General features: G+C 38.5%; 2 protein-coding genes, 1 non-coding gene and 1 pseudogene across 3 annotated transcripts; 2 read left to right on the top strand and 2 right to left on the bottom strand.

The window, feature by feature from the left end:
* Positions 1-61,720: 61,720 nt before the first annotated feature.
* On the bottom strand, positions 61,721-180,149 carry NDUFS4 (NADH:ubiquinone oxidoreductase subunit S4). The gene is made up of 5 exons (XM_030881956.2): positions 180,006-180,149; positions 132,918-132,996; positions 100,436-100,608; positions 89,390-89,463; positions 61,721-61,935 (listed from the first exon to the last, which is right to left on the bottom strand). The coding sequence occupies exons 1-5, from the start codon at positions 180,101-180,103 to the stop codon at positions 61,832-61,834; spliced, it is 528 nt and encodes a 175-aa protein (XP_030737816.1). The 5' UTR covers positions 180,104-180,149; the 3' UTR covers positions 61,721-61,831.
* Positions 164,058-164,130, top strand: TRNAG-CCC (transfer RNA glycine (anticodon CCC)). The gene has a single exon. It is a non-coding gene; the product is annotated as a tRNA-Gly (tRNA).
* Positions 180,150-208,533: 28,384 nt separating the features above from the next.
* On the top strand, positions 208,534-216,181 carry LOC115866442 (serine/threonine-protein kinase PAK 1 pseudogene; annotated as a pseudogene).
* Positions 216,182-237,421: 21,240 nt separating this feature from the next.
* FST (follistatin) lies at positions 237,422-243,580 on the bottom strand. The gene is made up of 6 exons (XM_030881958.2): positions 243,447-243,580; positions 241,336-241,527; positions 240,691-240,909; positions 240,147-240,371; positions 239,206-239,436; positions 237,422-238,462 (listed from the first exon to the last, which is right to left on the bottom strand). The coding sequence occupies exons 1-6, from the start codon at positions 243,529-243,531 to the stop codon at positions 238,380-238,382; spliced, it is 1,035 nt and encodes a 344-aa protein (XP_030737818.1). The 5' UTR covers positions 243,532-243,580; the 3' UTR covers positions 237,422-238,379.
* Positions 243,581-288,358: the final 44,778 nt, after the last annotated feature.

Below are 288,358 nucleotides of genomic sequence, written 5' to 3'. Positions count from 1 at the left end.
CTCACACTGCCCTCGGGATTGTCAGTCATCTCTCCATCCACATGATTCAGAAGCAGATTCGTTAAGTCACCAACACTCTGAAGTTTAATAGGTCACCTCTTCCTTCTAGCAACTTTTTGTTGTTGTTGTTTCTGAAGAGGAATAAAAATATTTAAGTAAGCAAGACTATCATTTTTTAAAAAACAAGACAGATAACCGCCAGAGGGACCAGACCATTGAATTCTTTATCAATGCATCTTTCCCTGCAGGAAATGCCCGTGGCGTGGCAGAAACTTCTGATTGTATTGGGTATGCAACAGCCATGCCCCAGGTTTCTCTTGTAAATAGACGTCTAATATGTTCACGTGTGGCGCTGTGCTTTAAGAAAGCTGGGCCCACTCTCAGTCTTGATTAGTTTAAGTCGATCATGGTGAACCCATTCCCTTTGCCTATTGGTTTAGAAAAGGGCATAGTAACAACGATAGCCAATAAGATACAAAGGAAAGGTTTTTGAGAAGCGTGGGGAGGGGCTTGAGTAAGTTTTCTTTTTCACACAGCCAGGCCGGTCTCGCTGTGGTCTTCACGTTTTGTTGTGTGAGGACGTTATGGATAGGGCTGTTGCCACCGTCTTTTAACCATAAGGAGATGGGCTAGAGGACCAGAGCCAACACCCCGAGGACGGCAGGACAGAATTACGAAAAGAATCTGGTATCCTTGCTGACGGTGTGGAGCCACTAGATTAACCGACCCTGCACCTGCCACTCCTCAGACTGCTCCTCCTTTGAGAAAATAATACCCTTATTATGGAAGCCAGTTTCAGTCGAGTCTTTTACTAATTGCAGCCAAAAAACTAAACACGAGAAAGCCAATTCTGATCAGAAGGTTGCCAAGGGCGCAAGGACGCAAAGTGCGGTGAGTCGATTGAATTCTTTAAATGGCAAACAGTCCCGTGTCTGAGCATCTGTTTTCCCCTGGGGACCAGACAACCGAGTCCTCCAGCAAGCTGTCCCTTTCCCTAAACTCTGCGAGGTGTACACTGCCGAATCTTAACTCTCTTGTGGGGGGACTGAGGAATCTTTTGAGGTGGATTTAAGCCCTGGGAATAGAATAATTTCTCCCAGGTTTCTAAAGCCACAATCTGTTGGGGACTCCCTCCTCGTCCAGTGGCGCCTGTGGTCTGGGTTCCCACAGACCTGTCCTCCCAGCTCTCCGCACAGTGGGGTGGGAAGGAGGGGAAGGACAGGTAGGTGGGGGGAGGCACTCAGGGGGCTGGCGGAGAAGCCCCCACCCCACCCCAGGTCCGCCGTGGCGCTCTGTGCCCTGTACTGTCAGCAGCAACTTTACTTGCAAGAGGAAGCTCTCTTTGGGGAAAATTACTTCTTTTCTTTTGCTCTCTGACAAACTTCCTTCAAATTGGTCTCAGTGTGTTTAAAAATTTCATCGCTACTATAAAGGAATCTGGTGGTTTCAGACCCTCTAGTTGCAGTTCTAACTACCTCTACGTGCATTCCTCCATATACTACGCTTTTCAGGGTGATTTATGAGTTGCAAATGGGATAAGAGTAAACTAGCCTTCCCAGGTGAATCTTGGTTGATGAATAACAGCTAACAGAAGATCAGGTAGGAAACAGGATTAGGTATCAGGATCTGAACGTGAGGGTGGCAGCACTTCTGGTGATGGGGTTGGTTTTTTGAGCCTCCAGGTGGAGATGGCCCACCTAGACATGAAGAGTGGAGTCAGCATATCACGCAGCAAGCAAAGACATGTATGTAAAGGCATCCAGAGAGGCAAAAAGGGTCCCCAGGTAATTACGTGTAGGCTCTACAAGGCAAAATAAAGAAGGGTCCCTCAGAGGCCGGCTGGTCAGTTATGGAAGTGGATATGGTAGGGAGCGATGCCAGTCCTGAGAGGTCACTGCTTTCTGGGCAACAGTGATTGCCTTTTTATCCTGTTCAGGGGGAGGGCAGAGATAGTTCAAGACAAAGGAGTCACTGCTCAGTGCTGAGTTTCAAAATAGAGTTCTTAAGTCTACAGAAGAGATAGTAGTGTAAAGGCCAAAGTGCTTTTGCTGTTTGATTCTCAAGAGGCAGCCTTTGTTGGGACAATTTCTGCTGGCATTCCAAAATCTAGCTTTTTATATCGAGAGCAAAGGTAGAGAACTGATCATGTAGCATTCATCAAACTAGGACTAGGGAAGAATGCACGCTGACTGAAGTACAGGTGTTTGGTTTACACAAAAGAGAATAAAACCCCTCTCAGGGCAGGTGAAGAAGTAGGGAGAGGATGGAGAGAAAAGAGAATATTTAGATTAACACCAGCATCTGCTCCCCATCAACCACCTGATTCAACACACCCCAGGTGAAACCCTAGGGGTGAAAATAGAAACCATGGAAAATACTAGATTCTCTATACTCACTCGACATACATCTATTGAGTGCCTTTGAAGGGCCTGGCACTGTTCTGGGTACTTGAGATACATCATTAAACAAAACAGACAGATGCCTGCCCTCCTGGAGCTTATATTCTAACCGAGGAAGACAGATGTAACCAACAGACGTAATAAATTATCTTGTGTGATCTGGTGATAAAAAGAAAAGTAAAGGAAGGTAAGGATTCAAAGCCAGATTGAAATTCAAAGCCTGGGCTTTTAGCCACTTCTTCATAATAGTTTTCTTTTTTTTTTTTTTTTTTAAATAGTTTTCTATTATAGTTTTTTGACCATGGGAAATCTGCAAAGAACCTGTTTTCATTAGTGATAATAAGCAACTGGGTCCGAACCCTTCCTGAGGCAAGGGAAACACACGTGGGTAATGTCTTGCACATAATGAGAATTATCCATGAAAATACTTAAAGCAGGGGAACAGGCCCCAGAGGAGGTCACAACTCAGCAGTGCATCCTGGAGCCGTCAGTTCCCTCTATGGTCTAAACTCTGCTTTGGGAAAAGAAAAAGATACCCACAAATTAAATGCAAACTTCTGACAAAACAGCCTGAAGAATGAGCAATGGTATGCATCTGATTTACACCCACGCCAGCTCCCTAGTGGGGGCCAACCCTCAGCTAGACCCAAGCTCCACTCGGCGGAGGGGGGGGGGGGCGGGGGGGGAGTTGGGCATTTGCAAATGCAAACCCGCCAATGGCCTCTTGCCATCAGTCACTGCCTAGCACTGTAAGGGCTTCCCGAAACATTCATTTGTGTTTTCTTGTTGTCTTTTCTAAACTCACAACCAAGAAAATATTCAATAAGTAAAATTACCCATGACATATAATTTCATCCACATTTCTTGCAAAGGCTGTCTCCTCCAGACTTCAACAACTAGTTGAAGCCGTCAGGAAGGGATTACTGTTGTATGAAATGTGTAAACAATTGATTATATGAGAGTCTCATTAGTCTTGGCATCTGGCAGGCTCCCTATGTGTCCCAGGGTTCATGCACACGTGTGTGAGCATACACACACACACACAAAATGTGGAAAAAGGGATCCGTAGATAGACAAGTGGCCCACATGGAGTATGTGATCATTGAAGGTATAATTGCAGAATTGAGATGTAAAATTTTTTCTACCTTTCTCAACTTTTGGGTGCCTCTACGTTGCTTTTCTTGACTGTATTTCTTTGTGATAACTACTCTTTTATATTGAGCGTTTTAGAATCAGTTCCATATTATTTGGGGATCAATTCTGCTAATTTTTCTCCTTTTATTTTGAAACGTGAAACTTCGTACTGAGATTGCATTCTACTTTTTGTTTATATTTGATAATTCCATGTAAGTAAATATTTGCTTTCCAATCTGTATATCTTTTCTCTCTTCTTGCTTTACTCCTCCGGTTAAAACTCCTAGTGCCATGTCAAATAAGAGTGGTAACAGTGGACATCTTTGCCTTGTTCTTGATTTTAGGGGAAAAGTATTCAATCTTTTATCATTAATTATAATGTTAGCTAAAAGGTTTTTTGTAGATTTTGTCAAGATGAGGAAGTTCCCCTCTATTCTTTGTTTTCTGAGAGTTTTTATCACGAATGGGTACTGGATTTTGTGATTTGCTTTTTCTGCATCAATTGATAGGATAATATGATTCTTCTTCTTTAGATGGTTGGTGTGGTAGATTACGTTGATTGGCTTTTTAAGATATAATAAACGTGCAATATAATTCACATATTTAAAGCATATAATTCCATGGATAATTTAATACATTTACAAGGTTTTGAGCCATCACCACTAATTCCAGAACATTTTAATTACCCCAAAAATAAACTCCATACACTTCAACAGTCACTCCCTTTCTCCTCATCCCCTAGTCCCTGGCAGCCACGAATCTGCTCTCTGATGTTATGTATTTGTGTGTATTCATATAAATGCAATTACACGATACGCGGTAAAGGATACCGCTCCTTTGCAATGGGCTGTCCTTCCTGTGTACATGTTACTCTGACCAAAATAGGCCCTGTTAAATCAGTATTCCATAAGGAGACAGCTCTCCTGGGAACCTACTCCAAGTATAGTGTAACTGCAGTAATCGAGTACGCTCACTGGGAACACACCACCATCACTAACAACAGCTGCAGAGATTCTTTCTTTCAGGACTTTGTGAAGATACAAAAGGATTAAATGAGAATGACTAAACAGTGTATGAAATAAGACCTATGTGCAGTTTACTATATAGTAAACTTAAACATGTACAGTATGTTTATATAATAGGCTATAAATGATATACAGAGGGTTCTGGTAAGAGTTTCCAACTCTTCCTTGCTAGTGACTGGTGAGATCTTATCAAGCATGCCTGAGAAATAATCTCTTTTCTGGACAAGTCGCGATTGTGATGATCTTCTTGGTTCCCCCACACTGCCCTTGTAACCCATTAATCTGCATTTGGAGTGTAGCTTCCTCCAATCAGGGCTTTTGATACCACGCAGGAAGACTTCTAATCCAATAGTTAGGATGAGGGCTAATCATATAACTTTTTTAAATAGGTTCAAGACATCTCTTTGACATTATGTTGATTATCTTTAGTTGACATAAGGATATGAAATTGCTGCTATTCAACTATTTATGACATTTAAAATCGTGTTTTCATAGGTTACAACTCAAAACAGGTATTCAGTTGAATATGTGTCTTCTGATCAGGGTTCCAAACCATTCTTCTTGCATTAGCTGCACCCATAATGTATCACCTACAATTTTTGTTTTATTGAAACAGACCAAAACTTGAAGGCAGTTGCTCTGGAATCTGAGTACAGAATATAGTTCTAGGTTTTTTTTTTTTCCTCTCCCCACCACTCAGCTTGCAGGATCCTAGTTCCCCAGTCAGGGATCAAACCCTGGCAGTGAAAGCGCCAAGTCCTAACCACTGGACCACCAGGGAATTCCCAAGCAATTTTTTCTTTACAGACCTACTTTTGTTAAAGACTTCCAAGCTTCCAATTTTTCATTGAAACAACTCTCATCTTGCTCTGATACTTCACTTGCATAATATTATTACAATAACAAGGACAAGACATAGAACTAGTCTAAAAATGGACTCTTAGTAAGCCTACAGCTCAGTTGGTACGCCCAGAAGTAGAGATGTAGTAGAAAGAAGCCTACTAGCTGCAGGAGTTAAGAGAAGGAATGGAATATATATATTCCATATATTCCATATATATATGGTGTCATATACAGAGATTTGACTTTTATACATATGTACAGCTACTCTACGGAGCTATGTAATCAGTAGGTTTCTGAATGGGTACATGTAAATTAAAATTCACAAGTCATTTTATATTTGAACTATATACAAGATCTCCTTTTAAAGGAAGGCTTTGCAGAATTCTTTTCTACTGTAACTAAATTTCTCATTGCATAACTAGAAGAACTTTTACGTACGGATTTTCTGAAGCAAATACCTAGAACTAATTCCAGGCAAAATTACGAAGTTGGCCAAAGTTATGTACAGTTCATTTCTTCCTAATTACCCTCCTCCCCTTCCACTGCCCCTGCTGGTCAGACCTGTCTCAGATGGATTTGCCAAGCCCCATCTTCTAAGGATAGAATGTGGTCCTCACAGAACCGTCTTTCTGCCTCTGCCCTGTCTCAGGGCCCTAAATATCTCCACTGTAAATTTGTCTACAGGTGTTAGGATATGCTGGCTTCTCTCCAATCTCACCACCACCGCTTTGGTCCAGTCTTCCATTGTGTCCCATGTGGACTTTTGCAACAGCTTCCTACCCGTTTCTTGGAATCCTCTGCCACTCAGTCCAACGTTGTCTTCACAAAGCAGTCACAGTGGGTCTTCCTGAAGTACAAATATGAACATCTCCCTCTCCTTTTAAAGTCCTTCAGTGGCTTCCCATTCTCGTCCAATAGAGACCAACTTTTTACCAGTACCCTCAAGGCCTTGCTACCCTTCCACTCCTCTGTGCCTCACCACTCCTCCCTTGCTTTCTGTATTCTAGGAATTTTGTCTTCTTTCAGTTCCTCGTGCATGATAGGCTCTTCCCTCCCTCCAGGTCTTCTGTTCCTTCTTCCTGGAACATCGCTAGCATCATCACTCAGCTGTATCCAGGAAGACCTTCTCTGAAGGTCTGGCCCAAACTCCCACTGCACCCAGTAGTCCCCCTTGTCGAATATTCTTCAGACTTTAATTCCTAGTGCAACTCTGACACCCTCACTAACTTTCAAGATCCATGAGGGCAGGAACCACGTTTGTTATGATCATTGCTGTATCCCCAGTACAGTATCTGGCACTCAGTGGATGCTAAGAATTATTTGTTGAATCAGTACATATATGTGGCGCCCTTTTGAGGGTTATTTGTGTTTGCATGAGGACTCTGGATAACACAGAACCTTAACTTCGAAGCACCCAAGTAGGCCAGCTGGTAAGGTATTTACAGGCAGGGGAGCCTTTTCCATGAGCCTTTTTTCAGCCTACCAGATGACGTCATGTTGGGGAACTAAGAGCCTTTTAGGCCACCAAGCACACATTCTGAAGCCATCTCTCCTCAGTTATATGTCCCGTCATGTTTATTTCGCAGACTTGTCTCAAGATTCCTGATTCATTCTCTTGAGAAGGTTCTGGGGGATCTCATAATTGAAACTACTTTTGTATTTGCTACCTGTAGGGCCAATTGCCAATAAAACGATGTGGCAAAAACACTGCTGTGGAGAAACCTCTCGAAGTCTGCCAGCAATTCCTGCCACGGAGTGACTTCAGTGTGTTTTCCATTTGGATGTCTTGACTCTTCATGAGTGTGGGGACCTTCACCTTTCGTTCAAAAGGTGCCTTAGAACTTGGGTTTCCTGTTCTGTAGGCTCACCTTGTTCTTGTCCATAGCTGCACACCTGCTTCCACCCTCCCCCCAGAAGAGAGAAGACATTGTTTCAGAGATCTCAGACAAGAGGGTTGAAAAACGTCCACCGCCAATCTCCAGAAAAATGACCTTTTCTGTCTAGCCGTCTCTCATTTCAGTTCCTTGTGTTTATACATGAATTTCCTTCCTTCCTTTTTACTTCCTGATATTCTTGAAACTTGCACCCAATACCCTTCTGTCCTCTCTGGCCAACTACATTCCAGTCCCCTGAGAGCACAGCCATTCTTGGAAAGGACAAGGAAACACTGGTTTCCCATCTCCTCCCTTGGCACACAGACTGGCCTTCAATCCCAGGATCGTTTCAGTCAGCTTTCGCCTTATGCTTTGACACTACGTGAGGCTGTGTCTTTAAAAGAGAAAGAAACTCACAAATAAAATGCAACCTCATCTTTGAAATGATTGCTGAAATGAGGTTGCTTTGGTACACTGAAGACATTTTCCACTTCATTTTCCATTTTAGGTCTCATCTGTAACTTCCTGTAACGTTTTTTTAAGCAGACACCCTTGGCCAGAGAGGAGAAGCTGGTAACTTAAAAATAGCCAGATATCTGGTGATATTTCAAAGGCATAATGGAGCACTGTGACACATTGCTGTGGTGTTGGGCTCAGTTTATGTCTTCCATCTTCCTCAGGCGGACAGAAGAATTAGTCTAGTTTATGATGAGTTTTGTGTATGTTTATTGGAAAATGTTCTGCTTTAAAGAGACCTTTCACCCTAGCCGAATGCACATCGCAGGGAAGACACTCTGCATAGACCTGTGTGTGCTTGTAATGTGGCAAATGTCAGACATGGGAGTTTCATTTGTTCCCAGATGCCAGGCTGAGGACAGTTAATATATAGTCTGTTGGCTTCAGTCAGCCCTGGGCTATTCGTCACTTACTCTTGACGATACACTCAGCCACGCTCATGGGTTTAGAAAACTCAGAACGTGATGAAAGGGTAAGGGCAAATATCTGAAATAACACCAACAGAAGCCCAGTTCTGATTGGAGCTATTGTTTACGTTTACGACAAGCTCCTCATAAACCATTATGTTTAGAGTTTAATGTGTGTAAGTCTCATCAGAGGCTTCTTGCACCAGACCCAACCAGACCAGACACAGTTATTTCACACAGTAACCACAAAAACATTCCTATCTTTTAAATATAAGAAGCCAACCTATTGTAACCTCTTCAGTCGTTTTACTTATTCATTCTCCTTTGATGCTTGCACTTAACCTGAAATGGCTTTTTGTTTTTTCTCATGTGTTCAGTTTGACAAAACAGGAAGTAGAAAGCATCATTTGATCTTAAATCTCTTTTCCTGGCTAGAGACTTTAGATCTAGAACAACAGTTAAGCCCTATTTGTTTGGGACATGTAAGCAGGTTATTTGGTGCCTTTAGGGATTATTCGCTCCCTTGCTTTTCCCTGTGTACATGTCTGCTGATAGAACTATGTCTCTGGAGATCCATCAGCTTGGCCATCAGATCAAGCAGGCACCCATGGTTTACGATTAGTAAGCAAGACCATGTAGGAAAAACATCACGAAGAGCGTGAAGGTGGTGCATGTCTGCACTGAGCAGAACAGAACGGGGCAGCCTGGCCAGGGAAGTCATAGCCGCCCTGGGTGTGGTGGGACCAGCCACTGATGATTTTGCAGCCACAAAGTTCCCGGTGAAAGGCTTAAAGGAGAAATTCAATGCAGTTGCCTTTTATCTGCCTCTCCAATTGATGTCTACACAGAGCAAGCAGGGCTCCTCAAACATGCCAGTCCGTTTCAGATACACAAGATTAAGTAGCTAGTGACATTCAAGACCAGTCGGCCCACCCGGGAGGACTGAAGCCAGCGGAAAAGCTGTCAGATTTCTCCTTTTCTCCATTAAGCTGGAAGCTTTTCAGTGGTGCCAGGTCGCATCTCCATCAGACCAGCTGGGAAGAGTGTCCGGCAACTTTCTACACCCTGACCCCCGGCACCCAGAAGAGTAACCCCTTCGCTGCTGAACTGCGGGGATCTGGAAGCGATGGTGGGGTCCTTCTTCCTTCCGTGTGCGCAGCTGTGTGGCTGTGACACACGGTCTGTGCTGTTCCCAGAGGAGATGGGGCTCGGGGCAACTGCGGGAGGACTGAGGAAATGGGTGTCCCCTCAGTAGTCCGGAGGCGTGGCTTACTGGGCACGAAGGTCGTGGAAGGTGAAGAGAGGAAGCAGAGGGGCCGAACGCGGGGAAAGATGAGAGGAAAGAAGAAGAAAGACAGTGGAAATAAAGGGAAGTGAGGTCTGGATCTGTAGCGCTCCCTTCCCACGCCACACTTCAAATCCCTTTGGAGGCAGGTGATGACCTGGGCAAGAGGCCACTGGCAAGGAGCAAAGGGAACCGTCTACCACACTGAAGCACAAGCTGATTTGGGGTTCCCAGAGCTGGCCACTGGGGAGGGCCGGATGCTGTGCAGAGGCCACGAGGCAGGAGACCCAGACCCGGGAAGGGATCCCTGAGCACGGTGAGGTGGGCCTTGCCTCTGGCTTCCAGAGACCCGCCCTTGCCTTGCGAGATGGAACTCTGAGAACTGCTGGCTGCAGGGGGCCAGGGTCTTTTTTTTTTTTTTAAATTGAAGTATAGTTGATTTACAATGTTGTTAGCTTCAGGTGTAGAGCAAAGTGATTCGGTTATACATAGATGTATATTCATGCTTTTTCAGATTCCTTTCTCACATAGGTTATCACAGAGCCTTTTCTGCGGTGTTTATCTCACTGTCAGCCCCAGTGTGCTCCCAGCAATAGGTGTCTGAGAAAGCTGTGGGCCCAGCTCCTTCAGCTGGGGGTGATTTACGCCAGCAGGTGTAGACTGATCTGCCTCAGAGACGAAACTCTGGCCTCCTCTGAGATCTTTCACAGCTCGTATATCGGGTTGGCCAAAAAGTTCGCTTGGGTTTTTCCGTGGCCGTTTTGGCTAACCCAGTTGTTTTAACACACACGCAGTCTCGGTCGCAAAAACCCCTTTCTTGAGCAGTGTAGCTCATGCCCCGGATGGGCTATCTTGTTCCCATTAGTAGGTATATGCTTCCCCCGGCTCCCACCCTGCCCCAGATGGCTGCTGGCAGCAAGGGCCCACCCAGCCTTGTTCCCGTGTGCGGGGATTAGAAGCAAGACCTCTGGATGACTTGCTTTAGGGCAACTTCCCACGCAGCCCCTGGACACGTTTAAATAACTTTTGTTACATCAGAGAAGTCACCCTCCTCATCAGTCCTGGCCAACCAGGCTGTCACCCAGAGTTAATAGCACTTCTTAATTAGGTTAAAATGTTAATGAGCATAAAACTATGCTAAGGTAGACTTGTGTTGTTATCAGTCTCACCGCAACTGGAGAGAACAGATGTGTCATTGTTGTGTATATTAATATCTCATCTCAAAGGGATATTAACCTCCTCCAAGGAAACAAAACATGGGTGTAATTATATCTACGCAGAATAGCATGCGTATTGAACACTACCTTTGTCAGTAGCCTGCAAATACATTTATCCTAATTGACTGTGATTAAATAATTTGACAGAGAAACACCCACCAATAAAGAGTGCCCAGCATAGGACCACGCATGGCGCTGGCGCTCAGTAGTGTGTAAATTTATTACGTGCGTGTTCTAACTAATGCATCTGGTATACAAAGCACTTAGGTATTTGTATCGAATGCAAATTCCTAGCACCAGCATGATCCAACCTCTAATATTACAGTTAAGAAAAAGATAAGGACTCCCATGAAGGGAACTTAAGCCCCTGAGGGCAGGTGTTTTGTCTAGGAATTTAACAAACAGAGGCTTTGTGTGATCAGAGTCTCTCAAGGAAGGGCCAGCACTCAAGATCGTAATCACCCTGTCCGTCCAGGGTCCGGCCTGGGTAGCTGGGCCAGCAACTCATGCTTCTCGCCACCCCTCCTTAGCACCTGCCGAACTCTGAGGATGACGAGGTCCCGAATAGGGAACTGGTGATGAATTGCATGAGAGTCTGGGAAGGTGGTGGCTTCCGGCCACAGGTGGCCAGCATGATAGGTGCTTTCTGCTTCCTTTAAAACTGTCAGCGCGTATATTGCTCATGAGTTTTATTTCTGTTGTTGCTTGTAGCAGTGCTCACTTATTTTTACTGTCTTCTATGTTTTATTATATAAATGCAAAATATATTCTAAAATAAAAGAGGAACTGACCACAGAGTCATTGCACAGAATTTTAAGCCCAGACTGAAAATGGCATATTCTATTACCAATTTTTTAAAACATTAAAAAAAGTTTCCAGCTTCATTGAGGAATGGTTGGCAAATTAAAAATTATATATACTTAAAAAAAAAACCAAACTGTCAGCACATCTTTGCACTCCCGCAGAATGAATTGGGTGAGCACTGTGGAGAGAGTAATTGGAGAGGACTCCTTGGCCGCTCATCCCTGGGGCAGCTACGGGGCCTGAAGTCTGCCTTGTGCAGAACTCCCAGCCCAGGGCCCCCTCGCACATTGTGCAGTGAGGACAATTGTGTCCTAACCGTACAGAGGAAAGAGAGAGCCCAGCTATTCCCTTCTACAGTCCCCTGCCTCGTCACAGGCCCACCTGGAAAGGCTGAGGTGTCACTCAGACTTGGAGCCCTTAGAGTAGCTATTGGTGTGTGGGTCTCCCACACACCATCCACCACAGGCCTCATGAACATTGTCAGGCCCTTAGGATGAAAACTGGAAGAATACGATGCTTTGCCTTGGAATCTTACTGTCATGGACAGTTTAGCTGCTGTTTCTTTATTATTAGTATTTTAAATCTGCTATTAGGACTAACTAGGTCTAGATAAAAACACACTGTGGGGACTTCCCTGGTGGTGCAGTGGTTAGGAATCCACCCGCCAATGCAGGGGACACGGGTTCGAGCCCTGGTCCGGGAAGATCCCACATGCTGTGGAGCAACTGAGCCCGTGTGCCTCGAGCCCGTGCCCCGCAACAAGAGAAGCCACTGCAATGAGAAGCCCGCGCACCGCAACAAAGAGTAGCCCCCGCTCGCCACAACTAGAGAAAGCCTGCGCACAGCAACGAAGACCCAACACAGCCAAAGATAAATAAATAAATGAATAAATAAGTTTTTTTTTTTTTTTTTTTTTTTTTTTTTTTTTTGCGGTACGCGGGCCTCTCACTGTTGTGGCCTCTCCTGTTGCGGAGCACAGGCTCCGGACGCGCAGGCCCAGAGGCCATGGCTCACGAGCCTAGCCGCTCCGCGGCATGTGGGATCTTCTCAGAGCGGGGCACGAACCCGTGTCCCCTGCATCGGCAGGCAGACTCTCAACCACTGCGCCACCAGGGAAGCCCTAAATAAGTAAATTTTTTAAAAAAAGCATACTGCGTCTTCATTTCATCAAAAGGTAGATTTTCTTTGACAGATGGGAACAATTCTCACCTTTGAACTCTAGCACCTCCTCCCTTCTTTTCCGTAGAGTCTTCTGGAGCAAAACCATAACTGAACATAAGAAGTGCAGTTATACTTTATAAAAGATAAGAAATTCTTATTACTGTTCCTTGATCACTCAGTATAGAATTTGTACATTGTCTGGACTCATGGGGATTTAAAGTCAGTAAATCAGTGTTATAGGTTTCTCAGTGAATCACAAATTTATGATTTAACTTTATACCATGGAAGAGAAAAAAGTTGTAAGCAATTTAGGCTTGGAAATAAAGTGGAAAATTCAGCAGCCTGGCATCACTTGTTTAAAACTCTTTCTATGATTGTAAAGAACCTGGACTTTTTTGAAACTTAACTCCCTACTCTCCATCCTATCTTGTTTCATTGTTCTTTCCTTTTTTCAACTGAATATCATTGACATATAACATGTTCATTTCAGGTGTACAACATGATGATTCGATATTTGTACATATTGCAAGATGATCTCCACAGTAAGTCTAGTTAATGTCCATCACCATACATAGTTACCATTTTTTTCTTCTTTTTCTTGTAATGAGAACTTTTAAGATAAACTCTTAGCAACTTTCAAATATGTAATATAGTATACAATAACTACAGCCTCCATGCTGTCCATTTCATCCCCAGGACTTATTTATTTTATAATGGAAGTTTGTACCTTTTGACCCCCTTCACCTATTTTGCCCACCCCCACTTCCTGCCTCTGGCAACCACCAATCTGTTCTCTGCATCTATCAGTTCTTCTTTTTCTTAGATTCCTTGTATAAGTGAGATGATACAGTATTTGTCTCTCTCTCTGACTTATTTCACTTAGTGTAATGCCCTCAAAGTCCATCCATGTTGTCACAAATGGCAATATCTCTTTTTTTATGGCTAAATAATATTCCATTTTGTGTATATACCTCATCTTCTTTATCCATTCATCCTTGATGGACACTTAGATTGTTTCCATATATCTTGGCTATTGTAAATAATGCTGCAGTGAACATAAGGGTGCATATATCTTTTTGAGTTAGTGTTTTTGTTTTCTTTGGATAAATACCCAGAAGTGACATTGCTGGATCATATAGTGGTTTTGTTTTTAATTTTTTGAGGTAGCTACATACTGTTTTCCACAGTGGCTGTACCAATTTGCATTCCCACCAATGGTGCATGAGAGTTCCCTTTTCTCCACATCTTCCTGTGCTTTCAATAATAGCCATTCTACTAGGTGTGAGGTGGTATCTCATTGTGGTTTTGATTTGCATTTCCCTGATGATTAGTGATGTTGAGCACCTTTTGTGTTCCTGTTGGCCATCTGTTTGTCTTCTTTGGGAAGATGTCTATTCAGACCCTCTGGCCATATTTTTTTTCATAAATTTTATTTATTTATTTGGCTGCATTGGGTCTTCATTGCCACGCACAGGCTTTCTCTAGCTGCGGCAAGCAGGGGCTACTCTTCGTTGTGGTGCATGTGCTTCTCATTGTTGTGGCTTCTCTTGTTGCAGAGCATGGGCTCTAGGCACACAGGCTTCAGTAGTTGTGGCATGAGGGCTCCAAAGTTGTGGCTCATGGGCTCTAGAGCACAGGCTCGGTAGTTGTGGCACATGGGCTTAGTTGCTCAGCAGCATGAAGGATCTTCCCAGACCAGGGATCAAACTCGTGTCCCCTGCATTGGCAGGCAGATTCTTAACCACTGCACCACCAGGGAAGTCCCCTCTGGCCATTTTTTAATCAGATTGATTTTTTTTTTTTTTTTTTTTGCTATTGAGTTGTATATGTTCTTTATATTTTTTGGATATTAACCCCTTATCAGATATATGATTGCAAATATTTTCTTCCATTTGACAGGCTGCCTTTTCATTTTGTTGATGGTTTCTTTTGCTGTGCAGAAGCATTTTTAGTTGGATGTAGCTGTACTTGTTTATTTTCACTTTTCTTGACTTTGCTTTTGGTGTCAGATCCAAAAAGTCATCACCAAGACTGATGTCAAGGAGCTTAACGCCTATATTTTCTTCTAGGGTTCTTATGGTTTCAGGTCTTACATTCAAGTCTTTAATCCATTTTGGGTTAATGTTTGTGCATGGTGTAATACTGTAGACCAGTTTCATTTTTTTGCATGTGACTATCCAATTTTCCTAACACCTATTCTTCCCCATTGTGTATCCTTGGCTTCTTTGTTGTAAATTAATTGTCTATATATGTGTGGGTTTATTTCTAGGGCCTCTATTCTGTGTCATTGACCTGTTTGTTTTTATGCCAATACCATTCTGTTTTGGTTACTATAGCTTTGTAATATAGTTTGAAATCAGGAAGCATGAAGATTCCAGTTCTTCTTTCTCAAGATTGCTTTGGCTCTTCAGGGTTTTTTGTGATTCCATACAAGTTTTAGCATTGTTCATTCTAGTTCTGTGAAAAATGCCATTGGAATGTTGAAAGAGATTGCATTGAATCTGTGGATTGCTTTGGACAATATGTACACTTTAACAATATTAATTATTCCAACCCATAAGCATGGAATATCTTTCCATTTGTTTGTGTCTTCAAGTTCTTTCATCAGTGTCTCATCGTTTTCAATGTATAGGTCTTTCACCTCCTTGGTTAAATTAATTCTCAGGTATTTCATTCTTTTTGAAGCAATTGTAAATGGGATAGCTTTCTAATTTTTCTTTCTTTCTCATTACACCTTACACCCTTCCTATAGTCTATCTTGTATGAGTAGAGACCCATTTTGCCAGATCCAGAGTCACCTTGATCCTTTATTTTATTTGCTGTCTTCATTCTTTATGTTATTTCAAGTGTGTGTCGCTACCTAGCTACCCTTTCCATCTTCTCCTAGTTGTAGTCACAGGGCTATCATTGTCAGGAAGAGCACCTAAGTTTTAATTACATTGAAACATGCAATAACATCTGGTTGGATAATACTCAATGAATCTCTACTAGGGGTGGAGTTATTTTGCACTAATCTTTCCTGGTGCGCTCATCAGATAAATAGTGCCATTTAAAATAAAACGTGTTAGGGGCATTAGGAAACCATCCCTGCCCTCAGCATCTTCCAGGCCAGGCTTTGACTTCCATGATTTATCATATACAAGTCAAGAGTTTCAACTGATGACTTGTTGGAACAGGAACAGATTAGGCAAGGCTTCCAGATAAAAGGCTCTGAGCACCCTGGAGGCTGGAGGCTAGGTCTGGTGTCCTCTGTGAGGGCAATTATAGAACTTAGATTCTTCATGGCTCACATGAAACATCACCTTTGTAGCCTACACATCTGTGTCTGCAGTCGTGAATCTTCAATTAAGAACCCAAGTTCGTTCAGGTGTTTGTTAGGTACCTCAAATTTACATATATGCCAAAAGGGCTTCTGCCAAAAATCAGGATGAGGAACGGATATTTTTGAGAGATGCTTTAAGGCAATGAAGGCTGTTTTCAACATTCCAAAAAGTGTGTTAGAAATGAAACATTCGTGATAAGGCTGCCTAGGCCATTACTCAATAAAAGTATATTTATTTAATTTTCAGAAATCTTTCAAAATAACTGACTCACTTGGGATCTGGAAAAGTTAACAAAAGGGGTTGTGAGTGGTGAACAGCTTGAGAGGCCCAATCTGAAACACAGGCTGCCTATGAGTCTGCAAGCGCCATCCCTGTATTAAGCACCTAGATCACCAGAAGACTATATTCTTGGATTATATTTCTCCCAGAGAATCACCTTTACAGAATCAGGCTTTAAAAAACTTCAGGCCCTTGGCAGTTCCCTGGAGCACTCCAGGTCGGTGTTCAGGTGCCGGAGACTGAGCAGTGACGTCGTCTCCTGTTCCCCGTGAGCCCCTTGGGTCCCCACTGCAGTGGTGCTTCCACTAAAACATTGAAGTGATAAGTAGTAACAGACTCTACCAGCCAGGAAGTGCCTCCAGTGGACATTTTCTAACAACAACAGACTGAGCAAAAAGGGAGACAAACAAAAACAAGGACCTGGAATGAAGTGGCCCCTTGGAGCTAACTCCCATCTTCCCCATCACTCCCAGTCCTTGTTGAGGAGCCTCTGGTACCACTGAACCTTCATATCAAAGGTGGGTCTTTTCATCCCTAATCTGTCCCTGAAGTTCACTTCTTTTCCTGAGAAGGGAAGCAAAACCTGTTCGGGAGCACAGGAGCCATCATTTCTGGCTGAATTAGGACCTCAAGGGGGAACCTCGGAAGAGCCAGCACACACGTGAGCCACAGCTGCTCCCAGCCTCTGGAGGAGACCCTCCAATACCAGTAGCTGGCACGGCTCTTGGCACCGATGATGTGTATTATGACAAAGGATGCCAGTGTGACGTGTCCATGAAGGACCTCACTCCACCACTGAAAACTGTCATTTGGGCGATCAGGTCCCCACAGTGAGCCACAGCCACCCCACATCTCTGCAGGAGACCCTCCAACACTAGCATGGTCTTGGTGCTCCAGCCGGCTGTCAGGCCTGAGCCTCGTAGGTGGGAGAGCTGAGTTCAGGACATTGGTCCGCCAGAGACCTCCTGACCCCATGTAATATCAAATGGTGAAAGCTCTCCCAGAGATCTCCATCTCAACACTAAGACCAAGCTCTACTCAACGACCAGCAAGCTACATTGCTGGACACGCCATGCCAAACAACTAGCAAGACAGGAGCACAACCCCACCCACTAGCAGAAAGGCTGCCTAAAACAATAAGTTCACAGACACCCCAAAACACACCACTAGACATGGACCTGACCACCAGAAAGACAAGGCCCAGCCTCATCCACCACAACACAGGCACCAGTCCCCTCAACCAGGAAGTCTACACAATGCACTGAACCAACCTTACCCACTGGGGGAAGACACCAAAAACAATGGTAACTACAAACCTGCAGCCAGCAGAGAGGAGACCCCAAATACAGTAAGTTAAGCAAAATAAGACAGAGAAATACAGCAGATGAAGGAGCAAGGTAAAAACCCACCAGACCAAACAAATGAAGAGGAAATAGGTAGTCTACCTGAAAAACAATTCAGAGTAATGATAGTAAAGATGATCCAAAATCTTGGAAATAGAATGGAGAAAATACAAGAAACTTTTAACAAGGGCCTAGAAGAACTAAAGAGCAAACGAACTATGATGAACAACACAATAAATGAAATTAAAAATTCTCCAGAAGGAATCAATGGCAGAATAACAAAGGCAACAGAACGGACCTGGAAGATAAAATAGTGGAAATAACTACCACAGAGCAGAATAAAGAAAAAAGAATGAAAAGAATTGAGGACAGTCTCAGAGACCTCTGGGACAGCATTAAGCACACCAACATTTGAGTTATAGGGGGCCCAGAAGAAGAGAAAAAGAAAGGGACTGAGAAAATATTTGAAGAGATTATAGTTGAAAACTTCCCTAATATGGGAAAGGAAATAGCCAATCAAGTCCAGGAAGTGCAGAGAGTCACATACAGGATAAATCCAAGGACAAACATGCCAAGACACATATTAATCAAACTATCAAAAATTAAATACAAAGAAAAAATATTAAAAGCAGCAAGGGAAAAGCAACAAATAACATACAACGGAATCTCCATAAGGTTAACAGCAGATTTCTCTGTGGAAACTCTACAAGCCAGAAGGGTGTGGCAGGACATCTTTAAAGTGATGAAAAGGAAAAACCTACAACCAAGATTACTCTACCCAGCAAGGATCTCATTCAGATTTGGTGGAGAAATTAAAACCTTTACAGACAAGCAAGAGCTAAGAGAATTCAGCACCACCCAACCAGCTTTACAACAAATGCTAAAGGAACTTCTCTAGGCAGGAAACACAAGAGAAGGAAAAGACCTACAATAACAAACCCAAAACAATTAAGAAAATGGTAATAGGAACATACATATGTATAATTACCTTAAATGTAAATGGATTAGATGCTCCAAAAGACATAGACTGGCTGAATGGATACAAAAAAAAAAAAAAAAAAACCATCTATATGCTGTCTACAAGAGACCCACTTCAGACCTAGGGACACATACAGACTGAAAGTGAGGGGATGGAAAAAGATATTCCATGCAAATGGAAATCAAAAGAAAGCTGGAGTAGCAATTCTCATATCAGACAAAATAGACTTTAAAATAAAGACTATCAAGGGATCAATCCCACAAGAAAATGTAACAATTGTAAATATTTATGCACCCAACATAGGAGCACCTCAATATATAAGGCAAATGCTAACAGCCATAAAAAGGGAAATTGACAGTAACACAATTATAGTAGGGAACATTAACATGCCACTTTCACCAATGGACAGATCATCCAAAATGAAAATATATAAGGAAACACAAGCTTTAAATGATACATTAAACAAGGTGGAATTAATTGATATTTATATACATTAAACAAGATGGACTTAATTGATATTTATAGGACATTCCATCCAAAAACAACAGAATACACTTTCTTCTCAAGTGCTCATGGAACATTCTCCAGGATATATCATATCTTGGGTCACAAATCAAGCCTTGGTAAATTTAAGAAAATTGAAATCATATCAAGTATCTTTTTCAACTACAGTGCTGTGAGACTAGATATCAATTACAGGAAAAAATCTGTAAAAAATACAAACACATGGAGGCTAAACCATACACTACTAAATAACTAAGAGATCACTGAAGAAATCAAAGAGGAAATCAAAAAATACCTAGAAACAAATGACAATGAAAACACGATGACCCAAAACCTATGGGATGCAGCAAAAGCAGTTCTAAGAGGGAACTTTATAGCAATATAATCCCACCTCAAGAAACAAGAAACATTTCAAATAACCTAACTTACACCTAAAGCAATTATAGAAAGGTAACAAAAAAAACCCCCAAAGTTAACAGAATGAAAGAAATCATAAAGATCATACCAGAAATAAATGAAAAAGAAATGAAGGAAACAGTAGCCAAGATGTATAAAACTAAAAGCTGGTTCTTTGAGAAGATAAACAAAATGGATAAACCATTAGCCAGACTCGTTAAGAAAAAATGGGAGTAGACTCAAATCAGCAGAATTAGAAATGAAAAAGGAGAAGTAACAACTGACACTGCATAAATACAAACGATCATGAGAGATTACTACAAGCAACTATATGCCAATAAACTGGACAACCTGGAAGAAATGGACAAATTCTTAGAAAAGCACAACCTTATGAAACTGAACCAGGAAGATACAGAAAACATAAAGAGACCAATCACAAGCACTGAAATTGAGACTGTGATTAAATATCTTCCAACAAACAAACCCAGGACCAGATGGCTTCATAGGTGAATTATATCAAACATTTAGAGAAAAGCTAACACCTATCCTACTCAACTCTTCCAAAATATAGCAGAGGGAGGAACACTCCCAAACTCATTCTACGAAGCCATCATCACCCTGATACCAGAACCAGACAAAGTTGTCACAAAAAAAAGAAAACTTCAGGTCAGTATCAGTGATGAACATAGATGTAAAAATCCTCAGAAAAATACTAACAGAATCCAGCAGCACATTAAAAGGATCATACACCATGATCAAGTGGGGTGTATCCCAGGAATGCAAGGATTCTTCAATATATGCAAATCAATCAATGTGATAAACCATATTAACAAATTGAAGGATAAAAACTGTATGATCATCTCAATAGATGCAGAAAAATCTTTCAACAAAATTCAACATTTGTGAGAAAAACCATTTGTGATAGAAACCCTCCAGAAAATAGACACAGAGGGAAGTTACCTCAACATAATAAAGGCCATATATGACAAACCCACTGCCAACATCATTCTCAATAGTGAAAAACAAACCATTTCCACTAAGATCAGGAACAAGACAAGGTTGTCCAGCCTCACCACTATTATTAAACATAGTTTTGGAAGTTTTAGCCACAGCAATCAGAGAAGAGAAAGGAACAAAAGGAATCCAAATCAGAAAAGAAGAAGTAAAATTGTCACTCGTTGCAGATGACATGATACTATACATAGAGAATCCTAAAGATGCTACTAGAAAACCACTGGAGCTAATCGATGAATTTGGTACAGTAACAGGATACAAAATTGATGCACAGAAATCTCTTGCATTCCTATACACTAATGATGAAAAATCTAAAAGGGAAATTAAGGAAACACTCCCATTTACCATTGCAACAAAAAGAATAAAATACCTAGGAATAAACCTATCTAAGGAGACAAAAGACCTGTTTGCAGAAGACTATAAGACACTGATGAAAGAAATCAAAGATGATACAAACAGATGGAGAGATATACCATGGTCTTGGATTGGAAGAATCAACATTGAGGAAATGACTACCCAAAGCAATCTACAGATTCAATGTAATCTCTTTCAAACTACCAATGTCATTTTTCACAGAACTAGAACAAAAAATTTCACAGTTTGTATGGAAACACAAAAGACCCCAAAGAGCCAAAGCAATCTTGAGAAAGAAAAACGGAGCTGGAGGAATCAGGCTCCCTGACTTCAGACTATACTACAAAGCTACAGTAATCAAGACAGTATGGCACTGGCACAAAAAAAAACAGAAATATAGTTCAATGGAACAGGATTGAAAGCCCAGAGATAAACACACCCACATATGGTCACCTTATCTTTGAGAAAAGAGGCAGGAATATACAATGGAGAAAAGACAGCCTCTTCAGTAAGTGGTTCTGGGAAAACTGGACAGCTTCATGTAAGAGAATTAAATAAGAACACTTTCTAACACCATACATAAAAATAAACCCAAAATGGATTAAAGACCTAAATGTAAGGCCAGACACTATCAAACTCTTAGAGGAAAACAGGCAGAACACTCTGTGACATAAATCACAGCAAGATCCTTTTTGACCCACCTCCTAGAGAAATGGAAATAAAATCAAAAATAAACAACTGGGACCTAATGAAACTTAAAAGCTTTTACACAGCAAAGGAAACCATAAACTAGATGAAAGGACAACCCTTGGATTGGGAGAAAATATTTGCCAACGAAGCAACTGCCAAAGGATTAATCTCTAAAATATACAAGCATCACATGCAGCTCAATATCAAAAAAACAAACAACCCAGTGCAAAAATGGGCAGGAGACCTAAACAGACATTTCTCCAAAGAAGATATACAGATTGCCAACAAACACATGAAAGGCTGCTCAACATCACTAATCATTAGAGAAATACAAATCAAAACTACAATGAGGTATCACATTACACTGGTCAGAATGGCCACCATCAAAATATCTATAAACAACAAATGCTGGAGAGGGTGCGGAGAATAGGGAACCCTCTTGTACTGTTGGTGGGAAAGTAAATTGATACAGCCCCTATGGAGAACAGTATGGAGGTTTCTCAAAAAAGTAAAAATAGAACTACCATCTGACCCAGCAATCTCACTACTGGTCTTATACCCTGAGAAAACCATAATTCAAAAAGAGTCATGTACCACAATGTTCATTGCAGCACTATTTACAATAGCTAGGACATGGAAGCAACCTAAGTGTCCATTGACAGATGAATGGATAAAGAAGATGTGGCACATATATGCAATGGAATATTACTCAGCGATAATAAGAAATGAAATTGAGCTATTTGCAGTGAGGTGGATTGACCTAGAGACTGTCATACAGAGTGAAGTAAGAAAGAGAAAAACAAATACTGTATGCTAGCACATATATATGGAATCTAAAAAAAAAAAAATAATAAGGTTCTGAAGAACCTAGGGGCAGGACAAGAATAAAGATACAGACGTAGAGAATGGACTTGAGGACGTGGGGAGGGGGAAGGACAAACTGGCACGAAGTGAGAGAGTGGCATGGACATATATACACTACCAAATGTAAAATAGATAGCTAGTGGGAAGCAGCCCCGTAGCACAGGGAGGTCAGCTCAGTGCTTTGTGACCACCTAGAGGGGTGGGATGGGGGAGTGGGAGGGAGACACAAGAGGGAGGAGATATGGGCATATATGTATATGTATAGCTGATTCACTTTGTTATACAGCAGAAACTAACACTATTATAAAGCAATTATACTCCAATAAAGATGTTAAAAAAAAAAAAAACTTCAGCTAGGCTGCTGGTGTGGAAGGGAGGCAACACAAGAAAGCCATCATCTATCCCTTTATACTTTAGTGTATGTATGTAGTCAGAACTTCTGTGATCATATCGCTTCTGCATCTGTCATACACAGACTGGTGATAAATTTCAGGTTTAGTTCAGGGGCAAGAAAAAGTTTGTCTACTCTCGTAAGCTGATTGCTGTGTTCCTTCTAGCTAGCAAGAATTCTGTAACCCATTGGATTTTCCCTTAGATTTGAGCCCATTAACATCCAAGACCAAGATCTGGGCTTCATTACTGTTTTCTTTTTTTTTTTTTTTGGCCAGAGCTTCTTGGTATGATATTTTTCCCCTTTAAACTTGCTATTTGTTTTTTTCCTGTGTTTATAGTTTTTGGTTTTACTGCACGTAAGCGTTTATCCTAAGCAATCTCAAATCCTTTCAGAAAGTAGGTGAATTTAAAAATTATGTGAAGTAGCTTGATATCATTTTGGTCGTGGGCTCCGAAATCATGCCCAGGTACTGACATATTCATTCCAGTGCTTGAAGTGACCTTACCAATAGACATCATGCTGTCTCTCATGTAAGTGGAGTGAATGTACAGGAAGTATTTGGATGAAAATGGAAACATGTTGAAACCACTTCTTTTGCTTTAATCCGCGCCCCCCCAAAATATCTAAGACAGCATGACCCCGTCCTGTGTGCATTAGATGACCCAGACAACCTTCCACAGGAGGCCCACACACGGGAGGGCCTTTGTTAGTCCTAGAACTGCTGCCAGCCAATGATGGGCCTTACCTCCTTTGGCAATTCTGCTTCTCTGACTCACTTCCTGACCCAGACTTCTGTTCAGAAAGGAATCCCTTATTCCTGCTTGCTTCCCAACAGGCTTCTCTGCCTGCTCAACTGTTGAAAGATGTAGGGCTTTGTGATTTGTTGCATCTCAGGGCATCTCTGAGGCGGTTCTTCTGACCACCCTGCTTGCAGCTGCCCTGCTTCCTCTCCCCTCCAGCCGCTGTTCTGGTGTCCTGCTGTCATCCCCGGCACACACAGCCAGACAAGCAATCTCTTTGCAGCGAGCAACCATCCTTTCAGTGTCGGTAGGCTGGCTGCATTCCAGGACCTGGGTAGACTGATACAAGAGAGCAAGCTTGGGAACCGAATGCTGGCAGCGGGATGGCATCAACACAGAGCCCTTCACTAGTGACCATCAAGGAAGGGTGATAGGAGCATGTCCCTCCATGGATGACCTTTTAATTCTCAGTGTCTGTAAGTGCTTTGCCATCAGGGAGCCTTGTGTGAGTGTCCTCTAAAGGCACATGTTTTCTTCAAAAGTCTGTTGTTTGCAGACCCAGAATGTTCTTACTAGCCCTACAAGCCTGTGGCTCCTGGCAACCTGGACCCAGACCCTAGATATTCCAAAAACAGTGATTATAGAACTAAGAAAGCAAAGAAGCTGAGACCGATGAAGCAGACAGTTTGAGGCACGTGTTAAGCTTCAGAGTAAGGAATGTGGACATAGCCTGTCTGTCAGGATGAACTGAGAGTGATGACATTCCTTTCTTTACAAAACTGGCACGAGGAAAATTTTAGAGGGGAAACGGGAAGCTACGTCACAGATCCTGGGCTGGAGTAGGAGTTCAGAGCCTGTAATCCCAGGACTTCCTGCAAGTGAGAGGCAGAGAAGGCATTTTGGTGGTGCTTGTTTGCAGAAGACAGGAATGAGAAACAGAACAGGGAATGGTGAGATACATGTCGTTGATGTTTGTCTTTTTTTTTTTTTTTTTTTTTTTTGGTGGTACGCGGGCCTCTTACTGCCGTGGCCTCTCCCGCCGCGGAGCACAGGCTCCGGACGCACAGGCCCAGCGGCCATGGCTCACGGGCCCAGCCGCTCCGTGGCATGTGGGATCTTCCCGGACCGGGGCACAAACCCGTGTCCCCTGCATCGGCAGACGGACTCTCAACCACTGCGCCACCAGGGAAGCCCCGTTTATCATTTTGTGGCTATTGTAGGACATGAACCACCTTTCTGTGTTTGAGAAATTCGCTTCCTAAAGGTTGGAAAACCCCATTTGCTAGCCCTCTTTGCAGCTAGAGTTTGGGTATGTGACCTAGGGTAGGTTCCTCAGATGCATCATGCCACCTTTTGAACAGAAAACCAGAGTCACAAAGAAGCAGAAGCAGGAGAGACACCATTTGGTGATGGTGGTAGCAACAGCGCCAACATCCACTTTCTGTGTTCCATGGGGGTGGCAGGAGGGTCTTGGTGGACCGAGTTGATGCTCCTGCCTGCTCTGAGCCCAGTGTTCTTGACGTGTTTGTCAGTTCCCTCGTATCCTTTGAAAACAGTTCCCGTCACTTGCAAAGTGAGGCTTCAGGTGAGGTGACACCAGCACTCCTCACCTCACATACACAAAAGTTTGAATCAAATTCTGATTTACAACATGGGGCTCTTGATGTGCACATCCCGGCTCTGAGGTCCAGCCTGGTCTGTTTGAAGGGAAAGAGAGAGGGGTGAAGCAGAAGCCTGGGTGGACGCGGGGACACGTGGTCTGGTCAGAGAACAAGAAAGTGGCAGGACTACTCAGGGTCCAACCCAGGGAGGGCTTGAGAAAGTTGGGGGCGTGGGCGTGGCTGGGGGGCAAGTTCCTGACTGTCATTTTCGGGAGGTTGGGGGTGAGGGATTACCCTCAGGAAGCCCACATTGGTTGAATGGGCCAACCCTGGGTTAATAGAGAAAAGCAGACCACTTCTCTAGATGAAGAAAGAAATGTATTAAAATCCTTCACCCTCGTGGGGAAAGGCAAAACTCTATAAAAACAACATATCCTCTCCTACCCCCGACTTAAGGGATTAAAATTGGTGACTGGGGTTTAGCACATTAAAGCAGAAGTCATGCAGTTTCCCACTGAGAGAATCTTCCCAACTCCCCTTCAATCCGGAGCTGCCTGTGTGCACACATTGGGACCTAAACAATCTAATAGTGCCAGATGACTCCCAGGGAGGCAAATTAATTAGACATTTCTCCAGAGGTATTATATTCCAGTTGGGGCATAGTAGGGAGGAAAGGAGGCAAGGTTTTGCTGAATTGAGAACTGGCTCAAATTACGGCACAGCCTGCAGGCTGAGCTACATTTGGGAGTTTGGTTTTAGACTAGGGGTAGGCGCTTGGCTACCCACTAACTTGAATGAATCCTCTAGCTACATATTCAGCCCTCCCGTATTTCTAAGAGTGGCCCAGGCTTTAGGGAGAGCATGACAGGGACTTATGGCCTTTCTAGAGGAAGGTAGGTGAATTCGTTCATCCCTTCATCCATTCATCTACTCATTAAATAAATATTAAACACTTTATGTGCCAGGCGCTCTGCCTGGACCTTTCTCCCTGTGATAATTGAGATAATTTTCTTACTTAACCCACACAATAACCCTGAGATAGGTACGTTAGCTATCCCCATTTTACAGATAAGGAAATGGAAGCAATTTGTCCATATAGAGGGGATCAAGAGGCATAGCTGTTGCTGGCACTGTCAGTGCTTCTTTGTGGGAGATCTCTGCCTCCCAAGAGGGAGTTTGACTGGTGGAAAATGAAGGCCCCCCCCCCCCATATACTTCCTTGGTCATCAGTAAGGGTCAGGGTTGGTTTTGTTTTTTGTTTTTTGTTTTTTTTTTTTTGCGGTACACGGGCCTCTCACTGTTGTGGACTCTCCCGTTTCCGAGCACAGGCTCCGGACACGCGGGCCCAGTGGCCATGGCTCATGGGCCCAGCCGCTTCGCGGCATGTGGGATCTTCCCGGACCGGGGCACGAACCTGCGTCCCCTGCATCGGCAGGCGGACTCCCAACCACCGCGCCACCAGGGAAGCCCTCGGGGTTGGTTTTGCGTTCCTAAAAAGCCACATGAAGTTCTTGGGCGCTTCCAAAGAGGCAGCCTGTCAAGTAAAAGAGAAGATGTGGGGTTGTGTGGAGTACGGATGGAGTAACCTTCACCAAACGATGGGAATGTACCAGCTCATAAGGATTTGCCCCCTGAGCTTCAAGTCTACCTGAATACCTTTTCCCCTCTCTAAAGGGATGAAAACATATAAATGGAACTCTCTTGATGTTCTTAAGTGAAATAAATGATGCTATGAAACAGCAGATGTATATGAGCATTTTCTTTCCAGTGAAGAGCTCCAGACATATTGTCTTCACTTAACATGGTTGTATAACTATGTGCTGGTAGAATTTTTTTCTAAGCCAGATACCCTGAAGTATTGTAGTTGTCCATCTCCAACTTCCTTGCTCTGGACAATGTTGACCTCTGGGTTACTTCGGCTGTTTATGTTCACCTGAAATTATGTTTTTGCAGTTTCTTTTATTATAGTTTGGCTGCACTGCCTGTCCAGTGATAGACGTGATGTTCTTATTGGAACTAATATAAGTTATGGCTCTAGGACCAGCAAAATCCACTCCTGTTTTTTTCCACACACACTTCTTCCTGCAGGAGAGAAAGGAATTGTTGTTGCAGTTTGTTTGTGTTTAACGACCAATGCTTGTTCACATATACTTAGGTTTATAAATTTGTTCCTCGTTATTACCTGCTCCTTCCTCCTTGGTTCAATTTCCTTCTTAGAGAAAGACATGCATTAGTGGTTCTTATGGAAAACTGTTCTCATACTTTGCCTGAAAGTGTATTCATTTCACTTCAGTCAGAATTTTTAGATTAATATATTTCATCAGCATTTTAAAGATATTACCTTATCTCCTGGCTTTTCATTATGAGCACATCCATATCAGTGATCTGGGGGGGGTGTGTGTGTGTGTGTGTGTATAGAAATTCACCATGCCTAGGTTGTAGAAATATTGCTGTAACAGGAGTTTCAGTTTCCAGGACTCCTTTTAACAATAACTTCTCATGGAAGCTCTCCCCTAGAGCCTTAGGCAAATTTCTTGCTGCTTCTCTAGGTTAGTGGATAGACCTCTTCTGATCATTCTTTGCCAGAGAAGGCAGGGTTGAAGGGTTTCAGTTCTAGACCTCTATCGTTTGCAAGTTCATGGTCCCAGGTGTTCCCACATGGGCATTAACACCTCCTCATCCCAGCCATGGCCAACAACTCTCTAGCTAAGTTCCTCTTTCATTTCTGGCTCAGAATTTACTTTGCTTCTCTTCACTCAACTATGTAGTTAATATTTTTGTCTTCTGGTTTTTTGTGTTTTTTTTTGGCTTGATTATATGTTTATAGTTGAAGAGGAGTTTATATGACCTCAATCCATATGTTGTGGAAACTGAAAATCCCATAATTGAGTTTGTATGAGTCTTACCTTTTCCTCATACCTATTATTCAAACTATTCCTGAAATTCCTAAATCTCTATGAAGTATTTCTAGGTTGTTCAAAGGGGACATAATAAGTCACTACTATTCAGTGAGCATTATGGACCAGGCCCTAGTCTAAGCACTATACATAGTCCATGTAAAAAAATTCTACCAGAGAATTAAAAATTCTCTTAATTCATACTGCTATTATCCTGTTTTTCAGATGAAGACAGTGAGTCAATGGGAGGACAGACAACTTTTCCAGGGTCGAACAGCTACTGAGTGACGGCGGCTGGTATTCAAATCCAGGTCTGTGTGATGCCAGAGCTTATGATCTTAACCATGGGGCTTTGTTGCCTGGTGCCCTGTCTATGCCTTGTTAGACTGGCCATAGCTTTTCTCCCTTCTCTCAGCCAACTCACCCTTGCTCTACTCTATGCTCCTATGATCCGCTGTGGTCATTGCTCCACTCCATGATCTCCACAGAGGAGATTCCTAATGTGCTTTTGTGTTTGCTTTTTTTCTCTTTGATAAAAATGAGAAAATTAGAGATGATCTTTAACATTCTTTCCAACTCGGACACTCTATACTGTAGTTTATCATCCATCTACTTGCTCACTTAAAATTTTTCCCACTTGTCCTTAGTGTGATTGTTTTTTTTTTCTTTTCTTTATTGCTTCTTGGATTGTAAACTTATGAGGTGCTGGGATGACAGGGAAAAGCTGGGAAAGTTCTGCACTCATGAGAGCATGATAACTAGGGCTGGGCAACACTGCAAGCCCATTGAGGAGATAAATGAAGTGGGTTGAAGTTGAAGTTCTTATTTAAGCCACATCTGCCCTTAAAGTTCTAAGCAAAGTTGGATACTCTTTATGGGTGGGGTTGAAGATGAAGATGAGAGTAGAAGAAACTTCAAAGAGCGTATGCCTTTTTCTAAGCACTTCTTCCCAATAAGTGTTTAGGCACAACAGAGAAGGCAGCTTAGAAAATCTTGGGAAACAATAGGTTTATGGGGAAATAATTTGGAAATAATTTTTTATGTATTAATAATCATGCCACCTATCAACTAGATACTAAGCTCTCTTTTTATTCAATAGCTTCCTAATTTGGGCCATCCATATGGGATGTTTTGGGGAACTAAATGAAGCATGTGTAGCTGTCTACTTTGTGAGATTCAGTCTAAATTAGCAGTGTGCATGGACAATAGAAAACAAGAAAACTTTCTGTGTGTAGCAGCCTGTGGTGATGAGAACATGTGGCACGTGAAATAACACAAAAATATTACTATGGCTTTGAGAGAATAAACACTACTTATTCTTTTCAACATCACGGGTATTTTCCTCTCCCATTACTAACGAAACTTTTCTTTTCCCTGGAAAATAGACGTAATTCTTTTTTCTTTGGTTTAAGTCTATTTCTAAGACATTGGAAATAAGATCAAGATTTAGTTTCATAAAAACATAACAGGAAGGGCTTTAAGCATTTAATAAGCACCTCAAACCTAAATACTCTTGTTATTGTAGCTCTGTTGTGAACTGAATTGTGTTCCCACCCCTAAATTCATATGTTGAAGCTCTAACTCTTAGTGTGACTGCATTTGGAGATACGGCCTTTAAGGAGATAATTATGGATAAGATGAGGTCATAAGGATGGGGCCGTGATGCAACAGGACTGATGTCCTTTTAAGAAGAGAAAAAGACACCATGAGCCCATGCACAGGGAAAAGGCCATGTGAGGACATGGTGAGAAAGCAGCCATCTGCAAGCCAAGGAGAGAGATCTCACCAGATACCAACCCCACAGTCACCTTGATCTTGGACTTCCAGCCTCTAGAACTGATAGAAAATAAATTACTTCCATGCCACCCAGTCTGTGGTATTTTGTTATAGGACCCTAGCTGACTAATACAAGCCCCTTTCCTTTTTATCTCAAAGTATTGTATCAATTAATGTATAACATTTAACCTAAATAAGCAAAATACAATTCAAGCAAGTAAACACTGAAAAGGAACTGCTCCACCAATCAGCCTGAACTATACATACTGCAGATTTGCTTTTGTGACAGAATGTATCAACACTGTATCCAGATATGCTTAAAAGCACTTCAGTTATTCCTCTATTTTAAAAATCACATGGAAAGCCTTCTTCACTGAGCAAGTATTATTCTAAAAGGGTTAAAATGATAAATTTAAACAATTTTCAACATTTGTAGAAATTAAAATAATAAGTCACTGAGAATCGTTTAACAAATTTTATTTTTATTTTTATTTTTTTTTTTTTTTGGTGGTACACGGGCCTCTCACTGTTGTGGCCTCTCCTGTTGCGGAGCACAGCCTCCGGACGCACAGGCTCAGTGGCCATGGCTCACGGGCCCAGCCACTCCGCGGCATGTGGGATCTTCTTGGACTGGGGCACGAACCCACGTCCCCTGCATCGGCAGACAGACTATCAACCACTGCACCACCAGGGAAGCCCTAAAAAAATTTTTTAATTTAATTTTATTTATTTTTGGCTGTGTTGGGTCTTCGTTGCTGTGCATGGGCTTTCTCTAGTTGCGATGTGTGGGCTTCTCATTGCGGTGGCTTCTCTTGTTGCAGAGCACGGGCTCTAGGCACACGGGCTTCAGTAGTTGTGGCTCGCGGGCTCTAGAGCACAGGCTCAGTAGTTGTGGCACACGGACTTAGTTGCTCCGCGGCATGTGGGATCTTCCCAGACCAGGGCTCGAACCCATGTCCCCTGCATTGGCAGGCAGATTCGTAACCACTGTACCACTAGAGAAGTCCTAAAATTTTATAAAAACAGGTGGGTGTTCTTTTCTTCATGTAGAGACTGCTCCAGTGTACCAGTGAGGAAAGCTGCTTTTAAGTGCATATATTTGAATAGCAACTTTTTGAGCAAGAACCCGATTTCTAACTTGTCCTTGGTCATGGACATCAGACCTAACATATGTATAGACATTTATATTTCCCCTCCCCAGATCGGAGGCATTTAGATTCTGTCCAGTCAGTTTACCACTAAGGAACTGTTTTCACCATAGGTCAACACTTGCCTATTCTTCAGAATGTTGAACCATTCCCACTCCCCAGCCCTGCCCCAGGGAATGTGATTTGCTTTTCATTAAGTATAGCCAGGAAAATAAAAACTCTACTTTCTTTGTTCTAAGACCAGAATGGGACTTGGTGCTGGTTCTGCGTAGCTAGAACTGAGTACTTGCCGATAACTTGTTCTTAGTAAATTATCTGTGGGGTAGATGTACTTTCATGTGGGAACACCACATTTGCATGCAAGAGGAAATGCTCTCCTTTTTGTAAAGAACAGGAAGATTCCATCTTAATCAGGAATTGTCTTCAGCTTGGGGTCGCTTTTTCCTATCAGCTGTCTGCGCTGCTTAGTGCCCTGTGGCTGGAGCTGCGGTCAGTCCCAGCCGTGCTCTTCCTTCTCATTTGCACTCTACCTCCTGATCCCCCTGGTTGTGCCTCGGCTTCTCCTTGAGGGCTGACTCTCAGTAACCCTGTCATAGTTCTCTTTATTGCTTCTGAGACACCTACAAGATGCTCCTGGATCAAGAATTCACAAGACTAACTGATATAATCCTTGACTCCAAGGGCGGATGGGTTACACCTAATGGTCTCCAAGGCCTGAGCCAATTGGAAAAAAAATGACATTTCTCACCTTTTGGAGTGTTTCAGCTCTCCAGGGCACTGACCAGTCCGATGACACGGTCTGCCTCTTGCCTCTGTAATTTGTTCACAATGCAACATCACCTAATCTAGCTTGGAGGTGGCCACCCTTTCCTCAGAGAAAGGTCTTTTATTTTGCTTTGTGACACACCGCCTATGGCGGGGGGTGAGTTTGAACACACGTTCTAAATAAACACAGGTAACTAGTTCTATGTAATAAGTAGAAACTAGATTTTCCATCAACATTCATGAATTAGGAGACAGATGTGTGGTATGATTTGCGAAGTGTTTTTAAAATCTGCTTAAACAAATTGCCTAAACTCCTAAACATGCCGCTCCACTTACCCCAGTGCCTGAAATGCCACCGTGAGTTACTAGCTTAGGAAACAGACTGGACTGTCAGAAGCCAGCCCAGGCTGGGGTATTTTGGACTGTCAAGATTGACCGGAAAGTGGCTGAGCAGATGTTTTTTGTTTTCCTGGTGAGAAGGGTTGGAATAAGGTTAGTTTGGGGAGAAAGTAGGTAGGTAGGTAGGTAAGTGGTAAAGAGAAGGGAAGGCTGACAAAAGAGAAGATGAAAGGGTGTCACCAGGGCTAGATTATGATCTTTCAGAGGCTTAAGCACTGGAAATAAAAGTAAAAACAATATTTGACTGTAAAACACAAACATATGTATGTGAAATTATAATGTCTATACATTTCTATAAATATTTCTATATATTTTCTATAAATTACTGTTTCTATATATCCCGACTGCAACATTCTGGATAAGTTCATCAGAGCTGAACTTATTTTCCCTGGCCCTCCCTGGCTGATGCCCTGTGCAGGACTGGGTCTGCCTGGTTGACATTCCTGAAGGGGAGTATGTCTGCTGATGTGCAGGGCCACTGCATAGGGCTGCACAGGCTGTGCACTGCACAACAGCAGGGGGCCCCCGGTCACAAAGAGCCTATGATGAGAACGGCTGCCCCTGGAGCTATTGTAGAGCTATTGTCTCTGTGCTTGAATCTCTCTGTAAAACTAGGAAAGTCATTCTACCTGCTGATAAAATTGTGTAAATAAAAGCACATTGAATTTTTCAGAAAAGGGCTTTTTATTATTTTCCTGAAAGCTAAGCTTATTTTGCCACTAATTTTAGCCTATATGGGTTACTAAGAAGAGTTAAGCAAAGCAGGGGCCTGGGGCGACCTCCCTTTGGACTTAAAGTATATGTCTGTTGTGAGTGAATCCAGATTCAACAATTCTAGAATGAAACAAACAGTTTCCATGAACTCACTCACTCACCTTCCCCACAGTCCAGGAAATTCTGCTTGTGATATTGAAAGATTGCTGGCCAGAGGTTTGCCCTCCTTGTGATTCTAAACTGGGCTATGATTCTCTGGGGCCACGGAAGCAAATCACTGGTTCTAGAATTGAAACTCTGCAAAAGCAGCATAACTCAGCTTCAAGTCACAACTCTAAGTAGAAGCTACAAGCTAAGCTAAACTACGAGTGGCACAGAAACGTTCGATAATTTTTCAGTCTCATTGAGACGGTGTTTCTTTTCCATTTGATACTTACGTGACAAAAATGCAATTCTCAAGTTAAATTATTTGTAGCCACCAATGTCAGATGTTTACAGCACGATCTAATGCTTCTGCCACCTAGGTCCCAGTTAACATTTGCTGGAGTCTTTCAAATTCATCGTGAAATGTATTATTCGTGAATGGTTGTATTCTATCAGGAAATGAGGATTGGTATAGAAAGGGGAGACTGAAATGACAGTTTTCTTTTCTTTTTAGTAGTAAATTCCAGAGAACTCACTTACCTTCTCACCACTGCCAGACATGACAAGACTTCTAAAATGGGAAAAATTCTTTCTGTGGTTTCAGAGCAGCCATTCTTAAGTCTCCTTCACTGACTAACTTAATTAGATTTTCCTTAAAAAGAATTGCTCTGGGCTAAATATTTGCATGCCAAGTTTCAGCCCTGAGCATATTTTCACTGAAATTATTAACCTCTGAGAAAACTAATAGAATCTTAATTATACTGACACTACCAGGAAATGCCATCATAGTCTTTGATCCTGCTTTCTATTTGTCACTTTGTTGGTTTTGGTTTATATTTATTTTAACCAAGATCATTAAATCAGAACCTTGTGAACACCCCAGTCACAAAAAACCGCAGTCACAACATAGGTAAAGATTCTTTCATGCAGTGATACTAAAATGCTCTATAAATAAATTTTAAAACTCTGAAGTTCCTCAATTTATCCATCACTGAAAGATATTTCCTAGTGAAGTGGAAAAATCATCAAATTACCATTTTTTAGGATACTTGGGTGGGGTAGTGATTTAAAAAAAAAAACAGTAACTCTGATTTTGAAAATGATTCTTTGCTTTTTTTTTTTTTTTTAATGGTCACAGCTGGGCAAATCTGCTCATGAAATTCCTCTCAACAATTGCATGACTTTGGGTAAGCCAATTACCTTAGATTTCTATCGTGAAGGTGTTTTCCACTTCTAACAGGTGACCATGGAGCTATGGTACTCTTTTATATCTTTCCACCTCTAGGATTGGGCTGTATAGATTCTGAAGAAGAAAATCTGTATAATCCTACGTATAGTAGATGTTTCCCTTCTTTTGTGAAAGTCTTTATGGTGGTACCACCATGATGTATTCTTGCTAAAAATGTTGCACCTGAATATTACCCAACCTAAGGTCAAATCTCAGTTTATAAGAAATATGAAAAACCAAGGAAGGAAATAAACATCACCATTTGGAAGCAATGACACAAATCCAGAATGTGGACAGTCTATTTGAAAACTGACCTGGACTTCTTAATAATTCATAATACACATAACATAAATTTTATGGTCATTACATTTTATTCTGCTTCCTATGTAGATACAGAACAAGTACCATTATAATTTGTGGTTCTGGAAACAAGTGGTTTCTTTGAGACCCTTTCAGGAAATCTATTAAGTCAAACTCTTTTCATAATAAAAATATTATTTGCCTTTTTCACTGTGTTGTTATTAGCACTGATGGTACAAAAACAATGGAGGGAAATTGCTGTTTGACAAAGTGTTAAAATAGATTTCCCATATAGTGAAGCATATTCAAACATTGTCACAATTAGCAATTTTTTTAAACATAGGAAAACAGTTTTTGTACCACCTGTAAATAAAATTATATATATTTTCTTTTCCATTTTTAAAGTAAGCATGTATTCTTAAAATTACAAAAAATAGGGCTTCCCTGGTGGCACAGTGGTTGAGAGTCCGCCTGCCGATGCAGGGGACACGGGTTCGTGCCCCGGTCCGGGAAGATCCCACATGCCGCGGAGCGGCTGGGCCCGTGAGCCATGGCCGCTGAGCCTGCGCGTCTGGAGCCTGTGCTCTGCAACGGGAGAGGCCACAACAGTAAGAGGCCCGCGAACTGCAAAAAAAAAAAAAAAAAAAAATTACAAAAAATCACATAGAAAAGAAATCATCTGTTAGACTAAATTCTCTAAAAATGGACTCAGATTCACAATGATAAGCAAAAGAAAATTATGAAATCAATTTGTACTGCAACTTCCATTTTTTTCAAGAAAAGAATGATTGGCAAAGGAATTAGTCTAATTATGCTTCAAAGAATGTCAGTTTAGTTATGGTTTATCTTTAAAATTTTTATTCAATTTATTTAAACTAAAAAAAGAAAAACAGTTCATCCATTTCTTCTACCCCTTTCCCCCAACCTCTTGCAACCACCAATTTCTTTTCTGTATCTTTGGGTTTTGTTTGTTTTTGTTTTCAGCTTCCATATATAAGAGAGATCATAACAGTTTTTGTTTTTCTCTGACTTATTTTACTTAGCATAACACCCTTGAAATCCAACCATGTTGTCAATGGCAAGATTTCTTGCTTTTTGATGGCTGAGTAGTATTCTTCTATGTCTGTGTGTGTGTGTGTGTGTGTGTGTGTGTGTGTGTGTGTGTGTGTGTGTGTGTGTGTCGCAATTTCTTTATTCATCCATTGATGGATACTTAGGGTGTTTCCATATCTTGGCTATTGTGAATAATGTTGCAGTGAACATGGGGATACATATCTTTTCTTTTTTTTTTCTTTGCCTATTAAGTGTTTTATTTTATAAGATTATATTTACTGAAGGTCAAAAGTTCAGTTTTACCATTATTTCTAACAATTTTATAGAGTTAATTAAAAATATGCTACTTTTTATATTCCTTTTTATGTTTTTTTTGATATGGACCATTTTTAAAGTCTTTATTGAATTTGTTGCAATATTGCTTCTGTTTTATGTTCTGTTTTTTTTTGGCTGTGAGGCCCTGTGCTATACAGTAGGTCATTGTTGGTTATCTATTTTATATATAGTAGAATGTATCTGTTAATCCAAAATTCCCAATTTATCCCTCTACTCCCTTTCCCTCTTGGTAACCATAAGTTTGTTTTCTATGTGAGTCTATTTCTGTTTTGTAAATAAGTTCATTTGTAATTTTTTTACATTCTACATGTAAGAGATATCATATATTTGTCTTTCCACCTGTTTGTGTCATCTTCAATTTCTTTCATCAGTGTCTCATACTTTTCGGAGTACAGGTCTTTTGCGTCCTTAGGTAGGTTTATTCCTATGTATTTTATTCTTTTTGATGTGATGATAAACGGGACTATTTTCTTTTGTTATTAGTGTATAGAAATGCAACAGATTTCTGTATATTAATCTTGTATCCTTCAACTTTACCAAATTCATTAATGAGCTCTAGTAGTTTTCTGGTAGTGTTGTTAGGATTTTCTATGTACAGTACCGTATCATCTGCAAACAGTGACAGTTTTACTTTTTGCTTTCCAATTTGGATTCCTTTATTTGTTTTTCTGATTGCTGTGGCTCGGACTTCCAAAACTGTGTTGAATAAAAGTGACAAGTGTGGACAACCTTGTCTTGTCCCTGATCTTAGAGGAAATGCTTTCAGCCTTTCACTATTGAATATCATGTTAGCTGTGGGTTGGTCACATATGGCCTTTATTATGTTGAGGTAGGTTCCCTCTATGCCTGCTTTCTGGAGAGTTTTTAATCATAAATGGATATAGAATTTTATCAAAAGATATTTTCTGCATCTATTGAGATGATCATATGGTTTTTATTCTTCAATTTGTTAATGTGGTATATCACGTTGGTTGATTTATGGATACTGAAAAATACTTGCATCCCTGGGATAAATCTCACTTGTTCACGATGTATAATCCTTTTAATGTATTGTTGGATTCTGTTTGCTAGTATTTTGTTGAGGATTTTTGCGTCTATGTTCATCAGTGATATTGGCCTGTAATTTTCTTTTTTTGTGATATCTTTGTCTGGTTTTGGTATCAGGATGATTGTGACTTCATAGAATGAGTTCGGAATTGTTCTTTCCTGTGCAGTTTTTTGGAATAGTTTCAGAAGGACAAGCGTTAGCTCTTCTCCAAATGTTTGGTACTATTCACCTGTGAAGCCATCTGGTCTTGGACTTCTGTTTTTTGGGAGTTTTTAATTACTGCTTCAATTTCAGTACTGGTAATTGCTCTGTTCATATTTTCTATTTCTTCCTGGTTCAGTCTTGGGAGATTGTACCTTTCTAAGAATTTGTCCATTTCTTCTCGGTTGTCCATTTTATGAGCATATAGTTGCTTGCAGTAGTCTCTTACGATCCTTTGCATTTCTGTGATGTTGGTTATAACTTCATTTTTCATATCTGATTTTAGCCCTCTCCCTTTTTTTCTTAATGATTCTGGTTAAAGGTTTATCAGTTTTATTTATCTTTTCAAAGAACTAGCTTTTAGTTTCATTGATCTTTTCTATTGCTTTTTAAAAATTTTTAAATAATTTTAAACTTACACAGAAGCTGCAAGAATAACATTAATACAAAGGATATCCATATATTCATTATGTAAATTCAACTGATTAACATTTTATCCCATTTGGTTGATCACTTCCTCCTTCCCTGTACACACACACACACACACACAGAGGCATATGATTGTGTATGTGTAAGGGATGGCAAGGGAGGAAGAAAGAGATTGGTTGATTGTTTCTGAACCTTCATTCCTAAGTAGTTCAATCTGTATTCCCCACAAATATGGATAATTCTCTTTCACTACCATAGTACATATGTCAACATTTGTAAATTTAACCTTAATTAAAATATTTTTACCTAATCTATCTGTATTCCAGTTCTATCAGATTGATAATAATACCCTTTATAACATTTTTCACATTTTTTTAGTTCCTTAATATAGAAAGTTAGGTTATTGATTTGAGATATTTCTACTTTTGTAATGTAGGCATTTATAGCTATAAATTTCCCTCTGAACTCTGTGTTAGCTGCATCCCATACATTTGGCACACTGTGTTCTTATTTTTATTCAGCTCCAAATGTTTTCTAATTTCCCTTGTTATTTCTGTTTTTGATCTATGGGTTATTTAAATGTGTGTTGTTTAGTTTCCACATATTTGTGGATTTCCCAAATTTTCTTGTGTTGTTGATTTGTAACTTAATTCCACTGTGGTCAAAGAACATTCTTGGTATGGTTTCAATCCTTTTAAATTGAGTCTTGTTTTATGGCCTAATATATGGTCTATCTTGGAAGATATTCCATGTGCACTTGACTAGAATTTGCATTCTGTTGTTGTTGGTAAAGTGTTATAAAGATGTTAGTTAGGTCTGGTTGGTTGATAATGTTGTTCAAGTCTTTTATATCTTTGCTAATTCTCTGTCTTGTTGTTCTACCCGTTATCAAGATTAAAGTATTGAAGTCTCCAAATATTGTTGAATTATCTATTTTTTCCCTTCAATTCTGTCAGCTTTTGCTTCATGTATTTTAGATCTTTGTTGTCAGACAAATAATATATACTTGTTGTTATATCTTCCCAATTAATTGATCCTTTATAAAATGTTTTTCTTTTTCTCTAGTAACAGTTTTCACCTTAAAGTCTATTTTGTCTGAGAGTTGGATAGCCAATCCAGTTCACTTATACCTACTGTTTACTTGGTATTTCTTTTTTCATTTCTTTGGTTTCAAACTGCATGTATTTTTAAAGCTGAAGTGTGTCTTTTATAACATCATATAGTTGGAACCTGTTTTTTTTGTCTGATAATCTCTGCCTTTTCTTTGGAGTGTTTAACTCATTCGCATATTTTTTTTAATTGGGATATAGTTGTTTTACTAACTCATTCACATTTAATGCTATTACTGACATAGTTGGATTTATGTATGCCATTTTGCTATTTGTTTTCTGTAGTTGTCATGTCTTTTTGTTCCTCTATCCCTCCTTTATTGCTTTCTTTTATATTATGTGGTTATTTTCTAGTGTACCATTTTAATTCATTTATTCATTTAAAAAACATATTCCAACTCGTTTTGTTAATGGTTGCTCTATGGCTCTGCCATATATTTTACTTACAAAATACTTATTTATCATTCTGGTACTCCTCACTTCTTTCCATAGATTCAAGTTACTGACCAGTGTCATTTCCTTGCTCCAGTGTAATTTTATTCTTTGCCCCCTCCTTTGTTCTATTTTGTCATATATATTACATCTTTATACAGTGCCAAAAATACAATTTTATAATTTTTGTCTTCATATTAAAAATCAGTTAAGATAAATAGGGAGAAAAAAATTATACTGCTTTTTGTAATTACTTTCAAAATTACCTTTACTGGTGCTCTTTGTTACTTTGTGTAGATTTGAACTACTATCTGGCGTCACTTCCTGTCAGCCTGGAGAACTGTATTTAATATTTGTTTCTTTTATTTGAGGCAAAAAATGTTTATTAACTTCAGAATTGAGTTTAGTTTTGTTTTCTGGTGTTTTTCCAGTTTTATGGAGATTTAATTGACATATGGCACTATATAACTGTAAGGCATATAGCATAATGATTTGACTTACACATATTGTGAAATGATTACCACAGTAAGTTTAGTTAACATTCATCATCTCATATAGATACCAAAAAAGGAGGAAAAAAATATTTGTTCCTTGTGATGAGGACTCAGGATTAATTCTCTTAACAATTTACATGTGTATCACATAGGAGTGTTAACTATAGTCATAATGTTATATATTACATCCATAGTACTTATTTATCTTATAACTGGAAGTTTGTACCTTTTGACCACCTTCAGCAATTCCCTCTACACCGTGCCTCTGGTAACCAGAAAATCTGATCTTTCTTCCTATGAGTTTGGTTTGTCTGTTTGTCTTTCTCTTTTTAAGATTCCACATTTAAGTGAGATCGTAAGGTATATGTCTTTCTCTGTCTGACTCATTTCACTTAGCATAATGCCCTCAAGGTTAATCCTTGGCGCAAATGGCAGGATTTCCCCCCTGTTTATGGCTGAATAATATTCCATTGTGTATATATCCCACCAGTTCTTTATCCATTCATCCATCTATGGACACTTAGGTTGCTTCCATGTCTTGGCTATTATAAATAGTGCTGCTATGAACATTAGGGTGCATGTATCTTTTCAAATTAGAGTTTTCTCTGGATATATGCCCAGGAGTGGGATTGGAGGATCATATGGAAACTCTATTTTTAGTGTTTTGAGGAGCCTCCATACTATTCTCCATAGTGGCTGCACCAATTACAATCCGACCAACAGTGCGCAAGTGTTTGCTTTTCTTCACATCCTTGCCAGAATTTATCTCATGCATTTTTGATGCTAAGTATTCCAACAAGCATGAGTTGTTACCTCATTGTGGTTTTGATTTGCATTTCCCTCATGTCCAGTGATGTTGGGCATCTTTTTATGTACTCATTGTCCATTCATATATCTTTGGGAAAATGTCTATTCAGGGCCTTTGCCCAGTTTTTAATTGGATTACTGGGGGGGGGGGTGTTTGTTTTGTTGCTATTGAGTTGTATGAGTTCTTTATATATTTTGGATATTAACCCTTCAGACATATAGTTTACAAATATATTTTTTTCCCATTCCTTAGGTCGTCTTTTCATTTTTCTGATCATTTCTGCTGCGCAGAAGCTTTTCAGTTTGGTATAGTCCTACTTGTTTATTTTAGATTTTGTCACTTGTGCTTTAGGTATCATATCCAAAAATTTGTTGCCAAGACCTATGTCAAGGAGCTTTTCCCCTATGTTTTCTTCTGGGAGGTTTATGGTTTATGTGAGTGGTGTAAGACAAGTGTATAGTTTTATTCTTTTATACGTAACTATCCAATTTTCCCAGCACCATTTATTGAATAGACTGTCTTTTCTCCACTGAATATTCTTGGATCCCTTGTCAAATATTGGTTGACCATATAGTCCTGGGTTTATTTCTGGTCTCTAAATTCTGTTCCATTGGTTTGTCTGTTTTTATGCCAGTATCATAGTGTTTTGATTACTCTAGCTTTATAATACAGCTAGAATGAAACCAGGAACTGTGATGCCTCCCTCTTTGTTTTCTTTCTCAGGATTGCTTTGACTATTGAGGGTCTTTTGTGATTCCATATACATTTTAGGATTGTTTTTCTACTTCTGTAAAAAATGCCATTGGAATCTTGATACAGATTGTATTGAATCTATAGATGACTTTTGGTAGTATTAACATTTTAATAATATTAATTCTTCCAGTCCATGAACACAGGATACCTTTCCATTTATCTTCATCTACTTTAATTTATTTCATCAACATCTTGTAGTTTTCAGTGTACAGATCTTTCACCTCCTTGGTTAAATTTATTTCTAAGTATTTTATTTTTTTGATGCTATTGTAAAAGAATTAATTTTACTTCTTTTTCAGATAATTTGTTGTTAGCATATAGAAATGCTACAATTTTTGCATGTTAATTTTGTATCCTGTAACTTTACTGAATTCATTTGTTAGACCTAACAGTTTTCTGGTGGTGTCTTTAGGGTTTTATATATATATGATCATGTCCTCTGGAAATAGAGACAATATTACTATTTCCTTTTCAGTTCTGATATCTTTTCTTTTTCTTGCTTATTACTCTAGCTAAGACTTCCAGTAGTATGTTAAATGTGATGAGAGAGGGAACCCTTTTCTTGTTCCTGATCTTAGAGGAAAATGACTTCAACCTTTCGCCATTGAGTATGATGTTAGCTGTGGGCTTGTCACATGTGGCCCTTATTTATGTTGAGTTATATTCCTTCCATTCCTAGTTTGGTAAGAGGTTTTTGTTTTATCATGAACGAACGTTGAATTTTGTCAAATGCTTTTTCTGTGTCTATTGGGGTGACCATATAATTTTTTTCTTTTATTGTATTAATGTGATGTATCACATTGATTGATTTGTGTATGTTGAATCATCCTTGCATCCCAGGGATAAATTACGTTTGATCATGGTGAATGACCCTTTTAATCTGCTGCTGAATTTGGTTTGTTAGAATTTTATAGAGAATTTTTTCACCTATATTCATGAGGGATATTGTCCTGTAGTTTTCTTTTCTAGTAGTATCGTTATCTGGCTTTTGGTATCAGGGTAATGCTGGCCTCATAAAATGAGTTTGGGAATGTTCCCTCCTCTTTGATTTTTTGGAAGAGTTTGAGAAGGATTGGCATTAATTCTTCTCTAAATCTTTTGTAAAATTCACCAATGGAATGTTCTGATCCTGGGCTTTTTTTCCTTGGGAGATTTTTGATTACTGATTCAACCTCCTTACTAATGATCGACCTGTCCAGATTTTCTATTTCTTCCTGATTTAGTTTTGGTAGCTTGTATATTTCTAAGAATTTTTCCATTTCTTCCAGGTTGTCTAGTTTGTTGGCATATAGTTGTTCATAGTTGCCTCTTTTGTATAACTGTGGTATCAGTTGTAATGCCTCCTTCTTCATTTATAATTTTGTTGATTTGAGTCCTCTCTCTTTTTCCCTTGGTTAGCCTAGCTAAAAGTTTGTCAATTTTATCTTTTCAAAGAACCAACTCTTAGTCTTGTTAGTATTTTCTATTGTTTTCCTGTTCTCTATTTCATTTATTTCTGCCCTAAAATTTATTAATTCCTTTCTTCTACTAACCTTGGGTTCAGTTTGTTCTTATTCTTCTAGTTCCCAAGCCAGAGTTAGGTTGTTTATTTGAGATCTTTCTTGTTCCTTAATGGAGGCATTTATTGCTATGGACTTCCCTCTTAGAACTGCTTTTGCTGCATCCCCAAAGTTTTGGTATGTTGTGTTTCCATTTCCATTAGTCTCAAGATACTTTTTTATTCCCCTTTAATTTTTTTTAAAAATTTGTTGTTTGTTCAGGAGAGTCTTGTTTAATTTCCATGTATTCTTAAATGTTCCCATTTTCATTTTATTATTGATTTCTTGTTTCATACCATTATGGTCTGAGAACATACTCGGTATGATTTCAATCTTCCTGAATTTACTAAGATTTGTTTTGTGGCTTGACATATGGTCTATCCTAGAAAATGTTCCTTGTGCAGTTGAGAAGAATGTGTATTCTGCTGTTGTTGGATGGAATATTCTGTATATATCCTTTAGGTGTGTATATATCTTTTAGGTCCATGTAATCTATAGTGTTCATACTTGCTTTTTCCTAATTGATTGCATATCTCTTTGGATGATCTATTCATTGTTGAGAGTGGGTTATTAAAGTCCCCAACTATTATTGTATTGCTGTTTATTTCTCCTTTTAGCTATGTTAGTTTTTGCTCTATACAGCTGACCCTTGAACAACATAGGTTTGAACTGCGAGGGTCTATTTACACGCAGATTTTTTTCAATAGTAAATACTACAGTACTACAGTATCTGCAGTTGGTTGAATACATGGATTTGGAACTGTCGATATGGAGGAATCATGGATACAGAGGAACTACTTATATGGAGGGCCATCTATAAATTGTACATGGATTTTCAACTGCATGGCGGGTCTAACCACTATGTAGTTCAAGGACCAAATGTATATTTAAATGCTCCAAGTTGGACACATAAATATTTAAAACTGTCATATATTTTTGATGGATGACCCCTTTATCATTATATAGTGACCTTCTTTGTCCCTTTGTGCCATTTTTAAAGTCTATTTTGTCTAAGTATAGCAACTCTTGCTTTTTTTAGGTTACTATTTCTTGAAATATTTTTCCATCCCTTCACTCTCAGTCTCAAAATACTGTATCGTTAAAGCTAAAGTAAGTCTCTTGTAGGCAGCATATCATAAGATCTTTCTGTTTAATCCATTCAGCCATTTTATGTCCTTTGATTGGAGAATTTAATCCATTTATATTTAATGTAATTATTGATAGGTAGGGACTTACTTTTGCCATTTCATAATTGTTTTCTGGCCATTTTATAGATTCATTATTCCTTGTTTCTTATCTTTCTATCTCTTTTTTGTGTTTTGATATATTTTGCTATCACTATGCTTGAATTCTTTATCATGTTCTTTTCTGTAATTACTACAGATTTTTCCTGTATGATTATCATGAGGTTTACATAAAATATTTTAAAATTATAGCACCCTATTTTAAACTGATAACAATCTTTGACTTTAGTAAGATTCCTAAACTATACTAACTTCTCCCCCTCACATTTTAGGTTATTGATGTTAGAGTTTACATATTTTTTATATTGTGTAACTAATATCAGATTTTTGTATTTATGGTTATGTTTCTTTTTAACTTCTAAACTTTAGTTGTAAGTGAGTTATGCACCACCATTACTATATTATAGAATCTAACTTTGACTATATATTTACTATTACCAGTGAGTTTTATGGTACCTTTTTATGTTTTCATGATGTTAATTAGTGTCCTTTTACTTCCACACAACACCCTTTAGCATTTCTTGTAAAGCAGGTCTACTGGTGATGAACTCCCTCAGTTTTAGTTTTTTTGGAAAGTCTTTATTTCCAAAGGACATCTTTGCTGAGAACAGAATTCTTGGTTGACATTCCCCCCCCCCCCGATATTTTGAATATGTCATCCTGTTCTCTCATGGCCTGAAACATTTCTCTTGAGAAAGCTACCCATAGTCTTATGGGTGTCCTATTATCCTAATTTTCTCTCTTTTGCTGCTTTCAAAATTCTTTCTTTGTTTTTTTACTTTTGATAATTTAATTATAATGTATCTCAATGTAGTCCTATTTGGGTTGAACTTATTTGGAATTCTTTGGTCCTCATGGATCTTGGTGTCCATTTCTTTTCCCAGGTTTGAGATATTTTCATCCATTTTTGCTTTAAGTATACTTTCTGTCCTGTTCTGTTTCTCTTCTCCTTCTGGAATTCCCATAATGTGGATATTATTTCTTTTGATTGTGTCCTGTAAGTCCTACAGGCTTTCTTCACTCTTTTTCATTCTTTTTTCTGTGTGGTCCTCTGACTGGATAATTTCCAATGTCCTTTCTCTAGGTCATTAATTCTTTCTTCTGCATGGCTGAGTCTGATTTTGAAGTACTTTATTGAATTCTTTGGTTCAGTCGTCATATTTTCCAGCTCTGAGATTTGTTTGTTTTTGCTTTAATGGTTTCTATTTCTTTTTGAACTCATTTTGTTCATGCATTGTTTTCCTAATTTTATTTTGTTGTCTGTGTGCTGTTGTAGTTCACTAAACTTCTTCAAGAGGATTATTCTCAGTTCTTTGTCTTACAGTTCATAGATTTCCATTTCTTTAGGGTCAGTTATTGGAGCTTTATTTGATTTCTTTTGTGGTGTGATGTTTACCAGATCTTTTTATGATCCTTGATTCCTTACATTGTACTTCACATTTCAGTGAGGGGGTCTCCTCTTCCAGACTTTATAGGTTTCCTTTGGCAGAGACAGTTCTTCACCAGTCAGTTCAGTTTGCGTTTCTGGATGTGTCTGCTGGTCAGGTCCTTGGCAGGAGGGGGCTTGCTATCAGGGTCTATTTTGGGGTGAGATCACTGCCCAAGCTCTGAGGTTAGGAAGGAGGTGCCACTGGCTGAGAACAGTTGGATAGGACTCCTGGTTTATTTCATTGGCTAAGCAAGGCTGTAGGATGGTCTCTGCAGTTGCCTGGGTTCTTTGGTCAGGCTTGCTAGATGGTCAGGACTGGGTATTACATTCAGCAGTGAAGTACTATGAATTAGCTTCTCTGTCCTGATGGGATATCAGGACAGGCCCCAGGTCCTATCCAGCCCATTGTTCGGGGACCCAAATTAGGCAAAACTGTGCACTGAGTTCTCTGGCCAAAGAGGGCCACCAGTTTTGCTGTGCAGACAGGGAAATCCATGGCTGTGTTCTCTTGTTAAAGTGTCACTGTAAGCAGGGCTATTAGATGGGCTACATAGCTTCCTAAGTACCCTGGTTAGGTTCCCTGCTTGAGCAAGCTGAAAACTATATTCAGCAATGGGTGGGGCTACACATTAGTTTCCTAGCCTGGCACAGCCGGGGAAACAGCTCCAAGTCAGAAAGGTTTTTTGTTTGTGGTCTTGACTCAAGCTGACCAATGCCCCAAGTAATCTGGCCAAACAAGGGCACTGGTTTGGCTCTGCAGTCTATCAGTTCTGCCTGCTGAACTCCCTGCTTGAGCATTGCTGGGCTATACAGTTTTCCAGCTGTTCTGGACAGGCTTTCTGGTTGGCCAGGTCTAGGAGCTTCACTCAGCAGTGTGTAGGCCTAGGAATTAGCTTCCCTGCCTGGGTGGATTAAGGGAACCATCTAAGCCCAGCACTGGCTTTGCTCTGCGGGTAATCAGCTCTGCCTGCCAGACTCTCTGCTTGAGTGTTACTGGGTTATGTAGCTTCCAGGTGTTCTTGCCAGCCTTTCTAGTCAGATGGAGCCAGGAGCTACACTCAGCAGTTAGCGGGGTTATGACTTAGCTCTACTGGCTGGGTGGGAGCAGACCAAGCTCCAGGGCTAGCAAATCTCTTCATCTGGGGACCCAAATCAGGCAGACCAGAACCCTGCTGAGTTCCCTGGTCAGACTGTGTCGCTGACCTGGTTCTACAGATGAACAAAGCCACTGGCTGGGACCACTGCCTGGGTGCTATAGGTAGAAACTTGATCTGCCAAGATCCAAGTGCTGCTTGTTACAAGCCCCTCCCCACTTCTCCATCACCATCAGATTCCCAGTGGTCAAGACCCACAGATTCCCCTGTAATCTTTATGAGACAGTACTGGAGTGAGGGATCCCAAGAAGTGATCCACAGTGCTAGGGGAGCTGGATGTCAACCCTACACTCTCTTTTCCCACTGGAGGAACCATAGGTTGAGGGGAGACCTCTCAGCATGGCTCTGCACCAGCCTGGGAAAGGGGCAGTGTGCTCAGCATGTAACCCTCCTATTAGCTTTCTAATGTTGTCCATCTTTTTCTCTGTGATTCAGGGGGTGCTTCAGCCTCACCCCTGTGTTCTAGGATTTCTCAGTGGTGTCTTGTCCATGAATATTTGTTAGTTGTTTTCCCTGTGAAGCGGAGCAAAGTCAAGAATAACCTATGCTCCCATCATTGTGACATTACTTCCTCTAATATTTCTTTTAAAGCACATCTGATAGCAATGGATTCTGTGTCTTTGTTTATCTGGGAATATCTTTGTTTTCATATTTGAAAGACGGTTTTGCTGTATGTAGGATTTTTTTTTTCTCTCAGCACATTAAATATGTCATTCCACTGTATTATGGCCTCCATAAGTTGTTTTATTTTTTTTTAATAGGAAATCAGCTGTTAATCTTATTATGGTCTCTTTGTATCTGATGTATTGTCTCTTGCTCTCATGGTTTCTCTTTTTGTCTTTCAACAATGGCCTATGATGTGTCTAAGTTTGATTTTGTTTTGTTTTTTTCCTTTTCTATCCTACTTGGATTTTGTTGAGCTTCTTGTTGTTTAGATAGGTTTTTTAATCAAATTTGAGAGATGATCAGCATTATTATTTTGAATATTTTTCTCTGCTATTGTGGTAGGTAAAATAATGCACCCTCCAACCACTACCACCCCACAGACATCCATGTCGTAATCTATGGAACCTATGAATATATTACCTCACATGGAAAAGGAGACTTTGCCAATGTGATCAAAATTAAAGACCTTGAGATGAGGAGATTATTTTAGATTATTCAGATGGGCCCAACCTAATAACAAGTGCTAAAAAGAACCCTTCCTGGCTGAGGTCAATGTTGGAATGAGATGTGACTACAAAAGATGATCAGAGAGATGCCATATTGTTGGCTTTCAAGAGGATGGGGGCCATCAGTTGAGAAATGTGGGCATCTGTAGAGGCTGGGAAAGGAAAGGAAACAGATTTTCCCCTAGAGTCTCCAGAAAGGAATGCAGCCCTGCCAACACCTTGATTAGCCCATTGAGACCCACGTTAGACTCTAACCTACAGAATTATAAAATAGTGAGTCAGTGAATGAGTGAATGGATGAATGAATAAATAAAAGTCTGTTGTTTTAAGCCACTAAGTTTGTGGTAATTTGTTGGGCACCAATAGTAAACCAATATTGCTCCTTTCTCTTCTTCTGGTACTTCCATTATGTATATATTGATATGCTTAATGGTGTCTCATAGATCTCTGATTTTTTTTCATTCTTTTAATTTCTGCTCTTCAAATTGGATAATCCCTATTAATCTATCTTCACATTCCCTGATCTCTTCTGCCAGCTAAAATCTAGTTTTGAGCCCCTCTAGTGAGTTTTTCATTTTAGTTATTGTACTTTTTAATTCTAGTATTTCTGCTTGATTTAAAAAAAATGATTCTATCTCTATTAATATTCTCTATTTGGTGAGTCATTGTTATACTTTCATTTAATGGATTAAATATGGATTCCTTTTATTTTGGGAGCATATTTGTGGTAGTTGCTTTGAGGTGCACCCAAAAGTAATGTTATTGACTGATTTTTTCCCCCCGTGTGTGGGGCACACTTCCCTGTTTCTTTTCATGTCTCATAATTTTTGTTGTTGTTTAACTGGATATTTCAGATAATATAGCAACTCTCAGTCCTTATTCTGTGTCCGCACTCCAGGCTTGTTGCCATTTTTTGTTTCTTTCTTTAGTGATTTCATTGAACAAACTTTGTGAAGTCTGTTTCCTCTGCAGTGTGCAGTCTCTGATGTATGTCACTACGCGTTTGTTTTCCTTCTTTATTTTTAGGCTTCCTAGGCATCACCCCTGAGTCAGCATAGCTCAGCGTCCAATGATCAGAGGTTGTTTTGATCAGAGGTTGTTTTAAGCCCCCTGAGCCTTTAATGCCTCCACTTTTTGTTGGTGGATCTGTGTATAGTGTTGGGAATGCTTTCAAAGTTCAGGAGTCGGTTACAAGTCTTCCCCATGTTCAGTCAGGAACTAGCAACTTCTCTTGTTACTTAGATGCAGTCTTGCTCATATATACAGCTTTTCAAATGACCAGGGATGCCTGGTCAAGGCCTTGCAGGGATGCAAGGCCTTGCTTGGCAAGGCCTTTTTTTTTTTGGCTATCTCTTTCCCTGGATCTCCCTCTTAAATTTCTGATACAGTAAGTCCCCTACATATGAACAAATTCTGTTCCAATAGCACGTTCATTAGTCCAGTTGGTTCATAAGTCCAACAAAGTTAGCCTAGGTACCCAAGTAACACAATCGGCTATATAGTACTGTACTGTAATAGGTTTATAACACTTTTCACACAAATAATACATAAAAAGCAAACAAAGAAAATAAAACATTGTTAATCTTACAGTACAGTACCTTGAAAAGTACAGTAGTACAGTACAACAGCTGGCACACAGGGGCTGGCATCGAGTGAACAGGCAAGAAGAGGTACTGACAGGAGGAGGGAGAGGAGGTGGGAGATGGTAGAGCTGAAGGATCATTAGCAATAGGAGCCGGAGGGTAAGCTGCAATTTCACTCATGCCTGACGCTGATGGCATAGGTTCTGGTTCCTTGCTGGATTCAATTCTATCTACCCTTTTGAAAAAATGATCCAATGATGTCTGGGTAGTAGCTCTTTTTTTCTCGTCATAGATGACATGGTAGCACTGGACTGAATTTTGAATGGCAGCTGCAGTCCTTTGTGTACGGTTCTATGTTTGGGTCCTGTGCCTCGAAAACTAACAGTGCCTCCTCAAATGAAGAAAATTCCCTTGCTATTTCCTGCTCTGTGAATCTCTTCAGTTCGTCAGTCACTTCTTCTTCCTCTTGTCGCTCACTTTCTCAATTATTTTCACTTTTGTTTCTATCATTATCGTTTGGTGCTTCTTAGCAGTACCAGCTACATCACCGCTACTTTTACACTTGCTTCCAGACATCCTGGACTTGAAATAAAGATACCGTACTACTGTACTGTATACAGTACTGTACGGTAAAGTACACAAAAGTACAACCACTATGTAGGGGATGCACGCACGTGACAATGTACGCCAGACATGTGAACTAACTTATGTGATTAGACATGCAAACGCATGTTCGCATCTTTGAACGTTTGCAACTTGGAGGTTCGTATGTAGGGGACTTACTGTAATGCCATTTTGTTTACCATTACTAGTAGTACAGAGACACTAACCATCCGTGATTGTTTGGCACTGATATCTACTGTTTTTGATAGCGTTCCTGGATATGGTTTTTCCATGTTCATCTCCAAGTAAAGTAAGCCTCTTCAGGCAGGGCCAAGCAGCTACCAGTCCTCATGACATGCTATGCCCACTCTGAGCAGAACCTCCACAACACAAGGCCAGAGCCCTGGGGGTGCGGATAGGAGCCACTGGTCCTCCCAAGCTACCCCATCCTTTCCTGAAGTGGAATCTATGTCCCAAATTGGGAGCTGGTGAGGGAGGATGGGAGCTATCAGTTCTTACGGGCTGCCCTACCTTCACAGTGTAGAATTTCTAAAACAGAGAGATGAAGAGAATGGGAGCATCCCCTGGCTGAAATGACATAGACTCCTACATTTCTTACAGAGATGCATAGATTTTCTTAAGCAAATTCTTCTTAATTGATTATATGCCCTTTGGTCAAATTCCAGAGACATTTAGAAAATATTAATTTATGTACTTATCCAGTTTTATCTCTGTTTCTCTGAGGAGACAATCTATCAAGCTTTTCATGTAGACATTTCAGAAGTCCCACTGCCTAGTCAAATCTTGACTATGATGGTTGCAAACTGCTGATCTTCCAACTCCAGCAGCGTTCTCTCCAAATTTACCACTCAGCACTTGGCATTCTACTATAAGCAAGAGCCCTTCCTTCTCCTCCATTATTTATCTATATTTATCATCAGTATGGATTCATGAGTTACTATTCTTTTTCCTAATGGTTTATACTTTATTACTGTACTTAGTAATTTTTCTGTTCAGTTTGTCCAGTTTTGATCAGTTTGTCCAGTTTTGATCAATCTTCTTTATCTTTTCAAACACCAGCTGTTAGTTTTGTTGTTCTTTTCTATTGTGCTTTTGGTCTCTATTTCATTCATTTCCATTCTGATCTTTGTTATTTCTCTTCATTCTACTAACTATGGGATTCATTTTTTTTCTTCTTCTAGTTCCTTGAGGTATAAAGTTAGGTTGGCTTTTTTGAGATTCCTTCTTGTTTGTTTGTTTGTTTGTTTGTTTTGCGGTACGCGGGCCTCTCACCGTTGCGGCCTCTCCCGTTGTGGAGCACAGGCTCAGCGGCCATGGCTCACGGGCCCAGCCACTCTGCAGCATGTGGGATCTTCCTGGACCGGGGCATGAACCTGTGTCCCCTGCATCAGCAGGCGGACTCTCAACCACTGCACCACCAGGGAAGCCCTCCTTCTTGTTTCTTGATGTAGACATTTATCACTATGAACTTCCTTCTTAGAGCTGCTTTTGCTGCATCCCATAAGTTTTGGTATATTTCCATTTTCACTTGTCTTAAGGTATTTTTAAATTTCTCACTTGATTTCATTTTGACCCATTTGTTTTTAGTAGAATGTTGTTTAATCTCTACGTATTTGTGAATTTTCTAGTTTTCTTGTAATTAATTTCTATTTTCATACCATTGTGTTCAGAAAAGGTATCTGATATCTTCTTAAATTTATTAAAACTTGTTTTATGGCCTAACATATGACCTATCCCAAAGAGCATTCCATGTGCACTTGAGATGAATATATATTCTGTTGCCTTTTCATGAAATGTTAAATCCATCTGGTCTAACGTGTTGTTTAAGGCCAACATGTTTTTTCATGGATTTTCTCTCTGGATGATCTATCCATTGATGTCAGTGGGGTATTAAAGTCCCCTACTATTATTGTGTTGCTGTCTGTTTTTTCCTTTACATCTGTTAATATTTGCTTTATGTATTTAGGTGCTCCTATGTTGGGTGTGCAAATATTTACAAATGTTATATCCTGTTGTTGAATTGACCCCTTTATCATTATGAAATGCCCTTGTCTCTTATTACAGTGTTCATTTTAAAGTCTATTTTGTCTAATATAAGTATAGCAATTTCAGCTTTCTTTTGGTTTCCGTTTGCATGGAGTATCTTTTTCTATCCCTTCATATTCAGTCTGTGTGTGTCCTTATCTCTGAAGTGAGTCTCCAGTAGGAAACATATATACGGGTCTTGTTCTTTTTCTTTTTTCAAATACAAGCCCATTTATTTAAAGCTAGGTTAACTCGTTTGTTTTGGGTTTTTTTTTTTTTACATTCAGCCACTGTGTATTTAATTTATTTATTTATTTTTGGCTGTGTTGGGTCTTTGTTGCTGCAGGCGGGCTTTCTCTAGTTGAGGTGAGCGGGGGCTACTCTTCATTGTGGTGGCTTCTCTTGTTGCGGAGCATGGGCTCCAGAGTGCAGGCTCAGTAGTTGTGGTGCATGGGCTTAGTTGCTCCGCGGCATGTGGGACCTTCCCGGACCAGGGCTCGAACCTGTGTCCCCTGTGCTGGCAGGTGGATTCTTAACTGCTGCACCAGCAGGGAAGCCCCAGCCACTGTCTTTTGATTGGAGAGTTTATTCCATTCACATTGAAAGTAATTATTGACAGGTATGAACTTAATTGCCATTTTATTTATTTTCTCGCTGTTTTGTATTTACTTTGTTCTTTTCTGTTGCCTCTTCCTTTATGGTTTAATCACTTTCTTAAGTGGCATGCTTAGATTACTTTCTCTTTTTGTGCATCTCCTATGGGTTTTTGCTTTGTGGTTACCATAGGATCTATATATAATAACTTATAACAGTCTATTTTAAGTTGATAACAACTTAAGTTTGATTACATTCTAAATCTGTACATTTTTACTATTCCTCTCTCATTTTATATATTTGTGATGTCACATTTTACATCTTTTTATCTTTTGTAGTCCTTAACTAATTATTGTAGTTATAGTTATTTTTACTACTTTTGTCTTTTAACTTTCATACTAGCTTCATAAGTGATTAATCCACCTCCTTTACTATACATTTACCTTTACCAGTGGGATTTGAACTTATATATCTTTTCCTATTACTAATTAGCACCCTTTATTTCAGCTTAAAGAAGTCCTTTTATCATTTCTTTTAAGGCCGATTTAGTAGTGATAAACTCCCTTAGCTTTTTCTTGTCTAGAAAACTCTTTAACCCTCTTTCAATTCTGAATGACAACTTTGTTGAGTAGAGTATTCTTGGTTGGAAATTTTTGTTTGTTTTCCTCTCAGCACTATGAATATATCATGCCACTCCCTTCTCGCTTGCAAAGTTTCTGCTGAAAAACCTGCTTCTAATCTTATGGGGGTTCGCTTGTATGTAATGCATTGTTATTCTCTTGCTGCTTTCTCTCTTTAACTTTTGACATTTTAATTTTAATGTCTCTCTGTGAGTCTCTCTGGGTTCATCTTATTTGTAACTCTCCAGGCTTCCTGGATCTGGATGTCTGTTTTCTTCCCCACGTTAGGGAGATTTTTAGCCATTATTTTTTCAAATAAGCTTTCTGCCTTTTTCTCTCAATTTTCTCCTTCTAGGACCCGTATAATGTAAATACTATTTTGCTTGATGTTGTCCTATAAGTCCCTTAAGCTGTCTTTACTTTTTAAAATTCTTTTTCTCTTTTTGCTGCATTGATTGGGTGAATTCCTCTACCCTGGCTTGGAGGTCATTGATCCTTTCTTTTTGTTTCATGTAGTCTGCTGTTGAACCCCTCTACTGTAATTTTCAGTTCAGTTATTGTATTTTCATATTGGTGACTTCTATTGGCACTTGTTAATATTATCTATTTCTTTGTAGAAGTTCTCACTGTGTTCATCTGTTCTTCTCCCAAGTTTGCTCTTTATCTTTATGGCCATTATTTTGAACTCTTTATCTGGTAAATCACTTATCTCTGTTTCATTAAGGACTTTTTCAAAGGTTTAATTTTGTTCTTTTGCTTGCAACATATCCTCCGTTGCTTCATTTTCTATGTTGGTTTCTTTGCATTAAATAAAATAGCCACCTCTCCTAGTCTTGAAGGAAGTGGCCTTGTGTAGGAGATTAATCTCATTGTTTAACCTTGCCTTAGCTCTTTGTTGTCTGTCAAACCTTTGTGGTTGTCCAAGTAGCCTATTTTATTTTGAATGGCTCCCAGTAGTTGACATGTGCCAAGACTTATTTTTTTATACGATTTACATTTTGGCATTTGGATATTGTTGTTTTCTTCTTTGGAATTCTCTCCATATATTTCTTTGAGTGGTATAACCTAAAGCAAAATGCAATGTGTATTTGATCCTTTGGAAATTTAACTGAAGCAATTCTTCACTTACCTCAATTTATCCTTTGTTTAATACACAGTGAAATTGCATTAGGTACTCCCCAGGGTTCTTCCACACTGTTACATACTTACTTAATTCCTATTCATCTTATGGTTCTCTATGATCCTTCATCTCCTTCTCATTGTTAGCAATTTTCTTCTTTCTAATGTAAAGATCAATCATCCCGTCTTGCAAATTTATAATTTATATTTCCCAAGTGCACTGCACTGTGTCCTCTTAGGTGAATTGCCACCTTTAAAAGACTAAAGCATGCTTTAATTGTGGTATATATTACTTTAGACTCACATGGAAATCCCTTTGTAAAAATCATATGATTGTTACATGTGCAAAATATTTCCTCCATTTTAAGAACTGTAAATCTATATTGATCCCCAAAACTTGGCCTCTGTACACCGATGCCAAATTGAATCTCGGAGACAGAGTTTTGGGTGAAGTAGAAAAGAATAGCTTTATTGCTTTGCAAGGCAAAGGTGAACACCATGGGCTTGTGCCTCAAAAACTGTGTGTCCCAGCCTGAGAGGATTTGGTGAGGAGTTTTACAGCAGTGGTTCAAGGGCAGGGCTGCTGATAAGGATCAAGCCGTGTATGTTCATAATGAAAAATGTCAGCAGATATTACATTGTAATCTACTATTGGTGATTTTCTCTAGATATGGATATTCATTAAAGAGTAAATTTGAGTTAGATATTAACAACAAAATTAACTATGCTTTATCACTCTGTACTCACAAGCATTGTTTCTATTTCTTACCCATAAAACCATTCATTAGTTCAAGTATTCACAAGTCTGCTAAGTCCTGTTTATTCTCCATTTTAAGTACAACTGTAAAAGAAACTGTTCATTATATTTTTAAAATTTATTAATTTATTTATTTTTGGCTGCATTGTGTCTTTGTTGCTGTGCACGGGCTTTCTCTAGCTGTGGCGAGTGGGGGCTACTCTTCGTTGCAGCGTGAGCGCTTCTCATTGCGGTGGCTTCTCTTGTTGCAGAGCACAGGCTCTAGGCATGCGAGCTTCAGTAGTTGTGGCACGCAGACTCAGTAGTTGTGGCTCATGGGCTCCAGAGTGCAGGCTCAGTAGTTGTGGCACACAGGCTTAGTTGCTCTGTGGCCTGTGGGGTCTTCCCGGACCAGGGATTGAACCCATGTCCCCTGCAATGGCAGGCAGATTCTTAACCACTGCGCCACCAGGGAAGTCTGTCTGTTCATTATTTTATCTAAGTTCTATTTATATCTGTAGGCATCCTGCTTTATCTTTCTCACATTATGATTAAAGTTTAAAAAAATTACTTAGAGATCCTAGCAGGCACACATAAATTTAGCCATATGCCTGGCCACAAATAATATTTAATGAATGATGTGAATTTTCATGAAGCAGAGTGCCCAACATTTATTAAGTATATACTAGGTGCTTATTTATTCAACCACACTTGATAAGGACACTAAGGTATTAGAGTGGTCAAGTACAAGTGGCACATCTGACACTTGATCTAAGGGTTGTCGTACTAAAGAATACTGTGCTTTAGTTTCTCTTCCAAAGGGGATATTAAATCCAATAAGTTTAATTATTTACTTACTTATTTTAAACTTTTCTTGGCTCAAGCAGGCCTAACTTCATCATAGGTCATAATGGGCATGTGATTGTTCTAGGGAACCATTCAAAAGGAGAGACGGTTATGAAACCTCATTGTAATTAAAAGACTGATTTTTGTCAACTTGTATAAGTGACTCCCTCTTCCACAACTTTAAATTATATCTACTATTATCTCTGAAGGCCCTTCTAAACTAATCTTTCTTGTAAATACCAATAACTGTGTACTGCTCAACAAACTTGACAGATTGACAGTTTAAAGTGAGGTGGCTCTGGGATATTTTTCATGGCTTTATTATCCCATGTTTTGGATTATCTGGGTGAGTCCTAAATGTAATCACTAGTGTCCTTATAAGAGAAAGGCAGAGGGAAATTTGACCTGAGGGGAAGAAGGTAATACGTAATGCAAGATGTTACTGGCAGGACTTCCCTGGTGGTCCAGTGGTTAAGACGACGCACTTCCAATGCTGGGGGTGTGGGTTTGATTCCTGGTCGGGGAACCAAGATCTCACATGCTGCACGGAGCGACCAAAAAGAAAAAAAAATGTTACTGGTTTTGAAAATGAAGAAGGGGCTGCAAGTCAAGCAAGGCAAGGAATGTAGCTCTGGAATCTGGAAAAGGCAAGGAAATGGATTCTCTCCTAGATCCTCTGGAAGGAGTGCCCTGACCACACCTTAATTATGGCCCAGGGAAACTGATTTTGATCTTCTGATCTCAAAAATTGTAGAATTAATGTGTGTTGTTTTAAGCCAACAAATTTGTGATAATTTGTCACAGAAACCATAAGAAACTAATACAAAGACTAAACAACCTTTTATTTACTACTAGAACCACAGTTTCTTAATGAAATTGCATCTAATTTTATTCAATTTCCATTTCTGATATTCTAGTAATTTTGGTGCTAAGCACATAGCAACGTCTAAGGAGGTATGTAGCTGTTGAGCTTAGAGACAGTTCTTTTCATTTAAAAAATCCTTTGTTGGCCTCCTCAATTCCTTATTTATCACCTCTTCCTTTTTGTTTACTGAAAATACCTTCCCTAAGGAATTGTCTGTGACCCTCCTCTGTTCTTCATAATTTTATACTCACTACTCTATTCATTGCCAGAGCTATCATTGTTACAGTCCAGCCAATGCTCTTGGCCCATCTGCTAAGCTCCAGACCCACATTTCCAATGGTGGGCTGTGAATCTTTGATAGCTATCTTTTATAGCTCATTGGCATCCTGCATTCACTGTAACTAAAACTGAATTCATCTTCCCACACATAGATTTATAAACAGAAAACCAAATAATACCAGAAATGAATGTTTCATCAAATAAGGCATGTTAAGAATTTTGTTTTGCTTTGTTTTACACAATAATGGAAAACTAGAGAAGTATCTAATTTTTTGGTTTTTGCAGATGTCAATTTTGAGTAATATTTCTTCCAATATGTCTTCACTTTGCCTTGTTCCACATGGACCATCCTAGTCATGGTGCAAATGCTGCAGGAATGGAAAATCTGACTTTTAGATTATTCTGTATATGAATTTTAACACATTGATCTTCTCAGTCATCAAAAACTTTATATATAGTTGTTTTTCTGTTTAACCATTATAAGCCATATCAAATGCTCATGGACCATGCATGTTGTAAGTGCTGCTCTGACATCACACTGAGGTTTGTCTTTATGTTTAAATCAACTTTTATTGAGGTATAATTTACATTCACTAAGATCTACCAAATTTAAGTATAGAACTGATATGGAGTATGTCCTAAGGTATACTAAGAAAGAAACACAGCAGGGTACAAAAGAGTACATATAGTATGCTTCCTTTTGTGTAAGAAAGGAGAAATATGAATATGTACATTTGCTTAATTTCCAAAATGAAACACAGCTAAGATAAATCAGAAAGTAATAAAATTGGTTACCACAGAGGGTAGGTAAGAATGGGACTCCTTCAACTTTTTAGTACAATTTTGATTTTTGAACCAGGTTAAAATTTTACATGTTTAAAAAATAAATCAATAAGAAAGAAACAATGCTATACATGAATACAAAGGAACAAATGAACCTAACTGTATATGAAAATAGATAATGTAAAGAGTTAATTCAAGGAACTTGGGAAACAGTGCCCTGACTCTATCTCTTCTTTTTTCTGAATAAGAATTGTGAAGAAATCTTGAACTTTACCTTGTAGTTTGTTACTGGTGGTATTAGTGATTTCAAAACCATTTTGTGTGTATTGTAGGATAGAGTAAGAGTAATACACTGATGTTAGGAACCAGGATTCTCATTGTGAGAGAAGGGTGATAAAATATTCAATGGGGGTGAGGGAGAGTAGAGGAGGAGGGAGATGCAGAGAAAGAACTCTGAGCTACTGGACTGGAATTGGAGGTTATCAAGATATAAAATATGAGCATGTGTGTAAACTCTGCCCACTTACATGGGTCTATATAGTACCCTAAATTTTTTTTTATTGAAGTATAATTTATAAATTTCTGTTAATTTTTGCTGTACAGCAAAGTGACTCAGTTACAGGATACTGAATATAGTTCCCTGTGCCATTCAGTAGGACCTTGTTGTTTATCCATTCTATATATACTAGTTTGCATCTACTAATCCCAAACTCCCAATCCTTCCCTCCCCCACCCCCCCTCCCCCTTGGCAACCAAAAGTCTGTTCTCTAGTTCTGTGAATCTCTTTCTGTTTCATAGATATGTTCATTTGTGTCATATTTTAGATTCCACATATAAGTGATATATGGTATTTGTCTTTCTTTCTGACTTAAGTTGCATAGTATGATAATCTCTAGGTCCATCCATGTTGCTACAAATGGCATTACTTCATTCTTCTTTTTATGGCTGAGTAATATTCCATTGTATTTATATATCATATCTTCTTTATCCATTTATCTGTTGATGGACATTTAGGTTGTTTCATGTCTTGTCTATTGTAAATAGTGCTGCTATGAACATAGGGGTGAGAGCCTAACCTTGATTTCTAAATATTACTTTCCGCTAAAAGGAAACAGGGCTCCTTGGAGAAATGACTGATTCCAGGTCTGAGGGGGGAATGTACAAAGTAAACCTAAAATATATTGTTCCAGAAATCAAGGAAGTGTTAAAAAAGGGGGTAAAGATATGCCAAAAGGGACAGAGGAGCCAGCTTGAGGGAGCTCCCAAAGGTGAAATCTGGGACATTAAATATAATGAGAATAATGAATACTAAATAAAAAAGAATCCATAAATCAACAACAGTAATTAATAACAACAGCAAACCAGTGGGGCTAGCTAGTAGATGGAGAATTGACAGAACTAGAAAATTACCATTTGCAGTCTCTGGTGTAATACCTGATTCAGGTAAGGACAGTCCAAAAATGCTTACACAGTTTGGTAAAGTTTTCTTGGGAAACAGGATTTATGCAACCTCAAAGTATCAAACCATAGATTATGTACTAATTAAGAGATAAAAGTACTTTGTGATGGAGACTCTGGCATGTACCACCTTAACCAAGTGATTACACTAACATCACCAATAATTGGACAGTGATTTTATGTGCCTCCAGGACTGATTCTTTGAGAAAAACAAAAAATTACTAATTATTGGTGATATTAAGTTTGATCACTTGGTTGAGGTGATACATGCCAGATTTCTCCATCATAAAGTACTTTTATCTCTTTTAGTTAGTACATAATGTATGGGTTGACACTTTGAGATTGCATAAATCTGCTTCCCAACAAAATTTCACCATTGTTTTAGCATTCCTTGGATTATTACCAGGAATGTTTAACTTTAATCTCATCATGACGAAACAATGAGAGAAAGCTAAATTATGGAACATTTTCTGAGGACTAGCCTGAATTCTTTGAAAACACCCAATGTCATGGAAGAAACAAAAAAGCAGGTGAACTGTTCAAGATCAAGGAGACTAAATTTAATATATAATTATTGATTGGATCCTGGACTGAAATAAATCAGTGTAAAGAACAATATTGGGGCAACCTGGCAAAGCCTGAATATGGACAATTGTTAAACTATCAACAGTCAAATTTTTAAAAATTGTGACAATATTGTGGTAATATAGAATAATGTCTTTTTTCTAAAGAGATATTTCCCTAAGTATTTAGAGATGATATTATGCCTGCACCTTACTTTTAAATGAAGATTGTGGGGAGGAAGGGAGGGAGAATACATGTGACAAAATATTAACTAGTAAATTTAAGTGAAGGGTATATGAGTGTTAATTTTTAACCTTTTTTTCTTATAATAAAAATTTGTGGAAAATCCCACTGAAAAGGAAAAAAATTTTTAAATATAATCAGTGATCTTTAGATTAGGAGAACATCTATTACAGTATAATATATTATTATGATCACATACCATTGTTGGCAGGCTTTGGTCACAAAATCATCATCATGAGCTTCCTACAATAAATAATGACATCTCCTGGACTTATTCTTGTTAAATTGACAACTGGAGAGACACTGGAGCTTCTCATTAGGTTCCCAGAGTTGCCATATATTCCAGCATTCAGTTTCCTCAACCTAGATCTACCCCTAACCAGGATCCAAAGCACAGGCGTAATCATGTCTACATCTATGGGTAATCAATCAATTAAATCACAATTTGAAAATCTATTTTTTTCTAATTTTGTGATTTAATCTTCATTACCCATGTAGGTTTAATATTTATCTTCCAAAAAACCCACTTTAATTAACTGTTCCTCAGTTTTCGAGAATATATGGGAGATTATTTTAACAATATTTAAGATAAAACAAGATTGTTTTATAAAATTTAAAAAAATCTGAGTTCTAAAATTTAAAAAATCCATTTAAAATTAACTCTTGAGTGGTCAGTATAATTCTTAGATGAGTGTAAATAACATCAACTTTTGAACAGCTATTGAATAGAGTCCCAGTAAATATCCACTAACAGTTTCAAAGACGTATCAACTGAAAACTAGAAGAGAATGAGACAGACCAGGTTTGGTTTGTATTCAGAATCACTGAAACAGTCAAACTAATCATTGTTTATTGTGCTTTCCCACGAGTGAGGCTTTGCTGAAGACATTGAGAAAGAAATTTCAATACTTACAGTTTTAGTCATTTGCAGTCTGGCTAGGGAGGTAAGAGTTATATGTTTTTAAATATAAAAGCAAAAAACTGGGAAAATCAAAACGTTGAAAACCAGAGGTTTAAATTGTGTATTACATGCCACAATATAAAAAATGTCTTGAGAAAACACGATATAGTCAGTGTGTGTTTGGTAACTCATACTGTATGACCTAAATGATTAGCACATAACAAAAGCATATATTTATATTTTCTAAAAATAACAGTGAATACTAATCATCTCTAACAAACAAAGAACTGGTTTTTATTTTCTGAGTCTTTTAATTCACAAGAATATAAAATCTTTACCTGGACCTCACAATCATGAAGTGTTGATTTGTGGGCAGCATTTAGTATGGAACACAATTCATTCAGGCTCAAAGAAACTTAGAGAATATTTCTGATTAAAGAAGAGGGTTTCAACAATAAGGAGATTTGGGTTTAGGTTTATCAGATTGCAACGTAATCATGAATTTCTTTACCTATGATAAAAGGAAAATTTCTAAGACAGCATTTTGATAATGATGGCTGGTAGTTTATAAATATTATTAACTTGAGAATGGTCATAAAAAGCAAGTATAAAACTTCAATATTGCAGATTTCAAGTACTCCTTTTAATAGATTAAGTGCCGAAATTTCCTAGAGGTATGATCACCTGAAAATGTCTCTCTATAAAGGAAATTATAACAATTTTAATTTTAGACATCAAAATCATTTAAAATGACACCACAAAATGTAGTTTAAAGGTCAAATTTATTAGGAGATTGAGGTGTAATATACACGGACTATAAATACTGAACAGCTGACTTTATTCACAGACAAGCAGAGATATAATCCGTGCCAACCTATTTTGTGGATACTCTTGTTCTTTTGTTCCAAGAAAAGTTTGCGCCGTAAGACTTGGACTTGGGTTTCGGAACCCTTCTCTCTTCAACATCATAGCTCCATCCTAGAAAACAAAAACAAAAATAAACACACAAGAACAGAATTAAAGAGGACACCTGAAGAACACAGCGAGCAGAGGCTAACTTTCATAAATTTAATGTTCATTTATCACGAGTATGTGTCAACACATTTGAAATATAAATATTTAGTAATGCGTCCCCTTGTAATCCTGTGTGACGAGAGGGTCTAAAGTATTGCCTGAAGATGATTTACCATATCTTAAAGGTGTAAGCCATGATTTAATTTCTCCTTGCTGAATATTACTTGTTCAAATATCCATTAGTTATGTATTATGTAAAAATTTCCATTCCTCTTTGTGGTTTAATATGTGATTTCTTTAGCTGTAATGAGCAATACTGAACAATATAACCCATCTCACTGCTTTCTAAGAGCTGGTGCCTTTATAACAGTTTGGAGCTCACTTGAAGTGATACAGAGAAACATGTACAGAACTAACTATATAAATCAGAGTTAGAGGAGACCATAAGAGATTACTTGGTTGAGCTCCCTGGAGTTTGACAGGCAGATTAAACTCAAAAAGTTTTTCAACATTTGTTTCAAGGGCTGTCTACATTAGACTCCCATTGAAGTATCTGATAACAGTGCAAATTCTTAGGCCTGACCAGAGATCCATTGGATCAGAATCTCTTGTGGGGACCTGGGAATCTGTACTTAATTGATCCCAGGAGATTTTTATGCATAGAAATTTGAGTACCACTGGTCTAAACTGTCTATTCCCTTCTGAGAGTTTATACCTTCTCTCCAAAGCCCTTCTCAGTGTTTTACAATTTTGAAAACTGGATTTATATATGTCTATACCTTCTGCTTTAAGTATAGTTCAGTTCTTCTAAGACATGGAGACAAACCAAATAAACACACTCCTCCTTGAAAATATAATTGTCATACTTTTATTCCCTAGTCCAAGCAACCTATCTATATAACTCACTTTTCTTCATTAGATCCATTTTCCATCTCTGTAATTTGTCATTCTTCTCTTCTAGAACTTTCTTCAAATAACTCATCTTGAAACATTTGATTCATGGCTGAATCATGCAGTCATATATAAAATTTCCAAACTGAATACTGTAGTCTAATTAAGTAAGCTTCTTGATCTTGTGAGTTGTTATGAATTCTAGTGCCTCTAGGTGAGTATAGTATTTGCTACCACAAAGCTTACGTTGCAACAAGCCTTTTAGAATTCGATTTTGCCGTAAAAGTGAAGCCTATGAAACTCAAATCATCAAAGTATACTGCTAGTATGCCTATTTCAGTGCCCAAAAAGGGGAAATAATTAATAACTCCACTGCTAGAACACTATCTTCAAAGAAAGCCCATTTGCTATAAGGAAATGGAGGAGGAATGCAAATGAAACAAATGGTTTAAAATACATCTTACTTTCACAGAACCCCAAATACTGGTATATTAACAAGTGGTTGTTTGAATTTCAAAAAATTTACTAAAGAGCATAAGAACAGTACCTACTTTATAGGTTGTCATGAGGTTTAAACAAGCTAATTCATGTAAAGTCCTGGCATTTATTAACTTCTATGAGAAAGGTATTTTTCTAAAACCTTTATATGAATTAATATTAGTTCTTTTATATAACTGAGGAAACTGAGGCACAGAATGGTTAGGTAACTAGCACAAGGTCACTCAGCTAGGAAAGGGCAGAAGCAGTATTTGAACACAGTCTGATTCTGGAGCCTGTGCCTTAACCATACTCTATTGGTTCTTGTGGTTTATAGTAAGAACTTGATAAACGTAAAGGTATTATTTCTCCCTCAAGTTTGATTTGCAACTTCCTAGCAACTTATCTTCTATATGAAGTATTAATGCGAATAAAATCTGTCATATTGGAACCCATTAATTTTGAACTTATGATGCTTTGAATCTAGTTAGGCATAATTTGGCCTAGTTATTAACTATAGAAAGGGGTTTTGGTAAGCAAATTAATACTGTGAACTAAGTATAATTTTAACATTATAAACTTCTCAAGCATTTCCTACATTAATCAGCAAGTGGTGCTGATAATTATAAAATACTCAATTCAGTAAAGCAGGTATAACAGTAATATTTACTGAGCATTTGTTATACATTTAACAAAGATTATCAATTGCCTTCTCTGTGTCAGGAACTGTTTAGACACCAGAGGTAAAGCAGTAAACAAAAAATTTCCAAACTTCTTCAAGTCAGTAGGGGAGGAGAAGTTAATAAGTAAATGCATAGTATATTACGTGCTAATATAGTAAAACGTACAATTAAAAATATATATTATATACTAATGAGTACTAAAGAGAAAACATTTTAGAAAGGGCAGATAGGGGCACCTTCCGTCCCTGAGAAGATCACATTTGAGCAAAGACATAAAGGACATCAGAGAGTTAGTCATGTGGATGTCTGGAAAGAGAGCTTGAAGGCAAAAAGAACGCAAGTACAAAGGCCTCCATTCAGGAATGCGCCTGGTATTCTGTGTTCTAGGTCCTGCACTGAGTTTTAAAATTGAGTTCATAGGTTGCCTGGCTTATGAGGTAGGCATTATAAATACCCTGATTTTATATCTAATTATGAGGAAAAATAGAGAACATAAACAAGCAGCCTAAAGCCACATGGCTAATAAGTGGCAAAGCCTGGATTTTAATTCAGGTTAAGTCTATGCACCTAACCACCTCATAATAAAATGGCATTTCCCTGTAACTGCAATTTTTATCTATTTCACCCATCTCCTTTCAACCTGTGTGATTTCCTAACTTTTTTTTCTGTTTATTTTTGTAAATGAGTTGAAAAGACGGTTTTAAGAATCCCTGGAAAGTAAGGCTATGTCCTCCATATGTCCCCCCATAGTTGTGAAGAAAGGAAATCGTTTCTAGTGTGGATTCTATGTCTGGTTATTGTAATGATTACTGGTAAGTTACCCAAGACTCTGTGATCTTTTTCTTGCCAAATGATGGGTGAGACGACTTACGTTCCCTCCCCCTCTGCCTTCCTACACACATTCTCCAGCCCAATAAAGACACTAAGAGGAACTGAAGAAGAAATGAGAAAGCACTTAGAAATATTTAGTAATTGGTACTATACACACACACACATACTTGATAATCACTCTCAATTACAGTTAATCCTTCAGCCACGAGGGAGAAAAAGAATTTTTTTTTTACTGCCTCAGAATGCAGACATAGCTCTATTATCTGTTCTGTCCATGGAGTCTGAAAACGCTGTCAGGGTCACTGCAATGTGAGAAGACTGGGGTTTTGTACACATAAAAGAACAACTGGTTTGGGTTTTCTCCTGGTAACTAAGGAGTGAGCTGACTCTTGGGAATTGTGAGCCAGATTATAGTTGCTGTTGATAGTGATAACAACAATAAATAGAAGTATCATTATAGGGATTGGAATGTGGATGGGCAAAGCACCCTGTGAAACAAACAGAAACACCCATGGAAGAAACCTGCGTTTGCTAACGGCATCCGTCTCTATGCTATTCCTTTCCACTTTATCACAGCCACCAGTGATTTTTCTACGGAAAACTCTGTTCCCAAAGCGACACAAGCAACTGTGTTTCTCTGATTAAGTAAAAGCAAAGAAGGGTATGAGGAAGTCTAATGACAATTCACAATAGACTGAAACTCAAGTCAGAGTCTACGTAAAATCTCCCTTTGGATTTTTCAGCAGTTTTCTACTATGTAGGACTGATGTTACAATGAAAATTTGCCCTTTTCTGGAACCCTGTTAAGAATCTGACCACATTTCCAAGCATCCCTCTACAAAGTGTCTACCTTACAGTGCCTGGATGAACAAATTTACTGGTCCCACTAAAAACTTCATACCACAATCTTTTAAAATTATTTTTGTAATATTGTAGCAGTATAAAGGCTACTGGGGCAAGCTGTAGCTTAAACTAAAAAGACAAGATAACTACAAGAGTAAAAGCACTTGAAAGGACATTGAACATTTGTACTTAATGAGTATGTTTCATGAATTGTACTCATCTTTTCTACTTTCCTATTTGAAACTTGTTCTTAGAAGGACAGAAGATAATATAACCTGTGGGAAATAAAACATAGACCTTTAAGAATGGAATCTTATTTGTGAAATGTTTAAATTTCCACAGGAATTGCTTTTGCAACCTGAAAATTTTTTTTAAAGAAATAACTCAAACGAGTTTTTGAATGAGATTATGAAAGTGAAAACGCTTGCACTCTCTGAAGAATGCTTGTATAAAATCAAGGTGTAATCTATGACAATGGTTTCATGTGTTGTTCTGTTGTTCTGGTTGTTCTGAAAACCAGCCCTTGCTCCTCCCAGCTGTGCAACAGAAGAAGATCAAAGCAACTGAGTCTAAGGCAGCTGCCCAGGGATGGGGTAAAGCTCCTAGGGCTGCCGTCACTTCCCACTGAGGAGAGCAGCCATATGGCATGGATTAACCACAAATCCAACCAACAGCACCCAAATGATGAGAAGCTGACTCCCTTTGCTGTTTCACACACTGGAATGCTTTCACAAAGATATTTGAACGTTAAGCCCTAGTATCAGAGAAATACCTCTGGCAAATGCTCCAATAAACTTAAAATGTGATCTGTGATATCCCATGCTCAATTTCTTCTTCAGAAATATGCCCATTTATTTTGTTGACCTCCAGATTGTGGCTGGTATATTCTACGTCCTATGATATGAATGTCTGGTGTAACCTTTTCAAATACTACCAAAAAACAAAAACAGAAAAGCCTCTGAACAAAACGAGACCCCAATAATTTATGAATTCCATGTATGAGACAAAAGAAAATCCCATTCATTTAAATTTACAGAACCATTTTATTTATGGTTCAGTAATGCAGAAATACAGAGAAACATTCATCAGTGTTTTTACTGCTTGTGAAATATGTTACCTCTAGTAACCTTGGTTCAAGTCCTGTTAAAGGTCATTCTCCTCCAATAACCTAATCGCAAACTCTGATATTTGGAAGTGAACGGTTTAATGATTTTTCCTACTGTCCATTTGTGTACAAAGTAAGAACGATCACATAATTTGGCACAAACTGACATATCTGGCAGTCACTGCTAACAGAGGCATGGGATCAGAATAGCAAAGACTTTGAGAGGTATGTTGATACTTAGAAAGTTTCAAGATTCCCCACCAGGCCATGGACCCATACTATGCGCCTAGGTAAAAGCAAAGCATAAACTTAAAATATAATTTAAGGAAGGAAGGGGAGAAGGAAGAAAAGTAGCTTTACAGGCACTCAAAAGTACCTTGGGACTTCCCTGGTGGTCCAGTGGTTAAGCCTCTGCGCTTCCACTGCAGGGAGCGCCGGTTTGATCCCTAGTCGGGGAAATAAATAAGATCCTGCATGCCGCATGATGTGGCCAAAAAAAGTACCCCTATTTGAAATTCTCACGTATCTAATATTTTGGGGGAGAGGAAGAGGTTCAGAATAATTTAAAAATATCTTAGATCTTCTTTTAGAAAATATTATAGAGGAGAAATGTATTTTGGATACACTGGCAAAGCAGTTCTTTCCATGAAACTTATGTAAGATGGATTAGCAACACCCTACACCTGCCACAGCTGCAAAGACCAAAAAAAAAAAAAAAAAACCTTTGATACGATAGTTAATGCTCCCTTAAATTTTATCTGTTCAAATAATATATTTGCTATACAGTATTATTATTTTGGAGCCACATTATTCAGAAGTTGCCACAAAACAAACTGGTTTGTGTTCCAAAAGTACATTTGAAAATCAGTCATTAGAAATTTACAACACATTTTTCTAGAGAACGAAACTATACAACAAAGGTAGATTTTCAAAAATCACTTAGGGGCTTCCCTGGTGGCACAGTGGTTGAGAGTCCGCCTGCCGATGCAGGGGACACGGGTTCGTGCCCCGGTCCGGGAAGATCCCACATGCCGCGGAGCGGCTGGGCCCGTGAGCCATGGCCACTGAGCCTGTGCGTCCGGAGCCTGTGCTCCTCAACGGGAGAGGCCACAACAGTGAGAGGCCCGCGCACCGCAAAAAACAAACGAAAAAAACATAACTACCATGAATAATGAGAATCAACTGTACTTGATGGATATATAAATTCTGTCCTGCCTGGTGACTCCCTAGGCCTTGGAAAAACCAGTTTTGTTTCTATTTGCAATTCATCTCATTCTTTCACTCTATATAAATTTGTGCTGTACTGACTTTTCCTTTGAACTGGTTATAACGCCTGCCTGGCTCCCTTATTTCATGAGTAAAATAAATTCTTCAACACATGTTTACTTATATCTATATTAAATCATAATCTCATCTTTTTCAGGATATTCTTTTAACAATTTTGGAGGTACTACTGAGATGCCCAATAGGTTCACCAACCAAAACCAAGTAAATTTCTTCACCAGAAGTTGTGTACCTTATTTTAAGCTCAGGCATATCTTTTCTTGGCTTCTGAAAGTAAGAGAACTTTGCTGATTCTCGTTTTTCAAATTTCAATGTTGTTCTCTACTAATCTGGGGAACTGATTTAAAGGTCTGATCATTTAATGATTCCCTTAAAATGGATTAATGGGGACTTCCCTGGTGGCTCAGTGGTTAAGAATCTGCCTGCCAATGCAGGGGACACGGGTTTGATCCCTGGTCTAGGAAGATCCCACATGCCGTGGAGCAACTAAGCCTGTGCACCGCAACTACTGAGCCTTTGTGCTGCAACTACTGAAGCCCACGTGCCTAGAGCCCATGCTCTGCAACAAGAGAAGCCACCACAATGAGAAGCCCACGCACCACAACGAAGAGTAGCCCCCACTCACTGCAACTAGAGAAAGCCCACACACAGCAACAAAGACCCAACGCAGCCAAAAATAAATTTTAAAAAATTATAATAACATTTTTTAAAATTAATTTAAAACAACCAAAATGGATTAATGCCTTTAGAAATCCATTCTCAGATGAGAAAAGACAGAAAATCTGGTTTGTTAGTCCTTCCTATTTGAGGTCAGATAAATGAAGAAGTTGTAATCACTGAGTAGAGAACAGCTCTTTAGTGTCGACCAGTGAATATTAAAATTCTATGTTTACTATTAACCCATGGCTGAAATTTCAGAATTGAAATTATAAGTTCTTTGTGTGACTATGTGTGTCTACATAACCTATTAATTCAGAAATGCCTTTACTTCTCATTATGTGTGTGGCTAGTGTTTTTCTACCTCCAGATGGAATTAATGAATTAGATTATAAAATATCATTAAGGGGCTCTGTTCTGACTGGGTATAGAGAAAATACGTGCTTGTATAAGTGGAATATTCCTAAAATGAGAGAACTGAATTTCTAATACCTTGAATGTGCTAGGTTTAAAAAGTATTCTTATAGGACCTAACAAACATTTAAGAATTTAAATTCAGGTAATATAGGTAAATTTTGGCAAATGGCAAATTGAATTTTTGTTTAATAAAAACAGCTATGTTTTCTCTAATATATCAGTGTTAAATATAACACAAGCATAGATTTTTATTCTACCTGAATACAGTCTTTCTAAACTTATACAAGTTTTCTGATCAAATAAGCTAACATTACTTCTTTTCAATGTTTTACAATCCTGCAAAATGTAAATTTGTGTTTATCTACAATGATTAGTTATTCTAACAATTTTATTTCAACACTAATTACATTTTGCAATATGTCATCTTTAAAATTAATTTCCAGGATCTTTAGATAACCTAAAACCTTAAATGATATTAATGAATATTTATTAGATACCTAGATAATTTCTACAATAAAATACTGAACAATTGATTACTAAGCAAAAATTTAAATTTATGTACTTTTGCTTCTTTTATATGCTACAGGGAGGCTGTATCTTTGGTTTGTTAATGGACACGTTCATTTTTGCCACTTGGATAAGTGGGACTGTAAGGAATGCACACGAAGATGGCTTACTAGGAGGACACGGAATTTGCGTCTCCTCACAACTAGGGTACCTGCCAGGCACCGGTGGGTGACCACGGTCACCTAAGGGGACGGGAGGAACCCCCAACGACTGGGTAGGACGTGGGGAGTGAAGGGGGAGGAGAAGTGGAGGGGGGATGGGACTGGCACCCCTGAGGGGTAGCTTTGGGAGGGGAAGGGATCCCAGCCTGAAGGGGGAAACTGGTGAACCGTTAGGAGGGCAGAGGATCAAAAGGGAGCGTGGCCAGGTTTCCCCTGCCCACCTGGATCCCCAGGAACCTGTTGAGATCCTGGGCCAAATTCTCTGCCCACCTAGGCCCCCTCCAGCTGCCTGGGTCCTGAGGGAATGGGAGGGAGGTAAGGGGGTACAAAAGTAAAGGCCCGACCTCTGGGACCAGCACCCCTGAGTGATGGCTGGGGGAGAGAAGGAGTTCCTACACCCAGTGAGACCCACCCACAGTTAGAGGTCCAGTGGCAACGGGGGAGACCCTGGGGGAGATGGTGGGGGAGGGGTGCGAAGTAATGGAAGGGAACACAGCCAGGGCTTTCCCTGGCCACGTAGGCATCAGGAAGCCTGTTGGGCTCCTGGGCCTAATCCTCTGCCCTCAGAGCCTCCCTCCTGCTGCACAGAGCCCAAGCCCACCCCTACACCCCCACCCAGGGCCCTACCTCTACACTCGGAGAACCCTTCCAATGCGCTGGGCGTAAACCCCAGCCACACACCCTCACCCAGGGACTTACCTCCTAACTCCAGAACTCCACACTCCAGAGGCCCTTCCTTCCCACTTACTGCCTCTCCCCTTCCTAGCAGGTCCTAAGCAGAGGCCCTGCCCCATGCTTAAAAATCGCCCCACCTAGGCCACGCCCCCAGGGCCTTTCCCAGCTATGTGGGTACTGAGCCTAGGCCCTGCCCCACCCTAAACCCTGCCCCTGCCTAAGTTGCACCCCCTGCCTAAGCTCCACCCTCATAGCCAAGGATTTTTTCTTTTCTTTTTTCTCTATTAGATTGGAGGTCTGTTATACCTTGTTGATTCATTGTTGTTCATTCTTATATATCTTTATTTTTCCTAATCTTTTATTTTTCTAATTTTATTTTATTCTTTATACTTTATTAATGATCTCTCCTTTTGGCTTGTTCCCCACACCCCCCCACCCGCTTTTTTGTTGTTTTCTTTTTTTCTGTTCTGGATTTATTTTACCTTGTGGCAGTTGTTTCAATTATAGTTTTATTTTTCCTAATATATTTTTTATCTTTCTAATTTTATTTTCCTTTTTATTCTTTGATATTGTACTGCTCCTTGTTTCCTTCCCTCCCTCCCTCCCTCCTTCCTTCCTGTTTCTTTTATTTTGCCACGAAGCTTCCAGGATCTTGGCTCCCAGGCCGGACGTAGGGCTTGAGCACCTTTGGTGGGAGCTCCGAGTCGAAACCACTGGACTAATAGAGAACCTCAGACCCCAGGGAATATCAGTCAGAGTGAGGCCTCCTGGAGGTCCTCATCTCAGCACTAAGAACCAGCTCTATCTAACTAACTACCTGCAAACTCCAGTGCTGGATGTCTCAGGCCAAACAACCAGTAAGAGAAGAATACAGCACCACCAATCAAAACAAACAAAAAAATATGTTACAGACGAATGAGCAAGGTAAAAACCTCCAAGACCAAATAATAAATGAAGACGAAATAGGCAACCTACTTGAAAAAGAATTCAGATTAATGACAGTAAAGATGATCCAAAATCTCAGAAACAGAATGGAGAAAATACAAGAAATATTTAACAAGGATCTAAAAGAACTAAAGAGCAAACAAACAGTGATGAACAACACAATTACAGAAATTAAGAATACTCTAGAAGGAATCAATAACAGAATAAGTGAGTCAGAAGAATGGATAAGTGAGCTGATAGATAAAATGGTGGAAATAACTGCCAGGGAGCAGAATAAAGGAAAAAGAATGAAAATAATTGAACACAATCTCAGAGACCTCTGAGACAGCAGTAAACAGCACCAACATTTGAATTGCAGGGTTCCCAGAAGAAGAAGAAGAGAAAAAGAAAGGGACTGAGAAAATATTTGAAGAGATTATAGTTGAAAACTTCCCTAATATGGGAAAGGAAATAGCCAATCAAGTCCAGGAAGTGCAGACAGTCCCATACAGTATAAAACCAAGGAGAAACACACCAAGACACATATTACTCAAACTATCAAAAACTAAATAAAGAAAAATATTAAAAGCAGTAAGGGAAAAACAACAAATGACATACAAGAGACTCCCCATAAGGTTAACAACTGATTTTTCAGCAGAAACTCTGCAAGCCAGAAGGGAGTCGCAGGACATATTTAAACTGATGAAAGGGAAAAACCTACAACCAAGAATACTCTACGCAGCAAAGGTCTCATTCAGATTCGATGGAGAAATTAAAACCTTTACAGATAAGCAAAAGTTAAGAGAATTCAGCACCACCAAACCAGCTCTACAACAAATGCTAAAGGAACTTCTCTAGGCAGGAAACACAAAAGAAAGAAAAGACCTACAAAAAAAACGCAAAACAATTAAGAAAATGGTAATAGGAACATAAATATCGATAATTACCTTAAATGTAAATGGATTAAATGCTCCAACCAAAAGACACAGACTGGCTGAATGGATACAAAACAAGACCGTATATATGCTGTCTACAAGGGACCCACTTCAGACCTAGGAACACATACAGACTGAAAGTGAGGGGATGGAAAAAGATATTGCATGCACATGGAAATCAAAAGAAAGCTGGAGTAGCAATTCTCATATCAGACAAAATAGATTTTAAAGACTATTACAAGAGGCTAAGAAGGACACTACATAATGATCAAGGGATCAATCCCAAAAGAAGATATAACAAATGTAAATATTTATGCACCTAACATAGGAGCACCTCAATACATAAGGCAAATGCTAACAGCCGTAAAAGGGGAAATAGTAACACAATATTAGGGGACTGCAACACCCTGCTTTCACCAATGGACAGATAATCCAAAATGAAAATAAATAAGGAAACACAAGCTTTAAATGACACATTAAACAAGATGGACTTAACTGATATTTATATGACATTCCATCCAAAAACAACAGAATACACTTTCTTCTCAAGTGCTCATGGAACATTCTCCAGGATAGATCATAGCTTTGGTCACAAATCAAGCCTTGGTAAATTTAAGAAACTTGAAATCAAGTATCTTTTCTGACTACAACACTATGAGACTTCATATCAATTACAAGATAAACACTGTAAAAAATACAAACACATGGAGGCTAAACAACACACTACTAAATAACCAAGTGATCACTGAGGAAATCAAAGAGGAAATCAAAAAATACCTAGAAACAAATGACAATGAAAATACGATAACCCAAAACTTATCGGATGCAGCAATGGCAGTTCTAACACGGAAGTTTATAGCAATATAATCCTACATCAAGAAACAAGAAACATCTCATAAACAACCTAACCTTACCTAAATAAATTAGAGAAAGAAGAACAGAAAACCCCCAAAGTTAGCAGAAGGAAAAGAAATCATAAAGATCAGATCAGAAATAAATGAAAAAGAAATGAAGGAAATCATAGCAAAGATCAATAAAACTAAAAGTTGGTCCTTTGAGAAGATAAAAAAATTGATAAACCATTAGCCAGACTCATCAAGAAAAAAGGGAAAGACTCAAATCAACAGAATTAGAAATGAAAAAGGAGAAGTAACAACTGACACTGCAGAAGTACAAAAGATCATGAGAGATTACTACAAGCAACTCTATGCCAATAAAATGGACAACCTGGAAGAAATGGACAAATTCTTAGAAATGTACAACCTGCAAAGACTGAATCAGAAAGAAATAGAAAATATGAACAGACCAATCACAAGCACTGAAATTGAAACTGTGATTAAAAATCTTCCAACAAACAAAAGCCCAGGACCAGATGGCTTCACAGGAGAATTCTATCCAACATTTAGAGAAGAGCTAACACCTACCCTTCTCAAACTCTTCCAAAATATAGCAGAGGGAGGAACACTCCCAAACTCATCCTACGAGGCCACCATCACCCTGATACCAAAACCAGACAAGGATGTCACAAAGAAAGAAAACTACAGGCCAATATCACTGATCAACATAGATGCAAAAATGCTCAACAAAATACTAGCAAACAGAATCCAACAGCACATTAAAAGGATCATACACCATGATCAAGTGCGGTTTATTCCAGGAATGCAAGGATTCTTGAATACATGCAAATCAATCAACGTGATACACCATATTAACAAATTGAAGGAGAAAAACCATATGATCATCTCAATAGATGCAGAGAAAGCTTTCGACAAAATTCAACACCAATTTATGATAAAAAACTCTCCAGAAAGTAGGCATAGAGGGAACTTTCCTCAACATAATAAAGGCCATATACGACAAACCCACAGCCAACATCATCCTCAATGGTGAAAAACTGAAAGCATTTCCACTAAGATCAGGAACAAGACAAGGTTGCCTACTCTCACCACTCTTATTCAACATAGTTTTGGAAGTTTTAGCCACAGCAATCAGAGAAGAAAAGGAAATAAAAGGAATCCAAATCGGAAAAGAAGAAGTAAAGCTGTCACTGTTTGCAGATGACATGATACTATACATAGAGAATCCTAAAGATGCTACCAGAAAACTACTAGAGCTAATCAATGAATTTGGTAAAGTAGCAGGATACAAAATTAATGCACAGAAATCTCTTGCATTCCTATACACTAATGATGAAAAATCTGAAAGTGAAATCAAGAAAACACTCCCATTTACCATTGCAACAAACAGAATAAAATATCTAGGAATAAACCTACCTAAGGAGACAAAAGACCTGTATGCAGAAAATTATAAGACACTGATAAAAGAAATTAAAGATGATACAAATAGATGGAGAGATATACCATGTTTGTGGATTGGAAAAGAGAACACTGTGAAAATGACTCTACTACCCAAGGCAATCTACAGATTCAGTGAAATCCCTATCAAACTACCACTGGCATTTTTTACAGAACTAGAACAAAAAATTTCACAATTTGTATGGAAACACAAAAGACCCCGAAGAGCCAAAGCAATCTTGAGAACGAAAAACAGAGCTGGAGGAATCAGGCTCCCTGACTTCAGACTATACTACAAAGCTACAGTAATCAAGACAGTATGGTACTGGCACAAAAACAGAAAGACAGATCAATGGAACACAATAGTAAGCCCAGAGATAAACCCACGCACATATGGTCACCTTGTCTTTGATAAAGGAGGCAGGAATGTAGAGTGGAGAAAGGACAGCCTCTTCAAAAAGTGGTGCTGGGAAAACTGGACAGCTACATGAAAAAGTATGAGATTACATCACTACCTAACACCATACACAAAAATAAGCTCAAAATGGATTAAAGACCTAAATGTAAGGCCAGAAACTATCAAACTCTTAGAGGAAAACATAGGCAGAACACTCTATGACATAAATCACAGCAAGTTTCTATTTGACCCACCTCCTAGAGAAATGGAAATAAAAACAAAAATAAACAAATGGGACCTAATGAAACTTCAAAGCTTTTGCACAGCAAAGGAAACCGTAAACAAGACCAAAGGACAACCTGCACAATGGGAGAAGATATTTGCAAATGAAGCAACTGACAAAGCATTAATCTCCAAAATTTACAAGCAGCTCATGCAGCTCAATAACAAAAAAACAAACAACCCAATCCAAAAATGGGCAGAAGACCTTAATAGATGTTTCTCCAAAGAAGATATACAGACTGCCAACAAACACATGAAAGAATGCTCAACATCATTAATCATTAGAGAAATGCAAATCAAAACTACAATGAGGTATCACCTCACACCAATCAGAATGGCCATCGTCAAAAAATCTACAAACAAGAAATGCTGGAGAGGGTGTGGAGAAAAGGGAACACTCTTGCACTGCTGGTGGGAATGTGAATTGGTACAGCCACTATGGAGAACAGTATGGAGGTTCCTTAAAAAACTACAAATAGAACTACCATATGACCCAGCAATCCCACTACTGGGCATATACCCTGAGAAAACCGTAATTCAAAAAGAGTCATGTACCAAAATGTGCATTGCAGCTCTACTTACAATAGCCTGGAGATGGAAACAACCTAAGTGTCCATCATAGGATGAATGGATAAATAAGATGTGGCACATATATACAATGGAATATTAGCCATAAAAAGAAATGAAATTGAGTTATTTGTAATGAGGTGGATGGACCTAGAGTCTGTCATACAGAGTGAAGTAAGTCAGAAAGAGAAAGACAAATACCATATGCTAAAACATATATATGGAATTCAAGAAAGAAAAAAAAGAATGTCATGAGGAACCTAGGGGTAAGACCGGAAAGGGGACGCAGACCTACTAGAGAATGGACTTGGGGATGTGGGGAGGGGGAGGAGGAGGGGTAAGCTGTGACAGGGCAAGAGAGTGGCATGGACATGTATACACTACCAAAGGTAAAATGGATAGCTGGTGGGAGGCAGACGCATAGCACAGGGAGATCAGCTCGGTGCTTTGTGAACACCTAGAGGGGTGGGATGGGGAGGGTGGGAGGGAGGGAGACCCAGGAGGGAGCAGATATGGGAACATGTGTATATGTATGACTGATTCACTTTGTTATAAAGCAGAAGCTAACACATCATTGTAAAGCAATTATACTCCAATAAAGATGCAAAAAAAAAAAAAAAACAGAATTGATAAACTATTAGCCAGATTCATCAAGGAAAAAAGGGAGAAGACTCAAATCAACAGAATTACAAATGAAAAACGAGAAGTAACAACTGACACTGCAGAAATACAAAGGATCATTAGAGATTACTATAAGCAACTATATGCCAAGAAAATGGACAATCTGGAAGAAATGGACAAATTCTTGGAAAAGCACAAACTTCCGAGACAGAACCAGGAAGAAATAGAAAATATAAACAGACCGATCATAAGCACTGAAATTGAAACTGTGATTAAAAATCTTCCAACAAACAAAAGCCCAGAATCAGATGGCTTCACAAGCGAATTCTATCAAACATTTAGATAAGAGCTAACACCTACCCTTCTCAAACTCTTCCAAAATCTAGCAGAGGGAGGAACACTCCCCAACTCATTCTACGAAGCCACCATCACCCTGATACCAAAACCAGACAAAGATGTCACAAAGAGAGAAAACTACAGGCCAATATCACTGATGAACATAGATGCAAAAAATGCTCAACAAAATACTTAGCAAACAGAATCCAACAGCACATTAAAAGGATCATACACCATGATCAAGTGGGGTTTATTCCAGGAATGCAAGGATTCTTCAATATATGCAAATCAATGTGATACACCATATTAACAAATTGAGTATAAAAACCATATGATCATCTCCATGGATGGAGAAAAAGCTTTTGACAAAATTCAACACCCATTTATGATAAAACTCTTCTGTAAGTAGGCATACAGGGAACCTATATTGACATAATAAAGGTCATATATGATAAACCTACAGCCAACATCATTCTCAATGGTGAAAAACTGAAACCATTCCCACTAAGATCAGGAACAAGACAAGGTTGCCCACTCTCACCGCTATTATTCAACATAGTTTTGGAAGTATTAGCCACAGCAATCAGAGAAGAAAAAGAAACAAAAAGAATCTAAGTCGGAAAAGAAAAAGTAAAACTGTCACTGTTTGCAGATGATATGATACTATACATAGAGAATCCTAAAGATGCTACCAGAAAACTACTAGAGCTAATCAGTGAATTTCGTAAAGTAGCAGAATACAAAATTAATCCACAGAAATCTCTTGCATTCCTATACACTAATGATGAGAAATTAAGGAAACACTACCATTTACCATTACAACAAAAAGAATAAAATACCCAGGAATAAACCTACCTAAGGAGACAAAACACCTGTATGCAGAAAACTATATGGTATTGATGAAAAAAATTAAAGATGATACAGATAGAGAGATATACTATATTCTTGTATTGGAGGAATTAATATTGTGAAAATATACTACCTAAAGCAATCTACAGATTCAGTGCAATCCCTATCAAACTACCAATGGCATCTTTCACAGAACTAGAACTAAAAATTTCACAATTTGTATGGAAACACAGCCGACCACGAATAGCCAAAACAATCTTAAGAAAGAAAAATTGAGCTGGAGGAATCAGGCTTCCGGACTTCAGACTATACTATAAAGCTACAGTAATCAAGACAGTATGGTACTGGCACAAAAACAGAAATACAGATCAATGGAACAGGATAGAAAGCCCAGAGACAAACCCATGCACATATGGGCACCTTATCTCTGATAAAGGAGGCAAGAATATACAATGGAGAAAAGACAGCCTCTTCAATAAGTGGTGCTGGGAGAACTGGACAGCTACATGTAAAAGAATGAAGTTAGAAAACTTGTAACACCATACACAAAAATAAACTCAAAATGGATTAAAGACCTAAATGTAAGGCCAGACACTCTTAGAGGAAAACACAGGCAGAACACTCATGACATAAATCACAGCAATATCCTTTTTCACCCACCTCCTAGAGAAATGGAAATAAAAACAAAAATAAACAACTGGGACCTAATGAAACTTAAAAGCTTTTGCACAGCAAAGGAAACCATAAACAAGATGAAAAGACAACCCTCAGAATGGGAGAAAATATTTCAAATGAAGCAACTGACAAAGGATTGATCTCCAAAATATACAAGCAGCTCATGTAGCTCAATATCAACAAAACAAACAACCCAATCCAAAAATGGGCAGAAGACCTAAATAGACATTTTCCCAAAGATATACAGCTTGTAACAAACACATGAAAAGATGCTCAACATCACTAATCATTAGAGAAACGCAAATCAAAACTACAATGAGGTATCACCCCACACCAGTCAGAATGGCCATCAAAAAATTTACAAACAATAAATGCTGGAGAGGGTGTGGAGAAAAGGGAACCCTCTTGCACTGTTGGAGGGAATTTAAATTGATACAGCCACTATGGAGAACAGTATGGAAGTTCCTTAAAAAACTAAAAACAGAACTACCATATGACCCAGCAATCCCACTACTGGGCATATACCTTGAGAATACCATAATTGCAAAAGAGTCATGTACCACAATGTTCACTGCAGCACTATTTACAATAGCCAGGATATGGAAGCAACCTAAGTGTCCATCGACAGATGCATAGATAAAGAAGATGTGGCACATATATAAATGGAATATTACTCAGCCATAAAAAGAAATGAAATTGAGTTATTTGTAGTGAGGTGGATGGACCTAGAGTCTGTCATACAGAGTGAAGTAAGTCAGAAAGAGAAAGACAAATACCATATGCTAACACATATATATGGAGTCTTAAAAAAAAAAATGGTTCTGATTAACCTAGGGGCAGGACAGGAATAAAGACGCAGACATAGAGAATGGACTTCAGGACACGGGGAGGGGGAAGGGTAAGCTGGGACAAAGTGAGAGAGTGGCATGGACATATATACACTACCAAACGTAAAATAGCTAGTGGGAAGCAGCCGCATAGCACAGGGAGATCAGCTTGGTGCTTTGTGACCACCTAGAGGGGTGGGATCGGGAGGGTGGGAGAGAGATGCAAGAAGGAGGGGATATGGGGATATATGTATGCATATAGCTGATTCACTTTGTTATACAGCAGAAATTAACACAACACTGTAAAGCAATTATACTCCAAAAAAGATGTTAATAAAAAATGCACACAGTTGTAGAAAGTTGTGTTACATGTATTAATGACCCTTGCCTGTCTACTAAAATGCTGGTGTTTAAGAGTTTTCAACTTATGTCTATTTTCTCTATGAAATCAAAGTAACTTTCATAGAATTAATATACAGAAATGAAACTCCACTGGGAGTGATGGTGGCAAAGGGTATAACTTTGTATGCAAGGTTATGAGATGTGTTTTTGTTTACCAAGGGGAAAAGAGAATAGTTAGGTCCTAAAGTAAAATGGCTTGTTCCAGAATGAGAAAGAGAATTATGAAGGACAAAACCTGAATGGGTACAGAAAGTTATGTAAGCTTTGGAAAAAGTAAATTTTATTTGCCTTAGATTACAGTATGTCTGGAAAATAAGTCTGAAAAGCTATGATATGTGTTAAAATCCTTGCAAAGTCTGCTCCATTTTGATGGGCTTGTTTCATTAGTTTACTGTTTATTGCTTTCACCTACAAAATGAAGGGGTTATTCTTTTTGTCTAATCTGCCTAGATTGCAAAGATTCTGTGGCTTAACAGAATAACTTTATATGCTTTATGTTGACTTTAAGTACTTGATGACTTATGTAAGAGCTCAGGTTCTTCACAGTTATGCTAACCTCTATGTTTATAAGTTTAATTGTCACTTTGACATGAGCAGTCAAATACTGTTTCTCAGGCACATGTGATTCTATTTCCTAAATGTTCAAATCTATTGAAAATGTTTTATTTTTGCCTCCCAGAAATCAAATCCTAAATGTAAAATATTCAGCGTATCTTTGCATCTAAAACTATCTTTGTGATCTTCCACAGGCCCTCTGGGGAATCTCAAAGATGTGTGCTTCCAACTTTGTAAAACGAGAAGTGCTAGAAACAATTAGATTTATTTGATATGTTACTATTGATGAGCTACATTGGAAGAGCTGTCAAGTCAGAAGAGATGCTTAAGCATCCTAAGGTTAAATCTGTATGGCTAAAATGTTATTAATGTAAGTATTTCACAAATTGTATGCTATATGCTAAGTATAGAGATTTGTCAATACCCTCACTGTCTATGATAGGTTTTATCTATCTGATCTCTGGTGCTGCTTTGCCTGATATCAGAAAATGGTATAGGTTATCAGTCACAATTTCAGTTAATTTTAAAAACATTAACTTGGTTGCATCTTTACTTCTTTAGTTTAGATCTTTTATCTTCTAGGTCACTATATGTCAATAGGAATCCATACCGCATATCTATGGAGTTTTATTAATATACAGATGTTTAGGACCTACCCTAGACTTATTGGATATTTTTACTTGATATATTTTTTGACATATTCTTACTATATGTTTGGTATAGTCATGGTACATTATGTCTCAGGATTACTTTGTCTTAAGATTTTTTTCTCTGCAAAGAGTATGTTCATCTATTTTCATAAATTAGATGAACAGTCACTGTCTTCTTTGAAAACAGGCTTACCTAATTGTGTACAGATATTTTGCCTGTAACATTTTTTGGAATGCCTTTAAATTGCATTATTCTTGTTATTAACTCCTATCATTTATTTCACTTTTGAAATTTATCTGTAATGTTAACTACATCCATTTTAAGTCTTTAATCATTTATGAAAAGATTGTTAAATTTTACTCTACTGCTTCCCTGACAGTTCTTGCAAATAGCTACAGGCAGAGAGCTTTATCTTCAACAATGAAAGACTGTCTCAAAGCCCTGTGAAGAATATGTATAGGCTTCCGATGGCATCACTTAAATAATTATAAGACCCTATCAGTGGACTCAGTCAAAATTTCCAGAACTCTAGTTAAGAAGCAAATACATTTATGATCCAGTGAAACAAGAATTAGTTATACAGGACTGAAAAAATTGATGAGAGATAATTCTATGGTTTGGGGGAGAATATTTTTGATATTGTTTTAACGTTCTATTTTCTGGACATATAGGAAGTTCTTTCCCTCTCCTCTTGAGGTATCTATAACTCATTACAATTTAACAGAAACAATCGTTATGCAACCAAGGCCTTACCTGGAATGACATATTTGAGAATGATGCTCATTTACTCAGGTATGACCAGACATTTGTAAGGAACTGAAGTTGACTTTATGGAGGCAATGCTTCCAAAGTCCTTCCATGGCACTAGGGCTTACAAAGTTCCCTAAGGTATTAAGGAACCTTAGGATATTTTGGGGACCCTGAGAAGGGAGGAATTCGCCCAATTTAACAGGTACTGCAGGAGAAATCTGGTGGCAAGTTATTGGCTTGGCTTCTTAGTCTTAAAACGGTTTGAAAAACCCAATTTGAGATTCCTTATGAAATTTTCAGCAGAGCAAACGTAAGAAAGCTTATGTGGTAAAGAGGAGTTAGAATATGCCATTCCAAAATATGCCTCTTTGGCAATAAGGATTATCTTGAGCTGGTTATTTTTAAGAAACAGTAAACACAGGAAATCTCTGAAAACAGAGAAATTGCCCTTTTCTGAGGGACATTTACATTTATAAGGGAAATTTCCATTTGTAAGGTGTCTCCTTCTCTGTAGCAGGAGGAGAAAGGATGACTAAAACTCTAGAAACTTATCAATGGAGGAGGCTTGAACTTAAATCTGCATAACAACCATACCCTTGTTTATGATACTTTGCCTGATAACCTCCCATAACTCACTCCCCACCCAAAATATCTCGTCTTTAACTGAAGACCGTATTTAAGGACTAAGAATTAAATTGACATGAGATAGATGAACACGAGAAAATCAAACAAAAGTTTCATAACATATATACATGGGAGAGACCCAGCAGAAGTAAGTAATTAAAAACTGCCAAAGCCCTCACCTTAAATACCATCCTCAGCTAAAGACAAAAGAGAACACTGAGGATAGGGAAAGTCAATTCTGTGAGATCACCAGGAAGAAAACAGTAAACAGGGGTGAGATTGTTATGCAGATTTAAGTCATTGCCTTCTCCACTTATAAGAGTTTCCGGAGATAAGGTCATCCCCCTCTTTCAGGTACATCAGGGAGATACCCTTACAAATCGATATTTCCCTTATAAATGTAAATGCTTATTACAAAAGGGTAACTCCTACTTTCCTCCAAGTATGCAGTTTCTTAGAAAATAATCAGCTTAAAATAATATGCCAAAGAAATGTATTTTGGGGTGGCAAATTCTGCTCCTCTACAGAGTAAAATAAATCCTTTAACAAGCATTTTATATCTATATGAGAGTCATAATTCTTACTTTTGTTTTGAAAGTCTTTTCTTGTTCGTTTTATTTTTTTGAAAGTTGTTTTTTAAATAATAGATATATGGATGTGAGGTTGAGACCCTCATTACAAGGTTTAAATTAGGCGGAAATCCAGACCTTGCTGATGGTGTCCACTTCTGGGGTAATTCTACGTTCTGGGCTGCAACTCCAATTATCTCTTTATTTTCCTGAATCCAGGGCCTAAACTGTCTGCTTCCTTAGTTGCTTCCACCTTCTATTACTTCAGAGGTGGGTTTTTCTTCCCAAGAGACCACTACAGCAGTTTCAATGCTTATTCTCTGTCTTCCTATTTCTGAAGGAAACCCTCCTCTATTTTGAGAATTTCAAAGAGTTTTTACAGCTAACAGCAATGAGAAAAACACAGGGGGTAAAATGACATACTAGAGGAAACTCACAAAGTTTCACATCAGCTCAAATGGGGGTGGGGGGAGCCATTCTGGTCCCATTAGCATGTAAATGGTAGTAGATGCTAGCTTGCTATGGAAATTTTCCACAGCTTCTACCTCCTCTCCCAAGGATGCTTCCTTCTCCTCCCCCACCCTTTGACTCCAACATGAAACAAGAAAAGACAAAAGCCACATGGGTGAGAAAGGTGGGTCTTTTCTGTACACAAAGAACTAAAATAAGGTTCATCTACATTTCAGAGGAAACCTCAGATAACCTTTCTTTGTAAAAAGAAAAGAGTTTGAAGAGTTCCTCTGGAATATATGCTGCATTCAAAGTGGGACCTTTAGGATGAGGAGGATGAGGCTCTGGAGTTAAAACCCAAAGACATAGGGGCATTTGTAATTTACTTTGTGTATGTTGGGGGAGGGAGAAGTAAGAGGTGGGAAGCAGGGGGAAAAAGAAGCCATGGGAAAGCATTCAGTCTTTTCTTCTATCCCAATCCCCAGTTCACAGAACCAGCCTTCCACAGGAAGTGAGGAATGGTGAGAAGGGAGACCTAGGCAAAAAAGAGGAGCAGAGAGGTAGTTGCTGGAATTATCAATAGCAGGAAGAAGAAAACTTTTAGTCTTAGAGATGAGGGCATTCTTAGGTAAAAAGATGGACTTACACAATGCCTTATTTGATTAAGAAATTGAAAATAGGTGATTAACATGGGTTTTATGATGTAATATAGGTCTCTTTTAGCTATTTTATTTCACTATTATTATATGTAATGTAAGAGTTTACACTTATCCTTGATTGATATTGGGTAAGAGTGTCTGAAGAACAGAACGGCATTTCTTTTTAAAAAATTTTTATTTTTTGATCAAGCAGTGCAACTTGTGGGATCTTAGTTCCCCAACCAGGGATTGAACCCAGGCCCTTGGCAGTGAAAGTGCTGAGTCCTAACCACTGGTCTACCAGGGAATTCCCCACATTTCTTAAGTAATAAAATGTGAACTTTTAAAAATTGGGTAAGTTTTCCTGTTTTTTTTAATATTCACCTAGAATATGTGTATAATGAATGTCTTGTATAGCTTGAAGTATTCTAGATTAGTGCTGTCCAACAGAAACAGAATGTGAACCATACATATGATTTTAAATTATCTAGGAGCAACATTTAAAAAAATGACTAAAAAGAAACAGGTAAGCCTTTAATCATTTTTTTTCCTAGCCCAATACATATGTGAAATATTATCATTTTAATATGTAATCAATATAAAAATTAGATATTTAAAGCTTTTTTATACTAAGTCGCTGAAATCCAATGTATATTTTACACTTAACAGCACACCTCAATTCCAACTAAACACATTTTAAGTGCTACACAGCCACGTGTGCCTACCATACTGGACAGTGCACATCTAGATGACTGATTTTTTAAGATCTACCAGCAGCATAGTATCAGAAGAAACACTGGACTTGGAACCTAGAAACTTGGGCCCTATCAGCTGGGAGCTATGTGATGGATACTGGTCTTGTTTTATTAACTTCTCTAGGTCTCAGTATCCTTTAAAAAGAAAAGTTTAGACCAAATAGCATACAGCTTGGAAATAACTCTAAAGTTATGAAATAATCATCTTAAGTACACTGGAATATACTTTAGGGTACTAACTCTTAAACTAAGGATAAGCTGCAAATTAACTTCACAGAAAAACGTTTACAGGTTGCATTTTACAAACACACTAAAATATAAGAAATTGCTAATCATTCTACTATAATTTTGTTTCTTCAGGTTTCTACTTAGAGGGAATTAACAGTTCTTCTAAAAGATACAACAAGTAGCCAAATTAATTTAAAGTGATTTAAGGAAAAGTTTAAAACATGATCTGGAGAATAATTTATAACATCACTAAATATAATGTTGAATTTACCAATTTTTATTGAGCATATTAAAAGATGAAGATGAATGAGACTGGGTGTTTTCCCTGGTAGGTGCTTATAATTCAGTAAGCAGGGTAAAGTATTACAGTTTGAGTAAGAGGACTATGCCTTATTAACTAATGATCCCCAGAACCTAGCCACCACTGCTGGCATATGACAGGGTACTCAACATATGTATGACTGAATGCAATACAAAAGAAGTAAAATACAATACCATACTATAAGAGCTGTAAGAAAGGAACAAATCATTGTGGAAGTTAAAAGGAAGAGAGGGCACATCTATTTGGAGGTGGGAGATGGAGGTGGGAAAGGGAAATAAGAAAAGGGATCAGGAAGGAGATAACATTTAAAATGTATTTTGAAGACTAGGTTGGAGCTCACAGGCAGGAAAAAAGAAGAGAAAGGGAACAGAATGAGGAGGAGGTTATAGAAGGAAGAAACTAAAGCAGGCTTGGGGATAAGGGCAGGAAGAAGAGCTGAGGCATAGTAATATAAAGTTAGGTTAGTACTTGAGTGATAATTCAAGTTCTTCACAATATAAGCACTAACTTATCAATTGAGAAAAGTATCTATTAAGCACAGGCCTTTTGAAGTGTCTGAATAAAGAATATTTTGGATTTATAAAAATGTCAGGGAAGAAAGGGTCTCAGTATTGAGGGAATACATATAATTGTTTACATGAGGGGTCAGGCAATATTTTCTGTAAGTGGCCAAGTAGAAAATATTTTTAGACTTTGGGAGCCATAAGGTCTCTATTACAACTATTTAATTCTACTATTATAGCTGAAAAGAGGTCATAGACACTACATGAATGAACATACCTGTGTTCAAATAAAACTTACCCCCTTATAAGTATGTGGCCTTGTTAATGTTATAATCTCTCTAAACCCTCAACTTCCTTGAACTGTAAAATGAGAATAACTGTTCTTGCTTCATAGAGTTGTAGTGAGAATTTAAATTAGAATGAAAAGCACTTAGCATAGTGACTAGCTCATGACTTGGTGTTTATGAATGTTAGCTTTATGTTATGATGATACCCATTAACTGAGTCTGATATATAGGCATTAAAAATGTTTTCTAGAAAGCAACGGAATCTGTAAATCTTGTTCTTCATTGTACTGATTCTCTACAGTACAATCTTTTGTGTCAAGGGAAATGATGGTCACGACTTTTTTAGAAAACCATTTAAAAGTAAGGGAAATTAGAAAACGAAGGAGGAGATGAAAGGTAGATTGTTTATTTTCAGAACAGTTCCCTTCGTGTACAAATTATCTTTTTTGTGTGTGGTAGTTTTACCCTAACCTCTTATTTCTAGACACTACTGAAAGGCAAACTAATGCTCATAACTGGATTGCCAGATTTTACTATCAACACAGAATTATCTATATCAACAAAGACAAATGTTTCCTTCTAGAGCATATGATGAATAAGGCACTGGGTTAGACAGTAAAGAAATAAAGATATATATGAGCTGGTTCATGGGCTTGACATCCTTAAGTCTATCTATAGTTTTTTATCATTACTCAATCCAACTTATTTTAAAGATGAAGAAACATGTTTATCAATGGCTATAGTGAAACATGACTGGCTCAAGCTCTCCTGTGGGGCAATTACAGAATGAGAATCCTAGTTTCTAGCCTCTTAATCCAATAGTCTTTCATGTTAGTGCTTCTGAACCATTTCTTTTTATAGCCTTAACCTACCAGAACACTGGTTCACGTAACCTTCAATAGCACTAGCTTACAACAAAATGATGTTTGGTGTGGAGGGGGAGCGGGCATCCATTTGTATGCCCCCCACCACTATGCACCTACCCAAGAGAGCAAAATCAGAATAGAGGGCATTCTGGGCAATTTGGAAAAGATCCTCCACCCCATGATTCTGTACCATTTCAATGGTGTTTGTTTAGACTTGCTGCCACGATAGCTGCAGAAACAGGACTTATCTATTTAAAGACATATAATGCTAAATGTTAAATAAATGAGGAATGAGGAATAATCATTGAGGACTTCCCCAGGAGACGAAAGTGGCTTCAAATTCTTGAGTAGAGGAAAATATTTTAGAAAGTCAATAATTTCACCACATAGCAAGTGTCCATTATATAGGTTTTGTGTTATGTTGCTTTGTTTCCAGTATGTACCTAACTCTTGCTACATTGTAGGTTAGAATTCCTGATCCACTGTTTTTCTGTTTTTGTTTTTTTAATTTTATCTTGGCCGTGCCACATGGCTTGTGGGATCTCAGTTCCCCAACCAGAGACTGAACCCGAGCCACAGCAGTGAAAGTGCCAAATCCTACCACTCAACCACCAGGGAACTCGCCTGGTCCACTGGTAGCTTACAGTTTTATAAGGTAATATCCTCTAAACTTTTTCAAGTTTTACTGTCTATTGACTTTGATAATGGTCCTCAATTTTCATTCTGGTGTTGGGGGTAGAAATCAGAATGGAAAGGCCCTTGATTTTAACAGCAGCAGTGGTTAGTTCACACCTGCAAATCACATGGCAACTATAGTCAGGCAGTCCTTGTGCCCACTCAGAGACTAGTCAGCAATAAGAGTTTAATTAGATTTCCTGTCATTAAACTCACAGTACGGACATTTTTGAAGTGTCAGACATGAAATACGGTAGGCTGCAAAGATGAAAAACATTAATAGAACTGTTGCTGATAAGCTATATTACAGTTTAATTTAAAAAAGAGCAATGTAAATGTTAAATCATAATAATATTTTAAAGACTATAACCACTTTGAGAACAAATATGTAATTCAGAAATTTGGAAATTGCCAAGAAAGTATTAATAAGGAATTATACTTAAATCTTTTTTTTTAATTTCAAAAGTCTACTACTAAGTAAATAAACTGATATACTATTACATACTTACTTAACTATGTTCTAAGCACTTTAATTAACCCATTCAATCCTCACAACAATTTCCATTGTACTTCCATTTCCTCCTGTACAGAGTCAAACAGCGATCCGACATGGATTCAAACCCAGGCAGTTTGGCTTTAGACTCTTAATCATAAGGTATATAATATGAACTTAGGATGAAAAGAAAATATTTCAGATAATAATAACCTTTACAGTGCTTTCACGTTTATATCAAATGTTAGATAATGCTAATAATCTTTTACACTTATATATTGCCTTATAGTAATAACATACTTAAATGGACAGTATGTCATTCAAATAGATAGCTAAATTAGATACAAATTCGATTTGACCAACTAGGACAACAGAATGCATTAGATACAAATGCACAGTACTGCATTAAAATCCGAGAGAAACAGCAGAAATAACAGATGGAGAGGGAGGTAAGGAACAGGACTAATAGTTACCAAACGTCTATTATGTATCAAGTACTGAATAAGTACACCTTAAGATAAGTACCATTATTTCAACAATGAAGAAACATTAAGTCCATGATGAAATTAATCCAAAATCATGTAGCTTCAAGTGGCATAATAAGGATTAGAATTCAGAATGGTCTGCCTCCAAAGCCTCTTTTCACTACTGTGTTGCATGGCTTAACAGCAGGAAATGAGAAAAAAAGACATTCTGTATTTTTGTTGAAAGCAAGACCAACATAGGCCAATAGTTTTAGGGCTACAGTAGTTTTGAGGTATAATATACTCTGAGGCTGTATTAATATAATTGTAGACATGAGATTATGCTTGGTACTAGGCCCAACATATCAATAAAAGTGGCAAATGTAGACATTTAGGCTTACATGAAATTTTAGAGGAAGTATGATAATGATAACTATTTTCAAATAATTGAAAAGCTATTAGGTAAAGTAACAGACATGAGATTTTGGCTCAAAGTAAGAAAATAATAACCAGATGTCAAAACTGGAATAGGTTGCCTTATGAGATGTTTAATTGGAGTTTAAAAACCTAATGTCAATGATTTTGCAGAGGAATTCATAAGCAAGATAGGAATTAGACAAGTAGTTTTATTCCCTGTCTCTACTTCAAATTTAGAGCAGTTTGACTTATATGTTACATGTGCATTTTACTTTTAGATCTTTTTTTTTGGAGGGGTATGTTCTCATGTTGTAAAAAACAAAAAAATCTAAAAACCACTGGATTAGATACACTGAGAGATTTCATTCAACTTAATGCCAGTTAGGGATATAGTATCTGATTAAGGTTAAGAACATAAAATCATATCTTGATTTTATTTGTCAAAGCAAAACAAAAACAAACCAAACTTACCATTTTTTTCTGCAAAGGCAATTGCGTCGTCTTTAGTACTGAAAGCTAGAACCATGTTGGACAGTGGATCAGCCCTGTAAGAAACAATTTTTTTCCAGGATTTAACATTAACCTCTGGCTGAAAATTACTTATTTTAAATCATTTCTTTAAAACTGTTAAATGTTTGAATATGTTTTTCTGTGTTAAATTTGATTTTTCTAACATGTATTGTCAAATTAAAAAATTTAAAATTGTAGAGATATTCAGCAATCTTTAATCTCAAATAAAATCATTTATTAAACTTAAAAAAAAACTAGAGGAGAATGAGAATCCTCTTAGGTTTTTCCTTAAACCTTACAAATTCATCAAAATGAGAAGGAACATGGCCAAAATGGTGGACTAGGAAGACCCTGAGCTCACCTCTCTCACAGACACACCAAAATTACAACTATTTACACAGCAACTATTGAGAAAAACTGGAATCTAGTGGAAAAGATCTTCTATAACTAAAGATATAAAGAAGGAACCACAATGAGACAGGTGGGAGAGGGAGATCCCTACCCACGGTGGGCTACCCACAAAGAGAAGGATAATTACAATTGTAGAGGTTCTGCCCAAGAAGCAATGGGTCTAAGCCCCACATTGGGCTCCCAAGCCCAGGGATCCTGCACTGGGAAGACGAGCCCCCAGAACGTTTGGCTTTAGCCAATGGGCCTTATTTTCAGGAGACCCAGAGGGCTGTGGGAAGTAGAGACTAACTCTTAAAAGGTACACACAAAATCTCACATACTTTGGGACCCAGGGTAGAAGAGTAATTTGAAGGCAGCCTGGGTCAGACTCACCTGCTTATCTTTGAGAGTCTCCAGAAGAGGCAGGAGGCAACTGTAGCCTGGGGACATAGAAAACTGGCAACAGCCATTTTGGGGAGCTCATTCTACCACAAGGACAGTGGCAAGTGCCATTCTGGAACATTCCCAATAGCTTATTACCACTGGAACCACAAGGCTGTAGGCACCAATCGTGAGGTGCCTCAGGCCAAGCAATTAACAGGGTGGGAACACAGCTCTACCCACCAGCAGGCAGGCTGCCTTAAGAACTTCTGAGCCCACAGTGGCCCCGGGACACAGCCCTCTCCACCAGAGGGCCCTGCAGCCAGAGACCCCAGGACCACAGCAGACCCTCAGACTGCCATAGAGGACCCAGCCTACCCACCAACAGGCAGTACCAGCCCTGGGACCCCACAGGCCCTGGCTCTGTGGACCATCAGGACAACACCAGCTCTGAGACACCGTGGATCGTGGATCCCTCACAATCCCTCACCTCCCTCAGCTGTCCTGGTACCACCCAGCAGTGGACAACAGCAGTTCAGCAGGAACCCCCAGGATTCTGTAGCCAGAGATCCCAGGACCCAGCTCTGCCTACCAGTGAGCCGGGACTAGCCCCAGAACCCCTTGGCCTTGGCCCCACTCACCATTCGTTTGACACCAGCTCTAGGACCCCTGGACCCTGCAGCAAGAGACCACAGGACTTAGCTTCATGCAACAGTGGGAGGAAATTAGCCCCGGAACCAGACCCTGTCCACCAGCAGGTGGTCCCAATCCCAGGACCACTGCAGCCCCACAGCCTGCTTTATCCAGGATCCAGCCAACACACCAGGAGGTTGACACCAGAACTGAGACATCTTGGACTACTAAACCAGCTGACCTGGAGTCCAGCGCTACACACCATGAGGCCAGCACTAGTGTTAGGACACCACAGAACCCACAGCCAGCCATGTCAGGAAATGACCCCACCGACCAGTAGGCTGACACTAGATCCAGGAACCCAGCTCTGCCAACTAGGGAGCCAGCACTAGCCCTGTGACACCCTGGGTTTCTGCAGCCAGCCTCCTCCACACGAGGTAAGGCCTAGCAAACAACTGGACCAGGGGCCAGCCACATCTATCTGACTGCCCACAGTAGTCAACCTGCCACAACAGAAGGACCCATTCAGCCCACACAAGCGGCACCCTTAGCGCATATAGCTTTGGTGACAAGAGGGGAGTGTGCTGCTAGGACACATAGGACATCTACAAAAGGCCACTTCTTGAATGTTGGGAAACAAAACTAACCTGCCAGATACATAGAAACAAAAAGGGCAAATCAGGCAAAATGAGGCAAGAAAATCAGTTCCAAACGAGGGAACCAGATAAAACACCAGAAGAACTAAGTGAAGTGGAGATACCCAATAAAGTGTTAAAAGTAATGATTGTAAAGATCAAAAAAATCAGGATAAAAATGGATGACACAGTGAGAAGTTTAACAAAAAGAAGATATAAAGAAGAACAAAACAGAGTTGAAGAATACAGTAACTGAAATAAAAAGTATACTAGAAGGAATCAACAGATTATGCAGAGGAATGAGTAAGTGAGCTGGAAGTCAGGAGTAGTGGAAGTCACTGAAGCTAAAAAAAAAAAGAAAAAAAAAAGAAAAGAATAAAAAGAAATGAGGACAGATTAAGAGACCTCCGGGACAACATCAAGCATACGAACATTTGCATTATAGGGGTCCCAGAAGAAGAAAGGAGAAAAAAAGGGGTAGAGAACATATTTGAAAACATAATAGTTGAAATCTCTAACCTGGGAAAAAGAAACAGACATCCAGGTCCAGGAAGCACAGCAAGTCCCAAATAAGATCACCCCAAAGAGGACCAGAGCAAGACACATTGTAATTAAAATGGCAAAAATTAAAGATAGAGAATATTAAAAATTAAGAGGGAAAAGCAACAAGTTACTTACAAGGCTACCAGCTGACTTCTCAGTGGTAACTCTGCAGGCCAGAAGGGAATGGCATAATATATTTTAAATAATACAAGTAAAAAAACCTACAAACAAAAATACTCTACCCAGCAAGGCTTTCATTCAGATTTGGTGGAGAAATCAAAAGTTTTACAGACAAGCAAAAGCTAAGAGATTAGCACCACCAAATCAGCTTTACAGGAAATGTTAAAGGTAGTAAATCAACCATGTAGAAAGCTACTTGGAAGATTAAAAGTCAAAAGTAGTAAAATCATATATGTCCTCATAAGCAGTTAAAAGATACATATAACAAAGATGTAAAATATGATGTCAAAAACTGTATTCTTAGGGGGAAGGGAGTAAAAATACAGGGTTGTTAAAATGAGTTTGAAATTAAGAAAGCAACTTAAAATAATCACACACAAACATATAAATTGTTATATATAAACCTAATGGTAACCACAAACCAAAAATCTATAATAATACACAAAAAAGAGAAAGTAATCCAAATATAACACTAAAGATAGTCACCAAATCCCAAGGGAAGAGAACAAAATAAAAAGGAACAAAAACTATGAAACAACCCAAAACAATTAACAAAATGGCAAAAAGTATATACCTATCAATAATTACTTTAAATGTAAATGCTCCCTCCAATCAAAAGACACAGAGTAGCTGAATGGATATAAAAACAAGCCTCATATATATGCTGCCTACAGGAGACTCACTTTGGACCTAAAGACACACTGAAAGTAAGGTGATGGAAAAAGGTACTCTTTGAAAATGGAAATGAAAAGAAAGCTGGGGTAGCAATACTTATATTAAAGCAACAACGACAAAACAGAGTTTAAAACAAAGACTGCAACAAGAGACAGAGAAGGACATTACATAATGATCAAGGCATCAATCCAAGAAGGAAATATAACAATTGTAAATATATATGCACCCAACATAGGAGCACCTAAATACATAAGCAAAATTAACAGACATAAAGGAAGAAATTGACAGTAACACAATAATAGAAGGGGACTTTAATACTCCTTCTATCAATGAACAGATCATCCAGACAGAAAATCAATAAGGAAACACTGGCCTTAAATGACAAGACAAACGGCCTTAAAAGTTATACATTTGTATAAATATAAATATATATATATATACACACACACACACAACAACATTCCAAACACAAGCAACAGAATACAAATTCTTCTCAAGTGCACATGGAACATTCTCCAGAATAGATCACATGCTAGGCCACAAAACAAGTCTCAGTAAACTTCAGAAAACTGAAATCATATCAGTCATCTTTTCCAACCAAAACACTATGAGACTAGAAATTAACTACAAGAAAAAAGCTGCAGGGCTTCCCTAGTGGCGCAGTGGTTGAGAGTCCCCCTGCCGATGCAGGGGACACGGGTTCGTGCCCCGGTCTGGGAAGATCCCACATGCCGCGGAGCGGCTAGGCCTGTGAGCCATGGCCGCTGAGCCTGCGCATCTGGAGCCTGTGCTCCGCAACGGGAGAGGCCACAACAGTGAGAGGCCCGTGTAACACACACACACAAAAAAGCTGCAAAAAAACAAACACACGGAGGTTAAACAATATGCTACTAAACAACAATGATCCAAAATCTACAGGATGCAGCAAAAGCCACTCCAAGAGATAAGTTTAAGGTGATACAAGCCAAACTCAGGAAACAAGAAAAATCTCAACAACCTCACCTTATACCTAAAGGAACTAGAAAAAGAACAAATAAAACCCAATGTTAGTAGAGGAAAGAAATCATAAAGATGATAGCAGAAATAAATGACAGAAACTAAAAAAAAATACAGATCAACAAAACTAAGAGCTGATTCTTTGAAAAGATAAACAGAACTGATAAACCTTTAGCCAGACTCAGCAAGAAACAAAGAGGGCCCAAATCAACAAAATTAGAAATGAAAAAGGAGAAGTTACAGGCTGCACCAGAGAAACACAAGGAATCATAAGAGATTACTATGAACAACTATATGCCAATAAAATGGACAATCTAGAAGAAACAAATTCCTAGAAATGTACACTCTCCTAAGACTGAACCAGAAAGATATAGAAAATATAAACAGACCAATTACCAGTGATGAAATTGAATCAGTAATTTTAAAACTCCCAACAAAAGGAAGCCCAGGACCAGATGGCTTCATAGTTTAATTCTACCAAACATTTAGAGAAGTTAACACTTACCCTTGTCAAACTATTTCAAAAAATTGCAGAGGGAAGAGCACTTCTGAACTCATTCTACAAGGTCAGCATCTTCCTGATATCAAAACTAGACAAAGATATCACACACAAAAAAGGAAACTACAGGCCAATATCACTGATGAACAGATGTAAAAATCTTCAACAAAATACTGGCAAACCAAATTCAACAACACATTAAAAGGTTCATCTACCATGATCAAATGGGATTTTTCCCAGTGATGCAAGGATGATTTAATATCTGCAAATCAATCAATGTGATACACCACATTAACAAACTGAAGAATAAGAACCATATGATCATCTCAATAGATGCAGAAAAAGCTTCTGATAAAATCCAACATCCATTTATGTTAAAAACTCTCCACAAAGTGGGTTCAGAGGGAACACACCTCAACATAGTAAAGGCCACATATGATAAGCCCAGAGCTAACATTACAGTCAATGGTGAAAAGCTGAAAGTATTCCCTCTAAGATCAGCAACAAGTCAAGGATGCCCCCTCTCACCACCTGTATTCAATATAGTACTGAAACTCCTAGCTATAGCAATCAGACAAGAAGGAATAAAAGGAATTCAAAGTGAAAAAAGAAGTAAAACTTTCACTGTTTTGCAGATGACATGATACCATATACAGAAAATCCTAAAGACATCACCAAAAAACTACAAGAGCTCATTAATGAATTTGGTAAACTTGCAGGATACAAAATTAATATACAGAAATCTGTTGCATTTCTATACACTAATTATCAGAAAGGGAAATTAAGAAAAAAACCCATTTACCATTGCATCAAAAAGAATAAAATACCTAGGTATAAATCTAACAAAAGAGGTTAAAAAACCTGGACTTGAAAAACTGTAAGACTCTGATGAAAGAAACTGAAGACAACACAAACAGATGGAAAGATATACCATGTTTATGGACTGGAAGAATTAATATTGTTAAAATGATCATACTACTCAAGGCAATGTACAGACTCAATGTAATCACTATTAAAATACCAATGGCATTTTCACAAAACTAGAACAGATAATTCTAAAATCTGTATGGAAACACAAAAGATCCTAAATAGCCAAAGCAATCTTGAGAAAGAACAGAGCTGGAGGTATCATGCTCTCTGACTTCAGATTTTTCTACAAAGCTACAGTAATCAAAACAGTATGGTACTGACATAAAAACAGACACATAGATCAATGGAACAGACTACAGAACCCTGAAATAAACCCCATGCACTAATGGCCAATCAATCTATGACAAATGAGGTAAGAGTATACAATGGAGAAAAAACAGTCTTTTCAACAAATGGTGCCAGGAAAACTGGACAGCTACATGTAAAAGAATGGGATTAGAACATTTCCTCACACCATATATAAAAATAAACTCAAAATAGATTAAAGACCTGAATGTAAGACGAGGAGCCATAAAACTAGCAGAAAACATAGGCAGAACACTCTTTGACATAATTCATAGCAATACTCTTTTAGATCTGTCTCCTAGGGCAAAGGAAACAAAAGCAAAAGTAAACCAATGGTACCTAATCAGATTAAAAGCTTTTGCACAGGGCTTCCCTGGTGGCGCAGTGGTTGAGAGTCCGCCTGCCGATGCAGGGGACACGGGTTCGTGCTCCGGTCCGGGAGGATCCCACATGCCGCGGAGCGGCTGGGCCCGTGAGCCACGGCTGCTGAGTCTGCGCGTCCAGAGCCTGTGCTCTGCAACGGGAGAGGCCATGACAGTGAGAGGCCCGCATACCACACACACAAAAAAAAACCTTTTGCACAGCAAAGAAGTAAAAAAAAAACACTGACAAAATGAAAAGATAACCTACTGAATAGAAGAAAATATTTGCAAATGATATGCCTGATATATCTAAAATAAACAGCTCATACAACTCAATATCAAAAAAACAAACAACCTATCAAAAATATACAGAAGACCTGAATAGATATTTTTCCAAAGACATACATATAGATGGCCAATAGCCACATGAAAAGATGTTAAATATTCCTAATTATTACAGAAATGTAAATCAACACCACAGTGTGATATCACCTCATACCTGTCAGAATGGCTGTCATCAAAAGGCCACAATAACAAACATTAGCAGGGATGTGGAGAAAAGGGAACCCTTGTGCACTGATGGTGGGATTGTAAATTGGTGCAGTCACTATTGAAAACAGTATGGAGGTTCTTCAAAAAAACTAAAAACACAACTACCATATGACCCAGCAATTCCACTTCTGGGAATATATCCAGAAAAAAACAAAAACACTAATATGAAAAGATACATGCACCCCAAAGTCCACAGCAGCATTATTTACAGTTGCCAAGATATGGAAGCAACCTAAATGTCCATCAACAGACGAATGGATAAAGATGATGTGGTATTCATATGCAATGGAATACTACTCAGCCACAAAAAAAGAATGAAATTTTGCCGTTTACAACAACATGGATAGACCCAGAGGGTATTATGCTTAGTGAAATAAATCAGACAGAGAAAGACAAATACATATTTATGTTATCCCTTATATGTGGAATCTAAAAAAATAAAACAAATGAATAAATATAACAAAACAGAAACAGACTCATAGACAACAAACTAGTGGTTCCCAGTGCGGAGAGGGAAGAGGGAGTAAGATAGAGGTAGAGGAGTAAGAGGTACAAGCTACTATGTACTAAATATATAAGCTGCAAGGATATATTGTAGGGACTTCCCTGGTGGTCCAGTGGTTAAGAATCCACCTGCCAATACAGGGGACATGGGTTGGATCCCTGGTCCAGGAAGATCCCACAGGCCGCAGAGCAACTAAGCCTGTGCACCACAACTACTGAGCCTGTGCTCTAGAGCCCACGAGCTGCAACTACTGAGCCCATGCACCACAACTACTGAAGCCCACAAGCTCTAGAGCCCACATGCTGCAACTGCTGAGCCTGCATGCTGCAACTACTGAAACCCACGTGCCTAGAGTCTGTGCTCTGCAGCAAGAGAAGCCACAGCAATGAGAAGCCTGCACACTGCAAGGAAGAATAGCCCCCACTCACCACAACTAGAGAAAGCACCCTCACAGGTACAAAGACCTAGCACCACCATAAATAAATAAATACATACCTACATACACACATACATAATTTTAAAAAAGGATATATTGTAGAGCACTGGAATAGCCAATATTTTATAATAACTTTAAATGGAGTATAAGCTGTAAAATTTTGAATCACTATGCTGTACACCTGAAACTAACAGAATATTGTACATCAACTATACCTCAATTTAAAAAATTTAGTATCAAGAAAATTGCTGAGTACAACAGTTACTACTAATATCATTACTGCCTCCCTGCCCCAAATAGATGGCAACAACACCTACTCTTCTTGATGAACCTTCATCATTATGGAGAATACTCTTTAGAATACATCATACTGACAATACTGTTTTCAGCTTTCGGCCACTTTAAAAAAATAATGCTCTAAGATCTGACATCTAATTGAGTTCTTCAAACTAGGATAGTGGTAATGTTTACAAATCTACATAGACTCTTTACAAAATAACCATATAATTTCAGAAATGTCACTTCTATTAGCATGTTTATTAAAAGACTGTTTTGCTACAAATATTTATTTTGAATCTCTAAGCCAAGTATAGCATTCATTCTGTGAAACATCGTTTAGATACATGGAATAAAAACTATAGAAAAGAAGGTTCAGGAAGTAATTTGGAGAGTGTAAAGATATGAGATATACACAGAAGAGAATACATGGGAAATAGCACTCACTGAAGTGAAGATTCACAACTTGTACAAAATGGTTACTATTCTGGGACTCCCGTAAGATCCCTATATGCCAGATCAATCTTCCTAAGTTCAATTCCCAAATTCACTGTCCAACTCAAAAACTTTGAAAAACTGGAACCACAGTGGACTTGATCCAAGTTTATACAATTTTTCCCCTAAAGGTGCTCTCTAGTTCAGACAGCTAGGAGCATCAAGCACTCAAGCAGAAAGCCAGTCTTGTAAGCACAAGAAGTCTGGAGATGGAATTTAGTATATTCCCAGAGAAGCTGGAAATTTAGGAGCAAAAACAGTGAAAAGGAGGAATCTCCAGAACAGAGAACTTTTGAATTGCACATGAATGGACAAGGCTTTAAAACAATAGCTGAGAAGGCTGAGAGAACCCAACAGAGATTTCAGCAGCTGTCCACTTGCTACAGTGGAGACTGAGTTTGGAGTTCCACAGAGTTAGAAGGAGTTAGTAAACACCTTGTGCTTTCCATCAAAACCTCAGAAAGGCCATGCCTTTTTATTTTTCCAGATTATGTTCCAGGATTAAGAAGAGGGGTAAAACTGCAACAGACCTACCCTAATAAAGCATAAAATATATCTTCCACAAGTTCAAGGTTTTCTATCAGTAATTTAACTGTCTGTCATTAACTATATAAGCATAAGGGATGGAGAATTAATAGATTGTTGATATTTCTTAATATAAATTGGTTTATTAACTGAGAATTAATGTTTCAGGGATTAATTAGCATATTATTAGTATGAAGTCATACATTCACCAAAAGATATGTACAATAATTTTCATTTTAGTATTATGTATAATAACCCCAAATGAAAACTACCCGATGCCATCAATAGACAGTGCAATGGATGAACCTTGTGTATAGATGAACACATTAAAAGATCATGTGACTTATTTAAAAATGAGTAATCTTAACATTTCAACCATTGGGCATAGACGAAGTTATTCCTTATAAATTTCTTTAGTCTCTATGAGTGTGTGATTTACAACAACACTCCATATATTACATGAAACATAAAATCTAAAGATACCAAAACACCTGAAAAACCGTGCCTATGTATCATTCTGCCAAATAAAATATAATTCTATTTAAACTGCAACATGGCAGATATTTTAAACAAAAATTCTCCCAGGTACATCATCAGGAAAAGATGTTAAGTGTCATACTTTTCTAAAATGAGACATAATTTAAACTGATAACTACCTTCAACTGGAGACTGAACAAATATAATGTTCCAGTAGTCTCAGTAAGAAAGATAATATTCTTGAATATCTAGCTATTTTCTCTAGTAGCAGCTTCTTTCTTTCAACTAGAGGCAGTCCTGCTCTTTAACATTTGGGCCTTATCCACCATAGAGATTCAGGTCACTGATTTCATTAGTGCCACAGAATTTATGACTACTTTATTCCAATGCCTGTAAACTTATTAATCACAAGTTCTCACTCAGGAACTTACAAGTTTCCCTCAAAATAGCCAATTTCTAAACTTATCTAATCTCTTCTTATAAATAACAAAAAAATACTTTATAAGTTTTATTTTATAAACAAGTAAAAGTGTCACTAAATTATTAACACTATTCATACAGTGTATCTTAAACTAATATATATAGCTTGGGGACCATGCTAAGAGTGCTCACAATGTCAGCCATTTTTATCCAATAAATAGTACTCTGAAAAAGACTGTTTTTATGGTTTATTTTGCTGGGCCACACTTATATGAACATTATATATATGTAATATATACATCTATATCATTGACCATAGTGATATCTACACAAATTATCTCAAAAAGTATTGTCATAAAGCATCCTGGGGACTTTCCTGGTGGCACAGTGGTTAAGAATCTGCCTGCCAATGAAGCGGACACGGGTTCAAGCCCTAGTCCGGGAAGATCCCACATGCCACGGAGCAACTAAGCCCATGCGCCACAACTACTGAGCCTGTGCTCTAGAGCCCATGAGCCACAACTACTGAGCCCACGTGCTGCAACTACTGAAGCCCATGCACCTAGAGCCCGTGCTCCACAGCAAGAGAAGCCACCCCAATAAGCAGCATGTGCACCACAATGAAGAGTAGACCCCGCTCGCCGCAACTAGAGAAAACCTGCGTGCAGCAACAAGGACCCAACACAGCCAAAAATAATTAAAAAAAAAAAAAGCATTCTGTACACAGAAGAGTCTGAAAATCAGTGTATTTAAAAGGAAAATCTACACAGAAAAACAGAGCTGAGAATATTCAAATAAACCAAAGTACTCACGTTGATGCCCAACCCATCAAAGGATTTTCCCATCTCTCTCTGGTATCAAACTCCATCTTCCATTTCTTCGTATTGTTTACTCCAGACTGCATGTTATTGCGAGCAGGAACAAAGATCCTGACTTTTCTAGTTTTGATATGCTCTTCTGGAATACCAGTTAAAGCAGTAATATCCTACAGAAAAACAAGCAAACGTGTTTCTAACAGCCCACATACACTCTAATGTGTTTTTGTTGCTTTTTGTATCTTGCAATTCTATTCGTACTTATTTATAAATTTTTTTAAGCTTTCTGACTTAATTCACTACTTTGTTATTTTACCATGTAAACTGCTATTTTGATATTTGGAAAAGATATACTGGGGGAGTGTTAGGGTACAGTGGGGAAGGGTTCATAAAAAAAAATTAGGTCCCTTCTGTACAACAAAGCACTGGTAATTTCTGAAGATTTTGCTGGTAGAAAAGCCTGTATACAATAGACTGTTACTTCATAAGCAAGTAATTACCTGCTAATTAGTTAGCAGAGAAAGAATGTAAAGGGATATTATAAATAATGAAATATAAAAAGTGACTAAATTTTAAATAGAAAAATCTATTACCAATGGTTTCTATGTCAAATTGCTTACAACAAGGCATTCCCTTCAGAGGAAGGCCTGACCCTGTTTGTAAACAATTAAAATCAATTAACAACTTTAACTAGCATTTTGATTTATCTCCCTTTGGTGAAACCTATTGAAGAGAAAATGATATCAGATAGATGTCAAATCTATTCTGCAAAGCAGAGCCAAAAAATTTGCACAATTTTTGCAGAAACATGAGATGAAAACAATGGTAACTTTCTTGACTCTTTTTCTTTATTTCTATCCAGTAACAAATGCTCAACTGATGAATGTATACAATTTTGATGCCCTAGATTAGATATATTTATCAATTTATAATAGCAATCAGGACGCAAAATAACAAAGTAATTCAGAATTTAAGTTTCCATTTAGTAATGGTAAAATACTTTATCAACATAAGAACATAGTAGGGTCAACTATATTATTCTTATAAATGAAGCATTTTAAAATCATGGTTCACTTACTAAGGTAAATTTTAACTGGTTAAAAACAACAGGTTTAACCTGGAAATGAGTATACCAAACTTGTGAAAACTAGAAAATATAGCCCATTTTGTCAATTTTAATTTCACTGTAATATGTCCTCTAATGAAGGCTAATGTTTATTTGTGGTTCCACTCTAATCAATGCTTTGGACCAAAGAATTAGTATAAGTAAGTACTTAGTTGCAATATGTACTGTGAAAAAACTAAATGTATTTCTGACTGGACTAGGCTTTCTACCCACAGATTAAAGAACAAATTCTTTAGTTATTTTAGCTGGCAACTATACCTTTCCACCTGTACCAATAATTAGGTGTGGTTACTTTGTCACAGCCTGTCTGTTTGGAGAAACTATTGAAATGATCCATACAAATATTTATACAAAAAAGTACATCTAGTATATGCCTACATTTTTTAAAAGTTTCTTTGCTTATAGGATAAAATAAAAACAAAACAAGTACAACTGGTACATAATTTTTAAAGACATGAATATAACTTTTAATTAGTAACTTCTAATTGTCAAGTTAAACCTCAAAGAAAAGTAATTTCAGGTATTATTATATTTAATGACTCTCTAAAGCATATTCTTCTACTCAAGAGCTTGAAAGAGACTCAGCTCCTGGGAAGTCCTTAATGTTTATTTCCCCCTTTGAATTCACTACAGTATTTGTAATCTTTCATATTAACTTATTATTTAATACTATATATCTTCATATTAATATGTCCTATTTCTTCAGTTATAGTCGAAGCAAAGTATAAACAAACAATATAAGTGTATTACAAAATTATGGGGTGAGGCATCCTTGTCAAACTCCATAGCAACCCCTCCATTCTGAGCTGAGATCATAAAAACTGGAGCTGTAAATTAGCTATTCTTTTAATTAAGACTTATAGAAAAGGAAATATATTAATCTCTTAATATCAGTTACCTCAGAAAGATAAGATCATGGGAAACAGACTTACTTTTTCTTAATAAATGTCTATATTATGTGCATATGCCAAAGTAATTTGAAAACCAATAAAGCTTTAATAAAATGGAAAGAGTATCTCTTGATTTGTACTATCAAAGCAGAAAGGGATAGAATGATTTTTTAACGATGGAAAACCTCTTTAAAATCAGTGGCTACAAAATATTGCTGAGCTCCTAGCTGCCAGTGCTTCCATGCCCCCTCAAATTACGGCAATTATTTACTGATATCTTCCCCCAATAAAGCTGGCATTTGAACAAATGAGTTTCCAAATTTTGAAGCCCAAGTTGTTCTGACATAGAATCCCTGTCTTTGCCTGCAGAAGACATGTAAGGTACTGCAGCCGAGTTGAACTGCTGCCAAAGACAGAATAAAAAGGCTTGGCATCTCTCACATACTTGACACCTAAAGGGCACAGAAGCTCTAAAATTCCTAGTCCCTCTAGGCACACTCTCAGTCTAGACAAACTGATTTCTCACACTTTTTAAATGCATCACAACACTCTATTGTTATCATTTCATCCACACAGCTTCAGCTAGTGACAGAAGAACATGTCCTTTAAGCGACATTTCAATGGGCTAAAGCTCCCATTCCAAGATTCCATTAAAACAATGTAATACTTGAAAAGAACTATGAGGCACTATGTTGAACTTTTTACTTGTGTCTTCAATGCTTTGCTTTCCTCAAAGTTGTCACTCACCTACCTGTGACTCAACTTTTCAAAATAAATAAATAAATAAATAATCTGCAAACTACTTAAACTATATTGAACTAATGATATTCTCTAGATTTCTACTTCTCTATTGCAATATGGATCATCTGTGATTATTTAAAAAACCCATTTACAAAAGATAGAAGTGCTCTGAAGATGCCCATGTTGCCTTTTACAGATTTCTCATTTAATTGGTAAAATAGGCAATTTATAAATAATAATTCATAAATTTTCTATAATTACAAAAAAGTTAAATCACATAAGATACAAGAAGCCTTCAAGTTGGCACCTGAAGAACCTCAAGACTCACCAGTTATTATCTATAAATTCTAAAAAAACAAGTAACCCTATAGATAATATATACAGACTTACTGAATTTTAAAACTTAATTTTAAACAGTTGGGTCAAGCCTGAAACCTATATTTATATTATTAAAGAATGTCACTATCTCAATCAAGTTTTGGAAACACAATCTTATGTACAATAAGTTATTTTAAGAAATAGTAACTAATTAGCTCATCATGATTCACAGATTAAAGGGCATTCAAATTAAAAAATTTGCCACTGAGAAGAAGCATATCATAAGTTCCAAAGTTCTACTCTTTCAGTACCATCTCTTCCACAATTTAAATTCTAGAAGAGCTGATAGCTGACCTTCCATTTCATAAGTCTAGTTTAGTTAAATGGAAGAGGAATTTAAAAAATCATTAAGAAAGTATATGCCAGTATATGTAAATGAACTTTATTTTTTCAAACACCAATTTCCATTATAAAATATTAGTTTTCCATACAAAAACTGTATGACTCGGTTATCAACTGTCCCCATTTATCTTGTGTGAATTCAACTTTTTTTTTTTTTTAAACAAAGGAAGCAGGGAACAAGCAATGGGAAGTTGGTGTCAAAATGCAGAAAAACCTCCCAGCAAGCTTCTTGCAACCACCCAGGATTTAGAGTCTTGCTGGCCGCTCTCTTTTCAATACCAGAATTTCACACATTTCAATGACTATTATGACTTCAAAGAATCAAATTTTCATCATTGTCCGTCATCTGCCAGTTGATTTGTATAAAGGAGTTCTTCTGCATGCATTCCAAACAAAAGCCTCCTTACTTTTGTGGCTATATATCAAGTTTAAAAGTTTTGTTTGTGACAGTTGTGTCTTTGGTAAATTAGGGTAACACTGAAGGAGTGCAGCTGCTCTGCAGGAACCTCCTTTTTGGCACCATTTCACTTAAATAAAAACTGAATAATTAGCTTCTGCCTTTATTAAACCACAAAAATGCCACTGGCCTTAGTAATTACTTCCGGTTGCCCCACCCACTTAACCTTAATACTTTACACTTGTCATAAAGAGAAATTAATGAAAAAGGTTTTCATCACTTTGGATGAATTTTTGATAGATCTCTCAGTACACCCAGAACAGCCAAAATTTTTACCAGGCTTTTTGGTAATAAGTTGACTAAATTGCATGTTATTATGGATCAATGTTGAAAAGTTTTAATAGAGTACATATTGGAACATTAAGTACAAATATTGCTCATAGAAACTTGTTCTATTGCAGGCTATTAGTTACCAATTATGTGTTTAAATTTATTTTAGGGCTAAAACTGATCTAAATTTGATGATTGTGTTTATATTCTACTTCAACCATGAAAGATGTTAAAAGGAAAACAATCCTGGATCTGTAATAAAAACTTCCTTTCAAGTGCCCTACAGAAACTTAACACAAGAAACTCATTAAGTGGTCTCATAAGTAATGAAGGACATTTTACAAAATAAATTTTACAGTTTGAAAATTAACAAAGAGTTGGCAGATAGCATAACCATATGTATTTACTTACCATGGAAGAACTTTAAACATTTCTAAAAAGTTAGTGGCCACATCGATTCAAGATACAATCAAAACTGTAAAAATACATTAGAAGTGTGCCAGCAGAACCAATTTTTGTTTGTTTGTTAAAGCAACATATTGATGTAGGAGTCTAACCAGGTAATGAAACAAGTGTTGAAATATGATATCCATTATATCTTGCATATCGGGCAAAGTTACCATGAAACCAAAAGTTCAGTTTTAAATGGAATGTTGTTAAGATATTAACAATGGATCAAGCAAATGATGCAGCTAATCATATAAAGAGCAAAAACCTAAGAATTAGAGACATGTGTCTCAATCTCAAACCATTTTCATTACTCCTAGATCCTTCTGAGCAGGATAGGGTAGAGCAACGGCTAAAAGCAAAGGGCTGAGTCAAAACTGGGTTAGAATCGCAACTTACGTTGGGTAAATTAATAGACTTCTCCTAAATCATCATCTATAAGGATCAATTAAACAAAGTAAAATGAGGACTAAATAATGTATGTAAAGTGCTTGGGCAATAAAGAGATGTCCCATGTATATTTAATGTCTACTATGTATTAGACAATGGACACAGTGCTCAATAGTATAGACATGATCTCCATTCTCATGAAAAGTACTATTTGACTTTTCAAAAAGGATAGAGTGAACAAGTAACAGGAGGCTGTTGTTAAGATGAAAAAAACTCCCATCTTCTTTGAAGAATATGAGTTAGTAAATAAAATACAACAAAAGGAACAAGGTATAATTTATCTTTGTTCATTTCATTTCAAATGGACAGATTGTACTATGCCAAGTTATCTATGTCAGGGACTGAAGAGAATATAAAAATAAGACTTTAGTCCTGAATTTTAAAAGTTTATAATCTGTGTACCCATAAGGAGGGGGGGATAACTAAGTAATCATTACTGTAAAATACAGTATTAGTTAAGATTCAGATAAATCTCGAAGAACCCAAGCTCCACCGTTTGCAACCTATGCGGTATTGATAAGTTGCTTAAACTCTGTCAGTTTCCTCCTTTAAAAAAATGCACTACAAGGAATTCCCTGGCAGTCCAGTGTTTAGGACTCCACGCTTTCACTGCTGAGGGTGCGGGTTCAATCCCTGGTGGAAAAACTAAGACCCGCAAGCCCTGCAGCTCGGCCAAAAAAAAAAAAAAAAGCATTACAAAACCTACCTCATAGCAATGTTTGGAAGGATTAAGTCAGGATATGAAGTAAAATGTGATAAATGCCATGGGGGTCAAATAAAAGAAAGACTGCATTTGGTTTTAAAGGTGCAAAAGTATCAGAAAATACTTTTTCTGACTAAAGAGGGAGACAAGATGATTCTTTCAGGATACTTATGATTTTAAGAAGATACAGTTAAAACATTATAAAAAAATTAAATAAAAATTTAAAAAATATGTCCCTATGTTTAAAACCTTAGCAACTGCTTTTCTTATGCATATTACCTACCAATAATTATCTATATACATATCCACTGTGTATAGTTATAATAATAAAATAATTTTGCATTATTGTTAAGTATCACATCACTTACTCTTTTCTCCATGTAGTTACCCAGTTTTCATATTTCTTGTTTTAATGGCCTCATTGACAATCTATGAAGTTGATATGCCACAATTTCTTAGTCAATTCATTATTAAAAAATCAAATTGTTTTGTTATTATTTCTTTTAAAGTACAGATTACTGCAATGAAAATCTCAGTAGCCTAATTCTTTAAGGTTAGTCACTGAGGGTAATACTAACTGGATCAAAGGTTATAATAATTTCCATGGTTCCTGATGTTATCAAATTGCTTTCCAAAGGGGTGGTAATTTTTATATTGCCAACCACATGTGGGCCAATTTCCATTTATGCTCTAAAGGCACAGAGAAACAGGTATATATTAATTGGATTGAATTTATTTATTGTGTATTCTTCCATACAAAACTATAAAGGAGATGAGTTTGATCTTTGACTTGTAAAAACATTATCCTCAAAATTGATCCTAATGATATTACTTTATAGGAGCTAATACCAGTAGAAACAGGTGGGAAAAGGTAACACCTAAAATCTAATTAACTGTTCAAAATATAACTCTGGAACATCAGAGAGATGTATATCTAATTAACTGTTCAAAATATAACTCTGGAACATCAGAGAGATGTATAATCTTTTTGTAATGGTGTAAGGATGGTGAATATTTTCATATTCTGAAATACTGTACATAGTTATAGTACATGATTTGACATATGGCATAGCCAAATCAAGTCTACTAAACAACTATTTTAAGACAGAATGCTATAATTTTTTTTTTTTTTTTTTTTGGCTGTGCCACGTGGCTTGCAGGATCTCAGTTCCCAACTAGGGATTGAACCCGGCCCACGGCAGTGAAAGCCTGGAATCCTAACCACTAAGCAACCAGGGAATGCCCCTGGAATTCTATAATTTAAAAAAGATTATACAGAAATAAACTTTTTCCCCCAAATCAGGAAAAGTCTTCCATTGGAAGCCTTCCTTCATTTTTATAAGGAAACACTTGAAAGAATCTTCATTTTCTACTAACTTTGAAACAATTGAAAGTTACTTAAAAAAAAAAAAGCTTAATAAATAAATGAACAGTCAATACTGCCTCATTGAAAACCAGTATGCTTCACTGAAGCATTCTGAAAGTTATTAAGTTAATAATTTTTTAAACTTAAGAGAAAGATATAACATTAATAATGATCAACTTTTTAATACATAAACCCCTCTCCCCTTTTGCTTTTTAATCCAATGTTCCAGAATTTTTTTGATTTTTAAATCACTAACTCATGTAGCTATATTAGGTCACATAATAGCTTTTTCAGAAGCTGAAATAAAGGAAAAAAAATTTTGGACACAAAACACTTGGAACTTATATAGCATATTATATTTTTAAAAGATCCAATCTGTTATTTCTTAATCAAATAGTCTTCCTCATACCATGGTAATAAATTAAAAAGTTGACCTACACACAACATAAATTAAGAATTATGAGAACAAAAGCCACAACAGCAGAGAACTAAATACGAAATAACTGTTGAATAAACATCAGGGCAAAGGAAAAGAAGGTAAATAAACATCTGGAAATCAAGTTATGGTTTAAGCAATAAATGAAATTAGTTAAATCTGGAAAGGAAGCTGAAAATAATGAATCTAAAGCTGAATGTTTCTAGCTTAATAAAGCAATACTCAAGAGGCAATGCTGTGAAAGTCAAACTAGATTTCAAGGAGACACAAAATGTATAAGACAATCCCTCATTAATTTAGCATAAGAAGAGAAGTTAAGCTATGCAATAGAAGTCTCCTTTCTGACTTAGGAACTGATAGTTGTTCAGTTAACTGAAAATATTAGTGAAAACAGAGGATCATTAAGTAAATACACACATGCACGCATACACAGCCACACTTTAAACACTGTATTATAACTTAAAAAGCATACATGTACATTCTTTCAATACTCTTCTGATATAGGGCCAGTACCTTTCCTTTGAGTGTAAGTCCAGTGGTAAGAATTCCAAGTGTTGTTTCTTCCATAGACTACCAAGAAACTGCATATCTACAATTTATAGTTTTGGTTTTTTAAATGCGAAGTGAGAATACAAAGACACTTGTGAAACATGAGTCCAAAATCTGTCTAGATTTGCTTTTACATCACAACCTTTAATATAATTGTTTCACCTCCACCTAATTTGACAAAGATCGTGTTAGAAATTCACCTTTATTGTCTTTTCAAAGTATTAAAAAGACTGTCATATAAAGAACTCTTTGTCCCCCATATAGCAACATTCAGACTGTACTATCCAATTAAATTATGTAATTACAATGGCAAGTAAAACTGGCATAGAAAGGTGTGGAAACAAGCACAGCTGAGTCTTGGTAAACATGACTCATTACTGAGAGCTGAAGTCTGGTAGTATACTAAAATGAAACCTAAATTAAGCCATAGTATGTAGTGTGTTAGTAAGGATGTTTTACAGAAAGAACTGAGAGCATCAATAACAGAGCAAATTGTTAAAGGCTGGTTTAAAAAATTAAAGATTCATTAAAGCCATTATTGTAAACGATTGTCACAATGTAGTATATGGATTTCCATTGGGATCCATGATGGAGCAACACATACCAGACTACCACTGTTGCCATGTAAAGCTATAAAACTGGGAGAGTTAAGCAACTTTTTTCAGATATTAGACAACTGGATAATAGGCAGCATCATACTGTCATCCCTGAAAGAAGGAAAATTCATGTTGTAGTCCTACAAATGACCCAGCTTTATGCCTGGAGGCACATTCTAGACCACGATGGAGCCCAAGCAGAACACCGGAGTCTCACTGATCAGAGAAGGTAGGGATTAGAGTTCAGGGCTACTAACATTTGTGAGGCAGAGTTCTGAAGAGGAACAATTAGGCAAGAAAAATAAATTTAAGGCATCCAAATTGGAAAGGAAGAAGGAAAATTATCTTTGTTCACAGATTTGTAGGATTATACACACAATCACAAAACCTGCTAGAGCTAATGAACAAGTCAGCAAAGTGGCAGATTAAAAAAAAAAATCAACACACAACAAATATCAGTTGTGTTTCTACACACTAACAATGAACAATATGAAAATGAAATAAAGAAAATAATTCCAATTTAAAAGATATATGCACCCCTATGTTCATTGCAGCGTTATTTACAATAGCCAAGATATAAAAACAACCTAAGCATCTACTGATAGATGAAAGGATAAAGAAGATGTATGTATAAATACAATGGGATATTACTCGGCCCTAAAAAAGAATGAAATCTTGCCATTTGCAACAACATGGATGGACCTAGAGGGTATTATGCTAAGTGAAATAAGACAGAGACAAATATTATATGATTTATGTGTAGAATCTAAAAAACAAAACAGAAACAGACTCATAGATACAGGAAATAAACTGGTGGTTACCAGAGGGAGCAGTGGTTGGAAGGTGGACAAAATAGGTGAAGGGGATTAAGAGTTACAAACTTCCAAATATAAAATAAATAAGTCAGGGGGATGTATTGTACACCATATAGTCAATAATACTACTATAACTGTATGGTAACAGATAGTAACTGGATTTATCGTAGTAAAAAAAAAAGGGTGGGATGGAATGTGCCAAGACCATTTCAATGGGGAAAGCGCCAACAAATGGTGCTGGAAAAACTGCATCCCCAAATGCCAAAGAATAAAATTGGATCCTTTACTTTATACCATATACAAAAGTTAGCTCAAAATGGACCAAAGACCTAATGTAAAAGCTTAAAACTATAAAACTCCTAAGTTTTGTTCACCAAAGGACATGTATCTGATAAAGGATTAATATCCAAACTATATAAAGAACTCCTACAACTCAACAAGAAAATGTGCAAAGTACTTGAATAGACATTTCTCCAAAGAAGATATGGAAATGGCCAATGAATGCATGAAAAAATGCTCAATATCACTAGTCATTAAGAAAATGCAAATCAAAACCACAATGAGATACCATTTCATACCCATTAGGATGGCTATTATCTAAAACATGGAAAGTAAGTGCCAGTGGGGATGTAGAGAAATTGGAACCCTTGTGTATTGCTGGTGGGAATGTGAAAATGGAACAGCCACTGTGGAAAACAGTATGGTAGTTCTTCAAAATGTTAAACATAGAATTACCATATAATCCAAACAACTCCACTTCCACGTATATACCCCAAAGAACTGAAAGCAGGGACTACAACAGATATTTGTACATCCAGGTATATAGCAGCATTATTCACAACACGCAAAGATGGAAACAACCCAAATGTCCATCAATGGACGAATGGATAAACAAAATATGGCACATATATACAACATAATCTTAATAAGGAATGAAATTCTGACACATGCTACAACATGGATGAAACTTGCAAACATTATGCTAAATAAGCCAGTCACAAAAGGACAAATATTGTACGATTCTGCTTATATCATACATTATTTGGCAAATTCATAGAGACAGAAGGTATAATAAAGGTTACCAGGGACTAGGAGGAGGAGGTAATGGGGAGTTATTATTTAATGGGTTCGGAGTTTCTGTTTGGGGTCATGAAAACGTTCTGGAAATGGATAATGGTGATGGTTGCACAATACTGTGAATGTGCTTAATGCCACTGAATTGTACACTTAAAAGTGGTTAAAATGGTGAATTTTGTGTTAGGTATATTCACTACAATTTTTTTTTTAAGAAAATGGAATGACATCTTTAAAGTGCTAAAATAAAAATCATCAATCTAGAATTCTATATCCAATGAAAAGGTTGTTATGGACTGTATGTCCATAACATTCAACGTCCCCCTACCCTTCAATTCATACACCGAACCCTTAACCACAAATATCATGGTATTTGGAGACAAGGCCTTCGGAAGGTAATTACAGTTAGATGGGTCATGATGTGGGGTCCTTATGATGGGATTAGTGCCTTTATAAGAAGAGACACCAGGGCTTCCCTGGTGGCGCAGTGGTGGAGAGTCCGCCTGCTGATGCAGGGGACACGGGTTCGTGCCCCGGTCTGGAAAGATCCCACATGCCGTGGAGCGGCTGGGCCTGTGAGCCATGGCCACTGAGCCTGCGTGTCCGGAGTCTGTGCTCTGCAACAGGAGAGGCCACAACAGTGAGAGGCCCGCGTACCGAAAAAAAGAAGAGACACCAGGGTGAATCCTCTTTCTCTCTCTTTCCTGCCATGTAAAGATTCAGTGAGAAGGCAGCCATCTCTACAAGCCAGGGAGACATTCCTAACCAGAAACCAACCACGCAGGCACCTGGATGTTGGACATCTAGCCTCCAGAACTATGAGAAAATTAATTTCTGCTGTTTAATCCATTCAGTCTATGGTATTTTGTTATGGTAGCCTGAGCTAAGACGAAGTATTTCAAAAGCAGAGGCAAAATAAAGGCATTTCCAGATAAACAAAAGCTAAGAGTTTTTGTCCCAATAGATCTGCACTACAAACAATGTTAAATGAAGTTCTTCAGGCTGAAGGAAGGAGACACAAGATGGAAATCTGTATCTATAAAGAGGAATGAAGAATACCAGAAATGGTAAATTTTTAAGTAAATATAAAATATTTTTCTTCGTTTCTTTAATTTCTTTAAAAGATAACTGATTATCTAAAGCAATATTAATAATTTACTATGAGGTTTATAAAATATGTGGAAGTGAAATCTGTCAACATTAACACAAAGGACTAGAGAGACAGATGGAAGCACTGATTCAAGATTCTTACGTTACATGTAAAGTGATATATTATTAGTTCATGGGAGACTGTACAAAGTTAAGAATGCATGTTGTATTCCCTAAAGCAACCACTTAAAAAAAAAAAGAGATACAGCTAAAACATCAACAGAGAATATAAAATGGGTTTCCAAAAATGTACTCAATCCAAAATGAAGATGAGAAAGGTAGGCAAGAGGAGAAAAGAAATCAAATGGGAATTAAAAGGCAGAGACTGTCAAACTAGATGAAATAAAAGCAAGAGCTTTTGTTTTTTACACTGGCAAAAAAGAATAACCATTTATTAAAGTAGATACAGAACACCCGTTTCCTCAGATTTTAATACTGCTTTACATATTGTGTTTGTGAAACAGTCCCTATTATAACATGTTTATAAACCCAAATTTCAACTGATTACAGATTTTTCACTTGTCAAACACATAGTTAATAATCTTGAGAGGAAAATACATCAAAGGAATTTATACGATTATAGAAGTTCTTTTTATACATGTCTCATGGAAGATACATTTATTACTTTTTAGATTCAAACTGGTTGATAAACTTCTTGTGGTTGAGGTCCTTCATTTTATTTTTTGTGATAAGAAAATCCAAAATTATTAATGTTGAATTTCTCATTGTACATTCATCTAAAAACACAGTAAAAAAAAACTTGTAAAGATTGTAGATTGGTTAATTTAGGTGTTTTATAGTGGCTTATTATCTAATTAACTGACTGCTGGGGATATCTGCTGGAGAAGGAAGAAAAACAATCTGGAGAAAATTCTCCCATTTATTTATATCTGATAAACAAATAAAATGAAAAGAACAAAGAGCTGCAAAGCCACATGATGCTATTTCTGGCCTAGTCCATTAGGTCCTGATGAACATTTAAAGTGTTTTCTTTTTCATAAAGGTAAAAATCTGAAAAGAAAGACACATTGTAGGGACTTCCCTGGTGGCACAGTGGTTACGAATCTGCCTACCAATGCAGGAGACACAGGGTTGAGCCCTGGTCTGGGAAGATCCCACATGCCGCGGAGCAACTAAGCCCATGTGCCACAACTACTGAGCCTGCGCTCTACAGCCCGCGAGGCACAACTACTGAGCCTGCGTGCCACAACTACTGAAGCCCGCGTGCCTAGAGCCTGTGCTCCACAACAAAGAGAAGCCACCACAATGAGAATCCCACAGACCACAACAAAGAGTAGCCCCCACTCACCGCAACTAGAGATAGCCTGTGCACAGCAACAAAGACCCAACGCAGGCAAAACATAAATTAATTTTTAAAAAAAAGAGGAAAAAAAAAGAGAAACACACATTGTATGTTTTTTCCCAAAATAGATTTTACAAAAATATATACACATAATATATAGAAGCTGAAATTATTCAAAACCAATAAACAAAACACCACAGAAGAATAAGTGGGCACAGCATAGAGGTTATAAAATGTCCCCATAGCAGTTTGGGGGCTTCCCCCTCCTTTACCCATTTCATGATTTTACAATCAGACCTATGCATCATCAAGCCTGAAATAAAGGCACTAGTGACATCAGCTAGTGCAAAGAGTTCAGATATTTCTTTAAGTATAAAATACTTCAAATGAGTAGATGAAAATGCAAAATGGCACATTTTTTCAACTCATAAATGTGTGCAAGGTACAAACTTCACTTTATCTTGGATTAAAGACCTAAATGTAACGCCAGAAACTATAAAACTCTTAGAGGAAAACATAGGCAGAACACTCTGACATAAATCACAGCAAGATCCTTTTTGACCCACCTCCTAGAGAAATGGAAATAAAAACAAAAATAAACAAATGGGACCTAATGAAACAAAAGCTTTTGCACAGCAAAGGAAAACATAAACAAGAGGAAAAGACAACCCTCACAGTAGGAGAAAATATTTGCAAATGAAACAACTGACAAAGGATTAATCTCCAAAATTTACAAGCAACTCAAGCAGCTCAATATCAAAAAACAAACAACCCAATCCATAAATGGGCAGAAGACCTAAATAGACATTTCTCCAGAGAAGATATACAGATTGCCAGCAAACACATGAAAGGATGCTCAACATCACTAATCATCAGAGAAATGCAAATCAAAATTACAATGACGTATCACCTCACACCAGTCAGAATGGCCATCATCAAAAAATCTACAAACAAGAAATGCTGGACAGGGTGTGGAAAAAAGGGAACCCTCTTGCACTGTTGGTGGTAATGTAAATTGATACAACCACTAGGGAAAACAGTATGGAGGTTCCTTAAGAAACTAAAAATAGAACTACCATATGACCCAGCAATCCCACTACTGGGCATATACCCTGAGAAAACCCTGAGAAAAAACAATAAGAGTCATGTACCACAATGTTCATTGAAGCTCTATTTACAATAGCCAGGACATGGAAGCAACCTAAGTGTCCATTGACAGATGAATGGATAAAGAAGATGTGGCACATATATACAATGGAATATTACTCAGCCATAAAAAGAAATGAAATTGAGTTATATGTAGTGAAGTGGATGGACCTAGAGTCTGTCATACAGAGTGAAGTAAGTCAGAAAGAGAAAAACAAATACCGTATGCTAACACATATATATGGAATCTGAAAAAAAAAAAAAAAGGTTCTGAAGAACCTAGGGGCAGAACAGGAATAAAGACACAGATGTAGAGAACAGACTTGAGGACACGGGGCGTGGGAAGGGTAAGCTGGGACGAAGTGAGAGTACCATGGACATATATACACTACCAAGTGTAAAATAGATAGCTAGTGGGAAGCAGCCACATGGCACAGGGAGATCAGCTCAGTGCTTTGTGACCACCTAGAGGGGTGGGATAGGGAGGATGGGAGGGAGATGCAGGAGGGAGGAGATACGGGGATATATATATATATTTTTTTTTTAATTTAGAAAAGAAAAAATAAATTAAAAAAACAAACTTTAAATATAAGCTCACAAATAGGTTAAAAGTAAAAAGGTGGAATAAGATGCACCATGCAAAACTAAGAATAAGAAAATGGAAGCAGCTATATTAATGTCATCAGAGTAGACTTCAGAACAAGGATTAGCACCAGGATAAAGAGGGATGTTACATAAGATAAAAACATCATTTCAGGGCTTCCCTGGTGGCACAGTGGTTGAGAGTCTGCCTGCCGGTGCAAGGGACACGGGTTCATGCCCCGGTCCGGGAAGATCCCACATGCCGTGGGGCGGCTGGGCCCGTAAGCCATGGCCGCTGAGCCTGCGCATCCGGAGCCTGTGCTCCGCAACGGGAGAGGCCACAACAGTGAGAGGCCCGCATACCGCAAAAACAAACAAACAAACAAAAAACATCATTTCATCAAGAACACATAACAATCTTCAATGTTTATGTACCTAATAGGAGAGCTTCAAAATCACTGAAGCAAAAAAGTGATCCAACTAGCAGAAGAAACAAATTATATTTTGAGATGTTAACACTTCTCTCTCAGTAACTGACAGAAGACAAAGACAAAAATATCAGTAAGGATAAAGAAAACTTGAACAATGCTATTAACCAACCTAAACGTAACTGAAATTTATAGATCACCAAACCGTAAAACTAAAAAGCTACGCACTCTTTCCAAATGTACATGAAACATTAATCAAAAAAGACCATATTCTGAGCCGTAAAAATAAAAGGTCTAAAAAATTTTCAAAATTGAAATCGTAAAGAGTTGTTCACTACAATAAAATTAAATTAGAAATCAAAAATAATGTAGTTCACCAAATAAATGATGAAGATAATACTGTAGATATATTAGTGGATGATCACCTTGCATTGTTCTGGAAGGCTTTGTAACAAGAAAGAATATAGACTGACACATAAGATCTGGAGAATATTTCTCAGATACATTCTTTATATAACAAACCCTGTTACAATGCATTATAAAAAATGGTAATAGCAGTAGTACTAATTGCTATGCAGTGGCCTAATATTTTACATTTATTTATGATATAAATTTATCAACCTGCATGCCCACAAATTGATAGTACGGTGATAGCTAAGTTCATAATGCTGATCCTCAGGATTTATTAAGCTTTGAAGTACTTTCTAATTCAATGGTACATCATTTAAGTACTATGCATTTTTATTGTTTTCTAATTCTTAGATGTATAGTATTTATCTATTGTACAGAACTTGTTAAACCCCATGTGTCAAAGTTTGAAAGGCATCTATAGAACTGGATAATGTATACTAGAAAAAAAAACAGCCCATGAAAAGCCATATCTCTAAAATTATATATAGCTCATTAGTAAAAACCTCTCAAGAAGGTTATTAATTATCTTTAGGTATCAAAAATATTTAAAATATTAATACTAAATAAGCCCTTTGATTTAGTAATCCCACTTCAAAGAATCAATCCTAAAATAAAGATGTTATCAAAGATTAGACTTAGGAATAGAGATATTCATTCTAACATTGTGTATAATTGCAAAAAATTGTAAACAAACTGCAGGATAACGAGAAGTTATTAGGTATAGCCATATAATGGGAGAGTATATATCCATTTACAATCATTCTTTTGAATAATTTTAAAGACAAAGATATTCACAACATAATGCAAATAAAGTGAAAAAAACAGGACATCAAACTATAAAGCATAATCTGTGTTTTATATAAGTATGTTGGCTGTTGGCTGTGTTTAAATATTCATATAAAAAAGAAGTAAATTCACCAAGACTATGACATTAAAGGTGATTTTAATTTTTTTATGTTAATATTTCCAAGTTAATGTTTCTACAATGTACATGTTTATTAAAATCAAAAAAAATTTTAATTACATACAGTTTAATGACCAAATATGAAGTTTAATACCATGAATAATGCCTTCAAAAACTTCTTTGGAGTAATACAGTTTAAAATTCGCACCGTTAAAAATAGGTTATAAATGACTAAAGAAGTTTCTCATGGGAATGATAATCATACAGCAATACATCTACACAACTGATCGGCAGAAACTATGTAAAGAAAAATAGTAATATCACAGATTATTTAGTAAAATGCCATAGGCTGTAAGAAAAGGCAAGTTACATGACAAAAATCATTAAATACCAACTCGACATACACTGACATATACAAATGAACACACTTCACTAATATAAGACCACTGTAATTGAGACCAATATGTTGCTCCAAGATCCCCAAAAACTCAATACCTGAATAGCAAATTGACTTAGAACAGTAGTCTTCTCAACTAATTCAGATTCAATTAAGGATAAGGGTTATAATTTCAGTTTGCTTTTCTTTTCAGACTAATAACTCCAAACAGGAAAAAAAAAAGTGTGGGGGGGTACTTTTACTGAATGATGAAATAAACAAGATGTTGTGTTCTCCTATTGTTTAATGTAGGTATTCTCAATTAACTTTCGAAACAACTCTAAGGAGTTCCCTGGTGGTGTGGTGGTTAAGAATCTGCCTGCCAATGCAGGGAACACGGGTTCGAGCCCTGGTCCGGGAAGACACCACATGCCACGCAGCAGCTAAGCCCATGTGCCACAACTACTGAGCCTGTGCTCTAGAGCCTGTGAGCCACAACTACTGAAGCCCGCGTGCCTAGAGCCCATGCTCCACAACAAGAGAAGTCACTGCAATGAGAAGCCTGTGCACCACAACTAAGAGAAACGCCCTCTCATCACAACTAAAGAAAGCCCATGAGCAGCAACGAAGACCCAATGCAGCCAAAAATAAAGAAATAAATTAATTAATTAAAACAAAAAAAATAACTCTAAAAGTGTTTTCACTTTATGAGGACATTCACAGAGGTTAAACAACATGCTCAAGGTCACACGGCTAAAAGAAGGGATTTAAAGATCTAATGTTATATCTGTAAGTAAGTCCATGGTCTTTCTAGTAACCCAGGTTTCTCACTAGATTGAAAATTTCAAGTAATATAATGTACAAGTCATGGTATTTCTTCTTACAGTTAGTAAACGTCTTCAAAAGTCCTGTATATTCCCAAAGGGGGAAATAAGACAATGAAAGAAAAATGCAGTTAGAGGGTAGAGTCATCTTTGTCTCTCCTCTCTATATCTGATGTAGCTCTTCCATCATTTTGGAAGAAGGAGAGGGAAAAAGAAACAAAGAAAGAAGAAAAAGGGCAAAAGGCACATAAGTGTGGAGAAAGAAGAGCAAGAGAGGAAGAACAACAAGGGGAACAGAAGAGACACATAAGAGTGAAAAAAAGAAAAGAATAATGATAGCCAAAGAACTGGCCAAAGAGTCAAAGCCAGACAGAGACAGAGGTGGAAAGTGCAGAGGAGGAGAAAGAAATAGCCATTGAAAGGGGGGGACAGTACGGGGGTAGGAGGAAACACAAGCAGCCAGAAAGAGAAAGAGAGACAGATGACTATCAGCTACATAGTCAGCAAAAGAGGAACAGAGAGTCACAGAGACAGAGGGAAAAAGCCATACAAACAGTGGGTAATACAAACATATCTGGGGCTTTGTCAGCACCTAATCTGGTGGACAGCAGCTCAGACAATTTCTTATCTTTCTTCACCCTGATGACAAATCTCCACTATTTCCCCGCCCCTTTTGGGGGTGCGGGTGGAGGGGAGTCAGTGTAGGAGGGCCATGGAGAGTGGAAAATTAGAGGAAGAAGATGAATTTATTACTCCAGGTCACAATATGACCTTTATAAAAAAGCAATTTCAAATTCAGAAGATTCTTTAATAGACAAATCAGTGAATTGTTATACCATATGTAAAATCTAAAATGCACAAAAACTGTGGTCCTTTTTAAAAAGTAGTTGTTAAAAATTCAATTGCTTGTAGAAAACTTTGTGAAAACTATCAAAATTTCATGAATGTCCAAAAAAGGCATATGAGTAAATAAAAATAGCAACAAACAAATCACTTCCTTTAAGCTTCTTTGAAGTAAACTTTAACTGTAATAGCTAAGTAATTCTCAAGCTTTTTTGAGCAGTAAATCAGATCAAATCACTTTCCTACTTAAAACCCTATAATGGCTTCCCATTAAAATTACGATAATATTGACACTTGTTACCATGGACCTAAAATCTTACCTAATCCAGCTCCTTCCTACCTCTCTGACCTCACTTCCTATCACTCTCCCCATTTCTCACTATGTCACATAGCTTTCCTTCTCTTCTTTGACTACTACCACCAGCTAGTTAACATTTGAAGGCCTTACCCTTTTCCTCTACCTGGTATGCTCTTACGCTGGCTTCTCACACAGCTGGCTCCTCCTCATTCAAATCTTAGTTCATATTTCATATCATCTCAAAGTGTCTTTCCTTGATTGCCCTATAAATAACACTTATTCTACCCAAACCCCCAGGTATTCTCTATCCTGTCACCTTGCTTTTTTTTTCTATAACATTCATCAATCTATGCAAGTATTTTAATCATTTAGAAATAAAGTTGGCATATGCTTACACATGAAAATATTGATATTAGCTCTAAGGGGAATGATGCTGTTCCTTATTTACTGTTATATCCCCAGGGCCTAGGATATGGTACATAGCAGGTGCTCAAATAATTGAATGAACAAATGAAAAAGTACAATATGATTTTATATTATAAATAAAGGATGAGTAAGAAAAAAAAAAATCCCTTGAAGGATCTTCACAAACAGCTACAGATTGTCATAGTTGAAAACTCCCAGCCCTAGAGGAATTTTAGTCTCCAAACACTCTAGGCACATGCCATACCGGCCATGGTATGAATGTTTTATACATTATAAAGCTTACTAAAACAGGAACCTTATTTTAAATTTTTGGATGTCAAATTTCTAACTACTGAATTAGGCTTAAAAATCTTTTTAATTGATAGATTTTAATTATAACAATACATATTCAGTAGTCATTGTAATAGATGCAAATCAGTACACTAATCAGATCCTCAATTCTTGAATTTAAATTAGCATTCTCAGCCCAATGTTTTGGTATATTTGTGTCCTATATGTTGCTTAGAGAAAGCCAAGATCATTTTTTATACCTATTTTATTGGAAGCATTAAAATTTAAAAAGACCCTCATTAACTAACATGCAATAAACTCAAAGCTGAAACAAATAAAATATTAAACATGAAACAGGAACTGAACAAAATGCCTATTCACACATATCTTGAAAAGTATGCCTAATAAAGAGAGAGTTTTGTGGACACATAGTACACTGCAAGCAGTAAAGCTTGCATATCACTACCCTACATTTTAAGCCTCCTCATCTTGTAAAACATGAATGATATTTACAAGCTTTCAAGTGGCCTCCTAAAGAGTAAAATCAGAGCACAGATTAAGTCATATAAGATTAGAAAAGCCTGAAGACAGAAACAGATTCGATGTTTGCTAGTCTCAAATTCCAAGGTCTGCATTTTCCTTTCCTTTGCTCGAATTCTATTCCCAGAGATACATGATATAAAGAGAAAAAATAATTGTCACTACAAGATGTTACTCCTATTTTCTTCATTTCTTCTCACTCCTGCCTTCATTAAGGACTTACTATAAGATGATGGACATGAGGCTTTTAACAAATTTAATGTGGGTATTTGGAATTAATTTTTGAAATTATCTGGCAAGCTGGCCAATGAAAAAAAGCTATAACTCTAAAAACAAAATATTCTTTCTACTACCAAAGAAACAACAAAGTCCCACCTACACTCACAGTATAAAATAAAGCATCATATATCTACATACTCTGATATAAACCTTGATGATTAGTTTATATTCAGTTAAATAAATAAAATTAGACAACCAATTTTTAAGAGGATAATATACAGCTTATGACTTTGAATTCATTTTTTAAAAAAGGTAATGTATTTTCACATATAAATTGTATAATCTCTAAAATATAGCCAAAAAAATCTTAATGTAAAATCCAAACAAGTAAAATATTATCAATTCTACTTTATTGAGGGCCAAAGCTCCTACATAATAACATGCAAGAATTTTAAATTCTTGAAAGCAAGTGTCAAGTACTATACACAATTTCCATACACAGCAGGTAGCAAAGCAAGAAAAGAACTGACACAGTTACTCTCCTTAAAAGAGACATACAATAGAGAACTGTTATACAGCGCTAGCATACTACAGATCTATGCATTAAAGATGTTGTGGCTATTAACAGTTTAAACCTTTACTGTATTTTACTAATTGGTACATAGAACTTTAAAGCTTTTGAAAGATAAAACATTCCAGTCAGTTCAATTCTCCAGCATTGTTCAAGTATTCCAAGTAGGAACAAAGAGGAAAATAAATCTGCTTTAATTGCTGAAGAATCACAGATAATAGAGATGGTTGAATACTGCAGAGGAAAGATCTTTTGTTCCTTAAACAATTTTAATAAAGAAAGATCATTCTGTATTTAAGTTTAAATGGTTCCTGTCTGCATATTAAAACTATTATAACATTCATTTCGTCTGTATTTAGTTAGTACAAGTTTTATATAGCTTGACAGTATGCGAAAATAACTTATTTTAATTGGGAGTATATTTTAGAACACAAAGTTCTGTATTTACCAATATAATTTTATTTAAAATAACCGTATATAATAATTGATCTGACTTGTTTTAATCAGTGTTAAATGTAAGAGTTAACTGAAGTTGTTTTAAAACTAATGACATGCCATTAATAAGAGTACAAATATTTCTATTTAAATGATCGATTAATTCTATTAATTTAATAGAATTCAGTAATTTAAGAGCATGTTTTACCCATAAAACAAGCTATTTTAATATAAGTTCAAATGCTGAGGTATACTATGTCATGTAACAGGAATATTATATACAATTTAATAATCTTCTAAACATGTAAGCAATCACTTACTATGGGGATTAATGCTACTGGTACATAATACATTTACTGATTAACCTATACCAAAAGTGCAGAAGGAAACACATTTATTTCTAGCTATACTAAGTCTTAACGTTTTTCATTACTTGAATTTTTTATATTTTCCAAAATCAATGCCCTCCCACCCTCCACACACACACACACACACACACACACACACACACACACACACACACACACACCAGTACTTGAAAAAAGGCCAATTAAAGAATGGCCATTTCACTATAAAATTTACACTACCAAAATCATTAGTCATTACTTCTTCCTTAGAATTTTAAGCAATAGTATTGCTACAATCTTAAAAGCTATTCACCAATTTTCTTCAGTAGTTCGTGGGTAACGTAAAACCAACAGAGAGCAGTACATTGTAAAAAACTATTGCTGTTTTTAAAACCTAAAACTATATTGCATACTAAGATTTATATATAGTCAACACTTTTCTTTTTAATAGTCTCATCTAAATACAAGAATATAAATAAGCATCTGTAAAGTAAAAAACATGAAAAAACATTATTCCATATTTAGTGCAAGTCTTAAAGAAAAAAAACTTTCATGCTAAACTGCCACCATGGAAGGTTCTCAAAGGCTACTATTCTTTGATGTAAAATGAAATACTACTTAGTGAATAAAACATAAAAAACTCCTGTCTACCCTTCAAAGAGACATATCCTTTGACCCGGTACTCCAGACTAAAGCCTTGAAATTTTTGCACAAGAATGCTGCGTGCGGAAAGTCCAGACAAAACAGACACTTGAGATGCTAGAAGGCTGTATAACCCCAATCGCAGACACTACTCCTTCCAATAATCTAGCAGAGATAGCGCTGCCATACACCAAAAGAAAGTAATCTCACCAAAAGAAAACTGACCCCTTAAAAAAAAAAAAAAAAAAGCAAGCAGTCAAAGCAAATATAAGCCTTTAACTTAGGTTTATCTTTTTGTGCAGGTCACCTCTTAATGACCAATTTTTTAATTCAAGTTTCCAGACTTATAAAAAGTTTTCATCTATAAACTTTGAATATTGTAAGAGGCAAAAATAACATAAAACAAATACTGGTGCTGCAAATATGGATTTATTTTGAAAGACTTGCAAAAATCATTCATTTTTAAAATTTCTTACAGTAATACAAGCAATGAAAAAATTCAAAACTTATTAAAGTGACAATAAATTTATATTAAATAACTTGCTGCTTGCAGACATTCTAAAACAGGAATATTTGTTGGCTGAATGTGTTAATAACATGTGCTTAATCAAGTAGCAATTAATTATTGCACGTATCAACAAGTAACAAACCTTTAACTGCTGTGTTATTGCTATTTGGAAGTAACTGTCAAACAGCCAAACAAAAAATTGGCAATATTCAAAACACTGACTCTATTTATTTTATATGCACACCTAATTTTTAAATAAAGATATTAATACAGACTACTTAAAACATCTAAAATATTAGGATTTTACATTAATAGTGTGTACTATCATGTAATTTTTCAAAAGAAAAAAAAAAGTTTAGAAATCGTAGCCATCATTCACACCCCACGCCACAGATTTGAGATTTACAGATAGCTAAAAAAAATTTTCCTTTCTTACATGCTTGTATGTTGAGATTGCATGTATAACTAAGTGTAACACCTTTATAAGATTTAAAACAGGTGGTGCTTAATAGTTTTTAGATAAAATAACCAAGTACCTAAATGAAAACAAACCACTGAACGTATCAATATAAACACTGAAGGATAGTGCCTGGCACACTTAAGTGCTCAGTAAGTATTTACTGAATAAATAAATGAAGAATGAAGGAAAGATAGCATATAACATAATTTTATGGAAGTAATATACTAATGTCAAACTATTAAGGCTTTTTTCACATTATTTTTATTAATAAACTGAAATCAATTCTTATTTTATCGGGGTAGTTTTTTATTTTTGTATGTTAAAAGATTAACTATAGCAGTTCATAGCTAATATAAGGTAATGGTGAAAAACAGGAATTAGTATTTTTAAAACACTTAATACAAATGATTAAAAAGCAAATCAAAAATGTACCTATGCAGGTCTAAGTTATGCTTTAGTTGCTTTGTGGGGGAGCCTTTACTCACTCTTCAAAGAGTACTGAAAATTTAACTTCTCTCTTTTGTATAATACAAGTGAATATAAAAAGACAATGTGTTCATTGGACTTGTGTATTCATCAAATGTACTGAAAGGAGACTGGGGTGGGGTGGCATAAAGAAAAAAAAGTTACTCTCTTAATAAGCACAAAGGCAAAGACATTCTTCACCCAACCTCCACAGCACAGCAGCTCCTGCCACAAAAAACAAGGGCCTAGCAAACAACCATTCGTTAGCTTTCCTTGTTATCTGTAGAAGTATCACATATTTGAAAATAATAATGGTGCAACCCATGAAAGTTGCATCACGCAAAATTTTTTTTAAACACTGTGCTTCTACATAAATCAACAAGATTATTCTAAGACACTGTCATCACCTCTTTTGATAGTTAACATTTTATTAGTTGCAAGAATAAATGAAAAGGATAGTTAGCAATTTATACACGAGAGAAGATATTAAGAATGACTGATTAAAAATTTACCATGTGCTCTGACATAAAATTCATTATTAGCAGTAATCCAGGTATTACTATAATTTTATTCTCTGAAGATTTGTTTTCTAACAATGTGAACATTAGGTATAGTTCTAAAATGACAGAATAGAATTCTTTACACTAGAAAATGCTAAGCAGACTTTACCCCTCTACATTCTATTCCTAAAAGAAAGGATAGGATGCAAGTTGTCAATATACAACTGATGCGCAGAATAAAACGTTTTTTCTTTGTATGGTATCGACATCCACAAAACATTATAAAAATTCCTTTAATTTGTTATGTTATATATATTAAATTCTGCCTGTCAGATATAACAGTAAAAAAAGAAAGAAAGAAAATTAAAGTTTACTTGGTGACATGCCCCTAGAGCTAATCTAATAACAGTTTAAAATAATAAGCATTATAGGGAGTTCCCTGGTGGTCCAGTGGTTGAGAATCCACCTTTCAACGCAGGGGACACGGATTTGATCCTTGGTTGGGGAACTAAGATCCCACACGCCGCAGGGCAACTAAGCCCACGTGCTGCAACTACTGAGCCCGTGAGCCACAACGAAAGATCCTGTGTGCCACAACTAAGACCTGACGCAGCCAGAAATAAATATTTTTTTAAATAATAATAATAAGCAGTATATACTTAAGATTTAAGAAATGAAACATGACGGGACAAATAAAAAAGGGTCTGAGGTTCTAGCTCTCCATGAAATCCACGTAAGAAGAAGTATGAGGACCTAAGTTTTAAGTTGCCTTACTAGACTGCTAAGATTAAAAAAACAGAGGTGGGGCTTCCCTGGTGGCGCAGTGGTTGAGAGTCCGCCTGCCGATGCAGGGGACGCGGGTTCGTGCCCCAGTCTGGGAAGATCCCACATGCCGCGGAGCGGCTGGGCCCGTGAGCCATGGCCACTGAGCCTGCGTGTCCGGAGCCTGTGCTCCGCAACGGGAGAGGCCACAACAGTCAGAGACCCACATACAGCAAAAAAAAAATAATAAATAAAAAATAAGAGAACAGAGGTAATAATCCCCACCATATCCTGCACGATACATCTGAAGTATCATGAGAAATCCTGGCAACATTTTAAAAGGGATTCAGTCAAACTGGAAGGTAATCAAGATGATGAATTAACTGAAACTCATGTAAAATGAACCAAAGCCCTGGGGATGTTTAAGCCAGAAAAGAGAAGACTTAGGAAAATGATTCTCAAACATTTTGGTCTCAAGACTCCTTTACACTCTTAAATATTATGGAACCCCAATGAGATTTTGCTTATATGAGATATACCTATAGATATTTATCATACAAGAAATTAAAATGGAGAGAAATTTAAACATAAACTTAGTCTAAAATAATAATAAATCGATTATATACTAATATAAATAACATTATAAAAGTATATTTCAAAAACTAAAAATTTGAGAAGAGTAGCACTTTTGAAATCTCTAATGTCTAGCTTAATAGAAGACAGCTGAATTCTGACTTCTGTTCTTATATTCAAACTGTTGGCTAAGTTGTCTTGCTTACTATATATGAAGAGAACTCATCCCTGCACAGGTATGTAATTAGAGGAGGGAGCAATATTTTAATAACCTTAATATTTTCATTCTCTCATTAAATCCATGGTTGGTTCTTGCACTTTAATTGAAAATTTTACCAGGACTTCCCTGGTGGCGCAGTGGTTAAGAATCCGTCTGCCAATGCAGGGGACATGGGTTCGATCCTGGCCCAGAAAGATCCCACATGCCACAGAGTGACTAAGCCTGTGCGCCACAACTACTGAGCTTGCGTTCTAGAGCCTGCAAGCCACAGCTACTGAAGCCCGTGTGCCACAACTGCTAAATTCCGCGAGCCTAGAGCCCGTGCTCCACAACGAGAAGCCACCACAATGAGAAGCCCACACACCGCCACGAAGAGTAGCCCCCGCCTGCCATAACTAGAGAAAGCCCGTGCACAGCAACGAAGAGCCTACACAGCCAAAATAAGTAAATAAATTTATTTAACAAAAAAAAAAAGAAAAAGAAAGTTTTACCCATTCATGATTTTATAACCATCATATGTTAGTTACGGAAAATACTGGTTCACAGAAGTATGCAGATCTTCCAAATGTTAACATATTTCATTACACAGTATTTTAAAAGTCACATTCATTAATATCACTACCAGTCCCATTAGAACAGTCCTTAAGTACTGGGAAGTTGTCGAGCTCATTCAGATCAGTGGCAGAATCAAGTTCTACAAAAATTCTAATTTTCACTCCAAAGCTTGAAGTTTATCATGGGCAACACTTCCTGTAAGTGACAGGTTTATTTCTGAAAAGATGTCTGCCACGTACTGAATACTGAATAACCATAATGTGTCTGTCATCTGTTATTGTTTTTTCACCTAAAAGGTGTTCCATGAAGAAAAGGACTAGGTTCAGTTTGCAACGGCAACTCAACCATACAAGATTTTCCTTGATACAACTGTACTTCGGTATGCCGAAGAGTTTTACGCATACTTCTGTTTTGCTACATGGAACATAAAAAAGGTGTACATGCAGAATTGAGATTTTTAAAAATTAATAATTTTCACTGCTTCATCAAAGACATTAAGTGAAACTAGATTCTTTTTTAAGAAACCTCAAATGCAGGGAAGTGAAGGATACAATGACAGGTCGCACAGTTAGGGCCACTGCCTTTATTTACACTAAGGTGCTAACAGTTTTGCCACAGTTGCATACGTGTCAAAGTCAACACACTGAAAAGGGCAAATAAAGTCTTTGAATAATTATGAAAATAGTTTGACTCTGTGGACCTTCTATAAGGGTTTTGCTCCCTCGGCCCCCCACCACTCTTTGAGAACCACTGATTTAGGACCAAAGAGCTGTTTTCAAATATACAGAAAGCTATCACGTAGAAAATGGCATGCCCCATGTATTATTAGGGCAGATCTTTTTTTTTTAAATAAATTTATTTATTTATTTTTATTTTATTTTTGGCTGCATCGGGTCTTTGTTGCTGCGTGCGGGCTTTCCTCTGGTTGTGGTAAGCAGGGGCTACTCTTCATTGTGGTGCACAGGCCTCTCACTGCAGTGGCTTCTCGTTGCGGAGCACAGGCTCTAGGCGCGTGGGCTCAGTAGTTGTGGCATGCAGGCTCAGTAGTTGTGGCTCTTGGGCTCTAGAGCGCAGGCTCAGTAGTTGTGGAGCACGGACTTAGTTGCTTGGCGGCATGTGGGATCTTCCCAGGCCAGGGATCGAATCCGTGTACCCCGCATTGGCAGGCAGATTCTTAACCACTGTGCCATCAGAGAAGCCCAAGGGCAGATCTTGAACCAATGGACATTATTTATAAAGAAACAGCTTAGCACCAAATTAAGAAACAACCTTTTCCCTTTAAAAAAACTGATGAACAGTAAAACCCACCCTTTATAGTGTACAGTTCTGTTTTTTTCTAACAAATGCATCACAAAAAATACCGGTTTTGACCAAAAAATCAACACAACAATCAAGATATAGAACAGTCCTCCATCACCCCCTAAAATTTTCTAATGCCCATTATAGTTAATTCCTCCTCCCACATCCAATCCTGAAAACCACTCATCAGTTTTTTGTTCCTAGAGTTTTGCCTGTTCTAAAATGTCAAATGAATGAAATCACACAGTATGTACGTAGCCTTGGAGTCTGGCTTCTTATTAGCATAAAGCATGCTAATAAGCATGCTAATAAGAAGCATGTTTGTTCCTAATCAGTGTGCAGAAATCCACTGACAGAGTGTTTCCAGTTACTGGAATTATTAATAAAGCTATTAAAAACATTTACATGCGGGATTTTGTGTAAACATAGATTTCATTTCACTTCGGTAAATATTCAGAAGTGAGACTACTGAATTATATGGTAAGCATATGTTTATAAAAAACTGCCACACTATTTTCCAAAATAGTTGTACCATTTTGCATTCCTATGAGAGTTCTAGTAGCTCTGCATCCTTGCTAGCATTTGGTATGGTCAGTTTTTTTAAGCCATTCAAATAAGTGTGTTGTGGGAGCTCATTGTAGTTTTAATATGCAATTTCATAATCACTAATGATGTTAAGCATCTTTTCATGCGTTTATTTCCCATCTGAGTATCTTCTGGGTAAAGTGTATGCTCATTTTTATTTAAGTTAATATCTTATTATTTAGTTATAAGTGATTTATTTTCAGATACAATTCCTTTATCAGATAACATGTTTGTCAAATATTTTCTCCCAACCTATGGCTTGTCTTTTCATTCTTTTAACAATGTCTTTCAAAGCAATTTGAAAGAAAATTTTATTTGTGAAGAAGTCCAACTTCATAATTTTTTAAAAAATAAATTATGCTTTGGTGTTATAGCTAAAAACTATTTATCCAAACCAAAGTTACAAAGATTTTCTCCTACATTTTCTTCCTCAAGTTTTACAATTTTCAGTTTTATATTTCAGACTATGAGTTTACATCTAGGGCTTTGAGTTAATTCTTAAGTATAGTGCAAGGTATGAATGAAGTTTTTTGTTATTTTTTGGTTTTTTGCATTTGGATATACAATTATTCCATCTTCATTTGGTTTTTTTTTTGATATATTTTTTAAATTTTTATTTATTTATTTTTGGCTGTGTTGGGTCTTCGTTTCTGTGCGAGGGCTTTCTCTAGTTGCGGCGAGCAGGGGCCACTCTTCATCGCGATCCACGGGCCTCTCACTATCGCGTCCTCTCTTGTTGCGGAGCACAGGCTCCAGATGCGCAGACTCAGTAGTTGTGGCTCATAGGCCCAGTTGCTCCACGGCATGTGGGATCTTCCCAGACCAAGGCTCGAACCCGTGTCCCCTGCATTGGCAGGCAGATTCTCAACCACTGCGCCACCAGGGAAGCCCCTTCATTTGTTTTAAAGACTATTTTTTTCTACATAAGAAACACCATTCTAATAATTATGACTGATCAGTAACATAAAGAGCAGCCTCAAAAGAAATGAGAATCAGCTGGAAATTTTTAAAACAGAAGTTTAAGAACCAGTTGTTCAGTCCAATAAAAAAAGGGCAGAACATTAAATTATCCTTCCAACTCTCACTCTATGAAGTCCCGAGAGGAGCATGTCTTAGGGAAGACTTACAGGTCTTCTTCCCTCATGTTCTCAACCCTCACCCTCCAGCAGTTCAGCTTTTATCTAGTTTATTACTAACTGAATTCCCACATCAGATTTCTCCTGAATAAAATGTTAAATAATTTTTTAGATGAAAAACAACCTGATGAAGTAATATAACTAGGTAACATCTAAAGTTATCCTTTGGTTTTAAATTCCTAAGATCCATTTTCTAAAACTAGAATAACCACTGAAATTGGTCCCCAACTAAGTTTAGTCCATATGCTTAATCACTGGGCTTTAATAGGCATACCTGTATTAATTTTAAAAATATATTATATAACAGTGTTCAATAGAAATCATAATAGCTAGTTCCCTTACCTTCCAATTAAGATTCAAGCTTCTATCCAATTTCAGATACAAATATAACAGTAGTCTATAACAGTAGTGTTGAGTAATTAATAAAAATGGTATACTAAGTTAACAAATAGGTTTACCTTATATAATAGTGACATTAAAATGCTGTTTCCACATCTCCTTTTAAAACACTCATGAGGATTTACTTCACATTTTGAAATATTTTTATCATTAATGTTGATATATACATTTTTAGAATCATTTTTTGTTCAAAACGCAAGCATAATTAACTCCAATTGCTCAATATTTCTGGAAGTACCCTTCAGCCCCTGGTCTTGTCACTATGCTACTTATTAAACTCTCCATCCAACAGTGTGTAGGAACAAGAAGACATGAAACCCCTACTGGCTATAACCCCTATGTTACCTATCTGATTACTTAATACTTTCATTTTAATATAAAACTAATTGAATGGCAAAAACTTAGGTTTGAAAATTACCTATGGGTTTCAGTTATCCATATTAAGTATCACTTCAAGAACTATGAATAGGGCTTCCCTGGTGGCGCAGTGGTTGAGGGTCCGCCTGCCGATGCAGGGGACGCGGGTTCGTGCCCCAGTCCAGGGGGATCCCGCGTGCCGCGGAGCAGCTGGGCCCGTGGGACATGGCCGCTGGGCCTGCGCGTCCAGAGCCTGTGCTCCGCAATGGGAGAAGCCACAGCAGTGAGAGGCCCGTGTACCGCAAAAAAAAAAAAAGAAGAACTATGAATAATTATACATAAGACTTCAACTGATTTCAACTGGACTATCACACTGACATTTTGACTACTATACTTCAAGGAAGACATAACAAAGCTAGGGAAAATCTAAAAAGGGCAACAAAATTCATTAAAACTATACAACTGATTTTAGGGGATATCATTAAAAACACAAAATTCAAAGCAGTCTGTATACCTCTCTGGTATGCTTCATAGTACCTTTTTAGAGCAATAGATTGCTGGCTGACTTATTCATTTTGCAAACTGAATAGTAAGAAAAGAACTTACAAGTGCTACTAACAAACTCTCTAAAATTTGAAACTTTATTATAGACAGTAAACCTCATAATACTGGAACAAGAAAGTAATCTCTTGGGGCTTAAAAGAGATGGTCATTGGAAAAGGTAAAATAATAGTACCCTCATTAATTAATGAACATGTGGCATGTGTAAATCCTCCTCCTCTCACACACACACCTGTCTCATTTCTCTTATACTTGACTAAGCAAGTGACATTTGGGTTTTTTGTTTGGTTTTTTGGGGGGGGTTTTAGGCTGAGCCACGTGGCATGCAAGATCTTAGTTCCCCAACCAGGGACCGAACCTAGGCCCTCTGCAGTGGAAGCATGGAGTCCTAACCACTGGACCATCAAGGAACTCCCAGCAAGTGACATTTGATTAACACTTGATGAACAGGTAGATGGTACCTTGATGAAGAGCTAGGGAATTGGTAAAAAGCAGCTGGGCATAATTAACTGAAATCTGAATGCCCTGAAGCAGGAAAGAAGAACAGCAAGTTCCAGGCTTGCTGTGGCTGAAGCACAGAGTGTAAAAGACAGAAGCACAAGATAAACTTAGAAAGATAGGAGTTAAATCACACAAGACCTCAAAGGCCATGATAGGATTTTAATGTTTACTCTCAGGTCAGTAAAAAACACCAAAGGATTTTACACAAAAGGATGACACAAGGAGCATTTTAAAAAGACTATTCTGGTTATCTGTGGAAAGTGAATTAGAGGAAGATTAAAGTATCTATGGAGATCAATTAAGAAACAGGGCAGCAATCTAGGTGAAAAATGATGGTAGCCTTGACTAGGATGATGGCAAGGTCAGGAGGCAGATCTAAGAGATAATTTAAAGACAAAACCAAGCAGTCTTAGGCATAACCAGCCTTCCAAATTGTCTGTACTTATCTATTTATTTATCTATTTATATCTTTAATGGTGCAAACAGAAACTTAAGTGTGACCCATTATTTAAATTATGTTTACAGGTTGAAAATTAAGTGACAAAAGAATGTACAATTAGAAAGAGAGTAGTCAAGAAACATACCCGTATATCTGATAATTGTAAACCAGCTATAAAATGAAAAGCATGTTTATATGATTACACATTTTTACTAGAAGTCTTAGAAACTTTACAAAATTTATGCCATTGTACAATATAGGTATAAATAACAAGCTGCATCTAAAGTAACACCACACACTGAAAAATTTTATAAGTGACGATGACCAAAATTCTATCTGCTGCTGATTAACAGAAGAACCTTACTCATGTATTGTTAGTTGTAATCTCTCATGCATAATGCAGAAATAGGATGTGTGTGTGTACACACACATATATACACACAGTAACAATTACAATAATTGGCTCCAGAAAACCCAATATACTTAATTTTAGATAGTACTGGTAAGTTCTTACAACTTAAATAGGAGTGTAACTGAGAAAATTAAAAATAATATATTCATTACAAAAATAAAAATATTGATTTCTACTTATAAATGCCACAAAAATGGAAGCCTTTTGTAATTTTAATGTTTGTATATATTTGTGTAAAATGCTTAACACAAATTATCTTTTTGTAATGATTATTTCTTCTTAAAATTTATATACACTTTTCCTAGAAGAACCCAGAACACCATCTGAAAAATCTGTTATACAAAAATAACCCTGAAGGCAGAATCCTAGCAGTGTATAGTAGAGAATTCTTACCAATTTTTCATCAACCGTTATGAGTTGCGTGTCTCGAGTTTGGTCCTGTGCCAACCTCCATGTGGAAGTGCTCAGCGACCTGCAGTGAAAGACTTTAAGTTAAAAAGTGATCCATGCAATGAGAAAAGAGAGGCAGACAAATCTTACAGAAACCAGCTACTTTAACAGTATCTGTCTTATAAAACAAAAAGAATAGAAAGAAATAGAAGAGGGCACAAAAATCCTTTTTCTCCCCAATTAGTTCTGTCTGCTGAGTTTCTGGCAGACTCTCACTTGACAGTTCACAACAGGCTGTACTTTATGGCAGTCTATAGGCTCTCTGTCATAGAAGGGCCGCCAGTGACAAGAACTGTTCTGCTCTCTATGAATGCACACTGGCTAGTTTGTCATTACAAGGAAGAAAAATGCAAAGCTATATCAACACTTCTGGAATGCTGATTCCTAAATGATGGCATCAGAAAGAAAAAGAAAAATCTCCATCATATTCTTAATGAACTAAAGTAAAAGTTGTAGAATTTAATTACATAATGGTAACAAAAAGTTCCTTCACTCTAATTTCAAAACAAAAGTTTAAATAGGAATGATTTGCATGATCATTTAAACCAATGTTATTAGTTTAATCCTGTGACCCATTCACAGAATTGAATAAAGTCTGAATAGCTGAAATAGAAATATTAAGTCAGAAATAAAATCAGCACAGAATCTAACTCCTTTGTATTAGCATGGTCCCACTCTCACCCCAAGGAAATTATGAAAAGCTAACAGATTTTTTTTATTTCATGTACACACTGTAGTTTATACTAATGAATGCAATAGCCATCGATGATTGTGACAATTTAGCATTTTAGAATTTTCCAAAATATTAAACCATCCTATGTAGATTTCTCTTTAGAAAGTAAGTTAGTATACACAATTGACTTGAGTTTCCAAACCAACTGAATAGAGTATTCAATTCTTCTATTTAATGCAATATAATCAGCAATAATTCATGCAAAACTTCATGCCAAATGTTCAACTTTCAACAGCTACATTGTACACAGCTTTATAGAAAATCTACCTACTAATAACATAAAGATAACTCATAATACAAAAGGCTTTGTTTCATGAACATATATTTTTTTAAAATATCAATTATTTCCCCTAATTAATACAATCCATTATCACTATAAATACCTTGCTCAGAAATCTATCCATACAAAATACACCTACATGGATATTATTTTAAATTATTTATACAAACAGTTAAAATATATGTTCTAGTTGTTATAATACTAAGGAAGTATAATTAAGTACCTTTTAAAATCTATTTACTCTGGAAATCACTAAGAGCAATAATATGACAATAAGAACATTTTGAGTATTTATAAATAAATCCATATATTGCAAGAAAAAAGTGAGGCAATGATAAGGGAACTCAGGAAAACTTGAAATATTAAAAGTATTAGTAAATGTAGGGACTTCCCTTGTGGTCCAGTGGGTAAGAATCTGCCTTCCAATGCAGGGGACGCGGCTTCGATCCCTGGTCGGGGAACTAAGATCCCACATACCGCAGGGCAACTAAGCCCACACACCACAACTATAAGCCCACGTGCTCTAGAGCCAGTGGGCCACAACTACTGAGTTCACACACCACAACTAGAGAGCCCACGCACCACAACTACTGAGCCTGCGTGCTCTAGAGCCCCCATGCCACACACAGAGACCACACACCACAACGAAAGATCCCTCATGCCACAACTAAGACCCGACACAGCCGAATAAATAAATATTTTAAAAGGAAAAGAAAATATAGCTATATTTCAAGAAAATGGAACTACCTAATTCCTCTAATGAATAGAAGTGTTAGATCAAAATAGTGGAAATTAGATTAAAACTCTGTAATCCACGAACTGTGTAATTTAAAATTATACAGTAGGTTTGACTGATTTAAACAATTTTCTTTTAAATTGTATGTTAAAATCTTATTGTACATTAGTTGTAACCCAAAGTAAATTTTTTAAAATGTTAAAGTATATATACTTTAATGGTAGATATATTTTAATAATTTTAGATTGATCTCCAACTAATCACAAGAATGAAGCTGTATGTCATTTTCTGTAAACAGATAACTATTATAAACAAATACACAGATGAAGAATTATGCTTATATTTTTATCAGCCTGTATGTAAAAGGCAACACAATAAAAGACAAAAGATGTTAAGTAAAATAATATTACCAGAAGAGTTAAAAATAAAAATAGGGCTTCCCTGGTGGCGCAGTGGTTGGGAATCTGCCTGCCAATGCAGGGGACACGGGTTCGAGCCCTGGTCTGGGAAGATCCCACATGCTGCGGAGCGGCTGGGCCCGTGAGCCATGGCCACTGAGCCTGCGTGTCCAGAGCCTATGCTCCGCAATGGGAGAGGCCACAACAGTGAGAGGCTCGCGCACCGCCCGTGCGCCGCAACTGGAGAAAGCCCACGCACAGAAACGAAGATCTAACACAGCCAAAAATAAATAAATAAATAAATAATTTTTAAAAATAAAATAAAATAAAAATTTTTTGTAAGAAAAAGATAGGCTAGAATGCAAAGAAATTATAAGTAGAAATTCTTATTTATTATTTGAAACAATATATTCACATATAATTTATTTCAGAAAAATTTGCCTAAGTAAAAAACACATAATGTATATATGTATACGTGTATATATATGTGCATATGGGTTATATATATTAAGTCATGTGCTAAGTAGCTACTCCTGAAACACAGAGACAGCAATTCTTAAAAAACAAACCTCAGATGTGGAGAAAAATTTTCCTCCAATTCTAGATAGTTAAGGTAGCAACAGAGATCTAGAGTCAATTACAAACACAGCATTTAATTAATTATACCTACAAAATATAATCTACAGTTAATTTTAGATTAAATATGAACTATATAGCAAATATCTTTTTGTTTATTAGCCTGTAAAGAACACCACAACAGTGAAGTGGAAGAAGTAAAGAAAATATTTTTAGTCATATTAGAGTATAAAAACGTTACTAAACAAAATATAAAACCTAGAAAGCATAAAGTAAAAAATGACAGAAGCTACTACAAAAAAACTTCTAAACCAAAATAGTATAAATTAAGAATAAGACAGGTAGGGCTTCCCTGGTGGCGCAGTGGTTAAGCGTCCGCCTGCCGATGCAGGGGACACGTGTTCGTGCCCCGGTCCGGGAAGATCCCACATGCCACAGAGCGGCTGGGCCCGTGAGCCATGGCCGCTGAGCCTGCGCATCCGGAGCCTATGCTCCGCAACGGGAGAGGCCACGATAGTGAGAGGCCCACGTACCACACAAAAAAATAATAATAATAATAAGGTAACAAACAAGAAATCTTTACAACACAAAACAGTAAAGGATCAATATCCAAAATAGGTAGGGAATTCTCTGGCGGTCCAGTGGTTAGGATTCAGTGCTTTCACGGCTGGGGTCCCAGGTTTTATCCCACAAGCTGTGCAACAGGGCTAAAAAAAAAAAGGTAAAAGAGCTCCTACAAATCGGTACACAGGAATAATGAGTTTCAAAGGAGGAAGTCAAACAAGAAAAAAACAACCCAATTACAAATGGAAAAAGAATTTGAAGCCACATTTATCTAAAGATCTACAAATAACCAATAAGCACATGAAAAGATGCTCAACATTACTAATCACTAGGGAAATGCAAGTCAAACCTACAATGAGATATCACTTCATACCCATTAGGATGGTTAGGAAAAAATAAGCATTGGTGGAATATGGAGAAATTGGAACCCTTCTGCATTGCTGGTGGGAATGTAAAATGCAGTTGCTGTGGAAAACAGTATGGCAATTCCTAAAAAAACTAAACAGAATTAACATGTGATCCAGCAATTCCACTTATGGGTATATACCCAAAATAACTGAAAGGAGGGACTCAAACAGATATGTGTAATATTCATAGCAGCATTATTAGCAACAGCCAACAGTCAAATATTAATAATCATATTTTATTGGGCCATGTATCATAATACTAGGAAGTTAAGTGTACATACAGAAATGACTAATATGTAATGATTAGTAAATAAATGGTAATTTTATCTTGCTATTTAGTTCCCCTTTTTTTTTGGCTGCATTGGGTCTTAGTTGGAGCACACAGGATCTTCATTGAGCGTGCGGGATCTTTTGTCTCCACACACAGGCTCTTCGTTATGGCACACAGGCTTCTCTCTAGTTGTGGTGTGCGGGTTTTCTCTTCTCTAGTTGCAGTGTGCAGGCTCCAGGGCACATGGGCTCTGTAGTTTGCAGCACGTGGGCTCTCTCATTGAGGCGCACGAGCTCAGTAGTTGTGGCGCACGAGCTTAGTTGCCCTGTGGCATGTGGGATCTTACTTCCCAGACCAGGGATCAAACCCATGTCCCCTGCATTGGAAGGTGGATTCTTTACCACTGGACCACCAGGGAAGTCCCTAGTACCCATTTTTGAGAAACTTAAAAATTTTGTTTGCTTCATGAACTTGCCTTGCTATCTACCCATTTGTTTTAACTGGTCTGTTCACATTTCCAAGTTTCTTAAGTGTCAATCTTAATTCTGAGCCCAAAGGGCTGTGACTGTTACTAATCAATTATTATTAGAGTATACAAACAATTTATTCTATTTAGTTTTTTTGTATAAGTTTCCTGTAAGACAATGAGGTATCCTGGAAATGGATATTAAGAGATCTTATTTCTAACTCTGAATTTTACTACTTACTGTTGTGTCTATGAGCAAATCACTTAACGTCTCTGCATCTCGATTTCATTTTTGTAAATGTGTAAAATGAGGACTTGTTCCTCTCTTCTTTTTCTACTGAAGAGTCTATGTGATTCTAATAAGTGGAACTGATTATAGTTCTAGTTTGTTTTAATAATTCCCTATGAAAATGCTATGGAATAACTACTCAACTCATAATCTGATTTTCTTTAAAAATCTAAGGAGTTACAACTTTCAAAAGCATATACACATTTGTTTATCCATTAATTTCATGATGAACATTTGGGTTGTTTCTGCTAAAGATATTCACGTGCAGTTTTTGTGAGGACATAAGTTTGCAACTCTTTGGGTAAATACCTAGGAACACAACTCATGGCTTATATGTTAAGACTATGCTTAGCTTTGTAAAAAACTGCCACACTGTCTCCCAAAGTGGGTGTTCCATTTTGCATTCCCACCAGCAATAAATGAGTCTTCCTGTTCTCTTCATTCTCACAAGTGTTTGGTGTTGTCAGTTTCTTGGATTTTACCTATTTTAATAGGTGTGTAGTGGCATCTCATTGTTGTTTTAATTTTCAATTCCCTAATGACATATGATGTTGAGGCACCTTTTCATATGCTTATTTTCCATTTACATATCTTCTTTGGTGAGGTATCTGTTCAGATCTTTTGCCTATTTTTAAATTGAATTTTTTTTCCTTATTGTTGAATTTTGAATTCTTTGTATATTGTAGATAAAAATTATTTATCAGATGTGTTTCGCAAATATTGTCTCCAACTCTGTGCTTTTCTTTCTCTTAAAGTGTCTTTCAAAGAGCAGAAGCTTTTAATTTTAATGAAGTCCAACTCATCTATATTTTTCTTTCATGGATGGTGTTTTTGATGTTGTATCTAAAAACTCAGCCCCAAACCAAGGTACCTAGATTTTCTCTTATGTTACGTTCTAGAAGTTTGATAGTTTTGCTTCTTACATTTAGATCCATGATCCATTTTGAGTTAATTTTCGTGAAAGGTGTAAGGTCAATGTGTAGATTCTTTTTTTTTTTGGCATGTGGTTATGTTCCAGTTCCACTTATTAAAAAGATTATCTTTTCTCCACTGGATTGCCTTTGCTCCTTCCTCCAAGATCAGTTACCTATCTTTGACTAGTCTATTTCTGGACTATCAATTCTACCCATTGATTTATTTGCTGATCACTGTGTTGATTATTGCAGCTGTATACTAAATCTTGAAGTCAGTTAGTGTCAGTCCTCTTTGTTATTCTTCTTCACTATTATATTGAATATTTTGAGTCTTTTGCCTTCCAGTATATAATCAGTTTCTTGACATCCACAAAGTAGCTTGCTGGGGTTTTGATTGGAACTGTGCTGAATCTATACATCAAGTTGGGAGGAAATGACATTTTAACAATATTGAATCTTCCTATCCATGTATATTTATTAGGATCTTCTTTGGTTTTTTTTCATCAAAGTTTTGTGGTTTTCTACATAGACGTCTTACAAATACTTTTTTAATACTTCAAAATATACTCTTCAAAAAGTCTTAATGGTGAAAAGATAAAAAGAAATCATTTGCAGTAAAAATAGTATCTGAATAAGAATCATATTGCTGACTCCAAGTACTAACACTATTCTCCTCCTGAAGCAAATTAACTTTATCAACTAAGAATAGTAAAACTCCCATATTATTGTAGCAGTTTGAAAACATGGCTCCAAATTCCTTTGACACTCCTCCTTCCCATGAGGGGCTGGAGGTCTATGTTCCCTATTCCTAGAATCTAGTCCTGTGACACCTTGATCAATATAATATGGAAGTGAGGCTATGCATATTTCCAGGCTCAGACCTTAAAAAGCTAACAGTTTCCACTTCTTGTCTCTTAGAACATTGTTTCTTGGGATATTCTCTCTTGGAACCCAGCCACCATGTTGTGAGGAAGTCCAGCCTGCCCCACAAAAACCCATGTGAAGAGGAATCAACAGCCAATACCACTTTGCTAGCCAAGTGGGCGAGCTATTAGACATGATCCTCTAGCCCAAGTTGAGCCATCCGAGCAGACACCACCTGCAGCAGAGATAAGCTTCCCTGCCAAGCCCTGCCCAAATTTCAGATTTCTGAGTAAAACAAATGACTGTTGCTGTTTCAAGCAAAAGAATATTGGGGTACTTTGTGTTCAACTATAGATAAACAAAAACATCCTTACAAATAACTGAATATGGTTTTAAAAACATTAAAATTAAACCGGTAACTTCTATGGACCAGAAATGATCTGCTGGACTTATAGATAAAGTAAAATTCCTAATCCTATAAAAATTATTAATGAATCAATGAATCCTCAGCCTTTTGACTAAAACCAATTATGCTTGTTGTCAATTTACCGCAAACTGAATTAACCCAAATTCACATTAAATCAGAAAGTGTTCAGTTCCATACTAAAACATAAGGAAATATTACTAAAAGTTCTAGCAGAAATAATAAGGTAATAATATATCCATATACTTTGTGCCACAATAACTATCTCAGGCTTAAAATATGTTGATATTTGGGTCAGTCACCTTCAAGTTGATGATCTTAAAGCTCTTCAAAATCTTGAATCTATAGAGAAAATTTAAACTGTCTTCATCATACTGTACTCACTAGATGGAAGCAAGAAAGAATGAATTGTTAACAGAAAAAATAAAAATGGGAGGTCAAGGGCTTCCCTGGTGGCACAGCAGTTAAGAATCCACCTGCCAATGCAGGGGACACGAGTTTGAGCCCTAGTCCAGGAAGATCCCACATGCCATGGAGCAGCTAAGGCCATGCGCCACAACTACTGAGCCCACGTGCCACAACTACTGAAGCCCATGCACCTAGAGCCTGTGCTCCACGAGAGAAGCTACTGTAATGAGAAGCCCTCGCACCGCAACGAAGAGTAGCCCCCACCTGCCGCAACTAGAGAAAGCCTGTGTGCAGCAATGAAGACCCAATGCAGCCTAAATAAATAAATAAATAATTTTTTAAAAAGGAAAAAGATGGGAGGTCAGGAGACCATCTTAATATTCTGGGAAAATATGTAGAGTAAAAGGAAAGGCAAAGATCCTATAAATTTGGTTAATGCAGTGGAAATAACAGTGATGACAGTTTATAATCTATTCACAAATTAGTTATTTAATTCTAAATCAGATTTATTGCAATAATTTTTAATCTTTACATAAGTACTTAATATTATCTTAAAATGTTCAACTGGTCAAGTCAGTAAAAATTATAATATCCTGCTCATAGATATTTTCCCTTTCTTCTGAGCCAGGTAGAACTTGTAGCAGGATCTTATAGCTGTTGTGCCTCTGGACACAGCTCAAGCCAAAACCTTAAAGTAATCCTTTGAGAGTCATCCAACAGACTAAGGAGATTTGTGCAAGAGGGATAAGAGTAATTATGCTCACATACCAGACTTTGGAATGGAACTGAAGAGTAATAAGGAGGAGAATGTGGGCAAGGTTTCACAGGGTGGTAACAAAGAAACTGGAGGGCATGATGGAAAATGTAAAGGAGAAAGAAATATACCCAAGTTTATACCAACAGGATATCAAAATAAATATACATGAGCTTAAAACAAAGAGAATAAGAGATATAGGTGTCATGGTGATGATAATTATATTACAAAACACAACAAATATATGTGAAAAGTTCATATTTAGGAAGGTCAAATCATTGAGCTACACTGGCCATTAAAGAATAACTTTACTGGTCTGGAACGCCTTAAAGGAAGGAATTGAGTTGCTGTACTTTGTCATGTCTTATAAATAATTGGAAGCTAATTTACCATAAAGATGTCAGTTTTTAATCTACAAATTAAATATAATAATAATAAACAACCTAGCAGAATTTTTATAAAATTAGATGATCCTTATCAGGAAGAAAAAATTCACAAAAATAACCAAGAAAATTTTGAAAAACAACTACAGGCATATCTCGGAGATATTACAGGTTCAGTTCCAGACTACTGCAATAAAGCAAATATAGCAATAAAGCAAGTCACAAATGTTTTGGTTTCCCAGAGCATATAACAGTTATATTTATACTACACTGTGATCTATTAAGTGTGCAATAGCATTGTATCTTTTTTTAAAAAAGTACATACCTTTATTTTAAAATAACTTTATTGCTAAAAAATGCAACCATCATCTGAGCCTTCAGCAAATCATAATCTTTTTGCAATAGTAAATCAAAGATCACTGATCAGGCTTCCCTGGTGGCACAGTGGTTGAGAGTCTGCCTGCCGATGCAGGGCACAGGGGTTTGTGCCCCAGTCCGGGAATATCCCACATGCCGCGGAGCGGCTGGGCCTGTGAGCCATGGCTGCTGAGCCTGCGCATCCGGAGCCTGTGCTCCGCAACAGGAGAGGCCACAAAAGTGAGAGATCCGTGTACCGTAAAAAAATAAAATAAAACAAAATAAAATAATAAATTTATTGATTTTTGGCTGCATTAAGTCTTCATTGCTACATGTGGGCTTTCTCTAGTTGCAGTAAGTGGGGGCCACTCTTCGTTGCGGTGCGCGGGCTTCTCATTGCGGTGGCTTCTCTTGTTGCAGAGCACGAGCTCTAGGCAGGCGGGCTTCAGTAGTTGCAGCAGGTGGGCTCAGTAGTTGTGGCTCACTGGCTCTAGAGCACAGGCTCAGTAGTTGTGGCGCACCGGCTTAGTTGCTCCACGGCATGTGGGATCTTCCCGAACCAGGGCTTGAACCCGTATCCCCTGCATTGGCAGGCAGATTCTTAACCACTGCACCACCAGGGAAGCCGTGAAAAACACTTTAAGGAAAGAAAAGACAAGCACAGAGTGGGAGAAAACATTTGCAAAACACATATCTGATAAATAACTTTTATTTACAATATATAAAGAACTCTTAAAATTCCAACAATAAGAAAACCCAATCAAAAGGGAGCAAAAGACCTGAATAGACACCTCACCAAAGAAGATATATAGATGGCAAAAAAGCATATGAAAGTGCCTCAACATCATATGTCATCAGGGAATTGAAAATGAAGACAAAAATGAGATGCCACTACATAGTAATTAGAATAACTAAAATCCAAAAAACTGACACCAAATACTGATAAGCATGTGGAGCAAGAAGACATCTCATTCACGCTGGGAGGAATGCAAAATGGTATGTAGAGCCACTTTAGAAGACAGTTTGGCAGCTTCGTACCAAGCTAAACAGTCTCAACATACAATCCAGCAACTGTGTTACTAGGGTTTACCCAACTGAACTGAAATCATATGTCCACACAAAATCTGCACAGGAATGTTTATCACAGCTTTATTCATAATTGCCCAAAACTGGAAACCACCAAGATGTCATCTTCAATAAGTAAACTGGTGAACTGTGGTAGAACCATACAATGGAATGTAATTTAGTAAGGAAAAGAAATGGTCTGGAGAAAATATTTGCAAACCACTTATGTGACGAGGTATATGCAAAATATATAGAGAATTAGTTAAACTCAACAACAAAACAACAACCAACTCAATTCAAAAATGAACAAAGGACTTAAATAGACATCTCTCCAAAGGAGGTATACAAATGACCAATAAGCACATGAAAAGATCTTCAATATCGCTAATTATGAAGGAAATGTAAATTAAAACCAAGAGATACTACATCTTACTCATTAGGATGGCAAAAGGAACAAGGGAGGGAGAGAGGAAGAAAGGAGCAAGTATTGGCAAGGATATGGAGAAATTGAAACCAGTTAGAATGTAAAATGGTGGAGGTGTTATGGAAAACAGTATGACAATTCCTCAAAAAATTAAAAATAGAATTACCATATCATCAGGCAATTCTACTTTGGCTATTTAACCAAAATAATTGAAAGCAGGGACTCAACGAGGTTTTTGTTCACCAAATGTTAATAGCAGCATTATTGACGGTAGCCAAAAAGTGAAAAAAATCAAGTGTCCACTGGTGGATAAATGGATTAAAAACAATGTGGTATATATGTACAATGAAATTTTATTCAGCCTTGAAAAGCAAGAAAACTCTGACATATGCTACAACAGGGATGAAACTTGAAGAAATGTTAAGTGAAATAAGCCAGTCAGAGAAGGACAAACAGTGCATGATTTCTATTCATATGAAGTACCGAAAGTAGTCAAATTCTTAGACAGAAAGTAGAATGGTGGGTGCCAGGGGCTAGTGACACAGGATAATGGCGAGTTATTGTTTAACCAGTACAGAGTTTCAGTTTTGGAAGATGACAAAAAGTTCCAGGGCTATACGGTGGTGACGGTTTCACAATAGTATGAATGTACTTAATGTCACTAAACTACACTTGAAAATGGTGCAAATGGTAAATTTTGTGTTATGTATATTTTACAATTAATAAAAAAAAGACTATGCCTTGTGAAGAAACTGCTGAACCCTGGTTTACACTACCAATAAAGAGAAACATACAAACAAAAGTTTGTCAAAGCCAAAGATTTATAGTTTTGCCTAGAGAAAGTCTCTCCATGTATGTATGTAGAAGTACTCTCTATGTATCAATCACTCATATCTCTACAAATTTTTAGAAGACTAAATTGAAGCTGTTAAACCCACATGCCACGGAGCCCACATGCCACAGAGCGGCTAGGCCCGTGAGCCATGGCCACTGAGCCTGTGCATCAGGAGCCTGTGCTCCGCAACGGGAGAGGCCACAACAGTAAGAGGCCTGCATACCACAAAAAAAAAAAAAAAAAAAAGGACCAAAAATGTAGTTTTTTGTTTTTTGCGGTACGCGGGCCTCTCACTGTTGTGGCCTCTCCCGTTGCGGAGCACAGGCTCCAGACACGCAGGCTCCACGGCATGTGGGATCCTCCCAGACTGGGGCACGAACCCGTGTCCCATGCACCAGCAGGCGGACTCTCAACCACTGCGCCACCAGGGAAGCCCCCATTTTTGGTCTTTAAGGTCAACATGATTTATTTACTTGTGCCTCCAAAGCTCAGAAGAGGTCAAAAAGTCGTTATATGATTTGCTTCACACCACCTTTAATGCTACTGCTTCATCATAGACAGCCCATCTAACTTTTTTTTAAAAAGGCTATGTATTTTATATTCTTTTATCTTCACTTTGAACTATTCGAACTTGTTGCTTATTTGCTTCAATTTAAGAATCTTTACTTTAAAACTTTTAACCACTATAAAACGATCAGGGATTGGTTTGAATCGTATGTAGAAATTGTAACACATGATAGTTGAACAGCACAGCATTCATTATCTAGCAATGTTACACCAAAGAGAAAGCTAGTTGGTAGGTATTGCTTACTCTTCACAAAGATGGAGTGTATGTCCATCAGGAAATCTGGTACACTTAGGCACACTATTTCTTAAAGGCTGACGATTACATGATTAAGAATAATTACAAATACATTGAGAAGAAAAAAATCACTAACATTCATATTCGTTTCATTTTTTTAAGTGAAAAATGGTCACATAGTGACTTCAGAGTTGGTCAGAGCCATGTTAAAATTCCGTATCTGCCACTTAAGAGCAAAACAATCCTGAACAAATTACTTCACAACTCTGCACTTCAATTTCCTCATCTGCAAAAATAAGGATAATAATACCTCACAGGATGACTGTCAGAATTAAATAACATGTTAAATAATTGACATGGAGGGCCTGGTGTAGAAAGAAATAAATCTTCTTTCCTTTCCCTCCAATAACAAATAAAACCAGTTCATTTAGTGGCAAGAGAGGAAAAGGAACCCTACAAAGGATTAACAAACACATATTTCTCAGATTTTCCCTAAGAAATGTAAACAGCTAACTTCTTTTTCTGTCTAATTAACCACAAAATACTACAAAATCCATTACTCTATTTCTGTCCTTATTCCCTCTCAGCTGGACTAATACATCCAACACTTAACTGGCCTCCCTGACTCTAGTCTTATCTTCCTTAAAGGCGTCTTCCACATCATCAGTGAATTACATCCTATCATGCCACTCCTTTGCTTAAAATCCTTCATTGGCTGGTAGTAGTTTACTTTTAAAAATGGAAGTATTTAACAATGGAGTACCACGATATTTATAATTTACTTTCAAATAGATTAGATAATAAAGACTATATGTGTATGTGCATTTTGCTCATATACATATGTATGCATATATAATCATACATGTATTTTTCTTTTCTATATACATATAATACATAAATGCAAAATGAGCAAAAAACAGCAAAATATTTACAATGTTAAATTTATGTGGTGGGTTTATGGATTCATTATACTCTATTGCATGTGTGAAGATTTTTATAAAAAGTTGTAAAATTGAAAACAAAATGGAAAATATTATAATATTACAATTAGCATGCTTCATCTATGGAAAAATCGAAAAGAAATAAGAATGTATTTGCTTAAATATGCATAGACAAATTCCAAGCATAAGAAACTGATAACAATGATTTCTTGGGGGTGGGGGTGGGGAGAGCAGCGGTAAATGGGGAACGGAGATGAGAGGAAGACCCTTACATGCTATTTATTTTATAAACACAGAACTCTGTGACTGTATTATCAATTCAAAATATTACATTAGAAAGTAGTGTTGACCATATTTTTACTCAATGCATATGGTTACTGTGAGGATTAAATGAGACAACATATATAAAGCCTTAGTAAGTGCTTGGCACTTGGCCAAGGATCAATAAATGTTTTAGCTAAGTCTAGCTGTTGAAGTAAGAAAAAAAAATCTTGGCAATTCCCTGGCGGTCCAGTGGTTAGGACCCTGTACTCTCATTGCCAAGGGCCCAGGTTCAGTCCCTGGTTGGGGAACTAAAATCCTGTAAGCCGTGTGGCACAGCCAAAAACAAACAAACAAAAACTTCAGTATTAATAATACCATCTAATGTATACAACTTAATTTTAATCTACACCCTAGGAATGGTTAGTTATACACTCCAGAAGTGGCTACTTACAGACACGAATTTCAAAACTGATTATCAAAATTTATAACAAAGGAATTTTTTTTTTTTTTTTTTTTTTTGTTGCCCTGTGTACCGCAGGCCTCTCACTGTTGTGGCCTCTCCCGTTGCGGAGCACAGGCTCCGGACGCGCAGGCTCAGCGGCCATGGCTCACGGGCCCAGCCGCTCCGCGGCATGTGGGATCTTCCCGGACCGGGGCACGAACCCGTGTCCCCTGCGTCAGCAGGCGGACTCTCAACCACTTCGCCACCAGGGAAGCCCCACAAAGGAATTTTTTGATGGGCATAAATCAAGACTGAAATTTTTTTCCTTGATGAAATGGTGGTACTTGAAATTTATGACTGTCTACAAAAACTGCGTGTGCACCACTGAACAAGGTTTAAAATCTAGCAAGGTCAGTAGCCTAGACTTTTAGAACAACACTCAAGGTCTAAAGCTCTATTTGCACCTAGGATCTCCCACTGTTGCCTGACTTGACCAGTCTTGCCATCAGACTACTGCTATTGTTTATCTTTAGTGAACCAAGATTCTCATAAGGCCTGTGAACTATCTCTTCATAGCGAACCCTACTACCTAACCTGACTGGACAGCAGATCATTCCTATCCTAAGAATTTGTAATCGTCTACCTTTAGTCAACCGAGGTATAACCTCATAGAAATACTGAGAAAATTAAATGAGATATATTAGCCCAAAGGTCCTGCACCAGGAAGAGGAGAACAGCTGGCTGTGAAGGCCAAGAGGGCTTGAGTACAAGAGAGCCAGAGGGCTCTAGGAAACAGAGATTCTGCTCTTAAGTGGCGCATATAAAATCTCACACCATCCAAGTCCCACTGCTGAGGCAGTAATTTGAATGGAGCCTGGGTCAGACCTACTTATTGATTTTGGAAAGCCTCCCAGAGAGGCTAGGCAACTGAGATTCCCCCTGGGGACACAGAGGCTGGCAGCAGCCATTTTGGGGAGCTCATCCTACCATGAGGACACTGGTGTTGTCAAGTAACATTTTGGAGTCCTCCCACTAGCTGATTAGTGCTGGGGGCTTACTGGCCCACAAGTGGGCCAGTACCAGCTTGAAGTCGCCTTGGGCCTCACAGCCAGCCACCCTAGTCCCTGGCCCTGTCCACCAGCAGGCTGGCACCAACCATGGAAGCCCCCAGTTAGTGGTACAGCCAGCTGTACCAGGACCCGACCCGGCCCACAAGCAGGCCAGCAGCCACCACAAAAGGCAGGGCCTCACAGCCAACCAGGTTGAGAGCTAGCCCTGCTTACCAGTGCACCCCCAGTACTTGGTCCCACAACAGAAGGGCCCATGCAGTCCACACAGGGGGCAGCGTTAGAGCTTATAGGTCTGGTGACCAGAGTGGAGTGTGCTGCTGGGCCCCATAGGATGTAACCTATACGCATAGTTCTCCAAGCTCAGGAAATGTAATCAACCTATCTAACACATAGAAATAGACACAGAAATTTAGGCAAAATGAGGAGAAAGAGGAATATGTTCCAAACGAAGGAACAAGAACAAAACCCCAGAAGAACAACTAAGTGAGGTAGAGATCAGCAATCTACCTGATAAAGAGTTCAAGGTAATGATCATGAAGATCTCAACAAACTTCTGAGAAGAATGAATGAAGTGAGAAATTTAACAAAAACATAGAAAATATAAAGGAAAACCAAACAGAGCCAAAGAATACAATAACTGAAATTAAAAATAAACTAGAAGGAATCAACAATGATACAGAAGAACAGAGCATGGACCTGGAAGAGAAGTAGAATTAACCCAAGCTGACCAGAAAAAAGAATTTTTAAAAAACGAGGTAGGGGCTTCCCTGGTGGCGCAGTGGTTGGGAGTCCGCCTGCCAATGCAGGGGACACGGGTTCGTGCCCCGGTCCGGGAAGATCCCACATGCCGTGGAGTGGCTGGGCCCGTGAGCCATGGCCACTGAGCCTGCGTATCCGGAGACTGTGTTCCACAACGGGAGAGGCCACAGCAGTGAGAGGCCCGCGTACCGCCAAAAAAAAACAAAAAAAAACAAGATAGTTTAAGAGACCTCAATATCAAGCATACTAACACTCACAGTATAGAGGTCCCAGAACAGGAAGAGAGAAAGGGGCTGAGAATTTATTTGAAAAAATAAAAACTAAAAATTTCTCTAAACTGGGGAAGGGAAGAGACATACAGGTCCAGGAAGCACAAAAAGTTCTAAACAAGATGAACCCAAAAAGATCCACACCAAGACGCATTATAATTAAATGGCAAAAACTAAAAACAGAGAATTTTAAAAGCAGCAAGACAAAAGCAACTAGGTAAGTATAACAGAATTCCCATAAGACTATGAGCTGACTTTTCAGCACAAACTTTGCAGGCTAGAAGGGAGTAGCACGACACATTCAAAATGATGAAAGGAAAAAACCTACAACCAAGAATACTCTACCCAGCAAAGCTGCCATTCAGATATGAAAGAGAGACAAAGACAGACAAGGAAAGCTAAAGGTTTCAGCACCGCCAAACAGGCTTTATAATAAGTGTTAAAGGACGTAAAAGGAGATGGAAAAGGTATTCTATGTAAACAAAAATGAAAAGAAAGCTGGGGTATCAGTACTTGCATCAGACAAAATAGACTTTAAAACAAAGACTGTAACAAGAGACAAAGAAGGACATTGTATTAACAATCAAGGAATCAATGCAACAAGGAAAAAAACAATTGTAAATATATATGCCCCTGAGATAGGTACACATAAATACATAAAGCAAATATTAACATAAAGAAACTGACAGTAATGCAAAAATAGTAGGGGCCTTTAACATGCCACTTACATCAGTGGACATATCATCCAGATAGAAAATCAATAAAGGAACACTGGCCTTAAACAACTTGTGAGACCATATTGACTTAATACAGATATACATATAGAACACTCCATCCAAAAGCAGCAGAATACACATTCTTGTCAAGTGCACATGGAACATTCACCAGGATGGATCACATACTAGGCCACAAAACAAGTCTCAATAAATTTAAGAAGACTTAACTCATATCAAGTATCATTTCTGACCACAATGCTATGAGATTGTGGTCAGAAAACTATAAGAAAAAAACTGCAAAAAGAACAAAAACACATGGATACCAAACAACCAAAGGGTCATGGAAAAATCAAAGATGAAATCAAGGAAGATATGAAAAGGAAACACAATGATCCAAAATCTATGGGATGTGGTAAAAGCAATTCTAAGAGGGAAATTTATAGCAATACAAGCCTACCTCAGGAAAAAAGAAAAATCTCAAATAAACAATCTAACTTTACACCTAAATGAACTAGAAAAAACAGAACAAACAAAACTCAAAGTTAGTAGAAGGAAAGATACAATAAAAATCAGGGAAGAAATAAATGAAATAAGACAAAAAAAAAGAAAGCCCAGTAGAAAAGATCAATGAAACTAAGAGCTGGTTCTTTGGAAAGATAAGCAAAATTGATAAGGCTGTAGCCAGACTCATCCAAAAAAAAAAAAGAGGTGGCACAAATAAAGAAAACCAGAAATTAAAGTTACAACTGACACCAAAGAAATTAAAAAGGATCATAAGAGATTACTATGAACAATTATGCTCCAATAAAATGAATAAACTGGAAGAAATGAATAAATTCCAAGAAACGTACAATCTTACAAGACTGAATGAGAAAAACAGAAAATATGAACAGATCAAATAATAGTGATGGAATTGAATAAGTAAAAGAAAACTCCCAACGAATGAAAGTCCATGACCAGACAGCTTCACAAGTGAATCCTACTAGATATTTAAAGCAAAGTTAACACCCGTCCTTCTCAAACTGTTTCAGTAATTGAAAAGGGAAGAATACACCCAAACTCATTCTATGAGGCAAGCATCACCCCAATATCAAAACCAACAAAGACATCACAAAAAAGGAAACTACAGGCCCAAATCACTGATGAAATAAAAGAAAAAATCCTCAGCAAAATATCAGCAACCACAATTCAATGATACATTAAAAGTATCATACACCATGACCAAGTGGGCTTTATCCCAGGAATGCAAGAATAGTTCAGTATTTGCCAATCAATCAGCGTGATACACCATATTAACAAACTGAAGAAGAAAAATTGCAGAAAAGAGCATTTGACAAAATCAATATTCATTTATGATAAAAATTCTCGGGGCTTCCCTGGTGGCGCAGTGGTTGAGAGTCCACCTGCCGATGCAGGGGACGCGGGTTCATGCCCTAGTCCGGGAAGATCCCACATGCTGCGGAGTGGCTGGGCCCGTGAGCCATGGCCGCTGAGCCTGTGCGTCCGAAGCCTGTGCTCTGCAACGGGAGAGGTCACAACAGTGAGAGGCCTGCGTACGGGGGGGAAAGAAAATTCTCAACAAAGTGGGTGTAGAGGGAAAATACCTCAACATAATAAAAGCCATATATGACAAACCTACAGCCCACCTCATACTCAACGGTGAAAAGTTGAAAGCATTTCCTCTAAGATCAGGAACAAGAAAAGGATGCCAACTCTCACCACTTTTATTCAACATAGTACTGTAAGTCCTAGCCATATCAATCAGGCAAGAAAAAGAAATAAAAGGAATCCAAATTGGAAAGGAAATGTAAAACTGCCACTGCTTAAGGATGACATGATACTATAAATTGAAAATCCTAAAGATGCCACCAAAAAGCTATTAGAACTAATAAATGAATTAGTAAAGATGCAGGACAAAATGTTAATATATAGTAATCTCTTGTGTTTCTATACACTAAAAACAACCAGAAAGAGATATTAAAAATAAAAATTCCATTCACAATTATGGCAAAAAGAATAAAATACCTAGGAATAAATCTAACCAAGTAGGTAAAAGACCAATACTTGAAAAACTATAAGACCGTGATGAAAGAAACTGAAGATGACACAAATAAATGAAAAGATATACTGTGTTCATGGATTGGAAGCATTAATATTGTTACAATGACCATACTACTCATGGCAATCTAATACAGATTCAATGAGATCTCTATCAAAATACCAATGGCATTTTTCACAAAACTAGAACAAATAATTCTAAAATTCATAGGGAAACACAAAAGACCCCAACTGGCCAAAACAATCTTGAGAAAGAACAAAGTTGGAGGCATCATGTTCCCTGATTTCAAACTATATTACAAAGTTACAGTAATCAAACAGTATGGTACTGGCATAAAAACAGATCAGTGGAACAGACTAGAGAGCCCAGAAAGAAACCAACACTTCGGTTAATTATTCTACAAAAAAGGAGGCAAGAATATACAATGGAGGAAAGACAGCCTCTTAAATAAATGATGTTGGGAAAACTGGACAGCCACATGCAAAAGAATCAAACTAGACTACATTCTCACACTGTACACAAAAATAAACTCAAAATGGATTAAAGAGTTAAATGTAATAAGACCAGACAGCATAAAAATCCTAGAAGAAAACATAGGCAGTACGTTGTTTAACACTGGTGTTAGTATTTTTTTTTTTTTTTGGATATGTCTCCATAGGCAAGGGAAACAAAAGCAAAACAAAAATAAACAAATGAGATTACATCAAACTAAAAAGCTTTTGCACAGCAAACGATGCTGTCAACAAAATGAGAAGGCAACCTACTGAATGGGAGAAGATGTTTGCTTACAAAATATCTGATAAGAGGTTAATATCCAAATATGTACAAAGAACTCATACAACTCAACATCAAACAAACAACCCAATTAAAAGATGGACAGAGGGCCTGAACAGACATTTTTCCAAAGATACACAGATGGTCAAAAGACACATGAATAGATGCTCAGTATCACTAATCATCAGGGAAATGCAAATCAAACCACAATGAGATATCACCTCACAAATTTCAGAATAGCTATTATCAAAAAGATAACAACAAACATTAGGGAGGATGTTGAGAAAAGGCAACACTTGTGCACTATCAGCAGGAATGTAAATTGGTACACTCACCATGGAAAACAGTATGGAAGTTCCCCTTGACAAATTTAAAAACAGAACTATCATATGGTCCAGCAATTCTGCATCTGGGTATTTTTCTGAAGAAAACAAAAACTAATTCAGAAAGATATTTGCACCCCTATGTTCACCATAGCACTATTTACAATAGCCAAGGAAGCAAACTAAGTATCCATCCATAGATGAATGAATAAAGAAGATATAGTGTATATAAACAATGGACTATTACTCAACCATAAACAAGAATGAAATCTTGCCATTTGAGACAATACAGATGAATCTAGCGGATAGTATACTTAGTGAAATAAGTCAGGCAGAGAAGGACAAATACTGTATGATTTCACTTATATGTGGAATCTAAAAAAACAAAACGAACAAACATAACAAAACAGAAACAGATCCACAGATGCAGAGAACAAACCAGTAGTTCTTAGCGGGGAGGGGATGAGGAGGATGAGACAAATAGCTAAGAAATATTTAAGGGGTACAAATGACCAGTTATAAAATAAGTAAGTCATACGGATATAATGTACAGTGTAGGAGGTATAGTCAGTAATACTGTAATAACTTTGTATGGTGACAGATGATAACTAGACTTACTGTACTAATCGTTTTGTAATGTATAAAAATACTGAATTACTATGTTGCACAGCTGAAACTAATATAACAAATCAATTATACTTCAACAAAAAAAGAAAATTTTTTCTTAATTTATCCAAATCCAATGAAATAATAGACTACTAGACCCGAACAGAGTACTTAGAACTCTCAATGATTTCCCTAAATAAATTACTTAACTAAATGCTTAAGTCTATGACTTTTACACTAGAAGCATTTTCAGGTCTGTATATGCAATTTCATTTCAATCACAAAACTGATATAGTCAATAAGAAAATGAGATATGGGGGTGGAGTCAAGACGGTGGTGTGGGAAGACACCAAGTTAGCATCTCCCCACAACTAGGGCATCTGCCAGCTGCTGGTGGGGGACCCTGATGCCCAAGGAGATGGAAGGAACCCCCAAGTGAACTGGTAGAACATGCGGGGACAGGGCAGGTAGGAGAAGTGGAAGCCAGACAGGATTGGGGCTCCCGAGACCAGGGAGATCAGGATGGGTAGCTGGGAGGGGCCCTCCGGGAGGAGCAGGAGAGGAGTGCAAGCATTTGCCCTGCCCATGCAGCCTGGGGAGGCTGCTGAGTTCGCAGGCCGGTCCCCTGCCCTCCAAGGCCCCCCTCACCCCAGCCACATTGGTCCTGGGGGCACAGGAGGGAGGCCGGGCAGCTCAGGAGAGGCAGGTGGGAGGAGCCATCTGGGAGGAGTGGCAGAGGAGTGGAGGGCGTTTGCCCTGCCCACTTGGGCCGGGGAGCCTGCTGACTCCCAGGCTGGTCCCCTGCCCTCCAAGGGTACGCGGCCACATTGGTCCTGGGGACACAGGAAGGAGGTCCGCTCTCCCACTGGCCGCATTGGTCCTGGGGGCATAGGAAAGAGGCTGAGGGGAGTTCAGGAGAGGCAGGTGGGAGGGGCCCTCCAGGACGGAGGAGCAGGAGAGGAGAGGAGGGCATTTGCCCCGACCACTCAAGCACAGGAAACCTGCTGGGCTACAAGGTGAGGACCCTCACCCTCTGAGACCAAGGGTGGGGGGCGTACCTGGACCCCTTCCGTTCTTTGAGCCTAAGCCCCACCCCTCACAGCCCCCAGGGCCTTTTCCAGCCCTGTGGGTCCTAAGCATAGGCCTCACCGACTGCCCAAACCTTGCCCTTGCTTAGGCCCCGCCCTCCACAGCCAAGGCTTCCCCCCACCTTTTTTTTTTTCGCTTCTACCTCCTCTTTTTTACTACTGTGGTACTGTTGTACCTTCCAGTTGTTGATTCATGTATATTTTTATTTTTATATTCTTTCTAACATATCTGTTAGTTGCCTAGTCTAATTTTATTTTTTACTTTGTTTTTGCGCTCTATTTTTTTTTCCCCACCCCACACACCTTGCGGGATCTTAGTTCACGAGCCAGGGGTTGGCCCGAGGCTCCTGTGGTGGAAGCTCCGTGTCAGAACCACTGGACTAACAGAGAATCTCAGACCCCAGGGAATATTCATCAGAGTGAGGTCTCACAGAGGTCCTCATATCAGCAACGAGACCCAGCTCTACCCAACAGCCTACAAACTCCACTAATGAAATTGAAACCATAATTTAAAATCTTCCAACAAACAGAAGTCCAGGACCAGATGGCTTCACAGGCAAATTCTATGAAACATTTAGAGAAGAGCTAACACCGATCCTGGTCAAAATCTTCCAAAAAATTGCAGAGGGAGAAACACTCCCAAATTCATTCTATTAAGCCACCACCACACTGACATCAAAACATATCACAAAAAAAAGAAAATTATACACCAATATCACTAATGAACATAGATGCAAAAACCCTCAACAAAATACAAGCAAACAGAATCCAACAATATATCAAAAGGATCATACACCATGATCAAGTGGAATTTATCCCAGGTATGCAAGGATTTTTCAATGTACGCAAATCAATCATTGTGATACACCACATTAACAAATTAAGTAATAAAAACCATATGAGCGGGCTTCTCTAGCGGCACAGTGGTTGAGAGTCCGCCTGCCCATGAAGGAGATGCGGGTTCGTGCCCCAGTCTGGGAAGATCCCACATGCCGCAGAGCGGCTAGGCCCTTGAGCCATAGCCGCTGAGCCTGCGTGTCCAGAGCCTGTGCTCCGCAACGGGAGAGGCCACAACAGTGAGAGGCCCGCATACCGCAAAAAAAAAAAAAACAAAAACCAATATGAGCATCTAAACAGATGCATAAAAAGCTTCTGACAAAATTCAACACCCATTTATGATAAAAAAACTCTCCAGAAAATGGGCATAGAGGGGACCTACCTCAACATAATAAAGAACATATACAACAAACCCACAGCAAACATCATACTCAATGGAGAAAAACTGAAAGCATTTCCACTAAGATCAGGAAAAAGACAAAGATGTCCACTCTCGCCACTGTTATTCAACATAGCTTTGGAAGTCCTAAGCATGACAAACAGAGGAGAAAAAGAAATAAAAGGAATACAAATTGGAAAAGAAGATGTAAAACTGTCACTGTTTGCAAATGACATGGTACTATACATAGAAAATCCTAAAGATGCCACCAGAAAACTACTAGAACTAACCAATGAATTTGGTAAGGTTGCAGGATACGAAATTAATGCACAGAAATCTCTGGCGTTCTTACACACCAACAACCAAAAATGAGAAAGAGAAATTAAGGAAACAATCCCATTTACCATCACAACAAAAAGAATAAAATACCTTGGAATAAACCTGCATAAGGAGGTGAAAGACTTGTACTCAGAAAACTATAAAACACTGATGAAAGAAATCAAAGATGGGCTTCCCTGGTGGCGTGTGGTTGAGAGTCCACCTGCCGGTGCAGGGGACACGGGTTCGTGCCCCGGTCAGGGAAGATCCCACATGCCACGGAGCGCCTGGGCCCGTGAGCCATAGCCACTGAGCTTGCGCATCCGGAGCCTGTGCTCCACAATGGGAGAGGCCACAACAGTGAGAGGCCTGCATACCGCAAAAAAGAAAAAAAAAAAATCAAAGATGACATAGACAGATGGAGAAATATACCATGTTATTGGATTGGAAGAATCAATATTGTGAAAATGACTATACTACCCAAAGCAATCTAGAGATTCAGTGTAATCCCTATCAAACTACCAATGGCGTTCTTCACAGAATTAGAAAAATTTTACAATTCATATGGAAACACAAAAGGCCCCAAATACTAAAAAACAATCTTGAGAAAGAAAAATGGAGTTGGAGGAATCAGGCTCCCCGACTTCAAACTATACCACAAAGCTACAGTAATCAAGACAGTATGGTACTGGCACAAAAACAGAAATATAGATCACTGGAACAGGATAGAAAGCCCAGAGATAAACCCACACACATATGATCACCTTATCTTTGAGAAAGGAGGCAAGAATATACAATGGAGAAAAGACAGCCTCTTCAATAAGTGGTGCTGGGAAAACTGGACAGCTACATGTAAAAGAATGAAATTAGAACATTCCCTAACACCATACACAGAAATAAACTCAAAATGGATTAAAGACCTAAATGCAAGGCCAGACACTATAAAACTCTTAGAGGAAATCATAGGCAGAACACTCTTTTACATAAGTCACAGCAAGATCCTTTTTTACCCACCTCCTAGAGAAATGGAAATAAAAACAAAAATAAACAAATGGGACCTAATGAAACTTGAAAGCTTTTGCACAGCAAAGGAAACCATATGTAAGACGAAAAGACAATCCTCAGAATGGGAGAAAATATTTGAAAATGAAGCAACTGACAAAGGATTAATCTCCAAAATTTACAAGCAGCTCATGCAGCTCAATATCAAAAAAACAAACAACCCAATCCAAAAATGGGCAGAAGACCTGAATAGATATTTCTCCAAAGAAGATAAACAGATTGCCAACAAACACATGAAAAGATGCTCAACATCACTAATCATTAGAGAAATGCAAATCAAAACTACAATGAGGTACCACCTCACACCGGTCAGAATGGCCATCATCAGAAAATCTAGAAACAATAAATGCTGGAAAGGGTGTAGTGAAAAAGGAACCCTCTCTCACTGTTCGTGGGGATGTAAATTGATACAGTCAGTATGGAAAACACTATGGAGGTTCCTTAGAAAGCTAAAAATAGAACTGCCATATTACCCAGCAATCCCACTACTGGGCATTTACCCTAAGAAAACCATAATTCCAAAAGTCATGTACCACAGTGTTCACTGCAGCACTATTTACAATAGCGAGGACATGGAACCAACCTAAATGTCCATCAACAGATAAATGGATAAAGAAGCTGTGGCACATATATACAGTGGAATATTACTCAGCCATAAAAAGAAATGAAATTGGGTTATTTGTAGTGAGGTGGATGGACCTAGAGACTGTCACACAGAGTGAAGAAAGTCAGAAAGAGAAAAACAAATACTGTATTCTAACGCATATATATGGAATCTAAAAAAAAAAAAAAGGTACTGATGAACCTAGTTCCAGGGCAGGAATAAAGATGTAGACATACAGAACAGACTTGATGACACAGGGTGGGAAAGGAAAGCTGGGGTGAAGTGAGAGTAGCATCGACATATATACACTACTAAATGTAAAACAGTTAGCTAGTGGGAAGCAGCAGCGTAGCACAGGGAGATCAGCTCAGTGCTTTGCGATGACCTAGAGAGGTGGGATAGGGAGGATGGGAGGGAGGCTCAAGAGGGAGAGGATATGGGGACATATATATGCATATGGCTGATTCACTTTAATATACAACAGAAACTAACACAGTATTGTGAAGCAATTACACTCCAATAAAGACCTATTTAAAAAACAAAACAAATGAGACATGAACGAAATTTCCATAGACTTTTCATAATAACATTCTATCTTTTAAAAATATTCACCTAAAGATTTTTTAAATTGAACAGTGTATTAGTTCCAGATGTACAACATAATGATTTGATATTTACATATACTGTGAAATGATCAGCAGAAATAAGTCGAGTTAACACCGCCACCATAGTTACAAATCCTTTTTCTTACGATAAGAACTTTTAAGTTTTACTCTCTTAGCAACTTTCAAACATGCAATATAGTGTTAACAAAGTCACAATGCCATACCTGGCCCAAGGCTTGCAGGATCTTAGTTCGCCGACCAGGGATCAAACCTGGGCGGGCCCCCAGTAGTGAAAGCACTGAGTCCTAACCATGGGACAGCCAGGGAATTCCCAAAGAGGTTTTAACTTTAAAATATTTTGGGGCTTCCCTGGTGGCGCAGTGCTTGAGAGTCCGCCTGCCGATGCAGGGGACACGGGTTCGTGCCCTGGTCTGGGAAGATCCCACATGCCACGGAGCGGCTAGGCCCGTGAGCCATGGCCACTGAGCCTGCGCGTCTGGAGCCTGTGCTCCGAAACGGGAGAGGCCACAACAGTGAGAGGCCCGCGTACCGCAAAAAAAAAAAAAAAAAAATGGGCAGAAGACCTAAATAGACATTTCTCCAAAGAAGACATACAGATGGCCAACAGGCACAGGAAATGATGCTCAAAATCACTAGTTATTAGAGAAATGCAAAATCAAAACTACAATGTGGTATCATCTCACATCAGTCAGAATGGCCATCATTAAAAAGTCTATAAAATAATAAATGCTGGAGAGGGTGTGAAGAAAAAGGAACCCTCCTACTCCTACACTGTTCGTGGGAATGTAAATTGGTACAGCCATTATGGAAAACAATATGGAGGTTGCTTAAAAAACTGAAAATAGCGTTACCATACGATCCAGCAAGCCCACTCCTGGGCATATATCTGAAGAAAATGCTAATTCCAAAAGATAATGCACCCCAATGTTCGTAACAGTATTATTTACCATAGCCAAGACACGGAATCAACCTAAAAGTCCACTGATGAACGGATAAAGAAGATGTGGCGTGCGTGCGCGCGCGCGCACACACACACACACACACATATATATACACAATGGAATATTACTCAGCCATAAAAAAGAATGAAATAATGTCATTTGCAGCAACATGGATGGACCCAGAGATTATCATACTGAGTAACTCAGACAGAGAAAGACAAATACCATATGACATCACTTATATGTGGAATCTAAGAAAATGATACAAATGAGCTTATTTAGAAAACAGAAATAAACTCACAGACATAGAAACCAAACTTACGGTTACCAAAGGGGAAAGGGAGGGAGGGATAAATTAGGAATTTGGGATCAACAGATACATACTACTATATATAAAACAGATAAACAACAAGGACCTACCGTATAGCACAGACAACTATATTCATTACCTTGTAATAACATATAATGAAAAAGAATCGATATATATGTATAACTGAATCACTGCTGTACATCTGAAACACTGTAAATAACTATATTTCAATTTTTAAAAAAGGATTACAAAAAGATAAAGTCTGTAATATGTAATACTATTGTTCAATATAAGGAAGAAGGACACATCATAAAATGAAAAAAAGTCATCATTTTTCCAGTAATCTATAAAATCATTGCCCATGATGCTTACATTTAAAACCCAAATAGTTATTTCATAAGGAAAACAAAAATCTAAAATGCTATCCTGCTTAAGGAGATGCTGCTATGAAATATTTTAAATTTTCTATACTATTGCATAATCAAATGAGCCCACAGATGTTTAGTGAGAATCTAAGTTCTGTGTTATACTGTGAAAGCAAAAAGGTGAAGAAAATAGTTCCTTCTCTCAAAGAACTTAAGACTATTGGGAAACACAGACAAGGAAATAGGCAATCATAATGAAGCACAACTATTACTAGAAAGAGGTAAGACATAAGAACAAGGCACTCTAAGACCACATAGAATTGGTATTTAACCTAAGCTTGTGAATTCAAATAGTGCTCCTTAGAGAAAGTGATGGTTAAAGTGCCACCTGAAGGATAAATAGACCTTAAATGGGCAAAGGGTGTTGAGGTGGAGTAAGGGAAGGAAAGGACAGAGGGGAAAGCAGAAGAAACAGTCTAAGCAGACAGAACCGTAATCACATAGGAGAGAGTAAGAGAGCATACAAATGCCAGGAGACAGGGATAGCAAGTAGTTCAGAAACACCAAAATATAATTTGTATATGGCTGAAGATTGGGCCAGAAGGGAACTGAGGAGAGGATGAGTGCCAAAAAATGAACAGAAGATGTGAGCAGGGAATATGAAGGCCTCTGTGGCATGTTGAGAAGTTTGGACTTTATCCTCCAGGCAACATGGAGAACAAATTAATACCAATGGCAAGCAGACCAGTTAGGAGGCTGGACGATAGTAACTGCAGTTGCAGTAAGGATGGAATTGAATGAGAGTTAGGAAAATGAATGCTAGGATTGAACGACATTGATAGGAGGCCTAAGAGAGGGAGGAGACAAGAATGATACATAGGTTTCTGGCTCAGATAACTGGCTGGGTGTTGGTGACAGTAACTAAGAGGGAGAATGAATGAAGTGGTGGAAGAGATGATCATTATCAAATTGTTTCAGATATGCTGTGATTAAGATGCCTGTGGAAAATCCAAGTGGTTAGTTCTAAAGGTCTAGAATTCAAGAAAAAGATGCAGAGTCATATCTTAGATGGAAAGTAGGTCCTAAAGTCAGTGTGTTAGGCAAAAACTGCAAACAGTAAAAATTATCTTTGGAAATTCGTTAGGAAGCCCTTTCACCTCACAGTGGAGACCCACATACCATCTCTTAATAAGCCAGTCCTCTAGCACTGGGACAAACTGCTGTTTCTTTGGTTGAGTACTAAATGATCACTAAGTAGAACATGAAAGATCCAACTTGAATTTTTAAATGCTTTTAAAACATTTTCTACTCTTATCTTCCATGTATATGGGTTGACTTTCTTCTGTGAACAGTGTATATGATGCCAATGAACTATATACATTTAAGCTTTCATATAAATAGATGGTAACTGAAGTCACATTAGATAATGAGATACAGGAAGAGTGTACTAGTTTCCTATTGCTGCTGTAACAAATTACCACAAAGTTGGTGGATTAAAACAACACAAATTTACTCTCTTACAGTTTTGGAGGTCAGAAGTCCAAAATGAGTCTCACAGGGCTAATATCAATGTGTCAGCAAGGCTGGTTCCTTCCGAAGGTGCCAGGGGAGAATCTGTTCCTTGTCTTTTCCAGCTCTTACAGGCTGCCTTACCATGTGGTCAAATCACTCTGGTCTCTGCCTCCACGGTGACATTTCCTTCTCCTCTGACTCCTCCTGTGTCTTTCTTATGTGAACCATTTTGATTACATCAGGCCCAATAGGATAAATTCCCATCTCAAGAGCCTCAATTTAATCATACCTAGAAAGTCACTTTTGCATCCAAGGTAATAGTAATATTCACATGTTCTGGGGATTAAGACGTGGACATTTTGGGGACTTCCCTGGTGGCACAATGGTTAAGACTCCACGCTCCCAATGCAGGGGGCCTGGGTTCGATCACTTGTCAGGGAACTAGATCCCACATGCATGCCGCAACTAAGAGTTCGCATGCCACAACTAAGGAGCCCACCTGCCACAACTAAGGAGCCCATGTGCCGCAACTAAGGAGCCAGCAAGCTGCAACTAAGAAGGCCAAATGCCGCAACTAAGGACCAAGCAAGCTGCAACTAAGACCCAGTGCAACCTAAATAAATAAATATTTAAAAAAAAAAGACATGGAGATTTTAGGCCAAATGGGTATCATTCAGCCTATCACAGAGAGTATGCAAAGAATAAAGGTATTGGTAGTTCTTCAACTGAATGGTGAGTCCACGTCAATTCATTTTGCCATTATGCTTCCTAACATAAATATATGTTACATACATTCATGTGTATATAAAATATATAATGTAAAACACTTTTATAAAAGTAAAGAACTATAAATCAAACTCTGAGAAACACTAGCAGTTCAAGGAATGGACATGGGCATTCAAAGGGAACTGAGGAGGAAAGCCAAAATAGATAGATGGGCATTCAAAGGGAACTGAGGAGGAAAGCCAAAATAGAAGTGAAAGGAAGAATCTTTCAAGAATGAGAAAGTCATCCTTTTGGATTGCAACGGTCATGTAAGATAAGTACTGAGAAGAGTCTATTCATTTAGCAACAGGTTCACTGTCGACCTTGATGAAAGCTATTTCAGTGGAATGGTGGATACAAAAATAGATTACACTGAGCTGAGGAGTGCATGGGAGGTCACGATCTGGAAAAAGCCAGGTGCAGATAAATCTTTTACATACTAGTGAATAAAATACTGTAAATAAACAGACAAAATCTAAGATGCTCTAATAATCCAGGAAGAGGAACTAGAATATAGGTAAGACTTATGAAAGGAGCGGGGAAAAGAGGTAGGGAAGAAAGAAAGGAATAAAAACTAAAAGAAAGAAGCCACAAAAGAAAGAATAATAATGATGATGTTAATGATGATGATAATTTTGTTGTTACAATTTATTAGGCCTTAGCATATGCTGCACACTGCCCCAAGCACTTTATATACTTTATGAAACAGATTATTATGTCCAATTTACAGAACATAAAACAGGCACAAAGTAGACACAGAGCAAGAAATGTCAGAGGTGGCACTCAAATGTCGGTAGTTGACTCTAAAACATGTGCTCCTAACTACTGTATTAACTGATGTGACGGCGCCAATACAGTATTTCAAGTATGAAAAAGCTAAGAATGGCAGAATTAGCCAGAAGCTAATTAGCTAAGAAACTAAGAATTAGCCTGGCAGCATGGCTAATATCGGGAGTTAAAAGAAAATCTCTGGAAAGCAGTTCTTCCCAAAGCTAGAGTCAAGGACACTAAGTAAAGAGATTTTAAGGGAGTTGGCCACATCAACAGTTTGAACTCAAAACCAAAAGATTAAATTGGGGACCAAAATAAAAACTTGAGCCCTAAAGAGGGGCCATTTACAAGCAGTAACTAAGATGTACTTAAACCATTAACTTCAGCAGCAGCAGAATACCAATGTTTTAAGTCTCAACTAAAGGAAAAGAAAACTGAAATTTGTGAAATAACCCCAGATGCACACTGTATCCATACCACTACTAACTATGCACTAACATGGTATGCTGAAACACATTAATAAGATGGACAACAAGGCTACCACCAAGGTAATCAGAGAAGACAGTGGGACCGGAGCAAAAGCCTAAAAGATAGCAGTAAAGGGGTTTCCCTGGTGGCGCAGTGGTTGAGTCCGCCTGCCGATGCAGGGGACGCGGGTTCGTGCCCTGGTCCGGGAGGATCCCGCATGCCGCGGAGCGGCTGGGCCCGTGAGCCATGGCCGCTAAGCCTACGCGTCTGGAGCCTGTGCTCCGTGGCGGAAGAGGCCACAGCGCTGAGAAGCCCGCGTACCGCAAAAAAAAAAAAAAGATAGCAGTAGAAAAAAGTTCTCATAACTACCATTAAATCATTTAGACAGTGTCAGTGAAAGGAAAATATATGCTCACCCAGAGAATGAGATCAACTAGGTTACTGGCCACTAGTACCTGTTACATTCTCAAATTCAAAGAAAACTCTGTAGGTTGACCTTTGTCTGCTGGGATGTTACAGTCACTGGTCAACTGGTACACAATACGGGAGTATTATGCCATCATGAATTCTTTAAACATGGAATTGTTCTCTTCCCTAGAGAACTTCTATTATTATTTACAGTTGAATGAGTTGTAAGACCTCAGTGTCCTGATCCTTTGTCATGTCCTTCAGAATATTGGTGAATAAAGCAAATTCTAATAAATGTGAGTTATTTACAACCCTAGGAATAGATTAAACTATAATTATCAATAGACCATCTAAAATGAGATCATTCACTTTCATGAAACGAAATAACATACATAAAGCAATTACCACAGTGCCTAAGTGTTCAATAAATTATAGATATTAGAATTCTTAGGACAATCCCTGGTGGTCCAGTGGTTACGACTCTGCACTCCCAATGCAGGGGGCCCAGGTTCGATCCCTGGTCGGGGAACTAAAATCCCACATACTGAAACTAAGTCTGCACACCACAACTACTGAGCCCACAAGCCGCAACCAGAGAAGCCCATGCACCGCAATGAAGACCCAGTATAGCCAAAAATAAATAAATTAATTAAAATGTTAAAAAATAAAAACTTTAAAAAATAAATTAAAAGAATTCTTATTAGCAACTCCCCTCTCCCCAAAAAAGGTTGCAGAGACTCCTGAGTTATAAGGAAGTCTATAACCGATACCTTTGGTGCTCACATTACATTCCTTTGACCCATTTTTCTTTTCAGCCACAGCTACAGAAGCTCAGACTCCGGTCATCATCCAGTATCCCACCTGAAGTGAACTCATTATGCCTGAGGGTCTTCAGGAGCACTAGTATAGCTCAGAGTACAGAAGAGCTAACACCTCCAACCAAAGGGAAATGAGAACCAGTAGATAAATGTTCAAGCCTTCCGCTTTCAAATGGATAATACTGAAAGGCATTCTGTATGCTTAGGAGATTCCAGTGGAACTGAGCCTCCTACTGCTTGCTCACTGCAGCAATCTCAATTATCACCCTTTTTCCTTCCTTCCCAGTCTCACTCCAGAGCTCCTCACTTCTAGTTCCTATGTCAACTCTCAAATAAACCACCTATACCCATGTCTTGGTCTCATACTCTTCTTTGGGAAATGCCAATCTAAGACAAAGCCCACGCACAAGATCCTAAGAAATGATCACCTATCCTTGGATTGAACACTTTTACCCTAACACATTCATCCTCAAAGCAGATGTTCCAAAGGCATACATCCTATCAAAGTGTAGAATTGCAGTCTTGGAGACTAGAAAAGAACTACAAGCATTTATTGAATGAGTGAGCAAACTTAGCAAGCAAAATCCCAGAGTTAAGAAACAGGTAAGAGATCAGTCTATACAATATATACAAACATTATTTGTTCCCTAAAGATATTGCAATATAAAATATTCCTGGTTCTTGGGACTTCCCTGGTAGCACAGTGGTTAAGAATTCGCCTGCCAATGCAGGGGACACGGGTTCGATCCCTGGTCCGGGAAGATCCCACATGCCACAGAGCAACTAAGCCCATGAGCCACAACTACTGAGCCTGTGCTCTATCTAGAGCCCACACGCCTAGAGCTTGTGCTCTCCAACAAGAAGCCATCTCAATGGGAAGCCCTCGCACAGCAATGAAGAGTAGCCCCCTCTCGCAGCAACTACAGAAAGCCTGCGCACAGCAACAAAGACCCAACGCAGCCAAAAAATAAAAAATAAATGAATAAATAAAATATTCTTGGTTCTTAATTTTTGTTCAAGGGGCCCAGCTTTCATTACAACCAACTTCCAGAGTTTCTATAACCTATATGCATATGATACAACAGCATAACTACAATTACAAACAATGACTATATCACAGTAAACCCTTAGTCTGTTTAATCTTACTCAACTGAGTATTCCCCCAAGATTTTTTTTTTTATAAATTATTTTATTTATTTATTTTTGGCTGCATTGGGTCTTCGTTGCTGCGTGCAGACTTTCTCTAGTTGCGGCAAGCGGGAGGCTACTCTTCGTTGTGGTGCGCGGGCTTCTCATTGTGGTGGCTTCTCTTGTTGCGGAGCACACGGGCTCTAGGCATGTGGGCTTCAGTGGTTGTGGCATGCGGGGTCAGTAGTTGTAGCTCACGGGCTCTAGAGCGCAGGCTTAGTAGCTGTGGCATACGGGCTTAGCTGCTCCACAGCATATGGGATCCTCCCGGACCAGGGCTTGAACCCGTGTCCCCTGCATTGGAAGGCGGGCTCTTAACCACTGCGCCACCAGGGAAGCCCTCCCCCAAGATTTTTAAAGCTTGGTACCAAAGAAAGGGTTTTTCAGTCCCTCCCTCATGATAAAGCTATGAGATATAAGCCTGAAAAAAACTTCAGTTTTTCAGTGTTAAATAGCTGAACACTATTGTGTTCCAACAGCTATGATATCTGCCACATCAAAAAAAACAAGCTGAAGTAGTAGCTGACAAATGGCAGAGACAAATTAGAGAGAGAACCTAGTAGCTTTCTAGCTCTGATCCCTGGGACCAGTTAGCAGTACCCTTGCCCTTTTCATTGCTTGATAATACCAATATAAACCAATTCCATCTTCTTGTCTATGCTAGTCGTTTGAGTTTCTAGGTTTCTGTCACTTGCAACTGAGAACGGTCTAACACAAGAGCTAGTATAAACAAAACGTCGTATAAGATCTAATGCTCTCTATGCAAGGGCTACAAAAGCCTGGGATCCATGAATCCCCTGGAAATGTAACTCTTGATTTTATATATTTGAGTGTATACACCTCTAGAAGGAAGTCACCAAAACTTCCATCAGTTACTCAAAATAAATGTCTGACTCCTACATCCTCTCAAAGAAATTAAGATTTATTTGTTGGTGGTCTAAAACAGTGACTCAATGTATTTTTCTGCCCATTTACATGGGCAACAAATTTCCATCTTTTATTAAATGTCATAATTTTCAACCAAATGCACATGTATTTTCTTTTAAACCCTTTCTCTGGCCCATTTCTAAGTTTCTTCCTCCTACCACAGTTGAGAATCAATGGTTTAGAATCTGATTCTATGAAGAACTTTTTGGGGGGTCACCTTTCAGATTTTTTAAACCTATTCAGATGTACTAAAATGCAAGAAATATTAGAATTTAGCTTTTAAATAATTCATCCTAGGCTGGCTGGCCCTGGTAAGATGTAGTAAGCACACTCTATCCTGTCTCTCCCACTGAATACAACCATAAATTCTGGACACGATGCTTGGAAAAGCTATTTGAACACTGAAAAGTAAATAGCAAGCAGATCAGGGAAGATTACCAGAATTCAAAGTAACAGTCAACCAGAGACGAGTTTACCATATTTTTTCCCTCCAGTAGCCCTTGCCTGAACTTAATACAACTGGAAACCTAGAAATGAGCACTTCTGAAGGAGAAGCATTCTGTCCCAAGAAGCTAGAAGGGGAACTAACAGAAATGTCTGAGTGGGAAATCACCCATTTTTTTCTCTTTTCTTTGTTTTCTCGTGCACCAAATGGTAGGCAATCCTATGGCTTCCATACATGGAAACCTGCAAGAGCCAAAAACTAGAGGGAAGGAAACCTTCTTCTCCATTCATTGAAGTTGTGATTTTAAGAAGGTAGGACCAACACCTACTGCTTTTTTGGTTTTTTTCTCTCTCTGTCCTCCCATCCCTTAGCCCCTGATGCAAACGTAACTGTAGGACTGCACTACAAAACAAGGTAGCAAGAGCCACAAGTTCCTAGACGGAAACTAAAAAGGGAAACCCCATGGAATCGGGTCTTCAGAACATAATGGAATTAAACTAGAAATCAGAAACAGAAAGATGAGAGGAAAAATCTCCAAATTCTTGGAAATTAAAACTTCTAAATAATCCATGTATCAAAAAGGAAGTCTGGAGGGAAATAAGATATTTTGAACCCAAAGATAATAAAATACAACATATCAAAATTTGTGGGATGGAACTAAAGCAATTCAAAAGAAAACAGAAGATGAAGAAGTCCTTCCTAGCTCATTTTGAGTCCAGTATTATACCGATATCAAAACAAAAATAGAACAAATAAAGAAAACTACAACCAATATCCTTCATAAATATAGATGTAAAAATCCTCAACAAAGTATTAGCAAATCAGACACAGAAGTATATAAAAAGAATTAAATAACACAACCAAGTGGGATTTATCCTGAGAATGCAAGGCTGCTTCAGTTATTTGAAAAATCAACATAATTCAACATACTGACAGGCTAAAAAAGAAAAACCATAATAATATATCAACTGATACAGAAAGGCATTAGATAAAATATAACATCCATTCATGATTAAAACCTATTAGCAATCTAGGAGTAGAAACTTCCTCAATCTGATAAAAGGCATTTCTACCAAAAAAATCTTTAGCTAACATTATATTTAACGGTGAAAAACTGAAAGCTTTCCCTTAAGATCAGTAAATGGCAAGAATGTCTACTGTCACCACCCTTGTTTAACACTTCTGGAAACCAAAAAGAAACAAAGGTATAGAGATTGGACAGAATAAATAAACTGTCCCTATTCACATACTACATGATTACCTACTTAAAAAATCCCCAAGAATCTACAAAATACATAAAGAACTAACAAATGAATATAGCAAGGTTGCCTGCAAAGTCAAACACACAAAAATCAGTCCTATTTCTATATATGGCAATGTACAATTACAAACTGAAATTTTAAAAACAAGGCTATTTACCACAGCTCCCCCAAATTGAGATACGTAGGCATAAATCTAACAGAACATACAGGATCTGCAGATTCAAAACTACAAAACACTGATGAAAGAAATCAATAAATAAATGAAGAGACGTCCATATATATAGACTGGAAGGTTCAGCATAGTAAAAATGACAACTCTCCTCAAATTAATCTATAGATCTAAAACAACACCAATCAAAACCTCAGGTGGATTTTTCAAAGATATGGATAAAAATAATTCTAAAATTTAGACAAAAAGGCAAAGGAACTAGAATAGCTAAAAAAATTTTGAAAAACAGTATGAAATTGGAAAAATCACAACTCCTCAATTACATTAACTATAAAGCTATAGTAATCAAGGCTATGTGGTATTGGCAAATGGATTTAGATAAATGGAACAGACCCAGACAAATACAATCAACTGATTGGGCTTCCCTGGTGGTGCAGTGGTTGGGAGTCTGCCTGCCGATGCAAGGGACACGGGTTCGTGCCCCGGTCCGGGAAGATCCCACATGCCGCGAAGTGGCTGGGCCCGTGAGCCATGGCCGCTGAGCCTGTGCGTCCGGAGCCTGTGCTCCGCAACGGGAGAGGCCACAACAGTGAGAGGCCCACGTACCGCAAAAGGAAAAAAAAAAAAAATATATATATATATATATATACACATATATATATATATATATAGTCAACTGATTACTGACAAAGGTCCAAAAGCAATTCAGTGGTAAAAGAATAGTCTTTACAATAAATGGGGTTGGAACAAATATACGTCCATTTGCAAAAAAAATTAAGCTCAACTTAAATCTCACACTTTATATAAAAATTCACTCAATATGGATCACAGATCTGAATAAAAAGATTTCAAAACTTCAAGAAGAAAATAGAGGAAAAAAATCTTCATATCCTGGGGTTAGGCAAAGAGTTCTCTGATATGACAACAAAAGTACAATCCATAAGAGAAAAAAACTGGTGAACTTTATCAATATTAAAAACTTTTACTCTCTGAAAGATACTGTTAAAAGAATGAAAAGAAAAGCTACAGATGGGGAGAAAATATTTGCAAACTACATATCTAACAAAGGTCTTATATCCAGAATATTTTAAGAACTCTCAAAGCTCAACAATAAGAAAATAAACAACCCAACTTAAAAACTGGCAAAAGACATAACAAACACTTCACCTCAATATTATTAGCCATTAGAGAAATACATATTAAAACCACATGAGTTATCCATGATGGAAATGCAAATCAAAACCACCAGATACCACTTCATACTCACTAGGATGGTTATAATAAAGATGGTAATAACGAGTGTTGGCAAGATTGTGAAGCCAATGGAACCCTCATTCACTGCTGGTGGGAATGTAAAGTGGTGCAGACACTTTGAAAAGAGTCTGGCAGTTACTCAGAGGGCTAAACACAGAGTTATCATATTGTCCAGCAATTCAACTCCTCCGTATATACCCAAAAGAGTGAAAACCTGTGTCACACAAAAACTTGTACACAAATGTTCACAGAATGTTATTCATACTAGCCAAAAGGTGAAAACACACCCACTGTCCATCAACTTGTGGATAAAGTGTGATATGTCCATTCAACAGAACATTATTCATCAATAAAAAGGAATCAAGTATTGATACATGCTACAACTTGGTTAAACCTTGAAAACATTAAGAGAAGCCAGTCACAAAAGATCACATATAATTCTCTTTGTATGAAATGTCCAGAGTAGGCAAACCTAAAAGACAGAAAGCAGATTGGTGGTTGCCTAGGGCTAGGGGAAGGGAGAAACAGGGAGTGACAGCTAATGAGCACAGGATTTTTGCTTGGAGTGATGGAAATGTTCTAAAATTGATTTTGAATGGTTGCACAACTCTGTGAATATACTAAAAACCATCAAATCATATATTTTATATGAATGAATTATATGGTAATTATATCTCAATAAAGTTGTTATAAAAAACACAATGAATTATTATTAGACACCAATTAAAATGGCTAAATTTAAAAATACTGACAATACCAATGTTAATAAGGATGCAGAGCAACTAAATTTCCAAACATTGCTGCTGGAAAAGCAAAACGGTATGACTACTCTGAAAAATAGTTTTGCAGTACCTTATAAAGTTGAAGTATATTACCTACGGCCCAGAAATCTTCCTCCTGGGTATCTACTCTAGAGAAATGAAATCATGTTTACATAAAATCCTGTACACAGATGTTTAAAGTGGCTCTATTTACCACGGTCAAAAACTGGAAAAAGGGCTTCCCTGGTGGCACAGTGGTTAAGAACCCCTGCCAATGCAGGGGACACAAGTTCGAGCAGGAAGATCCCACATGCCACAGGAAGATCCCACATGCCACAGAGCAACTAAGCCCATGAGCCACAACTACTGAGTATGCACTCTAGAGCCCGCGCACCTAGAGCCCGTGCTCCAAAACGGGAGAAGCCACCACAATGAGGGGCCCATGCACCGCAAAGAAGAGTAGCCCCTGCTCACCGCAACTAGAGAAAGCCCACACACAGCAACCGACCCAACGCAACCAAAAATAATTAATTAATTTAAAAAAAAAAACTGGAAAAAATTGAAATGTTCTTCAAGGGGTAAACAGATAAATAAACTGTGGTATATCCAAACAATGGAATATGATTTAGCAATAAAGAGAATGAACTACTGATACACACAACTTAGAAGAATCTCAAAGGCATTATGCTAAGTGAAAGAAACCAATCTTCACAAGGTTGTATACCATATGGCTCCATTTATATTACAGTCTCAAAATTACAAAACTATGGAGATGAAGAAAAGATTATCTGTTGCCAGAGATTACAGGGGTAAGGAGGGACTCTTTGGGGTGAAGTCCTTTGGTATTCTGTACACTGATTATTGAGATGGTTACACAAATCCATATGTTTGTTAAAATTCTAAAAACTGTTCACCAAAAGGAAAATAGTGGATTTTTCTTTATAATTTTAAAAATTAAAAAATGTTAAATCCAATTGAGAGTCAATAGTCAATATTGAGAGTCAACAGTCAATATTGAGAGTCAACAGCTTTTCTTTAATTTGGTTTAAATTCACTAGACTACCACTTCTGATCATCTCATTTAGTTTAAAATACAGTATATAGTTCAAAGAAAGATACTAAAAAAATGAAATTCATCCTAAGGAGTACCAAGAGGTAATAAATCTGGTCATTAATTAGGGGTAAATAAAGTAGACATGCTAAGCCTGGAGCACAGACTCAGAAGGAGAATGACCGATGACAAATGTCTTCAATTATCTGAAGAGCTGACATGTGCACGAGAGTTAGAATTTTTCCATATAATATTAAAGAGAAACTTCATTTACCAGTGAGCCTAAAAATATAGAGGGTTTTCTAGGGCCACCAGTAATTCACCATATATTCCTCAACTGCTAGATGATCAAGAAGCAGGAAGTTCTGAAGATTCTTGCATTAAACAAAGGGTCAGACAGGATGATCCAAGAGTTTTCTTCCACCTCAAACATTATATGAACTATAACTTCTACAGTTAACCTACCAAAGTAGAAGACACCAAACATCTAAAAAGGTATCCCTTCCTGCCAAAATATCACCTTTCATTGCATAAAAATATTAAATAGCACTCTAAGTTCCAAATTTTTAAAAAGACCAAATAAATTCAAAATCTTAACAAAAGCCTTGTTAAGACCCAGTTTATTTCTCCAAATCTCATTTGTACTAAGGATATTACAATTAAATTCAAATTACTAATGTCTAATTAAATCTAATTTCATTAGACTTAAAAGACAAAAGTTATAAATTTCATGCAAACTTCTATAAGTATATTGAAGAAATTTCTTGAAAAATAAGTACTCTTTCCACACAAAGGGTGGTAGTCCTCAAAAGAGCCAAAACATCTGTATTCACTTTAAAGCTCATCAAGACAGACTGACATTTTTAGGAGAAGCATATGGCTTGCTGAACAGTCATCTAGAACAGGATCTTTCGTCTAGTAAACCCTATTCAAGGACCATTTACTTATGTATGGAGTGGCTGAATAAAGAAAAGAACATATTTTTAAGTCCTAGAAAACACAAAGAAATAAACTCTTCATCTAGCTTTGTTAAGGATACAGCAAAACACATTAGAAAAGCAGCCAGATCTTTACTCTCAGAGACAGTGCTCTCAACATCTGAAACAATTCTAAGAAATCACTGAAACAAAAGAACTCTAGAAAAGCTTTCTTAGAGAACTATATCCAGCCAAAGACCACCTCCCTAAAAAAGGCATTTCCATTTTAAAGGATAAAACACTTTCTTCTTAAAACTCTGAAGGGCAGAGTTCAACAGCTGCGCTATATTAAACCTGAGCCCTTCCAAAAGGAAGAACAAGAGTCTCTGGAGAGCGAGTAACATGGCCTGCTTTCTCCAAAATTATCAAAATGCCTGCTTTGCCTCAAAGGAAAGTTTCTCCAAGAAAAAGCCTCTATACAATACATGGGTGAAAAACAAAACGTAGATTAGGAAAACATGCAAAAATAGAAGCATTTGTTTCTGGAAATCTCCTCCGCCTAAGGCAAAATGCATTTTGAAGTCCTTCAAGACATAGCATGGAAACTATTAAACAAAAAAAACCAAAAACAGTAGTTTTCAGCCCTAGCTTCCCTTCAGAATCACTATAGAGCTAGATCTCAACATAAATTTACTGAACCAATATATACTGGGACCAAGGCATCTGAATTATTTATGCACACAGCAAGTGATTTTGATGCACAGCAAGGTTTTAAAAACAACTGAACTGGAGCATGATCCCATAGAGGAAAAATTAAAGTCTAGTGAGTAAAGACAAGGAGGAAAGGTCACATTTGAGCAACTAACTAGTTCTAAAGAACCTAAGGTTGTATACACCTACTAAAATAGTCAGTAACAAACAGAAAGAAAATTTGAAACAGAAATTCTGAATTGTTCTCATGCCATTACTTAAAGGACAAAAGTCTTAGAATAGTTTGCTAAAATATCCAAATATTTAGATGAAAGTTGTTATGAAGAATCTGATCACTGCAAAGGTTCCATCAGGGTCTCTGGATACTGCAAACTGAAAAAAAGAAAAGTTATAATAAGAGCTCATGTATTATATGTATTATCTGTCAACCTTTAAAAAGTTCAAGGCTTTGGGCTTCCCTGGTGGCGCAGTGGTTGAGACTCCACCTGCTGATGCAGGGGACACGGGTTCGTGCCCCGGTCCGGGAGGATCCCACATGCCGCGGAGCGGCTGGGCCCGTGAGCCATGGCCGCTGAGCCTGCACGTCCGGAGCCTGTGCTCCGCAGCGGGACAGGCCACAACAGTGAGAGGCCCGTGTACAGAAAAAAAAAAAAAAAAAAAAAAAAGTTCAAGGCTTTAATCACAACAAAGTAAATTTCAGCCATTATCAAAGCTTTATTAAGCCTACTTCATTTTACACAAAATTCTACCAGGTTTTACTTGCTTGGTATTCAAATCCATGATAAACGAAAAGTGGCAGTGGAACTGCTAAAGGGGAGCAGACCAGTCAAGGAAGGATACAAAAACACTATTAAAAAGTAGACATGGGCTTCCCTGGTGGCGCAGTGGTTGAGAGTCCGCCTGCCGATGCAGGGGACACGGGTTCGTGCCCCGGTCTGGGAAGATCCCACATGCCGCAGAGCAACTAGGCCTGTGAGCCATGGCCGCTGAGCCTGTGCGTCCGGAGCCTGTGCTCCGCAACGGGAGAGGCCACAACAGTGAGAGGCTCGCGTACCGCAAAAAAAAAAAAAAAAAAAAGTAGACATGGGACTCCCTGGTGGCGCAGTGGTTGGGAGTCCGCCTGCCGATGTGGGGCCGCGGGTTCGCGCCCCGGTCCGGGAGGATTCCGCGTGCCGCGGATCGGCTGGGCCCGTGGGCCGTGGCCGCTGGGCCTGCGCGTCTGGAGCCTGTGCTCCGCAGCGGGAGGGGCCACGGCAGTGAGAGGCCCGCATACCGCAAAAAAAAAAAAAAAAAAAAAGTAGACACAAGAACTCAGAAAGCACAGCAGACACTTGATAGTTTTTAAAGGCAGCAGAATACGGTAACTCTATTTCCTAATGATCACTAGAGTGAAGAAAAAGAAAAATATGTTCAGTATACCTTGTTTAATTCATACCTTACATGTATTTTGTTTAAGAGTGTAAGAAAGTATAATAATCAAGTTACCTATACAAAGTCTCTCATCAAAAATAATTACAAAATTTAGGGGAAAAAATCCTTACCACAAAAATAACCACAAAATCCCCTAATTCCTCAATTGGAGACTCTAGCTGTATAAAAGGAACAATGGAATGAAAGTAAAGAGCATCAGATAGTCTTTTAAATACAGGATACACCTTGAAGGGAGGGACAGACTGGGATTTTGGGACTGACATGTACACACTGCTATATTTAAATAGATAACCAACAAGGACCTACTGTATAGCACAGGGAACTCTGCCCAATATTCTGTAATAACCTAAATGGGAAAAGAATTTGAAAAAGAATAGATATATGTATATGTATAACTGAATCACTTTGCTATACACCTGAAACTAACAGAACATTGTTAAACAACTATACTCCAACACAAAATAAAAAAAATATATATATATACCTTGCTAAAAAGAAAACAGAGAAGACACTGAGATTTTAATTTACTATTACCAGACATAATATTTCTCTCTGCAAAAGTCAACATATTCCTTTAAATTGCTAAGTCAGACCATTTCCTAGTAATGTAAACTTAAAATCTGTTTCTTTGTCTGAAAAATGAGAATAAAAACATGTGAGTTGTAGGATTACTGTAAGAAATGGGATAACAAAGGTAACGTCCTTGGCACAGTGGCTAATACACAGTGAGAAATAAATGTTAGCTGCCATTATTAATTTGTACTCAGAATAAACATCATAAAAATGATTCTCAATGTTCACCAAAGGGTATATTTTAGAAGCTTTTCCATTTGAAATGGTCTTATTCTGCATTCACCCCATACCCAGAGACCTCTCTAAAATGTATTATACAGGAATCAATTTGCCCCATCTTTCTTCATTAAGTCCCATGTATTATCAACTTTTAAAAACTTCATGTAAAGTAGCTTGCACACAGCAAGTCTAATAATCACATTTAGTTACTATTATTCCTAAAGAGCTCTCATGCTCTGTGAGTACCCTTTCTCAAATTAAGTTCATTTCCACCTCTGTTTTAAATTTGAAAACAAAAGAGGAATCAGGACACTTGTCAAAGAAGTGCTTGAGTACAAAAAAAATCTATTTAGGGACTTCCCTGGTGGCACAGTGGTTAAGAATCCACCTGCCAATGCAGGGGACACAGGTTCAACTCCTGGTCCAGGAAGATCCCACATGCCGCAGAGCAACTAAGCCCGTGCGTCACAACTACTGAACCTGAGCTCTAGAGCCCATGAGCCACAACTACTGAGCCCACATGCCACAACTACTGAAGCCCGTGCACCTAGAGCCTGTGCTCCACAACAAGAGAAGGCACCACAATGAGAAGCTCGTGCACCACAACAAAGAGTAGCCTCCACTCACCACAACCAGAGAAAAGCCCGCACGCAGCAACGAAAACTCAACACAGCCAAAAATAAATAAATAAATAAATTTATTAAAGAAAAAAATAACCTGCTCATTTTCAAGTGTGTGTGTGCACGCTCACTTGTGTGTAGACGAGTCAGTATAGGTTGTTATGCTGAGGCAGCCAACAATCCAAACAACTTTGTGGCTTATAACAAAGTTTGTTTCTGTCACTTTACATTTTATATAACCTATAAGAATCAGCTTCTGCTTTCCTCCATGTTATCTTTATTCCAGGATCTAGGCTGAAAGAAAAGACCCCACCAGGGAAGCAGAGGAAAAAATGACATGGCAAAACATGGGATAGCTCTTGGAGCTTCTGCTTGACATGGTATAACATTCTTGGTTAACATTTCATTGGTCAAGGGACTTTCCTGGTGATCCAGTGGTTAAGAATCTGCCTTCCAATGCAGATTACACGGGTTCGATCCCTGGTCCGGAACTAAGATCCCACATGCCACGGGGCAACTAATCCCACGTGCAGCAACTACTGAGCCCGTGTGCCACAACTAGAGAGCCCATGCACTACAACTACAGAGCCCATGCCCTCTGGAGCCTGTGCATCACAACCAGAGAGAAGCCCATGCACCACAACTAGAGAGAAGCCCATGCACCACAACTAGAGAGAAGCCCATGCACCACAACTAGAGAGGAGCGAGCCCACGCGCCGCAATGAAAGATTCCCCCGTGCCACAACTAAGACCCGATGCAGCCATAAATAAATAAATATTTTTTAAAAAAAAATATGGCGGGTAGAGGAGATGGTCCCCTTGGAAAAAAAAAATTCATTGGTCAAAACAAGTCACTTGGCCAATGGAGTGGTGATGTATAATCCTGTCACAGGGAATGGAAATTAATATTATAAATAATAATACCATCTACCACGATATCCACCATCGAAACTAAAGAAAAGAAAAATATTCAGGCTATTCAAACCAATAATAAAATCAGCATTTATTTAGGTAAGGTTTACTATGTGCCAAGACATTATTCTAATATTTACTAGTGTTAAAATATTTAAATAAACAAAGATGTCTGCTACTGATGAAAACAGACCAACTAATTATGGGTATTTTTTAATGAGGAAAATAAACAAAACAATGAAACCTATTAGAAAACACATTAGAAACATTGAAAGCTCACAAAACTTGGCTTTGATATGTTCCAGACAGCAAAAAGTAGCTGCCCTTCAGAGGAATTTGTTTATCCAGCTTATCTGAAGCAGAAGCTAACCTACTGATTTTAAATGTCCTAAATGTTTTTCAAATTAGGGCTGAGACAGTTTCTTAGCAAGGTGTAATACACACAGAACTCTTATCAAACTTAGTGCCTCTTACTCATTGAAGGTTCCTACAGACTCATATTCATACTGGCTTATCTAACGCTGAAAAAGGAAACATAGCAACAAAATACAGCCAGAGACTGGAGCACAAAATAGGCCTCACAAAAAGGTCCCAAACACTCAGTCCCCACCAGTATTAATTAACACCCTCTGAAGACCCTAAGGAGCTATATTTGAGGTAAACACAAGACTCAGTCCAATTGAGAAGTGATAGAACAGGGCTAGGTGAGATAAGTATGCATGAATAGGTTAAAGAAAACAAAAACAAAAACACTGTATCAAATGTCCTGAGTCCCAAGTATTGCTATTTTGAAATAGAGTGCCATTTTATCTGATTTTAGATTAATATCCTAAATAGTTAAACTTACCCTGGACAATCCCTTAGGAAAGTCAGGGAAAGTAAGAATAAATGTAGGCCATATATCCGGGGTTGTCCCCCCTCTCTTCAGCCCAGGCAAGTAAGAAGCATGTGGAAACAGACTCACTCTAAAGCAGGATCTCAGCAACTAGATCAGCTGAATCAACTACACTGTTTAAACAATTTTTCCTCTTTCTTATGTGTACACATTGTTGGGTTTTTCTGGTTTGCTCTTTGGGTTTTTACAGATATACTAAAGTTAAATTCATAAAAGTTAATGTAGCAGTTAACTGCTTCTTTCCTTCTGCTGATAGTTCCTTTTCTTCAGTATTTATATTTGTTCACTACTCCCTTCTTTATCGAGGGCCTTACTGATTCTATCCCCCCTCATTTCACTGAAGTGATCTGAAATGTCACATCATTTGCAAATATTTTCTAAGCAATAAAATGAATTTTAGATGCAGATGTCCCCAATAATTGGTTCTCTTTCCACGCTCTACCTTTTCAGATCCTCATTCCTCTCAAAACATAATGTGAAGAGAGTGCTTAAGGCCGAAAAGCAAATAATATCTAAGAGAGAAGTGCCATAAATTTCTCTCAAGGTGAAGTGAACAACATAAGCTCTTCGGGTAAAAAAGGTGGTAAAGAAAGCAAATAAATGTATCATTTCACTTGAGCTTAAAATTTGTTTTCCTTGACTTTTAAGTTTTTTAAAGTCTGAAACAAAGGTCATCTTACATGATTTAAAATTTTATTTTCAAATCTCTTTTAACACATTTGCAAGCAGAAACTCTTTAAATGTGGATAAGTAGTACTAATTAGCAAAGTTTCCAAAATCTAGTATCTTAACTTCGACAACTATAAATTGCTAACAAAATGGCTGTGACTTAGACATACATCCATGTTTTGATTAGCCAGGGACCCTTCAAATTTGTTCTCAGTTCTAGGAATACCATGAACTTCTAGGGAATGCAAAATTAATGCCCATAATATCTAGAAGAATAAGAACTAACCTTGGTCACCTCTATTCTAGACCTAAGTCAACCAGTGGAGCATCTTACCTTAGAGAAATACTCATGTGTAGAACAGTTAACTGTTGTACAAACTTACCTTTCCCCAATCTTACAATTCTTATTTTTCAATGACACTATATTATGTATACATCGCTCTATTATTGCCTTCAAGACTTTTCATAAGCCACTGACATCATCTTTCCCATCCATCATCCACTATTTAAAACCTTAATAAAACTTACCTCCAAAAATCCTTTCTAATTAACTCTAGTTCTAACTCTCTGTATTCCCTTTATGTTTAATATAACACTAAACTAATTAGCGTTTCACTAGACCCTCTTTTCAATTTTTAACCACTCCCATTCCTCCCACCCCTTCATATCTGTCCATCCAGTCTTTCCATCGCTGTTCTAAGCACTCATGTAGAAGATACTGAACATAAGCCCTGGTTAGTATTTATACTAACAAGCTGTGAAAATAGCAATGAAACAAAATAACTCTTCGCAGACAAAAATGCTAGAATGTGTGTGTGCGCGCGCGGGCGCGCGCATGCTGTTGTGTTAGTACTATAATAAAGTCAGGAAAATCCAGAAAAATAGGGAAATGGAGGGTTAAGTAACGAAGTCGAAAAAGAAATCACCATCACAAAAATGCTTCAAGGCAAAACAATGAACGACAACAATCTCTGAATTACTGTATCACTGTGAGGCTTTAATAAAATTCTGGATGGGAAAACTCCCGGCATTACCACCAGTCCTTTAAAAATTACTTTCCAGTACTACTAGCAGTGATATTTTTACTAACGTTGAGTTTTCCTCCCAAGCAGCCTGATAAATAAAACAATCTTTCAGCGCAGAAACCCAATCAATATCACCTAAAGCCGTGGAAGGGGAGGAAGTGATTTAACCCTCCAGTAAAGACTGGAGTGATGGGCAAACAGGTAAAAAAATGGAGGGGTGCGGAAAGTGGGGAGAAAAATGAGTGAGACTCCGCCCCCTCTCTCTCTGGGGGTTCGGCTCTTAGCTCCGGAGACAGCCCCACTCCGCAGACCCCTCACAGCAGCAGTCCAAGTTTCCAAGAAACCAGAGGTACTCCTCCCCCCTCCCCGCATTCACGCCCCCGCTGGCCTGGCCAAGCTTCCCCAGGTCGCAGCTAGTCCCAAATCCGCCCGCCCTCTCCCGTGCAAAGGGTCAGCAGAGGACGTTTTCCCGAGGCCTTCTCCGGGACCCAGCAGCAAAGACCTCCGCAAAAGTGGAGAGACCCGAGAAGCTTGAAGAAGCCTCACAATGCTGTTACCTGGTAGGAACCTTGGAAACGGAAACGGCAGCTACAGCCGCTGCCCTTCTCCCCCGCAACGCTTGCCTCAGCGCCACTGACATTGAGACCGCCGCCATCTTGCTGCAGGCAAACACTAGGACGGATCACCGCAAGGGACAAACTTCCTTCGTTTTCAAGCCAATGGAACCGCAATGCAACGGAGTGGGTTTTTTGGGTTAATTTTATCCTTGTTTGGTGTTTTGTTAAATAATGGAGTTTAGAAAAGAGGTGAAACGTTTGGTTGAAAGAGATAAGAAGGAAAGTGGACGGAAGAAAAATGCAGAAGTGCATTAAGTGTAAAGATCGTCCTCATAGAGTAAAATCCTTTTTTGTTGTTAAGGACTGGTTACTTAGCAGTTAATGAAGAGACCAAAAGAAAACACTTGAAAGTTTAAACACCTGCAACTCATAATTTTTTCAAAGGACTCAATATTTAGGGCTGAGCCCACTGGAAGAGCCAGAGGGCTCGTTGGTTCTTGAGAACCTTAAGTAGTACTTTTCCAAAGTGTTGCCAGATTAAGTTTGCAAGACCTCAGGAAAGGACTGTATTCAGTTTGGTGTTCTGTAGTTGATAGTTATAATGGTCATATTTTCCAAATGAAAAATCTAGACACATGGCCTGGCAAAGGATTATTTTTTGACGTGTGTATTTATATGACAAACTAACGGAACATAATATTTTATATCATTCTTTTCCCAGTAAATCCTGAATGTGTGATCATAATCCATAGATACCAGACATATAAAACAAAAATTATCTTCTGAGGCGATTGTTGGAAACATGTTTGTATTGTGGGCTACTGACCTTAAGAACAATGATTAACTGTGGATTATAAAATGAAAAGCAGACTACTTTGTGGGGTTTGTTATTTAAAAGATTTTTTTTTTAAGAGTTAGAACGTTGCTGCTTTTAAAATTAAGCAAGTTAAAACATAACCTTTATTAAAAGAATAGGATTAACAGGAGGATGGGGAATGCCTTGGTTTTGCATTAAGGCCAATTAAAAGAAAACTCAATACATAGGGAAAAGGGGAAAAGAAAGAGATTGAGCACCATAGCACCTAGCACCAAAGAGAGAGAAAGCCATGTCCAGGAAAAGAGGAAATGCACAGAAAGATGAAAGAAGAGATGTCTCAGAGGGAATTTTCTTTTAAACTTTTAATTTTGAAATAGATTTCACAAGAAGTTGCAGAAACAGTACAGAGAGATCTTGTGTACCTTTCACCCAGTTTCCCCCATTGATTACATCTTATATAATTGCTGTACAGTATCTAAGCTAGGAAACCGACACTGATATATAAAGTGTTTATATGGTCCTATGTCATTCTATCACATGTGTCAATTCGTGAAACCACGAACACAATCGAGATACAGACCTATTCCATCACCACAAAAATTTTCCCTGGTGCTACTCTTTCACAGTAGTACCTACCTCCCAATCCCTGGCCATCACTACTTTTTCCATTTTTATAATTTTGTATTTCAAGAATGTTATATAATGGAATCTTGCAGTATATGACTTTTTGAAACTGGCTTCTTTCACTCAGCATAATGCCATTGAGATCCATCCAAGTTATTGCATTTAACAATAGTTCATCCCTTTTTATTGCTGAGTAGTGTTCCATGGTGTATTAGTCCAGATGCTGCCAAAAAACAAAACTAATAGTATATATATCTGGACTACCACAATTTGTTTAACCATCCACCTGTTGCAGAATATTTTGGTTGTTTCCCATTTGGGGCTATTACAAATAAAACTGCTATGAGCAATCATGTACAGGTTTTTGTGTGGACATAAATTTTCATTTCTCTGGAATAAATGCTCAAAAGTGCAATGTATATTTAGTTTTTTAAGAAAACTGTTACAAACTATTTTCCAGAAAAGCTATACCAGTTTTCATCCCCACCAGCAATGTATGAGATCCAGTTTCTCCGTATCCCTGCCGGCATTTGGTATTGTCACTATTTTTAATTTCAGTTCACCTAACATAAATAATAGGTGTGTAGTGATATGTCATCATGGTCTTAATTTGTATTCCTCTAATGGCTAATGATGTTGAATATCTTTTCATGTGCTTATTTGCCTTTAGAATATTCTATTCAGTTAAATATCTCATTTTGCCCATTTTCTAGTTGCATTATTTGTTTTTTACTGTTACATTTTGTCTTTATATATTCCAGATATGAGTCTTTCATCAGATATGTGGTCCACAAGTATTTTCTCCTATCTGTAGCTTGTCTTTTCATCCTCTTTACAGGGTGTGTTGCTAAGTAAATGTTTTTAATGTTGATGAAGTCCAGTTTAGTCATTTTTAAACTTACGGATTATGCTTTCTTTTGCTTCCATGTTTTACTTATTTTTGTTGCATTATAATTAACATATAATATTATGTTAGTTTCAAGTGTGTAACAGTAATTCGATACTTTTGTACATTATGAAATGATTATAGCAAGAAGACCTCTTAACATCTGTCACTGTACAAAGTTGTTAGAATATTATTGACCAAATTCCCTATGTGTACATTATATCCTGACTTAGTTATCTTATAGCTGGAAGTTTGTACCTCTTAATCCCCTTCACCTATTTTGTCTGTTCCCCCTCCCCACTCCCTTTTGGCAAGCACCAGTTTGTTCTCTGTATCTATGAGTCTGTTTTTGTTTTGTTTTATTTGTGCATTTGTCTTGTATTTTAGATTACACATGCAAGTGAAATCACATAGTATTTGTTTTTCTCTGTCTGACTTATTTCACTTAGCATAATACCCTCCAGGTCCATCCATGTTATTGCAAATGGCAAGATTTCATTATTGTTTATGGCTGAGTAATATTCCACTGTGTATATATAGACCACATCTTCTTTATCCATTCATCTATGGATGGCCACATAGGTTGCTTTCATGTCTTGCTTATTGTAAATCTTGCTGCAGTGAACATGGGGTGCATGTATCTTTTCAAATTAGCATTTTCTTTGGATAAATACCCAGAAGTTGAATTGCTGGATCATATGGTAGTTCTATTTTTAGTTTCTTGAGGAACCTCCATGCTGTTTTCCGTGGCTTTCTAATTTACACTCCCACCAGCAGTGCACAAAGATTCCGTTTTCTTCGTACCCATGCCAACACATTGTTTCTTGTTCTTTTGTATGGGTTGTGCTTTTGGTGTCTTGTCTAGGTACTGTTCACCAACCCTAGGTCCTGAAGATTTTCTCCTATGTTTTCTTCTAAAGGTTTTTTAGCTTCACCTTTCACATTTAAGTCTATGATCCTCTCTGAGTTCGTTTTTGAGTTAAGTTTTTAGTTAATAAGGTGTGAATTGTAGGTCAAAGTTCAGTTTTTTACCTGTGGATATCGAATTGTTTCAGCAATATATGTTGAAAAGACTGTTCTTCTCTCATCGAATTGCTTTTGTACCTTTGTCAAAAAATCAGTTGGCCAAGCTTATGTGTGGCTATTTCTGTGTTCTCTATTTGGGGGGATTTTAAGGCCAAGGTGGCTTTGATTTTAGATTAAATTTTTATAAATATATTTTCTTTTTTAAGGAGAAACTTACGATCCGTCCGAATGTTCATAAGGACAACTTACTATAGTCCTGCTTCTAGTCCTATTGATAGAAAGCCAACCTCTCCACCTACCACCTACTCCAGTCCTTTCCTTCTATGAGCTTGCAGTCCTCAGCAAAACCCCACTGTCTGCGTTTTTTGCCTTTTTACTCAGCCCATGATCCAAAACCAGCATTGCCGATAATACACTCCTATAGAATCTCTGGTTTTACTGACCTGCTGCTGGATTCCCTCATCCGCCCATACATGAGTTCTTTCTGACCTCACATACAGGATATAAGTCTGAGAATGGAACAGAAATAACTGGCTGTGTGCATTTCTTTAAAACAATTTCACCTAAACTATAGACTACCACTAAGCTTAATAGAATGTCTAGGTCCAAATGCCATCTTATTATTGCAATAGGAATATTAAAATATGAATTGATGGTAACTTTTGCTGGCATCTCATGCATGGTGACCAAAATTCTCCTGAGCTGCTCATCATTGCTAAACAAAATAGCAACCTAAAACACTTGTTTTACTACCAGCGAGTACTCACTATCTAACCTTATCTGACTCCTCAATAGTTTGGTATAGCTTTTAACTCAATGTCTTTTACTTCATTTACCAAATGATATTCTGAGGAGAATACTAATTGTGGAAGACTTTAACAGATGCTTCTAAAAATTGATCCCATGCTATTAATATTCCAGACTTGGATATTCATAATATCTTTGGAGTCACTTTTATCCTCCGGCTTTATTGAGACATGACTGGCGTACAACATTGTATAAGTTCAAGGTATACGTTGTGACGATTCGATATACACATATATTGCAAAATAGTTACCACAATAGTGAATACATGTATCACTTCACACGGTTACCTTTGTGTATGTGTGTGTGCTGAGAACTTTTAAGATCGTCTCTCTTAGCAACTTTCAAATATATAATACAATATCATTCATTATGGTCACAAGGCTGTACATTACATCCCCAGAACTTAATCATTTTATAACTGGAAGTTTACTTTGTACCCTTTGAATACCTTCATCCATTCCCACCCTCACCCCCATTCTCACCAGCCCCACCTTGCCCCTGGAAACCACCTATCTACTCTGTTTCTGAGTTCGGTTTTTTTGTTTTGTTTTTTTATTATTTTTATCTTTTTTTTTTTTTTTTTTTCCTGCGCTGTGTGGGATCTTAGTTCCTGACCAGGGATCTGCCCCCTGCCCCCTGCGTTGGGAACGTGGAGTCTTAACCACTGAACCATCAGGGAAGTCCCTTGTTTTTTTTAGCTTTCACATATAAGTGATTTCATACAGTATTTGTCTTACTCCGTCTGACTTATTTCACATAGCATAATGCCCTCAAGTTTCATCCATGTTGTCACAAATGGCAATAAATTTAAAATTTTCTATCTTTTTATGGCTGAATAATATTCCATTGTGTATGTGTGTGTGTGTGTATCACATTTTCTTTATCCTTTCATTCATTGGTGAACACTTAGGTTGCTTCCATGTCATGGCTATTATAAATAATTCTGCAATAGATATGAGGGTGCAGATATCTCTCCAATATAGTGATTTCATTTGCTTCAGATATAGCCCAGAAGTGGAATTGCTGGATCACGTGGTAACATTGGAGGCATTCTTAATTCCTCTCTTTCTTTTACCTTTCAGCTCAATCTTTTTTTATTAATTAATTAATTAATTTATTTATTTATTTATTTTTGGCTGCATTGGGTCTTCGCTGCTGCACCTGGGCTTTCTCTAGTTGCGGCGAGCGGGAGCTACTCTTGTTGTGGAGCACAGGCTTCTCATCGCAGTGGCTTCTCTTGTTGCAGAGTACGGGCTGTAGGGCGTGCAGGCTCAGTACTTGTTGTGCATGGGCTTAGCTGCTTCGTGGCAACTAAGGGCTCGAACCCGTGTCCCCTATATTGGCAGGCAGATTCTTAACCACTGTGCCACCAGGGAAGTCTCTCAATCTTTAAAATGTATCCAGAATTGGACTATTTTTCCTTCCTCTACTATTAATACTCTGACCCAAGCCACCATCACCTCTTTCATGGATTCTTGCACAAGGCTTCTAATTGCTTCCACATAGCAATCAAAGCTATTGAAACAAAAGTCAGATCATGCCATTCTTCTGTTCAGAACCCTTCAGGGACTTCTTATCTCAATTAGAGTAAAAGCCAAGGCCTTATTATAACATATAAAGCCCTGTATACTAGGAACCCTGAAGTCTCTCTGACCTCACTTCTCACTGCTGTCCCTTCACTCACTGCATTCTAGACCCATTGGTCTCCTTGATATTCTCAGAATACACCAGGCCCACTTCTATCTCAAGGCCTTTGTGCTTGCTGTACTCTGTGGCTAGAATGCTGTTCCCTGTATCTGGAATAATCTTATCTCTCTCTTTCTATCTCTCTCTCTCTCCCCTTCTTCACGTTTTTGCTCACATGTCACCTTCTCAGTGAGGTCCTTCCTGAGCACCCTGTCTAAACTTTTCACCCCACCCCAACGCTTTCTATATGTCTTCCCCACTTTATTTTTCCTTTGTAAAGCATTTTTGTAAGTTTCAGCACTTTATGAACTTCTTATGATAAATATGAATTATAAAATATGGGAGAAAATCCTCCAGTAAATAAGGTCAATCTCCTTCCACTTATGGTCACAAACTTTTTCTTACCTTCACAGTACTGTTTCTGGGAACAATTATTCTATTTCTGCAATTAATCAAATGAAGATATTTTTACTTAGCTTACAATAATTAGTGAACTATATAATTTTACTCTCCCTTGTACCTGGAGATCTGCAATGGCCCCTACTGGGTTACCACATTCATTCTGGCCTCCAATTTATATCCACTCTGGAAGTGAACACATGTCATGTCACCTGTATGAATCCAGTGGCTTACCATTGTCCTCAGGATAAAGACAAAATCCCTTCACCTGATCTGACAGGCTCCACATGGTCTGTCTCCCACCTTCCTTCCTCTCTAGCCCACTGACTGGCTTTCTGTAATGTCCCAGAGCCTTTCACAAATGGTCTCTTCCTTGCCTCTTCTCTAGTCATCCTCCTTGCCCTTCAGATCACAGCCTAAGAGTCACTCCCTGTGGTAGAAAATGTAGGTATCTTATAAGCATTTCCCACCTCCCCCTTCCTTGATGATAGAGCCTCATTCCTACTATAGAGACTAAAAAATGTTGTATACTTGCTTTCCCATCAACTTGAAGCTAGCACATGGACATGTCCAAGGCCAAGGGATCTGAAACTCCTTCTGGGAAAAAAAGGCTTCTGAAAAAAAGAGACACGCAATGGAAAAGGTCTCCTATCCTGCATTTGGATGCAGTTGAATGAGGACATAAAGCCTAGAGCTGTGGAATCTCAGCAAAAGGAGACAGATAAGAGCCTAGTCAACAAGAAAGGATGGAAGAGCAGAGAAAGGGAACAAGCCTAGGGCTTTAATAGCATTGTTTAGCTTCTGAATCAACACTGATCAAAACACCTCCAGTCTTCTTGTTATATGAAATAAAGTGGCTTAATTGTTTAAGCCTACATCTGTTAGATATCCTACAACCAAAAATATTGTTACTGATGCCCTTACACAAGAATTACTTCTCTGACTTCCGTCACCATGTCAATTCCTCTTTTTATAGACCCACCTAGCACCATATCTTTCTCCTTCAGAGCACCTCCCATGCTGTGATTTTTTTATTTTCCTTTTCTACCTAATGCATTTTTTAAAACATCTTTACTGGAATATAATTGCTTTACAGTGGTGTGTTAGTTTCTGCTGTATAACAAAGTGAATCACCTATACATATACATATATCCCCATTTCTCCGCCCTCTTGCGTCTCCCTCCCACTCTCCCTATCCCACCCCTCTAGGTGGACACAAAGCACCCAGCTGATCTCCCTGTGCTATGTGTCTGCTTCCCACTAGCTATCTATTTTACATTTGGTAGTGTATATATGTCCATGCCACTCTCTCACTTCGTCCCAGCTTACCTTTCCCCCTCCCTGTGTCCTCAAGTCCATTCTCTGTCTGCGTCTTTATTCCTGTCCTGTCGCTAGGTTCTTCAGAACCTTTTCTTTTTTTCCGTATATCTGTGTTAGCATACAGTATTTGTTTTTCTCTTTCTGACTTACTTCACTCTGTATGACAGTCTCTATGTCCATCCACCTCACTACAAATAACTCAATTTCGTTCCTTTTTATGGCTGACTAATATTCCATTGTATATATGTGCCACATCTTCTTTATCCATTCATCTGTCGATGGACACTTAGGTTGCTTCCATGTCCTGGCTATTGTAAATAGACCTGCAATGAACATTGTGGTACATGACTCTTATTGAATTGTGGTTTTCTCAGGGTATATGCCCAGTAGTGGGATGGCTGGGTCATATGCTAGTTCTATTTTTAGTTTTTTAAGGAACTTCCATACTGTTCTCCATAGTGGTTGTATCAATTTACATTCCCACCAACAGTGCAAGAGGGTTCCCTTTTCTCCACACCCACTCCAACATTTATTGTTTGTAGACTTTTTGATGATGGCCATTCTGACTGGTGTGAAGTGATACCTCATTGTAGTTTTGATTTGCATTTCTCTAATGGTTAGTGATGTTGAGCATCCTTTCATGTGTTTGTTGACAATCTGTATATCTTCTTTAGAGAAATGTCTGTTCAGGTCTTCTGCCCATTTTTGGATTGGATTGCATGCTGTGATTTTAATGCAATGTAATCATCTCTTTCTCTAGAATGTAAAGTAAGTTCTCTGAGGACAAGGGTCATATCTGTTTTTGCTAATCATTTTGCCCGTACCTAGCCTAGTTCCTGACACACAGTAGGACCCAAAGAAAGCATAGAATACATGAGTGAATGAGTGAATGAATGAATGAAAATAATTGGAACTTTAAAAATATCAAAAATCTAATAAATAAATAATAAATTTTAAAAATATATATCAAAAAAAAGAAAAAATATATATCAAAAATCAGGGGAGAGAGCCTTTTCTTTTTGCTATTTTTGTTCATAAAAAGCTTGTACAAATTGCTTTTAAGGGATTTTTCACTCAGGTCTACAGATCTTATTGGTTTCTAATATTTCACCTTTGATCAAGTGCCATTTCCTGAAGACCTTCGTGGGATGTTAGGGGTCGGGGCCCAGTGTTGCTGGCAAAAGACCTGAAACCATAAATCTACCATTTATTAGGCTTGCATTTAAAAAAAGAATTTTAATAACCCCTTTCATTTCCTTATTTCTCACATTTCAAATACAGGATATGGGTCTGAGCTTGGAACACAAATAATTTGCTGTGTGCATTTATTTTTTTAACAATCTCACCCAAACCATAGGTTCTACCACTAGGCTTAATAAATATCTAGGTCCAAATACTGTTTTATTACTTCAAATAGGAGTATTAAAATATGAATTGATTTTACTTTTTGCTTGCATTTCAAGCATGGTGGCCAAAAGAAACATTTAGTTTAGTCTTTCTGAGGCCATGTGAAATTTACAGTGGATCTGAAGTTGTCTGGTTTTAATTTTTTCCCTTTACACATGGGTCTTCAATAAAGCATCCAGAAGAAACTAAATTAAAACCAGACATTTCTATCAGAAGTTTCACATGCAATCACTATAGACATGAAAAAATTCCACCATCATTTATTGGCTACAAACTAATATTTTAAATCACATTTTATTTCTCACTGCTAATTTAATTGAAAATCTTGAATTAATACCTTATCATATTATAAAATTATTATGACATCTGGCAGGGTTGCTGAGGCTTTGGCACCAAATGAAATAATTTCTACCTATAGTGAAGAAATACCACTTGAAATTATTTTTGGAAATCAAAGGGTACAAACAATCAAAATTCAAAAAAACTGGAGGAATTTTCCCATATAAATTTGATCACATGTCTCTTCACAATCTGGAGTCCAATCCTAAATTTTCAACTGTTTATGGGTCATTCTCAAACTTAACATGAAGAAAACCAAACAAATTATATTTCTTCCCTTTCTTTCACCTAGAGCAAATCTGTCTGCCCCATCCAGTATTCTCTGTCTTGGCAAAATACTCCTATCTTTCCTCCAATATAGGATGTCATCAACTGTAAAATGTATCGTTATTTTCTGTACTATTAAGTACAAAAAAATGCAACAATTAAACCATGACACAATACCAACTATATTATATATCCTGATGTCAGAGAGGGAAAATGTGGGGAAATGCAAATTTTAGAAGCAAAGAAATATAGTAATCGCCTAACCTATTTCCTCCTCTTTTTCATTAGTAATAGAAGCCATTATTTATTGGTCTCTGGAATAAAGATTTTATTTTATTGCTAGGAATGACCATGTAACAAGTTCTGACCAAAGAAACGTAAGAAAAAAGTATCATGTGACAATTTCTGGGTAACCTCCTTTAAACATAGATAGTAGTTGTACCTCTTTGCCCCGCCCTCCCCCTTTTTCTTTATTTCTTCTATCGTCCTGCTATGTAGATGCAAATGTGAAGACTCAGACCATGGAAACAAGAGCCCTATGGTGAGCAAATAATGAGGTGGAAGGAACCTGGATACTCCAACCATCTTTTGATTCCATAAGAACTGCCGATCCATTGATCCTATCACCACTTCCTTGATCGTGGCTCTCCCCCCTTATCCAGATTAAGTTCCACGGCCAATTATTATGACCATTTTCTTGCTTACACTCACAACTGCCTTGCCCCTCTCTATTTCTTATACTCAGCAAAACTGCCACCTAAGTTAAATTCACCTGTCTTTCTATCCTGCCCCTGCACACAACTGAACACAACTGGGGAAAAGCACCAACCTATACTGATTTGTCTCACTTTATCACAAACCTCAAGTTGGCTCTTAATGTTACTTGCCAATCATATTAAACTTTCCTATGTTCTATATTCATGTATTCTTAACCCATTTACTCTTTTACACCTTATTCTTTCTCCTCAAACCTCTGTTAACTCTTCTCCTATCCTCACTTCTTGCTGGTGACTTTCCTGCTTCACTGAGAAATTTCATTAATCAGAAGAGCCATTCTCCAGATATCCATCAACATATCACTTATCAGCAGCTGCACCTACATACTCTGCCTTCCCTTGGTTATCATAGATGAACTATCCCTGCCCCTATCTAAAGGTGATCCTTGACTTGTGCACTAGATCCATCCTGAATCATCTACCTGAGGACATTGCCCCAGTAATTCTGTCTCTTCTCTTCTACACCATAAATATTTCACTATATCCTAGAACATCCTTCTCAGTTCACAAGCATGTTGTTATTTCTCCCATTTTCAAAAACAACACTTATCTTGACTCAATTTATCCCACCAACTATTGCCACATCTCTGAAACAATTTTCTAAATAGTTGTCTCTACACACTGTCTGCAATTCTATTCTCCCAATGCTTTGATTCCACTAAAACTGTTCTTTCAAAATCACCAATATCCTCCATGTTGCTAAGGCCAATTATCAATTCTCAGACTTCATGTCATTTGACACAATTGATTTCTCATTTCTCAATACACTTGCTTCACTTGCTTTCCAGGACACCACACTGTCCTGGTTTTCCTTCCACTTCATTTATATGCTCTTTCTCAGACTCCAGTTCCTGATTCCTCCTTCTCTCCCAAACTTGTTAATGTTTGGGGTGTTCTAGGACTCAATCCTCGGTCTTCTCTTCTTCTCCCTTGACAACCTCATTCAGTCCCATAGCTTTTAAATGTCATCTATTTACCAATAGCTCCCAAACCTTTATCTCCAGCTTAGTCTTTTATCATGAATTAAAGATTTGTATTTCCACTTACTTACTTGATTTTCTCACTTAGGTGTTTAATAGATATCACCAGCTAAAAATGTCCAAAACTGAATTCTTGACCTCCCCCCCAAATCTGATAGCCTTCCCCATCCTAACTAATGGCAACCTTATCCTTTTAGTTGTTCAAGCTAAAAACTATGGAGTTATCCTTAACTCCCTTCTCTCTCTTTGGAACACTAGTTCTGAAACATCTTGGAATCTTTCTGAAAGATGATTCCATACTACAGAGTGGCCACAAAGTCCCTCTACATGAGATTCAACAACAGCTGAACAACTGTTCAATGTCCATTGACATTGGAAGAGGTCCAGAAGAACCTAAGGAAAATAAATTTGTGTAGCTATTAGAGAAACACAGGCAGATAACTTCTCACTGCCATGCCAGAAGACTTCTGGTCGCTTTGTATATCACTAGCTAGACATTGCAACATCATTACAGTCCTTCTTCACTCCTCTCTTTCTCTCTCATCCTAATAAATTCCTTTGGCTCTGCCTTCAAAGTATAACTATAATATAATCACTTCTCACTACCTCTATTGCTAGCTCACAGGTCCAAGCTACCATCATCTCTTGCCTAGAATGCTGCTAGAGTCTTTGAGCATGACTTCCTTTTGTCTCTGTCCCCTATAGTATATTCTCAACACAGTTGCCACAATGGTCCTTTTAAAATATCAGGCAATTCATGATACGCCCTTGATCGAAACCCTCCATCAGAGATGATCGGGCTCCATTACCTCTCCTACCTCACCTACTAGTATTCTCTCTTTCACTCTGCTCTTTTCTTCAACATACCAGGCATTTTCTCACCATAGGACCTTTGCGTTGATTGTTCCTTCTGCCTGGAATTCACTCCCCCGGCACCGCCACATATCAACATGGCTAACTCCCTCCTCTCATAAGTCTTTGATCAAATGTCACCTTTCAAGGAGGTTTTCCTTGACATACATATCAGTCAATGTCCTGCCAGGAAAACAGAAACCACTGTTTCAAACAGAGGAAATTTAATTCAGGGAATTGTTTACACAGGTGATGGAATTGCTGAGGAGCCAAACAAGGGAGATTATGAGACAACTCAGATATCAGAATCAGCAGGAGCTGCTGTCACCCCTAGGGCTAAGGACCACAGGGAGTAAGTGGTGTGACCAGAGCTCCAAAGCTGGGGTGATCCATGGGCTTTGAAACCATAACAAGGGAGGCTGAGTAGGAGCTGGGACCAGGGAGGGATAGATAATCCAACGGGAACTGGAACAGAATGATGGAAAAAGTGCCAGACATCACCCCCCAAGCTGGAGAAGGGAGGCAGATAAATATCCAACTTGCCCTCCAGTCTGCCAGTACCTCCCATTAACTGAACCCACCTGGAAGCTCGAAGTCAAGAGAACCTGGGAGAGGTTGTTCCTTATGAAATGGCAGAGCAGGGAAGTCAAGGAAGAAATCTAAGAGAAGCTGGAAAAAGTTCAGCATACCACACTTCTAAAATTTCAAGATCCCAAACCCCGCATCTACCACACACTCCCCCTTACCCTGCTCTATGGTCTTGTCTATCAGGATTCCTAGTTGGAAGCAACAGAAACCTATTGTGACTTTAGAAGAGGAAATTGTTGAAAACATATGGGGTAGCAGATAGAATCACAGGAGGCCTGGAGAACTGAGCTCAATTAAAAGGGGGCAGTAGCACAGGAAACTAGGCAGAAAGCAGGACCAAAGAAAAACATGCCGCAGAAACTAGCCCGCTGAGGACCCTACCATGGCCATGATAGATACAGATGCACAGCTGTTTTGTATATCACTGGAGACTAGATCCCACTGCTGGAACCATGGCCACTGCTGTTCATGAAAACTGGGTATCACTGCCATTAGTACTGCCACCTGTCTCCGTAATGGATTCTCCACTGCCCTGGGCTCTTGGTATCAATGACTTCCTCTCCAAAATCCAGGGCAAATGTGTCTGAATACCTGAATCTGAGTCACATGCTTATATCCTAGCTGCACATAGGGCTGGGAAAGGTTATGTGTTATTTTCAGATTTCTTGGTGAAAGGCAGTCTCCACCTTTCATCAATATTCAGAAGGTAGTAATTTCCCAAACATACAAAGGAGATTTACAGCCTGGGCAGCCAAAAATATTATAAGCATTCATTGTATCTTTGTATGTATCCAAAACTACTGTGAATTTTCTCTCTTGGATACCCTTTATACTATCTTATCCTTTTAGAAATGTCTAGTGCAAACTTCAAGATCCAACTTAGTTTCTTTTTTCATTTGAAGTCACCCCTCCCCCCACCATGCAAAGCGTAGATATCAGTCTTTATGCCACCACTCTACCTTGTACAAATTTCTGCTATGGCACTATTAAAACTTAAAAAGTAAAATCTTACAAACCTACTATGTACTGGATAATGTGCTAAGTGCTTTACATGTTTCATTTAATCTTAATCAGCCCTATGAAGTACTACATTTTCTTTCTGTTGCATGTGAGAATATTGCACTTTACAGAGGAAAAAGTAATTTGCACAACCTAGATACTACTAGAAAGTGACAAAAACAACATATGAAGCCTAGTCCATCACATCCCAGAATCTAAATTCCTTTTTTTTAACATCTTTATCTTTTTTTTTTTTTTTTTTTTTTGGGCCTACCACTGCCGTGGCCTCTCCCGTTGCGGAGCACAGGCTCCGGACGCGCAGGCTCAGCCGCCATGGCTCACGGGCCCAGCCGCTCCGCGGCACGTGGGATTCTCCCGGACCGGGGCACGAACCCGTGTCCCCTGCATCGGCAGGCAGACTCCCAACCACTGCGCCACCAGGGAAGCCCCTAACATCTTTATTGGAGTATAATTGCTTTACAATGTTGTGTTAGTTGCTGCTATATAACCAAGTGAATCAGCTATACGCATACATATATCCCCATATCTCCTCCCTCTTGCGTCTCCCTCACACCCTCCCTATCCCACCCCTCCAGGTGGATACAAAGGACCAAGCTGATCTCCCTGTGCTATGTGGCTGCTTCCCACTAGCTATCTATTTTACATTTGGTAGTGTATATATGTCCATGCCACTCTCTCACTTCATCCCAGCTTACCCCTCCCCCTCCCTGTGTCCTGAAGTCCATTCTCTACATCTGCGTCTTTATTCCTGTCCTGTCGCTTGGTTCTTCAGAACCAAGTTTTTTTTTTTAGATTCCATATATATGTGTTAGCATACGGTATTTGTCTTTCTCTTTCTGGCTTACTTCACTCAATATGACAAACTCTAGGTCCATCCACCTCACCACAAATAACTCGGTTTCATTTCTTTTTATGGCTGAGTGATGTTCCATTGTATATATGTGCCACATCTTCTTTATCCATGCATCTGTCGATGGACACTTAGGTTGCTTCCATGTCCTGGCTATTGTAAATAGTGCTGCAGTGAACATTGTGGTACATGACTCTTATTGAATTATGGTTTTCTCAGGGTATATGCCCAGTAGTGGGATGGCTGGGTCATATGGTAGTTCTATATTTAGTTTTTTAAGGAAATGTTAAGGTGTGTTTCTCCTTGGATTTATCCTGTATGGGATTCTCTGCACTTCCTGGACTTGATTGAGTATTTCCTTTCCCGTATTAGGGAGGTTTTCAACTATAATCTCTTCAAATATTTTCTCAGTCCCTTTCTTTTCTCTTCTTCTTCTGGGACCCCTATAATTCAAATGTTGGTGCATTTAATATTGTCCCAGAGGTCTCTGAGACTGTCCTCAATTCTTTTCATTCTTTTTTCTTTATTCTGCTCTGTGGTAGTTATTTCCACTATTTTGTCTTCCAGGTCACTTATCCATTCTTCTGCCTCAGTTATTCTGCTATTGATTCCTTCTAGAGAATTTTTAATTTCATTTTTTGTGTTGTTCATCATTGTTTGTTTGCTCTTTAGTTCTTCAAGGTCCTTGTTAAACATTTCTTGTATTTTCTTCATTCTATTTCCAAGATTTTGGATCATCTTTACTATTGTTATTCTGAATTCTTTTTGAGGTGGCCTGCCTATTTCCTCTTCATTTGTTTTTTCTGGTGCGTTTTTACTTTGCTCCTTCATGTGCTATTTTTCTCTGTCTTCTCATTTTGCTTAACTTACTGGGGTCTCCTTTTCTAAGGTTGCAGGTTTGTAGTTGTTTTTGGTGTCTGCCCCCAGTGGATAAGGTTGGTTCAGTGGGTTGTGTAGGCTTCCTGGTAGAGGGGACTGGTGCTTGTGTTCTGGTGGATGAGGCTGGATCTTGTCTTTCTGGTGGGCAGGACCATGTCCACTGATGTGTTTTGGGGTGTCTGTGAACTTATTATGATTTTAGGCAGCCTCTCTGCTAATGGGTAGGGTTGTGTTCCTGTCTTGCTAGTTGTTTGGCATAGGGTGTCCAGCACTGTAGCTTGCTGGTCACTGAGTGGAGCTAGGTCTATGCGTTGAGATGGAGATCTCTGGGAGAGCTTTCACCGTCTAATATTACATGTGGCCAGGAGGTGTCTGGTGGACCAGTGTCCTGAACTTGGCTCTCCCACCTCAGAGGCTCAGGCCTAACACCCGGCTGTCAGGACTCTGTCCTGACCCAAGACCCTGTCAGCCACACGACTAGGTATGTGGGAAGTTTCTTGACTTTTGGGAAGTCTGAAATCTTCTGTCAGCGTTCAGTAGGTGTTCTGTAGGAGTTGTTCCACATGTAGATGTATTTTTGATGTATTTGTGGAGAGGAAGGTGATCTCCATGTCTTACTCCTCCGCCATCTTGAAGATCTCTTTCAGAATCTAAATTTTTAACCATACAAGAGATATACTGCTTTTAAAAAGTGTGCACATAGAACCAAGAGTGGCAAAATGTTGATAATTGTAGAAACTGGCTAATGATTACATGGGAATTTATTATACTACCCTGATATTTTAAAAACATTAAAACCCATAAACACACGTCCTACTCAATTTTTTTTTTCTGGAGTATTTTAAAACAAATCTTGGACATCCCATCATATATTTTATTTATTAATCAACAGAAGTTTATAGAGTTCACACTACAATCCCACCATTAAAATGATTCAGTTATGCTCAATTCTTACTTAGTATTTTCCTAGTACCAAATTCCTATGAAAGAAGAATCAGATTGGTCCATCTTGGGTCAGATCTCCACCCCTGCCAATCAGCTGGACTGGGTGGCCATGTTACATGGACTAGAGATGGCTGCCTATGCCTATCCCTTCAGAAGAGCCAAATTCTAAAGGAAAGTGTGTGAGCCAGGTAGATATCCCAACTTTTCCCTAAGAAATATAGGCTTTATTTTCCTCCTGAACCCATAAAATAAAACAAAAACTTAAAAATATATTTTTAAAATAAATACAATTCATTTTCTTGATCATAAATAAGGCTGACTGTATAGTAATTTGTGAATCAAATAGCATTTATCTCTGGTACATTTAATTTCCTTGTGTTAGTTAAAATAATGCTGACTGCTTTAACAAATAAACCCTAAGTTCTCAGAAGCTCATCAAAATAAAAGTTTATTTCTCACATATCAGTAAAATAAGGTGTTCCCAGTCAGACCAGGAACCCAGGCTCCACTCTTCTCAAGATCCGTAGGGAAATTTGCCTTCAATATGTGGATGAGAAAAGATACCATGCAGATAATGTGGAAAGTTTTTAATGGATCAGACTTGGAAGTGGCATACAGCACTTTTCCCACATTCCATTGACCATAATTCAGTCATACAGTTACACTTAACTGCAAGGGGAATTCTGGGAATAGTATCATATCTATGTACTCTGAAGGAAAAGGAAATGGACTTTGGTTAACACATAAATGTCTCTAACCCAGTCTGCTTTTCTTTTTCTTTTTTTTTTTTTAATTTGCCAGAGTTCCCTGTATGTTTTTTCTATTTATTTATTTATTTATTTGCTGCGTTGGGTTCTTCGTTGCTGCGCATGGGCTTTCTCTAGTTGTGCAAGCAGGGGCTACTGTTCGTTGAGATGTGCGGGCTTCTCACTGCGGTGGCTCCTCTTGTGTGGAGCACGGGCTCTAGGTGCGCCGGCTTCACTAGTTACAACACTGCAGGCTCAGTAGTTGTGGCACACGGGCTGTGTTGCTCCACAGCATGTGGGATCTACCCAGACCAGGGATCAAACCCGTGTCCCCTGCATTGGCAGGCGATTCTCAACCACTGCGCCACCAGGGAAGCCCCCCAGTCTGCTCTTCTGATCACCAAATATCTATTCTCCATAGATAAATCTGAAGTATGCCCTTCTTGGGAACTGCCCAGTTTTTACTGCTTGCTCTCAACGTGCAAGTTTGGGCTTTTAATTGTGTTTGATAGTTCAATTCCTTCAAAATCATAGTAGATTTCTGATTGATGTATTTTTAGTTCCATATGTCAGTAACCACACCTAAGGGTCCTTCCTAGACATAACTCTCAAGCCTCATTTATTTTTTGCCTCCTTGCCTCTTATGATAAATACTGTTTCAGTTAAATGCAGCTACTGAGTGACCCAACCTGGTTCCTTGTGGAGCAGAGATAATACATCCATCCCTCTGAGCTATTTCACAATTGCACAATCATGAGTAGGTAAATGGTTGTGTTTTAATCAACTAATTTTGGGATTGTTACACAGCAGTAGATAACTACATAATGCAATGCCTTTTTTTTCTCTTATCTAGCCAGCTACCTTCAGGGCACCTGAACTTTGGTTAGGAAGGCTACATCTGTAATCTGATTTTTGCCAAAATGAGTCATAATAATATTATTAATATTTAGGCAGAAACAAGAGGCATAAAACATGACTATCCTGGGGAAACTGGAACATACAGTTGCTGTGTAGCCCTTTTTTGCCGAAAACTTTTTTTTCAGTCTTTTTTCCTATTCCATAGGATTTAGAAGCAGTTGACTTTTCCAATCCTTCGAGGAACTAAGTTTCTGGACTGTCTTTATTCCCTTTCATCTCTGTTTGGAAACTGTGATTTTTTTCCCCCCGAGTACATCAGTTTCTTGTGATAGCTTGATGAAAGCAGTTATCCCTGCTTTTTCCAGTCACTTCCACTAGTGCTACAGGTTCAGAAGTTATATGGTCTTCCTCTTGTAACAGGGAAGAACTTTTTGTATTCTATTACGTTAATCACTAAATGGATGTTGCCTATAAGCTTGAATTATACATAATGGCCCATCTCTGGGAACCCTGCCTCCCAGGTAATGAACATTAAGCTAAAATACCTTTGTTTATTTCACAGGAAACATCTTGACCAAACCCACCTGTGAATGACTACAGGGAGGAAGAAATTAACATATACCTCCAGAGGCAGACCAGAACCAGGAAATGTTTGACTTTACACCTTCCCTTTTAGTATAAAAGAAGCCTGAATTCTAACTCAGGCAAGATGTTTCTTTGTGGCACGAGTCCATCCTCTTTTTGGTTTGCTGTCTTTCCAAATAAAGTTGTTATTCCTTGCCCTAACAACTCATCTCTCGATGTACTGGCCTGACATGTGGGGAGCGGTAACACTTTAAAGTATCATTGAAGACAGTTTTATCATATGTTTTGCTTCTAGGCATTATGATTCTCTATCAGCCTCCGATATCAGTTTCCTTACTGCTTGATGCTCAACCGCTAAATCAATGTCACAAATGTGGAGTTGTCATTTTCAGCCGTACTCCACTTCCAGTATGAAAAGTGCAATGGCTTAAAAAAACAATATTTATTTCTTTATTGAAAACAATAAATATTTCTTCATATATTTATTTCTAACTCATGTAAAGTTCAATAACAGTATTCTTGATTGGTGTGGAGTTTTCCTGTAAGCAGTGTTTCTAGAAAGGAGGCTAGTTCTATCTTGTGGGTCTGCCCTCTTCATCGTAAGTTTTCAACGTCACCATGCTCTGAGTCAGGCCTGCAGGTGGAGAAAGGGTATAAAAGATCATTTGTGGGAGACATTCATGGGTCAGGCCTGGCAGTGAAGCACATCCTATTAGCTAAATACATCCTACAGCTGAAACAGTCAAATAATTACACCTAACTGCAAGGGAGGCAGGGATGTATGGCCTAGCTCTGTGCCCTAGGGAAAAAAAAAAAGTTTTTTGAAAAGCCAGGCTGTCTCTGCTATACCAGTTCAGAGTGACAAGATAGTCATAGTTTTCAGTTTTTCACCCTTTAGAAATAAAGGCAAATTTGTGGATAATGTATAGGTCAATAATCTAAAACACGTTGTGCATTGGACTTCGGCAGTTTATTTTCTCTCTGCATTTGAATATGTATGTGGCTGATATTCTTGGAATGCCCCTCTAATCAAATAACATGCACTACATAGATTTCATTCTTGCAAGGCCGAGAAACTGATCAGTTTTGTTATCTAGTCTCCCCCGTTCAGCTCTTCCTCTGGAACTATTGAAAGACAAATCTACAGCGTACCATCTTTCAAATCTTCTTTGGAGCTAAATGTGGTATTTCAATAAACTTCCTTATTGGTTTGCAGGCTAACTGTTGAGTAAGCATAAGACATAATAAAATAAGTAGCTAGTCAGTATAGAATCAGAAATCATCTGGTCCACTCTGTTTAATTTTCAGATGATTATTTTGTGTTTATTCTACCATCCTCTCTGTGGGTGTTGGCAGTTAATAAGCATGAAAAGAATATTTTCAAGAAATTTCAGTGCTGGGCAATAGAGAGTTGACTAAACAAAATAAAATAAGATCTATAAACATTTTTATAGTTAATTCAGTTTTGAAAAATTGCTTTCAAATTCTGTCACCATTATTTGTAGAATTTTTTAAATGGAGATGATAAAAGCTGTCAACAGTTTTCCAAACAGATTAGACTTGTCTTTTTAAACTCTTAAAATCTAATCATGAGAGAATCTAGCGATTTTATTTGCTGAGTCTTCTTTTTTTCTCATTGCTCGGGAGTTTCACTAGGACTGTACCTCCATTCAGGCATTAAAGAATTGGGCAAGAGGAGTCAATAGATTATATTACCAGAAGGAATATTAATTTCTGGAAGACAGCAAGATTCCAAAGCTTGCCTTGAAATCATCAGTTAGTCACGTGGCCCAATTGCAACAATTGAGGAAAGCAGGATGGAGCTATCCCATGCCACTAAAAGGCTTAGCATACTAATGGCCCTTTGACACTACCAGCCATTCAGAAATCAGACTTTGTCATGCTGAAGAATAGACCACTCACCCCCAACAGGAAGCATTGGGGAGGCAAACGTGACAGTAATTCCCTGTCAGATAAAACTGAGGTATTGTTTTGGATCCCATCATATGTGAAAGGAATTACCCAGTCATAAATTTAAAATTTTCTTTCTTTACCTGTTAGTCACTCTGTATTAGAGTTAAGTATCTGTGACAGGTTAAGGTTAACAATTTTGAGAATCTAGGTGTTTTTGAACAGGTTGTGGAAATTGGGATATGGCCACTGCTGTATTTTGATAATCTAAGTATTGCTAAAGATTACACATGCAGCTATCAAAGAGAAAAACTAAGCAAGGCTCAAATATTTTCTATCTTTTCTTAGCTAGAAGACAGAAGGTAGTGAGAGAAAATAAAGCAAAGTAGAGAATAATCTGCTTTAGAGTTATTTTTCTCTGTATTTACATAGCTTTAAATGACCTCGTATTAACATGCAACAAAACACTAGAAACAATTCAAAGGAAAGCTAGCATAAAACCCCAGTAATGGTCCATGGAATGAATCTTGGGGAGGTGGGGAACTCACACATTAACACATCAAAACTAATTTGAAGAGGATTTAATTGATCCGTGGGCTGTCAAAGGAAGACTTCAGCTTGTAAATTACAAGTGGTTGTCTGCTCATTACATTTTTTCTTTAGAAAATACAGTAGAGAGATGTAATCTTAGTGTTTTATCTGTTTATATTTATTTATTATTTCCCACCTTAACTATGTGTTCGGCACCTTATTTTGCCCAGTTATCTTTTGTTTGAATCATTTTTCAAAGGGGGAAATATTTATTTCAGGGAGATTGTCTCTTGTTCCATGAAAGAGGAAAAAACAGGTTCAAATCAGGGAGGCTTCATCAAAGAGAGTTGTAATCCCTATTGTGTCTGTGTATTCTTCCCATCAGTTTAGAGAATGTGATAAATATCTCTTTGAATCAAGCGTTGGCATTTACTTTTCCTGGCTCCAATGATTTAAATGTGGTGCAAAAATAAGATATTCAGATACAGTAATTTACTACATTGAGTTTCTTTTTAATGTAAAAAACTACTTGTAGCTCTTTTTAAAATGCCCCTTTTTGTTAGAAGTAGATTTTTTTTTCTGCAACTTTTATTTTATAACACTATGTTTTGGAGGTAAAAGGAAAATAAAATAAGATCATTCTTTGTGACCCAACACGTTTCACTGAACCCAAGAAATGAATAATTGCAAAAGAAAAAGAAGCCTTTTAAGTTTCATTTAACATTGAAAACCGTCCCAGACCTTGTCAGCTCCAGCAACATTCTCTTGCAAAAAGACATTATTTTAAAGTTTTGAACAGGAACTGGTTTATAACAACATAGAATTTATTTTTCTTGATTACTCAATTACCAAAAATTCCAAAAAGATTAATTTTTAAATTGTAATTTGGTTGTCCTGATCTTCTTGCCAAGCTTCCACATGGTTTTAATTTCATCAGTTGGTATCTTTATTACTCCATGCCTCCCTCTTATTGAGATACACTGGGTAATTATATTTTTCCTTTATAAACAAGAAGAGTGATAAATAAATTTGGAATTATCAAATGCTTATCAACAGTTTTTCTTAAGTTCAAGGATTGTCAGAACAGTTTTCTTAAGAGAGAAAAATACCACATTTTAAACGATAACATTATTATCCAGAGGATAGATACGTACTATAAATGTTCTTTTGTTGTCCTGGAAGAGGAGAAAAAAACAGTTTATTTTAAAATTAAATTTGACATTGTGAGTGGCTTCTGAACATCTGGGGCTTATTCATTTTCTAATAAGCATCTGTAAACATTTTAAATTTTACAAAACGTATGTAGTAAAGGTATACTATTGTCAGAATATTAATAAGATTATTACACACATAAAACCTTTTGAAATAAAATCTTTATTTCAGCTTTATCCAATTTTTTGATGTGCTGATATGAGTACTTAGTAAATATGTCTTACTTTATTACCAGTCCATAGTTTACTTTTTTAAATACTATTTTAGTTTTTAGGACTTGAAATTTAAAGAGAACTGGTAAAATGAACGTTTTTTAAAGTAACAGTACGATCCAATGCGTCCTATGACATTTGCATCACGTGTTTTCTTCAGCGTTCTGTGATTTCCATCAAGTGCTGAGACACCCTGCGCAAAGTTGGAGGCTTATTTCGCAAGAGCAGCTGGTCTGTCAGTGATACTGATTTTAGGAACTGAGCGCTTTCTAGACTGAATTCCTCTCTGCTGGGATGTTACTCCTCCCCCGCACACTCAGCCCACCAGGCACTAAAACCGCAAGAAAAAATGTGACCAGCTTTTTCATGCAGTATCATTTTTACTCTAGGATAAATAAATTTAAACCTCATTTTGCACTAAAATTACAGATATATTATGGATACAATGCAAAATTCTCATGATTGTTTGGATTAAATGTAAGACTTTAAAGAAATTTCAAGATTATGAAGGCCTTCCAGATTCTTTTCTCCACAGTTAGGGTGCCCAAGTAGAGAAGTGTGAAAAACACTGAATTAACACACAAAAATGGGCAATCTTTTTTTTCTTTTCCTAACTTTATGGTAGTGCATATATACACCATTATTTTCAATGAGTTTTCCTCATCCAAAGTCTTCAATCTCTGAAAACCCCCGGGCTCTGAAGTCAGGACTTTTTTTTTTTTTTTTTTTTTTTTTGCGGTACGCGGGCCTCTCACTGTTTTGGCCTCTCCCGTTGCGGAGCACAGGCTCTGGACGCGCAGGCTCAGCGGCCATGGCTCACGGGCCCAGCCGCTCCGCAGCATGTGGGATCTTCCCGGACCGGGGCACGAACTCGCATCCCCTGCATCGACAGGCAGACTGACTCTCAACCACTGCGCCACCAGGGAAGCCCCCTGAAGTCAGGACTTTTGAACTAGAGAAGACCTGGAACAGCAGCATGAATTCTATTGAAATCCAAATTGAGTGATGAATGGGATTTCAAGGATAGTTGCCTTACCGAGTCACATGTAGGGAAGTAATTATGGGTTTTCTTCTCTGTTTATTTCCTTTTTTAAATGTGAGAATATTTTTCTACTTCTAACTATATTTGTCTCAAAATATATATAGAAAAAGAAAAAGAAGGAACTAAAATTCACCTCAGGTCTTATCGCCCTGAGATTAACCCTGTTCATTTAACAAAATATGTATTCGATGGTCACTGTATGACAGAGACATCTTCCTACACACACACACACACAAACACACACACACACACACACACACACACAATTCTACATAAATAGGGACATACCATACATGCTATTCTATTACTTGCTTCTTTATAATAAAAAGTACATCACAGACAACAAATATCTATATCACCATTTTTAATAGTTGTATAGTATTTCTCTATGCAGTGCTAGTTACTTGACCATTATTATGGCCTTTCTCAGTTCTCATCCCTACACCAATTCTTGATACTGAAATTTTCTCAAGTTTACTCCAAAAATGAATATTTCTGTCATTTAATGATTTTTCGACTGAAGAATGCAAAAGGCAGTCCCTGTACATGTTTATGAGTTTATATATTCTCATATGTATGTCTGTTTGAAATACGTATGTATGCTTGACATGTATTTATTTTTGCCTTATTTATTTTTTTCTCTGCATTTAAAATTATTTCCTTCACAGGTTATAAGAAAATGCACATATCTACCAATTTCATCAAATAATAGGTTATTTGCAAATCAAGCCTACGTAAGTTTCCTGCTGATAACATAGTCATTTCCTTTGAAAGATGTTTTTCAGAACTGTAACCGCTATCCTGAGAATGAATACACCTAACTGGATCTTAATTCCCAGTATAGTTGCACAACTTCGGCAAGTATTTCTTGGTTTTTCTTGTCCTTTTCTATGTGCTTCATCTTCTCATGGAGTTAGTCACCCAAACTAAATTTCCTCTGGGGAAACTGTATGCACATTTTCTGCATAATCTCTTGAGGTTAAAAGCTTTGAGGATCTTTGTACATAATGGAAGAGGACAGTCCTTTTACTACAATTGTCTTAATCCTTAAGATGTTTTGTGTGTCCTGAATGGGAAGCCATCGTTTCTTCTAAGGCTTCCTGAGACAGGATCTGCAAGATATTTGCCTCTCGGTGATTTTATTGAGTAATGCATTGAATAGACAAAGTTAATTATTACTAAATAACCGTATGCTAAATAAGTTCTATATTTTAAGGTTATTTGGTGCCCTCAGGTTATATCTAATGGTATGTGATAACATTTCATAATGAAAAAGGCATTTGTCTTGTTGAAGTAAGTGATTTCTTCAGTTGATGAGGTGGGTTGAATACATTACTTCTAGCTGGATTTGGCACATTAAAAATTTTTTTATTATGGGGGAATTTCTTTCATGATATTTTACATATACATAACCTTTTGCTTAATAATTATTTTGTTATCAATATCTGGAACTTAAATTGTAATTCATACAGGAATCTGTTATTTAAAAAAATCATAAAATAACTGTGTTGTATGTAGCTAGATTTAGCATAGAATCAAAGGAACAGTCTCTCCTTTGTTTCTTTAATTGTTCCCAAAAGAAAATTCTTAGACTCACATCTCTCCTCCATTTACTTAACCTGCAGAACTTTGTCAAATATAATTGATATATTTAAGAACATAGAAGCCCAATGGAGATACAGGATTTCTCTTTCTAGAATACTTTTTTTTCCCCACATGAACCCTTGTTTTATTTTAAATTTTTTTAAATAGATCTTTATCGCAGTATAATTGCTTCAAAATACTGTGTTAGTTTCTGTCATATGCATACATATATCCCCATATCCCCTCCCTCTTGAGCCTCCCTCCCACCCTCCCTATCCCACGTCTCTAGTTCATCACAAAACACGGAGCTGATCTCCCTGTGCTATGCTGCTGCTTCCCCCTAGCTAACTATTTTACATTCGGTAGTGTACATATGTCGATGCTACTCTCACTTCACCTTAGCTTGCCCTCCCCCCCAGCACCCCGGTCCTCAAGTCCATTCTCTATGTCTATGCCTTTTTTCCTGCCCTGCCACTAGGTTCATCAGTACCATTTTTTTTTTTTTTAGATTCCATATGTATGTGTTAGCATACAGTATTTGTTTTTCTCTTTCTGACTTACTTCGCCTGTATGACAGACTCTAGGTCCATCCACATCACTTAAAATAACTCAATTTCATTTCTTTTTATGGATGAGTAATATTCCATTGTATATATGTGCCACATCTTCTTTATCCATTCATCTGTCGAACTGGACAGCTACACGTAAAACAATGAAATTAGAACACTCCCTAACACCATACATAAAAATAAACTCAAAATGGATTAAAGACCTAAATGTAACACCAGACACTATAAAACTCTTAGAGGAAAACATAGGAAAAACACTCTTTGACATAAACCACAGAAAGATCTTTTTTGACCCACCTCCTAGAGTAACAGAAATAAAAAGAAAAATAAACAAATGGGACCTAATGAAACTTAAAAGCTTTTGCACAGCAAAGGAAACCATAAACACGACAAAAAGACAATGCTTAGAATGGGAGAAAATATTTGCAAATGAAACAATGGACAAAGGATTAATCTCCAAGATATACAAACAGCTCATGGAGCTCAATATCAAAAAAACAAACAATTCAATTAAAAAATGGAAGGAGGACATTTCACCAAGGAAGACATACAGATGGCCAAGAGGCACATGAAAAGATGCTCAACATCACTAATTATTAGAGAAATGCAAATCAAAGCTATAATGAGTTATCACCTCATACCAGTCAGAATGACCATTATCAAAAAATCTACAAACAATAAATGCTGGAAAGGGTGTAGTGAAGAAGGAACCCTCCTGCATTGTTGGTGGGAAAGTAAATTGATACAACCACTAGGGAGAATGGAGGTTCCTTAAAAAACTAAAAATTTGGTTTTAAATTTTTAAAAGACCCAGCAATCCCACTACTGGTCATATACCCTGCAAAAACCATAATCCAAAAAGAGACATGTACCACAATGTTCGTTGCAGCACTATTTACAATAGCCAGGACATAGAATATATATATATATTTTTTTTAGAATACGTTTTTTAAAAACAGAGAACTTTACATTTCCCTAGAGCGGCTGCTTGCCTTCAGGTGGTAAAATAAACAAGGTGACTTCTTGCGTCCCCTTTAGCCTCATAATAGAGCCATCCCAGCTTCACTTATCTCTCTCTTATTTTAAAATTTCTCCAGAGATAAATGAACCCTGGAATATTTGGGTGTATAATCACAAATCTCAAAAGTTTGACTTCCAGAATCCATTTTTTATTGCCTTGCTTTGGCTCCTGAGGTATAGCCAGATAGGCTTTTAAATATTTTGGAAAGTAATTCACAAGTCTTCTATGGCTGGTCATATATTCTTTCATTGTGAATCAAACTCCAATCCACAATTTCGTATGATTAAACTTGAAAATAGACTTAAGTGATTATTAAAGTAAGGCATGCTCATCCTAAAATATTTTAAAATCCTAGGCAGATTTAAATAAGAATATCCATAATGTTACTATCCAGAGATAACTATGACAGGCATTTGATGCATTTTTTCTAGTCTTTTCTCCATATGTATATAAATGTATATATATATATATATATATTTGAAGCTTCTGTTTGTCCATATTTAAATATATTTGTCTAAGACAAATTCCTAGATGTGAGATTACTAGATAAGAGTATGAATATTTTTTTTAATATTTATTTATTTATTTGGCTGTGCGGGGTCTTAGCTGCAGCAGGTGGGATCTTTGTTGCCGTGTGCCGGATCTTTAGTTACAGCATGCAAACTCTTTAGTTGCGGCACATGGGTCTAGTTCCCTGACCAGGGATGGAACCTGGGCCCCCTGCATTGGGAGCGTGGAATCTTAGTCACTGGACCACCAGGGACGTCCAAGAGTATGAATATTTTTAATGGCCTTAATTCATACTACTACACTGTTTTGAACAGATTTATACCAATTTATAGGCTCACCAGCTGTGGATGTGTATGCATACCGTTTTTTGTCTCTTTTGCTTGCACTGAATGTTCATTCTATTTAAAGCTTTGCTAATTTGATAGGTGTAGTGAGACTGCCCAAAAGATAAATCTACATCCTAATATTCACAGTCTGAGTATTACCTTACATGGCAAAAGATGTGATTAAGTTAAAGATTTTGAGAGGAGGTTTTATCCTGGATTATGCAGGGGGCCCTAAATGCAATTACATGCTTTGTTTTTTTGGCTGTGTTGGGTCTTCGTTGCTGTGTGTGGAATTTCTCTAGTTGTGGTGAGTGGGGTCTACTCTTCGTTGTGGTGCGAGGGCTTCTCATTGCAGTGGCTTCTCTTGTTGTGGAGCACAGGCTCTAGGCGCACGGGCTCAGTAGTTGTGGCTCACCGGCTCTAGAGCACAGGCTCAGTAGTTGTGGTGCACGGGCTTAGTTGCTCCACGGCATGTGGGATCTTCCTGCACCAGGAATCAAACCTGTGTCCCCTGCATTGGCAGGCAGATTCTTAACCACTGTGCAACCAGGGAAGTCCAAATCACATGTATTTTTGAAAAAGAGAGGCAGAGGAAGTTTTGAGGCAGACACTCAGAGAAGAAGACAATGTGAAGACAGAGGTAGAGATGGGAGGGTGGGGACACAAGCCAGGGATGCCATGCTGGCAGTCCCCAGAAGAGGGAAGAGGTAAAGAACAGATTTTCCCTGGAGTCTGCAGAGGGAATGTGGTCCTGCCAATATCTTGATTTCAGATTTGGGCTCTAGAACTGCGAGAGAATAAATTGCTGTTGTTTTAAGCCACCAAGTTGTGGTGATTTCTTAGAGAAAAAAGTACAGGAAGTGAATACAACTGGTCAAAATTATATTTCAGTGTTGCTTTAACCTGCATTTCCCTCACCAGACACATGGTTATTTAATGAATAATAAGGTTGGATGAAGCTAGGACAGAACGCAGAAAGGTAAAAAAACCAGTTTGGGGGCTTCCCTGGTGGCGCAGTGGTTGACAGTCCGCCTACGCATGCAGGGGACACGGGTTTGTGCCCCGGTCCAGGAGGATCCCACATGCCGCGGAGCAGCTGGGCCCGTGAGCCATGGCCGCTGAGCCTGTGTGTCGGGAGCCTGTGCTCCGCAATGGGAGAGGCCACAACAGTAAGAGGCCCGCACCGCAAAAAAAAAAAACAAAAAACAGAACAGTTTGGAGGCTGCTGCAATATTTTACAAGAGAAAAATACCCTGGCTTGAGATAAGATAGTGGAGTGAGAATGAAGAGCACAGATTGGAGAGGTAGTTAAAGTTTTAAAAAGACAAGACTTAGCGATTGTATAAGATTGTGGAGAGGGAGGAGATGAGGATAATGGACAACCAGGTAGGTGACTGAGATAGAAAATGCTGGAGGGGAAGAAGCAGGTTTGGAGGAAAAGTAAAGAATTCAGTTAGGAAGACTTAAGGTGCCTGTGAGACATGCGGGTGAAAATGTCTCCTGGGCTGTTGGCTACACAGGCCTAGAGCTTAGGACAGAGATCGTGGCTAGAGCCATGCATTTATAAGCCATCAGCATTTTGAAGCTATTGACATGTGTGAGTCTTTTCTATATAGAGTATTCAGGGTACAAAACAAACAAGACCTGGGACCAAACCCTGAGGAACAGCGTAAGTGGGTGGTCAGAGAAAGAGTCTTTCAAATGTGATTGAGAAGAAGCTGAGAGAGTAACAGGGAAGAATCAGAGGATGTTTTTTAAGGACAGAATGATCAATGTCATTGAGCCGACAGATTCCGGATTTTAGTACCTCCCAAACCTGCCTCAGCTTTCAGACTGAGGCCAAGCTCTTCCTGGACAGCCCACAGCAAACGATGGAGCTTAACAAGAACATTGAGTAAGTAAGGACACTTCTGTCCAGCCCAGGGCTCCTTTAAGGAACAATTTTTGCCCCAGGACTTCTTGTTGGATTGACCAAGAATTTTTCAGATTTGCATCACCATCTGAAGGCCTTCTATGCTCAAATCCTGCTTCCTCCCCTTTCATATTTCACAGGTGCTATTCCCAAAGAAACCTCTTGCACTGTTCACTTTGTCCACTTCTGACACAGTGATCTTGCAGAAGTTTCCATGGAATTAGAGGAAGTTGAGGAATAAATGCCCAGTAAAGTTTGAGACTCAGTGGTGAAGAGGAAGAGCGAGGGAAGAAACGAGTGGGACTCGAGTCATTGGGGACTTCACTTTAATAATAGACAGGCATGGGGACTTCCCTGGTGGTCCAGTGGTTAGAACTCTGAGCTTCCACTGCAGGGGGCCCAGGTTTGATCCCTGGTTGGGGAACTAAGAGCCTGCATGCTGTGTGGTGTGACCAAAAAAAAAAAGAAGAAAGAAAAAAGAATTGACAGTCATGAAATATTTCGATCTGGTAACTTGAGTGAGTGGAAGGGGTGATATCCCAAGATCCCTGAGAAAATTGAAAGGATGGAATCCTGAGCTTGATAGCCAGAGGAATTCAGCTGAGACAAAAGGAGAAATCACTCTCACACTGTGAGAGGAGGGAAGGAAGAAAGGACTGCATGTAAGTTTGCAGATATAGTAGCAAGTGAGACCATGTGCTGAGAGGGAAGGAAGAGGTGATAGAGTGTGTTCAAGGACAGTAGAGATGGTTTGATGTTAACTGTAGTGAAGGATGGTTAATGGTGAAACAGTGGAAGCATTCCAGTTTAAGCCAGGATAAAATAGAGATATTCACTATTACCACTTGTATCAGTAAGGTTCCCAGCCAAAGACAGATGACACAATCAAGTCGGGGTACCGAGAGGAGAGGGGATATTGATGAAGTTTTGGCAGCATATAAGGGAAATTGGAAGATCTAGTGCAACACCCCAGGATGAGTAACCCAGGACACTGTTACCACTCCCAGGACCGAAGCAGGAAAAAGAGGAAAGTTACTGGAACTCAGTAACTTAGAAACTTAGAAAGCTGAGTGGAGAGGCTGGCTTTTAGGAACAGGGACTTTTGATAGGATGAGAGATACCTCCATTCATAGGGACCCACAAGTGGGGAGCTGGGAGAATAAATACTTAGACTTCACAATCCCTAATCCGTCCCTTTTCTTTGTTGGCCAAACCCAACCAAAAGCCAGAGAGCAAAGGAACAGAGTAGGGTGGGGAAGAATGAATTTGGAGGATTATAATATGCCTTACCACATGTAAAAATGTACCATAAAGCTACCAAAAAAGAAAAACAGTGCATTATTGGGTCAGAAATAGGTTATAGAAAAAGCTGGTGAGTCTAAAAATAGGACCAAGTTAATATATGGCATTCATTATATGGTAAAGGTGTATTCAAACTAGTGGCACAAAAGATGAATTATTCATCAAATAATATTTTTGAACAGGTGGCTAGTGATTTAGAAAAGATAAGTTAAACCCCTACTTTTAGATACCTGTAAACTTTAAGATAAATCAATGATTTAAATGTAAAAGAACTTGAAGGGAATCTAAGTGTATATATTTATATTTTGTTGTTTTGAAATTATCACAGGAACTGGAAACTACATTATAACTTAAAACATCTTTAGGACAAAGAATACCATAAACGAGCTAAAAGATTCATTAAAAAACTAGGAAATATCCGGGGCTTCCCCGGTGGCGCAGTGGTTGAGAGCCCGCCTGCCGATGCAGGGAACACGGGTTCGTGCCCCGGTCTGGGAAGATCCCACATGCCGCGGAGCGGCTAGGCCCGTGAGCCATGGCCGCTGAGCCTGCGCGTCTGGAGCCTGTGCTCCGCAACGGGAGAGGCCACAGCAGTGAGAGGCCCGCGAACCGCAAAAAAAAAAAAAAAAAAAAATTTAGGAAAAATTCATAACACATGTCAAAAAATTAATAGCCATAATGTACAAATGAATAAATCTATAAAAAATTAACAACTCAATAGGAAAAAAATCTGTGATAGGTTTTAACAGGCCAATGATGTATGAAGAAACACATTGGTAAATAAATATAAAAATACTTCTGGGGCTTCCCTGGTGGCGCAGTGGTTGAAAGTCCGCCTGCCGATGCAGGGCACACGGGTTCGTGCCCCGGTCTGGGAAGATCCCACATGCCATGGAGCGGCTGGGCCCGTGAGCCATGGCCGCTGAGCCTGCGCATCCGGAGCCTGTGCTCCGCAACGGGAGAGGCCTGCGTACCGCAAAAAAAAAAAAAAAAAAATTCTGGCTTTATTAATAATCAAAGACATGAACTAAAAGCAACTGTGAAAGGGACTTCCCTGGCGGTCCAGTGGTTAAGACTCCGCGCTTCCACTGCAGGTAGCGCAAGCTCTATCCCTGGTTGGGGAACTAGGATCCCTTATGCTGTGTGGCCAAAAAATTAAAAAAAAAAAAATTCTACTAAAAAATACCAAACACAACTGTGAAATATAATTTCCACATCTATAAAGTTGTGAAAGATTGAAATGACCCATTATTGTAGGAAGTGAAGGAAAACAGACCCTCTAATTTACTGTGGGTATATAAATCAATACAACTTTTCTACAAGGCAATTTGACACACTGTATCAAAATATAAAATGTATACAGCTTTTGACCCACCAATCTCAATTCTAGAATTTATTGTAAGGAGTAATTGCACAAATGCAAAATGTTGTATCTGTTAGGATGTCCATTTCTTGTTTTCTTTATTTTAGACCCCTCCCAATCCATTAATATGGGACTAGACAGAAAAATTAAGATACAATCCTATGGTGGAATACTCTGTGGCCATTACAATTAATATATGTTTCTATATTAATTCATGTGAAAATATATGCACACGATCTCTCAGTGAAAAAGATAGCATGTATAGAATAATCCTATTGATTTAAAATTGATTACTAAGCATAGTAATCTGGAATCACAGTATCTGGAAAGATAGTCACAAAATTGTTAGCAGCAGTTATCATTTTTTGGGTATTTTGGGTACTTTTATTCTTATTTGGCTTTTTCTGTGCTGTATGAATTTTTAATTAAATTAATTTTATTTTATTTTTGAATTTTTAAAGTGAATATGTGTAATTTTACAAAATATATATATTTTGCAGATACTTGTAAGTATAGTAATTACTTAAAGTACAGCTTTTTTGAAACATATTATAAAGGAAGAAATGAAATAGTTTATGTGAAGGTTAGAAGCAATTGTTATATAGAGAATTACAGGATTTCAGCAAATCCTTGACAGTGCAGGTAAAACTGGAACTCATACATTTATGTCCCCGACATTAGTGATGATCTCCAATAGAGCTCAGTGGCTCTATAGTCTGTCTTCTAAATGCTGTCCTTTGAATATCAAGAGCCAATCTCATGAACTCAGATTATAGAGTTTTACCGTCACGCATAGTGTAAGGAGCATGCAGAACATGATGGATAGGAAAGACCTTTCAGACAGGAAGAGGAAAGAGAAAGTTTTACGTGATAAGAGAAAATGAGACAGATTAGCAGGGCTGCAACCTGAGAGAAGATAAGCATAATTGAATCCTGGAATAGGAATTTGATGAGCCATCATTCTTGGCCTTAGGCAAAGGAGGGTGTAGCAAGACGATAGTAAACCCAGATAGCTTGAGGGAGAATTTGAGAACATCCAGGCTTGTAATCAGCCTCATGGCTTTATCTATCATAGCTCTGGAATGATAAATTAACAAGGGCCCTGGGAGGATTCTAGAGCAATGGGCCTGAGATACAGTATTATTCAAAGCCTATGACCTTCATATGCTACTTTTTTTTGTTGTTTGTTTTCACCATGTGGCATACAGGATCTTAGTTCCCCAACCAGGGATGGAACCCGCAAATGGAGTCTTAACCACTGGACCACCAGGGAAGACCTATATGCTACTAAATGGTAGAGAGCAGAGATGCTGCAAGGACTGTAAACATTCTACACCCAAATTCGAATGTGGGCATGTGTTGGGGGGAGTTTACCACACCCACAAGCAAACAATCCTTGGACCACAGCTGCGTGTCCTACAATTCAGCTCCATTCTGACACTATCTACCTGGAGACAGTGTCAGATTCCACAGGTTAAGGGTTCATTTCTACAAGACTGTCCCTCACACCAACTCTCTGCCCAGCTTAAGATGCCAGTCGCAAGTCCAGACTGTCATCTGTACTTCTGACTATAAATCAGAGGTTCCCATGCCCCCCCAACTTGTGTTCAATTAATTTGCTAGAGCAGCACATGAAACTCGGAGAAGCACTTTACTTACTAGATTACTGGTTTATTATAAAATGATGCAATTTAAGAATAACCAGATGGAAGAAATGCATGAGGAAAGTTATGGGGAAATGGCTCGGAGAGTCCATACCCTCTCTGAGCCCACTACGCTTCTCAAATCACCTGTTCACCAACTCAGAAGGTTTTTAAACCCTGTCCTTTGGGGCTTTAGTGGATGCTTCATTACACAGGCATGATTGATTCAATCATTAGTCATTGGTGATTGATTCAACTTCCAGCCTCTAGGGAAAGGCGGGGGTGGGGTGGGGGTGGGGGACTGAGAATTCCAACCCTCTACTCACAAAGTTGGTTCCCTGGCAACCAGCCCCACCCTTCAGTGCTTTCCCAAAGTCACCTCATTAACATAACAAGACACACCTGTATCTGCTCTCCTCAGAGGAAATGCCAAGGGTTTTAGGAGCTCTGTGCCAGAAACAGGACAAAGAACAAATACGTATTTCTTATTATAAATCACAATATCACAGACTGAAAGATCAAAGTGGCTTGGGCTGGGAAAAGAAAGCTGTAGTTGGTGAAGAACTTACACCTGGAGGATTGTCCCCGCGATGGGCACAGCAGCCATCATCAGTAGTTACCATGCAGGACCAGACAGTCCTCAGCAGATGCCAGGGCTGACGACTGAGGACACACTACACTGGAGGTAGGAGAAGACCCAGAGCAGCCCGTCCAATGGAACTATAATGCAAGCTACACATACAATTTACAGTTTTCGAGCAGCCACACTAAAAAAGTTAAAAATAGGTGAAATTAATTTGAATAGTTAACATTTATTTAACCCAATATAAGCCAAAATATTTTCATTTTAACTTGAAATCAATATAAAATATTAAAGAGATAGTTTATGTATATACTTTTGGGTACTACACCTTGGAAAGCCAGTATGTATTTTACATTTACTGCACAGCTCCATGTGGCCCATCCACATTTCCAGTGATCGGCAGCCACCCATGGCTAGTGACTATTGTGTTGGATGGCACAGATCAAGAGAATAGGAGGTAGACTAAAGGCCCTTCTTCCCGCCATCATTAATACATAGAAGCTTCCTTCTCTACTCAGCAACAATCTTGGCAAGGAAGAGCGGGGAGAGGAGACCCCTCTGGCTGTAAGAAATGTCTTTGATAGGAAGTTAAAATTATGGATTGATTAAGAGACTTTTAACTGGAGGTAACCGTTAATTTTTTTTTTTTTTTATAAACAAGAGAATTTTATTTCTCACAGTTCTAGAGGATGAGAAGTCCAAGATTAAGGCCCTGTCTGGTGTGAGCCCACTGCCTGGTTCATAAATGGCCAACTCTTTGTTGTGTCCTCACATGGTGAAAGGAGCAGGGAGCTCTCTGGGGTCTCTTTTTTATTTATTTTTTTAATTGGGGTATAGCTGTTTTACAATGTTGTGTTAGTTTCTACTGTACAGTGAAGTATACAGCAGGCTCTTATTAGTTATCTATTTTATACATATGAGTATATATATGTCAATCCCAATCTCCCAATTCATCCCAACAGCCCCTCCCCCCACCCCCTGTTTCCCCCCTTGGTGTCCATACATTTGTTCTCTCCAACTGTGTCTCTATTTCTGCCCTGCAAACCAGTTCATCTGTACCATTTTTCTAGATTCCACATATATACGTTAATATATGATTTGTTTTTCTCTTTCTGACTTACTTCACTCTGTATGACCCTCTCGAGGTCCATCCACATCTCTACAAATGACCCAATTCCGTTCCTTTTTATGGCCGAGTAATATTCCATTGTCCTTTGACAGACATGGTAACAGAAACCTGCATGGATGAAGGCCAGATTGCAGCTGTGGGCCGTGAGTGCCTGCAGGCTTTGGAGTTTCTGCATTCGAACCAAGTTATTCACAGAGACATCAAGAGCAACAACATCCTGTTGGGAATGGATGGCTCTGTCAAGCTAACTGATTTTGGATTCTGTGCCCAGATCACCCCAGAGCAGAGCAAACGGAGAACCATGGTGGGAACACTGTACTGGATGGCACCAGAGGTTGTGACACGGAAGGCCTATGGGCCTAAGGTTGACATTGGTCCCTAGGCATCATGGCCATCGAAGTGGTTGAAGGGGAGCCCCCATACCTCAGTGAAAGTCCTCTGAGAGCCTTGCACCTCATCGCCACCAATGGGACCCCAGAGCTTCAGAACCCAGAGAAGCTGTCAGCTATCTTCCGAGACTTTCTGAACCGCTGTCTGGAAATGGATGTGGAGAAGAGAGGTTCAGCTAAAGAGATGCTGCAGCATCAGTTCCTGAAGATTGCCAAGCCCCTCTCCAGCCTCACTCCACTGATTGCTGCAGTAAAGGAGGCAACCAAGAACAATCACTAAAACCACATTCACCCCAGACTCTTTGTGCCAAGGCTTCTGTGAAATAAATGCTCATTTTGAAAAAAAAAGATGTGGTATATGTACCACATCTTCTTTATCCATTCTTCTGTTGATGGACATTTAGGTTGCTTCCATTACCTGGCTGTTGTAAATAGTGCCGCAGTGAACATTGGAGTGCATGTGCCTTTTTGAATTATGGTTTTCTACCTTTATCTAGAGACTAAGTTTTTCTTCAATTATCAGTGGCAGTGGGGACTCAAAGACAAGATGAGATTATTTGAAATAAAGAAAGGTATAATCTGCTGTACATCTAAGTAGTATTGGGTACATTTCAACCCATATTACAAAAGTTTGGAGAATTGTTTTTACTGTCTGGGAACCTAGACCTTATTAAGCATATTGAAAAAGTAAGTCACTATTCATCTCACTGGATTTAGGCATGGTTCTACAGCAAGTAAGGAAGTATTGCTTGAACCCTCCAGATGCTTGTAACCTAAAGCCAAGACTACATAACACTGGTCATTACAAGCAAGTCATGATCTTTGGGAATGGGGTTCCTTGCGGGACAGAAGTTTCATAACTAATATGATTTCAAACAGCACTAATGCAATGCTTTAGAAAAGCTCTTCTCTAAGCCTTTTTTACTACGGTGTTGTACCCACCAGGCTGGCTCTCTCTTCTCTGCCTTTACTTTCCATGTTCCCTGTCTCAAATACCTCTACCCTCCGCTCTGATACCTGATTCTATCCACACTTCATAAACCAATGTATGTTCTCTCCTTGCTATGAATCATGCTGGGACTTGTTCAATTTAAATAAAATTTATTGTGTGGTTCACATTAAGTGGCTTAGCTCTTAATTATATACTCTTGTATTATTTTCTAGTTGTTTTCTTTGTGAATTTCTCATCTCACCATTAAATTCTTGATCTACTATGGGAAGAAACTTACCTTTCTTTTATATATCTGATGCATTCAAAAAGTGCTGGGCTTGAGATTAATCCTCAAAATATACTTGTTGCTTGAATTGAATCAACTAAATAGTCTATGATGATTCAATTTGAAAATTAAAGTAGCCAAATATAGTCATACCCTCTTAGCATAGAGATGCATTTACAGAATGGGGAGTGCTAACTGCAAACAGATAATTATATGGAATTAATATTCTGGGCATTGCAGAGACAATTTTGATTCTATCTTCTTTGAATATCCCGAGTTGAGAAAAGCTCCTGACTTATATTCTTCCAGCCATTGTTCATAAAACTGTTGATCATTTCTTCTTAGCTGCAGTGAGAAAAAAAAATGATCACTATCCGTAAATGATTCTGCTCTTTGTCATTTATTTCTTCCACTAGTTCCTAAAATGTGCCCTTCCGCCTCAAGTATTTTAATATCCAAATGAGTACAGCTCTGGTAGGTATATTTCTCCTGATGAGTCAATGGGATCACTTCCAGTACTACAATGTGCACATCTTTTATCAATGACAATGGGCTGAAACTATTCACCAGAATATGAAATAAAGGCTCACTCCCAATTTTTGGCTTCACTTTTCTTTTGGCCACACCACAGAACTTGCAAGATCTTAATTCCCCAACCAGGGATTGAACCCGGGCCAAGGCAGTGAAAGCACCAAGTCCTAACCACTGGACCGCCAGGGAATTCCTGTCTTCACTTTTACCATGCTCAAGAAAAGAAAGAGTTTGTCATGCCCACGCAAATGGAGGCAAAGTAAGTAGGGCATATGATGGTGTATTACAACTGACTCATCAGGAGAAATATGCCTACCAAAGCAATATTCCATGTGTTTTACACACACACACACACACACACATGTTTTAATATGAAATACTTCAGAGACAACAGTGCTATAATACATCAGTGCTACTCAAAGCAGTGCTCAAGGAAGTATGCGTCTAATACTCTGGGGAGTCGTTTAAGTCCTTCTGGCACATTGTAAGATAATAAAGATATCTAAATAAGTTTATAGCCTCAGTTCTGATTTTGGATGACTTCACAAAACCTTGAGTTTATCATTTGTTTTTAATCATAGCCCTTTAACATTTGTCAGGCACATGGCTTTTTCTTGTTTCATCTTGAGAATTTTGATGTTGATATTCTGTCATTTAAAATCATCTTTATGCTGTTTATTTTTGTGTGTGTGCTGAAATAATAATTCTTTGACTAGAAAGGCTTGTACGCTTTAGATGGGGAATTCAGTTCAAAGGGAACTGTGCTTGGTCAAAGAAATAGATACTTTAGTAATTGTGATATCTATAGATCCACAGAGTTAGAACTTCTCAGAGGCTTCAAGGAATTATTTCAAAGCTGAGTAATTCTTTTAAATGTGTTTAGTTTTTTTTAAAAAGGAATTTTGCCTTTTTAAAAAAATTTATTTATTTATTTATTTATTTATGGTTATGTTGGGTCTTCGTTTCTGTGCAAGGGCTTTCTCTAGTTGCGGCAAGTGGGGGCCCCTCCTCATTGCGGTGCGCGGGCCTCTCACTACCGCGGCCTCTGTTGTTGCGGAGCACAGGCTGCAGACGCGCAGGCTCAGTAATTGTGGCTCACGGGGCTAGCTGCTCCGCGGCATGTGGGATCTTCCCAGACCAGGGCTCGAACCCGTGTCCCCTGCATTGGCAGGCAGATTTTCAACCACTTCGCCACCAGGGAAGCCCTTAAATGTGTTTTTTAAAATATGTATTTCTTTATTTTGACTGCGCTGGGTCTTAGTTGTGGCATTCAGACTTCTTAGTTGCGGCATGCATGCAGGATCTAGTTCCCTGACCAGGGATCAAACCCGGGCCCCCTGCATTGGGAGCGTGGAGTCTTACTCACTGGGCCACTAGAGAAGTCCCTAAAAGCTGAATAATTTCCTTATGTGGGTTCAACAATGGGGAATAATATGGGCTAGTAGATTAGGCAGGTAGATGGCAATGTTTTGGAGTGAAGAACTATATACAAAAAAATAGGGCTTCCCTGGTGGCATGTGAGCCATGGCCACTGAGCCTGCACGTCCGGAGCCTGTGCTCCGCAACGGGAGAGGCCACAACAGTGAGAGGCCCGCGTGCCGAAAAAAAAAAAAATATATATATATATATATAAAATGGAGTATGTTAAAACTATTAACATAATAGTTAATTATGTTATGTTATGCAGCTATTCATTTCACAAATATCTCTTGAGGGTTTCCTATGTGCCAGCAGTTTCTTAAATGGTAGGTAAGCTGTGACGAACAAGACAGACGTTGTTCCTAGGGAATTACCTGGTGGTCCAGTGGTTAGGACTCTACTGCAGGGGGCAGGGGTTGGATCCCTGGTCAGGGAACTAAGATCCCCACACGCTACATGGCAAGGCCAAAAAAAGACAGACATTGTTCCTAAACTTGGGAGTTGAGAATTTAGTAGATACTTGATAATTGAATGGAAAAATAAAGTTCTTAATCCTATCTTAGGTGACCGGCGGTTTGCTGGTACATGCAATGTTCCTTAGAGTGTGGCAAATAAAACATCAATTTAGTTTCCTTTTTCAAATTCCATGTAAATGGAAATGAAGGTTTGAGTCAGGTATATTACATCCTATAATATTACATCCCATAATATTTAGCTTCACAACAAAGGAAGCATAAAATCTCAAGTCCTTGGCTAGTTTAGGGGTTTAAAGTGCAGACTGATGGCTTGAAGGTTTGTTTAGATTCCTTTTCAGTCTAAATAATGTTTCATAAGAGACGCTTCTTTTTTTAAGCTGTCAAAATTAGGCTTGGGGAAAGTGCATACTCCTTTTCATATCTCATCCTTCACACATTTCTAGAAACTTAGATAAACTTTTAAGTATTGAGAAAACATGAGATTTTTTTTTTAAGTCTTGATTCTTTGATACCCTCGGACAACTAAGATATTGACTAGGATCAAATATGAGGTTGAGGGAGCATGTTATGTCCATACAGCAAATAGATAACAAGTATCTCTTAAGAGTGTTGCTAGTTTTATAATCTTCTTTATAGTCCAGATAAACTGTGGATATGACCTTCATTTGAATCTGAAGCATGTTGCAAGTCAGCACAGAGAACAAATGTAAACGTTTAGAATTTTTTTAAAGAAAAATTGCCACGTTTGCAAAAGTTATTGCTTTGATGTTTTTTGTTTTTAGATAATGCTCTATGTAGAATCAAATCTTTTTTTAAAAAAATTATTTATTTATTTTTGACTTCATTGGGTCTTCCTTGCTGCACTCGGGCATTCTTTAGTTGCATCAAGTGGGGGCTACTTTTTGTCGCGGTGAGCAGGCTTCTAACTGCGGTGGCTTCTCTTGCTGTGGAGCACGGGCTCTAGGCACGTGGGCTTCAGTAGTTGTGGCACGTGGCTCAGTAGTTGTGGCTCACAGGGTCTAGAGCGCAGGCTCAGTAGTTGTTTCGCACGGGCTTAGTTGCTCCACAGCATGTGGGATCTTCCTGGACTGGGGCTCGAACACGTGTCCCCTGCATTGGCAGGTGGATTCTTAACCACTGCGCCACCAGAGAAGCCCCTAGAATCAAATCTTGAAAAAAATAAAGAAGGCAAATGGAAAGAACATCAGTAAGGGTATAAGGGTATAATAAAAAATAAATGAACATCAACTGTTTGTCCTTACCAAAGGCAACTAGATCTGAGTCTAATAAGCAATGTTCTCCAGCCAATGAAAATGAAATGGCATAAATCACGACCTAGGTGTGGAAAGAAAACACAAAAGAGAATAAGGAGACTTTACAAGAAAGATCTCACTCTTTAATATATTTTCCTTGTTTTTACTTTCTCCAAAGAGAACAAGCAAGGAGTTTCTTCAGCATCTTAGAGTATGGCTGGCATGGGAAGCAGCAATCCTCATGTAGGCAGAACACAAGGAGGCTGTGGGGTTTCCTCAAATAACCTAAAACAGAAGCCAACAGTGGTCATGTCCCTCCTCTCCCCTCTTTCTCTTCCCTCTTCCTCTATCCCTCTTCCCCAATTCTGTGGACAATAGAATTTTTAAAATTGAAATTTGATGGTATCCTTGACCTGTTTGAATTCCTTAATGGTTTGCGATTGCTCTTCAGATAAAATTTAAAATCCTACAAATTTCTGCATGATCTGGCACTCACCTCTCCAGCTTCATTTTCTACCTTTCTCTGCCTTCCCCACTGAGTTTCAAACTCAATGACCTGCTTGCTGTTTGTCAAATAAACCAACCTCTGTGATCCTTCAGAGTATCACTGTTTCCGTCTGTGTGGGAAAATCTTCATTACCACCTCCAGCCCTCCCCAGGCTACCACTGCCAGCTAGTTCCTCCTCAACCTTCAAGTCTCAGCTTTAGCGGCTCGCCAGCCTAGGTTAGACTATATATTATTATCATTATTATTTTAATTAATTAATTTATTTTTGGCTGCGTGGGGTCTTAGTTGCGGCACGCAGGATCTTTCATTGCGGGGCACAGGCTCTTCATTGTGGTGCACAGGCTTCTCTCTAGTTGTGGTGCACGGGCTCCAGAGCACGTGGGCTCTGTAGTTGTGGTGTGTGGGCTTACTTGCCCCACAGCATGTGGGATCTTAGTTCCAAGACCAGGGATCGAACTGTCATCCCCTGCATTGCAAGACGGATTCTTAACCAATGGACCACAAGGGAAGTCCCTAGGCTACATATTATTACAGTATCCTATACTTTGCCTTTACACATACTACTTGTATAAGTGAAACTACTCAAACCAATAGTAATTTTAATAGAAACATGATGAATTATTTATTGTCTATCTTTTTTTTTTTTTTTTTAATGTTTTGGCCACACAGTACAGCAAGTAAGATCTTAGTTCCCCAACCAGGGATTGAACCTGTGCCCCCTGCATTGGAAGCACAGAGTCTTAACCACTGGACCGCCAAGGAAATCCCTATTGTCTCTTTCTCACTAGATTTTAAGCTCCATGAGGGCAGGGATTGTGCCTCTCTTGTTTATTACTGAATTCTAAATACCTGCACTGTGCCTGACAGAGTTGGTGCTTAATCAATATCTCTGAAATGAATGAGGCTCTGTTGTAGTTATGAGAGGGCTCAGTGGGAAACCTTGTCATTGACTGTTCACCTTGAACCAGGTGAACATGGTTTTTGCTTCATCTAAAAGTTCAAATCTAAATCACCTAAGAACGTGAATAATGTAGATTTTACTGAATGCTTTCGGGGGAGCTGAAGAAGAGAATGACATCACACACCACACAGCAAAGTTTTACTGAACATTCCTATTAGACTTTTCTATTCTTCCCCTCAAAGTTCCTTTTTAGTGTGTTCTCTCCCCCTTTACCTTTCAAGAAACCTGTCCAGCTTTACAGACTCAGCCTTCACCACTCTGATTTCACCAAGCCAACAGAGATCTTTTGCTATTCCTTTTCTAATGTGGAACATTATAGCCTTCATCCTTCTATAAGCTTGTAAGAACTGACATAAATACCACAAACTTGGTGGTTTAAAGAACAGAAATTTAGGGCTTCCCTGGTGGTGCAGTGGTTGAGAGTCCGTCTGCCAATGCAGGGGACACGGGTTCGTGTCCCGGTCCGGGAAGATCCCACATGCCGCGGAGCGGCTGTGCCCGTGAGCCATGGCCACTGAGCCTGCGCGTCCGGAGCCTGTGCTCCGCAACGGGAGAGGCCACAACAGTGAGAGGCCCGCGTACCGCAAAAAGAAAAAAAAAAAAAAAAGAAGAGAAATGTATTGTCTCACAGTTCTAGAGGCTAGAACTCCAAGATCAAGGTATGGGTAGGACTGGTTCCTTCTCAGGGCTGTGGTGGGGAATCTGTTCCATGGATTTAGCTTATGGTGGTTTGCTGGCGATCTTTGACATTCCTTGTCTTGTAGAAGCATTACCCTAATCTCAGCTTTCACCTTCACATGGCGTTCTTCCGGTGTGCATCTCCATCCAAATTTCCCTTTTTATGAGGACACAAGTCATATTGAATTAGGGTCCACCCTAAATGGACTCATCTTAACTAATTACATTTGCAGTGACCCTATTTCCAAATATGGTCACATTCTGAGGTGCTAAGAGTAGAACTTCTACATATTAGTTTTCAGAGGACACAATTCAACTCATAACAAGCTTCCTGCTCCTCATTCCTCTCTATAAGAAAAAACTCTTCTTTGACTCTATCTTCCCTAGAAAAGGGGTTGGAGGGAATTACAGATGAGGGGAATTGTTTATAGTGAATATATTTTATCTGTCCAAAATAATTTCCCTTACAAGTGACTGAAAAACTAAGAAATTAGTCATTTTTTCTGTGGATTTATCTTCCAAAAATATAGATCAGGTGACATCATTCTCTTGCTCAAAGGCTGAGGGTAGACAATATCTTCTCTCTCTTGGTGGCCACTGCATCTCTAGTACCTGGCTCATGGCTAGTTACATATTAGGGGTACTTACAGATATTTGTTGAATGCAATTGAAAAACTTTAATGGCTGCTTTTCACTTGCAGAACAAAGACCAGATTCATCAGCCTAGCCCACAGCAATCTGATTACAACTTATCTTTCTAGCTTATCCTACCATTCCACGCCTTACAACTATATACCTTTAGCCATAAAAACCATTCTACAGGGCTTCTCTGAGTACACTCTTCACTTTCATGCCCATTCTTTAACTCAACCTTTTCTCTTTGCCTGGAATGTGTTTCTACCTTCTAGCTAGCCAGCCTATAAGGCCCAGCTCAGACTGTCTCCACCTCTTTTGATGATAAGCCTTTTTCCTCTAGGTAGAATTGATCTCTTTTTCAGATAGCCTCATAGTACTTTGTATTCTTTTCACAGTAGAACTCAAGGTAGAATTATTTTGAATTGTGTCTATCTCCCAAGTAGATTAAAATTCTTATAGGACCAAGAATATGCCCTATTCATGTTGTTATCATTCACAAAGTCAGGCACACCTCTTTGTACTATAAGTATCACCCATCACAATTTTAATTAGTGAGTTTTAAAATTAAATGCAATTGATTTTGGACTTCTTCCCCTAGGTTAGCTTTTTCTTTTTCTTTTTTTTTTTTTTTCCAGTACAAGGACTCCTTTGTAATCATAATTTTGGGATTTTTCTGAAAAACTGTATAATGACAAAAAAGCTACGATAAATTTAATAGTATTTTAAAATAGATTTGTGTTCTACTTACCACCAAAGCATCTACAGACATAGGGAAAAAAATGGATGTTCGTCTGTTAGCAGACATATTATAATGTTCGGTGCGTATGTGGATCTGTGAAAAGTCAGTGGCTTACAAATTGCAGTTTTCTAGAAAATAAGGGCCCATTGCAGATTTTTGATTGGGTAATGACAAAAGAAAGTTAAACCACATAAAAATGAGATTACTTTTTTTCAAAATATTCTGCCTTGCATTCAGACGTTTATTCATTCAATGAATATTTGTTCAGTTCTAGTTATGTGCTAGACAACATCCTAGGTGTTGGCATACAAGAGGGACCAAGGTGGTGTCAGTGGAGGTGATGAGAAGTGGTTGGAAACTGGATATTATTGTGAAAGTAGAGCCAACAGGATTTACAGACAGATTAGATGTAGTGTGTATGAAAGAAAAGAGTAAAGGATGATTCCAAGGTTTCTGACTAGAGCAATTGGAAGAAAGGGGTTTGAGCATAGGGGGTAATCAGGATTTTGCTTTTGGACATATTAAATTTGAGATGATTATGAGTCAAGAGAAGATATCTTTAGACATATGCTAATGTAGGTACCTGCTCAATAAGGATAAACACAATTAGAGGCATGCCAGAGTTGGTGCATACCAGCTCACGAGAGCTGATTGTAATATTTTCAGGAATTTTGTAAGCCAATTGTTAGAAGTTAACAAGCTGGTATTCAAAATTAAGCTATGTAAGTATACGTGTATTAGTTAAATTATACCAAAACAAAAGTAATACATATTTTAAAACCCATCACTTCCTAATCATTTTACTATTATCTATAATGATGAGATTAATTCTCTTGTATCTGTTCAGAAAAAATACTATAGAATCGTACATATCTCTTTCCAACTCTGGGTTCAGTGGCATCACATTGGTAGCTTGAAACTGACTATGATACAATGATCGGCAAATGCCGCCAAGCAGGGCTTTTTCTCCCTGGAAAACTTATTGGTAAATCACACTTCCCAGTACACCACTGAAAAATCCTCATGAAAGCAAATTGTCTCTTCACCCTCCTATATCCTTATGTCATCATCATCATCACATTTGTTCTTACCTTTTCTGCTATATAAGTGAAAACGAACAAATAAATCAAGAAGGTGACTAGGAAATAAAAGGCGAAGGAAAAATAAAGTGTTGATGAGTAGCTAGCACAGGATACCCAAAACAAGAAAGGTCTTAAAAAATAGCCTAAGTTATGGTACATCTATGTCTTTTTATTTTTTATTTTATTTTTTTTGCCACCAGGGAAGCCCACATCTATGTCTTTTAACACTTTATCTTCTTTTTTAAAAAAATGAGCCAGCTCTATACCGATATGGAACAATCTATATCCTATAAGATATAAGAAGTGGACAAAGCAAACTGCACAAAAATACAGTACATGCTTGCTTATGCACTGAGTATTTCTGAAAAATATACAGGAAACTGGTACCATTCATTGCTTCAGAGGAGGAGAACTTGGTGACCAGGATATAGGGGTGGGAGAGAAACATTCAATTCCCTAGATATCCTTTTGTTCCCTTTGAATTTACTAACACGTGTATGCATTTCTTATTCGAATCAAACACACATGACTTTTTTTAAAAAAAAGTGCTTAAGTGGTTTTAAGAACATGAGGTACAAGTAACCTTCAACCTAGGGTGGGTGGGAGGAGACGCAAAGCTCTTCCACTTTAAATTTGTACCAATTTTGTCTCTTTTAAACACAATTATATTTCTTTATAAATGTCATTAACATTTATAAGGAAATCTTCTGTGATATGCAGCTTCCAAATATGAAAGATTTTTGGTTAACAATTGTAACCTATAAACTTCAGGTTATGTTAATCTCCAGGCATGTTTAAGAAACTGTATGTGTTAGAATATTTGTTATACAAAATTACATTTATTCACTTAAAGAAATAAATACGTTTGTCTTAGTAATTTGAATTTATTTAACCTACTTGTGGTAATTAATACATTGACTATGACCTCACTGATTTTATTATAATGATTCTTTCCATTATTTAAATAAGATAAGCTCCTTTGTTAATCCAAAAATGTAGCAGATTCTGAGTCTAGGCTTTTCTCCTCAGTTGAGCAAGGAAATAAAGCAGTGCTTATAGCAGACTCATTATCAAAAACACAGCTGAAAAACTTGTGCTTTCAAACAGATTGGTGCCATGGTCCTGGACACAAGTCTGGACAGAGAAGGTGGTGGAATAGATTGCTTTAGCCCTGAAACTGGAGTGTGCTGATAAAACAAGTGAAGAGGCCTCAGGAAACCTCTTTTGGTTTTCAGTGGAAGTTGCCTCTCTTTGCTGCTATTCCAATTTGAGAGTGTCAAACTGCTGTATTCACTGAATTATGTACCCTAAAAATGCACACGTTCACGTGTATTGGCTAAGGATCCGAAGTTTAGAAGCAGTGTTAGCAAAAGCAGTGTTTTTCAATGAAATGAGGCAGATCAAACTGAGAAGCAGTCGTATCAGGCTGTGGTAGAGAAACTCTTCTCTTCCTGAATGTTTTCTTCCCCCCTTTTCCTATATGAATTCAGGATTGATCAACCAAAAATCAGGTCTGAATAGGAAGTCTTAGAAGACTCCTGTGTCTGTCAGGTTGAGGCAGGAAGAGAGAATCCATGCCCGGTCCCTGGCCCGAGAGTTTGATCAGAACCTTCACACAGGATAGGACTCGTCACAGTGGTGTTGCAGGGGTAAGGGAATAAGCAAGCAATAGCACCTAGACAAGTAAAAATAGGAAGACCTTACTTTCCTTAGAGAAGAATGAGGGCAAGAAATAGAGTTTCTGGACTGAAAGGGAACTGGAAATGTATAGATTGGGCCGCCCTCCTTCTCCTGGATGGTCATGGAGGGAAGCAGCGACTACCAGAGAGTTGGTGCTGAAACAGGGAGCGAGCAGGGAACCAGTACCCCACATCTCTTTCCTCCCATCCTCTGCTTTCTTCTCATTGACCTGGCCAGACCTAGAGGTAAACCAGCCCCCACAGGGGCATTCTGTAGGGCTCAGCCTTCCAGGACCCAGAGCAGGAGAGAAAAGGATGGAGAATGGGTGGGAGTGGAAGTGCAAAAAGAATAATCAGCATACTTAGTGTTTCCTGCCTTAAAACCCTCCGGGCAAATTCCAAGATAGAGCAAAAAGTGTAAGTGTTTCTCTTGACAGGTAAGCTATTAGTAACCTTTGTCTGGCCAAACCCCAACTAGCTTTGGGTGATTATGGGAACCCTATGTGAATTGAAGTAGAGTTTTAAGGCAAGATTCTCTCATTATATATGCATAAGCATCATTGCCATAGTATGTTGTATATCATACTTTGAGATATATAATTAATATTCTAGATAAACAAGAAAGTGTTTGCATAAAGTCTCAAGTCCCTCTCCCCAAAGGAATCGAATGATCAAATTAAAATCTTTAAAAAAAAAGCACACACCAACTTTAACTAAAGAATAAGAATCTGAGTTAAGATTGGAGGATTTTATGAAAGATCAAGATCGTATAAAGGAGAAAAGACATAGTTAACTCTTTCCTTCTTTCACATTCTGAAAGGGAAAGCTGCAATTTTAAAACCGTAATTAGTGAAAAACAATTTAATTTAATTCAATTAAAGAAAACTAGCATTCAGATGGTAGAGTCTAATTTTCCACTGAATTTCTAAGTGGAAAATAAAGCATATTTATTTGCGGAGTGAAAATTTTTCTTAAGGAACAATTTGCTCTAATCGGAAAGAATGAGTGTGCATAAATATATTTGCCAAAAAAGTTGCAAGCTTTTCATTTCCAAGATGAAGTATAATAAGCAACACTAAAATATGACTACAGATTAAACTCTTGTATACTAGTAATTCTCTTTTCTAGCATCACTTTACACCCAAAAGGGGAAAAAATTAACTTCTGTGCTTATAGAAATTGGCAGCACATCAATAAAAACATGTGATAACATAATTATTTGCCTTAAGACTGTTTGACTGTGTTAGTAGCCAGGTGGAACCAAAATTATTCTCTCTTTGGGTAAAGTTTTTATATAAATTTATTAATTATTGTTCTTTTAATTTTATCTTAAATGTTTTCAGTGAAAAGTAGGATATGATAAGACTGGAATTTTTATCATTTACCAAGTCTAGAATTTTCTTAGTAATGTTAAAAGAAACTTGCATTGGTAAATTAAGTCTTTTTTTCCCATAGAATTCTGACTCCATTTCTCACCATCTCTATGGCATAAAACTGGGATGAAAGTATGGAGTATTATTAATTCATGAAAAGATTTCTACTGAAGCTAAAATGACTAAATTTTCTAGAGTTATAATTTCAATGCTTGGTTTATATTTACCACCATCAAAACTGATATTTAAGGGCATAGAATTCTAGAGTAAATATGAGTACACAACTAGAATGTGTTAAGATGTAATAATGTGTATCTTTTAAAATCGATTCTTGTAAAACTAAAACAATTTTATTTTATTTACTTTTTAATTTTATTTATTTATTTTTGGTTGTGCCGGGTCTTAGTTGTGGCTCGTGGGCTCCTTAGTTGTGGCATGCATGTGGGATCTAGTTCCCTGACCAGGGATCGAACCCGAGTCCCCTGCATTGGGAGGCAGATTCTTAACCACTGCACCACCAGGGAAGTCCCTAAAACAATTTTAAAAGTAAGCCAAACTATGAAATTCTTCCATTTAAATTATCTTGGAAGTTATTAAAAAAAAAACCCAGCTTCATTGAGATAAAATTCATATACCATACAATTCATTTATTTAAAGCGTACAATTCAGTGGTGTTTATATATTCACAGAGTTTTGCAATCATCACCACAATCAATTTTAGCACATGTTCATCCCTTCAAAAAAATCCTGTACCAACTAGCAGTCACCCCCTGCCCCCCCAATTTATGTCCCATTCCCCCAGTCCTGGACAACCACTAATCCTTCTGTCTCTACATATTTATCTATTCTGGACATCTTGGCTAATTTCTATATATTTATCTATTCTGGACATCTTGGTGCAATATTTCTCTGACAAATTCTGAATTTTATATTGATTTATTACGTATAGATATAAATCTGTTTCTGTTTTCTTTCTAATTAATTACTGGAACTTTGTGTTAATTTAATACTGAGGTCATATATAAGATTTTTGAAAAAATTATAGTTGATTCCTAACTATAAATAAATGATACCTGTGGGTTTTTGTTGAGGTGTAATTTTGGCCCATAAAATGGAAAGCACTTCAGGAGAATTTTAACAGATTAAAAAATCAGTAAATCAACTAAAACAACTTTCAAAATGTTGATTTAGTTTATATTCATTCCCTCTGCCCCTAGATATTGGTGAAGGGAAATGTGTATCTTGATCTGGTCCTTTTTCTTTTGTCACCTAGGTCTCTGTCCCATGTCATCCGTGCTGGAGATCGGACATTCCCATATAAGGATCTTTGCTAATGTCAGAGAATTCTTAGTTTTCTACCAGTCTTTGCTTGAGGTTGAGTTCAGACTCCTCAGTCACATATTTCTAAGTATGAGCTTCTGCTCTGGTCCACTAGAGGCTGGAGGACAGAAAGCTTTCCCTTGCAAAACATTCTGCTAAATTCTGACTGCTGTTCATTATTTGGGAAATCGCTTCTCTGTCTGATGTTGTTGTTCTCTGGTCTATTTCTCTGCCCTCCCATGTTCCTCCGAATTGTGTTGGTATAACGCAGAGTGTTTGGCAGCAGCCATTTTATTGGGTGGAGTATTTGACTGGTAGTAGATTGGGAACAGCTTCCTGGTTGTTGAGTGCTTCTGAGAAAATACTCTTGAACCTTGCTGATGTTGATGAATTCTATACTCTCTCTCTGGCTTCAGCCACTTGCAGTTCTACTTTTAACAACTTTATAACTATCTTTGTTTAGATTATCTCGTGGTATTTACCTGTCATTGTGGCTGCCAAGATCTCTGGGACACTCCCTCTACTTTATGCTGAATTATACTTTCCCAATTTAAAATTTAACCCTGCATTTCCCAGCTTCCCTGTTGGGGACTTAGTTTCACCAATCAGATTTATTCCTGTAAGATTCTGATTTGGAAGGAATCTGTGTGAGGAAACAAGCAGAGTGAGGGGCATCCCTTTGTTAGGGGCAGTAGGTAAAGGGGCAATTTCCTGACTGTAGAAGAAAAGGAATGATCTGAAGCTCAATCAAATGTCAGGGCTGGTCATAGCAATCTTCAGTCACCAGCATTTGGATTGCAGTGAAAACCATGACAATCTGATGATATTGGAATATTGTGGAATACATAGAAGACTGTGCAGCCTGAAAAGCGAGGGGGTGGAGGATGGAACTCTTGGCCAACAAAGGGCAGTCAGATCAGGTAGATGAGCGAAACAAACCAGGTGAAGGACAACAGGCGACATGGGAGGTGCAGTGAACTAGGGGGCATGTACCCATCTAAAGAAAGAGTTGCTAAAAAAAAAAAGAAAGAAAGAGTTGCTGATGTCTGCTCTGCTCCTGGTGATTGTGTGGGATCACAGGCCCAGTGATATCTGGTTCTCAGATTTTTCAAGAGAAAGTAGAAATCCAGATTTTGGGGTGGGATTTCCTAATTTTAAAATATTGTTAACTAATTCAAAATTATTTTACAGGTGTGGGTGATCAAATAAAATATAAACTGGATACAGTCCATAGGTTGCCAGCTTTTGATCCTACTTTACTGGTGAGAAGAACACGGCGCGTAAGGAAGTCCCATAAGAATGGTGTGATAACGGGTGGGGGAAATTAAAAAACCCGGGGAATTGAGAAGAGCAGAGTCCGGTTGACAATGTACAAATCAAAGAGTGATTCATTAGGTAAGGACGGAGTCATCCATTGTGTCCATTGTACTGGGAGCTTGGAAGTCATTGATAATGTTTGCCAAACATATTTAGATGAAGAACAGGAGGAAAGACCACATTGCAGAAGGTTGAGGAATGAGGGAGAGGTGAGCTAGTGGAGATAGAATGGAGATTACGCCACAGGTTGTGTCTAGAGGAAGACACAAGAAGGCTTTTTTTTTTTAAAGGGCTAGCCAAGGCTGAAGCATTTATGTGTGTGTGTGTGTCTTGAATTAGGCAAACTTTACTAATTATTTCAATTTTCCTATCCTTATTTAGAAACATTTTTATGAAACATATTTATAGGCTCAGGGTAATAAAACCACCACAGAGGGAAAAATTTTAAATGATGGAGGGAAAGTTCTGTTCATAGAGTGAATTTCTGGAAGAGATGGGAGGGGGGGTGGTGGAAAACACAGAAATGAAAATGAGATTCTTTGAGGTTGGAGGGAAGGTTGTTACAAATTGTATGGAATAGGGCAAACGTATGGCAGTGGAGGAAGCTGACGTAATTCTTTCCTGATGGCAGCAATTATCTAGTTGAGTAGATGAGACAAAGTTCACTGAAAGTGAGGAGAGTGGGCGTGGTTTGGAAGTGCCAGGGAGGGAAATGGAAAAAGACAGATGTATAAAATATTGCTCTTAAAGAACCCAACTGAGATTAGATTCCATACTTGTGTAAGGGCACCCAGTGGTACTTTTTGAGGATTTCATCTTTGCTCAGCAGCATAGGTATAGTTGTAGAGAAGGTGGATTTCACTGATCCATAGTTAGGATTTTGGCCAAAGAGTGTGGGGAAATGGACAGGAATTCATAGAACCGAGGTTCTAGTGAGAGAATCATTGAGGTGATTGAGGTAGGAAAAGATATGAGGCCAGGAGGAATAGAATGTCAAAACATTGTGAGAGAGGCCCTTTCAATCTTGGTTCAGCCTATGAACCTTGGGATGTTGTTGTCTCTGGATACATTCCTAGGAGGATATCAGTTATTATAGTTTTGAGCTTGCACGTCTATTTCATCTGGTTGCTTAGAGCTCCCTGTTCTTAGAAGAGGTGGATGAAATTAGTAGCAGTTTTGGCTTCCTGACCAGTGGATGAAGTTGGAAGTTCTACTCTCTAAGAAGATGATGTAGAACTGCTGGAAGAAGTTGTAGGCAAGTGCTAGGGAAGGGAAGTGGAACAAATGTCAATTTAAGGGAGGACCAGGGTTGGAATGTCACTATCTTCATTTAAAATTCATGTCTCTTCTTGATAAACTTACCACTCAATACGTATGCCTGGAGGGGATGGTAAAGGCAAGTCCACAACTCCTAGCCAGTCCGGCTTAAGTCTCATTGGGAAGATCTCCCATAAGATAGTGAAGGCTGAGAATATTCTTAGGAAAAATGTGCCTTGTGATGTCTATGGTCAAGTACCTTTACCACCAGCAGGTACACTCCTGAAAATAAGGCCAATTATGCGTGGGAATTCTGGCCAGGTGAGGCTGGCAGAACAGAGTTGAACACGGTTTCTGTGTAGCCCTACCAGAGACCCATGTACGGGTATTCTGGCTGCCTTTGGAACATCAGGGAGCCAGGGCTCACTCAGAGCTTGAATTGATTCTAGGGCGGTAGTTCTCAAACTTTAGCATGCACAAGAATCACCTGGAAAGCTTGTTAAACCACAGATTCTTGGACCCCAGGTGAATTTTGTTCAGTGGTTCTGGGGTAGTGCTCGAAAAGTTGTATTTCTAACAAGCTCCCAGGTCATTCTGATGCTGCTGGTCTAGGCACTACACCCTGAGTAGCACTGTTTATATTTGGGAATTTTATTGACTGGGTCCTGATTCCGCATAGCTAATAAATAAAGTGCTCTCAATCTATTTTGATAACTTTTCCTCGGTCACTGGGTCTACAAAAGACTCTAGGAGTTTCAAGTATCGGTAGCCTTTTGAGTAATCCAATTCTTCCCTTGTCATTGGCCCATAAGTCCACAGCAATCTCAAGAAACTATAGAGATTGGCCAGTGCCTTGGTCTTTCACTGCCACCACTGTTTATGGGATGCATCATGACCAGGAAATCATCCCATCAATTTTTTTTTTTCGTGCCAGAAAAGATAGAGATATATGAAGATCTCTTAGAACTCGAATAGATGTACAGCTACTCTGATTCACGAGGATTGTGACTTTGCTTCTGATTTCTTGCTTGCCCAAAATCACTGAGAAAAGTTTATACTTGTTCTTTAGCCAGAGACCTGAGTCCTTAGGGAATTAATACAAGAGACTTTTGGTGGCAGTATATCTGGCTCCTGACTGTACCAGCTGGTTCCCGGGCCATATTCTTAAAATAGAAAAATAAATGATAGCTCTGCCAGGACTACATTTGGTATAATCCAGAGAATATGTGTTTAAGTGTCTGAAGGAATCAGCCACAGGAATCTTGATGGTACCAGCCAAGATATCTGAGGTCCAAGGGTGGCAAAACCCAGAGACCATCCAGTACTCATGGGGGGATTCCAGCTAAACAGAAGCTGGGATTTGGACATGTCCGGGCAGGTCTGCTGAATACTCAGGGCAGGCATGCCTGGAGTCTATTTACATGACAACTTTTGGCTGAAGAATGATTGTTTGTTGATCTGAATGGAAAGTGGAATGGGAAGAAGAGAAATGTGTCTGTCTGAGGATGCAGGTTTTGAAAAATGTTTTTTAATAAATGAGTTTATAAATTAAATAATATATCACCTTTTTGTATCTGGTAATTGTACAATTTACATTAGGATTTTTGCTAGTTTGGAAATAATTTATTACTATCTTTAGAAACCTATAGCCCTCATGTAGGAAATCCTATCAAAATTAAAGACAGATTTAATCTAGTTTACTACCAGGGATTGTGTTGGGTGTGTGAATGAAAAGACAAAATGCATGTCTTATGGCTTTGGAAATGTTGGGTGACTGATTTTTTTCTAAATTTCCATGAAAAATAATGTATCTCAATTTGTTATTTGAACTGTGAACTTTTGCTATAGCACCTAGATCTTCCTGAAGCTCTGTTAAATATTAACGTGGCTAAAATAGTTTAAAATTTAAAATAAATTGTTTACACTTGTGCTTCTGGTCGTGATTGGTGCCACTCCTTATTCATTGCATTTTCAAGGTAGAGGCTGGTTGATGAGCTACAATTTCACTCTTTCTTTTTCTTTCTTTATTTTTTTTTGTTTTGTTCAGGCCATGCAGCCTGCAGTGGAGGAGCAGAGTCTTAACCACTTGACCACCAGGGAAGTCCCTCTTTTTTCTTTAATTAATAACAATTATTACAGTCCTAGAGGACACTTATTCACTGGCTGTTTTTCATGTGCAAGGCACAGATCTAAGCACTTTACACATTTTATTTCTTTTAATCTTCAGAACACTGTTATGAAGGAGACACTTTTATTATCCTGGTTACATACATGAGAAAACTGAGGCCTAGAGAGGTTAAATTCCTTGTCTAATTAATATATAGCAAGCAGTGGGGAGAACTGGGGTTTTGGTGTTTGAAGTGTTTTATCAAAACTATTAATTACTCTAAATTTTAAGATGGTTATGGAAAGGAAAAGGCTGTTTCTCAGTTCAGGTATGGTTTAGGTGTCAGAAATTCTCTCAGTGCCAATTTTGATTCTTTAGCCCTTGCGAAGTCACCGGAATTATTTTCCAGTCTTTTGGTCATACAAAATGATTTTTTAAATGACTCTATTTCAGTTGCTTTCCTAGAGATTGGGAAAAGCAGTCTACTGTGCACCTCTCCTTGAGAATGACTTTTTAAATCTTTAAACTTTTTATTTGGATATTATTTCAAACTTACAGAAAAGTTGCAAAAATAAAGATAGTATTAAAGATACCCATACACCTTTTACTCAAATTCACTTATTGTTAATTAACATTTTACTTCTTTTATCATTTGTGTGCTCTCTCTGATTACATATGGGGGAAAAAAACCTATATAAAGCTATATTTTTTCTTTCTAAATCACTTAAGAGTAAATTACATACATTTTGGTCTTTCCCCCTAAATACTTCAGTGTTATCTTTCCTAAGTATAGGAATATTCTCTTACTTGTATATTTCAGTAGTCAATTTCAGTAAATTTGGTTTGATACAATGCTTTCATCTATGGACAGTGTTCTCATTTTGTCAGTTGGACAATAATGTTATATACAGGGCTTTCCCCCTTGGGTACAGGATCCAGTCTAAGGCCAGGTACTACACTGAGCTGCATTGTTTGAGAATGATTCTAATTATGCCAGATTTTATTTTTGCTGTACCCATACAGCATGTAAAAATCTTAATTGAAGTGGACCTCTGATGAAAATTAGACCCCTGATAGATTTTTCATTATTACTTGATATTTTGCAATTCCTAATGATGATTAGGATGAACTCATACTAATTAAAGCTAGTTACTAGCAACTGTTTCTATTAATTACTTTATATACCTAAACGAATTAGATTCTTTTGAGTCATAGCTGAAATTCTAACAGTAGCCTAATGGTTTTAATCTAATTTTAATTTTAAAAGAGACTTCTATTTTTTGGTACTAATTAGCCTAACGCAGGATTACTGGAAAAGTTGGAAACCCCAAGAAGGAAAATGAGATACTGTCTGGTGTTTGAGAGGAATGATTGATGCTGACAAGTATGAAATAAAAATTATAAATAAATAATCCGGATGTTGTTTAAAAGGCAAGCTGTTGATTTTATCACTCCCCCTTGCCAAGACACACATTGGTGCCTGTTAAATTTGACGTTTTTACTCTGATGTCAATGGCAGCTTTAAAGCATCAGTAGCATCCCAGGATGAGGTAATAAATCTGTCCCAGGAAGAGATGTGAAACCATGTCTGCCTGCTGTTTCCTTACCCAAGAGCCCAACCCTAGTGGCAAGCCAGCAGCTCCTGGGCACTACAGAATTTACCATCCTTGTCTTTCCTCGGTTAATGGTGGCCTGTTTGTCTTCTGCACCTCTTTTCCCCTTTTCTCTGGGACCCGGGAGTAGAGGGCTAATGAACCCAACAGGCTCCTAATCATTATACAAACTCTGCCCACCCAAGAGGCCCCTCTGCCTTCACCAAATTTCTCATTTGGTGACCACAGTTGAGAGCCAACAGTCTCCTACAGTCATTTTTAATAATTATTTATATTAAAGAGGGTTTTCACAAAAGGGATAAACTTTTGAAAAGAACTTGGGTCACAGTCTTTGAAAGAAAGAACATATTTGCTTAGCAATGTTTGCAATATTGACTGTTGTTTGCACTTGCCCTCCTACAGTCCCAATCCTCACTTCTTTGCATCTCGTACTTGATATTTTCTAATATACTTAGGCAATGAATTAGCACACGAGTTGGAAACTTGTGATTATATAGTTAAGTATCACTATGTAGTACAATGTATTACAGGGACAAACAATTTATGTCCTAGGTGCCAATCTGAGACTCTGATAGTGTGATTTGGCTGTCTAATGTAAACTGCAAAATATTAATACATGTCCTCTTACCTTGAAAGTGTCATTATTTACTCTCCATGAACCATGGACATCATTGTGGAAATCCACCCCTGCCCCACCCTCACTTCACCAAGTCTCTAGAATTCCAACACTATACTGCCTTTATTTCTGTAGTTGATATTCTGACTTCTAGGATGTGCTGTCATATATTAGTCCATTTTCACTTTTCCTTGTGATGTGCTTTGTTTTTTAAAGATCTAAGATCCACTGTATTTAGATGAGGAAAGATAAAGGGCACCTCTGGCTATGGAGATGAGTTTGGGACAAGGATAGCTAAGATGGTGTTTTTAAAGAGGAAACTTTAGGCTTGGTACATTGCAGGGAAGAACATCTACAGTGTCCTCCAGGGCTGAGTGGTAGGTATGCCATCACTCCTACAAAGGGGTGGCTGGACCTCAGATTCCTTTATCTTTTGAGCTCCACTGAGGTGATCTGTAATTTACCTTGGAGTTCCTACTGCCCTGGCCACTTAATTTCAGTGATAACTCTATTTCTCAGCAAATGTATCATATACATTTTTACTCAAAAGCCCACATAACTTCTTTTACATCATCAGCAATTGAGACCATTGGCTTTTTAAAATTTTTTTATTTTTTCACTCATCATTTATTTACAAATACACATTATAACTTTTATATACATTGCACATTTACATGGTAGAAAAGTACAAAACTATATATTTAAATGAATTTATATTTAACTTGCCATGTTTGAAAATATAAAATTGCATCAGAAAAAAGTATTATGAAAAGCAAGAAACTTGAACTGATAAAGCTTTGATATAACTTTTCATGACACATTGGGTGAAAAGGACTAATTTAAAAGGTACAGCAGACTAGCTTAAAGGAAACACCTAACAAAAGGTTGAATGTGTAGCATTCCCCTTCCTTCAGGCTCCTGACACCCATATCACTCAATTTCTTTGGATCTGTAACATCTTAAAAGTACATTATTAGAAACCCAACATTGCTATCAGCCCCTCTCACAAATGTCTTCATCACAACAAGAGAACGGAAGTAGGAATTTCCTCAAAGATGTATCCTCTGTACCTTCTATCTGAGTCAGAGTTATAATGCCTTTTGGTCAGTCAAGATTCCTTGTAAACAAAACCCGAGGGATCACGTATGTACAGAACAGGCAGCAGAGAATCCAATAAATAAACATGACAGAAACTGACATGCAAGTTTGTTATAATGGAAAAGAGTCTAACAACAGTGAAATGAAGGGAGACAGATGAGTGAGTGAATAGTAAGGAATGGACTTAAATGGTTTACAAGGAAAAAAAAAAGCTTTTACTTTACAAGCAAGAGACCTCACAATAAATAACAACTGCTCTTCCTTTCACGAATAAATTTCTTCAAAAACAAGGTGTACAGTCAACCAGACATTTTATGTATAAATTATAAAACATGACACAGTATAAATAAATGTCTACAAGTCTCAACTATGGGCCTCATCCAGTAGACCTCACAATGACTGCCTCTCCGGGTCCAATGAGTAACAAGGTGGCCTGGGAGAGAGCTTTAGGACAAAGGTCCTTTATGTATAGTTTTCCCCCCAAATAAATAAGCATACACTTATTTACAGTATGGACAATATATTTTTTCTTTTTCTTTTTCTTTCTTTTTTTTTTTTTGCCCAAAGGCTGTGTCAACACTGAACATTGGTGGAGGGTTTACCACTCTAGAATGGAAGATATAGGAAAGCTGTAGTCCTGGTCTTCATCTTCCTCCTCTTCCTCGGTGTCTTCCGAAATGGCTAGATGGGGGAATACAGGGGAGCTGCTGTTTAAATATGGACAACAACAGCGCAGAAGCAGCTCAGTGTACGTTTTCAAAGCCCTCTGAAACAGCCATATTACAGCGTTGCATTTTTATGTGACTTGCAGTAAGATGCTTTTTTTTGTTTTGTTTTTGGCATCTGCTGTTATGCAATAAGTTTAAAAAAAAACTTAAAAAAAAAACACCATTATCTATGAAGTCAAAAACTGCAGAAAGTTCTGAAGAATCAATGGCTCAGGTTTTACGGGCAGATTCCTGAAATTAGATAAAAAGCGCTCTTGTGTTCTAGGTATAACTGCTTTGGGTCCTTAATTCAGAGTTAGTAGAGGCAGCTGCACAAAGCAGCAGCCCCTGTGTGATAACAGAAAGCTGTCTTTGAAAAAGAAAAAAAAACAACCTTTGAAGCAGTTAGTTTAGATTCAAGTGTTAATAAAGCAAACAGCAAAGCACACTACTAAGGCAGAAGAAATTAGGGGCAAATGACTGGAAATAGGTTTTTAGAGGCGACCCCCTTGATGATCATCAGACAAATCCTAAAAGCCCAGAAACATTCCAGGCAGTTGTTCTGTGGATCGCCGAACTGCTGTTAAAATTTAGCAGCTACCTAACTTAAACAGAAGTGGGCTTATATGGGGAGGTTTTCGTGCTTTTTACGTCTCCATTCCCTAGGGCTTGCCTGGGAAAGCCTTAAATTGCAGCAAGGTTAGAAATTGCACTTACAGTTGCAAGATCCGGAGTGCTTCACTTCCAGCAGCACGCCTGAAGAGCAGGCCGCTTCCTTCATGGCACACTCGCTGGCGTAGGTGGCATTGTCACTGGCACAGACAGGCTCCTCAGACTTACTCTCAGGGCACAGCTCATCGCAGAGGGAACACCGGCCTCTGCCAACCTTGAAATCCCATAAACACTTTTTTCCACCAGTGCACTGGATATCCTCACAGGACTTTGCTTCTAGGATATAATACACCTGTGATGAGTAAATCCATTTCCCCCTTGCCCCCTTTCTCTAGTCTCCTATCCATAAATGTAAACATATAACATATCTTATTACTCACTCATGGGGGTAATGGAGATATTGTGCAAAAATGCTCTATAAATAAAACCAAAACACACACACACACACACACACACACACACACACACACCCCCCCCCAGTTTCCTACATACTATATTAGTACATGAAAATACTGTAGCATTTTTTTGGAACAGAATTTCACGGTATCCTTGAGTTAAATACGTATTTGATTATTTCCCACAAGTGGGATCTTTTAAAAAAAGAAAGAATTCTATCAGTTATCAGAATCTGATAACAGATTTTAGGAACTGTTAAGTAATTATTTCTTGCTTCCAGCAAGTCTAGCACTTAAAAAAAAAGGTGTAAAATTGAGTGAGTTCTTTGGTTTCTAAGGAGGAAAATTGTTTCCTGTGTGCTGGCATTTCAATATATATGCCAATGTTTCCGGAAGACAATGGTTTTCTTAAGGAATGCTGTGGTCATGACAGTTTACCCAAACTGGAGAGTATTTCTCTCTTTGGTGAAGCTATGTGTTTGGGGAGGCTTTGGCCTTATTTATTGGTTAACCTCATAGTTTTAACACCAGTTCTAGCCTCTTTCTCTTTTTGTATTTTTTTCTTTTCCTTCCTCAATCCAGAATACCTACTGATACACTTTCCCTCATAGGCCAATCCAATAGACCTGCCCAGTAGGCAGGTAGCCTTTCTCAGGTGACAGGCGCTGGAGTAGGTTACTCCATCATTCCCACAGAGATACTGTTCAGAGGAGGTGGGCTCTGGGCAAATGCGGTTACATGTCACACAGTAGGCATTATTAGTCTGGTCCACCACGCATGTGGAGCTGCCTGGACAGAAAACATCCCGACAGGTCTCTGAAACAAAGAGGGAAACACACATTAATAGGCATCTTCTGGTCCTTAGGGACCGAGCATTTGATAGTATCAAGGAAATCATGAAGCATCCAGCTTTCAGAAACGTACTCTGGGAGCCCTGTGGTTTTCAAAAGAAAACTATGATTCTAGGTTGGTCCTGCAGTGTTTTAAGGAGTCTTCAGAAGTTAGAAAGGGTTCCTTTATTTGGTATCATCCTTATTATTATTAGGCTATCACTGCAGACTACACCATCCCCCGGGGGTCTTGCAGTGGGTCTATCTCAGGTAGAAAGCTGGGGGAGGGGCCGGGTAAGACCTACTTTTACATTTGCCCTGGTACTGGACTTCCAGTTCCGGCTGCTCTTTACATCTGGCCTTGAGGAGTGCACATTCGTTGCGGTAGGTTTTTCCGTCCAGCCCACAGACTGGGCCTTTCCAGGTGATGTTAGAACAATCTGGGGCGCAGACGCAGCGGGGTTTGTTCTTCTTGTTCATTCGGCATTTTTTCCCGGGCCCACAGTCCACGTTCTCGCACGTTTCTAGCAGTTGGAAAGATGCAGGGATTAAAACCGGGGCCAGGCACCATGCAGGTCAGCCAGGAGGGCTGCGGGTGCCTCGCGCAATCGTGCTTGCCAGCAGTCCGAGCCCAGGGGCTCTCACCCAGAAGTTGAGGAGGGGCAGGTGTTGGGGACAGTGGGCTGCATCCCATACCCAGATCTCTCTCAAAGTGCACGGGTTGGCTGGCTTCACCACCACATTTGGCTAAGAAGTCCGAGAACCTCTGTCGACCTTGTTTTGCCTGTAGTATGTGACATCCAAGATTAAACCCGGATGGCTTACCAGGGCTGGGGATGGTTAGGTGGATCCCACGAACAAAGGTCTCCCAGTCCCAAACCCCAGCTGGGCACTGGGAGGGTAAGACGCCCTCTACTGAGGGCCTACAAATTGGGGAGGAAGAGCCCTACCTTTACAGGGGATGCAGTTGGGGGCGCCCCCATTGAAAATCATCCACTTGAAGAGCGTGTTGTCATTTACGTCCTCTTCGGTCCATGAGGTGCTCAGGCGGCCAGTGCTGCAGCACTCCTCCTTGGTCAGTTCTGTCTTGTACAGGACCTGGCAGCGGCCGTTCTTTGCTTGGCGGAGCCAGCAGTTCCCAGCTGCGGGGAGACAGGGGCGGGGAGGTGGGCGAGTGAGCAGTGGCGGGGTAGGGGGAGAGAGGCGACGAGCCGGCAAGGGAAGGAGACCCGGCGGGGATGGGGAGGGAGTGAGCGTGGAGGAGGAGAGACGGGAGAGAAAAGCAGAAAAGCAGGAAACAAATCGGAGGGAGTGAAGGGGTGGAGAAAGAGGGGGAAAAAGCCAGATTGAAGAGGTGGGAGGTGGGCGAGGGGGAGGGAAGGCGAGAGCGAGAAGCCAGAGCGCCCCAGCCATATCAATGTCAGTTACCAGTGACCCAGACACAACACGTGCAGCTTGCATTGACTTTTACTAGACTGTTTACTTTTATTCGTCCCATTTCATAACCTGCAGCGACTCGAAGAGCAGATTAAAGAACCTGACAAAAACAGGATGCGACGGGTGTTTTTACATGTTGCATTCATGTAGGCGGTACGAGTATTATTTGTGACAGGGGTTAAGAAAGTAGGAGAACTTGAGAGAGAGAGAAAGAAAAAGAAAGGGGGAGACAGAGACCGAGACAGACAGACAGACACACACACAGACACACACACACACACACACACGCACACACACACACGAACAGATCAAGCAAAAGGCACTTGTGAAAAATGAAAGCAAAAAAGCAACCGGGCCCTGCCCGGCGCTGCCCCGCGCGGCCTCGAGGCGCAGCCCGCCCGACGGGCCGTTTTGCAATCCGCCAGACCCAGAGGACGCCCGCGGCCACCGCGATCTTTCGAAATCTCCCAGGGCTGCTTTCCCCGGCACCCCGGCAGCGCCTCGTCCCGAAAGGCGGGCAACTCAGAGTAGCGCGTCGCAGACGGCTAGGGACAGTGCCCGGGGGACAGTTTACAACACACACAAAATGTTAACGCTAAAGCCAGGAAAGTTACAAGTCTGCCTCAAGAAAAGAGTGGGGGGGGGACAAAAAGGGGGGGGGAACTTCCTACTGTTTCATGGTTTTATATACATGTGTGTGTGTATACACACACCCCTATCTCATACCTACCAAGAAATCTTTGCAAGTAATTTCTCCCCCTTCCTCCTTTTTAATGTTCGGATTTTGGTCAGGAAGATTTCTCATGAATCATCCATATAACTTTAACAATAATTGGATCGCAAGCTGCTATTATTATTTTAAAAAATTCTGCCCAAAGACTAATTGAAAGAAACAAATCTAATTTTTAAAAGCTTTAGAAATTTGCATCTCAGAATTTAAATCAATTGTGGGCTCCTCACTGTTCTACAGAAAGTTAACAGTCAGAGGAATGAGGCAAAGGGGAAAAAACTGTAAACTACTCAAAAGAGTCCGGGGCAATAATTTTTTTTTTTTTTTTTGCAGGGTTGGGGGGAGGGGGTTGGAAGAAGCATCCACTAGGCAGAAAGCTACTTCCCTCTAAAATTTTCGGCACCCACATTTCCAAGTTTGGGCAAAGTTTCTGAAACCACGTCCCCCAGCCACCGAAGAAATTTCAGTATTTCCCCCTCCCCACCCAGTCATTTTTTTAAGGTATCCACAAGACATAGGAGGGAGGGAGGTTAGACTGCAAATGGGTCGACTGAAATCTCCAGGCTACTGATGCTTGTCCCCTTCCTCAGAGCCAAACAGGGGAGATAACATCTGAACTCATTATGTCCAGAACTTGGAGCATCTAACCCTACCTACTGAGAGAGACTGCAGCTCACCCCCTTTCCTTTTAAAGGATAACCGCGCTCCAAACTCGGCTTCAGGTCCTAAAGTGTCACTGCCTTTAGTTTTCCCACTCCTCTCCATCCCGGACTCGCTAAGTTGGTCCAACATCTTCCGAGAGCAGCGTTGCTCAGAATAGACCCAGTGGAGACGACCGAAAAGTACAAATCCCTGCCCTGTGCCGAACCTCCCAGCGCATCCCCCCTTGCTTACCCTGGGCACTGCGGTCCTCCATGAACTGGCAGAGCAGCAGCAGCAGGAGGCAGAGTCCGCCGGGCTGGTGCCTGGGACGGACCATCCTGGGGGCAGGCGCGGGGCGAGGAGCGCGGCGGCGCGGGGAGCGGGCGCGGCGGCGGGTGGCTCGGGCAAGCGGCGCGCGTCACAGAGGCGAGCGGCGGAGGGCGCAGCGATCCCGGCGCAGCCCCGCGCTCGCCGCCGGCCGCCCGCGCGATTCAATGGACGTCAGAAGCCGGGCGCAGCCGCGCTTTAAATCTAGACGGGGGTCTCCGCGGTTTGCGGTGGGCGGTCTCCCAGTGTGTGGGGCAGTGGGAGGGCGGCCGCGAGCGAGGGTGTGCGCGGCTCCTTGGGGGTGGGGAGCTTCTAAAAGTTCAGTGTGAATCAGGTGACATTTCCCACCTTCTGGAAACCCTTCCCAATTATCTGGTGGAGGTGCCCGAAATCAAAGCTGCAGGAGGGGAATCGCCGAGTTCTTATTTGCGTAGGAGCGAGAGGGAGGGGGCAGGCGACCGGGGCGGGGGAGTGGGGAAGAACACCCACTTCAAGTCCTGCACGCCGCCGCTCGCTGGTAGCGCCGGCGCGCCGGGGGTGGCGTGTGTGTGTGTGTGTGTGTGCGTGTGTGTGTGTGTGTGTGAGAGAGAGAGAGAGAGAGAGAGTGAGTGTGTGTGTGTGTGTGTGTGTGTGTGTGTGTGTGTCTGGTGGGGGCGCGCTGGGGGCTCTGGAGGCGGCGGCGGGCGGAGCGGAGCTGGGCGGCTGGGCGGGAGTTGGTCTCCGCACCGGCGCTCCTTCGCTCCAGGAAGACTTTGCAAAACGCCCGAAGAGCCCTGAGCTGCTGAAATATCCCGCTTGAGGTCGGGTCGCTGCCGTTTTAGGCCCCCGCAGTCTGGGCGCGGGACCCCGAGACGTTTTGTCTCTGGGTCTGCGCGTGCCGAGCGCTGCGGCCACCCGGAGCCCAGAGGTGTGGCTGGGAACCCCGGCCCCGGCACCTTCCACCCCGGCTGAGCCGGGCCGAAACGCGGCCCTGGGTCTCGACGAGTCAGAAGCGAACAAAAATGTTGAAGACCTCAGCCCCGGCCTCTCCCCCCCCGTCACAGTCTCGACCCTCTCGTTTTCTTTTCTCCCCTTTCACTTCGCCGCTTCTGGAGTCGGAACCCGGAGCGGGGGCGCCGACGCAGGCGGTCTACCCCCCTTCCCCGGCTCGGAGGCTCCCCAGTTTCCGTCCTGTGTGTCTCCGTCTCTCCCAGTCTCCTTCTCAGCAACCCCCCCCCCTTTCCCTCTTTCCCTCTTTCCCTCTCTCTCCGTTCGCGGAATAAAAAAGATTGCAACATCGATAATGAACTTCTGTAGCCTCAGTTTATTAAGCACAGTGCCTGGCATTCTTCGCTGAAAGTTGGCGGGTCTCTCATTTATAACATTTTTGGCACCGCTGAATGAAACTGAGGAGGCGATATTTCCTTTTATATAAAACGATTACTTCACGGAAAATGCTATATTGTTTATTCCAAAGCTGCCTTTTAAATTTCTATTCTTTTCGCTTCTGGAGCCCGAAGGACAACAGACAGCGAAGTATGCAGACAAAATTCTTGGACATTCGCAGGTCACTGGGATTTGTTCTCCTACGGATTTCAAATCCGCCCCTCTTCACGCCCCCAACCTCCCCCCGCCAGATCGCCGCCCCCCACGCCTTCTCTCGTCCTCCCACCCCCCATCTTCCACCACCCCCTCCCACCCCCTCCACAACTGCAAATAACTCAGTGATAACAGATTTTTTTCCACCAACTGCAGGAGATAGTGCTAATCTTTTAATAAAAGATCCCATTACAATGGGATCTGTCTGGACAGACTATAATAGATCCCGAAATACAGCCGTGCTAATATTAGAAGACAGTTGTTTGGGTGCCTCTCAGACGGGCCCAAGCCCCCCTTTGAAAGTGGGCATGAATCACAAAGCCCCGCGGCCGCCGCACCTGCACCGCGCGCATTCGGTGCAGCAGGCTGGTAAAAACGGGTGACCTCGCCGCTGCTTTTCGCTTTATAATTACCGTCCTGAGGACGGGAGGGGAGGGGCGCGGGCGGTCGGGGCGGGGTGGCGCTGGCTTTTTGCTCACTTCAGACGGCTTTGGGGGCTCCACATCCTTCTTAATCTTTCGGATTTATTCTTCCTCTCTCTCTCTGTGTCTTCCCTCTTCTCTCTTTCCCTCCCGTCCGCCCAACCCTTCTCCTCCTTTCTCTTTGCCTCCCTCTTCCCCGACTCTGCTCGTACTCTCCCCCCTTCTCCCTCCCCTCTTGCTTTTCCACTCTTCCCTCCAATGCAGCATTAATGTAGAGTTGTTTAGTGCCCTCTAATGGCCGACGACATTAACAATTAATAGCAAACTGTCCCCTTTGCAGGAGCCGACACTCCATGGCAGAGTTCCAAAGTTGAATTTATTTCTTCTTTATTCAGGCAGATGGATATAGTGCTTATATAGTAATGTGCTGAGGGAAAGTTTGTTTTCTCCCTTTCAAATCCTCTTTCCCAGGGAAAACTTAGTTGAAGGAAAGGGGAAAGCTAACAATTATTGTTACTCGACCATTTTTTGGGGGGGGGGGCGGTATAGATTTGTCTTTTAATAGCAGCAAGAGACACAGCTTCTGTTTTATCAAAGTTTATCAAACGTGTATCTAGGGTTGGAAAATAAATTCAATATTCTAAATACACAAATTATCTTAGATGGTAGGTGGTTGGATTTCGTGGCAGTGTTACCAATAGCCATTAAACATTTTAAGACCCAAATGTGATTATATGATTTTATATTGTCCCCAGTTTAAATACATTTATTGGTCCTGAGTCTTCTGTAGCCTCTGGAAGCTGAAATTTCTCACTTTAGGACCATACAAAACATTTAAATTTTGCTCATGCCTGGTTGTATATGAAGTCATCTTGCCTAGAGGAACGTGGGGTCATATATTAATGCATAGTTTATTTTCTCAATACTTTTGGGAAGATTGTTTTAAAGACCATAAAATCCTCATATTTTATAACCATATAGCAATGAAAATAGTGATGTAACCTGCATGTTCTCGTTATGGTTTAACTTATTCATTTGCATGTGCACTTAGAATATAGTGATATAAGAAGAGCATACCCGATATGACTTTGAGGGGCGTGGGGGGAGAGTGGTCCATGTGGCTAAATGAAAATTAGAATAAAGGCAATTTTGAGGGTTTAATCAAAAGAATATTTTATCTGGACTTTTGAGTTTTTGGTTTATTCAGATAGTTATTTTAGTTTGTGTATATAGAAACAACTCATGTCACAGAACTTTCTGAATTAACTTAATCCAAGGTATGACCACACAATTCCAGGATGATGGGTAAAAAGTAAAAATTCTGTTGCTATTTTATTATCTGTCTACATAATGCCAAGTGCTCAGACCAGTCATTTGACTAAATTGACTGCATTGACTAGTTGCTTTGGCATCATGTGATTTTCTAGGCTAGGCCAAAGCAGACACAGTAGCTCTCATTGTAAAAATGCCACCACTCACAGGAGTGACCCAGAGTACCAGAGGAGTACCAGAGGCAGACCCAATACAGGATTACTTTTCTCTGCAGAGAGGGTGGCTCTAAGGGGTCAGGGTTGAGGTCACAGGCAAACACAATGTGGAAAACATAAGTGCTGTGTTGCTTTTGCCTTTGTGAATAAGCAGTTTGGTGTTTGTTTAGTGATACAAGCTCATCCTGTTTTTCAGCTGCACCTTGGATAGTATTGATCTGTTTGGGAAAATGTCTGCCCTGAATCGGCACAGATCAGTCATCAGGATTCTTGTTGGCCTGGCTTGTTTTCTGACCAATTGGAGGAAATGAGACACAGGTCAATATTGGTCTCATATGGGCCTCCTGTGAGCATCAGCAAGAGATCCATCCCATTTCTGGGGTATGAAATGGTATCACACCTGTTCAGTGACATCACAGAAAAACAGCTGCTATTTCTTTTACTGTTTTATCTCCTGTAAATGTTAAATATTGGGTTTGTAGATGTATAAATGTCAAGGGGACATTTTAAAATAAAAATGCCTTCTTTCAGTTTTGTTGTATGCTTCCAAGTTGGACTTCTTATTTTTTTTCTTTCTGCTCTGCCAAAAAAGTAAATGTAAATTATGAGAAACACAATAGGACCACTTTGTAACTGACTTTCTGGGCAGCACACAAAAGGACTGCTGTTCTCTGATTGTTTTTTTGTCAGCTTCAAAAGCTATCTTCCTTCTAAAGTTTATAAATTTAAAATATTAGAGTTTAGCAAATGATTCAATGTAGCTCCCAAGATACCTATTTGAAATCATATGAAATTGTTGTTTGAACCAGAACTGACCTGGTTAAATTTTAGTCCCTAAAAAAAGAATATGGAAAGGGCGAGTGAGGTTACATATGGACAATTTGGAAGTCAGGAAGTGAGTAGCTTTTACTTTTTTGCCTTAAAATTAAATGTCAAACTTTTCTGAAGTTAGTTATTTTCCAAAATGATACTAAGATTTCAAATGCAAACAATCAATCTTGATTAAGCGACAGAATTTAAGCACTGGAGAAATATGCTGAAGTGTTTTTAAAATCAGATTTTGTTCTTCTAGGTACAAAACCGGTTACTTAATGCGTCATAGTCTTTGGTGTTGTGTAACTTCATGGGCTAGATGAGGATTGTGTGGGGGGTAATAGTTCTGTATTGGCTGAATTGTTGCAGAACTAAAAAGTTAAGAAATGTGAGTACATAAAAGCAATGTTTATCCAAGAGGTCCAAACCATCAGGTAATTACGTTTTTAAAAATGTCATTAGAATATATGTCTTTTTTAAATATAGTACTAAGAAAACAATCAATTGATTACCTGAACTTTTCTCGTTTCAATGGTGCTTTTATGTTATATAGAGTCAGTCAATCATGGACAGCCCTTTTCTTTTTCTTTTTTAAAAATTTATTTATTTGTTTTTGGCTGTATTGGGTCTCTGTTGCTGCGCGTGGGCTTTCTCTAGTTGCAGTGAGTGGGGGCTACTCTTAGTTGAGGTGCACAGGCTTCTCGTTGTGGTGTCTTCTCTTGTTGAGGAGCACGGGCTCTAGGCACATGGGCTTCAGTAGTTGTGGCACATGGGCTTAGTTGCTCAACGGCATGTGGGATCCTCCTGGACCAGGGATCAAACCCATGTCCCCTGCATTGGCAGGTGATTCTTAACTACTGTGCCACCAGGGAAGTCCCTATAGATTTTTAATTAATCATCTTTCCTGAAAGGGGAATTCATTCCAAATCTAATTTGTACTTTGCCTTTGCACTTTATAAGTGTGGATCTATTTCTGGGTTCTCTGCTTTGTTCCACTGATCTATTTGTTGATCCTATGTCAGTCTCACATTGTCTTGACTACTGGGACTTTATAGTAAGTAAGGAAGTCAGGTAGTGTAATTCCTCCAACTTTATTCTTTTTCAAGATTGCTTTGGATATTCTAGTTGCATTTCCATGTAAATTTTAGAATCCACTTGTTGAATTCTATAAATACACACAAAAAGCTTGATGGGATTATGATTGGGACAGATCAATTTGGGGATAATTGAACTTTTAAGGATATTGAGTCTTCAAAACCATGAACATGGTATATCTTTCCATTTACTTAGGTTTTGTTTAATTTCTCTCAACTGTGGTGTGTAGATCCATTTTGTATTTTAACTGTCATTGAAAAACTTGCTGAAGTAGGATAATAAATGCAGTTGCCAGCTCTTTATCTCAGAGGAACTCGATGAGTTATAAAGATTTCCTGGTGCAGGATTATGTTTTCATACTTCCTAAGGCTGATTATCTATGGTCAGTCAAAAAGAATGTATTGAACACACTTTTCAGGAGTGGTGTGCTAACTCATCAAAATCTCTTGCACGCATTCTTTTGTTGTTTCTTTCAGACTACAGATAGTCCTTTGAATGAATAATTTCTGTCACCATGAAATTTATACCCAGTGAGAGTTTAAAATTATCCTTTGTTGGTTAGTGTTTTGTTGAGTAGTATTTCATAATTTTCATGTGACTAGGTTCCTACTCAAAACAATCCATCATCATGCTTAAGTTTTGAGAGGTAGAAATATGCAGTTCCCATTGTGCCAACATTTAGGTGGCAGTTACTTTCTGCTTGTGTTCTTTACTGGAGAGTTATGTCATCTTTTCGTTTGTCATTGCTCTCCCTGATTCATTCATCCTCCCTGTGGTTTCCTTTCCTCTTATAACTCATTTTCCATCCACCAGAAGGATTAGCACTATAACCCAAAACTGTACCTTTTGCAGCATATATTGGCTTATTTTTTTCATGTAAATGCTACATTCAAAAGTAAACTATACTTTGTATTGTTTATCCAACAGTACTATTAAATATTTAACAATGGGTTGAGGTCAAATGATGATGACACAACATGTGGAAATACAGAACAGATGATGCATTAAGTGTTGAAATAAATTATTTCAACACATGGCGAGCCTTGCTCTTTTTTTGGACTAGAATAGGAATATGTATATTATGAAGACTAGTAGATGAATGACTTAGAGGTAGTTTTGGTCAGTGTGTGCTTAATCTCCAATAAATAGTCATTCTTTTAGCAATATAAAATTGTTAGTATGTATAGGAGGCTCATTTATTTGGTTTTCCAATACATTAGTTAAATGATTCTTCTGAACTGGCCTCAGTGTGATTTCCTCGCAAATAAGTATATGAAAATCATCAAGAGGAACCATGTGTTAATGGCTCACATGCTGGGCAGATGGAAACATACTGGAGAAGAACTATTTAGTTGAGATCATTTTGGCCCCAAGACTTCTAATCTTTGCTTTAATAGAAAACATTGCTTTGGCCAGCCAAATGACACAACCATCACACTGTCAACATTTTCATCTTTGCCAGAGCACCAGATTTCCTGAAGAAACCTTTAGGCAATGATTCCTAACTTTTTCTTATTTGCAGTCCATCTGAGAAGCTGTTGAAAGATATGAACCATCTCCCCAGAATAGTGCACAGACACAAATACATATACACCTGCACAAAGTTTTACATTCATTTTTAGGAAGGTCTTAAGCATTTTGAAATCCATGCATGGATCCTTACAGGGTTCCATGGACCCCTGATCAAGACCCCTGATTCTGAAAGATACAATTGCTAGGTGTTCCGATTATTCTGCCAATACACTCCAATCTGTCCACTTGCTTTGTAAGAACCATTCAGATCTCAGTTAGAGTGTCCTCCCTGGAATAATTCCATATATTAGTGTGTTTTACAAAATTAACCAGTGTCACCAATAGAGCAATTGTCTTGAGAGAGTTCAAAACACACACCCACACCAACACACACATACACACACACACACACTGGTATGCATCTATCTATTATTTTGTCCTTTAATAATAGCTACCATGTATTGAGTACGTATTCCATGCCAGGAGCACGAAATATATCATCTCTATTTTCTTAGCTTCTTTTCCAGATAGATATTATTATCACCATTTCCTAGATCTCTCCACAAAACTGGACAATGCTGAGCCAGGAAAACTTTATAGCCTAGCATTTAGGAAGGGATTGTACTTTAGGCATTCCAGGGGGTAATGAGCAAAAGAAACAGCTCTGTAATTACTACTATATTCTAAACAACATAACATACTTTTACAGATAATGTTTTTCTACTGTTATGCATAAAATCTGCAGTTTTGAGGCACACAAAATATGCTAGCACAAATAGCCCGTAGTCTTTCTGTGGCTTAATTTTCAACGTAATTTCAATAAATATTTATTAAATATCTATGATATTCTCCAGACTCTGTGATAGAGATAGAGAAGGAAACAAGGCAAATCTAATTGCAGCTTTCTTAGAACTTTTGAGATAACAGAGAAGGCAGATATTAAATAAGTCCATATAATAAACTGTGATGAGGATGGCCAGGTAAGGTCTTCCTAATGAAGTGACATTTAGCTGAGACCTTATGTTTGAGAGTTAACCAGAAGAAGGTGGTGCTTGGAGAGATGGTGGAAGAGTATTTGTGAAGCCCAGGAGGCAAAAGAGAAATCATCTGAGGAACCAAAAGATGTTTAGTAATGACCAAAGCACTTACTTTGAGAGGAAAAGTGGAAACTGAGTAATGGGAGAAGTTGATGGTGCAGATTATATAAGCTCTTATAAAAACCATGGGTTCATTGGTTTTCCAGAGGAAATCCATGGGAATATTATAATTGGGGGGGGCATGAGCCATTTTTCACTTAGAAATTCTCTCTTTGCCTGAACTGTGGAGATAGATTTGCAAGGCGCTAGCATTGGTGAAAGGCTATCTTTTAGGATGCCATCCCCGTAGCAGAACTCTAGCGGGGGTGACACTTGGGTTGAAGAGGAGGATAGATTCAAGAGACAAGAGGTAGAATTGATAGGTTCTGTTGATTGATTGAATGAGGGGGATGAGGGAAAAGGAGGAGACGAGGATGGCTCTTGGGTTTCTGGTATGAATAAGTGAGTGGGTGGTGGTATCATTTCCTGAGGTAAACAATAACAGAGGAAGAGCAGGTTTCTGTTTGGGACTTGTCTTTAAGGAGCCTGTGGGAATTCAAGAAATTCTGAATGCCTTGAATTGCCAGGGTCATCTTTATGAATAAATCTATTACAGTTAACACAAGACAGTCTTCTTTTCTGACCCTGGAAGCAGGCACATCTACCTAGATATGACCAGTTACAACCAAGAATACAAAACACTTTGGGATGAACTAACCAAACAAATGAATGAGAATGGGTGGTTGTTTCATAAACCAGTTCCAAGAAAATATTCCCCCATGTACTTTCTAAGCACTAACTTTAAAGTATAGCAGCAACTCAATATATAAAACTTACATGAGGATAGGATGAAAGGGGCCCAAGCACTCTCTTAAGATATACAACCATGTGGGAATCTTTGTCTTGTGTAAACCGATTCCAGTCTCTAGAAGGCATTGCCATTCAGGATCTAGTTCCTGGAGAGGGGAAGGAATGAGTAGAAGATGAGCAATCCATCTTCAGCTACCTTGGACGTTTATTCATACATTAAACAATATTTATTTCGTAAACAGAATTAATTGAGTACAGCTGAGTAACGATTGATAGCAAAACCATTAGATGAATGACTGATGGGGAATTGACATTTATGTCGATATGTGTATATCCTCACCAATATTTGGGCTGTTTCCAGTCTAGCTATTATAATACTGCTGTGAACATACTCATACAAGTTTTTGTGTGTCATATGTTTTCATTTACCTTGAGTACCTAGGAATATCACATATAAATATACTTAGAAGTGGGACTTTCCTGGAGGTCCAGTGTTTAAGAATCCATGCTTCCACTGCAGGGGACACTGGTGTGGCCAAAACAAAACAAAACAAACAAAATGTATACATAGAAGTGAAATTACCAGATCATAAGATAACTGCATGTTAAACTTTTTGAGATACTACCAAATTGTTTTCCAAACAGTACTTTGTCATATCATTTTATATTTCACCAGCAAAGTATGAGTGTTCTAATTTCTCCACATTTTTGCCAATACTTGTTATTAACTGTCTTTTTGATTATAGCCATCTTAATAGATGTGAAGTGGTAGCTCATGTTTTTTTCTTCCAAAAGTAATAAATTCTACTTGAAGCTAAATCATATAAAGAGATTTTGTAATAAGGAAACAAATGACAGAAGCCTGTACATTTCAAGTAAAGAAATTCAAACGCACAGCAGAGAACTTTTGTACTCATGCATGCAACTGAGGAAAGTAGCTTATAGAACCTGCAGCACAACATAAATGATCAATTAAGGAAGAGAACACATTTCCCAGGTAGGGTGAAAAACTGTGAGATTACAAGAAGACAGCTCCCCATCAACACAGAAAGATCTAAGTCTTGCTACTAAAGCACTGGGTGGCATGGGGGGAGAGAGGGGAAGAGTAAATTTCCAAAGCTGAAGGTCATTTGATTTTGTGTCTAAGGCATAATTCCTCATGTCCTGCTTCTCTCTCTTTGTGGCTTTGAGTCACGCTTTCCAATTCAGTTTTAACATTACGTTAATTTAATTTTTTATTTTGTGATTTTTAACTTAAATTTTTATTTTATAATTTTCATGGTGCCATGAAAATCTTGATTTCTTATATCATTAGTAAATCACTTAATCTCCTTTTTCTATGTTTTAAAGGATATGGTTTCAAAACCTTGCTTTTTAATGTTATAAAAGATTTTAAAACCTTTTTAAAAAATGTTTTCTCTCAGAATTTGTTCTTTAGATTTTGGCCTTCTTTGTGGAGAGAAAGTTCTTTTTCATCAGGCTGCATTTGGAAAAAAGAAGAGAGAATTTACTGAAGCAGAAACACAAGGGAAGGGTAATGGTATGTCTTGGTAACTTAGCAAAACACAAAACTTTTTTTTTTCCCTGAGTACAAAAGTAATAAAGAACATTTGGAAAATACAGTAAAGGAGAAAATTGAAATCATGTGTTTCCTTACCATCCAGATAATGATTATTAATGCTTTGGTGTATATTCATCCAGATTTTTTTCTATGTATAAAAGCAACGATTCAGAGGAGCACCAATACCAGTCCATTTGGGCAAGCAGAACCGCGCCAACAAAGATGTAGGTATTCTGGAAATATTTCTTACTTTTCAGGATTCCTGCCAACATGCAGAGTCTATCTCTGGGAAGGAAGACTGGTAGGATGTAGACAGGGTTCAGGGTTCTCAGCTTGCAGATTGAGTTTCAAGCAAGGTTCCAGATCTCTTTGCCAAGGAAGAAGATACAGGGGACTGGATGCAAGGCTCCTGGGTCCAGGGAAACTGACCTGTTGCCAAGCTTTTTAAGAATGGTAGGGTTATGGCTATTCTGTACCTCTTTTTCCTGTTAGGACTATCTCAGGAAAGGGGATAGACTTGGCTTCTATTGAAGGAGCTCATCAGAGGCTCTGACACCTTGGGTTCTGAGGAAGACAAAGGCAGGCAACGAAGGCAAAGACTAACATTGTGCAGGTTGAAAATGAGTCTTATTTCTCATTATAATACACATTATCTGAAAGAAGAAATCTTTAAAAATATGTTTTAATATGGTATCTTTTTTCTTGGCTCAAGCCACTAGTGGGCTTAGTTGAATATTTAAAAGTATCATAGAGCTTGCTCATAGAGTATATTATGTTAATGAAAAATTTAATGGAAGAAGCAGAAAATTGTATTGCGTTATGGAAAGCAATTAGGGATATTCGAGAAATGTGTATTCTTGTTGCCCTTACAATAGCTAGACAGCTTTTAGCTTTCAGCCAAAGTTTTTTTTTTTTCCTAGAAAGTTTTAATAAGATACAAGCTATACATCAGTAGAGTGCTTGGTCCAATCGTGCGTTTTCAATAAATAGTAAACACTAACAACAACTGTGACGTTTCCTGTGTTATGTTCATCCCAGAAAGGACTTCTTCAGCAGAGCTACAGTTTAAGGATAGTCTGGGGCTGCAAGAAAGAGAGACGTAGAAACTTTGCCCACAGCCCAATCCCAGACACCAATGTGTCAGAACAAAAAGATCAGTATATGGTGGTAACTTCTGCGATGTTACCACACTGCATGATGTGATGCATCGCATCACACTGCGATGCCTTTTCTTGCTATTGGCCCTTTATGAATAAGGAGTTGAATCAGCCTGTGATAAGGCAACTGAGAAGCGCTGGCATTTTGAAAAGGATAACCTGTGAGTATGGTCTTGGGTTTTACTTACATATTTACATCTCCCCAGGTCTAGCTGCAACTTGAGAAGAAGCTGGAAATAAGGAGATAAGTATTCTTTGGCCCAAATGAAGGGCAGAAGTCAGTTTCCCCTCTGATCTGCAGTCTGGATCTCGTATCTGTGAGCTGAATCTCTATTGCATGAGGGACGAGTGCAGATTGTGCAACAGAGGGTCCCTGTGTGCATCTGACAGGAGAAGTTTGTTCTGAGTGTCATAGTGTTGTTTTCATCTTGATAGACTAGTACAGTCTGGGTGAAATGGTAGGGGAGGGTGCTGGGGAAAGGAGAAATGCCCAGGTAGCTGAACAATGAAAGCTTATATGCTACACGGACAGAAAGGAAAGGGAGAACACAGATGGCTCAGTGAAACCACTGGTTAGCAGAGGCAATGAGAATGCAGAGTGCGGATTTCAGGAAGGATAACATTTGTGAAGGCTGAATATAATCAAGGGGATCAGAGCCATATACTGGAAAAGTGATGGGAAATACAGTAATACGTCCATTAACCGCAGCACCATCACCGTCAATCATCTTTAGTCTATGATGAGAATTCAAAACTCAAGAGAGGCTTGTCTTGGCCTGTGCCTATACTTCACATTAAGTATTTATTTTTGTCCTTGGTATTAGGAGATACTGCCACTGACAGCATTACTATTAATGTGTGTGAGTGGGGCTCAAAACGGACCAATTAATGATGCACAGTTCAATCCTGTCTAAGTACACATGTAGACAGGGTGTCTGTCACCATTGGTGGCTTTCCCTCTTCACCTCTGGGGCTGCATGAAGTCTCAGTTAACAAAGAGCTTCTCCAGGTTTGAAGAATGCAGCACCGATCTGCTGACTGCTATGGTTTCCCAGAGTCAGAGGATATGCTGCATGGCTAACTGTTGAGCTTCTACACATTCTTCCCACTTTTCTTCTGTTGACCCTGCTTCTAATCAAGCCCCTTTGGCTTGTGGTGGGTGCAGCTGCTGTGGTTTAGTGCACATGTCCAGAGGCAGAGATTCAGTGAGCAGAGCTAAGATGCTGATGGAGTGACTATACTTTGGATCTTTGTTTTCGGCACTCTTGAGTTTCCACTGATGTTAATTATGGCCCATGGGTGATGCTGTGGAGACTGCTGGAGGAAGCAGGTGGGAATCCAAGTTACTGTCGTTCTTCCTCTGGAGAGATATATACAGTGCAGAGGTTTACTTTGGCTGATTGCCTGACGCCATGTCTTGGTCTTTTGGGGGATGGCCACCAGAAGAGAGCTTTTTTGAACAAGCACCCTGAATTTTTTTTAAAAAATAAATTTATTTTATTTATTTATTTTGGCTGCGTTGGGTCTTTGTTGCTGCATCCAGGCTTTCTCTAGTGGCAGCGAGTGGGGGCTACTCTTCACTGCAGTGCACGGGCTTCTCATTGTGGTGGCTTCTCTTGTTGCGGAGCTCGGGCTCTAGGTGCACAGGCTTCAGTAGTTGTGGCTCACGGGCTCTAGAGCACAGGCTCAGTAGTTGTGCTGCATGGGCTCAGTTGCTCCGTGGCATGTGGGATCTTCCCGGACCAGGGCTCTAACCCGTGTCCCCTGCATTGGCAGGTTGATTCTTAACCACTGCGCCACCAGGGAAGCCCCTGATTTTTTTTTAAGGCTGCCCTTGCATCTCTGAACAACAAGTTGCCTAGGAGATGGCATTTGCATTTAGCTCTCCCCACTGGATTTCTAGAAGTTTCCTCTGTGAGGATGGCAACACCACCTCAGGCTTTGGATTACATTTTTGCATTGATATTATTTTTGCATCATCTAGGACATAATTCCGTGGAATCACATGTATTTTTTTGTGCTTTCGGCTTAGAAGTACAGTCAATGAATATAGAGAAGCTCCTGAATGATTGCACCAATGTTGCATGATCCTGCCTTCTGTGCTGGCTTGATTTTTAAGAGGATGCTGGGCATAGTCTGATTCTGGCTTTTAGAATCACGGTTTTGTCTAGCACACTGCACAAATAGATGTACCCAAATTCAACTGGTGGTGAAGAGCAGATTTCATAGCTTTAGTAAAGTCTGCCACCAAATCTAACATGCTGGCTTCATCATTATTTTAGGAGTTCATGGAAATCTTCTTGTCAAGATTACCTACTTGTTAAGACTCTGGTGTAAGTGTCCAAGTTAGGCTCACAAATACATTGAACCAATAGTATCAAAGATGCAGAAATGAAGTGGGTCAGGATTAAGTTCAAATTCAGGAATTAAGTTCTGTGCTTTTTGAGGATCATCTCTGATATCACAGAACTTGACTCTTTTGCTTCACTGACAAAAAAAGCCTCTCTGTATACAGGTGTGACATTTGGACACTTATTTTCATTTCCATATTCTATATTTTGATTCTTATCGAAACTACTCTTTTTAAAATAGGTTTATATGGCTTGGTCAAAATAAAAATAAAAGAGATGAAGTATAGATATATACTTCCTATATAGATATAGGAAGATTTCTATTATTTATTAAGTAGAGTGGTTGATATAAAATGATTTATGGGTGTAAAAATTAGAGAAAGTATATATTTAACATACAAAGCATTTAGTGGAGACAGAAATGAGTGTTTTATACATTATGAAATAAATTGAAATATTGGGGGATTAAGGAAGGATTTGCCTTTTTACTTTTAGGTATTTAAATTTTTGAAATCAATATATTAATTTTGCAAAGAAAAAAATACATATGCTTATCGGTCAACTCTGGTTACTTTGAGGAGAACCCCAGCCTTCTCTAAAGTGAAGCAGCATTGTTATGGACACTTAGGTGCCTTATGATAAAAGACATATGCGGGCAGACTCTTGGTCAGATGTGAGAACTCTGAGTATTGGGGTTCAGCAATCCTCAGAGATAAAATTGAAGAGAATAAACACTGAGTTAAATTATTTGGATAACGAATGAAGGTTGCCCGTGCCCATAAATATGGGGCTATTCACTTTATTATACACAGCTACTGTGACTGATGCTTTTGACAAAAAAGGGAACAAAAGAAAAGATAGATGTGATCTCGTTTCTTAAAAGATTGTCTAATTAAGGTAGAGAGTGAAGACCTGATCAGCAATGGACTAATCCCAAAGCAACCTAAAAGCAAGTTAATGACCATGGGGTACACATGGTATACATAATTTCTAAAGGAATTCAAGATAGGAAAATATTTTGTGTGGATCTGTTTAGCCGATAACAATCATTATGTTTCCAGGAAAGGATCATTTGAAATAAACAAATCCAATTCAAAAAATAAATATAAAGATTAATAAATCATACTTAGTGTTCCCCAGAAGATAATAATTTTTATAAACTTTATAGATAAAATGCTACTGAAGGATGGAGGAATCAGTAATTAAATTTTCTGAAGACGTCAGAGAAGTGATCATAATATAAGGAAAATACCTCAAAAGAGAATTATTTTATTACGAGAAGAATGGAGACATGGATATTCCAGGTAAAAGCAGAAGAAATAGCACAAATTTATGAGACGTCTAGGATTGTGAGGCAGGTACTGTAGCTGATGAGTCTGGAAAGATTAAATTGCGCGGGTCCTAGAATGACATATTAAGGCATTTAAACTTGATCCTGTAAACAATGTAGAGCCATTAAAGGCCGTATGTCATGACTAGATCTGTAATTGTTACTATGACATACATAAAAAAACGTAATTCAGGGCTTCCCTGATGGCGCAGTGGTTGAGAGTCCGCCTGCCAATGCAGGGGACGTGGGTTCGTGCCGGGAAGATCCCACATGCCGCGGAGTGGGTGGGCCCGCGAGCCATGGCCGCTGAGCCTGCGCGTCCGGAGCCTGTGCTCCGCAACCGGAGAGGCCACAGCCATGAGAGGCCCGCGTACCGCAAAAAAAAAAAAAAAAAAAAAAAAAAAAAAATTAAACAAGTTGCGCCTGCGCAGGTGCACTCTTGCCGCAAGGCAGAGCATGCGCGCGCAGTGACTCCGCACTTCCGCCCTCAGCGGAAGTTTCTGTGGGGCAGCTGGGGAGGACACTAAGGTGGAGTTTCCAGCCCGGTGGATCTGAGGGCCGGTGTGTAGCCCGGTAAAGCATGATACCCTCTGTCCAGACCATGGCAGAAATATCGAAGCGTTCACATTCTGCCCCGACTGTGGAGAACCTTTGCCTACAGAGGAGCGTGAGGCGTCCCAGACCTTTGTGTCAGACCGCTCGGAGCATGCTTCTGAGGCTCAAGGAGAGCCGAATGCCAGTTCTAAAAACCTCTTGCAAGAAAGTGAAATGGGCCAGCTCTGTTACCTTTCCCCCATTAACCACCTTCTCAGACCGTGACAGTCTGGGTCTGAAAACACCTGCAGTCCCAATGAGAGACTCAAACCTGCATACGACCAGGTGAAGCCCTCAGACGCTAAAGTGGAGCCCGGTAGCGCCACGCTTTTACGCCTTGCCCACGGGGACGGTGCTGACACACAAAAGTGGGCAGCACTGGAAGCTGGGATCCCTCCGGACCAGGGATGACCAGGGCATTCTCTGAAGGTACACTGTTCACAAGCGGCAGGGGCTGGGCTGGGCGGGGCCGTCTTCGAGCCAGGGCAAGGGGAGGGGGACCCCTTTCTGAGAATGGGAATGAAAACCATATCGCAGTTGCACACTCGCCTCTAGGCAACCTCTTAGACTCGGGACTGCAAACCTACCCACCTACAGGGGCCAGGAAGGTAGAGTAAATGAGGGCTGGAGTCTGAGAGTGGGCCATTGCGAGTGGTGGGGACTGTGGCCAAATGGAGAGCATGTGCCCTGTGTAAGGAGGGCACGTTTCTTCAGTTCCACCTACTGTTGTCGTGTTGGAGTGCAGGCCCCAGTGTGGCTGGTTGATAACGGATGATGATGATCGTTGTAGCCACCCTGCAGAGATAGGATGGACCCGCATCCCACCCCAAATTTGGTTTGGATGTAAAGAGCGATGATTTCAAACACAGAACAAGAGGGTGTGAAATATTTATTGCTCGCAAAATTGAGGTCTCTGGGGAGAGCAGTCCTGAAATGCCTTGAGAGAACAGGGAAGGAACCCGGTCTGGTTTTTATTGTGGTTAAGGGCTGGGGCTGAGGTGAGGGTTCCAGCACATGGGCCAGGGCCTCACATAGTTTGACTCTTCCACAGGCACCAAAGAAGGGAACACCCAGGCTTTCTTACCAGCTTGCCCAGATGTGGGTGGGTGGGGAAGAGGGAGGGCCAGGCTTAAAAGCTGTCAGTAGTCAGACATTAAAAAAAAAGGAGTCATTTTATTACAACGAAGAAAATAATAACTGTGCTGGAAGTTTTAGTATTAATCATACCTAACATTTATTGAGTGCTTACTCAAGGCCAGGCCCTGTTCTAAGCGTTTTACGTGTGCTTTTTTCTTTTAAGCAATTTTTAAATTGAGATAAAATTCATATAACATGAAATGCACCATTTTAAAGTGCCTAATTCAGTGGGTTTTCAAGTATTCACAGTGTTGTGCAACTATAACCACTATCCAATTCCGGAACATTTCCATCATCTTAAAAGGAAGCCCTGTGACTTTTAGCAGGTACTTCCTATTCCCCCTTCTCCTTAGCCCTGGGCAACCACTAATCTACTTTCTGTCTCCATTTGCCTGTTCTAGACATTTCATGTAAATGGAATCAGACAATAAAAACAAACAAACAAAAAACCCCAACAGTTCAGATGGCAAGCCTATGAAATAAGTTCATAGCTTCTCAAGCAGGTGCTGTTGACATTTCAGGCCTGTCTGTTTAGTCACACAACATATGATTATGACCAAAAGACATTATAATGTATACAGTCTTTGGCACACTAAACCCTTTCCTATACAGTGCTAAAACAATAAAATAGAAAAATTAAATAATAATTTTCTTTACAGTTATAGCTTTTTGGTAAATGTTGTATGAAAAAGAAAACCCCCAAAGCAGTAACAAAAAACAAAACAAAAAGCATAAGGAATAAGAAATTCACAGTTTTACTTAAAAGCTTTTGTGGGCTTCCCACTACTATTATTACTGCTGCTACACACAATTGCTACTTACCTTTTTTTTTTTTTTTTTTGGTATGCGGGCCTCTCACTGTTGTGGCCTCTCCCGTTGCGGAGCACAGGCTCTGGACGCGCAGGCTCAGCGGCCATGGCTCATGGGTCCAGCCGCTCTGCGGCATGTGGGATCTTCCCAGACCGGGGCACGAACCCGTGTCCCCTGCATCGGCAGGCGGACTCTCAACCACTGCGCCACCAGGGAAGCCCTCCGCTACTTACCTTTTCTTGAGTGCCTGCTATGGGCCAGATGGTTTTGTTCTGTTTCAGGGGTTTTTAAGAAATTTTTTATTCTGGAAAGAACACTTAACATGAGATTTACCCTTTTAACGAATGCTAAAGTGTATAGTATATTATTGCTGACTACAGGTACAGTGTTGTACAGTAGATCTCTAGGGCTTATTCATCCTGCCTGACTGAAACTTTATGCCCATTGATTAGTTAACTCCCTGTTTCCCCCTCACCCTTACCCCTGGCAACCACTGTTCTGCTCTTTGATTTTATGAATTTGACTATTTTAGATACCTCATATAAGTGGGATCACATAGTATTTGTCCTTTCGTGGCTGGTTTATTATACTTAGTATAATGTCCTTAAGTTTCATTCATGTTGTTGTATACTGTAGAATTTCCTTCTTTTATTAAGGCTGAATAGTATTCCATACCACAGTTTCTTTATCCATTCATCTGTCTTGAGGACATTTAGGTTGTTTTCACATCTTGACTATTGTGAATAGTGCTGCAGTGAACATAAGAGTGCTAATATCTCTTTGAGATCCTGATTTCAGTTCTTTTGGAAAAATACCCAGAAGTGGGATTGTTGGATCCTATGGTAGTTTTATTTTTAATTTTTTGAGGAACTTCTATACTGTTTTCCATAGCGGCTGCACTATTTTACATTACCACCGATAGTGTGCAAGGGCTCCAATTTCTCCACATCCTCCAACGCTTCTATTTATTTATGTGTATATGTAATAGTCATCCTGAGAGGTATGAGGTTTTATCTCCTTATGGTTTTGATTTGCAATTCCCAGATGATTAGTGTTGTTGAACATTATTTCATATACCTGTTGGCTATCTGTATGTCTTTGGAGAAATATCTATGCAAGATCTTAGGCCTTTTTTTTTTTTTTTTTTTTGGGCCACGCCTCATGGCATGTGAGATCTTAGTTCCCCAAGTAGGGAACGAACCCGTACCGCCTGCTGTCGAAGCTCGGAGTCTTAACCGCTGGACTGCCGGGGAAGTCCCTCTTAGCCCATATTTTTTTTTTTTTTTTAATTGCATTATTTTTTTTTAAATTATTGAGCTGTAGAAGCTCCTTGTGTAATTTGGATATTAACCCCTTATCAGATAGATGGTTTGCAAATATTTTTTCCTATCCTGTAGGTTACCTTTTCACTCTGTTGATTATTTACTGTGTAGAATCTTTTTAGTTTGATGTAGTCCCACTTGTTCATTTATTTATTTATTTATTTTTGTTGCCTGTGCTTTTGCTGTCAAATCATTGCCAAGACCAATGTCATGAAGCTTTTCTCCTATGTTTTCTTTTAGGAATTTTACAGTTTTGGGTCTTATGTTGAAGTCTTTAATCTGTTTTGAGTTGATTTTTTGTGTATGGTGTAAGATAAGCATCCAATTTCAGTCTTTTACATGTGGGTATTCAGTTTTCCCAACACCATTTGTTGAAGAGACTGTTCTTTCGCCATTGTGTATTCTTGACTTCCTTATTGAATATCACTTGACCATACGTGTGTGGATTTATTTCTGGGCTCTCTCTATTTTGTTCTATTTGTTTACATGTCTGTCTTTATGCCACTACCATTACTGTACTTTATAATACATTTTGTAATCAGGAAATGTGGTACTTCCAGTTTTGTTGTTCTTTCTCAAGATTGATTTGGCTATTTGTAGTCTTTTGTGGTTCCATATGAATAGTAGAACATTTTTCTATTTCTTTAAAACATGCCATTGGGATTTTGGTAGGGATTGCATTGAATCTGTAGATCGCTTTGAATAGTATGGACATTTTGACCATATTAAGTCTATATATTATTCTTAATGCTTTACGTATAGTAACATTTGAAACTTTTTCTAATTCTAGTTTTTACTTTTTAAAAACTTTATTTTAGAGTAGATTTAGATTAATAGAAAAGTTGCAAAGGTAGTATAGAAAGTTCCATATACCCCACACTCAATTTCTTCTATTATTAACATCTTACATTAGTATTACATTTGCATAATTAAGGAATCTATATTAAACCTTATTATTAACAAAAGTCTATACTTTGTTTGAATTTCCTTAGTTTCTACCTAATTTTTTTTGTTTGTTCTAGAATCCATCCAGTATACCATATTACCACTAGGCTCCTACTTGCTGTGACAGTTCATAGTAGTGTTCTTACTCATCACAATAATTCCATGTGGTAGGACTATTATTATTTATTTATTTATTTTAAAAATAAATAAATAAATATTTATTTATTTAGCTGCGTTGGGTCTTAGTTGCGGCACGCAGGATCTAGTTCCCTGACCAGGGATCAAACCTGGGCCCCCTGCATTGGGAGCATGGAGTCTCAGCCACTGGACCACCAGGGAAGTCCCTATCATTTATTTTATTATTATTTTATTTATATATTTTTTTCTATCATTTATTTTTAAAGATGAGAAAACTAAGACTAGGGTCACACAGAAAAGGGAGTCAGCTCTGGAAATCTGGGTCAGAGTCCTCACTCTCAACCACTGCACTGCATTGCTTCAAACATATTAGGTACTCAGTAAAAGGTAAACAAATGCACAACTGCACACCTGGATCATGATCTAAGGGAGCATGTGGTAAATGCTTTAGAGCTCCCAAGGGTAAAGGTTATTTGTAAGAGTTTAGTGAAATTTGTGTAAGATTTCAACAATGAGATGAAGTTTGAGCTAGGCCCTGAGAATTGGGAGAAATAATTGTATAATACGTTATAGTTCCTTTCAAATATATTAGAATCCCTGTCCCAGTTCATTTTTATAACATCTCCAAGGATAGATGAATGGTTTGGCCTTGGAGTAAAAAGCTTGGGTATAAAAAGTGTGGGGTCATGGTTTAAACTTTCAGTGTCTAACCAAAGTCATGTTATAGAATTTCATTTTACTTCCAAGAGGACAAAACATTTTAAAAGTACAATGTTTTTTAACCTATGAACGTTTAGTTTCAAAATTAGTTTGATCACAGTCCCAAACTCTTTCTCAACCAGTTTAAGATGAGGATGGAGTCAATTTTGTTTGATTAATGCATTGTGGATTCTTTTACATCATTCTGGCACATAGGAAGTAATGAATAAATATTTGTTGAATGAGTGAATGAACCGTGATTCAATTCAAAGAGATATTAAAGATTTCTTGATTTTCTGTTGACAGGTGGAGGCTACACAGTGTTTCCTTTCTCAAATGAATACATTATTAGAGAATCTTAGCATCTTTTAGACTTGCACTCATTCAGACTCCCTGGAGTCTGTAAAAAGGGGGAACAGAAATGTCCCAGAGTCTTTGCTCTTCCTACCAGCTCCCCTAAGCAGAACCGTAAGTCTCTGAATTTGTAAAGAATAATGTTCTAGGAGTATGTTTTATTAATGTTTACAGCTTTTCTAAAAAGTAAAGAGTAGGTCTTAGAATATCAAGTTTATTTATTTGAAATGAACTCTATTGAGAAATTATTTTAAAATGATAACCGTTAGCTTTCCTTTGTATTAATTAACTGTGTTCAATTAAATGATTCATGATTGACTTTATAAAGTATTGACTTTTTAAAAAAAGGGCATTCTGCTTCAGAGGAGAATGTGATACATATGTCACATATTTGATCTTTAGAGATTTTTGGATAATAACCAGAATTTTCAAATTTGGAACATGGTACTTATATCAATGACTGGTAGGCCTGAAAATGCTTCCTTTGCAATTATGACCCCTTCCCTGCTATGGTCTCTTTACTCCCAACTCTGGGAAATGTTTATAAAGGGGTAACTAGTCAATTAGAAATAGTTCTGGCAGATTAAATCTAACCCTGCAGGAACCTGTAAAACTGCCCTCTAATGGAGCTTATTGAAATTTAAGACTGGAGGGTTCCAATAGAGAAGTGTCTTAGGGTCACAGGTTGTATGAAATTCCATATTGTTTCTCAAATTTCTCGAAAGCATTGATGGAAATGGCAGTTTAGAATGGAAAGAGTAAAGGTCAAATATGACCTATAGAATATGCATTTATTATTTTTCTTTCTTTTTGATTATCAGCTCATGTTAGTAAGGCCTGTGTTTTCAAGGTAGTTATAAATGCATAAAAAAGATGTTATAACCCAAAATAAAATTGAAAAAATCAAAATTAAAAGGTGTCAGCAGAATAATTAACCCTATGAAGAATAGAGGTGTGGTCATTTACTTTGTGGTGACTGGTTTTCACGTTTGATTTTGACTGTGACTTTGAGGAAAAAGGCAACATCTTTAAATTTAAACTTAATATATTCCATTTTCTGTATAATTATGTTTCTCTGTGGGTAGCTTGGAAATGTTCAGATGTTCTGTGAATTTATCCTGGCGATCAAGGCAAGTATGTATCGGTCATGAGAGGGAAGCTCCAAGGATCCCTACCTTATTGTAGGGGAATAGTTATCTCTTACAGGCTTTGATTTGAGCCCTGTTTATAAGATGAATGATGTTGAATGAGAGAGCACCAAAGATGATCTTCTACATTTCAAATATCCGTTGTCTTGCCAGCATTCCACCATTGGAGATACATATCTTTAGCTCTAAATACTTCTAGTCAGGAGTTCTTTGTTAAAACCTAAGCCATTATCAATGAATATTTTAATTACCAATAAACACCATAATGCAGTATTTCTCCATTGGTGGACCATCTGCTTCAGAATCACCTGGAGGGTCTGTTAAAAACACTGATTTAGGGGTCCCACTCCAGACCAGTTTGGTCAGAATTACTGGGTGGGAAGATGGATGAGCCCGGTGAATCTTATACCTAGTGAAGTTCTAGAATCAATGAAATAAGTTGAAAGCCCTCTGAGAGCAAAACTCTTTAGAGTACAGGGTAGGCATCTGAGGAGAAGGAAAGAATATGCCAAGATGAAGGAGAGAGCAGAGATGGGGCAACTGGGAGACACCAAAGCTGAGCTTTGGCCTCTTCATGATTCTGTCCAAGGCCAGTCCCCAGAAGAGTTAGTATTGCCATTGTCAGTGGCTCTATGAGTAATCTCCCTCATCAGGAAAATGGGAGACATGAAAACCTTCTTTTGGCAAAGGTAGGACTAGCCCACAAGAAAGCCTGAAATACAAAGAATTCTCAGAGATAAACTTCCTCAACTTAACTGAGCCCCTCGGGGTAGAGGCTTTTCATTTGTGCTGGCCCCAGTGACATGTGGTGCAGATCCAGATACGTCCTGGGTCTTGTGATCACAGTCTTTCTTTTGAAAACAGTTGCTGACAATCTGTCACTCCTTTGTGTTAGAGCTCAGCCTGTTTGAAAATGCAGGGTATCAGCTGCTGTTGCTGTAGGTCCATTTCTATTTTCCAGCAGGTGGGTGTGCCTGTTTCTTTCCTTTCATCTCCATCCAGGCTTTCTTCTTTCAGGCACTTTCCGGTTTGTCAAGCCAAGTATGCCTGTCATGTTGGAACCCAGCCCTGGGACACTCACCAACTTCTCTTTGTGTTAGTATCTCCCTTGACTATGTTTCTACTCTTTCTTATCTTCCTAAAGCCCATCAGTCCATTCACATGTTCACCTATACATCCTATTCTCTTTATTGTGGGTACTCAGAAATTGCCAGTTAACCTTGTAGTCTCACCTTTTCTGTGTTTTTGCTTCATCTAGACTTGCCTTGTGCTTTTCCCCAGGGTCATTTTGGTCTATCCTTATCTCTTCTTCCCGTTATTTTCTATATCAAGTCATACTAAGTACTTAAGTAGCTTTCCTGAACAGAAATATTAGGGTTCAGTAGGAAGAGAATGGGTTTCCGACTCAAGGCTAGTATTGGAATCCTCTCTTAGCTACTTATTGGTAGCTCTGAAAACAATAATTTTCTCATAGAGTTCTGAAAATTTAATTAGAAATATGCCAAGCACAGCACCTATAACAATAACTGTTCAATTCATGGTAGCTATTATTATTTATACATTACTATTTTTTTATTGAAGTATAGTTGATTTATAGTATTTCAGGTATATAGCAAAATGATTCAGTTATATATATATATATATGTATTCGTTTTCAGATTTTTTTCCATTATAGGTTATTATAAGATATTGAATATAGTTCCCTGTGTTATATAAGTAGGTCCTTGTTGTTTATGCATATTATTTTTGTATGAAAAATTTCCATTCTACTGTAGTACAGTGCTTTTTCTTCCTTTGTGTTTGTGTAGATTTTCTTGGGTTTGGGGTTCCAAGAGAAGTAGGAGATTAGGATATATAGCCTTTAACCATGTGAAGCAAGAATAAAGGGACTCATGAGCAGGAGGAAGCTAGCATTTGCCCACTCACAGGCAGAGGTTTCTCTTAGGACCAGGCCCCTGGTTGTCTTTGCCTGAGTGTTCAAGATGTTCTTTCTTTAATTAAGCACAAGCCATCCCCAGAGGTCCTTGACTGGAGGGCACATGGTTTCCTCCTGTTGAGTTAAAGCCTTGGAGTCCCAACAGGACCTGTCCAGTGGGGCCATGGAGCTCCCACCATATTCTGGGTTTTTGTTGTGTCCTGGCTCTGGTGCCAACACAATTCTCCAGCCTCCTAGTATGCTTTCCCATTGCTGTTAATTTCTGTTTTTCTCCCCTTCTGTAGGCTGTCTTTTCATTTTATTGATTGTTTCTTTTGCTAAGCAGAAGCTGTTTAGTTTTTTTAAATTGAAATATAGTTGATTTATAGTATTAGTTTCAGGTGTACAACATAGTGATTCAATATTTTTGTAGATTATACTCCATTTAAAGTTATTACAAAACAATGGCTATCTTTCCCTGTGCTGTACAATATATCCTTGATGCCTATTTGTTTTATACATAGTAGTTTGTATCTGTTAATCCTCTAGCCTTATCTTGCTCCTCCCCCTTTCCCTCGCCCCACTGATAACAAGTAGCTTGTTTTCTGTATCTGTGAGTCTGTTTCTGTTTTGTTATATACATTCGTTTTATTTTTTAGGTTCCACATATAAATGATAACAGAGTATTTGTCTTTCTCTGTCTGACTTATTTCACTAAGCCTAATACTCTCTAGGTCCATCCAGAAGCTGTTTAGTTTGATGTAGTCCCATTTGTTGAAATAAACCAATGCATATACAGTCAATTAATATCTGACAAGAGAGCCAAGAATACTCAGCAGGGTAAGGATAGTCTCTTTAATACATGGTATTGAAAAACCAGATAATCACATGCAGAAGAATGAAATTTCACTTCTGTCTCACACCCCTCGCAAAAATTAACTCAAAATGTATCAAAAACTTAAACATAAGACCTGAAATTGTAGAACTCCTAAAAGAAATCATAGTATAAAAGCTCCTTAACTTTGGTTTTAGCAATGATGTTTTGGATATGACACCAAAAGCACAAGCAACAAAAGCAAAAATAAATAAGAAAAATATTTCTTAAAATGCTTAAATTTTCTACCAGAGTAGACAGTACAGGCCTTTCCTTTCTACTTCTTACTTCTCCCCCAGACATCCCAGTAAAGCTGAAATAAGTATATCTGAAAGCCAATCAACCAACCAACCAACCAAAGAAACAAAATATCCAACCTCCTCTTCAAATTCCTAAAACTGTCCAAAAGCCAAAAAGCACCCCCCGCCATCCCACTTTTTGCTCTGCTAGACTCTATTCATCCGTTCTTGGACTGTGCTTGAATTTCCCTTTTACATCATCTTGCCCAGCACTGACAGTTCTGTCCCTGTGTTTCTAGCCACTGTCCCAAACACTACTTCTCCTCAGGACACTCAAAGACTTATTGTTTGTGCTTCATTTGATGCAGATCACATACTGCTTAGTAGCTGGGTTTTTTTTGTTGTTGTTGTTAGCAAGATTGTATGCTTCTTGAAGGCGCAGCCCCATGTACCCTCTATAAAAGGCACAATGATTTCCAAAAAGCAGCTGCTCAATAAAAATTTATTGACTGGTTATTGATTTTTGCTTTAGTTATATTTCACAGTTTTCTTGCTTGCCAAGTCCTGCTTCTAGCCAACATGGGATTATGTGTGGCACCTGAGGACAAAGGTGGCACGGAGAATTAAAAATCTAGAGATAATCATACAAGCTCACTTAGAACAAAGGGTTTAATTATTCCCCTATCAACTGAGCCTTTTATCTGAGCTGAGTTGCCATAAGCAACAAATTGGTGAGTTTCATTCACTCAGCTTGCTTTGGCTACCGTGAATAGCATGAGGAACACAAGTCAGAGTGAAGGAGAAGCAGAGGATCCGCACAGGATAGGTAGCTTTTGTCTGGTTATGTTGGCCAGAGAGCAACATGTGTTAAGTGCATCACTGAACAAGTGTTTGACCTTTCTGTGCGGGGAAATAAGCGTCTGACAATTTGTTTCATGATAAACTAGAACTAGTCTGGGAATGATACTTTCTAATGCCCACTTTTCCTTATTTATGAACCAAAAGGCTAAGTGGTGCTGTCCCTGGAGATGGAGATGGCCAAGGGAATAGAGATAAAAAAGGGGATGGGGACTTCCCAGTGTGGTTTTTTATTGCTGCCAAATAGGGGCTCTTTCTCCTTCCTGTACTCTCAATACCTCCTACCTCTGGAGGGTCAACAGCCAGAGGAAGCTGGTGACCAGCGGTAAAATAAAGCCTGTTGGCATGCTGAAAGGGTATCATTTCCACCTCGCGGAAACTTCTTGAATCCATCCATCTCTTTCCATCTCCACCATCACCTCCATAGCAGGGTTTATATTCAAAATATTTAATAACTAATATGGCACAAGGCACTGACCTATCAGGATGGAGCCTGACTGCTTATAAATAACCAAAAATAGTCATACTGGTCACCCTTCCTCTTGGGAATCTAAGGTCCAATTGCCTCTGGCCTGGGCCCTGTAAAGGCCTCCTAAGTGGACCCTCTGGTGTACCCTAATCTACTGCACAATAGCCAGAGTGATGTTTTTCAAGTGCAAATTGTACTCCTTCCTCCCCTCGCTTCTTAAAAACCTTCCGTGGCCCTCCATAGCTCTTAAGATAAAGAGAACTTCTTTAACTTGGCTTTTTAAGCCTCACATAATTTGTCCCCTGTCTCTCTGTAATATGATTGATAGCCTATTTCCTACACAAAACTGTAAGCTCAATGAGATTAGGGACTATGATTGTTTTTTCCCTGCAGTTATTTCCCCAGTGACTAACTGGTATAGTTAGTCACTAACACAGAGCAGGAGCTCATTAAATATTCTTTGAATGAATAAGTAGATCATGAAACAATCCCAACTTTTCCAACGTGTATCTTCATATCTAGTCCACGATTTTTATTGTATATATATGTGAATACGTTTTTAATAAACAGTTTCATAGAAGATACTTGTTCATATTTCTTGTATTGTTGAACAGCAACAGCATTTTCCTAATGGTAGATGTGAGGCATCTGGGAGTTCTCTGAGGCGAGGCTGCCCTTTTTGCCCTCCCTCCTCCTCCCCACTGTCTAAATAGTCATGTGGCACTATAGTTCTGTTTCCCAAATGATTCTCCCAAGTGATCTCTCCTCTCCAACTCCTGGCTATACCGTGGTCCAGCTCACCATTTCTTGCAGTTACTTCTAACCTGGTTTCTCTACTTTCTTTCTTACTCTCCTTCAGTCCATCTTCTGCAGAGCTGTTAGGGGAAACTTTCTAAAACTCAAACCTAATCATATCCTTCTCTTGCTGTAAAATTCTTTAGGGTATCCCACAGAGGATCAGGTCTTAGCACAACATATAAAACCCTTAGTAATTTGGAACCTGTCTACTCTTTGAGACCTATTCATTTAACAAATAGTTACTGAACACCTACTGTGTGCCAGAGGATCTGTTGGAAATATTATGGTAAATGAGGAGTACTTCCTTTGTCCTTGTCTAATGGTGGATTCACCCCTTGGAACAATCATACATAGCTACTATTTGTGGATCCCAGAATCTACCACACCCTCATATTTCTTTGTCATGGCTGGGGTTCCCTTCTATTCCTCACCTCTACCCACATCCACCAGACATACTCCTATTTATTTTTCAGGACTTAATTTAAGGATCATTTTTTTTGGGGGGGACACTTTGATCACCTTCCATCCCCCAAGAATTACAGTTCATTCATTGTCCGCCTTCTATCAGAGTACTGGTTACATTGTTTATGTTTCCTTATCTTTCTCCACACTAGTCTATAAATTCCACATTGCATGACATTTTGTCTTCGTCATTATTGTCTCTCCAGAGAATAGAAGGGTACATGTTAAGAGGAAAGCAGGCATTCAGTAATGTTTGTTGACTAAGAAAATGTTTTCTTGGAATGTGAGATACAAGAAGATATGGTAATATATATTTAATCTGTATCATAAAATTTTGAGATCTTAAGAAATCATAATTTATTATAGTAATTTGTTGATATACTTAAAAATTTATTTAAATTTTATTCAATATCCTTTGTTTAAGTGGAATCCAATTGTAAACTGACCCCTCATAAAGCTTATCATCATCTATGATAATTAAAATGTATACCTTGAATGATACACACACAGCTATTGCAAATCTCAGCAGTAAAAATTTTCATTTGACTCTTTCCTGCTTTGACTTATGATGGACTTTGGCATAGTCTGGTAACACAAACATTGATATATTCCCTTCTGGAATTTGCCAGATTTTCTTCCTATTGATGGGGATAGACATTTTAGCAATTCGTTTTCAAGCTAGATTTCCCAGCCATTTCTTTTTCCCCAGGACCTATTTTTATTTCCATCTCTTGGTTATTCTTTTTTTTTTTTTTTAATTTTTGTTGGAGTATAGTTGATTTACAATGTTGTGTTAGTTTCAGGTGTAGTTTCAGGTGTACAGCAAAGTGAATCAGTTATACATATACATATATCCACTCTTTTTAAGATTCTTTTCCCATATAGGTCAATATAGAGTATTGAGTAGAGTTCCCTGTGCTATACAGTAGGTCCTAATTAGTTATCTGTTGTATATATAGTAGTGTGTATATGTCAATCCCAATCTGCCAATTTATCCCCCCCCCTTTTCCACCCTGGTAACCATAAGTTTGTTTTCTACATCTGTGACTCTGTTTCTGTTTTGTAAACACTTTCATTTGTACCATTTAAAAAAAAATTATTTATTTGTCTGCGTCGGGTCTTAGTTGCGGCACGTGGGATCTTCGTTGTGGCATGTGGGACCTTTCGTTGCAGCGCGTGGGCTTTTTGTTGTGGCACGCGGGCGGGCTTCTCTCCAGTTGTGGTGTGCGGGCTTAGTAGTGGCGGTGCACGGGCTTAGTTGCCCCACAGCATGTGGGATCTTAGTTCCCTGACCAGGGATCGAACCCGTGTCCCCTACATTGGAAGGCAGATTCTTAACCACTGGACTACCAGGGAAGTCCCTCATTTGTACCATTTATTTTAGATTCCACATATAAGTGATATCATATGATATGTGTGTTTCTTTGTCTGACTTACTTGGTATGACAGTCTCTTTTGGTTATTCTTAAGCATAAAGTTAATATTAACTACTTCCTGTGACAGCAGACCCTGGTTAGAGCTCTCTGGGGTATGACGGTTCCAGTGGAGGGTTGTCTGAGATGAGACTACTAGGGATTGGTCTTGTCAGTGCACAAATATTTATTAAGCACCTGCTCTGTGCTCAACTCTCCAATAAGGTATAATTACTTCTGTCCTATTCACCACTGTATTTCTAATGCCTAATAAATGTTTGATGAATATTTTTTAAACGAATAAATTTTTGGAAAATATGGAGCCTGTTCTTAGTGGAGTTGAAAAGAAGAATAGGGAGAGAACTATCAGTTATGTTCCTACTCTGTACCAGGCCCTATGTTCACACTTTTCACACCTTGTAAGTTTTATAAAAGCCCTTTGAGGTAGCTGGGCTTATTTCATTTTCCATGCATTCCTTGTTTTCCCAATTGGAAGCTAAGGAGTATAATAGTAATCACATAGATAATATCATCGTATTCCTAACTCTGTACTTAAGCTGTCTCTATTGACAGACCTTAGCTCTTCCAAAGCCCACTTGATTATTACAGAAAATGTCTGGGGGTGTCCTCTATGTACTCATGAGAATAACTTTTGCATTTACTGCTGCCCTTCCATTTGCCACATTGTGTCTACCATTTTCTGCCTCCCCTGGTCTGCTGCTATCTATTTTTCTGCCTGCTGATGTCTCCAGGGATTGAGCTGTGCAAGCCCTTGTGGCACTGATGCTACTTCACTGTTACATCATGACCTATTTTGTGTAGCAGTGTCATGGATCTGTGAGAAAAGCGACCTGGTGACCAGACGATCTTTCTCCAGCAGAGGACAAAGAATCTGGAGGGAAGGGCTGACGTGGGCAGGGCACTCATCTGATGTGCTCTTACATGTGGTGTGGCAGTCAGAAGCATGGAAATTGCTGGAGGCATTGTAGCTGGACTTCAGGCTAGAGAGTCCACTGTCTGGCTCAGTCCACCCATAATAGTGTTTTCTGTTAAGACAAATCTTCCAACCCTATGAGAGAAGGCGAGAGGTAGGAGAGGTTTGGGATCTGATGAGAAATGCCTCTGGGGAACAAGTAGCATGCCCCTCTTTGTAGAGACCCACCAAGATTTAACTAAGGGGAGGCAAAAAAGAACAAAAAAATTAACCTGGTAAATACTATTAGCCTTTTCTTCTTTCTCTACCTTTGAAGGAGGAAGAGTCCTCTTTGCTTCAATAGTCCCAGGGACTGGGATTTTGTTTTGGTTAATGTCTGGGGTATAATGTTGGAAGGAGCCCCAAAAGTCTAAATTGATATCCAAGAGACAAGGTAGAGAGCTATTCAGGAAGAATAATAGATTGAGAAGGAAGGGAATATGAGAGAAATAAAACAGAAGTATGGGCTAGAGTTTTAAGGGTAGAGAATCTAAGTGAGAGGGAGAGAGAAGAGTGATTACTAAGCAGCTGTTATAAAAGACCTCAGAGATGATGATGGAAAAAGAGGATCTTCATGATATTTCCTGTCTGTGAAAAATCTTGGCAAGTTCCCTGGTGGTCCAGTGTTTAGGACGTGCACTTTGCACTGCCGTGGCCCGGGTTCAGTCCCTGGTCAGGGAACTAAGGTCCCCCACAAGCCATGCAGTGTGGCCAACTACAAAAAAACAAAAATGAAAACAGAAGCACTTCAGTAAAAATTTAAGATATTTTAAAGTGTATGTTGGGTTTTGGACTTATGCTTCTGTTGGATACAGCACTGATATAAGACTGGCCATAAGAGTGGTTCAGCTCTGTGTTACTATCTTATTGGAGAGCCAAAATGAAGCCGTGAAACCACTGGCAAACAGAGTGATGGATTGTGAGGTGCAGACAATATGTGTTTCCAGAGATCAGACAAAGCAGGAATCAATGTGGGCTGCGGTTTTTGGTGAAGGTCTCAAAAGAGCTTAATGGAACATAGCTGGCACTCAGATCTCAAAAAATATATAGCACTTGAATAGATGGAGAGAAGGAAGGACATTTTAGCCAGTGGGAATATATTTAAGTAAAGGCATGAGGTAGGAATGAACATTGTATTATCTAAGGGGGGTTAGTCAGGAATTCAGCCTAAGGGAAAGAAAAAGAAGAGTGATGAGTAGCAATTGGGAATTAGAATGTATCAGTAAAGTGGGGTCAGTTTATGGAGGATTTTAGAGGCTACACGAAGAGGTTGTTCTTAATTTATAAAGGACAAGAGATATGTTCTGTAGAGTGATGAAAACTAGAGTTTTAAAAAGCCTCATCTGAAGGAAGTGATTGAAATGGAGAAAGCCTGGAGACTTTTTGTTTTAAATCCATGTGTGAAGCATTTAGGTTTGGACTTGGTGGAGAGGAAATGTTGAAAGGACAAATCATAGGGCTCGTAACTGATATTCAGGACAGATGTGAGATCAGAACTGAATATAATTCTAATTTTTCTAGTCTAGAGGTTTTGGAGAATTATGGCTTCATTCATTTCTCCATTTATCTTTTCACTTATTTGAGAAATATTTATTGAGTACCTACTATGTTCTCCATACTGGGATACAGTGAAAAGAGACATTGAAAACTCCCTGACCTCATGGAGCTTACATTCAAGAGAGGGAGAAACCGATAATTAAAAATATGAACAAGTAAAATATATAGCATATTAGCTGCTGATAAGTTCTTTGAAGAAAAATAAAGCAGAGAAGGGGAATAATGAATTAGGGGTAGGTAAAGAGGTTACACCGATAAATAACTGAAGTGGCGGTGTTGGAAAAGGAGCTAGTTGTCAGGGAAAGGTAGGATTTGGACACTTTTGTGGCATTATTTTCTGAGAAACGTAGGTCAATAATTCTTACGGGAGGTATGATTGCGAATGTAGATTTGGAAGGCACTAGCATAGCTGCAGTAATTGAGGCTTTTATATTAGGAGAACTCTTGAAAAAGCAGGATTTGATGAAACCTTGAGGTCTCAATCCTGGAGGCTGACCATTTTTTAGGAGAATTCCTTGGGAAGAGGAGGAATAAGACCCAGGGAGGGAGGAACAGTACTCACATGTTACTGGGATTAGAAAGAGAGGCAGGAAAGGAAGGGAACTTACTTTTTTTTTTTTTTTTTTTTGCGGTACGCGGGCCTCTCACTGTTGTGGCCTCTCCCATTGCGGAGCACAGGCTCCAGACGCGCAGGCTCAGCGGCCATGGCTCACGGGCCCAGCCGCTCCGCGGCATGTGGGATCTTCCTGCACTGGGGCACGAACCCATGTCCCCTGCATCGGCAGGTGGACTCTCAACCACTGCGCCACCAGGGAAGCCCTGGAACTTGCTTTTTAAGGTTTTTTTTTTTTTTTTAAATTAATTAATTAATTTTTGGCTGTGTTGGGTCTTCGTTTCTGTGCGAGGGCTTTCTCTAGTTGTGGCAAGTGGGGGCCACTCTTCATAGCGGTGCGCGGGCCTCTCACTATCGCGGCCTCTCTTGTTGCGGAGCACAGGCTCCAGACGCGCAGGCTCAGTAGTTGTGGCTCACGGGCCTAGTTGCTCCGCGGCATGTGGGATCTTCCCAGACCAGGGCTCGAACCCATGTCCCCTGCATTGGCAGGCAGATTCTCAACCACTGCGCCACCAGGGAAGCCCCTTTAAGGTTGTTTTTATTGTTCTTATGTGGGTGATAACTGAAAGGTGCAAGCTTATCAAAAGTGTGTTCCAATATACACAGTATTCATCACCCTCTGGTAATGTCTTAAGGAGGTTATGCAAGTATCTGGAAGACTGTTGACTGAAAGGGCAATGAACCAGTTTGTTGCCCAGAAATGGATAAATAAGTAAAATTCATTTTTATCTTAACACCAAAATGCACCATTAAAATGACAGTGCCTTGATTAGTGAGTACCTTATGAGTACTAAAGACTTTGTAGATGTGTTTGTTTCACAACTAACCCATCCTCTCATCCTCTGTAAAACTGTTATAATGTGCGTCTCGATGCCATAGCCCCGATCTTGAGATTTGACAATCTAGCGTGAACAGCACCAGTGTGGCAGGACATGAAAGCCTTTTTAGACAGGGAAAACCAGTAAGCAAGTATAATGCATGAAACAGAAAGTAAATAAATAGGTGACTAATACTGAGGTCTGAAGGGAATGGCCTACCAATTAGGCAACAGCTTCTCACCATTTTACGAGGTGATATTACTGATCCCTTCCTATAAAGTCAAGGCTGCTAATGTACCTGTTATTTTTTTCCTTCACGTTAGAATCTTTTTCTTTTTAATTTAAAAGGCTACTAAGAAAGGCAAATGAAGCAAAGAATGCTCTAACTCTGAGGGATTGAGTTATGAGTCTTTATCTGTGAACTGTAAAGGCATCTTCTGCTGATACTCCCGTGTGAACTTGCAGGCTGGTATGATAAACAGCAGTGATGCAAGAACAGCATAACTCAGGAGACTTTAAATGATTGTGATCTACATCTCACTTTATAAAAAATTTAAATATTAATGATCTCTTTTTAAAATCAGTATGTTTTCAACTGCATGGACATTTAATAAGAAAAAATAAATAACATTTAATATTGATCAAAAGCCCCTAAGCCACGAATTTAAAAAATTAATTTACTACCTCTTTGTTCCCGTCATTAACTTGTAGGGGAATTAAAATAATCACAAATGATGGCAGTGATTGCAAGGAAAGTTCCTTATCTTATAATAATGCCACATGAAATTCTTAGAGGCTGAATATATTTGTTTCTATCCTTACGTTACACAGACCATCTTTCAGAAATGGAAAGAAGTAAGGGATCAACTTTAGTTCTTATGCTTACGAATGATGACTCATCTCCAGTTTGGGAACCTGGAATGGTCGAATAGTATTATCTTTGATCTGCAAGCTCAGGTTTTGCTATTGGAAGCAAATGCTTCCATTCCCCCCTTCTCCTCTGCTCTTTATTCCCATAAAGTTCAAGACTGAAAGAAAGTAAATATTTTTCCACTTGAACATTTTTTAATTTTTATTTTTCTATAGATAGTAAGCATACTTTCATCATTCTTGAACTAAAAATGACAGATGTTTGAAGACAGTATGATGTCATTGATTTTAGTTGCCTGATTTAGTTTTGTCAGACTAGATATTTCTGTTACTAAAGTTGATTTGGTTGTTTTTTTTTTTTTTGAAAGAAAACGTTTTTAATCTTACAGTACAGTACCTTGAAAAGTACAGTAGTACGGTACAACAGCTGGCATACAGGGGTTGGCATCGAGTGAACAGGCAAGAAGGTTACTGACTGGAGGAGGGAGAGGAGGTGGGAGATGGCAGAGCTGAAGGATCATCAGCAGTAGGAGACGGAGGGCAAGCTGCAATTTCACTCATGCCTTACATGATTGGACATGCAGATGCACGTTCGCATCTTTGAAAGTTTGCAACTTGGAGGTTCGTATGTAGGGGACTTACTGTATAGTTCCTTGTGCTATATAGTAGGTTCTTGTTGTTTATCTATTTCATACCTAGTAGTGTGTATTTGTTAATCCCAAGCTCCTAATTTATCTCCCCCACATCCTCCGCTTTCCACTTTGGCAACCATAAGTTTGTTTTCTAGGTCTGTGAGTTTATCTCTGTTGTGTAAATAAGTTCATTTTTATCATTCTTTTAGATTTTACATATAAGTGATGACATAACATTTGTCTTTCTCTATCTGACACTTCACTTAATATGGTAATCTCTAGGTCCATCCATGTTGCTGCAAATGGCATTATTTCATTTTTTTCTTATAGCTGAATAATATTCCATTGTGTGTGTATACGTATGCAAATATATATTACACACACACACACACACACACACACACAAACACACCATATCTTCTTTATCCATTCATCTGTTGTTGAACATTTGGGTTGCTTCCATTTCTTGGCTATTGTAAATAGTGCTGCTATGAATATTGGGGTGCATGTGTCTTTTCAAATTAGAATTTTCTCCAGATATATGCCTGGGGGTAGGATTGCTGGATGATATGGTAACTTAGTTTCTTAAGGAACCCCCATACTGTTTTCCACAGTGACTGCACCAATTTACATTCCCACCAACAGTGTAGGAGGCTTCCATTTTCTCCATACCCTCTCCTGCATTTATTATTTGTAGACTTTTTAATGATGGCCATTCTGACTGGTGTGAGTTGATACCTTGTTGTAGTTTTGATTTGCATTTTTTCCAATATTTAGTGATGCTGAGCATCTTTCTTTTTTTTTTTTTGCTTAATAAATATTTTAAATGATTTAATGCATGAATATGGAGGAATGAATATACAAGAAAGTAAACATGACATTTTAATAAAGAAAAACGTGAAGAGACTGAAAAGAAAAACACACTAAAATAGCTATAAGTAGAATATATTACCCTATTGAAATACAAGGACTTTTATATTAATAGAAAAAAGTTCAGATGTACTGTTTCCAAAACATGGCTCTTCAGACAACACTGGAAAAGCAGTGTTGTAAATATAGGATAGGCCTGCTATCCCATGCCATGAAAATTAACAGAAAAGAGAAAACATTAACTAGGAGAAAAGAATGTTATCTTTTTTTTTTTTTTATACAGTAGGTTCTTATTAGTCATCAGTTTTATACACATCAGTGTATACATGTCAATCCCAATCGCCCAGTTCATCACACCACCACCCCCTTCCCCGCCACAGCTTTCTCCCCTTGGTGTCCATACATTTGTTCTCTACATCTGTGTCTCAATTTCTGCCCTGCAAACCAGTTCATCTGTACCATTTTTCTAGGTTCCACATATATGCATTAATATATGATACTTGTTTTTCTCTTTCTGACTTACTTCACTCTGTATGACAGTCTATAGATCCATCCACATCTCTACAAATGACCCAATTTTGTTCCTTTTTGTGGCTGAGTAATATTCCATTGTATATATGTACCACATCTTCTTCATCCATTCATCTGTTGATGGGCATTTAGGTTGCTTCCATGACCTGGCTATTGTAAATAGTGCTGCAATGAGCATTGGGGTGCATGTGTCTTTTTGAATTGTGGTTTTCTCTGGGTATATGCCCAGTAGTGGGATTGCTGGATAATATGGTAATTCTATTTTTAGTTTTTTAAGGAACCTCCATACTGTTCTCCATAGTGGCTGTATCAGTTTACTTTCCCACCAACAGTGCAAGAGGGTTACCTTTTCACCACACCCTCTCCAGCATTTATTGTTTCTAGATTTTCTGATGATGCCTATTCTAACTGGTGTGAGGTGGTACCTCATTGTAGTTTTGATTTGCATTTCTCTAATAATTAGTGATGTTGACCAGTTTTTCATGTGTTTCTTAGCCATCCGTATGTCTTCTTTAGAGAAATGTCTATTTAGGTCTTCTCCCCATTTTTGGACTGGGTTTTCTTTTTAATATTGAGGTGCATGAGCTGTTTATATATTTTGGAGATTAATCCTTTGTCTGTTGATTCGTTTGCAAATATTTTCTCCCATTCAGAGGGTTGTCTTTTCATCTTGTTTATGGTTTCCTTTGCTGTGCAAAAGCTTTTAAGTTTCATTAGGTCCCATTTGTTTATTTTTGTTTTAATTTCCATTACTCTAGGAGGTGGATCAAAAAAGATCTTGCTGTGATTTATGTCAAAGAGTGTTCTTCCTATGTTTTCCTCTAAGACTTTTATAGTGTCCAGTCTTACATTTAGGTTTCTAATCCATTTTGAGTTTATTTTTGTGTATGGTGTTAGGGAGTGTTCTAATTTCATTCTTTTACATGTAGCTGTCCAGTTTTCCCAGCACCACTATTGAAGAGACTGTCTTTTCTCCATTGTATATCCTTGCCTCCTTTGTCATAGATTAGTTGACCATAGGTGCGTGGGTTTATCTATGGGCTTTCTATCTTGTTCTGTTGATCTGTGTTTCTGCTTTTGTGCCAGTACCATATTGTCTTGATTACTGTAGCTTTGTAGTATAGTCTGAAGTCAGGGAATCAGATTCCTCCAGCTCTGTTTTTTTTCCCTCAAGACTGCTTTGGCTATTCGGGGTGTTTTGTGTCTCCATACAAATTTTAGGATTTTTTGTTCTAGTTCCGTAAAAAATGCCATTGGTAATTTGATAGGGATTGCATTGAAGCTGTAGATTGCTTTGGGTAGTATAGTCATTTTCACAATGTTGATTCTTGCAATCCAAGAACATGGTATATCTCTCCATCTGTTGGTATCATCTTTAATTTCTTTGATCAGTGTCTTATAGTTTTCTGCATACAGGTTTTTTGTCTCCCTAGGTAGGTTTATTCCTAGGTATTTTATTCTTTCTGTTGCAGTGGTAAATGGGAGTGTTTCCTTAATTTCTCTTTCAGATATTTCATCATTAGTGTATAGGAATGCAGGAGATTTGTGTGCATTAATTTTTTATCCTGCAACTTTACCTAATTCATTGATTAGCTCTACTAGTTTTCTGGTGGCATCTTTAGGATTCTCTATGTATAGTATGTCATCTGCAAACAGTGACAGTTTTACTTCTTTTCCAATTTGTATTCCTTTTGTTTCTTTTTCTTCTCTGATTGCCGAGGCTAGGACTTCCAAAACTATGTTGAATAATAGGGGCGAGAGTGGACATCCTTGTCTTGTTCCTGATCTTAGAGGAAATGGTTTCAGTTTTTCACCATTGAGAATGATGTTTGCTGTGGGTTTGTGGTATATGGCCTTTATTATGTTGAGGTAGGTTCCCTCTATGCCCACTTTCTGGAGAGTTTTTATCATAAATGAGTGTTGAATTTTGTCAAAACCTTTCTCTGCATCTATTGAGATGATCATATGGTTTTTATTCTTCATTTTGTTAATATGGTCTATCACATTGATTGATTTGCATATATTGAAGAATCCTTGCATCCCTGGGATAAATCCCACTTGATCGTGGTGTATGATCCTTTTAATGTGTTGTTGGATTCTGTTTGCTAGTATTTTGTTGAGGATTTTTGCATCTATATTCATCAGTGATATTGGTCTGTAATTTTCTTTTTTTGAAGTATCTTTGTCTGGTTTTGCTATCAGGGTGATGGTGGCCTTGTAGAATGAGTTTGGGAGTGTTCCTTCCACCGCAATTTTTGGGAAGAGTTTGAAAAGGATGGGTGTTAGCTCTTCTCTAAATGTTTGGTAGAATTTACCTGTGAAGCCATCTGGTCCTGGACTTTTGTTTGTTGCAAAATTTTTAATCACAGTTTCAATTTCATTATTTGTAATTGGTCTGTTCATTTTTTCTATTTCTTCCTGGTTCAGTCTTGGAAGGTTATACCTTTCTAAGAATTTGTCCATTTCTTCCAGGTTGTCCATTTTTTTGGTCTAGAGTTGCTTGTAGTAGCCTCTTAGGATGCTTTGCATTTCTGCAGTGTCTGTTGTAACTTCGCCTTTTTCATTTCTAATTTTATTGATTTGAGTGCTCTCCTCTTTTTCTTTATGAATCTGGCTAATGGTTTATCAATTTTGTTTATCTTCTCAAAGAACCAGCTTTTAGTTTTATTGATCTTTGCTATTATTTTCATTTTTCTATGTCATTTATTTCTGCTCTGATCTTTATGATTTCTTTCCTTCTGCTAACTTTGGGTTTTGTTTGTTCTTCTTTCTCTAGTTCCTTTAGGTGTAAGGTTAGATTATTTATTTGATATTTTTCTTGTTTCTTGAGGTAGCCTTGTATAGCTATAAGCTTCCCTCTTAGAACTGCTTTTGCTGCATCCCATAGGTTTTGGATTGTCGTGTTTTCATTGTCATTTGTCTCTAGGTATTACTTTTTTTTTTTTTTTGCAGTACGCGGGCCTCTCACTGTTGTGGCCTCTCCCATTGCGGAGCACAGGCTCCGGACGCGCAGACTCAGTGGCCATGGCTCATGGGCCCAGGCGCTCCGTGGCATGTGGGATCTTTCCGGACCGGGGCACGAACCCGTGTCCCGTGCATCGGCAGGCAGACTCTCAACCACTGCGCCACCAGGGAAGCCCTCTAGGTATTTCCTGATTTCCTCTTTGATTTCTTCAGTGATCTGTTGGTTATGTAGTAACGTAGTGATTAGCCTCCATGTGTTTGTGTTTTTTTCATTTTTTCCCCTATAATTCATTTCTAATCTCACAGCGTTGTGGTCAGAAAAGATGCTTGATATGATTTCAATTTTCTTAAATTTACTGAGGCTTGATTTGTTACTCAGGATGTGATATATCCTGGAGAATGTTCTGTGTGCACTTGAGAAGAAAGTGTAATCTGCTGTTTTTGGATGGAATGTCCTATAAATATCAAATAAATTTATCTGATCTATTGTGTCACTTAAAGCTTCTGTTTCCTTATTATTTTCATTTTAGATGATCTATCCATTGGTGTAAGTGAGGTGTTAAAGTCCCCCACTATTACTGTGTTACTAACAATTTCCTCTTTTACAGCTGTTAGCAGTTGCCTTATGTATTGAGGTGCTCCTATGTTGGATGCATGTAAATTTATAATTGTTATATCTTCTTGGATTGATCCCTTGATCATTATGTAGTGTCCTTCCTTGTCTCTTGTAACATTCTTTATTTTAAAGTCTATTTTATCTGATATGAGTATTGCTACTCCAGCTTTCTTTTGATTTCCATTTGCATGGAATATCTTTTTCATCCCCTCACTCTCAGTCTGTATGTGGCCCTAGGTCTGAAGTGGGTCTCTTGTAGACAGCATATATATGGGTCTTGTTTTTGTATCCATTCAGCAAGCCTGTGTCTTTTGGTTGGAGCATTTAATCCATTCACGTTTAAGGTAATTATCGACATGTATGTTCCTATGACCATTTTCTTAATTGTTTTGGGTTTGTTTTTGTAGGTCCTTTTCTTCTCTTGTGTTTCCCACTTAGAGAAGTTCCGTTAGCATTTGTTGTAGAGCTGGTTTGGTGGTGCTGAATTCTCTTAGCTTTTGCTTGTCTGTAAAGCTTTTGATTTCTCCATCGAATCAGAATGAGATCCTTGCTGGGTAGAGTAATCTTGGTTGTAGGTTCTTCCCTTTTATCCCTTTACGTATATCATGCCACACCCTTCTGGCTTGTAGAGTTTCTGCTGAGAAATCAGCTTTTAACCTTATGGGAGTTCCCTTGTATGTTATTTGTCGTTTTTCCCTTGCTACTTTCAATAAGATTTCTTTGTCTTTAATTTTTGCCAGTTTGATTACTATGTGTCTTGGTGTGTTTCTCCTTGGGTTTATCCTGTATGAGACTCTCTGCACTTCCTGGACTTGGGTGGCTATTTCCTTTTCCATGTTAGGGAAGTTTTTGACTATAATCTCTTCAAATATTTTCTCTGGTCCTTTCTCTCTCGCTTCTCCTTCTGCGACCCCTATAATACGAATGTTGTTGCGTTTTATGTTGTCCCAGTGGGCTTTTAGGCTGTCTTCATTTCTTTTCATTCTTTTTTCTTTATTCTGTTCCGCAGCAGTGAATTCCACCATTTTGTCTTCCAGGTCACGTCTCTGTTCTTCTGCCTCAGTTATTCTGCTATTGATCCCTTCTAGTGTAGTTTTCATTTCAGTTATTGTATTGTTCATCTCTGTTTGTTTGTTCTTTAATTCTTAGGTCTTTGTTAAGCATTTCTTGCATCTTCTCGATCTTTGCCTCCATTCTTTTTCCGAGGTCCTGGATCATCTTCACTATCATTATTCTGAATTCTTTTTCTGGAAGGTTGCCTATCTCCACTTCATTTATTTGTTTTTCTGGGGTTTTATCTTGTTCCTTCATCTGGTACATAGCCCTCTGCCTTTTCATCTTGTCTGTCTTTTTGTGAATGTGGTTTTTGTTTCACAGGCTGTAGGATTGTAGTTCTTCTTGGTTGTGCTGTCTGCCCTCTGGTGGATGAGGCTATCTAAGAGGCTTGTGTAAGTTTCCTGATGGGAGGGACTGGTGGTGGGTAGAGCTGACTGTTACTCTGGTGGGCGGAGCTCAGTAAAACTTTAATCCACTTGACTGCTGATTGGTGGGGCTGGGTTCCCTCCCTGTTAGTTGTTTGGCCTGAGGCACCCCAACACCAGAGCCTACCTGGGCTCTTTGGTGGGGCTAATGGGAGACTCTGGGAGGCCTCACTCCAAGGAGTACTTCCAGAACTTCTGCTGCCAGTGTTCTTGTCCCCACAGTGAGCCACAGCCAACCCTGCCTCTGTAGGAGACCCTCCAACACTAGCAGGTAGGTCTGGTTCAGTCTCCCCTGGGGTCACTGCTCCTTCCCCTGTGTCCTGATGCACATACCACTTTGTGCGTGGCCTCCAAGAGTGGAGTCTCTGTTCCACCCAGTCCTGTCAATGTCCTGCCATCAAATCCCACTAGCCTTCAAAGTCTGATTCTTTAGGAATTCCTCCTCCCGTTGCTGGACCTGCAGGTTGGGAAGCCTGACGTGGGACTCAGAACCTTCACTCCAGTGGGTGGACTTCTGTGGTCTAAGTGTTCTCCAGTCTGTGAGTCACCCACCCAGCAGTTATGGGATTTGATTTTGCTGTGATTGCGCCCCCACTACCATCTCATTGTGGCTTCTCCTTTGTCTTTGGATGTGGGGTATCTTATTTGGTGAGTTCTAGTGTCTTCCTGTTGATGATTGTCCAGCAGCTAGTTGTGATTCTGGTGTTCTCACAAGAGGGAGTGAAAGCATGTCCTTCTACTCCACCATCTTGGTTCAGCAAAAAAAAGAATGGTTTGTTTTTTTGTTTTTTGTTGTTTTCTGTATTGTGAGAAAGGAATATTTACTTTCATAAAGTATTTAAAAATATTCAAAAATTAACATATACTAATGTTAATCCCGATACAAGTCTTAGCATAATATTTAAAATAGCTTAAATGTTGTTTTAGTTATTAAATTCTGTGCTCCTGTAATTTTTAAAGACAACAAAGCAAAGCCAAGGAAACAGTAGTTAAATTGATTTTCATAATCCTTCTTCCATAGGATCATCTGGAATGTATTAAACACATCTTCCCTTTTCCTTACCGTAAAATCTAAGGGGAAATAAATATTTTTACAGAAGTGAGTCAATCACATTTGAAGTTAGTGAAATTGAGGGCACACTGAGATTTCTTTCTTCATTAAAGTAACTCCAAAGATACTTTACTGCATGGTTTATTCTGGCCAAATAAAAAGAGAAATTGGGACCAAGATGCAAGAAAAGTATGTGTTGTGTACAATATCTGTTGGGATATGATTTGAAAGACTGAGAAAAAACTTTACATATATTCCAACATATCACATATCTTTACACATTATTAACATCTTAAAAAACTGGACATAAAATAGTGTAAAAGCCAACATTATGTCATGAGGAGCAGAAAAGAGAAAGAGCAGACATTATAAACTTTCTTATATGCTTTATACCAAAATCCTTAAAAAAATAAACTGGAATGTGGCTTGCCGCCATAGGTGCAAAGTAGATTATAAATTAATTTGGAAGCAGGCGTTTCCATGGTTGTCGAAAAAACAATGCCAACTGAACATTTCCATAGCATTAAAAGAGCAGACTATGGTTATACTTACAACAGGCAAGAAAGAGAAATAAGGTCATAATGCTGGAACATATTCCTCACTCTCTGAAACAAAACCTGGAGCCATAAATGCTGCAGCTGGAAGAGTTTTGTAGAAGTTTTGATCTTGGTGGGCGAATTTGGCATTAACATCTTTAACTCAGATGCATAGCTTGCAGTAAAATCCATATCCACAAGGTATTTTCTATTCCCAACTGTGAAGTTTCTGCTCTTTCTTTTTCTTTGAAGAAGAAATAAACAAAGACCAAAAATTATTGGATTCGTTAAACTTCAATTTGTCATTTCTTGGAGCAAGTGAAGTTGCAAAACAGAAATTCTCAAGCTAGCCATATATATAGTTATGGTAGTATAATACTTTATACTCACTAGCACAGAATCCCATTCCATTTGTGAGCTGTGTTGAAGAATAACAATGTCTGTGCCTCCATGGGCAATATTTTCCTCTGATAAGAGTTGTGTTTCCAGTTGATCACAGATTCCATCTACCAGTTTTCCTATGCTGAATTCTGGCAGTTCCCACCACCTTATTTTCAGTTTAGGGCAAAGAAAAAGATCTGATATAGGACTCATTTATTATTTTATTCCCTGGCCTTGGCTGAATGACAGTTGTGACATCTCTCCACTCTATCCTCCATAGAACTTGGACATGTTGTGGGATATATATACAAATTACAGAAATTTACCTGGCCCTCCTAATAGCCACTTGCTTGATTATTAATGCGATTGTCAGATAGTACATTTGATTTCATAATTAAAATATGCATACACATTTAATATAAAGTATATATTTGAATATATGCATACAAATACTAAAGATGTAAAGAAATAAATACAGTTGATTTTTTCATGCTTTAGTGGTAATTTTAATCTCTGCTTGTATTTTCATTAACTTAAAACTACTAGGCAAGAAATAAATGACTCATGTACAAACAGTTAATCTCCCACCATTCTCCTCAGGTTGAGTAATCATCTGCTGATTTGTCTGGTTATTTAGGTTTGGTTGAATCATATGGCATTGTTATTTCCATAGGAGAAAAACAATTGAATATTAGCAACAGCAAGTGATTCAACCTAATAGATTCAAGTTCAATCACCAGTCATGTATTTCCCTTTGTTGGTTCCAGCTAATAATATTAGGACCAGGACTCTTTACCCCAAATACTTCTATTGGAGAGACTCAGCTTTACCCCACTAATTTACCATATGCCCTTATTTCCTCTTTAAGGGGCCCATTTTCTCTGCCTTCATGTTTCTTTTCCTTTCTTCTATTGTTTCTGCAGAGAGAGAGAGAGAGAGAGAGCGAGAGAGAGGGAGAGAGAGAGAGAGAGCGAGCGAGAGAGAGACGAAGAATAAAGAAAGATGGAGAACGATGAGGTGTGGTTCTTCCCCAAATCCTCCTAAAGATTCTAAACTCAAAAATGTTTGGTTATAAGTAGATTTTTGTAGAAACTGGTAAACAAACTGGGCCTTCTGCCTGGTTTGATGTGTGGGAGCAAAGAGGCAGAAGCTCAAGGAAGCCAGTCCTGAGCACTCACAAGAATCACGGGGAGGATTCTGCTTTTCACAGTCCTATAGTATTCGGGTCTGTCCAAGTTTAAATAGATCTCCAGGTTCCCTATTTGACATCTGTGTTTCATTTGGGGTCCTGTCCAGTGTCGTTTGAATTAAGGGGCAGAGCTGAACCAGGAGTACAGCCTTGTAATGACTTCCAAACTGTGGCAGTACACTGTGCAGGGTGATTAGGGATTTGTTGGATTAGCTAAAAATTTTGATGATTTTGGAAATTCCATTGAAATTTAGAGAAAAGTTATGGAAACCATTCTGAGATAGGCAGTACAGCCTTTGGGGAAAGTACACTGTTTAATATTGGCTATTTCAGATAGAAGGTAGGTATGTGTTGAATCACAAACAAGATGGGTGGTAACATCTGTCAGT

This window comes from Globicephala melas, chromosome 3 (genome assembly GCF_963455315.2).
Source record: "Globicephala melas chromosome 3, mGloMel1.2, whole genome shotgun sequence".
NCBI classification, from domain to species: Eukaryota; Metazoa; Chordata; class Mammalia; order Artiodactyla; family Delphinidae; genus Globicephala; species Globicephala melas.
This window is presented reverse-complemented; position numbering and strand designations above follow the sequence as displayed.

What these genes read in the sequence shown, in the direction of transcription:
- NDUFS4 (XM_030881956.2), bottom strand. Translation starts at nt 180,103, where the DNA reads ATGGCGGCGGTCTCAATGTCAGTGGCGCTGAGGCAAGCGTTGCGGGGG. An exon ending in TTGATGGGTTGGGCATCAAC is followed by an intron (nt 89,464 to 100,435) that starts GTGAGTACTTTG and finishes TGTTTCTTACAG; the next exon opens with GGCTGATCCACTGTCCAACA. An exon ending in TGCCTTTGCAGAAAAAAATG is followed by an intron (nt 61,936 to 89,389) that starts GTAAGTTTGGTT and finishes TTTGTTTTCTAG; the next exon opens with GATGGAGCTATGATGTTGAA.
- FST (XM_030881958.2), bottom strand. Translation starts at nt 243,531, where the DNA reads ATGGTCCGTCCCAGGCACCAGCCCGGCGGACTCTGCCTCCTGCTGCTG. An exon ending in GTACCAGGGCAAATGTAAAA is followed by an intron (nt 240,372 to 240,690) that starts GTAGGTCTTACC and finishes TCTTTGTTTCAG; the next exon opens with AGACCTGTCGGGATGTTTTC. An exon ending in GCACTCCGGATCTTGCAACT is followed by an intron (nt 238,463 to 239,205) that starts GTAAGTGCAATT and finishes TCCCCCATCTAG; the next exon opens with CCATTTCGGAAGACACCGAG.